This window comes from Corythoichthys intestinalis, chromosome 1 (assembly GCF_030265065.1).
Source record: "Corythoichthys intestinalis isolate RoL2023-P3 chromosome 1, ASM3026506v1, whole genome shotgun sequence".
In the NCBI taxonomy this organism is placed as follows: domain Eukaryota; kingdom Metazoa; phylum Chordata; class Actinopteri; order Syngnathiformes; family Syngnathidae; genus Corythoichthys; species Corythoichthys intestinalis.
Genome location: NC_080395.1, coordinates 43,862,362 through 44,115,303, shown reverse-complemented (window position 1 = coordinate 44,115,303; position 252,942 = coordinate 43,862,362). Strand labels below are relative to the sequence as shown.

Here is a 252,942-nt window from a genome sequence, read left to right as displayed (position 1 = left end):
AGTTCATCCAGAGTGATCATGGGCCTCTTGGCTGCATCTCTGATCAGTTTTCTCCTTGTTTGAGAAGAAAGTTTGGAAGGACGGCCGGGTCTTGGTAGATTTGCAGTGGTCTGATGCTCCTTCCATTTCAATATGATGGCTTGCACAGTGCTCCTTGAGATGTTTAAAGCTTGGGAAATCTTTTTGTATCCAAATCCGGCTTTAAACTTCTCCACAACAGTATCTCGGACCTGCCTGGTGTGTTCCTTGGTTTTCATAATGCTCTCTGCACTTTAAACAGAACCCTGAGACTATCACAGAGCAGGTGCATTTATACTGAGACTTGATTACACACAGGTGGATTCTATTTATCATCATCGGTCATTTAGGACAACATTGGATCATTCAGAGATCCTCACTGAACTTCTGGAGTGAGTTTGCTGCACTGAAAGTAAAGGGGCCGAATAATATTGCACGCCCCACTTTTCAGTTTTTTATTTGTTAAAAAAGTTTAAATTATCCTAGAAATGTTGTTCCACTTCACGATTGTGTCCCACTTGTTGTTGATTCTTGACAAAAAAAATTAAATTTCATATCTTTATGTTTGAAGCCTGAAATGTGGCGAAAGGTTGCAAGATTCAAGGGGGCCGAATACTTTTGCAAGGCACTGTATGTATGTATGTATGTATTATTTGTCTACAGTCGTTTCTGCTTTTATTCATTCACATTTTTATTTGTTTTTAGCCTATTAACATTTTTTATGAATCTAAAATTTTATTATGGGAATTGGATCAGTGGATGTTGTAGTTGTGTCTATTGCAATTATGTATGAAGCCCTTTGAGACAATTGTGGCGATGAAGTATAAAATATAGTTGGGTTAAAACAACAAAATATCAATTCAAGTCACTTAATTTATCATTAAATATATTTAATATCTGAGTAATCTTATAATTAAAACCCAATCAAAATAAATTGGAGGTCTATCGCCGACAACGGCTTGTGATGACCAATTTAAATATCCTCTTTGACGTTTGAAGTTGTATCGGAGTTGCGCATGCGCGTTGTAACTTCATGAATATTGAATGCACCTCCCATCTCGGTACCCTTTGATTGGGCCGTTGTGACTCCGTTTCCTGTGTTTTTGTTTTAGAGCCTCACTATCGAAGACGCTACTCTCATCCGAGGGACTCGAAGCAGTCCGTCTCCCGCCGTCACTGGACTCAGACGACGTCATTGCGCGCAATGGACGGAGGACACCGCTGAAGTGGCCGCATCCACGCGTGTCGGACACGATCGGAACTATTTTCCGTCTGCTTTGGATATTTGGTCCTGCAACTTCAAAGTCGACTCTTCCTAAACAGAAAACACTTTTGGACCGCAGGGGGAGGCGAACACAGTTGCTTTGAAGATGGTGAGTGGAGTTTAACCTTTATTGAATGAACATGGCTTTATTAGGCACACCTGTTGTATGTTCTGGGATACATACACTACAAAATATACCATTTTACAGAGGTAATGCAAGTTTTATGTTTGTCATATTTTTCCCTTGATGTAGCTATATTCTGACTTTGATGTATTGCTGTGTAACACGCACTCTTAACTTTAACCCTTTGTATTGCAAGTGACTACTTTTGGGAATAAAAATAAAATGTTAGCCCCATCACTTTCCTGTAGTTATAATTGAGACCTGTTCTCCACATACAGTATCAGGACATAATGGGTCATGTCGGCAATTATAAGTAGAGAGTTCAACCATTGTCACCAACAGTCTAATGCATTATTGATCTCTTTTATTTTTACGTTAAATTCCCCAAAATGTCATCACTATCTCTCTTAACATCATACTACTTACTCTGCAAATTTAAAGAATCGATTAATCAGTTATCATCAAATGCCTTTTCTGACCACTGTGATCTTTGAACTCACTACCCCTAAAATGAATTGTCCTTTGTTTTATGTTTAAAAATATCCTCCAACTTTGGTGATAATGCCTTTATTCTCTCTTTAGTCATCTTGAAGTCAAACATACATACAAACAGAAATACACGAAACTAAACACCTAAGCTCCGCCTTTCGTAAGTTTCACCTACTGGCAGGGGTAATTTTATTATTATTATTTTCATGTTTTTAATGAATAAATAAATTATGTAAATATTAATCATAAAAATAAATATTCCAAATAAAATGAAAACAGTTCTACTTTCTTCTTTAATCATGAGCAGTTGAACATCGTACAGATATTTATTTCTAATAGTGAATGAGTTAATCGTCAGATTTATCTACACCTTTATATAACATGAGAGTTCACTGATATAGTTTGACACGTACAGGACATGTCCTTGTCACAAACCGGTTATTCATGTGACAAGAATCAGGTAGCATGTGTCAGGCTGAGTGTGTGTTTTGCCTGTTCACTGCATGGAGACAGGTTTTTCCTGGTTACAGAATGGCATCCCTGCAACAGACACACCTAGAGGTTATATGGCCTCATTCAGTGTTGTGTTTTGGCAGTAGGTATGAAGGCAAAATGTGGTGAACTGGTGTTAAATGAGGGTAAAAAAATGTTTTTGAGTCTTTTTGTCGGATATTCTTTCGTTACTAACACACCTCCACTGAAAAGAGATGTGTGCATGCTTTCCAGGAAGTAGATGGTTTTTATTCTCGGAAGCACCATTACAGTATGGCTTGAGTTTTGGACTAAAGCTGCTCATAATATTGAACCTGGAGTCTGAGCCACTTGCAAAACCCCAAGGACACAGGTTGCACAACATTCAGTCTACAGAGTATCTGCGTTTAAATTGTAGTGGAAAATATGATTAACATTGAAATGGGTATTCACTTAATAGACTGTATCACACAATCAACAAGTGTGTAGTGAGAGTAGCCAGACAAACTGCACCTTTTATGAAAAATAGGATACAATGAATCAAACTCAACAAAAATCTTGTTTATTCATGTTTAGGTGTTCTTCAGGCCAAAGACTGTATGCTTTGTCATTGAAACAAGCCATAAATATTTAGACTGCCACTCTAAGTGAATAGCATCGCCCTGTAGTTGCCTCTGTGCCAGATGCCGGATAGCATGTCGGCATGACAGCAGATGGTTTGCATTATTTCTCTTTCTCCTACACCAAGCCCCCTCTTGCTCTCTGTCTGTTTCAAAGCTGTCGCTCCGTCTCCGACCCGTGGCTGCTGTTGAGATTTGAATTCCAGCTCCCTCTTTCGAAACAGGACAGACACCCGTTCACCTGGGGAACTCGTTAGGCTTGTTGTTGCTGTGGTTCAACACACTTCTTCAGCTGTTCCACACGGGCTCTTTTTCACAGCTCTGATAGTTGTTGACTTGTTTGAACCAGAGTGTGAAGCAATCTCAGCTGTGCAATCATCTCCGCTTACTTGAAATTGACTTCATGTTCAATATGATTTGTAATAAGTGGCCAGAAATTTGAGCACATAAAAGAAAGAGGGCTCTCCTAAACTTTTCTTTCATTTTTCACATTTTTTCAATGCATGTACATGACTTTGACATGTTCCGTGTTTAGCATGTGTCCTTGGGATTGCTCTCCACTGTATCATGATGAGATAACTGCCCCTTAAAGAGATCCACGGACCTAAAGACTTGTAGATAAATCTTACTATGAGTTATAATAATTTGATATGAAAACCCCTCTTGATGTTTTCGTTATCATAAAATTTGTAAAATTAGTTTAACTAGTACATCGCCATTGTGATGTTGCAATGCAATTTGGGCGGGGATGTCAACGGGTTGCACTGCCGGGCTTTCTGAATATGACTCTAGCGGAATAAACATGTCATCAGTTCAGCCCTTTCAATTTGAACCCGAGAGGAACATTAATGGGCAGGACAGCACTGTCGATATTTCACAAAACGAGCAGCAAAAGCAAAATGAACAGGAAAGATGGGATGAGACAGAGTAGGATAAAACCGGTAGTGTTCATGTAGCAAGTTCGTCTAGTGACAGCGACAGCAAACACTCTCCTACACAAGTGACGTAGCGGGACAGTGTTTGTTCTTGACAGCAAACACTCTCCTACTCAAGTGACGTAGCAGGACAGTGTTTGTTCTTGACAGCAAACACTGTCCTGCTACGTCACTAGAGTTAGAGTAGGATAGTGTTTGCTGTCAAGCGCTTCAGTTTTTGTTTGCAGATCTATTGTGTGATCAAACTTATTCCAACATAATTATGAAGATTGTTAGCATCCAGAGCTGTCGTGTGCTTCACATATGATTACAATACACAGCAGTTTGTCTGTTTTTGCAGATAGCAAAATGAAGCAAATATGATGGTCACCAACCATCATATTTTCGTCTCATAAAAGCGCTGTCTAGATTGATGATCGTCCTCTTGTTCTCAGATTGTGCGCCCTTATCATATGTTGCTCCAGAAGCTGTTGTGGCGGTGAATAAACACTCTTTTACATTTAGTTAGACTCATTATCCAGAGGTGCTAAATAAACAAGTTACATCGTAAACATACACAGGCAGCATGAATACGGTGTAAATAAATGCTTGAGATGGATAAGCGACACAGAAAACGAATGATTGTATTAAATTTAGTTTGATTGCTGGCTATTTGTATCATTTTCTGCCCAACAGATTATAATGTGCCTTATTTTGCACATTGAGATATAAGAGGACTGTCGTGTACTTTATATGTACTAAAAGCACATTCCCTCCTGCAGGTAGTGTTCAAGACCACAATGTTTGGTCAAATTAACTAACACCACATGGACCATATTATTTATTCTACATCGACAGTATGTGTATTGTTTATCGATCAGTAACTTAAGTCCTCAGATGAAAACTAACAAATCTGTTACGGTCTGCGAATGCAGAAGTAAGGTTGGAACCCAAAGCAGACAACAATAACAGTGGGATTACGCGCGATCACGAAAAGTGAGACAAAAAAAAGTGTGTGACGGGAGATCGGGGTCAAATTTTTTTTTTTAAATGAGGAAAAACCGCAGTGAGAGGCAGACAAACGAAAAAAACAAAGCAAAGGTGCAACTAGAAACGAAGGGATCGAGAATGCAAACTGTCAAATGCCAGCAAGTCAATATCCTGGCAACCCGCCTAGGATCGGTTTAAATACACTGATGAATAACTGGAATTGGAAGCAGAAACAACATCAGGAAGTCATCCCACAGCTCTGTAACGAAACAATCTGCAGCAGAAAACAAGCAGCAGAATGTGACAAAATCATGCCAGTCGTCATACTGGCTTCGCTATTCTCCCAGTACAACCCAACCGGGTCATTACCCCCAGCATACATTGTGCGCGTAACACATGCAGCCCTCGTTAGGTCAAATCATGTACTGAATATTATAGATTTTTAAATCAATGGCAATATTTATTTTATGTTTCTCATACAATATTTTACTAAACAAGAACAATTGTGGTTTATTAGAGCCTACAAGTCTTAAGTCTGTGGTTACCTTAAAATAAAAAAAAAACAAACAAAAAAAACAACCCATGTTCACTGTGACATTGCTACTCGCATTCTGTCTTTCATTAGATGGCAACTGAAATGAGGAATAGCTGCAGAATAAATATTTACACCTTTCATAATTTTTATCATACTGTGTGTGTAGTTGAACATTCTCAAGCTTAAGATGTCCTTTCTGTCATAGTGAGCAGTAAATGATCAGAAATTAAACATGCATGAAGTAAACAATACTGAGTTGAAAAGTGCGTGCGCTCATTGAATACCAAGTATCACTTGGATGTAATCCCATTTTTCTCTCCTTAACCCCTGCAGTTTAAATAATGATGTGACTTGAGTTTCATAGATACAATATTAGTTAAAGGCTAATAGCTAAAGCTCCAATAGCTTAGAATCAGCAAAAAGTTATTGGTTTGGATCAAAACACAAGTTCAGTCTTTAGCTGAGAAACTGCATAGTTTCCAAAGTTTATTTAAAAAGATATGTCAAAATATACTTTGAAGTCTTCTTTGCTGAAGAGACTGTTTAACAGTTTTAACATTTTACACAATACAAACGGAAAGATCAGCACATTTTCCTACGGTGTTGGTATGAATTAATGTCTGAGAAAAGTTTATAACTTTTAATGAGATGTTTGGGTACCCCTGGAAATCTCGGGGCCCCAGGCAATAGCTGTGTTAAACCAATGATAAGTACGCTCCTGCTAGTGAGGACATCAGGCATTTGGTATTCCTCGCTCTGATGTGACTTCACTGTGGAAGTGGTCAGATAATCTCAGCATTTTTCTCCTCTTGTTTTGAGCATAGTGTCACTGTATGTCCCCAAAGCAGCATGTGTACTGTACTGTGGTCGGTAACTCTGTATTTAGGCCTCGGCTTTGTTTGGCGAGTAACTGTGTCAGTTAAGGGCGTAGATTTGCATAGGGACGGTAGGGACATGACACTACCAACTTTTTAGGATGCTGAAATTGTCCCCACCAACTTTTAAGCAACCTTATTGGCATTCTATCATGAGTTCAGTTATATAGATAATTTAGATTGTCTTTCCATATGTTGTATGAATAGAATCGACCCTACCATTATTAAGTGAATTACTTTCATCATGTTCAGGCTGATATTTACCTCTTTTCACTTGCTGTATGTGCCAGTCCATTTTTCCCTCAAACACACATTTGATTGGCTGATGACATGACCCCCACCCCACACATACACACACACACGCACTTACAGCCCAGACAGAAATAAAATATGTCAACAACATGCCGCCTCCTCTGCCCCCTTCGAAGACGACGGAAATTAGAATTTTATTTTATTTTATTTTATTTGCCAGCAGCAACCACTGTAAGTAATGTAAAAAGATGTCAGTGTTGTGCAGGTGGGGAACACACCAATAATTTTGCTACTGAAAGTCCGACCTGCTTCAGAGTTAGCATAACATTAAACTGTATGAATTTCCTAACCTGCAAACCTCGAGTAGGAAGCTGCTTCGAGAGAAGTGTCCTTCAGTATGTTTTTTACTGTTAACATTATTAGAATTGTAGTGAACCGAGGTTTAACCCTTTCTCCCCATTTTAATTTTTATTTTATTTATGTGGTCTTAAAGCAGCCCTAAGGAGCTTTCTTTTTTTATGTTGAGTTTGGTTGTGTTTGTGGACAAAAGCAGTAGTGTTTTACCTGAAGGAAGGTATTTTTGGTATTCCCAAATTCAGACATTTTTTCAGTTGTATTTAATTTCTTTATTTAGACAGACAATGTTGAGTGGTCTTAAGACAATTGTTTATTTTTTGTATTCCTAGATGGTTAAAAGACTATTGTGTATGTTGATATAATTTAAATTCTGTTCAAATATTGCAATTTAAATCTGCGAAACAAAAAAAAAAATCCAGACACATATTCTGGAAGTTTTCAAAATGTTTCTTTAGTATACGTAGTTTTTGAAAACAAAGGTTTGGATCGCACGATGTATCACTTGCACGAATACACATGAAAGTTATATAAGTCGATACAGATTTATTTTGCATTGATCATTTAACTATCAAGTAATTAAGTTCATATTTGTGAGAAATGTATCCCTGACCCCTGTTCACCCAATTTGTTTGGTCTTATTAATGTCCTGTTCCCAGCAAAAAGTGTACATGTAGGTTATGCTGTTATATCGTCCCTACCAATGTAGAGACCAAACCTACGCCCTTGGTGTCAGTCTTTTAAGTAACGTGAATCCCTGACTTGTAACTTCAGCTGCCGTGTTTCATTTAAGCAAGGAGGTTAGTGACATTACCTAATCAGAATGTTGATAACCACTTAGCTATGACACTATCAATATCTTCCTGCGTAGACAACTTTTTATTTATTTTTTTCTATTGAGCAAAATAGTGATGGCGTTTCTCCCCATTATGTAACGGGGAATAAAAATTACTTCCTAAAGGAAAAATGGTTTGTTTTAGGTAAACCCTGCTTTCAATTTACTACAAATAAGTTTGAATGTGAGGATCTGCTCGGTGTTGGGCAGTACTGTATAATTTGGAAAGACTTAAGGCTATTGGGCTTTGTTGTTTATGTAGGCATTTACAGTGCCTTGCAAAAGTATTCGGCCCCCTTGAATCTTGCAACCTTTCGCCACATTTCAGGCTTCAAACATAAAGATATGAAATTTAATTTTTTTGTCAAGATTCAACAACAAGTGGGACACAATCGTGAAGTGGAACAACATTTATTGGATAATTTAAACGTTTTTAACAAATAAAAAACTGAAAAGTGGGGCGTGCAATATTATTCGGCCCCTTTACTTTCAGTGCAGCAAACTCACTCCAGAAGTTCAGTGAGGATCTCTGAATGATCCAATGTTGTCCTAAATGACCGATGATGATAAATAGAATCCACCTGTGTGTAATCAAGTCTCAGTATAAATGCACCTGCTCTGTGATAGTCTCAGGGTTCTGTTTAAAGTGCAGAGAGCATTATGAAAACCAAGGAACACACCAGGCAGGTCCGAGATACTGTTGTGGAGAAGTTTAAAGCCGGATTTGGAGACAAAAAAATTTCCCAAGCTTTAAACATCTCAAGGAGCACTGTGCAAGCCATCATATTGAAATGGAAGGAGCATCAGACCACTGCAAATCTACCAAGACCCGGCCGTCCTTCCAAACTTTCTTATCAAACAAGGAGAAAACTGATCAGAGATGCAGCCAAGAGGCCCATGATCACTCTGGATGAACTGCAGAGATCTACAGCTGAGGTGGGAGAGTCTGTCCATAGGACAACAATCAGTCGTACACTGCACAAATCTGGCCTTTATGGAAGAGTGGCAAGAAGAAAGCCATTTCTCAAAGATATCCATAAAAAGTCTCGTTTAAAGTTTGCCACAAGCCACCTGGGAGACACACCAAACATGTGGAAGAAGGTGCTCTGGTCAGATGAAACCAAAATTGAACTTTTTGGCCACAATGCAAAACGATATGTTTGGCGTAAAAGCAACACAGCTCATCACCCTGAACACACCATCCCTACTGTCAAACATGGTGGTGGCAGCATCATGGTTTGGGCCTGCTTTTCTTCAGCAGGGACAGGGAAGATGGTTAAAATTGACGGGAAGATGGATGCAGCCAAATACAGGAACATTCTGGAAGAAAACCTGTTGGTATCTGCACAAGACCTGAGACTGGGACGGAGATTTATCTTCCAACAGGACAATGATCCAAAACATAAAGCCAAATCTACAATGGAATGGTTCAAAAATAAACGTATCCGGGTGTTAGAATGGCCAAGTCAAAGTCCAGACCTGAATCCAATCGAGAATCTGTGGAAAGAGCTGAAGACTGCTGTTCACAAACACTCTCCATCTGACCTCACTGAGCTCGAGCTGTTTTGCAAGGAAGAATGGGAAAGAATGTCAGTCTCTCGATGTGCAAAACTGATAGAAACATACCCCAAGCGACTTGCAGCTGTAATTGGAGCAAAAGGTGGCGCTACAAAGTATTAACGCAAGGGGGCCGAATAATATTGCACGCCCCACTTTTCAGTTTTTTGTTTGTTAAAAAAGTTTAAATTATCCAATAAATTTTGTTCCACTTCACGATTGTGTCCCACTTGTTGTTGATTCTTGACAAAAAATTAAAATTTTATATCTTTATGTTTGAAGCCTGAAATGTGGCGAAAGGTTGCAAGGTTCAAGGGGGCCGAATCTTTTGCAAGGCACTGTAGTTCACCACTTGACACATATTCTGGGAAGTGACAAGCTACATATGAATTGAAATAGAATACTGTACATTCAAATAAATAATGACTTGTTGGAAACAATTACTTGCTGTATTGCTTTTCTTTTTAACATATTTAATAATTAATCGAGGTTATGGAATTTTAAATTGGCCCTTGTGTATTTCAATCTTTTCTGTTTTGGCCGCACTGCTCAGTTTTAGGGGATTCAGATATATGGTATGCATTAAACAGCCCTTTGCCTGGATTTTCACTGCCAGATTTTTATGAATGTCTATTTACAGTGACATCTTTATGAGGGGAATGTCACTGTTTATATTTATGCAACACCTAAACTCGCCATGCGCACACTCCCAAAATGCTTGTCGACAACATACCTGCTGCAATAACAATTACCGGTAAATAAAACCTTCCTATACTGTTTAATTTGACTCAGAGAGGTTTTCATCTCCTATAGTCTAAAAGCAGACTACACAAACAACACTATACCATACGAAAAATATATGTATGTACAGTGGGGAGAACAAGTATTTGATACACTGCCAATGCCCATTGGCAGTGTATCAAATATTTGTTCTCCCCACTGTATATGTGTTTATGTATACATATATGTACACGTATAATGGTATATCAGTCTACTACTGCCCTCTGAACTGAATGATGGGTCAAGGAAGGAGGATCGTTTCCATGCATGTGGCTGTAAATGTCATTGATCATTGACTTCTATTGATAACAGTCAATTAGATTTATTATTCAGATTAGATTGAGCTTTTACTTGGATCTGAGTGTATAAGATTCCTTTTTTCTCCACTCATTCTGCCATTATGCATATCTAAACTGTAATGAGAATTATCACTTGAACCATTTAGTGTAAATCCAGAGGCAATTCATTTCTTTCACAGACAGAACTGACATCGTCTCAAGTTTTATACACTTGTTTCATTTCTAGATGAATATTTCCTGAACACTAAGCAGATGAACATTCCATTCATACGTCCATTCCCTGTATGTTGTACGGTAGGGGACGTGAATTATGCTTTGCATCTGAGTGACTCTACTGTACATCAACATATGAAAAACCATGTAGGCATTCAGTCTCATAGCTCATCTGTTAATAGCTGAAGCATTCCAACTTAAAGCATGAAGCCTTTTCCTTGGCTGCGATCTGATACAACAATAATATTATTAGACTGTCACTGTAAGGTCCGCTGTTGTGGTTGTGTCTTAGCCAAAACTTTTCACTTGATCATGCAGTACAAACTTCAGTAAGCTGTTTGATGAAGAATCTTCTGTTGATAGTACTCCAAAACCAGCAGGACATTAGCGGTCACAATTAGTGAATAACAAAATAATGCAAAATATTGTTCTAATAATCAAACATTAGTGTTTTTTAGCCTGTATTTGCCTGTTCATATGTCTGCCTATTCATCCCCAAATATTATCTTACCCTGCTTTTCTGTGTAATGTGGCGAAAACTCGCATAAATATAGAGAGCCCATTGGAAACAATAACAGCCAAAGTATTTAAAGGTTTGTCAGGTCATTTTGTTCCTCTGGAATATTGTTATGTACGGTGTCAGCCTCTCCTTTTAGAATGCCACTTCATGCCCAGATAAGAATACCATGCTATTTCACTGTAGTTTTTTAGCGATTAATTATTACACAGCATTACACAACATTTGGAAGACTCTGCTCGGTTCAGTCAAAGCTCTTTAAAAGTGCCATTCATTACGTACATGAATATATGTTACAGAGTGAAACTGTGTTATGAAACACTAATACCATTGTTAGGTTCTTTTAATGAGTGCTGTGTATTTTAGTTAAGACTTGCTGCAAAGAGCATTAACTGTACTTGAACGGCTCTGTTTGATTTCTTTCTGACCAAAAACTCTGATGAGATTCCTTGACTGAAAGAAATACCTTTTGTTGCCATAGCCGAGATCTTTTTGTTTCCTATCAGAAATGGTCATTTGTTTCTAAATTGCTTGTGTAATTTATCTAATACAGTACTCGACTATCAACCAGTCTATTCATCAATAAGTTTATTCATATAGTGCAGTAGTGGCAAATCATGGATATGGTTTTCTTTGGAAGGGCATTATGTCAGCCAATCCATTTAGATGTTGAACTTATAGCCTGCCATTGACAATGCTAGACGTCCAATCAATTTTGACTGAGAGGGTTGGCAGCAAATGCTTGTTATTAGCTCAGCCCTGTCAAAATGGATTGGATGTCTGGCTAAGTCAATGGCAGGGCAACATGAACATTCACTGCTAGTCCTCCCAGTTGAAATGAATTGGATGTCTCACGACTATTGTTGTCAATAGCAGGCAATGAGTTAAATAAAAACAAAGGAAAATACAGTAACTGTTCTTTTTATTTATTTTCTTTAAAAAATTCCCAGATTTCTCTTGACTATAGAATTTTTTTTATAAACATTTCTATTTCAGCGTGAAACATAAAGTTGATGCATTTGCTGACGCGGGCTACACAAAATCTGATCCATTAGTTAGACACCTGATAGAATGATTTCTCAACAGTTGTACTGAAGAACTTGACAGTATACAACAAAAACACAAACTCTTTGACATTTGAAAGTTATACTTCAAAAAGCAGATTTGAAGTTACTTTTTAACAGTAGCTCAAAGATGCCATGAGGTTGCATGACATCACTCATGTCTTTTAACATGCTAAATCTGAAAGTAAACAAGGAAAGTTATACAAACATAGTGGGAATGGTTCAATTATCCAGTCACATTTAGATCTACTTGACTTTATTCTTCAAACATTAACTCTTTCATCTCCACATCACTGAGTCCTGAACATTCATTAAGTCACATATCCTGCAGTATCATACCTATTGTATTATAGGACTGTTCAGTCTTAGCGCAGGTCTAAATGCTTAGACCAAAGGGTATGCAGGAAGTTGAAAAGGCACAGGAGTCTCAGGTTTAAAAGAAAAAGAGTGTACAATTGTTTCTTTGCATGCATTCAGTGCCAAAGTGCCTCAGGATCATTGATTGAAACCTGAGTCCGAAGTCCTAGTGGCACACAGAGAATGGTCATGACTGCAGATTTAAATTCTACCACTACTGAGACTGCTCTGTAAACTACTGTGCTGTACTGTTACATGTCAGTGCTTTTGATTTCCATAGTTGCACCCTGAACGACAATCATCTAAGACTATATTTAGAGATTTTATTTTTTTAAACACTGATTCTGTCAGACATGTTTCAGACAAGCCCTGAGGATAAAAGCTGCCTTAACAGAACTGAAACAGTGTGTAATTTTAGCCCGTGATGTGTTTGGGATATTTTGTTTGGCGGGGCAGTGCACTACATACACACCCTTCCCTGTAGACATAGCATTATGTGACTTTACAATTAGTCAGTGCTCATATTACCATTATCCAGCAAAAGTAACAAATTACTAGCATATTATTGCTTATCTGTGTGAAGTCGAGATCTTTGACAAATTACATATTGAAACTTGCGATCCCTAATTAGATTTGTGACACTGTACTGTGCGCTTAAAACGGAGTACAGGTATTCCCTGGGTTACGACATAAATAGTACCTAGTTCCTGCTATGTCAGGATCCCCTCCTCCCTCCAGCAGCATTGCCGCTGTCCTATAGTTCCTGACGGCGTCAGGTCCCACTTCCTTGTTCTCATGCTGCTGCTGCTTCTCCCCCAGTGCCAACTCTTCTTGCGAGTCCCGATCCGTTTTTTTGAGTTCGGACGGCGGGCTTGTGTTAAGAGAGGTGACTCTGCGACCTGAGCGGCCATGATATCCCCCCCTCTCGCCTCCCTACTCTTTCAGCAAAGCGACTTACTCAAGAGTAAAGCCTGAATATTTATTTATTTATTTAAAGCTAGAATAGTCATTGAATATAACGGCATTTAACAAAACATACCTCACAGTATCTTGTTTTTTACTTTAATTAATATGAAAAATAATACAAGTTTTCGGACAGTTATTTTGAGGTTTAGGGGTTATTTCGAGGTACTTAAAGGTTTAATTCCGACTTACGCGTAAATTCAGGGTACATCACCAACCTACGAACGGACCTCGTTCGTAACCCTGGGACTACCTGTAATTATCTTTGTTTTATGATTTGATAGTGCACCTAACAGGGAGTGGCAATAAATTGCTTGAAGTGAGTTGAGTTCACTTTCATACAGCAATCGTAATGTCAGCTAAGTTGGTCTGAAACATGGCTCGCATTCAGAAAAGTCAAGTCACTCATATCGCAAAGTGTGACTATTTTTTTTGTTTGTTTCGTCGTTTCATGTTTTCAATTTAGAATTTAATTACTTTCCAAAAGTTCCAAGAAGGCACGTGCAGTCATTTTATCTTCATTTGGCCTGATTACTCATTTGAGTAAAGTACAGAGAACAGATTGGAGTACGGTTGTCCAAATATTACATTCTCTTCCGCTTAAACTAAACCAGATAGTTCTTGGAATCAAAGAAAAAGTCTGTCAGGACCGCAGATATGTGTTACAGTATGTTGGTTTTTGGCTGGTTATAATGTACTGTAGTCATTTTCGATTTGGAGACTTTTCATACCATAACTATCATTTTCTGAATCGTTAAATTTCACACTGCATTTAAAGATCCCATCAAGAATAACAATAGTCTACATTTGGCTGCACTTCCTAGTGACGTTGCTTTGTCCAGTGTACTCTCTGTGATGGATTGCTGGATATTCACAAGCAAAGTTCATGTCTCTATTTGTCAATATCCATACATCATTCAATTTAAAGGCAAGCCACTAAAGCTGGATTATAGACAATAAAAACCACGGCATAAGGACGCCTGATGAGTTGTATCAACTACATCAGGAGTGACAAACTCATCTTTATCTGAGGGTGATGTCTTCCAGCTGGGGCTGTCACAACAAATCAGCTAATAGATGAACTGAATCGACAATTTTGTTAGTGGATCCTTTTTTAAAATTTATTTTTATTTTTTTAGGGGAGACAAAGTTGAACTAAAACATTTCCAAATCCTCTTTGAGGCTTAATAATCACATATTCTATATTATATGATTATTACTATTACTATATCATATTCTATTTTAGAAATATCTTTATTCTATATTTTATCCTGGTTCTTCTTACTTTGGAAAAAACTGAAAAAAAAAATCTTAAAAATGTAAATATTCTATATTTTTTATATCATACTTTCCCTTTTTATCAATTAAGAAAAGGCAATATAGTAAATAGTGTCATTCAGGTATTTTTTTTTTCATTCTTATTTTTTTCATATTTTTAATTTGGATTTACTTACATTTTTTAATTAAAAAAATATGTGGAAAATACTGTGAAATATGTTCCTTTTTATTTTTGTTAAAAAAACACAAACACTAAATAGAAAAAAGAAAAACTGTAAATATCTCATTTCAAATTTTCAAAAAGGTTTGATTTATTTTTTTATTATTTGTATTAAAGAATAAATCAATAATCAATTTTACATTTGGGTTGGCAATCCAAAACATTGTGGAACATTAATATCCTTTTTGAGTCTCTAGTTAATTTGTGACATATGTTTACAAAATGAGCTTAGAAGGGTCTTAATCTTGGCTTTTATTGTCAGTGTTTTTTATTGTCATTGACCAGTGAGGCATATAATCAGTAAATGTTGACTTAATCTCCGTTTCCCTGCTGCTCACCAAATTGTTGAAAACATAATACTAATTTCCTTGACTACCAGTTTTCTTGTATAGTGAGGTCACGGTGTATTTCATGGTGGCACCATTACCGTGTATTGGGCACTCAGGGCTCCAGACTTTTTTTTTACGAGGAGCACAGTGGCCCTCAACTTAAAATTTTAGGAGTGCAAGCAGAAGATTCAGGGGCGCATACTTTAAATCGCCCACCTACATCGCGCACCTACACCTTTTTCTTCTGTTCTTCTTATGTTTGCAAACCAGGTCATTACATTACCGCCAACTAGTGAATTCAACCGTGAAGGAATTTGTCAGCAAAAAAAAAAACAAAAAAAAACGCAATGATATTGGTTGCGCATGTTAAAGTAGATGAAAAAAATTACTCGCACTGGCTCTAATTTTAGTTGCAGAATGCAACCATGCCCTGGCACTCTTTTAACGTGTAAGCTGCCATTGACAGGGCTTGACGTCCAATCTATTTTGACTGGAAGAGGATGGCAGCGTTTATTTGCTCCCAGCCTCTACCTATCAATGGCACTAAAAGATGAGCATTCCTACAGTCCTGTCAGTTATAATGAATTTGATTTCTTTTGTTGTCATTGGCAGGCAATGAGTTATCTAAATATTATATCATGTATAATATAATATTATGTATAATATAGAAATATTTTATAATAACTGAAATTATTCTCTTTATTTTAAATGTTTGTGAAATGTCTTCCATATTTAGATAAAAAACAAAGGGAATTTTTAAAAATGTTATTTGTTATTGATGTTATATCATTTATGATCACTTTAGAGTTTTGAGGGCTATAGCCAGAATGCATTTCTGTTTTTATTCATTTTATATTTTAAAAATTACTATTTGATTAATTTTTTGTCATATTTATTCACAATGAAAATATATAAAATCGATAATTAATACTAAAAATTAGGGCTGTCAAAATTATCGCGTTAACGGGCGTTAATTAATTTTTTTAATTAATCACGTTAAAATATTTGACGCAATTAACGCACATGCCCCGCTCAGAGAGTTTTAAATGACAGTACACATTGAAACGCTCACTTGTTGTGTTTTATGGAGTTTTGCCGCCCTCTGCTGGCGCTTGGGTGCGACTGATTTTATAGGCATCCATGAGCATTGAGTAAGTAATTATTGACATCAACAATGGCGGGCTACTAGTTTATTTTTTGATTGAAAATTTTACAAATTTTATTAAAACGAAAACATTAAGAGGGGTTTTAATATAAAATTTCTCTAACTTGTACGAACATTTTTCTATTAAGAACTACAAGTCTTTCTATCCATGGATCGCTTTAACAGAATGTTAATAATGTTAATCCCATCTTGTTGATTTATTGTTATAATAAACAAATAGTCCTTATGTACCGTATGTTGAATGTATATATCCGTCTTGTGTCTTATCTTTCCATTTCAACAATAATTTACAGAAAAATATGGCATATTTTATAGTTGGTTTGAATTGCGATTAGTTGCGATTAATTACGATTAATTAATTTTTAAGCTGTAATTAACTCGATTAAAAATTTTAATCGTTTGACAGCCCTACTAAAAATACAACTATAATTGAGCCCTGGAGTCTACATACATGAAGCCAGCTCTTTATGAGGTTGAGGTTAAGTTTTTTTCCCCAACTAACAAAAATAGTCGCTTGCCCTATGAAGTGTAACTAATTGACCGCCTTTGACGGTGATAAACATCCAATCCATTTCAACTTCCTTATATATTCGGTTGTTTTCAAGTTCAGTGAGAGCATTTTTTTGCCACTTCAAAGTTATTAGCAGCCTCACTTATATCTTATATAGTGTCTTATATAATTTTAAGAAGGCGGCCTGTGTATCTAATGCTTACAGTCGTAACACTGGGTGGACTGTGTCAGCTTCTGTGGTGGAAAAGCAGAGAAGGAAGAAATGAGGGGAAAAGTGCCGCTTATGATACTGAATCAAAGCCAGCCATTTCCTGTTCGCTGAGCCAGCTTCTGCTCAGCGCTTGCCATATATGGTGATGGTATTTGCATGGAAAGGGAAGCCTGGACTTATGGATCGTCATGGATTCTGGAATGCTTTTTCTGTGGGGAAAAATTCCCGACCCTTATGTAAGCTTTGGCTTACAAAATGCTGTCTTCCTTGAGGTTTAGTAGTAAACAAAATATAATGTAGTGGGAGGCCTAATTCCAGTTCAAACTAAAGCAACTGTGGCAAGGTGTTTGGAAAGTGGTGTCACTCTCAACCACTATCTCACTTAGCGCTATGACCTGTAACCTCACACAGCCCAGTTTGCAGTCAATCCAGGCACCTCCCATGTATCTTTGTGTGTATGAGTATGCGCATGTGTATGCCATGCTGTTTCCTTGATGAGCTCCTCCCTGTGCCTGTTGATGTAAGACTATTTTCTCAGTCGTCTTGCCTCATTAAACCAGCCCAAGTCAAAACACATGAAGCTACTCTACCAACATTTGACATGCACCTCCTACGTGCACAACGTATTAGTTCCTTCATCATGAAGCTGCACTTTTTCATTCTAGACAGGTTAATTGCAGCACACTTGATTCTCCTCCCCCCTACTGGATAGTTTTCCCACACACCCTCTGTTGTCAATTAGTGACTTTAGGCATTTGTGGGTCTTGGTTTTGTCGGTGGTGCTGCCAAAACATGTAGATGTAAAATGTTCAGTTTGTATTTTCGCATGATTTAAAGCGATGGTCAAAGTTGTGTGCAACAAGAGTATACATTTTATCAGCTCTGAACAGCACTGGAAATTTCAAAATAGCTCAAAATCTCAGACCATTCTTCAAGTTTTTTAAATTTTAAAACTTTTTCATTAATTTTATAAAGAAAAACATACAAAACATTACATTTTTTCTAATTTTTCATGTCCTCGATCTTACATTGACGACTAGAGAAATTTTATAAATTTCATTTTGCGAGAAACAAAGTCGATGCACATCGTTTACTTTCTCCGGTTACACAAAATTATGTGGTGCGCCGGATCCAACCCCCAGTCATCTAGTTTGACACCTGTGACCTACAACACTGAAATCAACACATCACAAACCTACACTGTTGTAACTGCTTTAATGTTGTTTAATGTAATATATTAATGGTCACTTTTTAAAAGTGCCATAACACGACAGTTTTCTAAATACACGTTTGCATTTCTCCTGATGCAATATCACCATGTCATTATAAATAGGAAAATGTGTGCAATTCCTTTTGACCAACCTATAAAAAGTGGTAAAACATGTTAATGGGTGTGATGTGAAGTTATAATTAAGCGTTAATTGGTTGTTGTACTCGCAAAGGGCAGTACCTTGGTTCGTCTCCAAACCTGTTAACATGTCCCGCCATCACGCAGTCTGTAAAGTGGTTGATTTTCATTCTTGTAAAGTCTAAATTAACCCTGGAAGATGTTAAAAGTACACCAATTCTCTCTATAATAAGTTAATGACTGACTTTCCACTGTATTTTAATACAGGGTTGTTATTACATCTACCAAGGAAGATTTGTAAGATACAGCTCCGTTTTTTGCAGTATGAAGTAGACTTCCCCACTTTCCTCATGGGAGGAAGTCAAAGGTTAAATAGTAGATGTTGTCCATGTGATTCGGCATCACTGTCCTCTTTGCGCGATGTGACCTTCTTCCACAGTAGCCACATGCTGAGTGACACAACACTGACTCATACCACATGATGGATGACCTCACAGTCAGCTAAAGCAAAACAAGAGATGTGGGCTAGAGTGTTTGGATGTGGATGGAAGTCTGCTCCAAAGAGGAACACACTCATCATGCTGCTGTAATCGCAAAAATGATGATTGTGAAGAAGTGGGTTTTTTTTTTTGTCTGATTACCTCATTGGTGGGGGTGCAGTAAAGCAACAACATTTGATGCCATTCTAATGAATGACTAATTAAATCTAAAACTTTAGTCCATCCTTCTCTTGGTGAAGCAAAACATGAACTTATAGGCATGTGGGTCATTCAAGGATTGGAGGTCACCTTATATCCCACCCCACCCTTCAAATTTTCAAATATCTGCATATTAAAACAGGCTATTTCTGAGTACATTTACTGTATTTTGCGCACGATAAGGTGCACTTTCAATGAATGGCCTATTTGAAAACTGGTAGTTATAGATCAAGAGCACTGCATTATAAGGTGCAGTAGTAGTTGTAAGGGTTGCATTATGCATCCACTAGATGAAGCAGCGATTAAGGGAATGTCATGCCCTTTATGAACTAATATTGATCCATATACAAGGCGCTTGGGATTCTAAGGCGCACTGTCGGCTTTTGGGAAAACTGAAGGCTTTCAGGTGCGCCTTATATTGCGGAAAAAACGGTGCTTGTCCTGAGAGAGTTTCTGTAAATATCAGAAAAAGTTCAGAAAGATCAAATAAAACGGCAAAAAGTAAATCTTCTTATCATTTTTGGGGTATCGTTTGTTCCGTTGCTGTCTCTTGTGATTGTGGCAACGTCTGTTTTAATAAACACATTTCAAATATTAGTGTCATTTTTGGACTGTAAGCTGCTACTTTTTACGCTCACCTTGAACTCTGCAGTTTGTAGTCTTGTGCAGCAAATATATGGATTTTTAGTGGGTAATGAGCCGCATGTCTTTTGGTGTAAATATGCCATAGTACGATGTGGGAACCTGTGGCCAACAAATGAGCAAATAGTTTTTTGTTTTTTTTTTTTAAATTTGATGGGTGCTGTGTATATTTATAGTGCCCAGGGCTGTCAACAGACTTGCTGGGGCCCGGGTACAAGAGGCCATTATAGGGCCCCCAACCCCACCCCTGCCACCGGCTTTTCACGGCAACATACGCAGTACTTTTATTGCTTTGCAAGCAATGACAGTGTAAATTTTCAAATTATTTAATTTGAGATGGACAGTTAAAATTTAACAGACCATAATGTGATGCGACAAAATATATTTTAAAAAATTCCATCTATTGTCCCATGTAGTCTACAGTACAATACAACTGAGAGTGCTATGCCTGCCTGCACAGAAACAAAACGGCCTGTGTCTGCCCCCTCCACATCCCTGGGGTTATCAATCCCTCAAACAGTGATGCGCCTAGATTTTTTGACAGCAAAGTCATTTATAACATCAGTGACATCCAGTTTTTGAGCAAGTTCACGCTAAATGGAGAGCATGGCTAGGTTGTTAAGCCTTCCCTGTGATATGATGGAGCGTAAGTAGTTTTTTATTCATTTGAATGAAGGCTCGCTCTCCTCCAGCTACAGTCACTGGCAAAGACAAGAAAATGCGTAGCAGTGTGCTACGTGTGTGCACTTGGTAACGGTGTGCTTCATATTAGCGTTTGCTATAATGCACAGTAGGTTGTAAACCCAAGATAAATCCAGCCGCCGGACCCGAGTCTGTTCAGCCTCACGCACCTGCTCCCCACAGACTAACATATCCCTGATCTCCTATCACCTTCTCTCTTCTCGGCTCAACACGAGCAGCATGCCCTGTCATACCGGAGCTCAATAGGCTACAAGCGGCGTAGGGTTGGTTGCCAACGGGCTTACACTCACAAGGGATTCACACGATTACTGGTTTCTAGATCACAGGGCTGATTTGTGTATTCTCCACCCCTCCCTATCACTCACTTTATAGACTCCCCCACCCCCTCCCCTTCTTTCCCTGGTCAACAGGCCCCCCAGATGGTGTAAATCGGAAATGCATCTAGCTAACGATGGCACCAACACATTCATAGTTAGTGTATGCGTTCAATGTATTTGTTGTTTGTGTTTCTTTTCTTTCTTTTCATGTGTTTCTTTTCTTCCGTTCCCCCTATAACCCCTTCCTGTTCGCTGCTTTGTCATAATAAATGAGGTATGTTGAATGATCAGAATGGGAATATGTCATACTCTCAATTGGAAACACTAAAACCGTTCAGACCATCCGGAAACCTAGACTTCCATTCTCCGTGTCAAACAGCTGAACAGGACAGGGGTCAAACCATTCTCTGTTAAGACGGGGGGGGGTTGATGAAAAAAAAAAGGAAAAAATGAAATATGTTAAAGTTTTTAAGTATCGAGTAGAACATAATATTTAATCAGACAATGATTTAAATAAAAAAGAAATATGTGAATGTAAAGTAAAATATATTAAGGATCATTCAGGGGGCCCTATGGTCGTGAGGCCCGGGACAACATAGCAAATTCCCCCACCCCCGCCGTCAATGGGCTTGATAGCGCATAATAATCTGAAAATGATTATTATTATCATTCGTGGAACATGTGTCCTCAAACGTACATGTAACCCTGTTACCATAACCCTTATAGCATGTCGGAAAAAGAAGAAAGATACACTGCATTTGACATAATCAGTTTTCTTAAACGGGTTGGGCAAATGTATGTCCTTGCTTTATTGTTATATTAATTAATTAAGTAATATTTTTTTATTTTATTCAAATGAATGTCTCACTCTTCCTTATGCAAATATGTTATGCCATTGATCAGAGTAAGACAAAGAAAAAGAAATCTTTTTCACATAAGTTTGTTCTCTTGATTATCTTTAACAGCTAGCTAAACAGCTAGCTTCTACTCCTAAGAAAAAGCTAACATTAGACAGATTTGCAACCCTGTTACTCTCTGTTACTGTGATTATGCCAAGGATTGTAATTGTAAATATTATGTCATAAAATACATGTCATAAAAGTTTTAGAATTGAACTTTAAGATGAGATAATCAAGTCTTTGATAGTTTCTTACCTATTATGAATGAATAGGTAGCATGAAAGTAGAAAATAGAAGTCTTTTTTTTTTAAGCATTTGAAGCCAAAATGTCCTGGAATTACTAATATAAACTTGACCTTTCTGCTAAAAGCTAACCTTATGTGTTTTGTTTGACTTTATCTAACTATTGTTCTGAATGTGTTCTGTTTCAGGGGGCCCGGGGTCAATTCGGGTACCACTGGCAGAGCCACAATGTAAAACTGAGCGGAGTGGACGACATGGTGCTGCTCAGCAAGATCAACGAGGACGCCATCGTGGACAACCTGAAGAAGCGCTATATGGATGACTACATCTTTGTATCCTGGCCTCACAATGGTGCCTCGCACATTGGCGAGAAATTACGGGCTTCACTTCACCTCTGCTTTTCCCAGAATGGCCCAGTAGTCATTGGGGGCAGTGAGTAGCCTCGTTGTCGGAAGTTAACGCCCTCGCCTTCTGCGGTTAAGGGGGCACAGGTCAGCTTGGTAGCACTGCCAGATGTTTGACTCACTTGCGCAAGAAAGAAAGATTTTATCAGAGTGTAAACTATGACGAAACAATCACCGTGCAAGTTTGCAGATAGGATGTCCGACTTATTCCATGTATTATTTTTACTTACAAAGCATGAATCACATGAAGTTGTTTTTCATAGCTGTCTGATGGTTGGTTAGTCAGTCAGTTAGCGGCATCATGGTAAATGTGATGCTGTGAACTCGCCCTATTCTCAGAGGATAGGGAGCTGTTTTGACTTGATCCAGGTTTCTAGTTGGTTAAACATTTGGTGATCATAGCACACAACCTATTGCTTTTGACAGAGAAGCTCATTACTAAACATACTAATGTTTCTGCAGACACACTGTCTTCGGCTTGGTGAGCAATTCTGGTGTGGATTTCAATTTACAGTGTACTTTGCACAACTATGAGGATTTATTATTTGTGTAATCCAAGTACATGCATGATTTAGTGAATGAACAATTCATGAATGAAGAATGAAGAAGCCCTTTGAAAGAGGATGCAAGCACCACATTTATGGCAGCGTCTAGGGGTTGTGAACTTTGCTAAACGCTGGCAGCTTTAGGGCTGACAACTCTTAGTCAGGATTTAGATGTTGGTCAGCAAACAGCAGCGCTGCGTGTCCCTCACTGCAGGCCACCCACAATAGCAGATTTATTTGTTACCAGCAGTGCTTTGGTTTCGGTGTGTTAAAGGCTCAGCTTATTCTCAGCCATTTGTTATAAAACAAGCTCATACTGTAAACTGAGGATATGGTCTCATTTAGCTATTAGACTTTTTTTTGCTTTGCTTTGCTTAGCTTTGAATGCAAACAGCCAAAGCCGCAAACTGTAATAACACTGTTTTGATTTAAAAAATAAATAAAACAAAATTGGTCGAAAGTCCAAAAGTCAAACAATTTTAATTGAAATTTCTAAAAGTTTTTATGGAAAAAAAAAAAAAAAAAACCCTAAGTGAACTGGACTAGAGTTTAACTTGATCATGCAGGCATTGATGCAAACTCATTAAATCAACCTTTCAATATTAACTTGATGAAATTTAGGAGTACTCAAAAAATGAAGTTACTTAAGAAAATTTAATTCAGTGTTTGCACAAAACATTCATGTGTCTACTAGAAAGTTGGGGGGGAAAAAAGTCACAGACAGCGTACTAGAACATCTGAACTTTATTGGGAGGTGTTGGATGAGTTTTCAGTCATTCACTGCCATCTACATTGATAGATATACAATCCATTTTGGCTTGTTTCCCCACAATGAGTCTTTTATGCATGAACCTTAACCAACGCCTTCATCAGACATACATCGGTCCTGTGCTGATTTCTGTAAATCCCTTCAAGCAGATGCCCTACTTCGGGGAGAAAGAAGTGGAAATCTATCAAGGCGCGGTAAGCTTTCTCTCTAACAATCTCGCTGCCGTCCACGCAGCTTTTAAGATGTTATCGTTCACAGAACAATGTTGTTTAAAAGAACTGGGTGGGAATCGGTGCGAAAGTTCCAGCTGGCGGCTGCAGATGTTGCCTGTCAGGAACTGGCCTCAATCATGGAGCAGGCTTGGCAGTGCCGTCATAGAACTGTGCGTTCAAGCCAGCCTTGTCTCTCTGGCCAGCTGCGCACTTCCAAACCCCAGACGATGTAACATATACTCCATATTACACAGAGTAATGTACTGCTCGTCTATAAAACTGCATAAGCGATAATATTTATGGTGAAACCAAAGCAACTGGGTGGCGAACAAAGGATGCGAGCCTAATCTACATACACTGTTTGCTTCTTGTGTAAACTTTAATGGAAGTTGCCTAAAGCTGTTCATCCATCATCATTTAAACCTCTTGACAGATTTAATATGGAGCATACTACAAAAGGATCTGCAATAAAGCCTGTCCCATAAAGTATCATTCCACGAATGGTCTATACTTGGAAGATTAATGACTTGATTCATGAGTTGTTCGAGATGCTGTACGAGCCATTGTTTGAAACAAAAAAAACTTAAATGGTGTCAAACTTGCAACCTAGGGGCCTTTTCCGGCCCGCCACATAATTTTGAATGCCCCATTAACGTAAAACGTGCATTGACTTCATGTTTCTTGCTAAAATACAATTCTTATATCGTTTCTGTAATCAAGGACTACAGAAATCAGAAAAGTTTATATTTTTTCTCCTTTTTTCACACATTTGGAATGAAGGATTCCTTTTTTTTTTTTTAATTAAAAACAAAAATAAGTTTACCCTTTTCATCTTTTTTAATTGAAATAAGTAAATACAAAAGAAATAAAGCAAGATAATGTATATACAGTATTTATATTGTTTTCCGTGTATTTTAAATTGAAATAACAAAAACTAAAAAGGATTACTGTTTTTCCCCTTTTCATTTTTTAATTAAAAAACGTAAAAATAAAATGAATGAATAAAAGAATATTTATTATATTTACTGTTTTCCTTTTATTTCGGGGGAAAAAAACAAAACAAAACCTTAAGGCAACTAAATAATGCAGCCCCAGGTGTCTTTTTTTTTTTTTAATAAAAAAAATGTAAATAAGAATGAAAAGGAAAATATGCTTGAAAAGTGTGAGGTCAGCAATGTCTCGTATAGTCATTGATTAATGTGCTCATCAAGAAGCTGATTAATTGTGGCCTTATGAGAACCCATTTACGTGGGGTTCAAGAGGGAAAAAAAATAGCATAAACAAGTGGGGTTCACTGGTTTGTTTTCGATTTTATTTTGCACAGTAGCAGTCAAACACTAGATACATGGCTGACAACACATTGAGATGAATTTTAGGAAATTCATTGTCGACCCAATTTTTGGAATAATTCTGTACTTTTGATTCCCTTCCCATCCATCAGGCCCAGTATGAAAACCCTCCTCACATCTATGCTCTGGCTGACAACATGTACAGAAACATGATGATCGACCGAGAAAACCAGTGTGTCATCATTAGGTAAGAACACCCATACTGAACTGCCTGCTCCCAGTGCTCACTGAATGTTCAGGATGAGCGTCAATGCTACAAAAGGTGCAGGTGGTTGTAAGCACAGATAAACCAGCAGTGCAGAAGAACAAACCTAACAGGTTCCTCCACATAATAATCATTGGTGACAATGTGTGGTAAAAGGCACCTTCCTCCATTAAATTATTCCACAACATAGTTGACATGAGCCCAATTGAATGGAACTATGCATTAACACAGTTGAACCCTTTATTGGGCACTCATTTCACTCAATGTCTGCCATTGACGGCACTTGACGTCTAATCCGTTTTGACTGCGAGAGGCTGGGAGTGAATGGAATGTAGAAATTGATTGGATGTCTTGCTTTGTCAACAGCGCCGAAACATAAGTGTTCACAGCCAATCCTTCCAGTTTAAATGAATTGGACGTCTATCATTGTCAATGGCAGGAAATGAGTTAAATAATATGAAGGGGAAAAAACATTTAGAGTGGCTTTATAGTGTCATTGGGGGCCGTAACCAGTGTATTTCTGTTTTATTCATTTTAATTGTATTAAATTCTTTAATTTTTGTCTTCCCCTTACCGCCCTCTGGAAGTCTTCGCTGGCTCGGTTGTCGTTGCAACAATTTAGAAGAAGAGTTTACTAAGGCAATGATGGCTAACTATTTTTAAGATGATTATGATTATGATTAGGGATGGGAATCGAAATCTGATTCCAATTCCGAACCAGTTCCTAGTGTTTCGAGGCCTCGACATCACAATGAAAAAGCCTTAACGATCCCTTTAACGATTCCTACAGACGCATATTGCGTCATGACGTGCCTTGTTGTCCAGACGCATCAAACTAGCTAGGCGCCAAGAGCCACTTGCTCCAAAGTTTGGCTACACTTCACCAGGAAAGAGGGTGAAAATAAAAGGTTACGTTGGTTTAGCACGAGTATTGCAGCCGTAAACATAACAATGCCAGCACATAGGTTCAAATGCTCGAAAGTGTGTCTTCGCTTCACGAGGAAAAATTACAACAAAGCGAATTGCAGTCATTGCAAGTTTGAGATAAATGCATTGGGAAGGAATACAACTGTACTGTCCTCACAGAGACTCTAAGGCTCTGTCCTAGCTATACAGCTAACTAAACTCCCAAATGACGATGCAGAAGACGTTGGTAGAAATTGCTGACTTTATTCAACCGTCACTTGAAGAGTGAAACTAAAAATAGAAATGAAACAAATCAATTTCGCCCCCAATAACAAACAGGTTTGCATTGACATAAATCAGCGATGATTAGCTGCTAATACAGTAATAACAAACGGTTAGCATGCGTTCGCTAGCATTAGCACATCGTTCAAACCACTACACAACTGGATTTAAGTGTCCGATCGCGAGTGGAAACACAACAACAACACAAAAGATGATACATACATACATACAGGCGTTGCCTCTGGAGATATTTTACAAACATTAACAAAGAACGTAGGCTCGTGGCAGTGTTTCCCCCTCTCACTAACTCGCTCACTCGCTTGGATGCGGCACTTCTTCTTCGCGTGTAAGCGCGCTCTTCTTCACGTGAGGAAGCGCAAGGGCGCCCCCACTTTAGTGTGGAAGCACCATAAAAACTAAAAGGCATGCATTTCAATATAATGGTAAATAATACACTTTAACACAGGGGTCCCCAAACTACGGCCCGCCTCCACATTTGGTCTGGCCCCCTGAACAATACCAGAAAGCATTTAATGTTTTTTTTTTTTTTCTCTCAATAGTGTTATTTATTTCCTGGCCTTTTTCTGTGAAGAACTCAGAGGGGGGTATTTGTTTATTATGTATTTAATTAATAGTGTTATTTTTATTTATTATTATTATATTATATTATGTCATTATTTTTATTTTATTTACTTTTGTTCCGTGAAGAATCCAGAAAGGGTTATTTGATTGTGGCTTTCTCAAAAATAATATTTTTTTTACATTTAGGCACTCCTGGAATCGTCACACTTTTTCTGTTACAAACTGACCCCGGCCCCACATCAGAGAAGGGAAAAGTTATGTGGCCCTCACAGGAAAAAGTTTGGGGACCCCTGCTTTAACACATATTGCCAAAGGCTGAACAATGACCTATATGCCAATATATACCAATATTTTTTATTTCTATTAAAAAAAGGTTTCAGTAAAATGTTACACATTCTTGTACATTGGCCACTTTTTGTCAAAGTTAACATTGAGGCTTTGGGCCTCTTTTGACCTCGTTGTGAGTTTGTAAGGTTGTGACTTCTGATTAAACAAACTCGATTGTAAGGTTGTGACTTCTGATTAAACAAACTCGATGCCAATCAAAACGTTTGTTCTTCTTTTTCCCCAAATTAGAATCGATAAGAGAATTGATGAAGAATTGAATCGTTAAGCAATTTGATAATGGAATCGGAATCGTAAAAATCCTATCAATTCCCATCCCTAGTTATGATGATATTATTTTCTCCGTATCACGTTATGTTCATACCATAGATTTCATACTCGTTAACTTTTGTCTATCTTACTTGTCTGCATATGTGGGCATTGATCTGCACACTTCCCAGTATACCCCATTTTTTGCCTTATTGTAGCCTCGCCAATTTCATCGGCCTCGCCACCGGGGCTGAAGCTTTTTCTCCCTTTTCTTTTCACATTGGATTTCGCTTTCCCTCAACTCCTCTGGTGACTTTCTCTTTCTTGAGTGGTCTTTTTCCCCAGTGCTTGACCGGGTGTTGGGGGTTTCAGAAACATGTCGTCTTGTAGTATAACGTAAGGTGGGTACTGTGATACTGACAAACAATCAGCTGCAGTAATCAGGTTGCGTACGGTCACCAAGACCGAGCCAACGAAGTGTGTTTACGGCGCAAGGAGAGCAACGGCTGGCTGCATAGACTTGTAAGGTTGTCCTTTCATCGGAATAGCGTAATGTCATCAAAACACGGAATCAATGTGAAAGTTTTTTTTTTTTCCTTTTTTGTTAATAGCTGCATTATTTTCAGTGATTTCACCGGGCCAGTGGTTGGAGCATTCTAGTGGCCCTGACGGATTTAAAAGTACGTTTGGGCCACCGGGCCATTTATATTATCAACCACTGCTCCTCCTATTTGTGCTGTTAGACCGTAAATACAAAGTAATAGCTACACAAAGAAACAAAGTCTTTCTCATAAAATAGTCTATTGAAAACCTAGTTGCTAGATTCCTTTTTTTTGGCAAAACAAATGATTTATTGCCAAGGCCTAATATATAATTACAATCGAGACCTGGCATCTACATACACATACAGTGGGGAGAACAAGTATTGGATACACTGCCAATGGGATTTCCCATTGGCAGTGTATCAAATACTTGTTCTCCCCACTGTAGTTCACATTTTGTGTCATAGAGGCCACATTTGACCCAAATTGTAATTTTCATGTACGTGGGAGCCAGGTTTTTATGGGGTTAAGTATTTTTTAAATGACCAAAAAAAAATCAGCTGCCCTACAAAGGCTTAACTGCAGACGCAGGCTGGACCATTTTTACTGGATTTAGGAACGCTAGGTATTAAATCACCATCACTTGCAGCAAATGAATTACATTTCTTGATTCCTCCTAATCAAAAGACATTTTTAAGTCATGATGCAGCAGTTTTGTGGTTTCTGTAGTGAGTTGTGCTGGGAGGAGTGAGATGTCACTGATGGTGCAATCACCTGAACACTGCGGCTGATGGTGCTTACATCATGATGATAGAATCCCGCTTCAGCACTTTAAATGTGTTGTTTGGCCGGCGAGCACTTACTAGTTGAGTTTTGCCCACATAAAAGCACCACATTGGATTATGCCCTGGACTAAATCAGCAAACAAAAGCATGGAAGTGGTGTTATGATGAGGCAAACAAAAAGCTGTCGCCAACTGCTGGCCGGGCAGTGTGGTCAGCATTCGCATGTGTTTGCAATTTCCATCCACTATTTATTTTGAAAATGAGCAATACAATCAATAGTGGTAAGTAAGGAAGAACAAATAATGTGTTACTGTACTTCAAATCAGTCATCGTATCACAGAGTAGATGTGATTGAGTGTTGTCATTTAAGAAGTTGTGATTTCGCATCATCATGGCACAGAAACCGCAGATCGTATAATGGAATTGCCAGCGCACACACTTGTTTGGTTTTTTTTTTTTTTTTGCTTTTTGTTTTTTTTTAATGAACTAACCATGAGCTCATTTCCACACACTCTGTTCTGCTTTTTATTCCACAACACTGTAATTTAAAGTCTGCACACATCTGCAAGCATATGGAAAGTTGTTTGAGCATTTACTCATTATCCTTGATATCCATTTCTTCACTCGTAATATGACTGGCATGCCAAAGATTTCTTAATAGCAAGGACAAAGTGCATACTCGTATAAGAATCTGAAACTATATGAGTCATTCCAGAATTGGAGGACGTTTTACATCTCAACGTTCAAATTTTAAATTTCTACATAAAAATATTAGAACATGCAGTTTCTGGGTAAGCGTACTCGTCCTGAAATCAAATAAAAAAAGAATGCTTGAAATTATTTGTAAAACTAGCCAATCAATCTGGAGTACCCCATAATAAGGCAGTTTTTTTCCCCTTCTACCAGCCTCCCAATGACAAAATTGAATCTCTTATGAAACCGTTAAATTTAAATGGCTTTTTTTTTGGTATTATTTTTCTTGTAATTATGGAAACGTTAGCGTTAATAGACAATATTTCAAATATTAATGGTCATTCTGTCAGGGAATGCGCGGGAAGGCAGGTTGTGTGGACCCAAAAGCAGTGAAACAAAAATGCAAGGCAGGAGGCAGTGAACTAAAAAAAAAACGTTTTAATAATAACTAACAAAAATCACAAAGTTTAAACAAAAGGACTATGGATCAACAAAACTTACGTAAACGGATGGGCAGGTACGCGAGGGCTTGGACGGGTCTTGACTTTGGCAAGGACAGACATAGACAATGAGTGATAAGAAAGTGGGTCATTATATACGCAGACAAGGGGTAACGAGACGAGGAACAGTTGGGTAACACAGGTGGATGCAGATTGCATGTACTGTTAGGGTTGCGTGAGCAAGAGGGGATCCCAGAGCAGACACACAGGGGTGAGAAGTAATCTTTTATTGGTGATCACAAGAATGTGGCGATGGCTGATGACTTGGCTCGGGGTAGTTGAGCTGGCGTGAGGCGAGGGAGCTCGGAGGGAGGCAGGCGTGGAATCCGACAAGGGGCGCGCAGAGAACAGGTCCTGGGGCGAGAGAAAAAACAAGTCGTGAGCCGGTGATCAGGGGAACGTATCAAAGAATGCGAGAAACAACTGACGGTGGAACCAGACGAGTTGATCGGGCGACGAGGTGGAGCGTCTGCTGGGCTTTTAAAGCTGGCTGATGTTCATTGCCCTCAGCTGTGGCCGCTCCACTCGTCTGACCTGTAATCAACTAAAAACATGCACACCTGCCGGAGGTGGCCAGGTCTCAGGAGGGAGGGGCAGAGGCCCTAACACATTCACGGAACGTGTGTTCTATTACACGCGCGCAACACTGTTACCATTGGATTTTTATCATGGTAGATGGACAAGAAAGCAATGTATCACCTGACACGCTGGATTTGACATGGACAAGACATAGCATGCGCAAGACTGAACTGGTCTGTATCCGTGATAAAGATGAAAACGGGAAAGATACACGAAATGACGCTAACTTTTAATGTAGAAATGATCGCCGCGATGTTTTAGTGACACAGTGCGGCTTCTTCTTTTACTATTTCCTGTATACAGGTAGTCCCCGGGTTACAAGCGAGTTCTGCTCCTACGCAGGCGACGTAACCTGAATTTCCATGTAAGTTGGAATTAACCCCTTAAGTACCCCTAAATTCCCTCTAAATCTCAAAATAACTATCCAAAATATGTATTATGCGTCACATAAGTAAAAGTAAAAAATAAAATACTATACTTACCATCTATGCTGGTAAGTATAAGCCTTTTCAAACATACTCTTGACTCCGGTTATGTCCAGGGATTTAAACGGGTAGCCCTTATGTCTGAAAGCAGTTTCCTGTGACGAGGGACGCAGCATGTATGAAAGTGGCCGGTTAATTCACTGGTCCCGCAATTCAAGAGCACTTTGAATTGCCTTGTGTTGAATTGTGCTATATAAATAAATTTGCCTTGCCTTGCCTTGGTCACAGCGGGAAGGCTGATGACGTCTATATCATGGCGGAGCCGATCGTCATTTCTTCTTTCTTGGCAGTAAGACGAAAGCAGAAAACCAACATCGCAATTATCAACATGGCAAACTGGAAATAGCTAAATTAAACTGGAAACATGACAGAATTAAACTGCTACTGGATCTTAGAGCCGAGGAAGAGACGGTCAATCGTCCATCTTTCGAAATATGTGGTTTATTTTGTTGCCGATGCCAACCAAAAATGACAATGTCCGGGTTAAAGAAACCCGTTCATTGCCCTCGCCGCACAGAGTCGCGAACACGGCACAAGTCTGAAAGTGTCCAACCCGGATAATTCCTGGTACATCTCACCATTTCTGAAAGCCATGACACGGGAAAATCCCGCGTCACATTACACGGGAATTTAGCGGGATTTAAGTCTGAAAGGTGCTATTGCCAGGAGACTTTAAAAAAAAAAAAAAAAAAAAAGTCAAAATCACTTAAGTCGGGAATGTCGTAACATAGACTTCATAACCTATTGACATGACACAGGAAAGTGGGCCAATTTGTAGGGGAGCTATTTTCAAAAACGTCAAATTCAAATATTTACAAAACCAAAGCTGCTACCGACCTAAAACCAAAACAGGCACTTACCTTAGCCATATATGAGTCTCCATGAGCAGTGGCATCAAAAAATTCTAAGTCATTCCCTTATAAAATCCCGATTAATTATTTTTTATATAAGAACAGCATTACTTAAAATAGCTATAAAAGTCTGATTTTACACTAGATGCACAAAAATCACCAAATGCAGAGATAATCACCTATATTTTCAAGATCAATAGCAATATTTAACATACAAGTTTTTGACCAAAATAGCAACTTTTTTAAATTTTTTTTATTTACTGCAGGTTTTCAACAGCTAATAAATCACTCAATTAACATCAGAAACTTAATACTTGAGGAAAACATGCAGAATCAAGTATAAATAATATGTAAATAGATTATTAATAAATTCTATATAATCACTATTTATTATCAGTGTTGGGAATAACGCCGTTATAAATAACGCCGTTACATAACAGCGTTATTTTTTCAGTAACGGGGAAATCTGACTAATTATTTTTCTACCGTTACAACACCGTTAACGTTACTGACGGTCAAAAGCGGTGGGTTACTTACTTTGAATAAATTCAAGAAACTACCAGCCGTAGCAAGTCTACTCTGCTCTGTTTATTTGTCATCCAAGACTTGGGGTGCGTTCAGGTTCATGGCAATGAAAATAGTAAACACACATAGCGTACCTTTGCAAGAACGATGGAGTTGCCGTTTGATACGGTCACAATGTGCAGGTCCTGCACCCATCCGCAGCAAAACTGTTCGCAGCTTTGTAGCGATTTGTAATTTCGGAATCGCTGATGAGTTTAGCAACATACACCAAACAATGAATACATCAGAATGTCCATCTCGTGTAATTGTGGAAGCCCGTCGACATCTTTAGTCCATTTGTCTTCGGCTTGCTCGTAAGGGTCAACATTGTTCACATCCTTATGTTTGATCACATATCTTATTCTTCGCCTTAGAAACGAGTTTGTCTCTTTATCGAACTGGCAAGTTAAAGTTTAATGTCCCGCAAGCCAGACCTGCTTCCAATATGGCTGCGTTGTTGTCAAATCTCACGTGATCCCCCATTGTGTGACGTAAACGCTCGAGCCTAATAGCGCACGTACTTCAGAGCCGGTGTTTGCACACACAAACCGGAACAGCGCGTGCGGCAAACACACACACGCAAAACAGATGCAGAGGGATATGATGGCAGAGCATTCAGAGGAAAATTTGTCCTTGACGAGGTGGAGATATAAACACTATTTCAAGTTGGTCGAAATTAAAGGAAAGAACATGCATGTAAAGTATAATTTATGTCCCGGGGCAAAGCTTTTGTCGACATCTGTGGTAAGCAAATCAAATCTGTTTATTTTTGTTGCACTTCAAGTGTAAGATAAATCTGTTGCTGGTGAAGTGCAATAAATATTAAATATGTCTTTTCTTCTCTATTCAACTGACTCGAATACTGCTCAGAAAATTTCAAATTCTTTGACATACAACAACTTCTTTTTAAAGTAACGGAAATAGGCACTTTCCCTAGTAACTAGTTACTTTTACTATAGAGTAATTCAGTGACTAACTCAGTTACTTTTTGGAAGAAGTAGTGAGTAACTATAACTAATTACTTTTTTAAAGTAACGTGCCCAACACTGCTTATTATAGAATAGAGTAGCCCTTTTTTATCATCATACACTATATATTGATAGCGAATGAGGCTAGCGGCCGCCTGGCGTAACAGGAGCTTTTCTAGCAAAAATTCTTGTGAATAAATGCTTAAATCCCCGAATTCAGCATAGATATGGATGTAAAACAGTCTCGATTCATGGTTAAAAGCACAGAAATCGTGCAGTTAGCGTTTATTTTACGTATATTGACGAAGTACTATGCAACTATGTTAGCGAATGAGGCTAACGGCCGCCTGGCGTAAACAGAGCTTTTATGGCGAAAATTCATGTGAATAAATGCTTAAATCCCTGAATTCTTTATAGATGTGGACGTAAAACAGTCTCGATTCTTGGTTAAAAGTAAAAACTATGAGGCAAGTCAGTTACGAAAATTAGCCACCTCCATGTGTAAGCAAAAAAGAAAATTCCTTCGAATAAATGCTTTAATCACGCATGCATGGTACGAAAAATATATTATTTACTTTGAATCATCGAACAAATCACTCCTGAGACAATCTTTCCTGTTTGTATGCGGTACAGCTTTCGTAGTTAAATCCAGTCGTAAGTAAATCCAAGCTTAAATCCGACATGAGCGTGTGCCGTCTTCGGCTATCATTAAAGAAAGCTCAGCTCCCTCTGATAAGACGTCGCACAAAGAATGACGAAGTGACACGTCGATAGTGATGATGTCTATGGTCGTAACCCGGGGACTACCTGTACCCAATTTAAGTGATTTTGATTTTATGACGCCGGGGTCTTGTCAGCCATTTTGTCTCCAGTCCTTATGTGATTAATGCTTTTATTTTGGCGCAAAGAGCGTAGCACAGGTAGCATGCGAGTAAGAGCGCGTCTACACACAAAAAAAACATATTTGTGCACATGAAGAAGAGGGCACGCGCACACACGAGGAAGAGCACATTTGCTCTTACGAAGAAGTCGTGCAGCCGAGTGAGAGAGAGGAGAAAGATTACAGTTTAGCTCGCTGTCTAGTTCGGATTTAGCTCCAACGTCTTGTCGAGGACAGTACAACGACTTATAATACATGTTTTTGGATAGTTATTTTGAGATTTAGGGGCAATATAGGGATACTCAATGGGTTAATCCAGATTAACGCGGAAATTCAGTTTACGTCGCCAGCGTAGGAATGGAGCGTGTTTGTAACCTGGGGTTTACCTGCATTTGTTCAATAATAATTTTAATAGGAAAACTGATCAGATAAAGGAAATTTTGTCCATTTAAATGTAGCCAGTGAGTTAATTTAGTTGGTAATTCTCAAATACATTGGACGCACTCCACCTTGATACTTACATCCCCTAAATAGAAAGCACATTTTAAGAGTGAGAATCCAAAACTCACATGCAGCAGTGTGAAGACTTCCAGTTTACAGTGAGGAGGTGCTGGACTGGGGGCGGAGGAGGGTTAATAGAAGACTGGCTCCCATGACTTCCTCTGGCCGCTGCTAACAGGCAACAGCTGTGTTTTTCACACAGCATTTAGCCAGGCAACTCTACTTTAAGGCGCAGGAGAAAAAAAAAAAAAAACAGGACTCCACAGCCATCCACTGCCAAACCGCATGCGTCGAAATAAGTATGACCCAGAAGTCAAGAAGGGAAAGTAGAATGTAGTGTGTGGGAATAGAGATGAAGGCAAGTGTGCCCCGGCAGGATTTACATGCACTAGGCCGTCACACATATTATTTATTTAGTTTGTGTATACGGTATAATTTGACAGACTGAATGTAGAATTATGCAGTGATTGCTTGTGATACGAGTCACTCGGTTTCTGGGGTATTACAAGATACAATTTGTTGTTTTGCAGTTTTTTGGGGGTGGGGGGCTGTGACTTGTAGTCAAAAATTCAAGATACAAGTGCTGTATGGTGGCAGTAAACTCACTCAGCAAACGTCTAAACAAGATTTTCTTAGAACACGGATAATGAAGAAAATAATGTTAAAGCACCAAAAAGGACACCGCTTACAGGTGCAGCCGTTTTGTGATGTCAGTTATACAAATGCACATACACGCTGAAAGACTCCAACGCAAGTGCATGTGATAATACACAAATAATGAATGTTTTTGGGTACAACGGACAGAATATTTTATGAAGTGAAATATTAATGCTTCTTTCAGTGAGGTGGAGCTGCATTTCTTTTTGCCGATATAATTATTCTTTGCATAGCAAGAAGAAACATTCATGTATTATATAACACCTGAAAATTGATAACTCTTACGAGCTAGCTTTAAAAATGCCAGTGCTAAGCGCGTGCTCAATTTTTACATTTGTAGCTACACAGATTACATACTGGGCAAGTGTGCTAACTTTTGAACTTCACATATGCCACTGTAACATGAACTCCATTGTCTTTGTCGCTTAGTATGATCTCCATTTTATGATTGATATTTTGCCAAAGTCAAGAGTGGAACCTTCAGTAAAGTACACATTAAGAGCAGAGCAGTCATTTATTTATTACTGTGATTATCTGCATCGGTGAAATGTTCTCAAACACAAAACAGGAACTGCATGTCCAAAACCACAACAAAGCCCGAACTGGGAAAACAAGAACTGACGAACAGAATATACACAAGTTAGACCTATAAAGTTGGTAACAGTCGATACATTTGATAACAGTGTTAAAAAAAAACAAAAAAACATCTGCTTTTATCATATTGTTCAATTTCACAGTTAACTCACAGTAATGCCGGATGATATAAAAAATCTTGTAAGAAAGTGACAAAAAATAAATACGTTTACAGAATGCAAACAAAATGGGCTATTTTATATTATACTATTGTTGGTCACGTCATATATCAGATGATAAGTGATTTTAGTAAAAACTACACATATACAAGTAACTTTGACCATTCTGTAAGAAAATGTCGGTTAGTTAATGCACACTCTTGATTTGATTGTGCATTCTCTCCTAGTCAACATCAGGCATGCCAGTGCGTGAAAATGTACACATACCTACGAGCCATTTTATATCACGATAACAATATGTCATGATTTAATATATTTTGAATGATTTGATGGAAAAAAGTTCTTTAAATATAAAACTTTAATGATTGTTTGCTATTTTGGTGGCTCATTCTGTAGTAGCAGTGTCTGTGTTCACCTAATATTTTTTTCATTCACTGTTTTATTTCTGCTAATTTTTTTTTAATTACTGTATACTGTATATTCTATTCCCCTTTTTTATTTATTTTTTTACTTTTTTATTTATTTCTATTTTCTATTTGTTCAATTTTATTCAATTATTTATTATTTCAGATGATCTATTTATCGATATGTGTGTGTGTGTGTGTTTTTTTTTTTTTTTTTTGCATCGATCATGGCAAAATGCACACGGGCCACGCTAATACTACAATTTGGTGTTAAAATAGGGACAATAAGTTTGAGACTTCTACTGTACTGGCAGTGAATGAGTTAAATATTAATAAAAAGAAAGAAAGCACATGTTATGTTTTGTGTTTTTTAGTGGGGAGAGTGGAGCTGGTAAGACTGTGGCAGCCAAATACATTATGGGATATATCTCCAAAGTGTCAGGAGGCGGACCTAGGGTACAGGTGAGCTCAACATCTTCTCACAAATAAAAAAACAGGAAATATTTGCTCATTCTGCATTAAGATCTAGATGTGACGAGGAAATGCCAACTCTGCAGTTGCATTGGGATTGCAGTTTTTCCATTTTATCGCCTCTATTTCCATAAATGAATTGGAAAACATCTTGAGGTTGTGTTAAACGTTGGATTGTTACTCTAAACTGCACCACTGATAATTTTTTCTTGTTTCCATTAAGCCCAGCAGTACAGTTCAATTCAGTTCACTGCGAAAATTTGGAACCATAAAAGCCAAGCCGGCTTATGTTTCCACTGCGGCCGAGGAGTAGGCGTGATGGTGATAACTCTAGCAGCTCTGAAAATCGTGTGACATCACAGTAGTGCAACCAGAAATTGTTAATGAACAACTTAATACTTTTTGAATAAGTTGTTCGCTAACATTTTTTTTAAAAACAATTTTTGGAAACTATAACCATTTTTAGGGCAATGATTGAACACATTGACTGCCATTGACGGTGTTTGACGTCCAGTCCATTTTGACTAGTAAGGCTAGCAGTGATCATTCGCTGCTGGATTGGACATATAGCGTTGTCAGTGTTATTGAAAGATGAGCCTACACACCAGCAGTTTCAATAAGTTGGACCTCTATTCTTGTCAGTGGCTGGCAATGAGTGAAATTTAAAAAAAAAAAAAAGGGGGGCAATAACCAGAGTGTTATTTATTTTATTTTATTTTTTTCCATTATTAGTCATTTGAATTGATTCATTTTGGTTTTTTCTAACATTTTATAAATTGATAAAAGTATTCATTCATCAAAAAATATATAAATAAGATAAAAATACAATTCTGATTAAAAGGGTTAAACAGTTGAACATGTGTATTTAAAACGTTTAAACCTTTATAGCCTATGTGACTATTTTTGTTAATTAAAAAAGGAAATTAAAAAAAAGTCATAATGACCTGGCGTCCACATATGTGGACATCACATTTTGGGTCTTGTATGCCATTAACATTAACATTTGATATACAGGTGAGGCCAACATGACTGAAAATGTGATGTCCACATATGTGGACACCAGGTCTCAATTATTATCACATTTTCTTAAATTATCAATCATTGTGCAATATTTAAATTATTTTGTATTTTTTGTTGTTGTTGTTGTTATTGTTCAAATGCAAACTATAATTATTTAATATTAATCAAAACTAAATGAATAAATCTAAATGAATAAAAACAGAAATACATTAAAAAAAAAAATATATATATATATATATGGCCCCGAATAACACTCTATAAATTTTGTTTGTTTTTTCTTCCAAATATCATAGTACTATATTTAACTTATTGACAACGGTAGATGTCCAAGTCATCTTCCTTGAAATAGGAGGATTGACTTCTTCCCAGTCAAAATGGACTGGACCTCTAGCGTCAATGGCAGCCAACGAATTAATGAGTGTCGTATATAAATGCTTAAAGATGTTTGAATTAAATACACCCCTAAAGATCATAGAACATTAAGGTTAATCTCGAAAGAATTTCCCCAAAAGCCCCTACAAAGCACTAATATACCCAACATTGCCTAAGTAGTGTCATTCATTCCATTCTCCAATAAGCGAGTGGAAGTCTGTGATTTCAATCTCACGAGTCTGACATAGAAATACCTTGCGAAGGAAAGATGTCCTCCAGACAGTGTGTGTTTGTACAAAGAATATGTGAGTGGAAAGTTCCAGAGTCACACTCACTGGTGAGGGTGTGAAGAATGTAATGTCTTTACCTAATGCACTCGATGGTATGCTTGCATGTGTGTATGTCGCTCATTGTGCATGACCCATTTGTGTGTCCTCACAGCACGTCAAAGACATCATCCTGCAGTCCAATCCGCTGCTGGAAGCCTTTGGCAACGCCAAGACTGTTAGGAACAACAACTCCAGTAGATTTGTAAGACTTCCCAATACCTCACGCCACCCTCCGACTGATTTCCTTAGAATGTTTTTAGAAGACAGCCATGACAAGTCCATTTGAAATAGTGGAAGCTTGTGTGAAGAAAGTACACAGGGGAAATTAGAGATTTCATTAAAATAATACAGTCAAACTTCACACACTTGACATCTTGCTTTGTTTCTTAGCAAAGTGGTCATAAAATAGAGAGGGAGAGGAAAAGTCATACTTTCATATAGAATAGGTTGGAAAAAAATTAGAAGCTTTCGGGTTTACTTAAAAAGAGAGTAAAAGTGACATCTAAATTTCAAATAGGAATATTTTTCTCTATAAAGCAGCAAGAAAAAACATTCTTCCTTTTCATTTTAATTAGTATGGAACACTAAGCAATAATTTGCAATTAATAATCTGTTATTGGGTTGGGAATTTTATGCTGATTAAAATTCAATTTAGCATGTTGATAGTCTTTTGCTGTCAATGCCAGATAAACATGATCTTTTTACTAACTACCACAGCACATATTCATGTACTTCATATTATACAGTGGTACCTCGAAATACGATCGCTTCGACACACGATCTTTTCGACATCCGACATAAAATTTGAGTCGCCATTTGTTTCTTCATCCGACGACATGCTCGAAATACGACGATTTATGACAGCGCCGTAGTTTTTTGTTTTGCTGCAAGGCGGACGCACGACAGATTTCCATGTGAGAGAACTCAACACGGGTTTCAAGAAGGTTAGTGCAGGTGGTGAAAAAAAATGAAAAAGCTTACCATTTAAATGAAAATGGAAACGATAGAAAAATATGAGTGAGTTGTGCGCATTTGTGAACATCCTCGACAATACGGCTGTAGAACGTCTACGATCTTGACAGTCCTCCTCCGACCTACGTTCACCAGTATTTATAACTGACAATTATTTTTGTGGTAACATCGCCCAAGAAATTGCCAGCTTTGTCAGGTTTTTAATCATTTATTTGAGAACGTGTGCAACACAACACGCCTACTGTCCGCCGCAGTTGACGCCAACAACAAAACTTTAAAAGAGAATGTAAAATCTCGACTGCACCTTTCTCTCTGTTACGTCAGCCACGCGGTGCGTTCAGGTGCAGCACCCAAAAAACGTCCGCCACATTAGAACCCGATTCATTACATTATTACAGGAATTATTATTATTATACTTAAGGGTGTAACGGTACATGTAATAGTATTGAACCGTTTCGGTACGTGGTGCTTGGTTCGGAACGGACGCGTACCGAACGAGTTTCTGACGTAATATAACCCTTACTTTTCGAGGCTGTGAGTCGATCGGGTTACAGTTTCTTTGTGTAGATTATATTTACTCCGTCTTCTTTACAATAATGAGGACCAACATGGTAAGACAGTTTAACCTGGAAACGTCAACGGCGCGACAACGTGGCCGCCGGGAGAACGCAGTGAAACGCGGGCGTTAGAGTCAATCAGCCAATGTACACCAGTTGCAGCGCGGCCGCGTGTTAGATGCATCCCAGAAGCGGCTCAACGCGACGCATGCAAAAAGAACGTCAGAGTTTATTATTTGACGCGAGACTCGGCCCTCCTGCGTCAATACTACTACCGGTAGCTAGGATCGGGCAGACTGGAAGTCACTTGTGTAAAAATACGGTGGATCCGGTCGATTTTCAAACTAATATGCAATCGTAACCTACTTTTTGAGTCCATCAGATCTCTTGAGTGGTAGATTGGGGCACAGTTGACTTGTCTTTGATGATTTACTGCTGTCTTCTCTACTATGATAATAACCAACACGGCCCCGTGTTCAAAACAAAACTCTCCTACCACAACAAAACAAGTAGGAACTAATATTCACATAGGAACTAAAGTTATACAACATAAAATATACAATATAAATGAATACTACATCACATTTGTAAAATATAAACACATAATAAAATAAATAATAGCCCATTTAAATTAAATAAATTGAAATGAGCTAAAACACCTGTAAATAAATGATAAGAATAATACACACATCCTGCTTACACAATTACATTTATTAATTTCTGTGTGGCGCTTTAACTTGACAAAATCCACCAATAAAGCTTTTGAAAACTGGTCATAAGAAAAAAAAAAGTTTCATTGAAGCATTTCATTTGTAAAATACATGTTAAAATCTTTGTCATTGGGATTGCTTTTGTCTTTAGCACAGGACTTCTTTTTTCTTCTTTCTTTCAGAAAGAAAGCTGACCAATACGCAGGGTCTGAAAGGCAAATTGTTGTTGGATTATCTTTAAATACCCGCAACTTTTTGAGCAGAATTCTAGCTTTGTATAGGCTAATGTTCCTATTGTTGAAAGCACAAAAGTGTGTAATAAACAACTAGCACATTTATATTTTGCATTTTATTTTCTTACTGTACCGAAAATGAACCGAACCGTGACCTCAAAACTGAGGTACGTACCGAACCGAGATTTTTGTGTACCGTTACACCCCTAATTATATTATTATTCTGATTTTTATTTATACTTTATTTGTTTTGCTATGTGTAAATGCCATTTGTAATAGTACAGGCAGTATTTATTAAGGATTTAGTGTAGGTTTTCAGGCTGTGGAACAAATTAATGGAATTATAATGTATTCTTATGGGAAAATCCTTGCCTGGTACACCAGACTCACCGCTGTCCCAGCTATAGACCCCACTCACCAACGTCACACAATGACGTGTCGCTGTATCCGGCCGCCATATTGTCCGTCATTGTTTATCCGTATTCTCAATGGTTTCAATTTGTCGTGCAATTTATAGTGCAATTCATGGAAGCCCCGGTGCTTTCAGACGCTGTAAACTCATTGGATGCGTTGCATAAAAGGCGTTATGTGGAAAAGCTTCAGTCTATCCATTCGCCAGATCCATATTTGATGCCTAAATCGATATTTTTCGACCCGCTGTCTTTGCCGTCTCTGCCTGACATCTGCTACCCTGATATCTACAACTATCTTCTCCACAGAAACTCAGCCTATTCTCATGAAAGTTTGAAAAACTTTAAGAGCAGCACTCTAAGCAACAATAACCCGTGTGACCCTTTATGTCCAATTTTCTAAAATGGCGACAATCCAAAAAAAAAAAAAAAAGTTGACTGTGATGGCCGACACTTCAAGGATAGGTGGATATTGGACTATTTCTTCAATAAAATACGCAACAACTGTGTCTGCCTCATTTGCAAAGAGACAGTCGCTGTTTTCAAAGAGTTCGATGTGACGCGAGATTACCAAACAGGACACACTGACATGTACAACATTACAGGGAAGATACGCAGCGACAAATTATAGCAACTTGAAGCTAGTTTAATTTCACAGCAGCAGTATTTTGCAAGAGCCCGAGTGTCGAAAGAGAACGCCACAAAGGCGAGATTGTTGAAATTATGAATTAAAAAAACAATAATACAGCAAATGAGACACACAGAAGGGCTTGCTAAAATTTGTTTAAATATATTGTTCTACGTAAATCAGCCAAGGTAGCCCCCCACATTTTTACCACACCAAATCTGGCCCCCTTTGCAAACAGTCTGTACACCCCTGTTTAACTGATGATCCGGTGACGAGGCCAGCTTCTTTCACTTGGTACCAGCTAAATATTATTCAAAAAATAATGATGGCGGAAGAAATAAACATCTTGAATTTGAAACTGTTTGTTGTCGGCGATTAACCTCGCAATGATACTAATTGTGGTTGTCAGCCCAAAACCCTCTAAATATATATTAAATGCATCTTACCAGATATAAAATGACTACTACATAATCTGTGGTGATCATTTGGTGCCCAGTTTTCTCGTCGAATTGCAGCAGTCCATCTTCTCCTCTCCGGGTCTCTCGGAATACGGTAGAACTTCGTCTCTCCATCTATCTTCTCTGTTACTGCAACCACCCGCCAGACACGCCTTCACCATTTTGATTATTAATGTTAACGAGCAGAAAAACACGCCATAATAGGAGGAATTTACGTAGCGGTAATGCGTAAAAACGACGAGCTGACGGACAATATGGCGCGGAGGCGTGGTTGTGACGTCATGTGAGTGAGGTCTAGAGAGTCTGGCGACCGTTCGGCGGATCAAATTCCCTGGGTGGAGCAAGCCACAGCAGAGTGAACCAATCAGTGACGGGCAGACGTGCCGTTGATGTAGCGACAAGAAGCTCCAGTGCGAGGGAATAAACATACGAGGAGTGCAGAGAACGGATAAGTTTATTCAACATGGCTAGCGCGAGACAGACTGTTGGTTTTTGCGACTCAATGTGTTTTTGGTCATTTAAAACTGAATTTACCGCAGATTGGAACATATTCTCAGCTCTCCCATTCGCCATCTGTGTTGCTTGCAACGCGCAAGAGTGACGTTGCTTGTTAAGAACACGTCACGCAAATAAACTAATCTGATTGCACGGATGATTTCATTATGGCTCGAGAGACCGATAAGGAGATGGTTCCCAGACTCTTCTCACAGTGTTTGAAAAATACAGGGAGAATAGTCTGGCGGTGCCAGGCAAGAAAAATCCTGCTCGACATACGACCATTTTGGCTTACAAACAAGGTCCTGGAACAAATTAACTTTGTGTGTAGAGGTACCACTGTACCAGGCTAGCAATGAATGAGTTAAGTACAGTATATTCATATTTCTGAATGGGGATCCAATACTTAAACAACGTGACTGTGAAAAAAGGCGATCAGTTTTGTATTCCGTTCCACCAAAGTTTGTTGAAAACAGCTGTCAGATCTTCATCCATCTGGAGTGTAATTAAACAGCATTTTATTTGCCATTTTACCAACAAAATATTTCTGATAAAGCTGTTTTGTAAGTTAAAAGACAATAAATTCCTGTTTTCTGGGATAAAGTTGTAATACTGCATATAAGTCAGGGTTTACGAGGGGAAAAAAGTTAATTAAAAGTTGAAATTTAGCATCTTTTATTCTGATCTTTATTCACTAAAAACTGGACTTTCCCCCAGAAGGTAGGACATTGTTTTACTGTTCTTTTAACAGTCCAATGTACTGTAAAATGGTTGACTTCCTAAAATGAAGGCGAACCATGCCAGTGAAACAGTCATACAGATTTACTTTTACTGAAGAGATGAAGCCGTATTGCAAGGTGGGGGACCTTTTTCCATCCAGTCTTCCATACTGAATTTATATGATGCAAAGATTGAACACATGTTTATTCTATATTATGAGCATGTGAGTTCCTCTTGGGTTGTATTTATCTTTAGAATTGCTTAGCAGGACAGATCAAATGCTCGGTGTATGGCCCAGAGGCTGTAGTTTCCACAACCCTGCTGTATTGTCTCGGGAAACATCCATTTATTTTGGCTTCAACAGCCTTTAAATAAGCTCTTTTGAGGTAGCGTCTTTGGATAAATAATGTCTCTGTTTAGTGTCGAGCTACCGCTCTCAGTTTGAGAGCGACTGGAAAGGAGATTACGTTACACGCCCCGTCTGGTGAAAAAAGTGAAAAGGCAGTAAAATGTTCATATAGAAGCGCGCACAGGAGCACGTCTGTGAGCCCACTCAGTTGGTGAAAATGTCTCTGGTCCATCAGGGGAAATACTTTGAGATCCAGTTCAGCAACGGCGGCGAGCCAGACGGAGGGAAAATCTCCAACTTCCTTCTGGAGAAGTCACGTGTCGTCATGAGGAATCCTGGCGAGAGGAGTTTCCATATATTCTATCAGGTGGGGGCTACTTACAACCTGTGGAGCAATGAGGAATTTCTTGGCTCACCACCACACAGAAACACTAAATGTAGACTCAAATATTTGACTGTGTCTCTTTACTCATTGACTGCCACTGACTGTGCTAGACGTTCAATCCATTTTGACTGGGAGGGCCAGCAACAAATGATCGCTTCCAGCCCTCATGGTCAAAATGGATTATCAACGGCAGCCAATGAGTTAAAATGTCAGTCACCCTGCCCTGTCATACCCCAGTATTTCTTGTCCTCCTCCTTGGATGCCTATTGCTGTCAATGGCCCTGAAGGAGTTAAAATGGATTACACGTCTAGAGCGGTCAATGAGTTTCAATCATTTGGTATCTTGAGATGGGTTTAGTTTGTTCTGTGTCCGCGCTAATAATTCAATACCAAAAGAGTTCTAAAACCATGTCTGTGGGTGCTAACCGTTTTAGCATCTCAATTGGTATTTTTTCTCAGCATTAAGCAAAGCTGACTTTTTCATAATGCAAAGCTGTGTTTTAACATACCGTATTGGCCCGAATATAAGACGGTGTTTTTTGCATTGAAATAAGACTGAAAAAGTGGGGGTCGTCATATATTCACGATCTAGACGTTATACCCATTCACGACGCTAGATGGCGCCAGATATCATTGAAGCGATGTTCTGTCATGACAGATCTAAGCTACTCTTAAGTTTAACCAGTTTGCATTATTTTATTGCAATGTTTTTTCTTATTCAGATTTGTTTCAAGACTACAGTTAGGCTTCACTTTGATGGTTAATGCAGTTATTGCAATTTTGTTGTTTTAACACAATAGATTGGTTTATTTACATTTCAAAAACCAGAAGCCATTCATTTACGAATGTGATTGCACTTTAGTTTACCTATTAAATGTTCAGATATTAAGATTTGAATGAGGCAAAAAAACATGCTTTTTCTCTGAAATATATTTTTATAATCATTTGTTTCAGATGTACTGTAATTATTTTCTGTATAAAAATTAATTTGGTGTTCAAAAAGTCTTTTTTCAAGCTTGAGTCTTGAAAAAGAGGGGGTCGTCTTATAATCAGGGCCGTCTTATCTTCGGGCCAATACGGTACATTGTTTTAGGTTTAGAGATAGAAAACGTCAACGTTTTTTTAGTGTTGTACCGATACTGGTATCAGAATTGACCCTGATTAGGCACTAAAAGGGCTACCATCGGTATACAGGTATGCGAGTACCAACAAATAACGCACCAAGCCCATATGTACTCTTCGAGATTTCCTCTCGAACTGCCTAAAACCCACAGAAGACAACGTCTGCTACCATTTAATGTTAAGTACCAAAACGCAGTTCCAGTTGTGTACTTTCCAAGGTAACTAAACAACCAGACCAAATACGAACTTTTTTTTTTCCTTCAAATATACTGGTGTCGGTACAGTATTGGCACCAGTAGATATCACACAGCCATGTATTTGGAGTGAGATAGAGTTTGGCAAACAAGTTGTGTTGTTTTGTTTAGGCTATAGTTATTTGAATACCGTAATACAGTACAATGCTATTTAGCATTCAATTCACCATTATTGTGTTATTACTGTAATGCATAATGTCTCTTCTTGGTTTTAGATAACATGCAATTCCCTTCCAAAATATGATTTGTGTTACACTGCGACATGGTTTTTTTTTTCGCCTCTGTGCATTTTTGGGCTGGTGCAACTTTTAGTCTTAATTATATACTGTATCGTACATAGATTTCCGGTAAACCACCTTAACAGGTTCTGATGTAGATGTGATCCACCACAGCATTACATGCCATTATGTCTGTTTACAGTTAATAGAAGGTGCAAGTGAAGACCAGAAGAAAAGCCTCGGAATCACAAGTTTAGATTATTACTCTTACCTCAACCAGTCTGGGTCCTACAAAGTGGACGACATTAATGACAAAAACGACTTCCAGGAGACCATGGTAACTATTAACCCCAATGAGTTTGTCCACTCTGGTTCACAGATTTAGTGTGACTGTTTGTTCTGTTTGTCGCCAGCATGCCATGAAGGTGATTGGCATCTCTGACGAAGATCGCGCCATGGTGCTTCAGATTGTGGCTGGGGTCCTGCACGTGGGCAACATCAGCTTCAAGGAAGCGGGCAACTACGCTGCTGTGGAAAGTGAAGAATGTAAGTGTTCGTCTGCCACAGTTCGGCCAGCTGCCATTTTGACTAACAAAAACCTCCCACGGTGCACAATTGGCACCAACAAATGGTGACTTTTGTACCCGTTTCAAGCAGATTGTCCTAAAAGGAGAACTGGTGTAGTGGACTGACGCATTCCCAGACACAGTCAATGTGCAGACTTGAGGGCTATTTCCTTTTAGGGGAAGTGAGTCACATTAATAAGTCAGGGAGGGGTTCTCAGGGGTCAGCATCAACGCCAAGTTGGGGCAAATGAGCTCCTGTGTGCTCGCCCTTTTTTTTTTTTTTTTTCTTTTTGGCAGCTTGTATTCAGTAGTCATTTTTCATGACTTGTATTCTTTTGGTTGCGTAATATGAAAATGCCACTGTTTTCTATATTTGACCAAACTGATGTCATCAGCGGACAATTTTATGGACGGGGAGACTTTATTGCGTCTTGTTAATCTTTTATAGGGCACTCATTTAAATACTATGAAATTTAAAAAAAACAAAAACAAACATTGACTTCAGAGTGTGATTATTACCATAGTGTACTTCTGTATTCATTTTAATTTTGGTTTTATTAAGATTATATACATTTATAATTTATTTGTTAAAAATATGAAAGTAAAGTCATGATTAGTAATAAAGAATAGTAACTATTGAGACATGGTGTCCACTTTTGCAGACATCACAAATTGGTTTATGTAGGCCACACCAAATTTTCAAAAAATTTCTCCCTGCCTGCTGGGTACAATTTGCACAATTTTCGGATCACTTCTTCAATCCCAACTCAAAAGTTGATTTTCTCTTTCTTTTCCCTTCCAGTTCTAGCCTTCCCTGCTTTTTTGCTGGGTATTGACCAAAATCGATTGAAGGAAAAACTGACCAGCCGCAAGATGGACAGCAAATGGGGCAGTGCTGTGGAGTCCATTGACGTCACTTTGAACGTGGAGCAGGCGTGTTACACACGTGATGCCCTTTCCAAGGCGTTGCACTCTCGTGTCTTTGACTTCCTGGTTGAGGTAGCTGCCATTTATTTGTACTGATTGTATACTATTTAAAATCTTATACTGACCCAGCACTGTCATACCTTAGACTTTCCTGCCCTCCCTTTTAGAGGTCTTTTACCATCAATAGAATGCAATGTGTTAATTTATGAAATCACTTAAAAGCATTTACAACAATAGGAAGGAATGTTTTCTTGGTTTCAGTGATGTAAATCGGGGTGAAAGATGAGCATTTACAGCCACTCGTCCCAGTTTAAATGAGTTGGACATCAGTGTCACTGGCAGGCAATGAGTCAAGTACAACGGAAAAACTTTTAAAAGGTTATGGGGGGCTTAAACCAAAATGTAATTCAGTTTGTTGTAATTTTAATTTTTATTACTTTTGCTTTAAATAAGAATTTTATCTTTTTTTTTTATTCATAAAAATAAGACATGGCATCCACATATGTGGACATCACATTTTGGGGTCATATAGGCCACACTTGTACTATACCTAATGTTAATATTGTGGGCAACATGACCCAAAATGTGATGTTCATTTCCTTATTAATCACCTCATGAAATATATATATTTTCTCTTTTCAGTCAATCAATAAAGCCATGGTAAAGGATCACCAGGAGCTGAATGTTGGCGTTTTGGACATTTATGGATTTGAGATTTTCCAAGTGAGTTTTCGACCAGCTAACACAAAATAACTATTAAATCAACAGAAACAAAAAAACAAAACAAAAAAAAAAACTGATTAACACACAGGATAAGACTTAACTTCTCGGGGTTCCATCTCCTGATTGAACGAGCAGATGCCAACATGTACGTCTAATCAGATTATACTTTTGTTTAGTTGGCTTCATGTGATTGTTTGTTACACTGCTCTGGATGGCGAATAAGACGTTAACATTACAGCCTGTGAATAGAATCAAAACCCGCAGTTGCAAGGTTCTCTCCCGCGCAGTCTGAAAAGGTCATCAAGGCAGGAAGATGCAGACCGACAGCACATAAGGCTCGAGCTGAAGGTCCATTGTGAATGTACAATGTAGCTTTTCCTCTTGATAGCAGGCAGCCCACCCCAAACAAAGCCCATTGAGCTCAGAGGATATCCGTCGTCAGCAGAAGACAAAGCTCACCTAACGTGTTTGCCTTTTATTAACCGTGTATTGTCTCCCTCCTCTTTAGAAAAACGGATTTGAGCAGTTCTGCATCAACTTTGTGAATGAAAAACTGCAGCAAATTTTCATTGAGCTCACTCTCAAGGCTGAACAGGTGACAGTCATTAACATTATTGCAACTTTTCACATTTTTATCGTTTTCAGTCTCATGTAAGTTTCGTAGTCTGCCTCTTCACTTTGTTTTCCTGTGCGTGTATTTGTAGGAGGAATATGTACAAGAGGGCATAAAGTGGACTCCCATTGAGTACTTCAATAACAAGATTGTCTGCGACCTCATCGAGAGTAAAGTAAATAAATGAACTTTATATGGCCTGTATTAGGCCTGCCACAAACTATTGTTTTGATAGATGACGATCACCATTTGTCTAACTAATCAGTTATTACACTATGTAAATCACATCATCTACTGTTTATATTACAGGAGTTTGCTGTATTTCTCTTGGCTTATTCACTTTTTTGAATGAATAACAAATTAGAAGTTACTAAAAATGTAAAAGCTTTGTTATGTAAGTTAAAAAGACCATTTTAAGTTTTTTTCCTTTTTTTAATTAAAAAGTGAAACATTTTTCAAAAGTTAAAAGAAATGAATTGTATTGTTTTTTTTATAGGGCTGTCAAACGATTCCAATTTTTAATCGAGTTAATCACGGCTTAAAAATTAATTAATCGTAATTAATCGCAATTCAAACCATCTATAAAATATGCCATAGTTTTCTCTAAATTATTGTTGGAATGGAAAGATAAGACACAAGACAGATATATACATTCAACATACTGTACATAAGTACTGTATTTGTTTATTACAAATTGTATAATAAAAAATTTATTTGTTTTCGTTTTAATAAAATTTATAAAATTTTCAATCAAAAAATAATCTACTAGCTCGCCATTGTTGATGTCAATAAATACACAATGCTCATGGTGGTAAAACCCATAAAATCAGCACCCAAGCGCCTGCAGAGGGCGACAAAACACCAAAAAACACAAGTAACAAGTGGACATGACACCGTACTGTCATTTTAATCTGTTTGAGCGGGGCATGTGCGTTAAATGTGTCAACTATTTTAACGTGATTAATTAAACAAAATAATTACCGCCCGTTAACGCGATAATTTTGACAGCCCTAGTTTTTTAATGTTTTTTTTTTTAGTTTAAGACGTATGGTAAAAAGATTTTCTTGTTGATTTTTTAAACATATTTATTTTTTAAAAAATCTAAATATTCTTTTGAAAATGTAGTTTTTTCCTTGCTTTTAATTGGCAAAATTTAAAAGAAGTTCACATATTTAAAAAATAATAAATGTTTCTGTTTTCACCTTTTATTTCTTGTGTAAAAAATAATACTCATTAAATTAAAAAAAATAAATAAATGAAATTATTAAGAAATATTTGGACTCATCGCGGCCAATGTGTTAAAAGCCCCCCCAAAATAAGTATTTGAACAATTCAGTTTGAAAATTTATCTACACATTTAATCGGCTATCAAAAGTTGCCAACTAATTTTATAATCGATTAGTTGTCAAAAAGTCGATTAGTTGTGGTAACTCTAATACAGTATGTAGTTTCTTTAATCGACAGTCAATCCTGTTTGGAGGAGGATGGCGTTCTTACAACTAGTTGCTCAGTGTGTGATTAACAGTGATTATAATGTGATTCATCAGCCCCGCTGAGATGTTTAAGCCCTTTAAAAGCAGCAGCAGTCATGTCCGAGATGAGGCATACACTAGATCCGTATCCACTCACATTGCCGTTAACAAAACACTACTTAGTGTGCGTAAAGCGGGACACACTGTCAGCACTGTTGACTGAAACAAGACAGCGTGTCACCACTGGCCCTTACACTGTGCCTTTTAAAACTATTTTCTTTGGCCAGATAATCCTTTGTAATTATGATACTGCTGAGCAGCCTTTAAAGGTCATTCCAGAACTGGAGGACGCTTGCAAAATGCTAAAACGTGCCATTTATGTGTAAATTTAGTTGTCCTGACCAAGTTTTTTACATAAATAAATAAATGAATAATATTTTTTAAAATAGTGAATACATTTGCACTACCCCTGAAAATGCCATTTTTCTTTGGTCCCACCCCCTGCACACCCCCTGTGAACAAATTGGACTGCAAATAAAACCGTTAAATACAACCGTTTTTTCCGGGGCATGACATCTGTTTCATTGCTGTCTTTTGTAACTATAGGAGCATTTGTTTTAATTAACATAATGTTCAAATATTACTACTGGTAATCGTATTTGTGGAATGTGTATCACACAACATGTATGCAACCATATTAGCATGTACGTTTTAGCGTGGCAGAAGAAGCTGGTGAATCACGTTATCAGAAAATTTTCCAAAAGAATGTCCAAAGCAATTTTGTCATATTGTTCTTCTGTACTTAGCCTTGATTGAATGTCTCAACCCTGTTACACATATGATCAGAATAACACATTTTTCTTTATTTCCATGAATTTGTCTGTTTGATAATTATATAGGCTTAAGAGCTATATAGCTTGCATCTAAACCTGAGAAAAAGCTAACATTATTACAGATTTCAGCCGTTACCTGCAATCGTGTTTGTATGATTTGCCAAGTATTGTAAATAGTTTTCAAAAATTGTGTCATTAAAAACTATCCCATTGATCTGATAGCTGATCTAATCCTATTATTGATGAATATGAAGGCGAAAACCAGAGAGGTGAAAGCTCATTTTGAAGCCAAAATATTCTAAAATTCCCTTATAGTATTTATTAAAGTTGTACCTTATCAATATCCTTCTGTTTGACATGTAGGATTTTAAATGTGTGTTTTCTTGACACGTTTGGCTTAATCAGTAGTTTCCCGGACTTCTTAGAATCCCCCCGGCATCATGAGCATCCTGGACGACGTGTGCGCCACAATGCACGCGGTCGGCGAGGGAGCGGACCAGACTATGCTTCAGAAGCTCCGCATGCAGATCAACACACACGAGCACTTCAACAGCTGGAACCAAGGCTTCATCATCCACCATTATGCTGGCAAGGTCGGTCATAAACACACACACTCATGACAGGTGTAACATATTCTGCCAGGAAAAGGATAATCATACTTAATAATATGAGGCTGAGAGCAGACGAATGGCATTTCTTTAGTCCTCAAAGCTGACAATCATTTATAATGAATGAAAACGGCATGTCTGCTTTTGCGCTGGAAAACAATAATGTTAATATGGACATAAATAACCTGATTCATAAATAATAATTGTTTGAGGCAACCTTTCTCTGAAGTAGTGCTGTAATGATATCAATACTAATATAGGAACCAGCCCCAATATGGCACTAAAATCCTGTCATTGGTATCAGCAAAAACGAACACATAACCTGCCGATGTCATACAATGTTTCTGCTACGTTCTTTTCGTAAAGGTAGAGCAAATACAGATTTCTTGTCAAATTTGGTGGGTGCAGCGTATAGTCTAAAAATTATGGTATTCTCAAGGCATCACTGTATATTTTTGTACTTAACTCAGTCGTCCTCCATATATTTATGACCGAAAAGCTACTCCCCCTTGTATAGTGGTTAGTGGTGTGCAGCATTATTAAATTGTTTTTTTAGTGGTGTCAGTACGGGAATTGCTGCCGCTCCCTATAAATATAGCTTCTACTTATGGTGGTTATATTTCTGGTCATGATATCATTGCCTTTTCTTTTTTTTTTTTAGATTTAAACTAACAGTTTTATAGAATGTCTGCTTCTCTATTTATCTAAGTTCACCACGCCTGTTACGTAACAACCAGACACCTAATACGCAGTCATATTTATTTGGGTGAATATTCTTTCATTTTAAGTCCAGTCGCTCACACTCCTCGAGATGTTTGGTGGCCTCGGCCTGGCACTCATGCCGCATGCTTAATGAGCCATGCCATATAATGACCTGTGGGGCTCCCATCACCAAGCTTGAAACATTCCTCCTTTCTCAAGCTACTAAAGTGAAGGGATAACGTGGCGCTATTTATGTGCAGCTTTGAATAATACCACACGACACCTGGGAGGCGTTTTTTTTTTTTTTCTTCACCCGAAGCTCATCTTTCCCCTTTCCCATAAAATACAATCCATCGATTTTGACTCCTGCTATTTACGCACATGTGCTATTTTCATCAAGCTCAAGGTTTAACTACTAAAGCTTAACCTTCCATAATGGCCCTCTCCTCATTTCCAGGTGTCCTATGATGCTGAAGGATTTTGCGAAAGGAACCGAGATGTCCTTTTCAATGACCTCATTGAGTTGATGCAGAGCAGTCAGATGTGAGTAACTTCTATTTCATTGCGGCCACATGTTCCTTTTGCTAAGGAGGGCTTGTTTTCTAACTCGCATTCAAGAGGTTTGCGTGGAGTTCACATTCTTAAACTTCATTGTGTTTTCTGTATCTGCTCTGGCTTCTTTCCATTTATAATTGACTTCCATTCGCAGAGATAGACGTACAATCTATTTTGAATGGGAGGCCTGGTAGCCATATAATGGCAGCTAATGGATTAAAATGCTGCCCTGATCCTGCACTGTCATACCCTAGTCTTTCCTGTCCTCCTTTTTGGAGGTCTCATCGCCATCAATGGCAGCCAATGAGCTAAAAAGTCACACTATCCCTGCCCTGTCATAGCCTTATCTTTCCTGTCTTCCTCCTTGGAGGTCTATCCCTGTCAATACAAGCCACATTTTAGGTTGATTACTCAATTATTTATGGGTAAGAATGTTTGGTTGAGTGTGAATGGTTGTTTGTTTACATAATTCTCCCTACATTAATTCACCATACGCTCAGTCTCGGAGAAAATAAACTTTACATGCAGTAAAACGCATTCGTCATAAAGGAAGCACGGGAAGGAAGGGAGCCGCCTTGTTCTTGAGCAGGTTCAAAGAGAACAAAGAAATGACCAGTGTCAGATGGCTGTTATTAGTTCACACAACCTGCAGAGCCTTTGTTCTCTGGCCACCCAGCGTTGTGCGCTATGCTCAAATCTAAATAAACAGACATCGAAGACAACAGGGGCAAAGAATTCCGACATGAGAAAGAACAATAAAATAACGGCATGTGTAAAATGTAGCGCAACACATTTTTGCAGCAGTTCAATATGAGACACAAAACCTGTGTGTGCAGCTTTTCTGACAGTCGTGATCGACAAAAAGCCAACACATATGTGTTTCCACTTTAACAGAGAGGATTTGGTCTACAGCTGTGACCGCCAGATGAATTTGAAATGTAAATGGTTAACCTTAAACCAAGGCCTTTTGGTTGTTGAATCATTAACTCCTTTTGGGCAACCAAGAGATGATGTTGACAGCATGTTGATAGCGACTAACTGTGCTCACCTTTGTCCTTCAACAGAGCTTTCTTCAGAGCTCTCTTCCCCGAGAACCTCAATGCGGAGAAGAAGGGTCGGCCCACTACTGCTGGCAGTAAAATAAAGGTGTGTGTGTGTTGTTGTTTTTGTGTGTATATTTTTCTTTGTTCAGTGTCTTTTCATTTGTATATGCTTTTTGGTTTTGTGTGTGCATGTGTATCCGTGTGTTTTTGTACATTTTGGTAAATGTGTGTGTGCATGTGTGTGTTTGTTTTTAAACAACGTAAATTCATGTTAAGAAGAGAATTTAAATGAGACAGGCTAATGTATCATCCATGTAAACATAAGAAATTTCAAAAGGAAATGGAATTTTGATTTCAATTCCAAATCAATTTGTTCCAGGTGCTAGATTTTATGAACAATTTTTCAAAAGCCTGACCTGCCGATAACAAATTTTTGCCTATCCCTTTTTTTTCTTCAATGAGCAAAATGCGCCTTTAGCAATCCAACAAATCTTGTTTTATTGTAAAATGTTGGACATTATACCTGAATGTGAGAGGAATGTGAACATTCACTAAAAAACAGGTATTCTCAAACTGAATTGGTTCACAAAGAAGACAAGAGTAATGACGCTGTCTAGTGGCCACAAAACAATTACCATTGAACACCACTACAAATTCCACTTCCCACAATAATGTAGCAGAGAAGGGTAGACATTCTAATTGAGAGCATTATTTTGGAGTTGTGAAAGTAGGAAAATTCCCAACAAATGCACTTACCGTATTAGCCCGAATATAAGACGGTGTTTTTTTGCATTGAAATAAGACTGAAAAAGAGGGGGTCGTCTTATATTCGCGGTCTAGACGTTATACCCATTCACGACACTAGATGGCACTAGATATCATTGAAACGATGTTCTGTCAAGACAGAGATCAGCTACTCTCCCCATTCACGACGCTGGATGGCGGCAGATATCATTAAAGTGATGTTCTGTCATGACAGATCTCAGCTACTCTCAAGTTTAACCAGTTTGCATTCTTTTATTGCAATGTTTTTCCTTATTCAGATTTGTTTCAAGACTTTAGTTCCAGTTAGACTTCACTTTGATGGTTAATGCAATTTAGGGCTGTCCCAAACGACTAATTCCCCCCCGATTAGTCAGCCGACTATTTTTACGATTAATCGACTAATCTAATTTCTTTTTATAACTTTAGTAATGAAATTTTTGTTGAAGCTTATTAATTCACAAAAAACATTTTGGAACACCTAAATTCTTTATAAACGTATAAATAAATAACATAAATATCAATAATAAATCACAAACAATGAGGTCAAATGCTGCCGGCATTAACTACTGCGAAAAAAATGAAACGGAAACACTAAGACTTCACCTCTTTAACAGGAGTCAAAACAATTCTTACTCTTTTTGTGGTATGTCATTGTCTATATTGTTCTAAATGTTAAAATGAATTGCAATGTCCCGGACAACCATTTTCAGAGTACTTTGTGTGAGTTCAGATGCTTTTTCTGGTGTCCATTCTGCATTTTTGGGGGAGGGGAAAAACTGTTCAACTTTTGTTTGTTTTAACCTGAAAATAGATAAAGTAAAGGGCACACTGAAATATTACAATTATTTTGAATGAGAGGCACACATACTCACGGTAACAAAAATTAAATATATAGTATTAATTTATTTATTTAAATACAGTATACTACTATATGTATATACACAATGATGGAGCTTCCATGATCCTAATAAATTTAATAATGATAAAAAATTTTTTTTGTATAATTATATAATATCTATATTCATTATTTTATTAACTAAAAATGCATGTTGATACGACGCACATAAAGGCAACTTCCATTTTTAAAACATCGTTAGAAAGTTGTATGGACTTACAATCCGCTAGCTTGTTGTTTCTTGTTGTCTTCGAAAATTATACTTGGGTGACGGCGCTTCAAGTGTTCGGTGTTCATTCATAGCCAACGTGCTACTGTGGTATGCGAGCTCATCTTAGCAAAGAGTACACACAGTGGCACCCTCCATATTTTCCTTGAAATAATTCCAGGCTCTGGCTATTCTGGTCCGCTTTTTTGGCTTTTTGCCACTTTCACGTGTCACCAATTCTGCCCTTTTTGGTAATTGGCGGTGTTTTCAACTCCTCGCCGTAGTGAAGAGTGAACCGGCGATTCACTTGGCTCGTTGTCGTCGGTTCGTCCGATTTCTTCCTCAGGAAGGCGGCGGCGTGCATAAAAACACAGAGAGGCGTCGGATGGTTCTTTTTGGCTTCTTTTATTGACCAAAACAAAAACGTGGGGGGTGCAGCCACTGAACTCCGCGGTACCCGCGCACTTTCCCAACTCACCGATCTCGCTCCCTCTCTCGCTCGCCCACTTTCTTCCTCTTTGCTCAATCTGACAATGCCGTTCACATTGAAATAACAGCGGCCCCCTTGGGGGTGCCAGTAACAACCGCTTGCATCGCGAGCGCCCGCCATTCTAAACTTTATCCGCATGTAAATTTTTTTTCAACCCGTCATTACCCGTCGACGGTATGTTTTGCCTGTAGACGCATTTACGTCATCGATGACGTCGACAGCGTCGACTAGTCGGGACAGCTCTAATGCAGTTATTGCAATTTTGTTGTTTTATCACAATCGATTGGTTTATTTACATTTCAAAAACCAGACGCCATTCATTTACGAATGTGATTGCACTTTAGTTTACATATTTAAATGTTCAGATATTAAGATTTGAATGAGGCAAAACAACATGCTTTTTCCTCTCAAATATATAGTTATATTCATTTGTTTCGGATGTACTGTAAATATTTTCTGTATAAAAATTTATTTTGTGTTCAAAAAGTCTTTTTCTCAAACTTGAGTCTTTAAAAAGAGGGGGTCGGTCGTCTTATAATCAGGGCCATCTTATATTCGGGCCAATACGGTATTCTCATATTATTGACCACTAACATCCGCAACCAAATGCTAGCAGGCTAATGTGGCTAACTGACGCTAGTTGCAATTCGCGGTCAGGATCGGTTATATTAGTGATGGACCAATCGTTGATCTCCAAAAGTTATTAAATTGGTTTGCTCGATCAGTGCGCCTTTAAATATTACGTCACAAAATGTCAGTCTTTTCCAATAGCCTTTTGAGGAAAATGGCATTAATTGCATTACAAGGATGAAAAACATTGGTGAAAACATGAAAAACATTTGGTGCAAACACCTTTAACTCAAGGTTTATATTGAGTTGCGATGTTCCATAGTAGCTACTTGAGCATGAATACGTATGGCTAGTATGTTCATAATGTTGTTGTTTTTGACCCCTTAGAAACAAGCCAATGACCTGGTGAGCACCTTGATGAAATGTACTCCCCATTACATCCGCTGTATCAAACCAAACGAGACAAAGAAACCCCGAGACTGGGAAGAAGGCCGGTAAGCCATCGAGTCATTCCAATTTGTACTTTTTTTATCTAAAGGCCATCTTACTACATGGGACGTTCCCCTTCTTTATCGTGTTCATTCAGTTTCCCTCTCACGAAGCTGAGAAGTCCTTCTTGTATTGTTTGCAGTCTTTGTATTTCCTGTTGTGAGTCCGACCTGTTAATTAGCAGCAGAACCACTGTTTTGACAGGAAGTCTGAGTGTACAAAGTAGATTGTTGGACGTACATTAGGGAAAAAGTGCCTCATAATTATAAATTGACAAAGTGATTGGTCATGCAGGAAGTTTCTCAGTGACATCATGACTTTGTATTGATATTTGGAAGTATTAACAGAAGGGTTGTTGATGTGTTTTTGTGGCTAGTGTGAAGCACCAGGTGGAATATCTAGGCCTGAAGGAGAATATTAGGGTGAGGCGTGCTGGTTACGCCTACCGCCGCGTCTTCAGGAAGTTTCTCAACAGGTAACACAACTCCAACAGCAAGAATTTATCTCATTAACAGCGGGGATTTCCATATTCAACTAAGATGAAGTGGCAGTTAGTTGGAGCGGGGAAAAAAGTTACTATGGTGTGGGTTTTGCAGGTATGCCATCCTGACCAAAGAGTCGTGGCCCTCGTGGCAAGGCGATGAGAAACAAGGCGTCCTTCACCTCATGCGCTCGGTCAACATGGACCAGGATCAGTTCCAGCTGGGCCGTACCAAAGTCTTCGTCAAAGCCCCCGAGTCGGTACGTTTGGCTTATTCAGGCTTCGTTTATAACTCCACTAAGATGCGGTCTACATTTCCACCTCAGTTCATTGAAACCCCAGAAATAACATTTTTTTGAGATAACGGACAGCATCTGCCAGGGTAATAATGCCAGCCAGGAACTTCATTTAAAGCCCACATATTATACTTATGAAAAAGTATTCTAGGTGGGTGTTAATGTTTTATTTAAAGCAAGGGTGTCAAAGTCATCTTTGTTGCAGGTCACATCGTTGCTATGGTTTCTTCCAGAGGTCCATTATTTCAGCCAACCCGTATGAATATTTAACCCATTGTCCGTCATTGATGGCATTCAGTGCAGGCAATGGCTCTGAATCTAGAGGAGCCATGATTAATCGACAAATCGACAACTAAATTGGTTATCAAATGAATCGCCAAGTACAGTGGTACCGCTCCTTACGAAATAATTGGTTCTGGAAGTAGATTCGTAACTTCAAAACATTTTCCATGTATATGCCTAATCGGTTCCAAGCCCCCCAAAATTCAGACATAAACCTTTTATAATGCATAAAAATGCGTCAAAACATGAAGGAAATACATGTTATAATTACATTATTTCACAATAAACATAAAATCAGAGTTGTGCATAATGTACAAAACCAAGAATAAAGAATCAAAGTTAATACACTCATGTAAAAGCCGTCAGAACACAAGGGGCAAATGCAGAGGACGCTGTGATGCGTGATACACACATACATATACAGTACTTTTAGCCAATTGGATGGCAGGAATGCTAGGCAATAGCCAATGGCAGAGCAGCTATAAGTATGTTACGCTCAGTAATCTCTTGGAGCTGCAAGTGCCAGCCATACTGTATTTTTGCCTTTTGTATCCTGAAATTTATTTCGTAAAAAGAGGCAATATTTTCCCGTTGAGGCGTCTTAACCTGAAAAATCTGTATGTAGAGACATTTGTAAGTAGAAGTAAAACTGTATTTTGATAGACGAATCGTTTTGAGACATTTTTGACCTAAAAATCGTCCAAAACCTTTTCTGAGCCTCCCTAATAAGAAATGTTTTATTTTTCTTTTTTATTTTTTTTTTTTTTAATTATCATTTTTAATACTTAAAAAAAAGAAACAAAAGGAAGGAAAAGCGTAAACATCCCCTTTTTTATTTATTTGAAATCAGTAATTTAAATTTTGATAAAAGGAACAAATAATAAATAATCTCTTCTGGAATAATCTGGCCTCCTCGATGTTTCCATTAAGTCAATGCATATGATTAATTTAGCGGCCCACACAAAATGACGTGGTGTGCCATTTTACACCAGTGATTTAAAGCAACACTAGGGAACTTTTAAAATCAAATGGTTCTTATTTTCAACATCATCATATGATTTTTTAGCCACAACTGGATTCATTCCCTCATCATGGACCTACAGTGATCCCTCACTACTTCGTGCTTAAAACTTCGCACCCTCATTCTATCGCAGATTTTTTTTTCAATTAAGAAATAAAGAAATAAATACAGATGAGCTGTCTCGATTCGATCACGTAGTCTCACTCTTGCCTGCTCCTTTTCTTGGTCAGGCAGTGCACTGGAGTTGCTTATTAAAGTTAATGATGATTGACAGACGTTAAGGTTTGATCTTGCCAGAGATGCCTGGAAGGCGAAACTTTAAAGTGCCACATGCGTCAATCATAGTTTAACTTGTTACAGTTGTTGTGGCAACTCGTTGTAAGTGAACAGCTTGAGCGGATTTGAATGGACTCACTCAGTGAAGCATTTAATAAAGACAAGCATTTTTCTACTTTATTCTTGTTTAAAAATAAGTCAGTCGGACAGTAACATGTTGAAAACTGATGGTAATTATTACATTTGAAGTGCTTAAAAACCATTTTTTAAAATTTATTTTAATTTTTTAAAATAAACATGTCTTATATGTATGTCTTTCCAATGCAAAATCTGAATAAACACATTGAACACACATACACACAAAAAATAAATTGGGGGTGGGGTGGGGCGCTTACGCTACGTCACATTTTTTGACTTAACGTTGCGGGTTCTGGTCCCCATTAACCGCGAAAAATGAGGGATCACTGTAGTTAGACAATTGAACATACTACTGTAGTAGAACAAAAGTAGATCGTTCGTCGCAAGTCAAGTACGTGAACCTTCAGCTGGATATCAGGGGTATTCAATAAATTCTCAAAACACATCACGGTTGGTTGCTCGTCATAGGGGAGGAGAAGCCACCCGAGCCCTCGCCTGCGTCACCGTTGACTCGACAAAGTACGCAGTGTGGTTGCAGAGTTGACACAACATCCAATAGGCTCGTCTTTTTTCCACCCTGGCCATTTTTATGAAAGCGCCGCTTGTGTCAAGTCTGCGCTCGCACTTGTCGACATTTGTATACATCACACCCATGCGCCACGCGTATATAGGAATGAATGCACAGACAAGTTAGTCTTAATTCATCCTCACAGCTGATGCTGAATGTTACTCATTCACCAATGCTTAAAGTCCACGTCACAGAGGTGCCCTTATGAAAGTCAAATATCACGCAGAATGAAAGCGGATGAAAAGCTTTTCAAAACAAACCTTTCTCTGCGATAAGAAAGGCTGGCTATTTTTTAAATGTCGCGCGAAACAAGTGAAGATTGTTTAATGCTGAGCCAGATGGCCGCAGAGACAAAAGTGGTGACAGACGATCTGGCCAGAGCTGACGGTTCTATACCAATGTTCAGAAAATCTCAAACGGTAGTAAAATCGAACACAGCCTGATGATTAACTTCACAGCTTCCACTAGTTGTGTTGTTTGTTGTTATTGTTATTAGTTTTTGGACATTGTGGTGTGTAGAGATGCAGCACCAGGTTCATGCTGGAGGGCAGGATGTTTAGTCTGGCAGTCGTGGAAGCCACAGAGTGTGATTGCATGTTCTTAATGTCTCGCAGGAAATTACATGTAGACAAAACCCCAAAACGACTACCTTGCTTCAACTGGGAAAATTATGCTTAAGAATAATCTTTTAAATCTTTAGTCATGGTTTGAAGTTTTCACAGGGACTCAAACTTTGCTGCTTCCTTTTATGTTTTTGTTGCAGCCAGTGCTTCTATAGTTATTGCAATAAATTCCGAAAAGAATGTTGGCATGCATGATGTCATTTTCAGGTTCAAAACTGACGTTTTTTGCACGGACATGTTTATTTTGTAATTCTCAGTGTACTATAGGAACATGTCAAAATAGTGTTTAAAGATGATGAATGAGGAACTCTAGTGAAGTACAAAACTGTGGAGTCAAGAGCCAACTTTTCTTTTGCCACAGTGACACCTGCTGGATTGATAGTGAACTCCCACCTTAAAGAGCATATGACACGAGAAAAAAAGTCTAAAATGTCATTATTATGTGAATTAGAATCATATTTTGAGACGATTCGACTATATACAACAATTTAGCAAAGCACAGATGACGAGAAATTTGTCTTTTAATCTGCCGGTTAGCCACGCCTACCATTATAGGGCTTTAGCGTCCCCAACAGGTGGATGACGTCAGCGGTAGACTTGGCTCATCGATTTTACTATTCAGCCCATTGAGGGGAAATTATTCAGAACGAGGAAAACGCGACGAAGAAAGCCGCAAAATGTCACTGTTTCAGTCTCTCTACTCCAATATTTTTACAGGATATTCTTTTTACCCAAGTATTTTTCCCCAATAGCTATATAAATGGCTTGAGAAGGACCAGTCAGCCCGTTGAGGGGGAACTATTCACAACGAGGAAAACGCGACGAAGAGAGCGGCAAAATGTCATTGTTTCTGTCTCTTTACTTGAATATTTTTACAGGATACTCTTTTTATCCAAGTATTTTCCCCAATTGCTAAATAAATGGCATGGTAATGACAAATAACAGTCTTGTGCTGAATGGAATATGAAATAATAAAAATGCATTTATTCAGGACGACATGGCAAAATTACTCCATAATGGTCAAAACTGTCGACTTCACCTTTACTGTCGCACCTCCCGAACGATATTTTATGACACCTAAATCGGACATATGTCATTTCCCTTCCCCGGCTTCGGAGAATGTAAACAAACCAGAAGGCGTGACAGCTAGCTGACATGCTAACCCGAACCGAGTGATGTTTCAAAGTCTTCAAAGCGGAAAATCACACATAGCTATCCTGGATTATTTGACATGACGACCCGGTTGTCGAATGTCTTAGCGGATCGGCAAACCACCCGGCGGAGTTCAATTTACAGTTCATTCCCCGGAGGAGGGTGGCTGGAGCTAACGCAGCTAACGTGCTGCTGCTAATGCATTAGGAGAGCTTTTTACATGCCTATCAATGATCAAACGTAAGTAGTCCTTCATTTAAAGGAAGTTTGTAGTGTTTACTTTGTAATCGCTGTATTCGTATTTGACATAATACAAAACAAGATGTTTACTCACTTCATCGTAAGTCCAATGGTCCCACAGTAAATATCCACGGTGAATGGGAACCTTTTGAAACTCCAAAAAGCCGCATACGCCTCTCCCTCATACAGAATGATTTTTCCGCAGCTGTTTGGCTGGCGTGATGCGAAAAATAAACTTATTAATCCGCAAAATCCGCTGAATCCTTCGTCCTCATACACAACAGTACACTGTAGCGTGAAGAGGACGTCTTCTACCGTACACGTCACAGCGCCCTCCTCCTCAGTGCAAGACCGAAGCCGGAAGTCACTCATTTTCCTGGCGCGGGATTCAAAAAACTAAATAAATATAGCGATCGCTTCCACACACATCCAAGCGGTCCATATCATTCAGGAGCATAAAATACCGCGTGTATTATGAAATAAACATGCTTTTTCGTGTCACAGGCACTTTAAACACCTTTTGTGAATTGAATAACTGAGTTTGTTTGACTTCTTGAATTTAACCCGATTTTTGGTCATTTAGAAAAACCTTGTAAAAGACCTGGCGTCCACATATGTGAACATCACTTTTTGGATCATTTAGGCCACAATACTAACATTTGTTTTACAAGTTGTGGCCTACAAATTGTTATGGCCACATATGTGGACACCAGGTCTAAATTATAATTGTAAAATATATATGGCGGAAAACACACAGGTGACTTGAAGTTCCGCTCTGAGACCCCTAATTTGGCCAACTTTCAAAATTGTCCGATATGCATTTGTGTTACATCATTGGAAAGCTTAAAATTTCAATTTTCTGGGGGAAGAAAAAATTTGAACAGGAGGGCATTTTAAAAAAAAATTTTAAACAGCAAAACCCTATCTGGAGGTCAGAGCACGTGAGAGCAGAATTACAGACACCATGACTTTAACGAGATATTATCGCGTACTTACCTTGTTTCGATCCCAAAACTCCATGTAGCACAGGGTTCACTAAATCCGGACCTCGGTGGCACTTTTCCTGTCGTGTTTTCCATGTCTCCCTCCTCCAACACACCTGAATCAAAATTATCAGGCTTCTTGAGAGGTTGCTGATGACATAATCATTTGATTCAGGTGTGTTTGGGGAGAGAAACGTGGAAAACATGACAGGAAAAGTGGCACCGAGGTCCGGATTTAGTGAACTCTGATGTAGCATGTATCACTGAGTGTCAAGACACAGCTGTGAATGTCCACAGCTTGATTTTTTGGGGATTTTATTGGTTAAACATGGTCATATAACAAGGGTCGCGATGCAGAAATCGCAGACATCAAAGAGTGGTTGAGATTTTTAAACGTTTTAATCAATATTTCTTTGTTTGGATTGATCATTTATCACCCAACATATCCGAGAAAATGCGACAGTAACAAAAAAATACAATTACGCGATACTTATGAGGTAGATATACATCTACTATTTACATCTACATTTACTTTTTATTTCATTGTGACGTAATTTGTTTAAAAGTTTAAAATATGCGAGTGAATAATTTTAAGTCATTCTTTTTTTTTTTTGAATGAAATATTAGACATCAATTAATTATTGTAAGCTAAAAATGACAGACATTTTGAATAATAAATGTAATTACTGCCCTTCTCTTTATGGCTGGGTTGAAACAAAAGCGGTTGCGCAACGTCTGTAAACGGGGGTTTCCAGGGTAAGACGGATAAATTAAAAATAGTTCTGCTATGGCAGCATATAGACATATTGTTCAAACACAACAGTTATTTTGGCTTAAAATACAGCAGTTTCTTTTAAATAGCTGTGCAAGAGGAGAAACTTCTCTTTCAATCTTGTCTGTTTTCCGCCATATTTTTTTTAAAGTAATAATCATTATTTTAAAACATTTTTCTGAATGAATAAAACAATATGCTACTAATATGTTTACGTAAACAAAATCAAAATAATTATTAATAATTATAAAAACATCAGCAATGTTCGTCCAATTAATTTATACTGCGAGTACCGGCTGTGAATGTTCAATGCCATTGACAGGCCAAGACGTCCAGTCTATTTTGACTGGGAGGGGAGAGTGAAGCTCTCCCAGTCGAAATGGATTGGACGTCGAGTGCCATCAATGATAGCCAATGAGTGTCTTATAAAGGCTTAAAACTTAGATTATTCCGTGATGTTTCTGCAGCTCTTTCTTCTCGAGGAAACCAGGGAGCGCAAGTTTGACGGTTACGCTAGAACTATCCAAAAAGCCTGGAGGAAATTCGTGGCTCGCAAGAAGTACGTCCAGATGCGCGAGGAAGGTGAGCGAGGTCCACGTTTTCTTCCTGAAGTGCGTTTTGAGCGCCATTTTACTAAGTTTTCGTGTTTCTTGCGTGCTAGCGTCCGACCTGCTGCTAAATCACAAGGAGAGGAGGCGACACAGCCTGAATAGAAACTTTGTGGGCGACTACCTGGGCATGGATGACCGACCCGAGCTTCGCCAGTTTCTGGCCAAGAGGGAGAAGATCGACTTTGCTGATAAAGTCACGAAATATGATCGTCGCTTCAAGGTGGGTTTCAACATCGCAATTAGTCCTCATTTCTCAGCGGCCCTTACGCTGCCTACTAAAACGTCTCCAAACAGAAGTTGATGCCACAACCAGCAGGTGCTGCAGATTTTTTCAGTTTGCTAGCATGCTATCCATAGGCTTTCTAATCTGTTGTTGCCGTGTGGCCCTGCTGTCATTCTTTCAACATGTACTAGCTAGGGTACACTAGAAAGCTATCTTGAGCATCAATTCTGGTTGTAATGTCACAACCAGAATCGCTGAAAAGTGTTGACGTTCCTTGAGGCATTGTTTGGGATGGAATAACTATGTAATGGTAAAAGACAACAAGATTGGAGTGCGAAATTCGTTTTCTACATGTACAATTACATTAGTGCGGTCATTTTCATTGTTTGACATGATCACCATTTCTTAGGACCTTTATGTTGGCATGACTAATTGGAAGTTTTATTTACAATGTATCATTACACCCAAAAACAAAGAATAAATTGCTTGGTTGACTGTTAATAAGAACTTCTGATGTCACCCATCACGTTAGCTGGCCTCCATTTGCTCCACACTTCTGACTGGTCAGTCCGCAGGCATGACAGCTACTATGTTTTGCTCTTGGAATTCGTAAAGCCCATTTTTGGTGTGCACATTCTAAATCAGTCTGGGACAGGAAACCAAGCGCACCCAAAAAAAATCCAACGCCAGAAATAAAAGCATAAATTCATGTGGTGAGCAAAGCTAAGCTATTGGCTTCAATAGCAATTACCAACGAAAAAATGGCTCAAAACTAAGCTTAACTTACCGGAAATAAAGAACCTTTGGACTTCAAGCCGTATTTGCAAAGGCTAAGGTTTTAATTTAACTAATTTAATAATACAACTGATCCTTTACTCCTAACCATTGGCATCACGAAAAAGTTGCCGAAGCTATTCCGGAAATGCATGGGTACTTTAATGATTGTGGTAAAAAAATAATAATAATAAATCACCCCCTCGTACAGTTGTCGTGAAGCCTCAGTGTATGTATGATATGATATGATATAATATGATATATGGTCCAATTTCAGAGGAGTCAGACCCAGTGGTCAATGTCTGGCAACTTCTGCGACTTCATTTTGAAAGATTGAAGGCAAGGCCCTGTTTTCAATTTTCAACCTGTCTTAGGAAGAAAAAAAAAGACAGCGACACATTCAGGGGAAGGACAGGAATGGGAGGATGAGGCCCCGATTCCTTAGATGGAAAAAAAAAATGAAAACAATACAGTGTCAGTGATCACTCGCTATTTCACGCCCTCGGATTTTTTTTTCTTCAATTAATGAATAAATACAGATGAGCTGTCCGGAGCCGATCACGTAGGCCATGTCTACACGTAGCAGGTATTTGGCAAAAAGAAGACCTTTTTCTACAGTTTAGCCTATCATCCACATGCACATTTAAACCAGGGTTCTTAGAAACTCCTTCAAAACTGAAGAAGTGCGAATTCTGCGTTTGTGGCGCCATTATGTGGACACTGATAAGATTTAACTGTGGAGACGTCATTGGCTGCGACAAACTTTTGTCCCTACGTCACACATGAAACCAATGTTTATATTTGTAGGGAATTAGATGCTTTTCTGCTTCCATTTTATTTTATTTTTTTTTACAAACTGTGCAATAGTACGACTTACATCTCGTACTGACTCAGGGTTGGCAACCCAAACTGTTGAAAGAGCCATATTTGACCCCCCCCCCCCCAAAAAAAAAACAAAACAAAACAAAACTGATACAGTATGTCTGGAGCAGCAAAAAATTCAAAGCCTTGTACAAGCCTTATAATTATCAATACTAGCTATATTAGCCTACTATAAAAATGACTAAATTGGCTAGAAATACATAATTAGCCTTCATGATTAAATGTTTATTTTCCCTGCAGTGGATCCTATAGAGCACCACGTGACTACTCTGTTGTACGATGCCACCACAAGTTTAACTTCATTACAATATTAATGAATTGAAAGAATGTTTGTGTCATGTTTGTCCTCCTAGAAATCCTATTAAAACAAAAAATATATTTCCCTCCCCCATCTTTTTCCATTAAAAAAAAAAAAAAAAAGGCAGCGCTAAAGAGCCGCATGCGGCCCGAGAGCCGCGGGTTTCAGACCGCCGTCGTAGTCCTCCTTTTTCCTTTTTATTTGACCCTCGTAAGTACTACATTACCACAACAATTACAGTCCTTCTGTCAACTGACCCATTTACAGGACTGGGGGAATTCCAATAGCCGTGTAAAGAGTTTTACTTGATTCGGTGAGAAGGTGAATAGTTTTTCCCCCGTTGATCGTGAACTAAATTTCCACACAAGCGCACATCGAGGTACCATTAACTTAGCAAGGAGAGGTATGAGAGTCATTTTTCGAGTGTCCCAGAGCTCGCGAAACTGGGGGGGGGGGGGGGGGGGGCATTTATCAAAGTTTCGTCAGCCGTAATTGTCTGAAGTTGGCATGCCGGTGTTGTGCCGAAAAATAGCCACTCCACGCGAAATGTCCCCCCTGACGGGAGCACCCACACGTCATTCGTACAAACAGCCTTTTCTTACCAATCGATGGACACGGAAACGACGTTCTTGTACCGTGAATATGTATCATTTTACTCTGCTTGAACTAATAAATATTTTACTGTGACCAACGCTCTGAAAATAGAGCAAGGCTTTATTTTGGGCCCCGCCTCTCCGCGCAAGTTCAATCAAAGTTTGCTTTACGTCCAAGACGGCCGTCCACCGCTCACTTTCGCCGAAAAGTCCGATCCAAACTATTGTAATGCCCCGGATATGGGGAAGGAGAGAAGTCTGTATTTGCTTGCCCACTTGATTGTGGTAACAATAATACAGAAAAACAATAACAAAATAACAGCGTGCTGCTAAGACATGCGACCGCTATCTCTCGCTATCTCGCTCGTTCTCCCATTCTTCCTACTCGTTCCCCTTGCGTCTCCTAAATAAATAAATAAATAAAATACTACTCTAAAATGCTACTCTACTACCCGCGCACGCTCTCGCGGGTAGTAGAGTGGAGTGGGCTACAGCTGTGTAATCGGCTGACTGACGCATCTGATTATTATCTTCTTTTTTTTATTCGGCGGGGGGGCAAACGAGACTGTGGCTGGACCAAACGAGACTGTGGCGGGCCGCCACAGTCTCGTTCATTTGTGGGAAACACTGAACACACACACACTCAAAAAAAAAAAATCACTTATTGCGGTGGGTTCTGGTGCCCATTGACTGCGAAAAAGGAGGGATCAATGTAGTTATGAGTTGTTTCCTGCTGACAGTCCATCAAGAGGGACTTGATCCTGACTCCGAGGTCGGTGTACCTGATAGGAAGGGAAAAGGTGAAACAGGGACCCGAGAAGGGACAGGTGACTGAGATTCTCAAGCGCAACATCCTCGTGGAGAGGATCTTGGGAGTGTCTCTGAGGTACTAAGCCGTTCCAATGAGTAGCCTTTTGAGCAGTTATTACATATCATCCATACTAACCTCCCAAGTCGATGTAATATCGATTGTTCATTTTTTTGTGTATTTTCCCCAGCACCCTGCAAGACGATTTCATGATCCTACACGAACAGGAGTACGACAGCCTGCTGGAGTGCGTCTTCAAGACAGAGTTCATCAGCTTACTGGCCCGCAGGTTCGAGGAGAAAACCCAGAGGCCTCTGCCGCTCAAGTTCAGTAACACGTAAGTCGACTAACGCGCACAGGCAAACGCAACACATCACAAGATTTCAGCCACGACCTGAATGTGGAGAAAAAGAAACATAGTCAAAATCACATGAAGCTTTTTTTCTTTGTCAGACTGACGTTGAAGCTGAAAAAGGAGAATTGGGGGGGCATTTTGAGCGGAGGAGCCGGTACCCGACAGGTGACCTTCGTTCAGGGTCAAGGCGACGTGGCTGTGCTCAAGCCTTCCAGCAAAAATCTGCAAGTCAGCATCGGGCCAGGACTTCCTAGGAACACACGTGAGTGGAGTTGCATAGGAGCATTGATGATTAATGAGCGACAAATCAACTTTTGTTATCTTCATTTCTCAGGTCCTACCAGACCTAGCAACACACAAAGACGCTCCAGGACTCACCAAAACACGCCTGCACGGCACGCTCCGGGACCTCCAGGTGCTGCATGAAATGTTGCCATCTTAAACCACAACGACGTGATCATTTATTGATATTTTTTTCACCTTGTAGTCGCTCACCAGAACGGCGGGCTGAAGAACACCAATCACACGGCCAACGTGAGGAACTCGCTCTATCGGGAGCACCAGGGTGACGCGGTGCGCCCTCACCTCCCCAGTAATAACCTTAATCAGCCCCGGGAAAGGGGCAGCGTAAGACCGCAACAGGGACCCAACCTGGACTTTCTCAAGGTTCCTGATCAAGGAGCTGCTGGGTGAGGACTGTCATGTACAACAGTTCAGGATTTTAACTCATTGACTGCCAAACAGCGGTAGACATCCAATCCATTCAGTCGGTGGTAGGGAAAACAGGGGTTGGTTGTCACTCAGGTTGGATTTCTAACTTGCTATAACTCAATCGTCAGAGGGCGGTGTTGCGACATATCAATAATGTAATCAGAATTACGTCAATGAAAATATTTTAAATTGTCTTTAATAGGTACTGAAAACCGTAATCAATTTGTTACCGGTTCTGAAGCAATCGGTGATAACCAGATTGAATAAAAGTCAACATTTCAGTTATTGAGCTTTTACACTGCCCAATTGTTTTGTAAACGAGTGTGGCGTCAGTGTTGCTATTCACGAGCTACGGAGCGCGTGGCATGAAAAATAGCGTAAATAGAACTTTTTAAAAATCCAGGTAAAAATAATTAATGGCAGTAAAACACACCAGTGTACAGCCAGCAAGCCCACCAACACTGCAGACCCTATGTCTGTCATCACTGTGTTTCAGAGACAGAATACAGTATCTATCTGACAAGATGTTGATGTTTGGACTCAATTGAATTTTGTGTTGTTTACCTCTAAATAGGTTCTTGTTTTTCCACAAAATGTTGAAGCAATATTGTAAACCTGCTCTAATTTAATGGGAACATCATAATGTATTCTTAGTTTTTTTTGTTTTTTTTTAATATTTATTAGAATATTTCACATAGACTTCACTACCAGTTGATGGGACGCGGGGCTCGGGGCCGATCCTTAGGGGGCCTATTTTAAAACAATTATAATTCAAATATTTTCCAAACCAAAGCCACTAGCGACCTAAAACCAAAACGGGCACCTCCCTTAGGCATATATGAGTCTCAATGAGCAGCGGCATCAAAAAAATTCAAAAAGTCGTTCCATAATAAAATCCTGATTATTTTTTTATAGAAGTATAACAAAACTTAAAATGGCTATAAAATTCTCAGATTTTACGCTAGATGCACAAAAATCACCAAATGCGGAGATAATCACCTTTATTTTCAAGATCAATAGCAATATTTAACATATCATATAAGTCTGAAATAGCAATTTATATATCATGTGTAGAGATACAAAATCCAACATGGCGGCCGTCACAAAGCAAATTAAGTTGAAAATTCTTAAATATGCTTAAATTGGGGAATTTCTATAGATATGAACTGAAAGCAGTCTAAATTATTGGTTAAAAGCAAAAAATGGGCAGTTATCGTTCATTTTACGTAAATATTTCAAGCCAAAATTACGGTATTGTGTAATCCAGCATGGCGGACGTCACAAAAAAAGAGCTTTTTAAGTAGAAAATTCTTCTAAATAAATGCTTAGACCGCGTAATTTTTATAGATATGAACTCAAAACAGTTTAGATTCTTGGTTAAAAGCACAAATTGGGCAGTTATCGTTCATTTTACGTAAATATTTCAACCAAAAGTTGCGGTACTGTGTAATCCAACATGGCGGCCGTTATGAAACAAAAGAGCTTTTTAAGTTAAAAATTCTTGTAAATAATGCTTAAATCGCTTAATTTCTATGGATATGAACGTAAAACAGTCTAGATTCTTGGTTAAAAGCAAAAAACGGGCAGTTATATGAAAATTATTCTAAATAAATGCTTAGATCGTGAAATTTCTATAGATATGAACTTGAAACAGTCTAGATTCTTAGTTAAAAGCAAGAAACTTGCCGTTATCATCCATTTTATGTAAATATTTCAAGCCAAATGTAGACTAATTTTATGCTTTTTTTTTTTCACGTTTCAAAGTGTATGCATGGTGCTATTTAATATAATAATTACCTTGAATCCTCGACCAAATCACTTTTGAGACACTCCTGCCTGTTTGTATGCAGTGAAACCTGTCCTGTTTCCACATAAATCCAGCGTTAGAACACAGCATGTGTTTGAGTTTATCACAGTGAAAGCCAACTCAATGTTCTCCCTGGATCGGCCCCCTATGCGAAGGAGTGGAACATTGTGTGTGGGAGCTGTCATGTCAACTGATGGTGAAGTCTATGTATTTCATTCAATCCAAAAAAAAAAAAAAAAAATTAAATTTCATTAAAAGACGGTCACTTAAACAAGTGACAGACAACCAACTCCTTAGTGTATGACAACTACAATGGGAATAGGTGTCAAAAAGCGTCAGGATGTCTTTGAGTGAAAATAAATGACTGTAAAAAGATATTAAATCAAAGAGTAAAAAAAGTTTTCCTCCATTGGATGCATATAATCGCTAATGGCAGCCAATAAGTTAATAATGTTTGTTAGTTAGAATATTCCATGTACACAAAAAAAAGAAAACACACGACAACATCCTGGATGATGCCTTTCCACTCTTTTAACGCACACGTGTCTCGAATTGGACGTAATTTGGATAATGTACTCTTTTTATAGTCGTGGAGTCAACGGAGAAGCTTCAAATGGAAGAATGTGAGTGTTTGCTGTGTTTTGGGTGGTGGTTCAGGCCCGTCCGTCCTTCCGCAAAAGCCTCCCTCGATGGCCTTGACGTGACTAAAACAAACATCCCGCAAAAGCAAAGTGTTGATGTTTGTGTGGATGTGTGTGTATGTCACATTACACAAAAATGCTGATTTCAGGCTGTTTGGCCAGTTTCCTTAATATGGCGCAGCAAGTTGTACTAAAAGACATGAAACAGAAATAACCTTGACACAATTTTAGTGGGTGGCTTGTTTTGTCAGTATTCATGCTTTTAACTCAACAAGAGTACTTGTTAATTAGAGCACAAGCATTAGCGACTTTGGTGAGTATGCTCGCCGATTCATGTGATTTTACCGCCGCACAACTGCCAGCAATTTTTAGATATGAGCCCAGTTTTTTTAGTCCACATAAGAGGTTTCTGGATTATTATACAAATTACTCTTGTTCTGTGACGATTATTTAAGAAGTGAAAAAAGTACAACCTCAGCTTATTTTTTCCTGGTAAAAGAAAAGAGTTTATTCCAGTGGTGTTACCAGGATGCCAGGTGTGGGTAGGCATTAGTCTTACCTGGAGGGGCAAATTAAAAAAAAAAAAAAAAAAGCTACAATGCTCAAGTAGGTCGAAATCCAGCTTAGGGCTACTGCACCTTTAAACATGTTTTGTTTTCTCCTTGAGATAACTGTTGTTGTGATTTGGTCTAAACTAGGGCTGTCCCAAACGACGAATTTCCTCCCGATTAGTCAGCCGGTTATTTTTACGATAACTCGACTAATCTAATATATATATATATATATATATATATATATATTTTTTTTTTTTACTACTTTAATAATGAAATTTTTGTTGAAGCTTAAGAATTCACAAAAAAACATTTTGTAACACCTAAATTATTTATTAACACATAAATAAATAACATATCAATAATAAATCACAAACAATGAGGTCAAATGCTGCTGGCATTAACTAGTGCAAAAAAATGTAAACGGAAACACTGTGACTTCACCTCTTTAACAGGAGCCGAAACAATTCTTACTCTTTTTGTGGTATGTCATTACTTTGGTCTTTCCAAAGGAAAGAACAAGGTAATGCTGTTCTGCAACTTCATTCGCCTTATTATTATTATTATTATTTATTTTTGTCTATATTGTTCTAAATGTTCAAATGAATTGCAGTGTTCTGGACAACCATTTTCAGAATACTTTGTGTGAGTTCAGTTGCTTTTCCTGGTGTGCATTCCGCATTTTTGGGGGAGGGGAAAAACTGTTCAACTTTGTTTTAACCTGAAAATAGATAAAGTAGAGGGCACACTGAAATATTACCACAATTATCTTGAATTTTGAATGAAAGGCACACATACTCACAGTAACAAAAATTAAATATATAGTATTAATTTTATAGTATACTACTATATGTATATACACAATAATACTTTAAAATATAAAGTAACTAACATTAGTGCAGTAATGGATTACAGTAAGTAGGCCAGTGCTGTTTCCATATATATTTTTATTATATTATGTATATACAGGATATATGTATATATTTTGCCCAAGTGGGAGCTTCCATGATCCTAATAAATTTAATAATAATTTCAAAAAATATATAAATAAATAAATAAATAAATATATATATATATATATATATATATATATACACACACACACTGTATATACTGTATATTATTTTATTAAATAAAAATGCACGTTGATACGACTCACATTAAGGCAACTTCCATTAAAAAAATCGTTAGAAAGTTGTATGGACTTACAATCCGCTAGCTTGTTGTTTCTTGTTTTCTTCGAAAATGACACTTGGGTGACAGCGCTTCAAGTGTTCGTTCATAGCCGACGTCCTACCGTGGTATGCAAGCTCAGCTTAGCAAAGAGTACACACAGTGGAACTCTCCATATTTTCCTTGAAATAATTCCAGGTTCTGGCTATTCTGGTCCGCTTTTTTGGCTTTATGCCGCTTTCACGTGTTACCAATTCTGGCCTTTTTGGTAATTGGCGGTGTTTTCAACTCCTCGCCGTAGTGTGGAGTGAACCGGCAATTCACTTGGCTCGTTGTCGTCGGTTCGTCCGATTTCCTCCTCAGGAAGGCGACGGCGTGCATAAAAACACCGAGAGGCGTCGGATGGCTCTTTATGGATACCTTTATTGACCCAAACAAAAACGTGGGGGATGCAGTCACTCAACTCCGCGCTACCCGCGCACTTTCCCAACTCACCGATCTCGCTCCCCCTCTCTCGCTCGCCCACTTTCTTCCTCTTTGCTAAATCTGACAAAGCCGGTCACATTGAAATGACAGCGACCCCCTTGGGGGTGCCAACAACTGCTTGCATCGCGAGCGCCCGCCATTCTAAACTTTATCCGCATGTAATTTTTTTTTTAACCCATCGACGGTATGTTTTGCCCATCGACGCATTTACGTCATCGATGACGTTGACAACGTCGACTAGTCGGGACAGCTCTAGTCTAAACAATTAAAAGTTAAAATTTTCAAATTTTTTTTATTTTTATTTTTATTTTATTTTTTACACAAAATTGTAACAAAATCCACTCACCTCAATATTCGAAGGCAAAAATGTTGGACACGTCACAGCAAGAAGGCAAACTTGAATATCAGCATTTCCACAGTAGTTGAATACTTTATGAAAAATGCCTGTCTGTTGTCATTCCATCCTCACTAGAGCTCACCGAGCATCAACCACCAGGCCTCCGCCGGGGGGTGGACGACCCAAGCCGGCGCCCAAGCCTAAACCTCAGGTTCCCCAGTGCAAAGCCCTGTACGCCTACGACGCCCAGGACACCGACGAACTCAGCTTCAACGCTGACGACATCATCGACATAATCAAAGAGGGTAAGTGCGCAATAATGGTGAACTAACTGGAATTTCGGCCTGTCATGATGTTTTTTTTTTGACGACATAGCCTGACTAGAATAGGGGTTAGCAAACTATTCCACAAAAGGGCAGCAGTGGGTGCGGGTTTTCGTTTCAACCCATCAAGAGGACACCTTTTTACCAATCTGGTGTCTAAAAGGGAACCACGTAAAAAAAGACTTGTAGTTCTTAAAAGATAAATGCTGGTATGAGTTAGAATAATTTGATATTCAACTTTTAATGTTTCTTTTTTATAAAATTTGAAAAATTAGTTCAACTAGTAGGTCGCCATTGTTGTTGACGACGCAGTGCACTTTGAGCTGCGACGTCACTGGAAACACGCTGCCGTGCTTTCACTCGTTAGCTCTATGTCGTCGGTTCTGCCCTTCCAATTTGAACACGAGCAGAAAAGTGATGAGCAGGACAGCACTGTCGATATTTCACAAAACGAGCAGCAAAAGCAATTAAATGAAAGTTTCCAGCGAGATTCCAACCCCCGTTTCCCGTGCGACAGACGAGCTCGTAGACCACAGCACCGCGTGACGTTAGAGTCATGATTTTCCTTATCAAGCAATTGGAACCCACATGCGCTGTCTGTCTGTGCGGTAAAACCTGAAAGGGAAACATAACTGAAAAGAAAGTGTGGTTGACTAGACCATGGAATTAGAAAATGCGGCTCACTGCAGACACCAATAACCATAGACTTCATAATATATTGACATGACACGGTAGACAGGGCCAATCCGTAGGGGGCCTATTTTTTTAAAAAACTTAAAATTCAAATAGTTAAGCAGTTTGTAATTTCTACATGTCACTCCAAAAGTCACAGCCAAGGGAGGTAACAGAAGCATTTAATAAAACCAAGCATTTTTCTACTACAGTACTTTATTCTTGTTTAAAAATAATTCGGTGACATGTTTAAAACTTTTTATTTATTGCATTTGAAGTGCTTAAAAAGCATTTATTATATATATATATATATATATATATATATATATATACACACACACATATTAGGGCTGTCCAAATTATCGTGTTAACGGGCGTTAATTAATTTTTTTAATTAATCACGTTAAAATATTTGACGCATTTAACACACATGCCCTGCTCAAACAGATTAAAATGACAGCAAAGTGTCATTTCCACTTGTTACTTGTTTTTTGGTGTTTTGCCGCCCTCTGCTGGCGCTTGGGTGCGACTGATTTTATGGGTTTCAGCACCATAATTATTATTGACATCAACAATGGCGAGCTACTAGTTTATTTTTTGATTCAAAATTTTACAGACTTTATTAAAACGAAAACATTAAGAGGGGTTTTAATATAAAATTTCTATAACTTGTACTAACATTTATCTTTTAAGAACAAGTCTTTCTATCCATGGATTGCTTTAACAGAATGTTAATAATGTTAATGCCATCTTGTTGATTTATTGTTATAATAAACAAATACAGTACTTATGTACAGTATGTTGAATGTATATATCCGTCTTGTCTTATCTTTCCATTCCAACAATAATTTACAGAAAAATATGGCATATTTTAGAGATGGTTTGAATTGCGATTAATTACTTTGTTAGCTGTGATTAACTCGATTAAAAAAATTAATCGTTTGACAGCCCTAATATATATATTATATATTTTTTTAAATTCTACGTGGGGGGAAAAATCTCTTATGTATGCTTTTAAAAACTCCTAGCCTGGTTGATTACTCAAAACCGCAATCATGGGGATCCATGGGGTCCAGAGGCCATCATTGACACCCTCAAGCAAGAGGCTAAGACACAGAAAGAAATTTCTGAGCGAATAGGCTGTTCCCAGAGTGCTGTATCAGAGCACCTCAGTGGGAAGTCTGTGGGAAGGAAAATGTGTGGCAAGAACCGCTGCACAACCAGAAGAGGTGACCGCACCCTTAGAAAGATTGTAGAGAAGGACCGATTCCAGACCTTGGGGGACCTGCAGAAACAGTGGACTGAGTCTGGAGTAGAAACATCCAGAGCCACCGTGCACAGGCGTGTGCTGGAAATGGGCTACAGGTGCCGCATTCCCCAGGTCAAGCCACTTTTGAACCTGAAACTGCGGCAGCAGCGCCTGACCTGGGCTACAGAGAAGCAGCACTGGACTGTTGCTCAGTGGTCCAAAGTACTTTTTTCAGATGAAAGCAAATTTTGCATGTCATTCCGAAATCAAGGTGCTAGAGTTTGGAGGAAGACTGGGGAGAAGGAAATGCCAAAATGCCTGAAGTCCAGTGTCAAGTACCCACAGTCAGTGATGGTCTGGGGTGCCACGTCAGCTGCTGGTGTTTTATCAAGGGCAGGGTCAATGCAGCTAGCTATCAGGAGATTTTGGAGCACTTCATGCTTCTATCTGCTGAATAGCTTTATGGAGATGAAAATTTCATTTTTCAGCACGACCTGGTACCTGCTTACAGTGCCAAAACCACTGGTAAATGGTTTACTGACGATGGTATTACTGTGCTCAATTGGCCTGCCAACTCTCCTGACCTGAACCCCATCGAGAATCTGTGGGATATTGTGAAGAGGAAGTTGAGAAACACCAGACCCAACACTGTGGATGAGCTTAAGGCCGCTATCGAAGCATCCTGAGCCTCCATAACACCCCAGCAGTGCCACAGGCTGATTGCATCCATGTCACGCCGCACTGAAGCAGTCATTTCTGCAAAAGGATTCCCGACCAAGAATTGAGTGCATAGCTGATATAATTAATTGAAGGTCGACTTTTTTTGTATTAAAAAACACTTTTTTTGTATTGGTCGGATGAAATATGCTAATTTTTTGAGATGGGGATTTTTGGTTTTTCTCGACTTTTTTGCCCAAATCACCAATATTAAAACAATAAAAGGCTTGAACTACTTTAGTTGTGTTTAATGAATCTAAAATATATGAAAGTCTAATGTTTATCAGTACATTACAGAAAATGAACTTTATCACAATATGCTAACTTTTTTAGAAGGACCTGTATCTCTTTCAAAGAAATTTGCGATACTTCTGGTTTTTCACTTATCGCAGCGGGTTCTGGTCCCCATTAACTGCGAGGATCACTTTATTACATTATGGGAAAATAAAGTCAGCTGTTCTATATATTGCATGATAGTAAATACTAGAGATGTCGCGATCGATCGGGTCCGATCGTGTCATTTTCAAAGTATCGGAATCGGCAAAAAAATATCGGACATGCCTTTTTTTAATATATATATATTTTTTAATTAAATCGTTTTCGAATTGTATTTAACGTTACAGACATAATATGTTACACTTATCCAGAGTCTTTAGTTTAGGCTTAAGGTAGGGTTATCAAATTTATCCCTATAACGGCGGTAATTAATTTTTTAATAAATGTATCACGTTAAAATATTTAACGCAATTAATGAACGCGGTGCACGACCCACTCACACATTGTCGCGCTCAATCTGTAATGGCGCCGTTTTACCTATATAGAGAGTTAAAAGGCAGCGTAAAATGAGTAGAGTGAATTTTGGCAGCCTTTGGAGCCTTGTTTAAAATGGCTAAAGCCTTACAATCCCTCTCCCTACGATTAGAAATATCGTGGGAAGCAATGTGGGGAAGCAAGGTAGTAATTGATATTTTTCTTAAGACCCTATTTTATTCCCCAACGCAGAGAAGATATATCAATTGGTAGCACTAAGCACAGTCATGGTTGCACTTCCCATCATGCATTTGGGCATGGCTACAGTATCATTTACTGAAAGCTCAACAAATACACTAGATGGCAATATTTAGTCACAATATAAAAAGTCACATTTATCCTTTAAGAATTACAAGTCTTTCTATCCGTGGATCCCTCTCACAGAAAGAATGTTAATAATGTAAATGCCATCTTGAGGATTTATTGTCATAATAAACAAATACAGTACTTATGTACTGTATGTTGAACGTATATATTCGTCCGAGTTTTATTCATTTTTTTCTTAATGCATTGCCAAAATGTATATGATCGGAAAAAATTATCGGGATTGATTGGAATTGAATCGGGAGCAAAAAAAAGCAATCGGATTGGGAAATATCGGGGTCGGCAGATACTCAAACGATCGGGATCGGATCGGGAGCAAAAAAACATGATCGGAACAACCCTAGTAAATATCATGATCGGCTGTTTTATATATCTGGCGATAAGTCTATTACTAGTCTATTAAAAACTATGGGCAGTCATTTTATGTATCTGATAATGAATGAATAAAATAAAAACTATGGTTAGTCATTTCATGTATCGAATAAAGTAAATATTTTTTTATATGGCATGATAAGTCGCGAAAGAAAAACTCGTTTTTATTTTATTTATCGGACGATAAAATGATCAAATAAAACAATCATCAGCCGATTTATATATTGGACGATAAGTCGATAACAGTTATCGTTTGTCATTTTGAGTGTCAGACGAAAAGTCGATAAAAACTCATTGGCCGAGTTATATATCAGACGATAAGTAGATAAAGAAAAAACTAACGTCGGCTATTTTAAATGTTGGATGATAGGTCGATAAAGTAATTACGCTGACAGGCCTGACTTAAATGACATTTGCATTGACTATCTTCTGTTGGTCATGTGGTGTCGTTTCAGACGCTTCTGGTTGGTGGTCAGGACGTCTGCGAGGGAAGCAGGGACTTTTCCCCAACAACTACGTGGCCAAGATCTAGACAGACGACCATCGGACGAAATGAAGCGTGAAAAAGCACTGTGGGATTTCTGGGTGAATCCTCCACTACTGCCTTGCATCGTCCATGAATGTAAAACTCTCTTTGCGGCTCCACTTCCCAACACACGAGGACTACCTTGGTCCTTTTGGGAAGTGTGGAACAAAAACTATTTATTGTATTTATACACACTTTCTGTCCTGATCTTTTTTGTTTTTGCTTTAAGTATGCGTAATCTGGGAACAGGCTGTGATCGAGGATATATTTTTTTTTATTTCTCTTTTTATCATTTGATGATTCCTAAAAGATGCCGTCATATTTATTACGTCAACGCGAAGCTCGCAGGGAATGGATGTTCACTCGTGATTTTAGAGCGTTTTTTAGACACCAAAGAGTCTGTGTGTACTGTAACCTGAAGCATGCCAACGTTGGCGTGGTAGCACTTTATCAGTACAGGTACTACTACCTTGGACACTTTGTCGAGAAATGAAGGGTTTTAGTTCCGTATCCTTAATTCGTTGGCTGCCACTGACGGCGATAGACATCCAATTCATCCGCTGCCAGCCTCTTGCTGTTCATACGGGTTGGACATCGATCGCCGTCAACGGTAGTCTGTGTTAAGCAGGATATCAACAAATTGGGTATTTGTGTGACTGGTCACAGGGTTGCTTTTTCTCCTCCACATGACGAGGGTGCTAACTTTTTACTGTTCCATGCTCACACAAGTGATTTTTCTGCATTTTGTCAATATTTTTGTGCACTGCAATTTGCATTTTTCTTTCACGTTCCTCTCACTTGGTTCTGTTTGAGCCAATCATCGCTTTGGTCTCTGTTGCTTCTCAACTTGTCATCATCACTTTGGTTCTTGGGTGCTTCAAAAGCATCCTTGTGCAATACCAGACAGGAAATTCCTTTTTTCAAAATTTTTTTTTTTTTAATAAAGCATGTATTGTTGAAAGATTTTGCAATTTGTTTTACCTTCACTTACAAATTTTGAAAAGCATTCTACGTTCCCCAAATTCCTAGTTTTATATGAAATTGTCCAATTGACTTTTCAACCGATAACCATACGTGGAGATTAAGGGGGTAGGGGGGATTGACCGAGGTGGCCGAAAATGTCATTGCATGTAATTGACTTTCCTATATATGAATTTAAAATTAAGATTTTGCTGGTAAAATAATGTATATAAAACTTGTATAGCAATAAAACAAAAATGAATGACATGAACAACAAAAAAATACTTTTATAATGGGTCAAAATTATTTTTCGAACAGATCACGTGACTAGCACCTTAGAGACGGTCATTTGCTTTCCTTTGCCAAAACCAGGTGAAGTACTGAATTCAGTTAAGGTAACTCAACCAATTTTCATTAATATGATATTTATACATTACATTATAAATGTGTTTCAATAACAATACCATAACAGTAATAAGAAAACGTGGTGTTGCAGACCAATTGCATCACTCGAAACGAATGCTCGCCTTAAGCCTCAAACTTGGAAGTTAGTATGTTTGCTCCGTTTCCTGACTTTGAGGTCGACCAGAACATTTGAGTCCCATTACAAATACAGACTGCATCATTTTTGTGAATCAATGAAAACGGGCAGGCTATGGTCTAGCTCGGTCTATCTGAAAGACAAATGTACATACTGGATTCTTAATATCTTAACCTTGGTTAGATTAAGAGAAATTACTAAAAGAATAAATGAAAAATATGAGAAAGCTAAAAGTCCAGCCGAGGGGTGTAACAGCACAACAAAGCTAATGTACAAAAAACATGACAAGATTTTAAAAATTTTTTATTTTAAACTACTGCGATCCCTCACGACTTCGCAGCTCCATTTTCACGCCCTCATTGCATCACAGTTTTTAATCTTGTTATAAGGCTTAAATAGTTCTAAAATCATTTATGTACTTATGTACAGTGCTGGTCAAAAGTATTGGTACACCTGCAATTCTGTCAGATAATGTTCAATTTCTCTCAAAAAAATGATTGCAATTACAAATGCTTTGGTAGTAATATCTACATTTACTTTGCTTGCGATGAAAAAAAAAAATGGGGGAAAAAATTATTTGACACAAAACTCCAAAACTGGGCCGGACAAAAGTATTGGCACCCTTTGAAAAATCATGTGATGCTTTTCTAATTTGTGTAATTACCAACATGTTTCTTACCTGTGGCACATAAAAGGTGGTGGCAATAACTAAATCACACTTGCAGCCAGTTAAAATGGATTAACGTTGACTCAACTTCTGCCCTGTGTCCTTGTGTGTACCACATTGAGCATTGAGAAAAGAAAGAAGGCCAAAGAACTGTCTGAGGACTTGAGAAGCAAAATCATGAGGAAGCATGGGCAATCTCAAGGCTACAAGCCCATCCCCAAAGACCTGAGTGTTGCTGTGTCTACCGTGCGTAGTCATCAATAAGTGTAAAGCCTATGGCACTGTTGCTTACCTCCCTAGATGTGGACGGAAAAGAAAAATTGACAAGAGATTTCAATGAAAGATTGTGCTTATGGTGGATAAGAACCCCGACTCACATCCAAACAAAGTTCAAGCTGTCCTGAAAGGGACTCTATGGTAGGATACCCAGAAAGACCCCACTTATGACCCAGAGACATAAAAAAGCCAGGCTTGAGTTTGCCAAAACTTACTGAGAAAGCCAAAAACATTTTGGAAGAATGTTCTCTGGACAGATGAGACAAAAGTAAACTTTTTGGGAAAAGGCATCAACAGAGTTTACAGGGGGGAAAAATGAGGCCTTCAAAGAACACAGTCCAAACAGTCAAAGATGGCGGAGGTTCCCTGATGTTTTGGGGTTGCTTTTCTTCCTCTGGCAATGGACTGCTTGATCGTGCGCATTGCATTGTGAAGTCTGAAGACTACCAACAAATTTTGCAGCGTAATGTAGCGCCCAGTTTGAGAAAGCTGGGTCTCCCTCAGAGGTCATTGGGCTTCCGCAGGGCAATGACCCAAAACACACTAGAAAATGGCTTGAGAGAAAAAACTGGAGACTTCTTAAGTAGCCAGCAATGAGTCCAGACCTGAATTCCATAGAACACCCGTGGAGATCTGAAAATCTGGTCTGAAATTCCAGCAGAGCATTGTAAGAAACTCATTGATGGATACCGGAAGCAGTTGTTCGCAATTATTTTGTCTAAACGTTGTGCTACCAAGTATAAGGCTGAGGGTGCCAATAATTTTGTCCGGCCCATTTTTGGAGTTTTGTGTAAAATGATTTAAAAAATTTCCCTCATTCTGTTGTTTTCTCATTGCAAGCAAAATAAATGAAGACATTACTCCCAAACCATTTGTAATTGCAATCCTTTTCTGGGAGAAATTGAGCATTATCTGACAGAATAGCAGGGGTGCCAAAACTTTTGGCCTTTTACACACATATATAGACACAAAACATGACATATGAGCATTAATGAATGTAGATATTTATATATTTCAAACTATTCTTTCATGTTCCAATGATTACATTAGCATTTATAGGTTTTTGTATGTACTTATATGTTTAAAAAAAATTGGGGGGCGCGATAAGTGAGGGATCACTGATGCTTCATGTTTCCTTATGCATTACCACCCACCAGCACCCCCTGCTGACAGATTTCCGTCACTGACATTTAATCCATGGTCATGCCAATGCAATGACAAATGGCATTTGCATATATTACTCATGTTTTTCTGGTGACGCGGCAGGTATAATTCATTATTTTTCATAATTTTATTTAAGCAACATAAGTGATAAGGGTCCTTCCATCGCAAGTACCCTAAATTAGGGTCACTAGCTTGTACTTTCCAGCATATTGTCACAACACCAATAGATATTACTTTTATTGCCTGATATCAGACAACTCTACATGAAATGTATTACTTTTATTGGATGCCTATTGCCATCAATAGCATAGAAACATTTTACCATACACTCGATGTATTGACATTTTAGTCTCTGAATTGACCCATGAAAAAATTTGCTTTTAGTAAAAGAACAAAGATGACAAAGCACTGCATGAAGATTTATCCAAGTTTATTAATAGTAATTTTTCTTAAAACTAATATAAATCCCACAGAATATGCTCCTGGTGCCTTTGAAGGTGAGTGATGACCGCATGTATACCTGCTTTGAATTAAGTACTGCATTACTTCACTCCATTCAAAATATTTGTATTTACTGTATTTAATAGTCAAAGAGTGGAAATACATGGCCTCAGCACGCCGTCATCGCAATTAATCCTGCTTTTTCTCTTGTGCAAGTCGATGCCAGTGAACACTTGAATTGTGTCGTCTTTTCCCAATGCTCAACTACAGACACTGTTTGACGGGATTGGGGGGGGGGGGGGGGGGGTACACGCTAAATGTATATCTATCCGTGACGTGATCACCCGCACACGTACCGACAAGCCCCGTTTCTGGGGTGAGGGTTGCGTGACATTCTTCTCGTGTCGCGGGGCGTGTGCTGAGAAAATACTGTTTCCAAACACACAAAACGTGTGTGCTAATACAGCAGCTGATCTGTTAACATAGATTTCCCTAGTTAGGAATGTCTAGGAATGCTTTTTTTTGTAATGCAAAAAAACATCTTTCACTAACAATCCACATCGTCTAAACACAAACTAATCAATACGATGACTGGTGAAAATGAACTCTTGCCATGTTGCCGTGTTTGTGGTGGAGGTTGACATTCTAGTCCAGTAAAGCGAGGCGTCGTGGCTTTACTAGAGCAGTTCTTGCTTTGAAGCTCGTGTTAAATGTGCAAACAAATGCATTTTGCAAGGAAAACATGCAGGGGGCGGGGGGGGGGGGGGGGACAAAAAAAATTGACACTTAATGAAACGATCCGAAAGCTACATAAAAGCTTTATAAATACATATACTCTCAATTATTGGAGAAGTGATAGCCGGCACTGTCGAGATGTTCCTAGTTGATGAGCTGCGCAGGTAATATTCATTGCCTTCTTTGGTTGACTGCAGTACTCAGGAGGAAATGATGAATATGGAAACAAAACGTGTTTGTTAGAAAGAACGAAAATGTGGGGGGAGGGGAGTCAAACAGCATCAACTCTCAGCAGACAATTGCGCTTCAATGTCCACTCTACAGATGGGGCACTTCTTGTTGGTGAGCAGCCACTGGTCCACGCACAGCTGGTGGAAGAGGTGCATGCACGGCAGGCGCCTGGGAGACAAAAATGGGGAGAATATGGATTAGAGACTGGACTAGACATCTTTTTGATAGGTGTCACTACCCAATCGTGATGGGCTACCGGATTGCTACTGCGTATGCGCGAAATCGATAATATTTCTTTCTTTCTTTTGGTTGATAATGGTCTCTGAAGGGTTTGCTTGGGAAGCGGAGCGAGGAAGACTGTTTAAACTGCACTGTTTACATTCATGAAAGACATTCAAGTGCCTATGACAGCAAAAACCATGTTTATTTCATATTTCACGCAGTATTTTATGCTTCTGAATGAAATGGACTGCTTGGATATGTGTGGAAGCGATCAATATATTAGTCCAGGGGTATCCGGCCCCCAGCCACATTTGGTCCGGCCCCCTGGAAAAATATATATACAGTATATATTAGGGCTGTCAAAATTATCGCGTTGACGGGCGGTAATAATTTTTTAAAATTAATCACGTTAAAATATTTGACGCAATTAACGCACGTGCCCCGCTCAGCAGTGTAATGTCCGCTTGTTACTTGTTACCTGTTTTTTGTTGTTTGGCGCCCTCTGCTGGCGCTTGGGTCCAAATGATTTTATGGGTTTGGGGAGTGAGGATGGTGTAATGACATCAACATTGGCGAGCTACTAGTTTATTTGATTGAAAATTTTACAAATTATAATAAAACTAAAACATTAAGAGGGGTTTTAATACAAAATTTCTATAACTTGTACTAACATTTATCTTTTAAGAACTACAAGTTTTTCTATTAATGGATCGCTTTAAGAGAATGTTAAAAATGTTAATGGCATCTTGTTTATTGTTATAATAAACAAATACAGTACTTATGTACCGTATGTTGAATGTCTATATCCGTCTTGTGTCTTATCTTTTCATTCCAACAATAATTTACAGAAAATATGGCATAATTTATAGATGGTTTGAATAGCGATTAATTACGATTAATTAATTTTTAAGCTGTAATTAACTTGATTAAAAATTTTAATCGTCTGACAGCCCTAATATCTATATTTTTTTTAATAGTGTCATTTATTTCCTGGCTTTTTTCTGTGAAGAACCCAGAGAGGGTTTTTTTTTCTTTTTTCTAATCAATAGTTTATTAAATTATTATTTCTATTTTATTTACTTTTGTCCCGTGAAGAATCCAGAAAGGGTTATTTGATTGTGGCTAACTGAAAAACAATACATTTTTACATTTAGGCACTCCTGCAATCGTCACACCTTTTCTGTTACAAACTGACCCTGGCCCCTCATCAGAGAAGGGAAAAGTTATGTGGCCCCTCACAGGAAAAAGTTTGGGGACCCCTGTACTAGTCCTTCTCCAAAAATAGCATATTGTGATGAAGTTCATTATTTTCTTTAATGTACTGATAAACATTAGACTTTCATAAATTTTAGAATCATTACACACAACTAAGGTAGTTCAAGCCTTTTATTGTTTTAGTATTGATGATTTTGGCATAAAAAGTCAAGAAAAAAAATCCCCAACTCAAAAAATTAGCATATCATGAAAAGGTACTCTAAAGAAGCTTCTAACCTTATCACCTGAATCAACAAATTAACTCAAAACCCCTGCGAAAGATTCCTGAGGCTTTTAAAAACTCCCAGCCTGGTTCATGACTCAAAACCGCAATCACAGGCAAGACTGCCAACCTGAATGCTGTCCAGGAGGCCATCATTGACAAGCTCAAGCAAGAGGCTAAGACACAGAAAGAAATTTTAGAGCGAATATGCTGTTCCTAGAGTGCTGTATCAAGGCACCTCAGTGGGAAGTCTGCGGGAAGGAATAAGTGTGGCAGGAAACGCTGCACAACCAGAAGAGGTGACAGCACCCTGAGAAAGATTGTGGAGAAGGGCCGATTCAAGACCTTGGGGGACCTGCAGAAACAGTGGACTGAGTCTGGAGTAGAAACAACCGGAGCCACCGTGCACAGGCGTGTGCTGGAGATGGGCTACAGGTGCCGCATTCCCCAGGTCAAGCCACTTTTGAACCTGAAACAGCAGCAGAAGCGCCTGACCTGGGCTACAGAGAAGGAGCACTGGACTGCTGCTCAGTGGTCCAAAGTACTTTTTTCAGATGAAAGCAAATTTTGCATGTCATTCGGAAATCAAGGTGCCAGAGTTTGGAGGAAGACTGGGGACAAGGAAATGCCAAAATGCCTGAAGTCCAATGTCAAGTACCCACAGTCAGTGATGGTCTGGGGTGTCATGTCAGCTGCTGGTGTTTTATCAAGGGCAGGGTCAATGCAGCTAGCTATCAGGAGATTTTGGAGCGCTTACTGCTTCCATCTATTGAAGAGCTTTATGGAGATGAAGATTTCATTTTTCAGCATGACCTGGTACCTGCTCACAGTGCCAAAACCACTGGTAAATGGTTTACTGACCATGGCATTACTGTGCTCAATTGGCCTGCCAACTCTCCTGACCTGAACCCCATAGAGAATCTGTGGGATATTGTGAAGAGGAAGTTGAGAGACACCAGACCCAACACTGTGGATGAGCTTAAGGCCGCTATCGAAGCATCCTGGGCCTCCATAACACCTCAGCAGTGCCACAGGCTGACTGCCTCCATACCAGCATTGAAGCAGTCATTTCTGCAAAAGCATTCCCGACCAAGTATTGAGTGCATAGCTGATATAATTAATTGAAGGTTGACTTTTTTGTATTGGTCGGATTAAATCTGCTAATTTTTTGAGATAGGGATTTTTGTTTTGATTTTTCTTGACTTTTTTTTCCCCCCAAAATCATCAATATTAAAACAATAAAAGGCTTGAACTACTTCAGTTGTGTGTAATGAATCTAAAATATATGAAAGTCTAATGTTTATCAGTACATTACAGAAAATAATGAACTTTTATCACAATATGCTAATTTTTTGAGAAGGACTAGTATTTATTCAATGTATTTAATTCCGCACCATGAAAATGAGTGACTTCCGGCCAGAGTCTGGATTGAGGAACAAAGGCTACGTTCATACTACAGGTCTTAATGCACGAATCCGATTTTTTCGTGTTTTTCCGACTCGAGTGAGGCATTAACTTGACGGTCTGAACGTGACAAGTCACATAGAACTGGACCATTTCAAATCCGATCTGGGTCACTTTCGTATGTGGTTCAAATCCGATCTGGGCCACATTTTTCCAGACTGTCGCGGCGGTCTGTACTGTCCAGTCTCCGGAATCGGAATTCATGCACTAATTACGTCAGCTAACAGCAAGAGGCACGAAGGGCGGCAGCGATGCAGGCATTAGCGCCTAGCTTGAACTCTGCTTTTAAGCACGAAGCGGGCTTGACCACAGTCATAAAAAAATAAAATGAAGAAAAGGATAACCCTGTCAATTTTCGATTTTAATTCTGTGCGCAGAATGGGAACACATGGCCGAGTCGGGGCAAACTGACGCACCCACGTCATTTCACGCGCACACGTCAAGGCTTATGTGTGTGCGTGTATGCGTTCTATCAGTTCATAAAAACTTTGAAAATAAAACTAAACGTGGATTATTAATGTCTGTTATTTGTGTCCTCTTTTTAACAACCAAAATATGATAATCCCTGGAATGATGGGTGACAGCAAACATGTGTCATTTGTTTTGATGCTTCTGCGCATGCGGGTCGTCTTGCTCAGGGCGTGTCGGACTGCCAATTAGTGCGCATGCGTAATACTTGAACGGTCTCAATGGACAAAGTCAGTCTGAACGGGCATGCCAAAAAAAAAACGGATTTGACAAAAAATCGGATTCGTGCATTAAGACCTGTAGTATGAACGTAGCCAAAGTGAATTTGACGTCAGCGATAGAGGTGTGCGAAATTTCCGATTCTTAGATTATTCGCGAATCGGCCGTGGAAGATTCGAGAACGATTAAAAAACATTCAAATTTCAATTATTTAATTATACCAGGTAAAGCGGAACTAAAACACAGTCAACGCGGTCTTCGGGAAAATATCATGTTCAACTCATGCCGCTAGATAAAAAAACTATAATACCTGGCCGGCAGCTGCTACAAACAACGCCCAGTTGCTAGTTGCTACAAACATACAGCCACATAATGATACGGTAGATATCACATACAGTGCCTTGCAAAAGTATTCGGCCCCCTTGAACCTTGCAACCTTTCGCCACATTTCAGGCTTCAAACATAAAGATATAAAATTTTAATTTTTTGTCAAGAATCAACAACAAGTGGGACACAATCGTGAAGTGGAACAAAATTTATTGTATAATTTAAACTTTTTTAACAAATAAAAAACTGAAAAGTGGGGCGTGCAATATTATTCGGCCCCCTTGCGTTAATACTTTGTAGCGCCACCTTTTGCTCCAATTACAGCTGCAAGTCGCTTGGGGTATGTTTCTATCAGTTTTGCACATCGAGAGACTGACATTCTTGCCCATTCTTCCTTGCAAAACAGCTCGAGCTCAGTGAGGTTGGATGGAGAGTGTTTGTGAACAGCAGTCTTCAGCACTTTCCACAGATTCTCGATTGGATTCAGGTCTGGACTTTGACTTGGCCATTCTAACACCTGGATACGTTTACTTTTGAACCATTCCATTGTAGATTTGGCTTTATGTTTTGGATCATTGTCCTGTTGGAAGATAAATCTCCGTCCCAGTCTCAGGTCTTGTGCAGATACTAACAGGTTTTCTTCCAGAATGTTCCTGTATTTGGCTGCATCCAACTTCCCGTCAATTTTAACCATTTTCCCTGTCCCTGCTGAAGAAAAGCAGGCCCAAACCATGATGCTGCCACCACCATGTTTGACAGTGGGGATGGTGTGTTCAGGGTGATGAGCTGTGTTGCTTTTACGCCAAACATATCGTTTTGCATTGTGGCCAAAAAGTTCAATTTTGGTTTCATCTGACCAGAGCACCTTCTTCCACATGTTTGGTGTGTCTCCCAGGTGGCTTGCGGCAAACCTTAAACGAGACTTTTTATGGATATCTTTGAGAAATGGCTTTCTTCTTGCCACTCTTCCATAAAGGCCAGATTTGTGCAGTGTACGACTGATTGTTGTCCTATGGACAGACTCTCCCACCTCAGCTGTAGATCTCTGCAGTTCATCCAGAGTGATCATGGGCCTCTTGGCTGCATCTCTGATCAGTTTTCTCCTTGTTTGAGAAGAAAGTTTGGAAGGACGGCCGGGTCTTGGTAGATTTGCAGTGGTCTGATGCTCCTTCCATTTCAATATGATGGCTTGCACAGTGCTCCTTGAGATGTTTAAAGCTTGGGAAATCTTTTTGTATCCAAATCCGGCTTTAAACTTCTCCACAACAGTATCTCGGACCTGCCTGGTGTGTTCCTTGGTTTTCATAATGCTCTCTGCACTTTAAACAGAACCCTGAGACTATCACAGAGCAGGTGCATTTATACGGAGACTTGATTACACACAGGTGGATTCTATTTATCATCATCGGTCATTTAGGACAACATTGGATCATTCAGAGTAGAGCTGGGCGGTAAACCGAAAATTTACCGTCACCGAAATTCTTCACGATGACCGACGTAATTTTGACCATGTCGGTAAATTCGGTAAATTAATAAAACAAGAAAATAGTCTTTTCATCCCGCTTTGACTCTGTGTTGTTCGTCTATGCTCATTCCCCTTTAAGAAAGCAGTGAATGTACTTACGTAGGGAGTCACGTGATCATCAGGAAGCCAATCAAACAGAAGCCCGGTAAGCTAACGCTAGCAGCTAATGCTACAAGCAAAACGTGATGGAGTGTGGCTTAAGGGAGGTTCGCCAAACTTTCACCCGACATTTAATAGACTCTTGGTGGCATCCAGACGGGCTTTCACCAGCTGTCCTCCCTTGTTCTCACAATTTCCGGAGATGGTGCTTTCAGTGCTTTCTACCGGTAGCCAGGCCACAGGCTAACGCTAGCCGCTAACGCTAGCGGCTAACGCTACAAATGAACGTGATGGAGTCGGATAGCGGCTCTAACCTTGTCGAAACGGCTGAATTTAATGAGTGGATTGGGCATGGACTGCATCTAGCAATTACTATGTCGCGTTATTTTGTATCTGACTGTGTGTGATTTCTCTGATAGCTTTTGTGATGGTAAAGCATTCAGCATAGCACAAATGGCCCCAGCTATTTTTCTGTATGTGTTTAATTCTGTGTCATTATTGCTATCATAAAATCTTAAGTGTTTCTATTGCAGAAGATCAATATAGCTTTAATGTGTGTCTGTCTGTCTGTCTGTTTGGGGGTTCATGTATTTGTGCATTTATTAAAAAATGCACTGGGGGGGGGGGGGGGTAGGGGGGGGGAGACCCTGAAACCATAAAGTAAACACCAGTATTGAATAATTATGTCACAGCAGCCATTAACAATAAATTGTCTTTTTGAAGTGTACTGTTCGAGCTGCAAGTCATTTGTGTTACAATGACATGTTTGCACAGGCATATCGATTTTGACAATGTACATTGTTCAAGCCATACACTCTGTTATAAATGCTCATACTTGAATTCTTATTGTTTACAATTCATTTGTATAAACCTAATGTCTAGACTGCATGTACATTTGTTAAATATATCAAATTGAATGCTGGTAACTAAATCAACAAGAAACTGTTAATCTGTATTTCATGCATTGATTCAGATTTTCAAATTATATAACAGTCCGCTTGGACGACTTTATCGTCATTTATCGTTATCGAGATAAATCTGCTCCATTTATCGTGATACATGTTTAAGGCCATATCGCCCACCCCTAATTCAGAGATCCTCACTGAACTTCTGGAGTGAGTTTGCTGCACTGAAAGTAAAGGGGCCGAATAATATTGCACGCCCCACTTTTCAGTTTTTTATTTGTTAAAAAAGTTTAAATTATCCAATAAATGTTGTTCCACTTCACGATTGTGTCCCACTTGTTGATTCTAAAAAAAAAAAAAATAAATTTCATATATTTATGTTTGAAGCCTGAAATGTGGCGAAAGGTTGCAAGATTCAAGGGGGCCGAATACTTTTGCAAGGCACTGTATGTATAGAACTATATGCGAACCGACAGAAGACGGCAGCGTTAGAACATACAGTATATAGAAAACTAGATGCAAAATGACAGACTTGCCGACGTTAGTAAACAGCCCCCATCTTAAAGCAGTAGACTTCTCTGAAGGACTCTGTTGTAGCGAACCTGATTAACTTATTATCTAAAATACTCCTAAATCGGCAAAATCTCGACTTGAATCTATCTTTAAAACAATTTCAAAACTTTTACATGTCGAAAGTAGAAAGAAGGGAAATTATGGAATAATGGGAGCAATTTTAACAACTTTAACGGTTGATTCACAACATTAAATTAATTGGAGTTTAAAGCTGCTGATACAGAATGTGGACTTGAGTATTTTATTTACAATTTTTAACTTAATTTGATACTGAAATAGTAGTTAGGAACAATTTTGGAACTAATGTTTGAAACATTAAAAGCTGGGGTGGGGTGGGGTGTGGGTGTGCATCAATAACTTTGCCAAAACCAGTTGGTGAAGTACTTAATTCAGTTAAGGTAACTCAACCATTTTTTATTAATTTGATATTTATACAATGGTACCTCTACATACGAAGTTAATTCGCTCTGGGACCTTGTTTGTAAGTCGAAATGGTCGTATGTCGAGCAGGATTTTCCCATTAGAATTAGGCTCGAGCGTATGACGTGGCACTCGCGAGGTTTCCGCCGCTATCGCCATTGTGGAAGCGAGAAACATAAACAGTGAGGCATTTCAACACAGGTCGCTCTTTAAATTATTGTGCGGTAAAGAATTGCAACAACCGATCGAATAGAAAGGAGCATGTACAGCTCGACGGAACACCATTGAGTTTCTTCCGGATCCCTACATGGAGAAAAGGCGAGGGAAAGGTCATATCTGAACTTACCAAACGTCGAAGAATGGCATGGGTGGCCTCGATCAGAAGGAAGGGCATAACGTTTGATTCTCCAGTTACACAGTTTGCTCTATGCACTTCCACTCCGGTAAGTTAATTTCGTTTGTTTACACAAATTTCAGTAACTTTATGCCCAAAGTCGGCCTGTTGTTAGCTATAGCTACAGCTAAACAACTAGCATGCATACATGTGCATTGTCTTCATCTGACACAATTCCTGTCGTTGCTAAATGAAAAAAGCTGTAATATCTTGACGTGAGAGAGTGGCAAAGAATTTGTACACAGGCTACATTTTCTGCAACAAAAAATGTGTACATCCGTGGTCACAGACTAATGTAAACACACATTGCCTACCTTTGCTAGAAAGATAGTGTTGCCGTTTGCTATGGTCATAATGTGCAGATCCTGCACCCATCCGCAGCAAAACTGTTCGTAGCTTTGTAGCGATTTGTGGTTTCGGAATTGCTGATGAGTGTAGTAACATACACCAAACACTAAATACAGCATGATGTCCATTTCGCGTAGCGGTGGAAGCTTGTCGACATCTTTATTCCATTTGTGTTCGGCTTGCTCGTGAGGGTCAACATTGTTCACATTCTTAAAATTGCTCACATATCTGTCCTTCGCCGTGGTAACAAGTTTGTCTCTGTATCGAACTGGCAAATTTTCCCTAAATTTTTCCATCTTTGGCACTCGTAGTTGAATTGTATTTGCCGTTAAGTTTAAATGTCCCGTGATGCAGACGTGCTTCCGAAATTGCTGCGTTGTCGCAAATCTCGCACGATCCCGTGCTGCTGTGACGTAAACGCTCGAGCCTAATACATTATAATTCCTTTAATTCGTTCCACAGCCCAAAACCTATACTAAATCCTTAACACTGCTGTTACTATTGCAAATAGCAATTAAAAAGAGCAAAACAAATATATTATGAATAAAAATCAGAATAACAATAATATAATAATAGCAATAATAATAATAATACCGGTAATAATGTAACGAATTGGGTTCTAATGTGGCTGACTTTTTTTTAACTGTACCTGAACGCACCGCGGGGCTGATGAGACTGAGCAAGAGAGCACTCTTTTACTTTCTGTGTCGATCCTGGCGTCAACAGCAGCGGACACTTGGCGAGTTGATAGAATAAATGATTAGAAAACTGACGAAGCTGGCGATTTCTTTGGCGATGTTACCATAGTAAGAACGGAAGAGGAACGCCGGCCGAGATCGACATTCTACAGCCCTATTGTCGACCCAGTTCATGGATGCAAACACCATGCTTATATTTTGCTATCATCCACATCTTCATTTCAATGGTAAGCGTCACCTTTTCTTTTTTTTCTCCACCCGCACAAACATTTTTGGATCCAGTGTTGATTTCTCCAACAAGGGCCAGCGCGTTTGTCTACGTCCAGTACGCATGCAGGCATGCGTACCACTTATGTGCACCCCTGATTATAAATGTGTTTCAATAACAATACAATAACAGTAATAAACAAGAAAACGTGGTGTTGCAGACCAATTGCATCACTCGATTGCTTGCCTTCAGCCTCAAACTTGGAAGTTATATTTGGTGCGTTTCCTGACTTTGAGGTCAACCAGAAGATTCATGAGTCCCATTACAAATACAAACTGCATCCTTTTTGTGAATCAGTGAAAATTGGTAGGCTACGGTCTAGCTCTGTCTATCTGCGGGGTGAAAGTGGGCCAGAACGGTGTGGAACGCTGTTTCGCTAAGAGATTTGGCACCGGAACGGGGCGGAACAGTGCTTCGATCCCAAAATTATAACAGATTTTCATTCAAAATTAATAAGTACAAATGACTTGCATTATGCACAGTGAAATGGAATATCTTTTGAAATAAGTAGCCTAACATAGGTAAATGAACAAAAATAAGTCCAAAGTGCACATAAACTATACGGCCAAATTTACCACATTTGAGACAAGCATTTCTGGACCTTGTTGAATCAAAATAAATGTTTAAAACCTTATTATGTTCAATCTTACTTTAGCTTTATTTGTTTTATCATGAGAACTGCATGTAATGCGAAATGTATCATTTATGATACAAATTAAGAGAACATATACACAAATATTTTTTCTTTTAAATGTTCAAATGTTATTATTTCGTTTAAGGACCACATAAAGCTTTCAAATTGAAAAAATCAGAATTTGCTGTTCATTATTTCTGGGGTCAGGCATTATTAACATGATGTTCTGAACCTACCCATCAGAGAAAATAAGTCTCTTCAACTCTTTGCTTTGATCCTCTGATCAATTTTCCATTGCATTGCCCATTTTTATTCGTTAATTCAAAAAGCTTCTTTTTTTCTTTTTTGTTGTCCCAGAAAACATGTATATTCGAACCAATCAGAGCTAACTATCCATGCTGATTACATGTCAGTATGTCAGCCAATTGAACGGATAACTGGAGTCCAGGGCAGGGAAGGTGATTAGCTGAGCGCATGCGCACATTGACGCGACTCGTCAGACTCCTATATCTGCTGCAGCTGTGGAGCCCGGTGCTGTCCGTGGAATAAATAAATAATAAATATCGGTGGAAACGGATGAAACTACACAAGCACTTTATTATGTTTGGTTTTAACACTTGTGTATGTAAATCTGACGTTAGTGGATTGTTTTCCTCATGAAGATGCCTGTGTGGCAGCCAGGAAGGTTGTTTTTAGCATTACTTTAAAATACAATTTTGAATGAAAATCAGTTTCTCATGTACGCCTTGTTACAGTAAGTGTAATACAGCAGCCTAATGCATATTCAAAACCTCTTTATTTTTTTAAATTTGCATTTCTATGGTTTTAGGAGGTTTGACCCCCCCACCCCTAAAAAATACAGAAACAAAAAAAGAAATCTGGCTCTGTGGCAACATTTTTGTCAAAGAGTTCCGGCAAGAAATTCTAGCCACTTTTACCCCTGTCTATCTGAAAGGCAAATGTCAAAAATTGCATGGCCATACCAAAACTTTCACATGTCAAAAGTAGACAGAAGGGAAATCATGGAATAACGGGAGCAATTTTAACAACTTTAACAGTTTATTCACAACATTAAATTAATTGTAGTTTAAAGCTGCTGTTCCAGAATGAGGACTTGAGTATTTTATTTACTGTTTTGAACTGTTAATTTGAAACTGAAATAGTAGTTTGGAACAATTTTGGAACTAATGTACGAAACATTAAAAGCGGGGTAGGGATGGGGGTTTATCGGTGCATCAATAATCGATTTATAATTAAATCGTAGCCTCTGAACCATAATCGTAATTGAATCGCTAGGTGCCCCAAGCTTCCCACCTCTAGTCAGTGGACTAATCTTCACTATACAGCCATTATTATAGTATGCAGAAGGAATGCAGATTCAGCTGATTTTGCGGATTCATTCGCATCACGCCAGCCCAATGTGCTGCAGGCTTTTGTTGCTGCACCAGGGAGAGGCGTGTGAGCCTTTTTTGGTTTTCAAAAAGATCCTGTTCACCGCCAAGAATGGGCAAAACAAGTCCGACAACCGTGGGACCATTGGGCGGACGAGGAAGTGAGTAAGCTACGTGTTTTATATTATGTCAAATACTGGGATCATGGCACACGTTTTAATAAGGAGGTGGCTTGCATTTTGTGGGTGACAATGCTCCCTGTCCATCGACAAAGCGGGAGTGGGCGCCTTCCTCGCCAATTGTGGCACATCATGGTCGCAGGCCGATGAGCGCCTGTGCTCGGGCAGGCACGTGCTCTCGTCTGCGGTTCTCGATTGTGTAGAGACCATTACCCCTCCATGTCGTGTTCGTGTGCCGGCCGAGAGCGTTATCCTCGGCTTGTGCTCGGGCAGCCACACGCTCAGACGTCGGCCGGTTTGTCCACTGAGAATGCGCCATTTTCGGCGTTCATTCCTCTGCTGTATCCCCGGCAACGAGCACTGCCTGCCGCGACCGCAGCAGGGGAACGACAAGCCGAAACTGGGTGCTGGCCGATCAGTGAAGACAATCACCCCTGCCGCCGTGTGACATAAGTCGGGGTAGTTTTGTGTGATTTTGTGTGTTCGAAAGCCTTAGGAGAGACTTGGAAGAGCCACTTAGTTCGGGTTAGCATGTAGCTATCACACTCCTTTTTTTGTTTACGTTTTCCTCCAGAGTTCCCGCTGGGAAATGACAAGAGCTGGACCAAGTCTGTTGGCATAAAATACCATTCGGGTGGTTTAAGAAGTCGGCAGTTTTGTTCCATTTAGCACAAGACTTATTTGTCATGACCATACAATTTATTTAGCAATCAGTGAAAAATACTTAAAAGAATATCCTGTAAAAATATTGGAGTCGAAAGAAGAAAACTGATGACATTTTACAGTATGCTCTAGTCATCAGCCTTGTGATTGTTGTTCTGAATCTCCTCTGGATCGGCAATATCACTTCAAAGATCCACACTTGAACCAGAATTGCTGAAAAACGCTTCCTCCTCCAATGGGCTGAATTCTGAAATCACTACCCCACCGACATCATCACCAAGATGGAGGCACCAGAGCGCCATAATGACAGGTGGGGCTATACGGCACATTAAAAGACTCATTTCTCGTCATCTGCGTTTTGCCAAATTGTAGTTTATAGTCGAATCGTCTCAAAATATGATTTTCCTTCCAATAATAATGCTATTTAAGATTTTTTTATGGTGTCACAGGCACTAAATTTATGGATGATCGAAAGGGTGAAAGCAGGGGCGCTGCATATTCCTGTACACTAGATGGCGGTATGCACCTGAAAGCTGCATGAAATCCACCATTAATGAAAAGAAGATTTGGTGAATATGAATGTTAAAAAGGATGTGCCACGATGTCCCTAAGGTGATTTATGTTATATTCAGACATATAAAAATTAGGGATGTCCCGATCCGATCACAGGATCGGAAATCGGGCTGATCACACCACATTTTTAACAACAACAAAAATTCTGTTTCATGCTCGTACAGAACCACAACCTCGAAACTGATAAGCAGTGCAGCCAAACTGTCCAGTGCAGCTTGCGTTTGTTACTTAAAGTTAATGATGATTGAAAGGTTTATAGCTTTGCTCTTGCCAGAGAAGCTTGGTAGCTCTATGACCATGGGTACAAATGTGTCAATTAGGGGTGTGACAAAATATCAAAATGGTGATATATCGTGATACTATGTATCCCAGAAGGTTATCGATATGTTCCTCCGAGAATCGAGATATCATTTTTAAAAGGTGTCAATGTCTTAAAAAAAAAAAAAAAAGGAACCAACAAGTTGCTACCAAAATCTTCCACCATAATAGTGTCTCTGTTAGCTCTAAGGCTGCCTTGACGGTGCTCGACACCCAATCCATTTAGACTGAGAACGTTCGTTCATTCAAAACCAGAGCATTCACAGTCATTCTGTCATATTTTCAGGGCATTTATAGGTCATTTGCTGTTCATTTTAGGGCATCAACAGGAAGTAACTGAAAATCAACAGGTAAATGACCTTAAATGGCCCAAAATTACCTCATTGCCTGGCATTGGCTGCTACTGACGGCTATAGATGTTCAATCCGTTCGAAGTGGGAGGTGATGATTGAAAGGTTTATAGCTTTGCTCTTGCCAGAGAAGCTTGGTAGCTCTATGACCATGGGTACAAATGTGTCAATTAGGGGTGTGACAAAATATCAAATGCCCTCCCACTTCAAATGGATTGGATGTCTACTAGTCATAAACTCATTCCAATTCACAGCAGAAGCTTGTTTTTCTGTTTTCTGTTTAGAATACCCTAGTATAATTTCCTGACCAATGTATCGATAATCATTGTATTGCCATATCGTCAGATCATTGTTATCGTGAGCTTTGCATCGCAAACCGTATCGTATCGTGAGGTACCAAGAGGTTCCCACTCCTACTCACCATTAAACTTGAAGCCCAGTCACAAGTCTGCTGTGGCAACTCAATGTGTAAGTGAGAGGCTGTTCCGAGCAGCATGAGCCTCTAAGCGCGAGTGGATTTGAGTGGAGTAATTTGCAATTTTGTACGATATTCTTGTTTAAAAATAATTCACATTATGAAGGCGGCATGATGGAACAGTAACATTTTAAACTTTTCATCAAATAATAAATAATTAATAAATAAACTTTATTTTTGTATCAGATCTAGACTCGGTATCGGCAGATTCTCAAAATCAGGTGATTCGGACTCAGATTCAGACTCCGGTGCAAAAATGAGCGCTTGGGACATCCCTAATAAAAACATTAGTATTCAACGCACACGCCAGACCATTCGAAGAATGAAATAATTTGTATGGATAAGCATAAAGTCAAAAAGGGGGAGTGGCGTGGCTCTGTCACATGAACAGCCAGTCGCAATTGGGAAGCTGTACTGCGCATGCACGTTAAAATTCTTCTTCTTGCAATCAATTTTCAGGTGCATACCACCACCTAATGTACAAAATGTGCAGTACCCATTCCTCCACCCTTATGAACTTAATCAGCTTAATGTCTTTTAAGAATTTAACAAGTGCTTTCCTTCCATTCCTAACAGTCTTCCTCTCCACTCACCCCAATTAAACCCTTCAGAAACCATTCCCGTTGTTAAAATTTAAACCAAAACTTTAAACACTACAGGCTTTGTTATAACATATGTGGTTTATAAGATATCTATAGCTTAACTAACATTTTTAGTTATTCTTGGATAAGATATATTTAAAAAAACAGTGTTATTGTAAAAATGAATGAGTCCTATATTTGCATATGTGAGTACAGTTTATGTTCTATACATGTACATGAAAACAGTTTCAACATTTCAAGGCATTGACTTCACTTCCATTTATGGCATAATCATTTGATGGTTTGAAAAATATGCTAGTCCTTCTAAAAAAATTAGCATATTGTGATAAAGTTGATTATTTTCTGTAATGTACTGATAAACATTATACTTTCATATATTTTAGATTCATTACACACAACTGAAGTAGTTCAAGCCTTTTATCATTTTAATATCGGTGATTTTGGCAAAAAAAGAAATACCCAAAATCCCCATCTAAAAAAATTTGCATATTTCATCCGACCTGTACAAAAAAATTGTTTTTTAATACAAAAAAAAAGTCAATCTTCAATTAATTATATCAGCTATGCACTCAATACTTGGTCGGGAATCTTTTTGCAGAAATGACTGCTTCAATGCGGCGTGGCATGGAGGCAGTCAGTCTGTGGCACTGCTGAGGTGTTATGGAGGCCCAGGATGCTTCGATAGCGGCCTTAAGCTCATCCACAGTGTTGGATCTGGTGTCTCTCAACTTCCTCTTCACAATATCCCACAGATTCTCTATGGGGTTCAGGTCAGGAGAGTTGGCAGGCCAATTGAGCACAGTAATGCCATAGTCAGTAACCCATTTACCAGTGGTTTTAGCACTGTGAGCAGGTACCAGGTCGTGCTGAAAAATGAAATCTTCATCTCCATAAAGCTCTTCAGCAGATGGAAGGCTGAAGTGCTCCAAAATTTCCTGATAGCTAGTGGCATTGACCCTGCCCTTGATCAAACACCAGCAGCTGACATGGCACCCCAGACCATCACTGACTGTGGGTACTTGACACTGAACTTCAGGCATTTTGACATTTCCTTCTCCCCAGTCTTCCTTCAAACTCTAGCACCTTGATTTCCGAATGACATGCAAAATTTGCTTTCATCTGGAAAAAGTACTTTGGACCACTGAGCAACAGTCCAGTGCTGCTTCTCTGTAGCCCAGGTCAGGTGCTTCTGCCGCTGTTTTTCAAAAGTGACTTGACCTGGGGAATGCGGCACCTGTAGCCCATTTCCAGCACACGCTTGTGCACGGTGGCTCTGGATGCTTCCACTCCAGACTCGGTCCACTGTTTCTGCAGGTCCCCCAAGGTCTGTAATCTTCTCCACAATCTTTCTTAGGGTGCGATCACATCTTCTGGTTAAGCAGCGTTTCTTGCCACACTTTTTCCTTCCCACAGACTTCCCACTGAGGTGCCTTGATACAGCACTCTGGGAACAGCCTATTCGCTCAGAAATTTCTTTGTGTCTTAGCCTCTTGCTTGAGGGTGTCAGTGATGGCCTTCTGGACAGCAGTCAATCAACATTACAGAAAATAATTAACTTTATCACAATACGCTAATTTTTTGAGAAGGACAAGTAGATATAATTTCCCAAAAAAGAAAAATGTCTTTTAATCATTTCATCGAACACATACATATCTATATCTGCCATCATCGCTGAAGAGTAAATGGCATCAGTTCGCACATGCACAGTAGCAATCCATCGCGATCCGGTAGCCCGTCACGATCGGGTACAATAAGTCATGAGTTTTAAGTCGTATGGAACCCCAAAAAGGTCCAAATTAAATGAATACAAACATTTTTCAAATAAATACGACCATTTTGATATATAACAGACAAATTGTGTACTATGGGCCTTAAATTGTAAAATAAGCGTTTTTTTACAAAGTAATTTTTTTTCATGTCTTTTTCCACAATGGCCTTTTTATTTCATGTCATTTTTCAGCACAATTAATTGTCTTCTGTCAATTAAATACATTAGGCGAAGTCAGTTAAGTGACGGGCTGGATCGTGGAGTCTGGCTAGCTGCGTTGGCATTTGGTAGCGGCACTTTCAGAGTTATCCAGAGAAGTTGCGAACCGGTTGGATAGTAATGAAAGGCCTTTACCTCAGCCCGAATGAGGATTTCAGCAGGAGTATGGTTGTTATGAGATGCTTTCTAAAAGTTTACTAACAGTTCATAGACGCTACCAAATGCTATCGACCAGTTTTTGATTGAGAAGCCAAGAAATGTTAGCGCTCTTACAGCAGGGGTCCCCAAAGTATTCCACACACGTATTCGGGCCGCAGTGGGTGCAGGATTTCTTTCCAACAAAACAGGACGACACCTTTGCACCAGTCTGATGTTTTATAAGTGTAATCAGTTGATTGTAGTCAGGTGCTGCTTGTTTTAGCAGTAACTTCATTGGTTAAACGATCAGTGTTCGATCGTTAGGAACAAAAAGCACGACCAACAGCAGCCCTTGAGGACGGGTTTGAACACCCGTGTCTTACAGTATTGACTATATTTACATCCATCCATTCCAGTATAATAATGATTACAAAGTAGTTATGCACACGATAATACATTTTTCAACCGATACCGATAATTTCTTCCTCATTCCTACCGATAACCGAAAATGTCAAGCCGATAATTCTATTAAAAGATTTATGTAAAATTTTAAAGTATACACATTAGAAAATATTACTGTGCAAAAATATAACTTGTTGCTCTTTTTTTCAACACCAAATGTGAACAAGTAGTAAATTCCCACCTCTAAATAATGACAGATTGTCTGACATTGTGTAATTGTAAACTTTTGGCAACAATTACTTACAGAGTAAATACCTAAGTTGCACAAAAATGCCTATAAAAGTAAGCCATTTCTGACATAACATTACTGCACTGCAAAAACATATCTCCTTAAAACTAGTTAAATTCCCTTGTTTTCAGTGCAAATCTATTGGAAATAAGTGAAATTATCTGCCAGCGCTTTAAGTGTATTTCACTCAGATTTCTTGAAGAAAAGTAGCTAGCTGAAAGTAAGCTTAACAGCCTCATTTTAAACAATAAATTATACTTGATCCTAAAAAAACTTGTCAGAAATTGATGGGAGAAATATAGTATAACCCGGAATGAATCAGCATATTGCGTTGATTCCCTTTTATGACTGTAACCTTGTTATCTTCGCCACTTTGGCGTCCTTGTGATGAAGGATTCCCTTTACCTTGTTTTCCTTGCCACTTTGACATCTTTGTGATGTGTGATTACAAAACGTGTCAAACCATGTGTAACGAAACCCATGGATCTCAAAACATGTGTAACGATACCATTGGGCAAGTGGCTAGTCACCTCAGGGAAGGGGCTGACCATCTCGTCTCTCACGTGATGCACCACTATAAGAGCCGGGAATATTTTCCTCTTCGGTTAGAGTCTGCTAGTGGTTAGTATACGGACGCCTAGCTAGTATTCCTCTGCAGCTCAACCGGGGTGTCGGCTCTCCGCCCGCTTGTCAACGGTAAGAGTTTTGATTGCTCGAAGGAATATCTTGTGTACTTTAACAGTAGCACAGGGATTTTAGAAGTGACAATCTATATCTAGCGTTATTTTTGTTCTACATTAACAAAACATTTACAAAAGTGTGTGTGTTACTGACTCACTGCGATCCCGCAAACGAAATTTCTTTCGCAAAAGTGGGACCCGGAAATTTCGTAAAATAGAAATGTACTTTATTCAAGAATAGGTATGGTTCAAAACATTATTTGAAAGCATTTTTTCTTGATTTAGGTGAAAAATGACTTTTTTTTTTTTTTTTTTTTTAGATGTATGGGCTTAATAAGAACAAATGCCAATATTTACTTCAAGTAAGAGGAATAATCTGGCGCATTCATCTGTTAACTAGTCTTTAACACTCAAAACAAGATGTGGAAAATTATTTGGCTAGATTTAAGTAGAATGATGTGAGTAAGACGTCATGAATTTACAGCGTACTGAATGCCTGACTTCTTTGTTTGTTTTGGTGTGTAACCGGTGTGCAACGCGCCGCGCTGCGCCCCCCCCCCCACCCACCGACCAGGCCGGGACGCGAACCTGCGCGTGCACGATGCGTCCACTCGGCAGGAAGACACTAACCGCTGTGCCATAAGCTCGAGCCGACGGCACAGCCGCCAGCGTACCCATATGAAGGAATCAGAGGGAAGGTTTTTCCACACACCGCAGAAAACAAAGAAAAAATAATAACGGACTGCCGCCACATTCGACCGTGAAGTTTTGCTTCTCGCTGATCTCCTCCTTGCCTCCTACTACTCCAGCGTCTCTTAAACGGATCGTGTATAGTGTCTTGTTATGAGCTTTTTGTTTACAAATTTATCGAACACACGACGCGCTGACAACTTTGTTTCTTTATTAACAAATGGAGCAAACAGTACAGTCTCGGCAGGAAGTGGCGTCTAATGGCGTGAGGAAATGTAGTTATTTCACACAAGCGAACAGATTACAAAGCACCACTTCAGTGTTGTCCCGAGACTACATTTCCCATGATTCACTGCGTGACCTGCGCGCTCGCTGATTCGCTGCCAGACATTAAAACCAACATGCTTGTTGTTGTCACCTGTCAGCGGCTCGCACGTAAAACACAAACTAGAAGGCTATCAAGCGATCACCGTGAAAGAAACGCCGAACCGTACAAATGCAATGCAATGCTTGAAGTATGGAGGTGGAAATACATAATACAAATACAAATAAATGTGCACAAACTCACCAGCGGTGTGTGTTTCTTACGGCAACGTGACCGTGAATTACCGCGACGCCGACCTGCTTATATGCACATCCACACCCCTTTCCCGATTGACAGTGGATTAACCCTTTCGGACAAGACCGTAGATGACGCACAATTTAAACACGCTTAACCTAGCGAACGCAACAACAACTATGATCGGGGATTACCACGAGTTAACTTTCGGCTAACGTCGCTAGCTTATACTGTTCATTCCACAACAGTTGGCAGCTCTGCTTTGACAGTCATCAATCCAAAAATCACACTTACTTTTTGGCAAATCCTTGATCATAAGCAGACCGGTAAAGGAAGCAGGCATCTTTGAAGTGTTTGCAGCAGAGAACACTACTCGATGATGTCATGAAATTCATTCGCTTCGTGCGAACGAAAGATGTCCATTTACGTGCCCTGCTATCCTTTGGCCACTCATACAACTTTTCGTTTGAGTGAGAACAAAACATCACCACACACCGCCGTGGCATCTTAACGAGAAGCAATGCAACAAACAATACTATTCTATGGCGGACTTCCCTCGCACTTCCCGGTGTGACATAATTTCCAAAGATTGCCGAAGAAAAGCATTTTCGTTGTCAAGGGCGTTGCTATGGGTTAAACAAAGAATCTGGAAGGGTTGCGTTAAAAAAAATAACAAAAATATGCTCATAACTGTTTAGCCATTGATATTATTCAAAAACATGGTTGGCCAACCTTACTTCACATTACTGCTTTATTTAAGTAAACACTGTCATGAACGTTTCCCACCAGCTACGAGAGTTCCAGCGTGTTCAGTGTGTCTCGCGATGGTAAAACAAATACTATACCGTAAGCTTCTTAACAAGGCAGGTAATCTGGCTAGTTAGCATGCCGAAACGGCTAAATAGTTTCCTGACTATTACCGTACTTTTGTAAAAGTCTTCCGCCATTGTAAACATCTGTTCAAAATAACATTTTCATAATACATCCTGTAGTGCTTTTTTTCCACTGGTGACTTTTTGTGTTGAGAGAGTGTGGGTGTGTATAACGTGTAAATAATGATACGAGTCATACACACACGCAGTCTCTTGCTCTCAATCTCCATTAACATTCAACTAATTAATATTAATAGTACTAGTGGTATATCAAACCAGAAATGGTGAACATATGCACATTCCTGCATCATAACTTGGACTAAGAAATATGTAGAAAATGAGCAAGTCTCTAAAAATGTTGAGACGGAGCTTTAAAGTCAGTGAAGTGCCTACAATATATATTAATTCTATTTAAGACATTTTTACTTTTTTATGGAAAATAATTATTTTTGTTCTAGTGTTTAGCAACTTGAGCTCTGGCTGTGGATTTAATGTATAAGTTTTATTTATCTAAATTATAATTAAATTGAGTTATTTGCTATTTTTATTTTTAACATTATATTCATGTTGATGTAACAGTTTACAAATATGTTGTGATAAGGTTATCATACTGTCAAAATCTCATACTGACAAATGCCTAAATAACAAGTCTAAAGATTTTTTGGTCACACTTTATATTAACTATCCGTTTTACTAGTTAATAGATTAGTAAACTGTTGATAAATGGTTTATTGTTGATTTGTGAAGTATTTCTTAACAGTCACCAGTAGGTAGATGGCAATGTAAAGCGCTTTGAGCCCCTTGAAAGGTGGAAAAGTGCTATACAAGTATAACACCATTTACCATTTACAGGGTGTTCTTAACCTGAAACACAGTTTGTGTAGAAACGTTTCAAGTTTTTGTGTGTAGCAATTAGCATTTCTATCTTTTTAGGTTAAGAAATGCCGTTCACTTAAAAAAAAAAAAAAAAAAAAGGCATTTTGATAAGGCATTTTGCAGGCAGCGCTCATATTGCACACTTATGAAAATCTGCCATAGAACCAACAAATATTTGTACTTTTCTTTGTATATTTAACCAATAAAACTTATGACCTTAAACATAAAGTGTATATAGTTTTATTAAGATCCATCAACTAGCATGGGCATTTAGAATGGGGTTAACCATATTGGAACACCCTGTAAATGCTTAACAAACTTAACAAATACTTCACAAATCATCAAGAAACCATTTATCAACAGTTTACTAATGATCTATTAACTAGTAAAACGGATTATTATAAAGTGTTACCGATTTTTTTATAGTACTAAACTCTTTGCCTGCCATTGGCCATGATAGACATCCAATTCATTTATAACTGGGAGGACTCATCACAGCTCTCCCAGTCAAAATGGGTTGGACGTCTACGCCGTCAATGGCAGCTAATGAAGGGTAAAGCGAACAATGAGAGATGCAAGGTGACGCACCTGACGTCCTCGCCCTCCTCCAGTATGGACAAACAGATGGTGCATTTCTCCTCCGTGTCTTCGTCCGCCCCCTCGTCTTCCTCCTGCTTGCCGTGCAGCTTTCTCTACAAGTGACAAACATTCGGGCACATCAGAAGCCACGTGCCAACATTCTAGTCGTGTTTAAAAAAAAAAAAAAAAAAAAGCTCGCTGTTATACGTGTTTAACTTGTATGCAAACATTTCATTGAAAAAGTATTCTTAAAACACTGAATTTCATTTGGGGACAGAGAGAATGGTCAATTTGTCCTGAAAAAAAAAAAACATGGCCCCTCCCCCAAGACTACAGCTAACACTTGTTTCCAAATTGATTTGTTCATTATTTCTCACCGATTCAGGGGTTGCGTGCATATTTTTCCCAATAGAGGCCCAAGCTTCGGGGGTTAACTGTTGGTCAATGTCTCTCTCCAACACCTTCTGTATTGGGTGGCAGGGTGTTAGACGGTTCGTTTAGTTACACCTAGGGAAAGCCTTCCCCGACAACATCTGCATTCACAGCTAAAAGACACTACAGCACTTTTCTAAGTGAGTACAAAAGACCACTCTGTCCCAGATGACACGGAAACGGTCAAGCAGCACGGCGCAAAGTCACAGTCGGACAATCTCACCTTTTTGTATTTATGTGGGTAAGTGCACCTCTCTATGGTTCCCTGAGAGGCTCCTCGGTTCACAGTCCCCAGTCTTTCCTCTAAATGCAGCAGGTCCTTTAGGGAACACAACAAAAAAACATTTTAATATTCAATATTTTGCTTTCTGGCACTCAACAAGAGCTGTCCCGATTAGGAGACGTAGTCGACGTCATCGATGACGTAAATGCGTCGACCAGCACAACATCCCGTCGACGGTTAATGAAGGATTAAACAAATATACGCGTGGAAAGGTTAGAATGTCGGACGCTCGCTATGCAAGCGAGGAAAGCGGCACAAAGCCAAAAAAGCGCACCAAAGTGGCCAAAACACTGACTTATTTCAGTGAAACAAAGGAGAATACACTGTTGTGTCCTGTCACTTCAATGAAAAGCTTAGCTGCACGTCGGCCGTGACGCCGCAGCCCAGTTGTAATTTTGGAAGAAGACAGGAGACAACAAGCTGGCAGATCATAAGGCCATCTAACTAACTAACTAATGACATGTTTTATTGAAGTTGCTAAGCCAGTCGCAATATGCAATGAGTCCATTTATCGCACGGTAAATAAAAATGAGGGCGGTAATTTTCACGGCTGCGTTTTATTGCTGCGTGCGTGCATACATTTGTGCGTGCGTGTTGATGGCATATGTGACTCCAGTTCCTTTCACAGATGTTTATTGGTCATCAACACGCCGTAGATTTAAGTTCATACATACAAAATAAGGAAACATCGATATTAAACACTGTAAATGTTAGCATTGCTACATTGAGGCTAATGGGGAAAAAAGACAACCTACTTTAGCCTGCTATAAAAAATTGACAGTCTTCTCCAAAAGGCAAACTTGCGGTTAAAAGGTATCACTTCAAACATGAAAAATCGCTGGTGAACAGCATTTGCAAACTAAAAAAAAAATCTATTACTGACACCACATGAAATGACGAAAAAGTAAAAAGCATGTCATGTTCGTCATATAAATAACAATTTATTGAGTTAATCCCACATACTTCAGAATTGAGATTCTACACTAAGAATAGCTTTAAAATGACACTATTTATTAAAAATCTGATTGCAATGAATAATTATTACAATACTATTATATACAGTAGTATCCAATAACATTAATGCTAGATATTTTTTAAGACTTGTTTTGAATCATGTTGGAAAGGCGAAGTCAGTGTTCTGAATCTGTTTACATTCCATTCTTTTGCACCAGTTAATGCTATTAGCATTTGGCTTCATTGTTTATTTGTGATTTATTACTGTTATTTACATGTTTATTTGTACTTTAATAAAGATTTTAAGTGTTCCAAAAAATTTTTTTGTGAATTAATAAGCGTCAACAAAAATTCATTGCTAAATTCGTAAAAGAAAAAAAGAAAAAATTACATTGTCGACTAATCTTAAAAATAGTCAGCTGACTAATCGGGAGAAAATTTGTCGTTTGGGACAGCCCTACACTCAACCTATAGCTATTTACAGGGGAAAGTGTGGCGAGTTGTGCCGGTGGAAAGTAGTGCCAACCCTATTGTCCACAAAACCATGGAATCTGGTCATGTGACCATATATTTTATTAAAGTGAAAGTCATTTTAGTCAGCTTGCAAAGAAGAGACATATGGCTTAAGCGGTAAACAGATTTAAGCTTGAAAAATGTTCCTTCCAAGGTAAAAGTTGTAAAACTGAAGGAAGCACCACATTCTAAAAAAAGTTAAGAGGCACTACTGCCATGCTGTTGGTTTCATCAAATCAATGAATGGATGTGCCAGAACTTTCTCCAGCTAAATGTTGAGAAGACAGAAGTGATCATTTGCGGGCCAAAAAAGGAAAGGTCAAAGATAACCATGCACCTTAGCACAATGTCACTTACAGCTACAAATCAAGTCAGAAATCTTGGCGTAATTATTGACTCAGACCTAAAATTTGATATCCATCTCAAGTCCGTCACTATATCTGCTTATTACCGCCTAAAAAAAATATAGCCAGAATTAAGGGGCTTCTGACTTAAGACATGAAAGAACTTATGCATGCATTCATTTTCAGTAGATTGGACTATTTCAACGGTATATTTACAGGTTTTGATATTAAAAAAAAAATCAGTCAGAAAATTGCAGCTAGGACAGAATGCTGCTGCTGCCAGAGTCCTTACAAATGCAAGGAAATTGGGCCACATTACACCAGTTTTTAAATTGTTACACTGGCTTCCTGTGAGTCAAAGGATAGACTATGAAATATGACTGCTCGTCTACAAAACACTTAATGGCCTTGGACCAAAATACATGCTTGATTTGTTGGATCCCTATAAAATATCTAGACCCCTAAGGTCGCCTGGAAGCGGTCTCTTGTATGTTTTAAGAACAAGAAACAATCAGGGTGAGGCCGCATTTAGCTATTACGCTCCTCACCTCTGGAACAAATTACCTGAAGGTCTGAAGTGTGCTCAAACTGTTAGCTCCTTTAAATCAGGGCTAAAACGCATTTGTTTATCACAGCATATCCATAACAGTCGACATATTTTAAACTTCAAGCTATTTGCTTTTTGTTCCTTTTCTGCTTTATTTCCATTTCTGATTTCAATTTAATGCGATTTTTATGTAGGTATAATTCCTGTTTCGATTGCCTTTGTTTTTAACGTTTTTATGACCTTCATGTGATGTAAAGCACTTTGAATTGCCTTGTGTTGAATGTTGCAATACAAATAAATTTGCCTTTGCCTTCAAGATACCAAGTAAAAACAGGCACAACTCGCCACTCTTTCCCCAGAACTTTGTGAAAACTAGGCTTTCATTTTACAGATTTTCTGCTACATATTCATTAAAAAGTTTTTTACAGGTCAGTAGTAAAAAATTTTATTAGACAACATATTTAGTATTTACAATATTTGGCACTACCACACTAAAAGGGTTGCAAATCTGTAGTAATATTACTAATGTAAACCTTCCAAAAGTCCACCGGTGACAAAATACCCACCTCATAGGTTCTTCCAAAGCCTGTCATTCTAGATGAGATGTAGCGAATGTGCGGGTAGGTGACTTCAGATATGCCAGTGTGCTGTCAGGGGGAAAGACAGCAATTATATAAGAATATTTGTTTACAATGTGGCGTAAAATAAGCATTTAATATAAACGGCGACAGACATTTAACCCTTTTTAACTGGGAGGGGCTTTCAGCAATCCTCTCAGTCAAAATGGATCGGCCGTCGAATGCCGTCGATGGTAGTGAATTGACTTTAACCTTCCAAACAGACTTTAGGAATGAGTCCACTGGTCTTAATCCTGGATTGTGCTCTGTTTGCACTCACCTTGCCCTGTCAGATCCTAATCTGTCCTACTTTCCCTTTTATTGGTGACTATGTGTATCACTTCCCAGTAAAGGTAACAATTAGGGCTGTCAAACGATTAAAATTTTTAATCGATTTAATCACAGCTTAAAAATGAATTAATCGTAATTATTTGCAATTCAAACCATCTCTAAAATATGCCATATTTTTCTGTCATTTATTGTTGGAATCGAAAGATGAGACATATATACATTCAACATACTGTACATAAGTACTGTATTTGTTTATTATACCAATAGATCCATAAGATGGCATTAACATTAACATTCTGTTAAAGGGATCCACGGTTAGAAAGACGTGGAGTTCTTAAAAGATAAATGTTAGTACAATTTATAGTAATTTTGTATTAAAACCCCTGTTAATGTTTTCGTTTTAATCAATCAAAAAATAAACTAGTAGCTCGCCATTGTTGACGTCGCTGAGCAGCGACGTCACATGGGCTCCCTGCCGTTCTTCCACAGTGTCTTTACGTAAGGTAGTGATTGAAATACACAACAAGGTGTCAATGGTGAGTTTTAAATTACTTAGAAATCAAGCCAATGAATGTGTTTTGTCTTGGTTTTTACGTTGTGTTGATTTAAATGTGATTTTTATGGTCTTCATGTGTGAAAGCACTTTGAATTGCCTTGTGTTGAATTGTGCTATATAAATAAATTTGCCTTGCCTTGCCTTGCCTCGACTGACGCCGTAGTTCCCCGTTTACTGGTCCATTACTTCACGTTCATTTGAGTGCTGGCTTCACAACGTACGAGACCTCTGATAGTTTGTATATTTTGACTAAATATTGCCATCCAATGTATTTGTTGAGCTAAACAAAATGTTTGAAAAGAGTTTGACCAAAGTCTGAGTAAGTTTTATGTGTATTTTGCATAGCTATTTTGATTGGGAATGCCAGTTCTCTTTACATTGAGCGCTTTTCTTTTTGTGAACATTATTTTTTTTAAGAGATTGGAATATTATTTTTGTTGTGCTTTCACTAAATGATACTTATGTTCGTTGTGAAGGAGTTGCCAAAGCTTATGCCAATAAACGGCGTGGTCCAATGAACGCCTGTGTCCACTCGCCTTTCTTTGCCTCTTAACTCTCAATGTGCAAAAAACGGCGTCATTGTAATCTGAGGCAATGCATGAGCGGGTCATTCCGCGCATGCGTTAAATGCGTCAAATATTTTAACGTTATTAATTTATAAATTTAATTACTGCCTGTTAACGCGATAAATTTAACAGCACTAGTAACAATTAAATACATAATTTAGTGTTTGAAATACAGTGGTACCTCTGCATTAGGGCTGTAGCTATCGATGAACTAGCTAGTTCGAGTTCGAGTAATCAGATAAGGAACATAAAAAATTAAAATACCCGAGCTGAGCCTCAAACTGTATAAAAAAATAGATGAGGATCTAAGTACAACAAAAGAACAACTGGCTAACCTACACAGCAAAAGTCCGCTAGCTTAAATGCTATAAAATGCCAACCTTTTTTTTTTTTTCCCTTTTTAACAGTGCTTTTAACAAATGGTTCAAACACATATTCCCACAAAAAATGTCTAAATATACCTATGAAATAAATTGCCCATGCATTAAAGAAACATTAGCTCAAACAAAAACTTAGCTTATGTGTGTCTTAACAGGGAGCAGCTTTATTCAGCCATGTGAAATGAGTTGTATCATATTCACTGTTGTTACTAGAGGGCAGTGTAATCACCCAAATCAAAACTTAATGCAAACACTGTCAAAACAAACCATTACTACGACACTTTAATTGAACGAATACTCGAGGCAGCAAAATTTAATTTGAATCTTTTTTCTAATCGAATTACTCGATTTAATCGATTAAGTTGATTAAATTTGAAAAATTTATGTTTGGAGAATGACGGGAACAGCATTAGTGCAATATGACAAAGATTGTGATACGTATTGTACTACAGATGTAATATTGCATTTATGACTAAGCCTGTCGCAACGTGCATTAATTCCATTTATCGCACGGTAAATAAAAAGGAAGGCGGTAACTTTTCCGCTGCGATTTATCACCTCGCGTTCACGTGCGTGCCGGCGTGCGACAGACTTGCTGTTAAAAGTTCGGCTTCCTTGTTACAAACTACGCAAAATGCATCTTCGATCAATGTCCGACAAAAAATAGTGACGGAGCCAATCCGTTCCCATTATATCCTATTGTGCAACGTATACCGGCCGCGTCAGTGCTCCGGATTGACTGCGGACCATCTCCGGCGGGCTCCGGCACGCATGGTTTAGGGCGCTATTTTCTATCTTTGCCCGAGGCGCATCTGTTAAAATGGGCTGAGCCGTGCCTGGAATCAACAGCCCAGTTGCTTGTTCACAGTTTAACCAGCGAACATGGACGAAGAACAACGCTCCATCATGGAGGTGGAAAGTCTCATAGTGATTTATGATGCAGCAGATCATCATTATAAGGACAACATTAAAAAGGAAGCTGTATGGTGTCATATTATGTGCGTTTTTCTGGCAATGATATCCAACAAACGGCATGCTGAGGATTTTTTTTTTATTAACTCACGGCGCTAACAACACTTCCTCAACCTGAGGCTCTCGGCAGGCTGTGGAGAGACACTGCCTCTCTCACTGCTGCGTCACATGAACAAATAAACATCAACGTTGCGTGCGCTTCAGGGTGCCTCGGAAAACATCCAATCCGAATATTACACCCAATCAGAATATTACACATGGAACGCAATAGCAGAAGCTATTAGAGGAAACATTTCCATTTGCCTAAATGCTTAAGTTATTAAGTGCATTTTTATTTTTTTCTTGGAAAATTCTATTTATTCTGTGTTTCTGTGCGGTATTAATATTGTTGTCTTTTACTTAAAAGAGGCATTGTCTATTGTTTTTAGTTGTGATTTTTTAGAAAGTATTTTTGAATTTAAGAGTAAACATTTACTGTGTTTAAATGCGTGTAGTTGATCTATTAATATACACTCACACACGGGAAAATGAAATTGCGATGCTGTCATAAATCATCATATGTCGAGACAAATGACGATTTTAAGTCAATTTTACGTCGGATGTCGAAAGGATCCGGTTGATGCGATTGCATGTCGAGGTACCACTGTATTTGGCATAATCACAAATATGTACTAATGCTAGCATTGGCACAGAAGCTTTTCAGCAAGCTTTTACTTCTGATGAAGAGTAATTTACATCAATAAGGAAATGATTGCCTTACTCTGATCATACGCAAAACAGGGTTTCATGTGGTAGTGTGAGACATTAAGGCCAACTACTACACATAAAAATATGAAAAATACAAGAACAAAAACTTGCTCGACCCATTTTTGGGCGGAAAACTGTTCGATGTCAAGCCTAGCATATCGTGTTGTGCGACTGCATCCACAAATATATATTTTTTGCCCCCCCCCCCCCCCCAAGTTCTCTGTACATGTCCATTTACTTGGAAACATGTTTTAGTTTTTGTATGTGGATTACTTAATATTTGAAGCATGGAAAATAAAAAAACATCAAAATCTGGCATGGCTCTTAAAGACACTCAGAATTCTGCGTGCCCAAGCAGCTGAACAGGGTAGATTAAAAAAATAATAATAATTAAAAATGGAATTAAGTCGACTGTATTTGTTCCAAGACTTTTCCTCAAGGCTTCTCGACTACGCACTTGAAATGCCTGATGAGCTTTTATTAATTGCTTATGCATAATTCATCACCATCGCCACAGCATCCTTGAAATGTTAGAGCAAAAATTGTCATTGATCTAAGACACAATTCAATTAAAAGTGAGTGGTATTTATGCAAATGTATGCTTATGCCGCAGGTGTCGTTACCATGAAGGGAATGGGGAAGTGGTGCAGTCTGGAGGTGGGGTGGTAGTGGTGCAGGTGGGAGTGCAGGTGCCCCGAAGGGTACGGCGCCACCGTCACTCCAGTCTCTATGCCGAGCTCCCTGTCGACAAACGCATTTGGCAGCCATTTTTGTAACTTTCATTAGTAGGACGCGGGGACGGCGGTTTTCGACACCAACCACGCAGTCCTCTGCTCCGGCTGGCGAGGGTGGGAAGACATGGTTTGCGGCACGTGGATGTGGTGCCCGTGGCCGTAGTTGGGGTGCATTCTGTGAGGATGAGGAGGAGGGCGCTCGTGCGCTCGGCTGTAAGGGGAAAAAAAGTACTGAATTGATAAACTTGTCATTTTACTCATTGGATGCCATTGACGGCAATGGACGTCCGATCCATTTTGACCAGGAAAGAGGCTGGCAGTGAATAATTGCTGCCAACCCTCCCAGTCAAAATAGATTGGACACGTCAACGGTACTGAAAGATGAGCATTCGCGCAGTACTGAAAGATGAGCATTCGCAATGAGTCCTCCCAGTTTTAAAAAAATTGGACGTCTCTCTTTGTCAGTGGCAGGCAAAGGGAGGTTTTGGGGTTACTAATTTAGAGTTGACATGTGGACGCATATGTGGACATGAAATGTTGGGTCACGTAAGCCTCACTTGTATATTAATATTGTAGCCTACAGGAAAACAAAATGTTACGTCCATGTATGTTAGAGCCGGGTGGTTTACAGAAAAATTACTGTTAACGAGATGGTTCACGATGACCGACGTAATTTTGACCATGTTGGTAAATTTGTTTTTGTAAAGAAACGAAAAAAATTAGTATTTTCAGCCCGCTTTGAGTATGTTATGTTCGGCTACGCTCATTCCCCTATAAGAAAATACAGCCAGTGTGCTTACGTGTGAAGTCACGTGGCTATCAGGAACTCAAACAGAAGCACGTTGCTATCAACCAGTACGCTAACGCTGCAAGTGAACATGCAGTCGGATAATAGTGGACCCATGGAGCCCTACATCAGTTTAACGGTCCATTTCATAAACAAGTGGGAGCTGCACAGCTGCTGTGGGAGCTGCTGGCTACAGCCTATTTGTCGGACGACCACACAGATGAAATGCTCTCTGCGTGGGATGTGAAGTCGCCATCACCACATGCAGCGGCTCTAACATTGTCAAAGCGGCTGAACTCGATGAGTGGATGCGAGAGCAGTGCTTTGGGCACGGACTGCATCTAGCAATCATTATGTCGCGTTATTTTTTTATCTCTGTGTTGGATACTTATCTGATAGCTTTTATAATCGTACAATTTACCATTTACAATCAGCTCAGCATAAAGTATAATCCAACAGTGTAGCCTATAAAATGACCGTTCAATGGCCACAGCTATATTTCTGTATGTGCTTGCTTTATTCTGTGTCATTGCTGCCATCATATACCGGTAATCTTAAATATTTTATCAGCATAAGCATTAGAGCAGTACAGCTTAATGTGTATGTGTGCCTGCATGAATTTCAGAAAATGCTCTGAAAAAAACCCCTGAAACCTTGAATTAAACACTTGTGTTGAGTGATCATGTCACAGCAGCCTTTAACAATAAGTTGTCTGATATATGATGTTGTCCTCCGTTTGAAGTGCACTGTTCAAGCCCCTTTTGCTGTAGTCATTTGGGTTGTAATGACATTTTTGCACCGTGGCCACAGCGATATTTACAATGTTGTACCTTGTTCAAGTCATACAAGCACTTTTAAATGTTTATACTTGAATGCTTGTTGTTCACAAGATATTTTTTATATGTTTACACTTAATGTAGAATCGTGAAATATGTTAAATTGAAAACTGTTAAATAAATTAATGAGAAACAGTTCATTTGAATTTCCAGCATTCAGATTCAGATTTTCAAATTATATAACAGTTTGCTTGGGTGAATTTATCCTTTATTGTAATCGAGGTAAATCTGCTCAATTTACCGCAGTAAGTACAGTGGTACCTCTACATACGAAGTTAATTTGTTCCAGGACCTTGTTTGTAAGTTGAAATGGTCATATGTCGAGCAGGATTTTCCTATAAGAATACATTATAATTCCATTAATTCGTTCCACAGCCCGAAAACCAACACAAAATCTTTAATAAATACTGCTGGTACTATTACAAATTACACATAGCAAAACAAATAAATTATAACTAAAAATCGGAGTATCATAATAATTCCTGTAATAATGTAACGAATCGTCTTCTAATGTGGCAGACGTTTTTTGCGCGCTATACCTGACCGCAACGCGTGGCTGATGTGACAGTGAGAGTGCAGTAGAGATTTTAATTTCTCTCCTAATGTTTTGTTGCTGGCATCAACCGCGGCGAACAGTAGGCGTGTTGTGTTGCACAAGTTGATAGAATAATGATTAGTAACCTGACGAAGCTGGCGATTTCTTTGGCGATGTTACCACAATAATAATTGTCACCTTAACGTATGAAGACGGGCGAACGGAGGACGGGGAGGACCGTCAAGATCGTAGACATTCTATGGCCGTTTTGTCGAGCCAGTTCACCAATGCGCATACCACGCTCATATTTTTCTATCATTTCCATTTCAACGGTAAGCGTCACCTTTTTCACCACCTGCACTAACCTTGGAACCCGTGTTTTCTCTCACAAGAAAATCCGCCATGTGTCCGTCTTACGGCAAAACAAAGAAACTGCGGCGCTGTCATAAATCGTCGTATTTCGAGCATGTCGACGGATGTAGAAACAAATGGCGAGTCAAATTTTACATCGCATGTCGAAAAAATTGTCTGTCAAAGAGATCGTATGTCGAGGTACCACTGTACTTAAGGCCATAACGCCCAACCCTAATGTACGTGGGCACAAGGTCAGTTTTTTTTTGTAGCAAAAATTCCCACTGGCCATATAAAGGGTTAAAATCAACGAAAGTTTTAAACAGCAGTACTAACGTGGGGTGCTGCATCATTCTGCGCCTCTGGACCTCCATTCTTTGCAACATTTCATGTTGATGGAGCCTTTGAACTGAAATCATTGATGGCATTTGATGCGGCAGAGTCTGATGGTCTGCGGGCAGGTGCTGGGCGAGCGGGGCGCTCGAACCGGGGAGGTGGTGGGCGGTGAGAGGAGGGGCGCTGGATACGGCGTGCCCAGAAGGGTGGGATGGCAGCGGCGGGTGAAAAGAGTGGACGTTGTGGGGAAGGACATAATCGCCCTGTGGAGGGGGCTGAGCTGGAAGTTGGGGGTTCCCATGAGAATGGGGACAGGCGGTAGAGGGTTGATGATGCAATGAGCGTGCCAAAGAGCCATCTGGGAAGATAGAACAATAGAAAAAAAATTCATTAGGGCTGGCTGATGAGTAACCGCAACTTCTACTAAGGTTCAAAACTTCTGTCTTGAATAGATAGTTTTCCCCTCTTTATGCTGTCAGTCCCCTAATAAAAAAGTGATAACGGCATAGAGGAACAAAGGGAAACTTATTACAATGAAATAAAAATCTAGTGACTCACTCGATTTTCATTCTTCATTCATTCGCCACTTGACACCTTCATTACTATTAGAGGTGGAATCTTTGGGCACCTAACGATTCGATTCGATTACAAATCAATTATTGATGCACCCTCCCCCTTTTTTAATGTTTTGTACATTAGTTCCAAAATTGTTCAAGAATCCTCTCAGGCTAAACCAAACTACAATTTCAGTATCAAGTTAACAGTTAAAAACAGTAATACTCAAGTCCCCATTCTAAATTAGCAGCTTTAAACTATCCATCCATCCATCAATTAATTTAATGTTGTGAATCAACCGTTAAAGTTGTTAAAATTGCTCCCGTTATTCCATAATTTCCCTTCTGTCTACTTTCGACATGTGACAGTTTTAAAACTGTTTCATCACTTAAAGATTGAAGTCAAGATTTTGCCGATTTAGGACTATTTTAGATAAAAAGCGAATTAGGTTCGCTACAACAGAGCTTTTCAGAGAAGTCTACTGCTTTAAGATGGCAGATGTTTACTAACGCTGGCAAGTCATTTCGCATTTAGTTCTCTATACATGTTCTAACGCCGCCGTCTTCTGTCATTTTGCATCTAGTTCTACATATATGTAATATCTACCGTAGCATTATTGCGGCCGTATGTCTGTAGCAACTAGCAACTGGGCGTTGTTTGTAGCAGCTGTCGGCCACAGTCAGTTATTATATTTTTTTATCTAGCGGCATGAGTTGAACATGATATTTACTCTCGGTTCTTTACTCATTGTGTTCCGAAGACCACGCTGACTGTGTTTTAGTTCTGCTTTACCTGGTTTATTTCAATAATCGGAATTTGGATGTTTGTGAATCGTTCTCGAATCTTTCACGGCCAAATCGCGAATAATCTAAGAATCGGAAATTACGCACGCCTCTTATTGCTATTAGCTTTAAATGTTTTTCTTCTTTCCCATTTTACATTTCTTGCAGACTTTATTCCTTTTCATGATGTCACCACTTATTTTCACTACCATATTAAGGAGCATTTTGATACTATTAATCGTGCATGTGCTAGCTAGGGTGTAAAGATACACCGATCTGGATTAATATGTTGATCCGCTAAACCACTATTGAATTGATCAAAACACAAAAAAGCCCTCAACTTTGTCATCTTTTAGACATGCTGTTTTTTATAAAATGTTTTCATTCAAATGACGGAAATGTTTCAGCGGTAAAATTTCAAAAAAATGTTTGTATCTTTTTTTATTTTTCAAATGTTTCAGCTAAAATTAGAGATGTCCCGATCGATCGGCATCCCAATCGATCGGGTCCAATCACGTCATTTTCAAAGTATCGGAATTAGCAAAAAAACATCGGCCATGCCTTTTTTAAACATATATATATTTTAATTAAATCCTTTTCTGACTGTATTTTACATTACACACATAATATATTACACTCATCCAGAGTCTTTAGTTTAGGCTTAAAGTAGGGTTATCAAATTTATCCTGATAACGGCGGCAATTAATTTTTTAAAAAATGTGTCACCTTAAAATATTTAACGCAATTAATGCATGCGCTGCACGACCCTCTCACTCATTGTTGCGCTCAATCTGTAATAATGCCGTTTTACCTATATAGAGAGATAAAAGGCAGAGCAAAATGAGTAGAGTGACTTTTGGCAGCCTTTGGAACCTATTTTTAATTGGCTAAAGCCTTGCAATCCCTCTCCCTATGATTAGAAATATCATGGGAAGCAATGTGGGGAAGCAAGGTGGCAATTGATCTTTGTCTTAACACCTTATGTCTTTTCCCAACGCAGAGAAGATATATCAATTGGTAGCACTACGCACAGTCATGGTTCCACTTCCTATCATGCATTTGGGATGGCCACAGTATAATTTACTGAAAGCTCAACAAATACACTAGATGGCAATATTTAGTCACAATGTACAAAGTCACAAGTCTTTCTATCCGTGGATCCCTCTCACAGAAAGAACGTTAATAATGTAAATGCCATCTTGAGGATTTATTGTCATAATAAACAAATACAGTACTTATGTACTGTAAGTTGAATGTATATATTCGTCAGAGTTTTGTTCATTTTTTTCTTAATGCATTGCCAAAATGTGTATGATCGGGAAAAATTATCAGGAATGATTGGAATTGAATCGGGAGCAAAAAAAAAAAAAGCAATCGGATCGGGAAATATCGGGATCGGCAGATACTCAAACTAAAACGATCGGGATCGGATCGGGAGCAAAAAAACATGATCGGAACAACCCTAGTTAAAATTTAACTGTGTTAAATGTGTACATAAAAGTGATAAAACAATTGAAGGGCCTTGAATCAAACTGTGGCAATCTAATTTCGGCAAATATTGTATCGTTATCTAAAAGAATCCATATAAAATCTTGCTGGCATGTAACAAGTGTGAACTCCTTAATTGCCAGCTAACACCATTAAAGCAATAAAACAATCACATGCGTGTGCTATGTGGGGTAAAAAGCAGCTCTTTTTCGCATATTGCACATCTCATGGAAGTGAATGAACGGGGTGCCATAATAAAATGGAGAACTCAAATTATATTTACTTGTTCACAGAAAAAAGCCTTAAGTCATTTAAATAATGATAAACTCTTAAATTTGCGAATTCTCCATTTCCCAACCAACAAAAAAAAAACACGAACTCATACTTACATGAGGGGTGTATGTAATGTCTGCACGGCTGCTGAAGCTGCGTTTGCGGCTGAGCCACTATGTCGTTGCTGAAGGAGTCCACCGCAGCTGGCTGGCTTGGTCCTGGAGTGGCCTGGGAAACGTACGCGGGAGGTCGTGAGGTCGAGCCTGGGCAGCAGGGGTCAAAGGCTGATGTGCTGCCATGGAAACTAGCCCCGCTGCTTCGCACGCTACTGTTGCTCAGGTCCACTGGCAGAGTTTGCTGGGAGAATAAAAGAGAAACTAGACTTTAAGGCATTACCAAACACGAAAAAACCTTTCTGCAACATTGATGACGATAGATAAATCCATCTGGACTGACAGAGGTTAGCAGTGAAGTCCAAACAGATTGGACTTCCATCTCTGTCAATGGCACTGAGAGTTAATATTGTGTGTAGGTATCGTTTTGCCACCCATGTGCGTCATATTGTAACTCAATTTTGAGGGGCTTTCTCAGTTGACTGGCAGGAAAGAGTTGGGTTTTTGTGTCAAGAGCAGCATTTTAAACTTCATTAACGTGATTAAAAGGAAAGACACTTTTAGGGGATTTGCAAAAAATATATATTTTACCCAGGGTTGCTTCCATCGCAGATTTTTGCGCCCGAGTCAGAGTCACCAGTTTTTAAGCACCCAATCCGATACCTCAGCAATGTATTAAATATGTACTTCTTATGTGAACACAACAAGTGAAGCAGTTGTTTTAAACCAAGTACAAATTATACTTTTACATTTTGAAGGAAAATTATGTTATTACATTGTCTGAAGTAGGCATGTGCTGGGATGATATTTCGACAGTATGATAAATTTAAGCCAAAATATTACGGCTAATACTGGACTGTCTCAGAAAATTAGAATACACAATATTCTAATTTTCTGAGACAGTCCTGTACATTAATCCACCATTTAAAGCAGGGGTGTCCAAACTTTTTGCAAAGGGGACCAGATTTGGCGTGGTAAAAATGTGGGGGGCCGACCTTGGCTGACGTCCTTTACATAGAACAATATACAGGACTGTCTCAGAAAATTAGAATATTGTGTATTCTAATTTTCTGAGACAGTCCAGTATGTGTTACTTTGAGTTATCTGGGTATATAAAAAAAATCCTTTTGAACAGGATTTTTATTTTTGAAAACATTAGCAAATTGGAACATAAGCATATTGTTGAGTTAAAATAAATAAAAAATAACAAATATTCTAAATAAAATTAAAATAAGTGCAGTCCTTTAGGTGAGCCTAAACCTACAGCGCAACATTACTACCATCAGAACAAAAATAATTGAATTACTTTCCATATAAACCATGTATGTATGACTCCTATCATGTTTACTAAGGACGAAACAATACTGTTTTATATTGAACCGTTCGATACACCCTCTTCGATTCAATACACAAAAACAGTCGAGCCAAATGGAAAAACTCGCAAAATGTATTTTCCGAATTTATTTTTGTCGTCTCTCTCGCTAAAATGTCCGGCGCAGCTTTGCTTTGAAAAAACAAACTCTGCCGCTAGCAGCCCCCCTCCTCCACTCCTCCCCCCAAACTGCATGAAAGGTGGGAGCTGTGGTGCACGAGGATCATTGCTCGTGAGGAAAGACAGAAACTTACGGAGGCGGCTTGCCGGCTTCAATATCGTACAGTTCCGTTGTTTGGCCGCATTTTGGGTGAGCTGATATGCCATCCCCACTCGTACTTATTAAACAAAGGCTGTCTTTACGTATACGTACAACAAAGTCCGCCGATATATTGTTGCTGACTTGGCTGCTACGAATAACCTCGGTTTGACTACAGACAGGTTAAGACCGTGGGTCACAAAGAGCGAACTCACGGTTACATGATGAACAATGAGTGGCAAATTAAGAGCGCTGTACTTCAAACTCGTCCTGTTTATGAAAGTCGATTGTCAAATGCTGGTGTTGTGCAGTAATAAGCAGACGTGACTTCTGTGGCGTTAACATTTTTAATGCCCGACAACACTCGCGCGTACACATTAGATATCATCAAATAGCAACCTAGATGTGCTACGTTAGATCCCCCTTAAGACCCATGCCATTGGCTGCATGAGCCCAGAGTGATCAGGGGATGCATAGTCCAGATACTACATCGATGAATTAAAAACCGGCATGACTGAATGGAAGTTAAGCAGGCCAAATCAATCCATACCAGTGACTATAGATAATGCTGCAAATACTGTTAATTCAGTACGTAACACTGATGGACTCAGACCACAAATAGGATGTTTTTCTCATGTGGTAAACATACCTGCTAAGAAAGTAATAGCAATCAACAGTGTGCCCCGCCTCACTTTACAAACAATAAAGATTGTTCTAAGCCCTTTTATACAAAATTTCTTCAAATCAGTAAGAAGTAAGCACATAAATATTATGCACTATAATGCATGTTTATATTATGGCATTGTTATTTTTGCTTATTAGCTAAATAAAAAAAAATATATAAAAAATACTTGTATTTTTTGTTTCAGAGCATTAAATGTATTGAATCGAATCGAAAACCGTGTCCCTCGTATCAAAAATCGTATCAGACTGTGACTTAACTGTATCGTTGCAAAAAAAAAAAAAAAACACGTTTTACCACAACTCAAAACACAAAACATGCTGGAGTTAACTCTTGTAGCTGATGGGAAACATTCATGAATGTACACTAACCTTTAATTTAATTTTCATATAATATATATATATATAAAATCATATTGAAGGTATTGCCTGATCGGCAGCCACCCTCCGCAAACATGTTTTACATGTCGGTTGGCTGTTCTCCACTAAGCCGCGGCCGTCTCTAACTTTTCTGTAGCCAAAATATTCCCATACCAGCGATTTCGTTTTCTTCGATGGGGGGAAAAAGTTCAGGTGTTTCACTTCCTCCAGCCATCGTTTAGCACAGCTGACTCACTGACACTGAGCAACAACCGGTGGGGGAGGGCTGAGCCTTAAAGCTGCAAGCGAGGGATTTCTACATGCATTTTTGGGACATTAAAAATAGCTAATACCTTAGGGACGGTATGACAAAAAAAAAAATCGGTTTTGAAACTTTGACGTTTTCATACCACTGTATACCTTGGATTTAGTAACCGGCACATGTCTAGTCTGAAGCTATGTCATTGTGTATTTATGAATGAACTCCGATCCTTTGCGCCATACAAAGAACGTACTTAGAACATTGACTTTAATTTGGATACGAGGGTAATGAGCATGTTAGTAATTGGGTTGGGTGATCTGGCCCAAAAAAAACAAATTACGTTTTTCATATCATTTGACCACGATACATTTTTTCCCCCAAACTTTGGGTAGTTTTTATACAATGGAGTTTACCATTGCAGTGTTTCCCACAAATGAACGAGACTGTGGCGGCCCGCCACAGTCTCGTTTGGGCCCGCCACAGTCTCGTTTGCCCCCCCCCTCCCGCCGAGAAAAAAAAAGGAAAAAAAATAAAGATAATAATCAGATGCGTCAGTCAGCCTATTACACAGCTGTAGCCCACTCCACTCTACTACCAGGTAGTAGAGTAGCATTTTAGAGTAGTATTTTATTTATTTGTTTATTTAAGAGACGCAAGGGGAACGAGTAGGAAGAGTGGGAGAACGAGCGAGATAGCGAGAGATAGCGGTCGCATGTCTTCGCAGCCCGCTGTTATTTTGTTATTGTTTTTCTTTATTATTGTTACCACAATCAAGTGGGTAAGCAAATACAGACTTCTCTCCTTCCCCATATGCGGGGCATTACAATAGTTTGAATCGGACTTTTCGGCGAAAGTGAGCGGTGGACGGCCGTCTTGGACGGAAAGCAAACTTTGATTGAACTTGCGCGGAGAGGCGGGGCCGAAAATAAAGCCTTGCTCTATTTTCAGAGCGTTGGTCACAGTAAAATATTTATTAGTTCAAGCTAAGTAAATGATACATATTCACGGTACAAGAACGTTGTTTCCGTGTCCATCGATTGGTAAGAAAAGGCTGTTTGTACGAGTGACGTGTGGGCGCTCCCGTCAGGGGGGACATTTCGCGTGGAGTGGCTATTTTTCGGCACAACACCGGCGCGCCAATTTCAGACAATTATGGCTGACGAAACTTGGATAAATGCGCCCCCCCCCCCCCCCCCCCCCCCAATTTCGCGAGCTCTGGGACACTCGAAAAATGACTCTCATACCTCTCCTTGCTAAGTTAATGGTACCTCGATGTGCGTTTGTGTGGAAATTTAGTTCACGAACAACGAGGAAAAAACTATTCACCTTCTCACCGAATCAAGTAAAACTCTTTACACGGCTATTAGAATTCCCCCAGTCCTGTAAATGGGTCAGTTGACTGAAGGACTGTTATTGTTGTGGTAATGTATTACTTATGAGGGTCAAATAAAAAGGAAAAAGGAGGACTACGACGGCGGTCTGAAACCCGCGGCTCTCGGGCCGCATGCGGCTCTTTAGTGCTGCTTCGGAGCTGGGGTTTTTTTTTTTTTTTTTTTTTTATGGAAAAAGATGGGGGAGGGAAATATATTTTTTGTTTTAATAGGATTTCTAGGAGGACAAACATGACACAAACATTATTTCAATTCATTAATATTGTAATGAAGTTAAACTTGTGGTGGCATCGTACAACAGAGTAGTCACGTGGTGCGCTATAGGATCCACTGCAGGGAAAATAAACATTTAATCATGAAGGCTAATTATGTATTTCTAGCCAACTTAGTCATTTTTATAGTAGGCTAATATAGCTAGTATTGATAATTATAAGGCTTGTACAAGGCTTTTAATTTTTTGCTGCTCCAGACATACTGTATCATTTTTGGGGGGGGGGGGGGGGGGGGGGGGGTCAAATATGGCTCTTTCAACAGTTTGGGTTGCCAACCCTGAGTCACTACGAGATGTAAGTTGTACTATTGCTACGAGAAAAAAAGTCGCATTATTACATAGGGTAACGTAGCTGTAATCAGCAACGCATTTTACATACATGTACCGTAGCTGAGAGCTATAACATTAGCCTAGCTAATGAAATATTTCAAATATATCTTTGTTATGGTTCTTCTTGGGGGAAAAAAAAAAAAAAAAAAAAAACGCCGTGGCACGACATGGTGTGGCTGTCCGACTCCGATGCAGCCTACCACCACAGTTTCAAAAAATCCTATGGTCAGAGACCCTCCCACCACAGTCTCCTAAAATCCTGTGGGAAACACTGCATTGTATATTGCCATTAATCTTGTAGGAGCAAGCAGTTGAAAAATGAAATGTATTGTTTTTGTTACCCAATTTTCTTGAGTTTGGCTTTGCAGTTTATCTCAGCGAGAGTGTAATAAACTGGCTTAAAGCATCAACATTGGGCTTTTCTGGGGAATTGTTCGAAATATACCAAACAAGTAGTAAGTTTGCATTAATTATGAGACAGTTGAGGAAAGATTGAGCTAAACTTTTGGCAATCAATCTTAAATTCACCCAGCCCTAATACTACCACACTATAAACTGGATATATGTTACTCATAAATTGGCAGTGAACACATTATTACCTGGTCGTGGTAATGGGCTGCATTATTGCCCCCGGCACCAGCGTTGCCGCTCACTCCACAGGGTGCAGGCAGTGCACTGGGCCTTTCCACTGCACAGCTGGACTCTTGGAAAGGCAGGGTGCCCGGCGGCTGTGGTGTGGGGTGGTGGACATGAAGGACGAAATGGTGCGAGTTGCCGTGACCGTGCTGGGAGCTATTGGCCTGGGCCGACGAGGCCTGCATGCAGCTCGAATGCGTGTGGCTAAGTGACAGATGACCAGGCGATGGTCTTCCACAGGGCGAGTGCTGCTGACAGCACGAAGGCAGCCTAGGCATGGCTGTTCCTGCGTTTTCTGCGGAACCCGATAAACCTGGTCTGCTGTCATCTGCTGAGAAGAAGACATTTTTTGAATATTTGCTTTAAAGCCAGGTTGGGTTTGCAAAAGAGAACATGCTCTCAACCGGACGTTTGAATGAATTTAAATCAAAACATACAAAACAAACCAGCATCTGGTCACAACACGCAGCCTTACCCTCTGCGGCTGTTCGAGTCGAGGCACTCGGCCTTGGTGTGTGCATACTGTCGGGTATTGAGCCCGGGCAGCTAGTGGAGGGGCCCGCGGCATCATTGAGCTCTGAGGTAGAGGCATGCTGGGAAGATGAAGATGAGGACGACCTGACCGTTTGAGGGTGAATGCTGCCAGAGGTTGTTGGCACAACAGAGAGGTCTGAAAACAAAGACAGGTTCCAGAGCGGATCAAATATACACCGCGGTGGCACACCGTAAAACATCAAAAATCTGCATGTCTGTTTTTGACTAGAAAAAAAAAGCATAATTAACCCTTTATAGAGCACTCATTTTTCCCACTGGCATTGACTTACTGGCAGCCTCTCCCAGTAAAAATGGATCAGATGTCTAGCATAGTCAATGGCACTGAAACTTGAGCATTCACACATTTGAATTCGAGAAAGCATGTAATTGAATTTGGTGTACAAAATGCCTATTTAGACAACTAGACTGCATCCTATCTGATAAAAATAAATATACACCTGCATGTGTTCAGTCATGAGCGCAAATCTGTATGAGTGTAAAATTTGAGTACGTGCCGGTCAGCAGATGCTTAACAGCCAAGGAGAAAAATGACTCATTAATATTCTGGTCTGCGCACTCTATTTAGTTTTCTTATTCACAAATTAATTTCCCCCTCATACTAAGTGCTATGTAATGTGCTTCAGACTCAACATTGAATTTTGACACAAAAACATTTTTGGGATATATATAAAATCCATATGCAGGTAATTGATAAATAAAACTTGAAAGGGGGGTGGGGGGGCAAGATTCCCAGTTTAGCCCATAGCTTAAACTGCAAATTCAACATGCTGGAAAATATCCGTCGCCGGTATAAAATGGCAATCTTATCATTTAATTGTCTTTACAATTTTAAAGCCAAATTGACTGCATTTCTACAGTGCCTTTCTGCATTTAAAGTACTTTTAAAATCCCCCTTCACATCGTGATAATGGCAGATGGTGCCGTGGGAATGCGTAAGGAGCTGCATTAGCTTTCTCAAAAATATTCATTGCACTCCTCTGCAATAGCAGCTCTGAATGGAGAGGATAGAGACTGAAATGACCTATGTTTCCCCTACCATCTTCATCCACGGTTAGGTCCACCACCTCCCCAGAATTCTGGCGCAAGGGCTGAATGACGGTGGAAAGTCTGTGACGTCCTCTGGGCTCCTGGAGACGGTTCTGCGAACAACTGCTAGCCCATATCCGACCAAGACCACCCAAAGAGCGCGACCTGTAAACACAAAGACATTGTGGTGCTTACACCTTGCAGGCTACTTTTGTTTTGGCTGGAGACCGTAAGATGAACGTCTTCTGGACATCCTCTTCAAATCTCTATGAAATCAGTCCTTCCAGTGATTGTGTACCCTTCTGACTCACATAGAGACGACGTAATGTTGGATTATAAATAATTATTTGCTCCTCCCACTATAAGTATTACAGCGCTTATTAGACATATTTTGATTTTTCTTTCCAAATTTGAAAAGAAGGTTCCATTAAGACCTTATTTTTCAAATGTTGGGATTCTGTGACAATTGCTTTCAAGTTTTGGGAACTGCGACCACCAAGGCTATGTTCATACAGCAAGTCTTAATTTGCACATCCGTTTTTTTCATGTTTTTCCGACTCGACTGAAGCATTAACTTGACGGTCTGAACGGGACAGGTCGCAAAAAATTGGACCATTTCAAATCCGATCTAAGTCATTTTCGTATGTGGTTAAAATCCAATCTGGGTCAAATTTTTCCAGAATGTGACTGCGGTCTGAATTGTCAAGTCTCCCAAATCGGAATTCGTGCAGCAATTACGTCAACAAAGAACGAGAGTTACGTAGGATGGCAGTGATGGAGCTGTACATTAGCGTTAGCGCCTAGCTTGAACTCGGCTTTTTGGGAAGAGGCGGGCTTGACAACAGACATAAAATACAATGAGGGGGCAAGCCTGAGAATGTTCAGTTTTCTTTCTGTGCACCATATGAGCAGTACTGTATTTCAATATTGCTAATATGGCCGAGAGTGGGGAAAACTTGACCGTATGTGTGTGCGTGCTTTCTATCAATTCATATAAACTTTGACTAAGACTAAATGGGAATTATTTATGTCTGTTATTTGTAGGGCTGCAGCTATCGATTATTTTAGTAGTTGATTAATCGATTAACTATTTAGTTCAAATAATCGAGTAATCTGATAAGGACCATAAAAAATTAAAATACTTGAGCTGAGCCTCAAACGGTACATACATATATACTAGTATAAAAATATCTTGTAAACAATAAGAATTGAAGTATCATACCTCAACTTATAACAGCTTGTATGACTTGAACATTGTACAACATTATAAAAATCAATATGACGACTGCAAACATGTCATTGTAACAAAAATGACTTACAGCTTGGACAGTACACTTCAAACAAACAACTTATTGTTTATGGCTGCTGTGACATAATCACTCAACACATGTGTTAACTTAAAGGTTTCAGGTTTTTTTTCTCCAGAGCATTTTTTAAATACATGCAAGCACACATGCACCCCCCCCCCCCACACAAAAGCTATACCGCTCTTATGCCAGTGAAACATTTAGGATTTTATGATGGCAGTAATGACAAAGAACAGAGCAAGCACATACAGAAAAATAGCTGTGGCCATAAAACGCTCATATATTAGGCTTCACTGTTGGATTATACTTTATGCTGAATGCTTTACCATCATAAAAGCTATCAGAGAAATCACACACACACACACACACACACACACACACACACACAAAGAGATACAAAATAACGCGACACACTGATTGCTATAGACCCTACCCACCGACGTCACAAAATCACGTGATTGCTGTATTGTTCCGCCCCCTTGTCCGTCATTTTGTGTCTGTATTATCAATGGTCTCAATTGATCGAGCAATTTATAATGCATTTCATGGAAGACCCGGTGCTTTCGGATGCCGTAAACTCACTGGATGCGTTGCATAAAAGGCGTTATGTGGAAAAGCTTCAGTTTATCCATTCGCCAGATCCATATTTGATGCCTAAATCGATGTTTTTCGACCCGCTGTCTTCGCCGTATTTGCCTGACATCTGCTAGCTACCCTGATATTTACAACTATCTTGTCCACACAAAATCAGCCTATTCTCACGAAAGTTTGAAAAACTTTAAGAGCTTGGAGGCTTATAAATACTTCGATGCTGGTTGGGTGAAACAGGTCCTCGTCCACGAAAATTCGGCAGGAATCTATCTTGTGCTTGGAAAGGTGAGTTACGAAATTTTCAATTCAAAATCTTTTGTTCTTGCTAACATCCACTGTCAAGTCTAATGTATTTCATGTCATTTGTCAATGGAGCTAGGGCTTTTAATGTTTATATGGTTTAGCGATAGCACTCTCACTACATACATACGTGTATGTTGTCGGCGATTTGCCTAGCAATGATCTTAATTGTGGTTGTCAGCCCAAAACCCTCTAAATATATATTAAATGCATCTTACCAGATATAAAATGACTACTACATAATCTGTGGTAATCGTTTGGAGCCCAGTTTTCTCGTCGAATTGCAGCAGCCCATCTCGCTCTCTCCTCTCCGGGTCTCTCGGAATCCGGTAGAACTTCAAGTCTCTCCGTCTATCTTCTCTGTTATTGCAACCGACCGCCACACACGCCTTCACCATTTTGATTATTAATGTTAACGAGCAGAAAAACACGCCGTAAATAGGAGGAATGTACGTAGCCGTAACAGGTAAACACGATGTGTTGACGGACAATTGGGCGGCACCAGTCAGGAGGGCGGAGTTGTGACGTCACGTGGGTAGGGTCTATAGGCAGTCCGTGCCCAATCCGCTCATTAAGTTCAGCCGGTTCGACAAGATTAGAGCCCCTATCAGACTCCATCACGTTCATTTGTAGCGTTAGCCGCTGGCTACCAGTAGAAAGCACTGAAAGCACCCTCTCCTGAAATTGTGAGAACTATGGAGGACAGCGGGTGAAAGTTTGGCGAGGCTACCTTAAGCCCGACTCCATCACTTTTGCTTGTAGCGTTAGCCGCTAGCGTTAGCCTACCGGGCTTCTGTTTGTTTGATTTCCTTATAACCACGTGATTTCATACGTAGGCACACTGACTGGTTTCTTAAAGGGGAATGAATATAGCCGAACAACACAGTCAAAGCTGGATGAAAAGACAATATTTTCGTTTAATTAAAATACCGAATTTACCGACATGGTCAAAATTACGTCGGTCATCGTGAACCATCCATCTCGGTAACGGTAAATTTTCGGTAAACCGCCTGGCTCTACCCTTGTTAACTTAATAGTTTCCAGTGACTTCTGGTTTATCAGCTGCACTTCCACTTTTTATAATAATTGTCCCTTTTTAAATGTTACCTTCACATCACTAAATGCAGCAATTATTTTTTTTTCATATATAAAAAAGATCAATTCAAATTAGAGCTCAACGATTAATCTAACATCGCATAGACATTTTAGGTTTCTACTGCCATGTTGCAGTCTTGTAAAGAAAATCAATAAAAGTACATTGTAATTACCTGAGTGTCTATGAAGCTTTGAAGCATTACCAGTGTAGAGCTGCATTGTGTCACATGCCATAGTTTCAACCTAGTCACGTATTCTCATGCGTGTCAACCTAATATACTGAAGATTGTTGTAACAGTAGCGACTTAATTCATTCAGAATAATTGCAAATCAAATTGCAATCACAATATTTGTCAGGAAAAAAAAAATTAAATCAAATTTGTGCAGCCCAAGTTCCAATGAAAAATATTTATATTTTTTTCCCCTACTTTCAGGACTTCAGTTATATGAAAACACAAACAAAATTCTAGATTATGCCAGTGCTACAAAGAAGATGTCACTGTAATTGGCCAGGCTCCTCTAATCCTCCCAGGGCTGAGTGATATCCACAAGGGAAAGGTCCCTAATTAAGCAGACATGGGATTATTTTGCAAATATCTGTTTGTCACCATAAACCCTTGAGGATGTGGGGTGGAGCCTGGAGGACAACATTTCACTGTAAACATGAGCACTAGTGGAATGGAGGGAGCTCTGCCAAGCCTCTGGTATGGGCAAATAAACAGTAGCTTGACATAGTTTTTCGCTTCTCTATGGTGGCACCACAAAATGGTCAAGAGCTGGCAAAGATGAAATCTTATCTTAGATCTTAGAACTGAAATTTAATGTCTCAGAAGACATGGTTGGAATACAATTTGGATCAACAATTTGAAATAAGACCAAAAAGTTGCAAACCACAACAACTAATAAAAACAGAATGCAAATACGACATTCTGTCAGCACATTTTATTAAGCAAATTGCAGCCATCTTGTGAAATGTTACATGGCTTCTTTCACACATACCATTAGGTTAGCCAATTGTCAAATTGTCAAACTGAGCAGCTCTCCTCTACTTGCAAAACAATGTTCCCTCTTTTCAAATTATATTATCACCATACTTTCTACAAAGTGTCTAAGTCATACCAAATCCAACTGTACTTCCGTGTCGAATTCTAAAATGAAGTCAATTTGTTTATAAATGAAATCATTCGATATGCAAGGATAAAAGTTTAATGCTGTTTTTTGGAGTCAGGGTCAAGCTGGGAACCAATACTGTGACAACATACATGTCCTGAGCTGAACTTTAGCATGAGAACCAATTAAGTGTGTTTATTATCGGTTCATTATCTTCTATGCCGTTTATTGTAACCCGTCGTGATCTGGACAACGCTTGAAATCGTCACACTGTGTACTGATAAAACACCAGAATGTTATCTAGATGCACTGCTTTCCTAAGGAACAGCATTAACAAAACCATCAAACTGAACAGCATATATTTACTGGAAAGAGGTGCTCCCAAGGGGAAAAAATCCATCTCACATAGTTGGGATGGTTGGTTTATCACCAATAAGCATTGAAAAACTCAGAATAATTGGCTCTCTGTTTTCACTGCTAACTAACTAAACTGTTATTGGTGGGGGAGGGAAGACTTTACAAGGCCTATACGGCCAACCACAAATGATGAGGAGGGCACACCCCAGCGACTTCTTTAGTTAAATTCTTAAACTATGATGGTTTTTCTGTTAGTTGAAAATTAAATTAAAATGTTGCTTACCTGAAACCATCTCCAACTGTAACGATTTCAACCTCACTATCTGTCGAGGTGACGTTGATCTCTTCACTGGCAGGGACAGCAGGTGCTGGAGCTGGAGTAGCCTCAATCACCACCACATCTTCATCTAGAGCACCTAAAATAAGTTTTTAGCATCAGTCCATATCACACAACGCGCAACTGTTAAAATGAACTCTGTAAATCACTTTTAAAATGGATCTGAGATAAATAAGACACTGGACACATTTTGTCTCACCAACTATAGAACTCCATCTAGTACCTATTAGGCATGTGCCAGTATAATATACCGTAATTTCCCGAATATAACGCGCACTTTTTTTCCCCAAAATCAACTTGTAAACTCATGGTGCGCATTATAAACGGGTACATGGATGGAGACAGAAATATATATGTATTACATATATATATAAACCGATTTTTTTTCATTGACACGGCCACGTTGTGTTGAAGAAACGTATGCGGCGACCCGTTGCCAACCATTACGGTAGGTGACGTCACCGTTTTGTTTCGGTAATACTTCACTCTAATCGGCCGAATGATTTCGTCTGTGTTAAATTCTGCTTTTTTCACTCTTCATAAAGCACAGAATTTAGTTTCTTGAACTCATTTGAGTCGACGTTTATTGCAGCTCCGCAATTCGGACCATAACAAATGTAAGGACACACACTTCCTGTGTCCATCAACTATATCGGTCCCTCGGGAAACTCAAACCCAAATAACAATAGTTCCTTTTGTGACTGTCGTGTTGACAGCTATGAGCTCTCAAGGATTTGCGACTTACGTTCTCACTTTCATTTTACCGTATCAATCCATGGAAGAAACATTTATTCATCATGAGGAAACGAGCAAGTTATACAGCAGCCTTTAAAAGAAAAGTCACATCTGTTTTGTTTTCTCCTAGATTCTGGTAAGTTGGAGAAGTTGTCAAATCATATTATTACCGTAAATATTGTCAGTTTACGGTAATGTTTTGAACTACCAATGTGCTATGCTTGTGCTGTGTTTCACCAGTCAGTAAAATGACATCTCTGTATCTGTACACAAGCTCTGTTTTCTTCTAAAATTAGGGTGCGCGTTATAAACGGGTACAATAATTTTCCCTAGATTTTACAAGTAAATTTGGGGTGCGCATTATACACGGGTGCGCCTTATATTCGGGAAATTACGGTAAACACTCTGGAGTTCTCTCTCTCGTAGCTGGTTGGAAACGTTCATGACAATGTTTACTAACCTTTAATTTAGTATAAATGCGAAATCATATTGGAGGTATTGCCTCCTCAGCAGCCACCCTCCGCAAACATGTTTTACATGTCGGTTGGCCCTCTTCTAAGCCGTGGCCGTCTGTAATTATTCTGTAGCCGAAGTATTCCCATACCAGCGATTTCATTTTCTTCAATGAGGGGGGAAAAGTTCAAGTGTTTCACCTCCTCCAGCCATCGTGTAGCACAGCTGACTCACTGACACTGAGCAACAACCGGTGGGGGAGGGTTGAGCCTTACAGCTGCAAACGACAGATTTCTCCATGCATTTTTGGGACATAAAAAATAGCTAATACCTTACAGAAGTTATGACGGAAAATTTTTGCGCTTTTGAAACCTTGACGTTTTCATACCACGGTATTGCTTCAAACCGGTAATCTGCACATGCCTAGTACCAATATTGAGTCAGTAGGAGAAAACATGAATTTGGGATATGTAATATTCTAAGTAAGCCTGTTGCGATATGCAAGAGGTCCATTTATCGCACGGTAAGTAAAAATGAGGGCGTTAATTTTCCCGGCTGTAATTCATCGCCGCATGTGTTCGTGCATACATTTTCTACGTGTGAGTTAATGCGTGTGCACTCGGCTCAAGTGTGTGTTGATGGCATTTGAGACTCCAGCTCCTTTCACAGATGATTAGCGGTCATCAACAGGCCATAGAATTATACAAAATAAGGAAATACATCTATATCAAACATTGTAAAACGTTAACATTGCTACATTGTGGCTAATGGAAAAAAGACAATGTATTAACCACTTTAGCCAGTTATAAAGCATTGGTAGTCTTCTCCAAAATGCAAAATTGCTGTTAAAAGTTGACACTTCCAACATGAAAAATTGCTGGTTAACAGCATTTGCAAACGAAAAAAAAGGGGAAAAAATCTATTACTGACACCACATGCATGACCAAAAGAGAAACGCACATTTTTTTTAACGGGGTGTAAAGCTTACGGTTAGTGGCTTTGCAAAGATACTTTGAACATTTCAAAATAAAAAGCATGTGATGTTCCACATGTAAAGGATTTCTGGAGTTCATCTCACATACTTCAGCTTCTATCCTAAGAATAGCTTTAAAATGACATCCATGATGAAAAATCTAATTGGCAATGAATAATTTGTCCTGTAATTTGGTAATGTGCATTTTGCAGGACAAGGTGAGAGTCAGTTAAGATCAAATAAACATTTTTTAATGGGCTCCAACTGGCAGAGAAGAAAAATAACACTGGGTTTCTCACCAATTTCATATTCTGCACTTAGCTAGCTTTCAAATGACTCGTTATATATTGTGTGTGGTTTTTTTTTTTTAAATATATTCTATTTTAATACAGTTTGTGTTCTATTTAAGGATAACAATTTATTGCATTCAAATGTGTGGTTTATTCGGATGTATTGTCACTACATTAGCGGTTGAATTGTTTAAAAAAAAAAAAGGACAATATCGCATATCAGTAATAACTTTTGAGACAATATCTCTCCAACTAAAATTAATCGCGATAGGCCTAATTCTAAGGTGTGGAAATTGAGTATAAAAGCTACATTTATAATCCTCTTCATTTTCTTCCAAACATGATAGCGTTTTACAAACTTGAAGATACAAATGACTGGTTCTAAGTTCATGAAATACAAATCTCTTCTGACAGGTTGTATGCAAAAACAAAGGTTTCACACAAAATTCCTTTTATGTAACCAGTCTGCACTGTTGCTAATGTTTTTGTGAAACATAGTAATTGACTTGCTATTCAAATAAAGTTCCTGACTCCCCAAATGGGATTTCTATTCTGATTGTCCCCCGAGCGCTGCTGCTTAGCACCCTGTGCAACTAACTGGGACTCTGATGAGGGACTCTTGTGAGGCATTCATGTGGTTACAAAAACAACATTGATCATACAGCTTGGAAAAGTAACTCCCATCAAGTACACTAATAACAAATAATTTGAGTACAAAAAAGTAAACAAAATATCAGACCTGAAGCTTCATAGTGATCAATATTCCACACAGACAACCACTATTTCACAAGAATTGGGAAGGGTCAAGGATTGACATACCCGCTGGTGCACTTTTAATCGCTTCAGGGAGTACAACAACCCTGCTCAACCATTTGAAGAAGTGGATGATGTGGCAAGCATGAAAATGCAAGCACGTCTGCAGATTAGCCATTACTAACTCGAACCTAATCAAATCGTGTCACTTTTTGCTGAAGCACATTTACAGTTAACAACAACGTTAACGCCATCATAGCTGCTCCCAAAAAATAAGATTTTAACATTTGATTGAATCTTCTTAATTCCCAAGTATACTTGGGTCTTTCATCCCTGGTAAAACACCAAAGACTGTAAATTATTTCAGTATTTTTTTGTACTGTTGGGTAAAAATGTTGTTAATAGTTTTCTACTTTGATCATTATAATCTTTTTAAAACATGCGTACTACTAAAATTATAGTAATTTCAGATTTCTTTAATTCACAGAAACTACTAGTCAAATTATTAACCTGATCAAAGAGGGATTCTGGAATGGCCAGAAACTTAATTAGATCATTTTAAATAATAGTGTAACTCAAAAATCCCCTAATCAATATTACGTGATTGGGTAATGCGCTAACTTGTTCAAAAACGGGTAACATCCCTTACTGCGCAGTGAAGTTCAAAATGAACCACATCAGCATTCTGAATAGTGATTCAAATCTGCTCTAAAAGCAAGTTATACAACCTGTGTTGGCTTCTTCATTGGCATATAAACTCACGTTGGATCACTTCAACTGAAAAGCATTAGTTATGCGGGTCTGCACTTCATTTTGGCAAGCTTACAGACTGTGATGCCTTCAAGCACAGTCATAGTGCCGTATAACAAAGCACATAAAACAGGAGCGTTAATGAAAGGGTCAGGTTGATGCCATGTGTATCATCATATGCAATAAACCAACTGTTCAATTAGCATTTGCATTCTTGGCAAAGAAGCTTTGCAATAATACAGTTGATATAGACAGTCATGCCATATTTTTGTAATACAAAGAGTAACTTATTCAAAAACTTAAAAAGGATTGCAAATTTGCAATCCATTGCTCATCTATGCTAGCTCCACGACAAAGCTACGAGCTAACCGTTTTTATTGAGCACTCATACGACTTTGTTGCTGATGAAGACTGCGTCTGATGTTTGAAGCCATTACAGTATAGTTTAAGGCTAGCCAAAGGTGGTTAAGAAAGATTTAAAAAGGACAGACAGTCACACTGTGCTATGATGAAACTGCTATGTTAGTATTTAGTCCAGTTCATCAAGCACTAAGGGGAAGATTCAGATTTCTGCTGGCTAAAAAGGTAAAACGGATTTTTTTTTTTTAAATTCTTCATAATTTTAGTGACCACTTTGTTAAATAGTTATGGTTTTAAGACCATCCTAGAGAGCATGGGTATGACTGGCTTCCTAACAACCCACTGCTTATCGGACGCAACGTGGTATGTTGACAAAATAAATAAAATTAAAATTTAAAAATATTTTGTTGTTTTTAAGTTACCGTATTTTTCAGACTACAAATCGCAGGGTTTTTTTTTTTCATAGTTTGACTGGGGGTGCGACTTATACTCTGGAGCAACTTGTGTGTGAAATTATTAACACAATATTATATCATTTCACATGTTATTTTGGTGTTATGAAGTGACACTGATGGTTTGGTAAACTTGTTAGCATGTTCTTTATGCTATACTTATCTGAATAACTCTACATAGCTATATTTAACCGGCCACGTTCGCATTTCGTTGTTCATGCATCATGTAACATTATCATTCTGTACACTTATTGAGCATGTTGTTCTCCATTGTATTTTCATTTTAAATTGCCTTTCAAGATGACATACGTGTTGGATTTTATCAAGTAAATTTCCACCAAAAATGCGGCTTATACTCCGGTGCGACTTATCTTTTTTTTTTCCTCTTCATTGCGCATTTTTGGGCTGGTGCGACTTATACTCAGGTGCGACTTATAGTCTGAAAAGTACGGTAATTAAAATAGAGAATAAATCTTGAAAAATAAAATACATAATTTTTTGTATGATGTACATTAGCGAGAACAGGCATCTATGGTAAAAAAAAGAAAAAAAAATGTTGAGGCTTTTTTGATCAGGAATGTGACCATTTCACAACAATAGGCATCAAAGAGATAAAGAGTTTTGATCAAGCAAATCTTTCTGCGTAACACGTCTCTGTAAATATCCAATGTTAAAATGTGTACACCACCAGCAGTTCACTTCTTAAAGGTGCACTCTATTGGGCAGAAATTAAGGCATTTCCACACAACGTGAAAACCTTCCATGAATATTAATACATACACCAGGTCGCTGCAGAGACACTAATAAAATGTATTAGAGCTGTGGGAATCATTTTAAAAAAAACATGGATACACAGATTAACCCAGAGATGAACAGAAGTAGGGCATCAAGGTCACTAATTACCTGTGGCTACTGCAGCACTGTTGGGCTGGCTGCTGGTGCTGCTGACGTCCACGTACAGCTCATCCTCTACTTCGGTCGAGGACGGGGACGACGAGCCACTGCTTAGCTCTTCACTTGAACTGCTTGTGCTATTGAGTAAAGCGTATTTTCGCCGTGCAATGACTTCTCGTTTCTTCCTCTGCAGTAGTAGTCTATCCTTTTGTTTCTGTGTGCGCTGGCCTCCCCCAGGAACTGATTTCACAAATCGTTTCCTATGCAAAGGCCGTCGACTGCTCAAACACTGCCGCTTAAGCAAAACCGGCTCCGCCTCGGTCCGCACCCACTTGTGCGAGCGGATCCGCCTCGTTCGACCCGCGACAGGGCGAAGACTGACTCCAGTGGCTCCCGTTGTGAGGACGGCGCCTTTTTCTTGGCCCTCTGTCGGTCCGGGTTCCGCATCCTCCTCAGAGCTCAGCGTGTCCGAGTCACCGAATCTCAAGCTAGATGAAGGAGACGAGGCACAGTCGCTAAAAGATGACTCGTGATTATGTTCGTCCTCGCTAGAATGACGTAAGAGTTCTTCTCTGGAACGCTGAGAGGGCACAGAAGTCTCACTGAGATGGGCAACTTTTAGGGAGCATTCAGACGGTCCTGCTTGTTGGACCTTCCTTTTTCTACGTGCCGAGAGGCCTCGCTCCGAGTCCTTGCGAGCCGCCGTGTCCCTCAAGGTCCGGTGCCTCGATTCGGAACACAGAGTGGCAAACTCACTGCCTGCCATTCCAATTACCTCCATGTTGCTAGAAAAACTCTTAGCTGCCTCCATTGGCTCTGGGTTCACCAGCGGCTCCTTTAGATGCTCCTGTCTGCTGGAGGCCTCAGAGGGCACTTCACTCTTCATAGTGGCAGCTCTGTCTTCACCGAGCTAACAGAGTATAAACTTCCTCCGTATCAATGCACTTCATCTCACAACACCTAGAAAAGCAAAGAAAAGAAAGTTGAAAGTCTTTATACTGAAAGTCTCCTTTCAGTGACATCCTCTTGAGATGCAATAATTGAGATGAAAGGTGCACTGAATAAAAGTCATTTAGAAATGGCCCGTTTTATTATCGGTGATAAATTCTGGTTGCATGTGGATATTCGCTTGAGCATGTTATTACTAGAAGATATGGAAAGTTTGATGGTTTATGGAGCTACAGATATGCCACACCCTATTGATAAAATCATAACAAACACAGAATTGTAGGTTCTTACAAAAAAAAAGTAGAACAACATGCTTGTCTCTTGGTGATGCAGCGTGCTGAAAATAAACCAAGAGGTTCTAAAGGATTCTCTATTTAGGCTCCAGTATTCTGGAATGTTCTACCAGCAGAAAGAGTGGCTGGCAAATAGAGCAGGGCGGAAATTCTTCATGATGACCGACGTAATTTTGACCATGTCGGTAAATTCGGTAATTTAATAAAACAAGAAAATATAGTCTTTTCATCCCGCTTTGACTGTGTTGTTCGGCTATGTTCATTCCCCTTTAAGAAAGCAGTCAGTGTGCTTACGTATGGAGTCACGTGGTTTTCAGAAAGCCAAACAAACAGAAGCCCGGTAGGCTAACTCTAGCGGCTAACGCTACAAGCAAATGCGTGATGGAGTCGAGCTTAAGGGAGCTTCGCCAAACTTTCACCCGACATTAAGTAAACTCTTGGCGGCTTCCAGACGGGCATTCACCCGCTGTCCTCCCTGGTTCTCACGATTTCAGGAGAGGATACTTTCATTGCTTTCTTCTGGTAGCCAAGCCACAGGCTAACGCTAGCGGCTAACGCTACAAATGAACGTGATTGAGTCGGATAGCGGCTCTAACCTTGTCGAAACGGCTGAAATTAATGAGTGGACTGGGCACGGACTTCATCTAGCAATCATTATGTCACATTATTTGGTATCTCTGTGTGATTTCTCTGAAGGCTTTCATGGTGGTAAAGCACTCAGCATAAAGTATAATCCAACAGTGAAGCCTATATATAATATGACAGTTTAGTGGCCACAGCTATTTTTCTGTATGTGTTTGCTTTATTCTGCCATAATAAAATCTTAAAGGTTTCATTGGCATCAGAGCAATACAGTTTTAATCTGGTTGTGTCTGTGTGGGGGGTGCATGTATTAAAAAATGCTCTGGAAAAAAAAAAACCTGAAACCTTGACGTAAACACTTGTGTTGAATAATTATGTCACAGCAGCCATTACCAATAAATTGTCTGAAATGTACTGTTAAAGCTGCAAATCATTAGTGTTCCAATGACATGTTTGCACAGTCGTCAGATTGATTTTTATAATGTACATTTTTCAAGTCATACAAGCTGTTGTAAATGTTCACACTAGAATTCTTATTGTTTACAAGATTTCTTATATACTTAATGTTTAGACTGCATGTGCAATTGTTAAATTGAAAGCTAGTAAATAAATTTCGATAAATCGTCATCGAGGTAAATCTGCTCAATTTACCGTGATATGTACTTAAGGCCATATCGCCCAGCCCTACTGGCAACCTGAGCAGAAATATTCATATCTTGATTTATGACTCGTTTGTATATTCATGCATTTGGTTCAACTCTGTGCAATTAAGAATGTTTTTACAGCTGTGTGGGAATATTTCACGTGCTGAAACAGCCAAGACAGCTATCCTAATAGTGAGCACGCGTCAAAATGACTAGTCACAATTTACAAACATGACAGCAGGCAGCAAAGACGTGACAGAAATTTAGTGGCAGAACTCAACATCCTTTAAAGGGGGAGCCCACCACCTGGGATGCCTCTAATTGTCAAATGTGGTGCCTGTTTTGCTATGAAGGCCTATTAAAAAATACTGGATTTGGGAACTGGCAAAGCTTCAGGCAAATAATTCCAAGTCAAAATAAACAAAAATATGGTAATATCTCCTTAAGTAGGACAAGTGGTTTGAGTCAATGAGTCATCGACTCGCTCAACCGATGTGGTTGGATGCCACAATCACTTGGAATACGTGAGCCAACGGGCTACAATGGAGGATTGCAGTACTGTGGAACTCAACTAGGACTAGTCTGTAGCAAAATGTCACGCCTAAGAGGAACAGAATAGGCACTTTGTTCTGGTGGAACTTTCACGGCAGCGTAACTTCTCCCAGATTAATGCCAAATGCCAGCAAGGTGATATTTAAAGTGCTTCTAAAGATGACAACAAAGATGCCATCTATGTTCAGCGATACATCAATTGACAGCAAAGCAGGTATGACAACCATAGACAAAATAAAATACTGTAAAATAATAAGGAAATGCACATCAATTTTCATGAAAAAAAAAAAAACTCTCTTCCAACCATATTTGTTACACTTTTCAGTTTTCACTCACACGCAGCGCGCAAAGGTATAAACACTAAACAGCCCTTGATTTCAGTGAAAGCAATGCAAACGTCTCTGTGACATCACCCAAAACAGCCTTCAAACATTGTTGTGACAAAATCTTCCAAAAATACTCTTTTTAAAGTATAACTGATATGATCATACAACAATCGGTCATTATGTCAGATGCTGAGGCGTTTCTTCTGATGTAACACACAGGAGTGATCGATTTTAACTAGAATTCTTTATTTTAAAAGCAAATATCCGGTTTCAATATATGTGACAAATACACTATGGCTTGCATCCACAAAATGAGGAGACCGGCAGTTTTACAACATTTTGGAGCAGTGGTTCTTAACCTTGCTAAAGGTACCAAACCCCACAAGTTTCACATGCGGATTCACCAAACCCTTCGAAATTAGATAATAAAGCCATCTTTTTCATTAGCTAGCAAGCTAATAATTTAGCAAATTCCCGTTCAAAATTCTTCTCATTTTGACAGCATGTTTTATAAACAGGTCAACATTTGAGACCATGCTGCCCATTGGTCTGTTGTATTCCCTCATACCAAGTGCGAGTCAACCTTCCACTGAGCAAACAAGTTCCTCCTCCTATCAGAGCGAGGACTAGCAGTTAAAATAAATGGATTAAGCCTGTAAATGGAGAGCAAACCAGTCCAAAATCTGGTATAAAAATCCACTTTGCCTAGATTTAACCAGGGTACGAAAATAGGGCTCTGCGTTTCTTTACCTTCGCCGAACCCCTTAGGGGCAGTTTACATGGCGACTCTGCTACACTAAGACGCAACTACTGTGTTGCGGAGTGGCCTCGCGTTCATATGGTGTCGACGAAAACGGAAGGCAAAGACGCAAACCTTGGAATCCTGCCTCCAAAGTGGAAAGATTCGATTGCGGGGGCTTGCTCTGCATCCATATCAATGGAAAGCTCCCGCGCCGATATCGTCAGCATTAGCACACATCACATTGGGCGTGCACAGCGGTGCTACTAAACATTAAAAACAGAAAATGGCGGAATGATGGCTTTAATTTACTGTTGTAATAGTATTATTAATTCAAATATGTTCAATGTTTCCATTTTTGGAAACCCTGAGGTTCAATCGAACCGAAATTAAGAACCACTGCTTTGGAGACATCGGAGTGTTCAGGAAGTTTTAAAGATTTGTATTAGTCATCTTAAATGGATTGTTAGGTAAAAATACACAAAAAAGTAGAGTCCAGCCAAAATTATTGAATTTTGAGGCAACAAATGAGTCTAATATAGACCCTATTCACGTGACGTCACAACACCGCCCCCCTGACTTGTGCCGCCATATTGTCCGTCAGCTCATCGTGTTTACATATTACCACTACGTACATTCCTCCTATTACTGCGTGTTTTTCTGCTTGTCTAAGGAATCATCGCCTAGTAAACGAACCCAAAAACCTTCCTGACAATCATTAACATTGATTAATCAAAATGGTGAAGGCATGGGCGGTTGGTTGCAGTAACAAAGAAGATAAACGGTAGTAGTTACTGTGTGCCCATTGTTAAAAGGGCAAATCTCTAAAGCAGTACGGTTTATCTCGGTCCATGATGCGTTTGTGTCGACAGCCGTCAGACAGCGGCGAAAACATCAATAGACGTTATGCCAACACGATCGCAGACATCATCAGACGGAGACTACGAAGCTTGTCGCCACGGTCGCGCAGCAAGAAGGTGAGCGCAACAACAGTTGTTGTGCCGAAAAATAGCTGCCCACGTGAAATGTCCCCCTGACGGGAGCGCCCACACGGAAACGACTTTCTTGTACCGTGAATATGTTTATTTTACTCTGCTTGAAGTAATAAATCTTGTACTTTGAATATGTATTATTTTACTCTGCTTGAACTAATAAATGTCATACCTGTGTGATTGTCATTGGCATATGGTCGTGAAAACCTGTAGACTAATACATTTCTGTTCAAAGATGGTTATGTGGCCCATTCCACAACTTGTTACTTAAATACAGTATTAATATTTTGTGTAATTTAATTATTTATTTAAAATGATTTTACAGTCGTAAATCCATTACTGTATTGCGTCGATGAAAACATTTGATTTTTTCACTTCAATAAAGCGTTATAAATAAGCGCTCCCGTCAGGGGGGACAGTTCACGCAGGGCGGCTATTTTTCGGCACACACCGGCCCGTTGTCGAACCACCAATCAAGTTTCATATTACAATTGTGACAATGGTGACGCTCAGCTGCCCAAATGTCGGTTTATATTCGGGCCGGTGCCAATTTTGGGTACCCGACCCCTCATCGTGACATAAACTGGAGTATGACTGGAAATTTTGTGATCTCAGGACGAGCTCTGACACACTGGATGGGACCGGACGAGAGGAAACATCGATTTGGGCATCAAATATGGATCTGGCGACTGGATCGACCGAAACTTTTCCAAATAACGGCTTTTATGCAACTCATCCAATGAGTTTACAGTGTCTGAAAGCACCGGGGCTTCCATAATTTGCAAGTGAATCCACCTTTAGAAACTACGATCATTGACAATACGGACACACAATGACGGACAATACAGCGATCACGTGATTGTGTGACGTTGGTGATTGGGGTCTATAGGGATATGTGCTCATTTTCTGCTGAATTTTAATATAAAAATTGGTCATATATTGCTGTCAATGGCAGCCAATGAGTTAAAACTCGACATGATCTAATAAATGTTGAAATGGCTATAAGTTAGCATTCACCATGTCTACTTTCACATACAACCAGCAATAGTTTTGAGTCTCAGGACTACCAAATAGAGAATCTGCGTACATGGCGTACATTTGCTTTCAGCATTAACGCTGACGTTCTCCTCATACTAATAACGATGATTTATCCTCTGAGATCAAATGGCGATATGTCCGGACCAAATAAATCGAGCTGTGCGGTTGTGAAAGCAGTAACTGGGTCTTGGCCTATCTAAAAAAGGAATTAAACTAATGTATTTTCTGCACAGGTGTAAATCTGGATCATACCTTGAGTCCAGCTGTCTGAATCTCTCTCACAAACGCCATCGAAACGACGTCAACTTTATTTTGTGTAGAAACGCAGGGAAACAAGACTAGCCACCTCCTCGGAATAACCATTTGCGACACTAGTTAAAAGAGGCAAAACTAGATGAGGGAGCTAGCATCACTTAGCCTGTCACTTACTACTCCCCATAGAACACGCCAAAGAACCCACGTATCTCTTTATACGTGTTTTATTTTCCAAACGCGTCTTTCGGTTGATGAGGAGGTTAAATCCTACCAAATAATAAGACTACGATAGCCATTTATAACGTTCACGCAAGTCGCAACTCGGCGGGCCTACGTAGAAGTCGCAATTGTCAATGGTAGGGATTGTGAAACTGACAACAGACCCGACGAGAGCTGAAAAGCAGCATCGAAAGCAATGGGCCCTAAGGGGCTACATGCTAAGCTAATATGAATGCTCGCTCAACTCCACTGAGGAAATAGACGATTTTACACCCCCTTTTAGGTCGTCATCGTCTCGTTTTAACCTGACAATGATCGAAGAACATCTCTATTATGCGTCTATGAGACAAGATGGAAGTATCTCACCGCTAGTATGCGACGAAGTTCCCATTCCTGCCCTTTTGAGTCGACACTGTTGTTTACCCAGCAGGTCGTCCGTTCGCTCTCGCTGGCTACAATACGGGGCTTGTATTCATTGCCGCACGGGGGCGCCAAATGGCAGCTCAGCGTTTACGACACTTTTACGACAGTTTTACTTGGCGAGCCGGCACATAATATATGCGTTTTTTTTAACTATATATATGCTTTAATGTTGTCGGAGTGAGCATTAATACTGAAGAAATGCTGACAGGTACTAGGGTATATATCACGATATGATGGACGTGAATGATGTTTTATACATGACGGCGACTGAATCTGTCAGCAGATACTGGCACGCCCACTAGTGGTTATAGGGGGACTTGGTTGAGTATTATGAGTGTCATGAACATCCGTCATCCACTTGAACCGTCAACTACAATTGACTAGTGAGACAAAACTGCATTACTTGATAACTGCGTTCCAACCTGCCTTTGAGAAACATAGAGCTACCCCTTAGGTATTGATTACTGTATTAATCGAATAATGGACAACTAATCAGTTATCAAATCAACAGACAATTCATTCGATGCTGGATTACCTTTTGGACAAAACTGATTTAAATCATTTTTTTGAGCCTTTTAATCATAAACATATTTATTTGAATTTTAAAACTTTTAAATATATATTTATTTGGTCTACATTTTCCATGAAAAAAGGTGGGAAATTCAAAAGTTCTCATTTTAGGTATTTTTTAGGTTTTAGTTAGAAAGTTTTTTTAGTTTGGCTATAAGGTTTCAGTTACCATGATTAAATTATTTTTCTTCCAGCAAGCTTGGTTTTATTGGATTGTTAATAAATTCCTTCTTTTGTCACCCTGTAAAAGACAAGAAGGAAAAACTGTAAATATTGTATATTTTTTGTTATTTTATTTACTTATGTTTTTAGTTTAAAAAACAAGTCAAACAATATAAAATATCCGATTTCTGTTGTCCGAATTGAAAACAGACTTACAGATGAGTGAACCATGGGTACAGTTTAGTAATTATTTTTTAGCTTTGTCAATACAGCTTTTGTTGTCTTTCCGTATTTATAGTTCACCAAGTAGACTTTTTGTTTTTCTAACTTGAATGTGCCCCAAACACACGTTTAATTGGCTTATGACTAAACGCCCACACACACACACTCACACTGCCCCCCGACAGAAATACAACATGTCGACAAGATGCCGATTCCTCCGCTCCCCTTTGAAGAGGAGGGATATTAGAAGTTTTTTTTTTTTCCGGCCAGCAGCAGCAACAGTCACTGTAATGTGAAAAGACGTCATGAAAATAGCTATTTTAACTTTTTTCATTTTTACGTACATCAGAATATTCGTGAGAAATGTAGCGCTGACCCCTGTTCACCTTATCTGTCCTGTCCCCAACTAAATGTGTACATGCAGGTGCTGCATGCGTTTATAGTATCCCTACCAAAGGTGAGACCGAACCTATGGCCTTGGGTAGTAGGGAGGCACACTCTGAATTGTTTGCCAGCCAGTCGCAGGGCACAAGGAGACAGACTATCGTGCATACCCGTATATACAGTTGTGGCAATTTTAGAGTGTTTATTTGGCCTAGAATGCGTATTTTGGGGATGTGGGAGGAAACTATAGTATCTGGAGTAAACTGATGCAGGCAGAGGGAGAAGATGCAAACTCCATACAGGAATACCCAGGATTGAATCCTTAATCTCAAAACTGTGAGGCGGCCATGCTAACCACTCAACCAGCCTCTAAATTTATTTGCCTGTTTACACTTTTTCCAGCAGTCAGCAGTAATGTTAAAAAAAACAGGATGGTTTCTTAATTTTAATTGTTTCGTTTCATGCAATTCACTGCACATGATAAGTGATTTTTTTACAGTGGTATGAAAAAGTATCTGAACCTTTTGGAATTTCTCACATTTCTGCATAAAATCACCATCAAATGTGATCTGATCTTTGTCAAAATCACACAGTTGAAAAAATATAATGTCCTCTTTAACTAAAACCATCCAAGGTTTTCATATTTTAATCAGGATAGCATGCAAACAATGACAAAAAGGGGAAAAATATGTAAGTGAACCAACCCTCTGCCTAATGAGACTTAAAGAACAATTGAAATCAATTTTTACCAAACATTTCAAGTCAGGTGTGTGCCCAATCACTGATGAGTGGTTTAAAGCTGCCCTGCCTACTATAAAACACACACCTGGTAAGAAATGCCTTGATGAAAAGCATTGTCTGATGTGCATCATGGTTCGGTCAAAAGAGCTGTGTAAAGACCTGTGATCAAGGATTGTTGATTTGTATAAAGCTGGGAAAGGATACAAAACCATCTCAAAGTCTGGATGTTCATCAATCAACAGTCAGAGAAGTTGTCTACAAATGGAAAGAGTTTGGCACTGTTGCGTCTCTCCCAAGGAGTGGCCGTCCACCAAAGATGACACCAAGAGTTCAGCGCAGAATACTCAGAGAGGTAAAAAAAGAACCCTAAAGTGTTTGCTAAAGACTTACAGAAATCACTGGCACAGTCCAATATCTCTGTGCACGCATCAATTAAATGTACATAAAACTATGGCCAAGAATGGTGTTCATGGGAGGACTCCACGGAGGAATTCACGCTGTCTAAAAAAATATATATTGTTGCTCGTTTATTGTTTGCAAAAAGGCACTTGGACACTCCACAGAGATTTTGGCTAAATATTTTGTGGACTGATAAAATCAAAGTTGAATTGTTTGGGAGTAACACACAATGTCATGTGTAGAGGAAAAATGGAACAGCTCACCAACATCAACACCTCATCCCCACTGTGATGCATGGTGGAGGGAGGATCATGATTTGGGGCTGTTTTGCTGCCTTAGGGCCTGGACAACTTGCAATCATTCATGGAAGAATAAATTCAAAAGTTCATAAGGATGTTTTGCAAGAAAACCTGAGGCCGTCTGCCAGACAGTTGAAGCTAAAAAGAGGATGAATGCTGCAATAAGACAATGGTCCAAAACACAGAAGTAAATCAACTTCAGAATGGTTTCAGAAGAACAAAATACACGTTCTGGAGTGGCCAAGACAAAGTCCAGACTTGAACCCCATTGAGATGCTGTGGCATGACCTAAAGAACAGCGATTAATGCCAGACATTCCAGGAATCTGACTGAACTACAGCAGTTTTGTAGAGAGGAACGGGCCAAGATTAGTCCTGGTCGATGTGTCTGACTGATCTGCAGCTGCAGGAAGTGTCTGGTAGAAGATATTGGTGCCAAAGAGGGGGAGGCATAAAATATTAAATGTGATGGGTCACTTACTTATTTCCCCCCTTTTGTCATTCTTTGCATACTATTCTCATATGAAAACTTAAAAATGTTTGGGTGGTTTTAGATCAGACACTGTTTTTTCATCTGTGGGATTTTGACTAAGATCAGATCACATATGATGGTGATTTTACGCAGAAATGTGAGAAATTCCAAAAGGTTCAGATACTTTTTCATACCACTGTACCTTGATGCTGCAGATATGTTTACAATATCCAGGTTGAGTGGATACATGGATTTTAAACTTTCCTTCAGTATCACTTCTGTCTCAAACGTGTTGTTTCATTTAATGTTTTGCACTTTATAAATAATGCAAATACAGTATTTTATTTTATTTTATTTTTTTCTACATATTTGTTGCATTGATTTGCTTTATAAGTGGTCGTTTTAGGCTGGTTTTAGTGCCCTCATAATCAACACTTTTTCGCTGCTGAAACCTGGGGAGGACTGACTCTTTTCTGGAAAAGACTTGGTCTTCCAAGCCACTGCGTGGCGCTAATGTGTTCTAGGACCGGAAAAAATGGCAAATCTAAACTGCTCAAATGCGGTTTGCGCATGAGAATTATAAATTAAATCGGTAAAATGGCGTCGGTAGCCATTTCCACGGCGCTGAAGAAAATAACAGAATTAAGGGTTGTTGACCTTAAATCCGAGCTTAAACGACGAAATTTGGATACATCGGGTATTAAAAGTGTGCTACTCGCCAGATTGAAGCAGGTAACTACAGTGAACAGTCGCTGTTTAGCAGAATGCGTGGAGAGTAGCTAATGTTTAGCATGCAGCTACACCATTAAAACCATGATGGTTTGGCAAACCAAGCCGAAAATTGCTGTTAAAACGACAACTTCATTCTAGAATCTTTGAATATTTATTTAGTTGTAATATTAATTCGCTAAATGAACAGCACGTGTTAATGTGCGAGGATTTAACAAAGCGAGTGCAGGCAAACGTTGGCTTTTTAGCCTTTGTATGAAAGACGGGCCTAATACTACATGACGTTATAATTTCTTGAGGAATTGTTACATTTTGTCATCACAATTTGTTTTTACTAGCCATCTATGCTCTGTTTTATTGTTTTTTTTTTTTTATTATTAGCGTTCAGAGATCACTTCACGGCAAAGTCCCCGAGGGGGAAGAATTTATTTATTCATTCAAGAGAGTTGTTCGTAGAAGTTTTGGTGACGGCGATTCTGGATGTTTGCGTAGAATTGACTGGGTTTTAACTGATGTAATTAACTGATGGTTTATCTGCTTCAAGGCTATCGAGAGTGAAGATGCAGAAACGGGCAGTGTGAAGATACTATCTCCAGTAAGCACACCTACTCGTAAGATTGGAAAAGGCAAAGGTAATCTCTCTTTAACACTATTAATTATTATTATAATGATTATTATTATTGCAGCGATCAAAGAAGTTAGGCTTTTGAGAATATTTGTACTGATTTTTTCAGGAAGAAAAATTGATTCAGATTTGGACACTACTGCGGAAGATGATATGCCTTCTAGGGTAAGTGGCATGTTTTTTTATTGGGCCTTTTTTACATATTTTCAGTCATGATTAAGTCTTGTTAGTAGGGGTGCACGATATCCATATTTTGAAACTGATACTGATATCAATAATTTCCTGCTTCTTTCAGCTGATATCGATAACTGATAATAAATACAATAATTTTTAAATGTATATTCACCTGAGTTTTTGAACACCCGGAGGTTAAAAAAAAAACTAGTGGTGGACTCAACATAGATTTTCCTTTGACCTAACCATTTTTTAAACGATGACATGAACATTATTATAATGAACAAAACAATGACAAGAACAGTCTCAACTTCAAATAAAGTGCCAATATTTACTTTTTCAAGTATAATTTGAGTCGATCACAATCAATTAGTCAATGTCATTGAAGCTGTGTTCCCTGAACGATGAGTGCTGAACTAAAACAAACCCAACAGGTATTGTGCCTTGTCATCAGATAAAAACATTTGGTGCAACAGAAGAGAATACTGTTGTGGTCTTGGTCCATGAAACAACTTTCTTAACCTGGCAATTTTAGGACAACAAGCCTGTCAATAAACAAAAGGCCTCTCGATAACTTACTTATAACTAACACTGTAAAATGCAAACATTATATAGTTAGGTTCGTCACTCATTCCTCATTATCAAAAATATGGTCGAACAAAAAGGATTAATGGCTTGCCAGGGATTCCCCTACATACAACAGATTTTGGCGCACCGCCACACCAAAATAAAAGCCGCCACGCCTTGCAAATGAGATTTTTAAAAAATTTTATTTTTAAAATTGTTTTAAGGTCGTTTCAAACTAACGGCAGCCAAGTGGGAGGAGTTCAGCAGCAACCTATTCATTGTGTATTGTAACATTCGTAACTATGCGTGGCCCCCCTGAAGAGACGATCGGACTGGTGAGCTGTAACGCAGGGGAAAGTGAGTAGGAAGAATGTGCAATATAGCGAAAGATAGCAATCACATGTCGTGGCAGCCCTCTGTCATTTTGTTAGTTTTTCTTTATTATTGTTACCACAATAAAGTGGATAAGCCAATACAGACTTCTCTCCTTCCCCATATCCGGGGAATTACAATAGTTTGGATCGGATTTTCGGCGAAAGTGAGCGGTTGACGGCTGTCCTCAACGGAAACTCAAGTTTGAATGAATTTGCGCCGAGAGGCGGGGAGCGCCGCTGCGCTAACTTCGACAACGAGGAGCAGGTGTACTTATATCTGTGCTATCAGACTGTTTCGGCGAAGGGATATACGCAATTACGGCTGACAAAACTTCGATTCTCACACGTCTCCTTGCTAAGATAATGGTACCTCGATGTACGTTTGTGTGGAAGTGTAGTTCACGAACAACAACAAAATACTTCACCTTCTCACCGAATCTAGTAAAACACTTTACATGGCTATTAGAATCCCCCCTCCTACTCCTTGAAATGGTCCGTTGACACAAGGACTATTATTGTTGTAGTAATGTAGTACTTATTAGGGCCAAATAAAAGCAAAAAGGAGGACTACGATGGGGGTCTGCAATCTGTAGCGCTGCTCTGGAGCTTTTCCAAAGATTTTTGAAAATGAAAACAGATAGGGGAGGGAAATATATTTGTTTTAATTAGGGCTGTCAAAATTATCGCGTTAACGCGCGGTAATTAATTTTTTAAATTAATCACGTTAAAATATTTGACGCAATTAACGCACATATCCCGCTCAGACAGTATTCTGCCTTTTGGTAAGTTTTATAGCAAGGTTTTTTGTGCTGTCTAACAGCGAATTCTTGTGGTCGCTTTGCGACATGGTTTATTTCTTTCTTGCCAGTTCAATATGGCTGCACGATGTCTCGGGTTGACGCCTACGTTGTAATGTTGTGCCTATATGACCCTTGTACAAGATTTGTCCGTAAGTATGGTTGTTGTAAAAAATGTACATATTATGTTAGTAAGCGAAATGTTCTATTTTTTTGTATGAGACGCTTTTTGTTTATGTTTAGTGAACCTGTATAGCGTGCTAAGCTAACGTTGTTGCTAATGCAATGCTTGTGTACTTTTTTTTTTTTTTTTTTTTTTTTGTAGTTTCACTACGGTCTAAAGAGGACAGTGGTTTGGGGCCATTTTATTAATAAATCAGATGAAAAAGGAAGAAGTCTGATTATTAAGGCGTCGCTCACTAGCTGTCTAGCTTTGGAAAAAATAGACGCTTCGGAGTGAGGACAGCATAGACAGATTTAAATGACAGTAGAGTGAAATGCCCACTACAGTCCTTATGTACCGTATGTTGAATGTATATATCCATCTTGTGTCTTATCTTTCCATTCCAACAAATTATTTTACAGAATATATATATATATAATTTACAGAAAAATATGGCATATTTTATAGATGGTTTGAATTGCGATTAATTGTGATTAATTACGGTTATAAGCTGGAATTAACTCGATTAAAAATTGTAATCGTTTGACAGCCCTAGTTTTAATATGGTTCCTAGGAGGACAAACATGACAAAAATATTCTTTCGATTCATTAATATTGTAATAACGTTAAACTGTTGGCATCGAAAAAAAAGGCTTACCATTAAAATGAAGATGGAAATTACAGAAAAATATGAGCTTGGTGGGCACGCCGGTGAACTGGCTTGACAATACGGCCGTAGAATGTCTACAATCTGGACGGTTCTCCTCCGACCTCCGTTCGCTAGTCTTTATAAGTTAAGGTGACCATTATTATTAATGTAAAATCGCCAGCTTCGTCAGGCTTCATATCATCTATTTCAGAACTTGTGCAACACAACATGCCTACTGTCTGCCACAGCTGAACAAAGTGAAAATAAAACGTCCCTCTCGCTGTCATGTCAGCCACGCAGTGTGTTCAGGTACACCACGCAAAACACATCTGCCTCATTAGCACCCGATTCGTTACATTAGGTATTATTATTATTCCGATTAATATATTCCCATTTTTATTCATAATTTGTTTTACTCTCTGTAATTGTTATTTGCTATTGTACCAGCAATATTAAGGTTTAGTGTGGGTTTTCGGGCAGTGGAACGAAATAATGGAATTATAATGTATTCTTCTGGGAAAATTCTACTCGACATACGACCATTTTGACTTACAAACAAGGTCCTGGAACGAATTAACTTCGTATCGTAGCGCGTCAAATACAAATTGTTCCTTTACATGCTTTATTTTCAAAATCAAGCTTGTGGGTTGGAAACCAAAAAAATCCAGGGAGAAAAATCCATAGAAAGGTATTTCAAGTTAATGAATGTAATTCTGGTTTAAGCCTTTAAAAATATTTTCCCGTTGAGGCGTGTCTTAACCTGAAAATTATGTAGAGATAGGCCTGTCGCGATAACTAATTTTAGTGGGCGATAAATTCTCTCACAAATTATTGCGCTATGCGATAGTATTGCCCCCCCCCCCCCAAAAAAAAATGTAACCAATTTAAAATAAAACAGTGAAAATACAGTATGTATTCATAGATCAAGTACACCCATTTAAACGCAATAAATGTTTACTCTTAAATTCAAAAATACTTCCTAAGAAATCACAACTAAAAACAATAGACCATGCCTCTTTTTAAGTAAAAGGCAATAATAACCATACAGAAACAGAGTAAATAAAATGTCTTTTTCAAGAAAAAATACAATTTCACTTCAGTAACTTAAGGATTTATGCACAGAGGTATAAAGTTGTAGTAACACAAACAATTGCACTTCAACAAAAAGAAAAATTGAGTAATTAAGTAGCGGTAATAAAAATTGGTTTCAATAAGTATCAAACAACATTAAACGGAGGTAAAACTGTCTCATTTCTTCAGCAATGTAGTGGACGACACTTTTCGTGAGGGAACGCCATTTTGCGCGGTCTCGTTTGTATTTCTCACGTCAAGCTAAACACCTCTGTAACTGTCGATTGACGTGACAAGGAATGCTCTGCTTGTTGCGATGCAGTTTTCTTACCAAGCAGTGAAAACCTTGGCCTTCCTTGTTGAAACAACCTTCAAACATATTTTGCAGACTGGTTCATCCTTTTTGGTTGCACCAGGGCTGGAGTGTTTACTTGGAAATCAGGATTTTCCGTCCATTTTCGTCTTCCTCACTCAGCTCGCTAATTGCTGTGCGCCGAAAGTGCACTTGCCCGCGACGACAGTGCACTTGCCCCCGCCTCCATTTAATGATGGTCACTCAAACTCAAATCTATAAAACGAAAATACCTAGAAGTAGAGGTGTGCGAAATTTCTGATTCTTAGATTATTCGCGATTCGGCCATGGAGGATTCAAGAACGATTCACAAACATCCAAATTCCGATTATTGAAATATGTCAAGTAAAGCGGAAGTAAAACACACTCAGCGCGCCGCGCGGTCTTCGGGACGCAATGAGGAATGGAGCGAGAGTAGCTAAACATCATGCTTGTCATTACCCGGCCCCTCGGGTAATGCCAATGCTCAACTCAGGGCTAGGCCTGTCGCGATAACAAATTTTAGTGTGCGATAATTATTCTCATAAATTATTGCGATATGCGATATTATTGCGCCCCCCCCCCCAATTTTTTAAACCAATTTACAATAACACAGTGCGAATACAGTATATATTAATAGATGAAGTACACCCATTTAAACGCGATATTTACTCTTAAATTCAAATCTACTTTTTAAGAAATCACAACTAAAAACAATAGACCATACCTCTTAAGTAAAAAACAACAATATTTATACCGCACAGAAACACAGAATAAATAAAATGTGTTTAAAAAAAAAAAAAATGCACTTAACAACTTCAGCATTTAGAAAAAATTTTCCCGTCATAGCTTCTGCAATGGTGTTCCATAGGGATGCAATGATACAGTTAAGTCATGGTTCGGTACGAATTTTGATACGAGGGACATGATTTTCGATCCGATTCAATACATTTAATGCTCTGTAAAAAAACAAAAAACAATTGTATTTTTTTTTTTTTTTTTTTTTTTTTTTTTTTTTGCTAACGAGCAAAAATTAAATTGCCATCATATAAACATGCATTTTAGTGCATAATATTTATGTGCTTACTTCTTACTGATATGAAAAAAAATTGCATAAAAGTGCTGAGAACAATCTTTACTGTTTGTAAAGTGAGGCAGGGCACACCGTTGATTGCCACAGCTCTCTTAGTAGCTAGGTTTACTACATGAGCAAGACATCCTATTTATGGTCCGAATCCATTTGTGTCACGTACTGAATTAACAATACTTGCAACATTATCTATAGGCACTGGTATGGATTGATTTGGCCTTCTTAATCTCATGTGACAAATGACAGTTTAGAATTCATCGATGTAGTATATGGACTACATGTCCCATAATCACTCTGGGCTCACGTAGCCAATGGCATGGGAAGTAGCACATCTAGTTTGCCATTTCATGATATCTAGTGTGTGCGCGCATTAAAAAAGTTAGCAAGCGCCGCTGAAGTCACGTCTGCTCATTACTACACAACACCAGCATATGAGGGCTTTCATATACAGGACGAGTTTGAAGCACAGCGCTCTTACCGGTAATTTCATTCAGCTGTTCTTTGTCAAAGTGAGGTTATTCGTAGCAGCCAAGTCGGTAACAATGTTTTGGCGCACTTAATTGTAAATATCCAGCGTTGTGCCGAAAAATAGCCGCCCCGCGTGAAATGTCACTCCTGACGGGAGCGCCCGCACGTCAACAACACCGGTGTTCTGCCAAAATATCCTACATCGGCGAAACGTCCTACATTAGTCGAATTTGAGACCTAAAGTACTACTGTGCGCTCTAAACTTGTTTTGTTTAGATGCATACAGGAATAAGGTACTAAAAAAATGCCTGCAGAAAATACTTAAATGTAGTTATATCAAATAAGGACGGTTTAAACACGCTACGTGACTAATGTGGTGAACTGCTTCAAAGCTAACACAAAAAAACACAATGGTTAAAAGTATGAGAGGGTAATACATGCAAAAAGTATCTTTGAGGCTGTGAAAAGGTTCTAAATAACTAAATAAAAACAAAAATAGTGAGTAATCGCCGCCTCTAACAGATGTGCGCATGCGTGTGAATGCATGCGTAAGCGCCCTGAGCATTGTGTAGGACGTTTCGCCGCGTAGTAAGGAATGGCCGAACACCGGCGCGCCATAGATGGTCCACAGTCACTCCGGAGCACTGACGCAGCCGGTATACGTTGAACAATAGGATATAATGGGAACAATTGGCTCTGGCGCTAGTTTTTGGCGGACCTGGAACGAAGATGCATTTTGCGCAGTTGGTAACGAACTTTTAACAGCACGTCTGCCGCACGCGCACACACACGTGCACGCGAGGCGATAAATCGCAGCGGAAAAGTTATCGCCTCCATTTTTATATATCGCGCGATAAATGGAATTATTGCATATTGCGACAGGCTTACTCACGGCTCTAGCTCAACTCATGCTGTGAGATTAAAAAAAATAACAACATACCTGACTGCTGCCGACAGCTGCTACAAAGTACGTCCATAAAATGTTATGGTAGATATCATATTTATATAGGACTATATATAGGCCTATAGACTCAGTGGCCTTAGCAGCACATCTACAGAAAGCTAGATGCGGGCGTTAGTAAACAGCCGCCATCTTAAAGCAGTAGACGTCTCTGCAAGGCTGTTGTAGCGAACCTAATTAACTTTTTATCTAAAATACTCCTAAATCGGTAAAATATTGACTTGACTCTATCTTTAAAATAGTTTAAAAACTTTCACATATCGAAAGTAGACATAAGGGAAATTATGGAATAACGGGAGCAATTTTAACAACTTATAACGGTTGAGTCACAACATTAGATTAATTGAATGTAGTTTAAAGCTGCTGATACAGAATGGGGATTTGAGTATTGTTTTTAACTGTTAACTTGATACTGAAATAGTCGTTTATTTAAGCCTTTTAGTTTTTGTAACTAATGTACAAAACATTAAAAGCAGCTAATAGCGGGGGGGGGGGGGGGGGGTGCCATCAATAATCGATTTATAATTGAATCGTAGCCTCTGAATCGTAATCGAATCGTTAGGTGCCCAAAGATTCCCACCTCTACCTAGAAGTCAATAAAACATTCCTCGTCACAGCGCTGTCATTGCGCTGTGTATAACAAGGAAGCCGAACTTTTAACGGCACGTCTGCTGCACATCTGCCGTGTGCGCGCGCAGGCACGTGCACACAAGGCGATAAATCGCAGCAGGAAAATTACCGCCTTCATTCTTATTCACCGTGCGATAAATTGAATCATTGCATATCGCGACAGGCTTATGTAGAGATGTTCTTATGTAGAGTTACTACTGTACATACAATCAAGTTTCTCAAACGCATCAGATTTCAAATTGAAAAGATGATTGTGGAAAAAATACAACATTGGAAAAAAAAAGTATTTTTAAAAATGTTTACAATAAACCAGTTCAGTTTCTTCAGGTTTGCCACCTAGTTTCGTCCTGGAACAAGACACAGGGCTATATCACACAGCCCACACTTTAAGGGTGTGTCGGTCCTGCACTGCTGTCACTCCACTTACTCTTTGACTCATCCAAAGAAAAAAACAACAAACCTGGCACATACTCATCCTCGAGTTGATGAAATAACGGTATTGCTTACACTAAATCTTGTTTTTGATTCATTCGACATGTTTCTCAAAGTCGTTCACTCAATCGAACCAGCTGTCGTTTGCTACCTCGTTTTCTTGTTAGGTGGTGCCTCGCTTGGCAGTACAATAAGAATTTTTCGCATTACGTCCTTCATTTGTGACCTCATAATGGCCCCTGGCATATTTAGTTTTTCATTATGCTTTGCGTTTTGAAAAAAAGAAAAGATATCATGGAAATATGGACATGAACACATTGTCCATGCAGAATTTCAATGTTTATATATGCAGGCAATAATATTAAAACTAAAATTGCATTATCGCCCGTTTTACTTGGTCGATTGACTTCAAGTCAATACGAACGTGGACCTCAACTCAAACAAAACCAACTTGCGGCACGTGAGTGACGTAATTACAACGTGACATGGTTTCAAAGATGATCTGCGTGCAGTGACCATTTCTTTTGCATGGTCAAGTCTTAACTGCGTAATCGAGTGTCGATCTATGTAGAAATTAGCTGGCACATCAAGCCAGGCGTAACATTAATTGTGATACAGAGGGCTAAATTTGGAAAACTAATCGTTCATTCATTCATTCATTTTCCATGCCGCTTTTCCCCACGAGGGTCGCGGAGGTGCTGGAGCCAATCCCAGCTAACTACGGACAGTAGGCAGGGTACACCCTGAGCTGGTTGCCAGCCAATCGCAGGGCACAAGGAGACATACAACCATTCACGGAAAAGTAATCGTGATTTTTAAAATTTCATATATTTGCCTCGATTTTATGAAAAACATGCAAATCATTTCTTCTTGGGCTGTTAGAGTTAGGACTTGTACACTGATTCCCTAATGTGACTAGTTGCTTTGGCAATTAGTAAACTTCATTTTATCATTGCGATCTTATTTGAAATTCAATTAACGGTGTTTGTATTACTTTTTGGCTCACTATATATTTTGGGATCAAATTATATACAAAAAAGGAACAATAGGCTACTGAAAAGGAGAACTCGTGTAAAGCACCACCTTAGTTTTGTTAGATCGCTAACACAATTGGTGTTGCTGTATTGGTGTTAGCTAATTTGCAGTAGCTTTTCACCAATGGTCAGATCGTATTGTAATTGCCAAACATGTGGTCAAGGATAGTTACCAGTACTGCTGCACAATTAATCAAATTTTAATTGTTATCACAATATGTTATCACAAAATGATCGAATTCAATTGTTTTCTGGCTCTGCTGCACATACCATCAGTTATCAGCCAACCTCGAAAAGGGAGTGAGCAGTCCTACATTAAGCAAGCCTGCCTAAATAACAAGCGAGAACTCCCTGTAATCTTCAGAGAGAAAATACACCCAAAATTGGAAATCGGAAGTCAGTCCATACAAGGAATCAACATTCTTAGTCCAGATTTGTTTTGGATTTTCAACAGGTGAAATGATAATAATTAAAAAAAGAAAATTTCGGCTGTTATACATTTTAAAGTTGTGAGTAAATGAATGTGTACATTATTATAAAGTGATATTGTATTTCCTGTGTTTTTCGGACTAGAAGTCGCACCTGAGTATAAGTCGCACCAGCCATAAAATGCCCAATGAAAAGGAAAAAAACATAAGTCGCACCGGAATATAATTTGCATTTTTGGGGGAAATTTACTTGATAAAATCCAACACGTAGAATAGATATGTCATCTTGAAAGGCAATTTAATATAAAAAAATACAATAGAGAACAACATGCTGAATAAGTGTACAGTATGATGTTACATGATGCATGAACAACGAAATGCGAATATACTGTCCTCACCAGGACGCTGCGGGTCGGTCCTGGCTATACAGCGAGCTAAACTCCCAAATGACGATGCTGGATGTCCGTATAATTTGCTGAATCAATTTCGTCCTCGATACCAAACAGGTTAGCATCAACATAAATAAATGATTATTAGGTGCTATTACAGCAATGACACTAACGGTTAGCATGCATTCGCTAGCATTAGCACATCGTTCAAACAACCACACAACCCGCTCTAAGTGTCCGATCGCGGGTGGAAAACGCAACAACAACAGAAAAGATGATACAAGTGTTGCCTCTGTAGAGATATTTTACAAGCATAAACAATGAACGTAGGTTCGCGGCCGTGTCTTTCTCTCTCGCCCACTCGCTCAGAGACGCTGTGTAGCTGTCCGTCTTCTTGCGTGTGAGCGCTCTTCTTCGCGTAAACAAGTGCGAGTGCGCCCCCACGTGGGTGTGAAAGCGCCACAAACTAAAAGCATGCACTTCAATGTAAAGTCAATAATACAATTGAACACACATTGCCAAAGGCAGAACGCGAACGTGGCCATAGCTATTAAGAGTTATTCAGATAACTATAGCATAAAGAACATGCTGACAAGTTCACCAAACTATCAGTGTCACTCCAAAACACCAAAATAACATGTGAAATGATATCATAATGTGTTAATAATTTCACACATAAGTCGCTCCTGAGTATAAGTCGCACCCACAGCCAAACTATGGAAAACAAATGAATGATCTTATGACATATCTGACCAACCCACACACTGATGGATTTTTCTTCTTGGTCCTTGTTCCTTACTTAATGGTCACTTTACTTGCAATTTCTTCTAGGAGACGGAGGGATACGAGTCTGAGAAAGGTATGTATACTGACACAATATTATAGAAGAGCCTAGTACTGTACATATCACCTCCATATGGTAGCAATAGCATCTTTTGCACATCATTTATTTCATGTGCTAGTGGCTTCAGTTCCCAGGTTACCTCCTAAATATTGGACATGTTTGATCGCAATAACATGCCACATTTGTTGCACTGAAAATTGGTTGCACGCAAGCTGTTGGTTTTACAGCACTTTGAAATTCAACTACCACATTCCTGGAATCACAAGATGCAACAGAGGGCATTCGTACTGACATCTGATTTTGTGGTCTAATGAACAGCAAGTAAAACGATTTGAAGACTTAGTGGATGATCACCTATTTTGAGTATTATCATCATCTTGACATTATTGGACGTCAGTATGGACGTTATGTCACGAACATCTCAAGTGAACTGGCAACAGGACTTTACGTGAGATGGCTGGAAGAGACTGCCTCGGTTACATGTTTAAAGCCTAAAATGCATCGGCATTTGGAATGTCATCAGACTTGATTGACTCTTCATCCATCTCAGCGTCACTGACTGCTTTGCAGTGCAGCCAAGAGTCGTAAGACACAGAGTGACCGTCGCTGGGGGCCTGGACTACGACGTTAAAGGCCGGTTTTGTTACGACAATATTGCGCACACAGTTGTGTGTTTGCTCACTCAACATGTCGGAAAGTGGTGAGAGATTATCACCATCGCCAGGACGGACTGAACTTTTTGGGAGGGAAATCGTACAAGTGACTTGACCTCGATGATTGTGGGAATGATGAATGGTTGGGTCTTCCCTTCATTTGTGATTTGAGACTCCCACCAGGAATGGTTCATCACCATACGGGAGGCATCTGGAATCAAGATATTCACAAAGAATTGTCTTTCATACTGGAGTCCTTTTTCAAGGGATGAAGATGTGTGTTTTGTGTCTTCCTATGGTGTCTACGCCCTCGATGACCTCTAACACTAAATGTGCTTTCTATTCTACTTTTAGGTCAAGAAACATGTGACATGTCCATGTTAAACGTTGTGTTTTTGCCATGTGTATCCTTATTGAATCCCCCAGATGTAACAGATACAGATGATGGTACACAAGAAAATTGTAACCCTGCGCTCTGCGAGGAGAATTCTTCTCAGCCTGAGCCCGAACCCGAGGCAACTGCCGAACCCGAGGCTGAACTGGAGACGGCAGGCGCGGTCGCCGAGGCCGATTCAGAGCCGGAGGTGGCAGACGCTGACACTGACGCTGAGCAAGAGGTGGATGCGGATGTCGAGCAAGAGGCTGAGGGAGACTGCGAGCCACAAGTTGACGACGAGGCGGACGGCGAGCCGCAAGTCGACGACGAGGCGGACGGCGAGCCGCAAGTCGACGACGAGGCGGACGGCGAGCCTGAAATTGAGTCTGAAGATGAGATGGCTGCTGAAGCCATGGATTCCTCAAAAGAAGCCGAGGACGATCACCTGTCTGTGTCGATCCAAAACGAAGACGCCATCACCTTAGATGTTGATGGCGACGATCTTCTGGACACAGGTAAACATGTGAAACTTCCAGATTCAGAGGCTGACAAGGGCAACGATGAGCCTGAGGCCTCTGCCGAGATGAGCACGGATGATGACATGAAAGCGGAAGACAAAGATGGTAAGCAAGATGACGGAGCCTGGGACGAGCCCTCAGTGGACTGCAGAGAGGCCACGAAGAAACCTGAAGCCGGAGATAACGAAAAGGATTCTGGGAAGAAAGGCCCCTCGTCTACTGGGGTATCTGGTCAAGCAAAGAGGTTTGTCTTTATATGTCAGTTCTTTGATACTACTATCAAGTTCACCTCTGTAAGAGCACAACATTGTGGGTAGCCTGAAGATTTTTTTTTTGCCATAAGGGAGTGTTCAGATGATCCCAATCCCATCCCTCTGATAATTTTTTTTTTCACCTGGTAAATTGCGACAATACCCAGGAGCTGAAATAGCCCACTTTGTTATATTGCCTCTTCCAGCGCTTTTAAAGCCATTCCCATTTTTGGCTGAAGTGCATTAATAAGAGCTTTAGTTCCTTTGACGACCCCTTTTTTAATCCGCTGAGAAGGTCCACAAACCACCTGAAGAGTTCATTGGTCAAGGGAATTAATTGGCTGACATCCTGACCCCGTCACAACTGGAAAAGCTCTGAAGCCTTTGACACATGGTGTCAAATCTACGCCTTGTTCACTGGACTTTTTCTTTCTGAAGAGTCAAAATGTGCTTATTTTCCCTATAAATGACATGTCCTTGGCACATGATTTCATTTGCTGAAGCTCATTTGCTGTTTGTTGTGGTAACATTTGCTTTGTAGCTCTTCAAGAGACAGAGATGGAAAAGCTGCAAAGGACAAGGGTAAGGCATAACTGGAAAACTTTTCTCATTAACTGCCATTGATGGTGATAGATGAAGCACAGTTGCTCTAAAACTGAGCTGTTTATACATTGACCACACATTAATTTTTGCATATTAATACCTTAATCGAAATAAGGAAACATCAGTAACCTAACTGTTAGGATTGAAAACAAAACCTATATATTTTTTTACCCATACCGTACAGTTGCGATTCTCTGCGTTTTTTCTTTTTTTAAAGTTGTACTTTTTCTAAAATAGCGTCTATATTGGAATTCGCAAAATGTATTTTGGTGCACAATATGTGCAATTTTTATTTGTGTTTAGCTTTAGTTTGCTTCACATCCTGGCCAAATAAAGGCTCATCATCTCCCCCCCCCCCCATATCACCTGTTCGCGATTCTTGTCACGATTTGTTACAAAATCTTTTTTTTTTTTTTTTTAAAGTTGGTAGTCTTTTACAATGTCTGCAATTGTACATGGCTAATCCCCCTATTAGCATTTAGCTAGGGGGTGTTCAAAGAAATCTATTTAAGTACACATTATGGGTAATTTTCTTTGTGTTTAGCTTTACACTTGTAATAAACTGCCTAAAAACCTTTAAGGGAATTTCGATGAAATATAGGGTCAATTTGAATATGGCAACTCGAGATTGATCGAAAAGAAACAAAATTTGATCTTGATAATAGAATTGCCTGTTTTTACTTCCTACTGTTCTAATGGCTCTAATTTTCTTTAATAAATTTGACCGTGATAACAAAATGGATTTGACGTCTATTGCCGTCAAGGCCACTAAACATGAAACATGATGATTCATTGGCAGCCGTCCGAGTAGTAATTGAGCTGATGTCTATCGCTGTCAATGCCAGTAAATAAGTTCTTTCTTACGCGTTTAAATTTTTTTTTGAAATGCCAAACGTGTATGTAATTTTTGGTGGTAAAGCAGTGGTCGGCGGCAGCAGCAGTATCAGCTCACCTAATAGTGTTTGGGTGAGCGGCCTGTCCCTCAACACGAAAGCAGCAGATCTGAAGAACCTCTTTGGCAAATACGGCAAGGTAATTTTCTTTTGGGTTTTTGTTTTTCATCGAGTGTTGTTAAAGTTAAACAATTTCTTCTATTGCTGGCAGGTTTTAAGTGCAAAAGTCCTAACAAATGCCCGCAGTCCTGGTTCAAAGTGCTACGGCCTGGTGACCATGTCTTCCACTGCAGAGGTGACTCGTTGCATCTCTCAGCTGGACTGCACTGAGCTTGATGGACAACAAATATATGTAGAATGCGTAAGTGAAGTGAGGGAAAATGGCGTTTTTCATTTTTCACCCCCTTGACATGCTATGTATTATTTTTTTCTAGGGCAAAAATGTCCCCTTCACAAAAGAATCCTCAAAGAATGAATCGGATGACAAAGCAAGTACCAGCAAGTCAAGTGAAAAGCGCAGTTCCTCAGGGACAAAGTTGTCTAACAAGTGAGAATAGAATGGTAGATCGACTGCCTTCTTGGTGAACCAATTTAAATGTAATCTCCTTCTATGTAGATCGCAGCAACCTTACAAGAAAGATGAAAAATCTGGGGAGAAGGACAAAGATTCATCCAAGGATACCAAAAGTAGCAAATCTGATTCCGGTGCATCAAATTCTGCCCAAGGTTCTTCGAAAAGAGATGACAGACCCAGCAGACGTAGGTTTTACCTCCATTTTTTGTTAATTTACTGCAATTTTCGTATATAAGCTGCACAGGACAATAAACCGCACCCACAACTCCCAAAAGAAAACTTTCTATTCGTATATAAGCCTCACCGGACAACAAGCTGCAGTCACACGCAAAGAATACTTTATACTTTGTACCATTTTTGCTACTTCATGAATACAAAACCCCACAATTAAATGCTGTTTTTATTTCTCTTTCAATTCCTTGGTCGATGCTAGACGTCGAATCATATGGCTGTTAAAAACAAAAGTTTTTAAATGAGTACCACTAGTACATGTCCAGTCCATTTGAACTGGGAGGGTGGCAAAGAATGAACCCTCCAGCCCTCCCACTTCAAATGTATTGGATGTATATAACAGTCAATGGCTCAATGAGTTAACAAGGAAAGGCAAAATAATGCTTCATTACCATCAATAGTGGTGCAAAATCTAATTACCGTAATTTTCGGACCATAAGCCGCCACTTTTTCCCTTCATTTTGAATCCTGCGGCTTATAGTCCAGTGCGGCTTATTTGTTGATTTAATTTGAGTTAATAGGTAACACTTTATTTGACAGCGGCGTCATAAGGCCGTCATAATTAAGACACTATCATGTGCATTACTGAATGCTTATGACAGGTGTCAATCATTGTTATCCGGAAGTATGTCACCAACTCTCTTCATGTCCAGCTCGGATCTTTTACATCCATTCAAAAGTGAGATAATTTGCCGGAAAACACTAAATGACATCTGTTATAAGCATTCATTCATGCTCATGACATTCTCATGTCATAATTATGATTGTCTAATGAGTCTTGTGGCACCACTGTCAAATAAAGTTACCAAATCTGATAACTAGAAATTACGGTAATTAAAAAACTGGAACAGTAACTGAAGAAATAATTAACACAGAACATGAATTTTGATTGTTATTTACATCTATAGCGCTGCAATGCATACTAGGAGGCAGGTTGGACAACAACAGTGTTGACAGCAGGTGGCAGCACAGGTTGACTAGATATACGGGAGTCTCCTGATGCAACATTTTGGTTTCTTTACTTTGGGCAACCCTACTAAAGAAGTACAGCTCATCGGCCTGTAGAAAGCCATATATAAGCTGCACTGGACTATAAACCTAAGGGTTAAAAGCAGAGAAAAAATAGCAATTAATAGATGGTTCAAGAGTTGAGGAGGCTTTTTCTTTTCCTGTTGTTCTTCAGGGTCAAGGAGTCCAGGTGGTACGGCACAGGGAAATCAAACCAAAGGAAAGTCAGATTTTCTCAAAACAAGACCTTTCAGGAAGACGAGATATGTTGAGAAGGTAAGCTTTACTCTGATTATATTTTTTTTGCACAGAATATGGTGGTGCAATGTCTTTTGTTTTGCTTTGTTCCAGCCATTTATTCAAATGCCCATGCAAAAAAGACCCAAATGGCTGATACCCCCTGAAGAGGTACGTTCTGATTCCCCTGTTGCTTTTTTTTTTTGTTTTTTTTTTTGTTTGATGAACCGGAGCATTGATAAAACCAATCTTACTTTCCCCCTTTAGTTGGAGATGATTAAAAATAAACAGCGCTTCCTCAATAAAGGAGGTGAATTTATTCCATTTGCGAAGATAAAGGAGCAGAGAATGCGTGAACGGAATGAGCGTGCCCGTAGAGCCACGGAGATGCGCAGGTAGGTGAATCCAAATGGATGTTGAGACTAGGGCTGCCACGTTTAATCCACTGTAATTAACTGATTATTTATTCTAAAAAAATTTTTTTTGGTAAGATGTTTTTGATGACAATGATAAAAGCAGTGCATGATTTAATCATTTTTTTAAATTTTATTTTTTAAAAGAAATATTTTTAAAAGGACAAAAATGCGTGAAAAATGCAAATATATTGTATTTTTCATTTATTTTTTAAAATGTTTAATTTTTACATGATTTATTCCGTCATTTTGGAAAAAATGGAGTGAATAAAACTTAGATGTTTTTATTTTGGAAAAAAACTAATAATAAAATATTTTGAAACATGTTTTAGGATAAATGTAAAAAAAAAAAAAAAAACAGATGCAGTAAACATGACATTTTTAAATGTTTAAATATATTTCATTAAAAATTGAAATGACTAAATTTTGTTATCAAAATATGAAAATGTTTCCGAACAAAATACAAAAATAAAAACTATTTCCTGATTTTTGTAAAACATCCAATCTGTTTTATATATTGAACTGATTAGTTGACTAATCACCAAAAAAGTTAATTAGTTTGTGGCAGCCCTAGTGAATAGCCTACTATATCAAAAAGCATTTTCTAACAATAACATAAATCCCTTAGACAACGCGAAATGATAGAACAGGCACGCCGCGCGCGGGAGTGCGAAGAGCGTGAGAACCTCTTTCGTGAACGCCAGAGACTGGAGATGGAAAGACAGAAGCTGGAGAGGGAGCGCTTTGAGAGAGAGAAGCTTGAAAGGGAGAGAATCAGAATTGAACAAGTATGTACACAAGCTCAAATTTCCGTAGAAACAAATGTTTAATAAAGAATTGTTAAAAGTAGGTTGGCCGATTTCAGATTTTCAGAGGCTGATACCAATTTAAAAAACGAGACGATTGTCGATGTCTAAAGCCGAATTGGTAAGCCGTTATTTTGGGCCAATATTTTTTTACCCTCTCAAATAGTGTGCTGCCATTTTGACGCTCTTATACATTCGAGTTCACTATCGCCTCGCGTGCACGCGTATGCACTCATGTGCTGTTAAAGTTCGGATTCCTACTTACCAACTGCGCAAAATGCATCTTCGTTCCAGGTCCGGTGTTCAGTCAAAATTTGCTCCCTTATAAAATTTGGTCCCAAAGCTTTTGTGGCGCTGAAAAAGCCCTCATTTACATTCAGTTGGACTCTCAATGTTATCCAAAGGTGCGAACTAAACTAGATACATCATAAACATACATGTGCAAGACGAAAATGGCGTAAATTAATACTTAACGACACGGCAAAGTCGTTAACAGTGAGAGCACGGGGTGTAGTTGCTGTGTGCAGCTAACATGGTAGGATCTGTCTGAGAACTTTTGTACATGTCTTTCCATGATCAAACTTAAGTAAATATTCCCTTCTTTAAAGAAAGTTTGTAGTGTTTACTTTTGAATCGCCGCATTCGCGGCCATTTTTAACGTTACGTGCATGCGCAAAACCACAAGGTAGCAATTTTTAAAGGGTTGCAAAATTTGTCAGAATACCGGCAAAAAATAGCGCAGGAGCCAATCGTTCCCATTATATCCTATTGTTCGACGTATACCGGCCACGTCAGCGCTCCGGATTGACTGCGGACCATCTCCGGCGTGCTGGTGTTGTTGACGTGTGGGTGCACCCGTCAGGGGTGACATTTCACTCGGGGCGGCTATATTTCGGCACAACACCGGATATTTACAACAAAGTCCGCCAAAACATTGGTACCGACTTGGCTGCTACAACCAACCTCGCTTTGACAACGGACAGCTGAATGGACATTATGAACGTTGAGTGGCAAATTAAGAGCGCTGTGCTTCAAACTCGTCCTGTTTATGAATGTCGATTGTCATATGCTGGTGTTGTGCGGTAATGAACAGACGTGACTTCTGTGGCATTTGCTAACTTTTTTAGTGCGTGCACACACTAGATATCATGAAATAGCAAACTAGGTGTTGTACGTCCCATGCCATTAGCTACGTGAGCCCAGAATGATTATGGGAAACGTAGTTGATGAATTATAAACTGCCATGACTGAATGGACGTTAAGAAGGCCAAATCAATCCATACCAGTGACTATAGATAATGTTGCAAATATTGTTAATTCAGCACGTGACACATTCGGACCACAAATAGGATGTCATTCTCATGTACTAAACCTAGCTGCTAAGAGAGCTGTAGCAATCAACAGTGTACCCCGCCTCACTTTACAGTTAAGATTGTTCTCAGCACTTTTATACAAAATTTCTTCAGATCAGTAAGAAGTAAGCACATAAACATTAAGCACTAAAATGCATCTTTATATGATGGCATTGCTATTTTTGCCTGTTAGCAAAAAAAAAAAAAATATATATATATATATATAATAACACTTGTGTTTTTTGTTTTAGAGTACTAAATGTATTGAATCGGATGGAAAATCGTGTCCCCGGTATCGAAAATCGTACCGAACCGCGACTTAACTGTATCGTTGCATCCTTACAGAACACCATTGCAAAAGCTATGAGGGGGAAAAGTTTTCATTTGCCTAAATGCTTAAGTTATTAAGTGCAATTTTATTTATTTTTCTTGAAAAAAACCTTCTGTGTTTCAGTGGGGTATTAATATTGTTGTTTTTTACTTTAGAGGCATGGTCAATTGTTTTTAGTTGTGATTTCTTAAAAAGTATTTTTGAATTTAAGAGTAAATATTTATCGCGTTTAATTGGGTGTACTTGATGTATTAATATATACTGTATTCTGTTATTGTAAATTGGTTTAAAAAAAAAAAAAATTGGGGGGCGCAATAATATCGCATATCGCAATAATTCATGAGCTAAATTATCGGACACTAAAATTTGTTATTGCGACAGGCCTAGCTGCAATCAAACAGTGTATCATCAATTCCTGAATGCATTTATATTAGTTTAGTCAGAAATACCATACAATGAGCAAGAACTACTTTTTTTTGTGGCATGAAGGATCTGTACCCAACTCACTGCCCGCTAAACAAAGTTCCAAAGGAAGCCTCCTAACTTCCTAGCAAACAAGTCGGGATACTTGGGGCCACTCTGAGCGTATTCAGAAATGTCTCATATTTTTGTAGATTGAGTCATTCATTGGAGCAGCGCAACGGGTGTGCGGAGTTGTTTATACAAGCTGGCAGTGATTTCACATGCCGCAAGACAAACTAGTTCTGAGCAGCCTGCAGGCTAGTTCAAAATACAGACAAGACAGAGGCTAGTAATTATATTGCTGTTCCATGTAATTCATATGCCCTCTTAAGACTAACGTCTGGCGATGGGTCTCCTTGACATTAATCTACATTTGCTCATCTTCCTGACGATAAACATCAGAGGTGTTTCTCGCCAATAAAACTCCCATAACAAATTCTGCAACGAAGTAATGATGGGCTCTGAAGCTTTTAAAGCAGCGGTCTCAAACCGACTCCACAAAGGGCCGCAGTGGGTCCTGGTTTTTGTTCCAACAGATCCAGCACAAACAGTTCAACCAATGAGGTTTCTACTAACATAAGCAGCACCTGATTGCAATCAACTGATTACACTTGTAAGAAACCAGATTGGTGAAAAGATATTTGTCTCGTTTGGTTGGAATGAAATCCAGTACCCCCTGCGGCCCTTTGAGGACCGGTTTGAGACCACTGTTTTAAAGCCTTTTAAACTTTGTTGTGAGTATGTATTCCTAGTATTTATAAGTTATTTGTCCAGGTTATCGAAATTCAACACCTTAGAAGACTCCCTAATGTCCTTAAACCTTCGAGGCAATGCATATGGACCTGTCGAACCAATCTGGATAATCGTGCCAATTTAACGCTCCCAATGAATGCCTGTTAATCGTTGAATATTTTCGCATATGACAACAATATTATTTTTTTTCCGTGTAAATTCACGTGGAGTTCAATCTGTAAAAGACGCAGGTTTCGGTCCGAAATAGCATGAAGTTGTAGTCAGGGCGGAAATACGTCACAATTCGGTGAAAAACTTTCTATCCATTTTTTTGTTTTAAAGCACATTAATTATTAAGACGATTGAACTACTCATTATACACTAGTAAATATACATGAAACATTTATTACATTTTTTAAAGTATACGCGTACGCAGCCAAGTATGGCTTTAATGTGATTTCAAAAGTGTCAAAGTCATATTATTTATTGAGCATACATTTGAAGATACACACCATACATTTAAATTGATCCTGTTCCGTAGAAGAACGTTTGAGTAATTGAAATGCCCTAAAACGTATTGGCAACAACGGAACTAGTATTGCCAGTTAAGTCAACTAGGTTGTCTGTCGGGGTTTTTATGTCTAGCAGGTGTCAATATCCAGTAACGCAGTATCAATATACAGTGATCCTTCGTTACTTAGCGCTTTGAACTTGGCACCCTCAGTCCATTGTGGATTTTTTTTTTTTTTTTTTTTTTTTTTTTTTTTTCAATTTAAAAAAAACATACAGATGAGCTGTCCCAATCCAATCACGTAGTCTCTCTCCATCCTGCTGCTTTTCATAGTCAGGCAGTGCACTGGAGTTGCTTATTAAAGTTAACGATGATTGACAGATGCTAAGGTTTGATCTTGCCAGAGATGCTTGGAAGCCGAAACTTCAAAGCGCCGCATACGTCAAGTCATCGTTTAACTTGGTAAACAGTTGCTGTGGCAACTCATTGTGTGTAATTGAGCAGCGTGAGTGAATTTGAGGTGACTTGCTCAATGAAACTTAAAAATAATTTAAAAATAATCCGGTAGGCCTCCCTGCTAAAGCTGCTGCCTCCACGACCCGACCCCAGACTAAACGTTAGATGATGGATGGGACAGTAACATGTTTAAAACTTATCATAGTTATTACATTTGAAGTGCTTAAAAACCATTTATTAAAATAAATATACGCATACACATGAAATTTTTATTTAAATTATATTTTTGGGGAAAAAGTGAAAAAACAGTGTCTTATATACAGTTGTGGTCAAAAGTTTACATACACTTGTGAAGAACATAATGTCATGGCTCTCCAGTTTCCAGTTATTTCTACAACTCAGATTTTTCTCTGATAGAGTGATTGGAACGGATACTTCTTTGTCACAAAAAACATTCATGAAGTTTGGTTCTTTTATGACTTTATTATGGGTGAACAGAAAAAAGTGATCAAATCTGCTGGGTCAAAAATATACATACAGCAGTGCTAATATTTGGTAACATGTCCCTTGGCCATTTTCACTTCAATTAGGCGCTTTTGGTAGCCATCCACAAGCTTCTGGCAAGCTTCTGGTTGAATCTTTGACCACTCTTCTTGACAGAATTGGTGCAGTTCAGTTAAATTTGATGGCTTTCTGACATGGACTTGTTTCTTCAGCATTGTCCACAAGTTCTCTATGGGGTTTAAGTCAGGACTTTGGGAAGGCCATTCAAAAACCTTAATTCTAGCCTGATTTAGCCATTCCATTACCACTTTTGATGTGTGTTTGGGGTCATCGTCCTGTTGGAACACCCAACTGCGCCCAAGACCCAATCTTCGGGCTGATGACGTTAGATTATCTTGAAGAATTTGAAGGTAATTCTCCTTCATTATCCCATTTACTCTCTGTAAAGCACAATTTCCATTGGTAGCTAAACAGCCCCACAGCATAATACTACCACCACCGTGTTTGACGGTAGGCATGGTGTACTTGGGGTTAAAGGCCTCACCTTTTCTCCTCCAAACATATTGCTGGGCATTGTGGCCAAACAGCTCGATCTTTGTTTTGTCTGACCACAGAACTTTCCTCCAGAATGTCTTATCTTTGTCCATTTGATCAGCAGCAAACTTCAGTCGAGCCTTAAGGTGCCGCTTTTGGAGCAAGGGCTTCCTTCTTGCACGGCAGCCTCTCAGTCCATGGAGATGCAAAACACGCTTGACTGTGGACACTGACACCGGTGTTCCAGCAGCTTCTAATTCTTGGCAGATCTGCTTTTTGGTGATTCTCGGTTGAATCTTCACCCTCCTGACCAATTTTCTCTCAGCAGCAGGTGATAGCTTGCGTTTTCTTCCTGATCGTGGCAGTGACAAAACAGTGCCATGCACTTTATACTTACAAACAATTGTTTGCACTGTTGCTCTTGGGACCTGCAGCTGCTTTGAAATGGCTCCAAGTGACTTTCCTGACTTGTTCAAGTCAATGATTTGCTTTTTCAGATCCATGCTGAGCTCCTTTGACTTTCCCATTGTAGCGTTTGTGGGCGTTTGCATCCAATGAGCCCTATTTAAATGGCCTCAGAGAAGTCAAAATTGCTAATTCGTGTTGCTGTATGTATATTTTTGACCCAGCAGATTTGATCACTTTTTCTGTTAACCCATAATAAAGTCATAAAAGAACCAAACTTCATGAATGTTTTTTTGTGACAAAAAAGTATCTGTTCCAATCACTCTATCGGAGAAAAATCAGAGTTGTAGTAATAACTGGAAACTCAAGAGAGCCATGACATTATGTTCTTCACAAGTGTATGTAAACTTTTGACCACAACTGTATATATCTCGTTCCAATGCTAAATAATACATTGAACACAAAATAAAAACCGGGGGGATGGCGCTACTTCATGGTTTTTTATTTATTGCGCCGGATTCTGGTCCCAATGAACTGTGGAAAAACTGTAGTTTTGCAAGGTGTCGCAAGGGGCCATGACTCCTCATCAACCGATTACTACTGGGAAATTAATGACTGACTACTTGAACAAGGAACACAACAAGAAAACTTTGAATTGGAGCTGTCAGCTTGCTTGTAGGGAAGTCCATGCACATTCTGCCTTTTTTCTCTCGTCCAGCTTTTATGCGTGAGTATTACTGGCCAATAGGTGGTGCAAAATCACAAGTAACTATGACCATTGCCCAAACAGGGAAGGGGACAGTTTTCCTATTACATCAGTCTTTCTTTTGTAAATTAGCCGATGGCTGATCTTGAAAAAAAAAAAAAAGTATATTTCGGCCGAGCTTTAATAAAAATAGTCCTTTTTGAACAGTTTTTGAGATGAACCTTTTGATTCAGGAGCGGCGGAAAGAAGCAGAACACATAGCACGCCAGCAGGAGATCAGACGACAGCAGGAACATCTCCGCTGTGAGCAAGAGAAGAGAAACCTCAAAAGAGGCCGTGATGTGGAACAAGGGTGTGTACTCGCTACTAATCAGACATTGCCTTTCAGTAGAACACAGAAACATGTTACTTTTCGATGGCATGTTTCTTAAAATGTTTAAACTTCTCAAATCCATCTTTCTAATAATGACTGCTTGTCATTTTGCTATTTGTAATTGCTATTAGAAATTTTTCCTGCAATATTTGTTAAGGATTTGGCCAGGTTTTTGGGCTGTGGAACAAATTAATCGAATTATAATGTATTCTTATGAAAAAATCCCGCTTGACATGTCACCATTTTGTCTTAAAAACCAGGTCATGGAACTAATTACCGTAATTTCCCGAATATAAGGCGCACCCGTGTATAATGCGCACCCCAAATTTACTTGTAAAATTTGGGGAAAATTATTGTACCAGTTTATAACGCGCACCCTAATTTTAGCACCAATAAATAGAAGAATACAAGAAAACAGAGCTCGTGTACAGATACAGAGATGTCATTTTACTGACTGGTGAAACACAGCACAAGCATAGCACATTGGTAGTTCAAAACATTACCGTAAACTGACAATATTTACGGTAATAATATGACTTGACAACTTCTCCAACTTACCAGAATCTAGGAGAAAACAAAACGGATGTGACTTTTCTTTTAAAGGCTGCTGTATAACTTGCTCATTTCCTCATGATGAATAAATGTTTCTTCCATGGATTGATACGGTAAAACTACTGAACTATTGTTATTTGGGTTTGAGTTTCCCGAGGGACCGATATAGTTGACGGACACAGGAAGTGTGTGTCCTTACATTTGTTATGCTCCGAATTGTGGAGCTGCAATAAACGTCGACTCAAATGAGTTCAAGAAACTAAATTCTGTGCTTTATGAAGAGTGAAAAAAGCAGAATTTAACACAGACGAAATAATTCGGCCGATTAGTGTGAAGCATTACCGAAACAAAATGGTGACGTCACGTACCGTAATGGTCGGCAACGGGTCGCCGCATACGTTTCTTCAACACAACGTGGCCGTCTCGATGAAAAAAAATCGGTTTATATATATGTGTAATACATATATATTTCTGTCTCCATCCATGTACCCGTTTATAATGCGCACCATGAGTTTACAAGTTGATTTTGGGGAAAAAAAGTGCGCGTTATATTCGGGAAATTACGGTAAATTCGTATGTAAAAGTACCACTGTATATTGTGTATATATACTCGATACATAATTTTGAAACTATGCTGATACCAAATCTCGGTCTGATACAGAAGAAAAGTATTTGTTCTTTTTAAAAAAAAGTTCCCAACAGCCTACAGCTAATTCAGCTTTTTCTGGGAGTGTTGCGCAAAATTAAACATTTACATTTATGTTTCTTTTGGCAATTCCATTGTGTTTCTGGATTATTTTGTTACTTATTTATAATATATATATATATATATATATATATATATATATATATATATATATTTTTTTTTTTTTTAACTTTAGAAAAAAAAAAAAAAAAAAAAAACTGATAATTTTCACCCAATTCCAGCCCTCTGAAAAATAGTCCGTTCTGCTGGATTTCCTATCCCGTGGTCGAAACAGGGACTTCCGTATTACATAGTGTTATACATTACACTGTAATATACTTAGATTAAGCAATTTAAAGGTCTGTACCTTCTCTAAAACAAAGGAGAGCCATTAATATAGTCCAAAATTAAGTGTGCAAATCCCGGATCCCAAAAGTGGACGGGGCACCCAGACGTTTGAAGACCATGAATGAAAAATGTAGTTAGGAGGCTCAAAATTTGAATTTTTCCATTTGACATAATTAGGCATTAATTAAAAAAACTGGCAAATTGAAGTGATGTCACTGGGAACGATCTGGGTATATATGTAAATTGACATGGAATGACCTGCAAATGTATGTACAGTGGATCATTTTAGGTTTGTGCTTTGAAAAGTAGCCCACAAGGCAAAAATTCAATCATGGGCTCACTTTTCCGAGTGGTCTTAAAATTGATCAAAGCTGTAAAAACCCTCAATACAAATCGAACGAAGGGTACGGTGTATGGGAAAAAACATCAATTTAAAATGGCATTACTACAACGAGCGTCACGTAAAACCACATCGTCTGGGTCTAAATTTCAGCCGGCGAGACAACACATACTGGAACGGCAACAAGAAGATCCAATCAGATGTGTCTGAACCTCGTCTCAACCAAGGCGGCAACTTCAACCAGCAGCAGAACCGCTTCTCCAACTTCAACAACCGCCAGAGGGGACGATTCCCGCAGGCCGCCGTCCAGCAGGCCAACACGTTTGATAGGTTTGCTTCAGTCCTTAATGCATGTTAACTCATTCACTGCCAGTGCTGACAATGGAGGTCTGCCTGCCTCTCCCATTGAAAATGCCTTAAATGGAAGTTAGCAGTTCCCTCGGATCCTTGAAAAGTCTTAAGTCATTGGATTTATTATTTTAAGAATAAGGTCTTAATTTTCATTAAAATGACTTGAATCTAGTTTTCAAAAATCTTACCAATGTTTACAAGTATGATTTTGCAGGTTTGGAAAAAAAAGTGATATAAAACTTTATATGTTTAAAAAACAATTTACCAATTTACTGTAGTTGCAAAATCGCGATATCAGGTTAGTGAAACTAACAAAACCATGACATAGGTGCCAAGTCCGCTCAACAGAAATTTCTCGCTGTATAATGTGAACATTTATTACTCCTTAACAGTGCCAGCTAGATATTTTAAACACTGTTTAAATAATCATGCGACTTGGTAGGATATTTAAAACGGACTCGACCACACATTAATTGACATCCAGTGTTTTTTTTTTTTTTTTTCTTTTTTCTTCTTCAGATTTTGGTTTGTTGTCGAGTTGGTCTTAAGATTTAATTTCAAACTATATTTTATAAAAGGTCTTGACAGTCACTTGCTTTGAGCTGTCGGAACGATGAGTTAAGCCATACAAAAAAGGAAGCAAATCAGTTGCCCAATGTTAAGTGTAGTTCAATTTTTTATTTTTTTTTTCTAGACGCAACCGGTTTGACGGTGAGCCGGAAGCAAAGAAAAGCAGGCCCTCTCCTCAGCGAGACGGCGCCAGCTTCGAGCGTTACCCCAAGAACTTTGAAGGGGTACGCCGGGCCGAACCTTCGCGCACCAACCTCCGCGACACAGATCGCAGAGATCGAGACGAGAGGCGACCCATTCAGATGCAAAATCGGCCGATGGGAGCCAGGATGTCTGGCGTAACCCAAATGCGCTCTCCCAGGGACGGAGGCAACGCCTGGAAGAACAATGGCGGCATGAACGCAAATAAGGATGAGTTACGGTAACGCTTTTTTCGCATTTGGTTGCACTTGCTCTTTCTGTATATATCTTATGTTTGACTTTTTTTTTTTTTTTTTTTTTTTTTTTTTTCAGAGGAGCCATCCGCATTCGTGCAGACCGATCGGGCCGAGACGGGCCGGGTCCCGTTCTTAGAGGGGGTTCTTCAACTAGCCGAGGAAGAGGCTCTTTTAATGATCGGGATGGAGGAAGAGCCATGGTGATGAATGACCAGGTGAGCTTACCAGCAAGGCCTGTTTTTGTGCATTTAGTCCATATTAGACGTGTGATAATACGCTGGGCCGATTGATTTAGCAACAATTCAATCAAATCGATAGAAACGCTAAACATTGATATCGTCCTCTATTACTGCATAAAATAATACAACATCCTACCAGTAATGTTAAGTGAAGATTTAAAGTAGTCATAACTCTGTATTCTTCAGTTTTCATAAGTACAAGTCATATCCCAATATATTTATGCTGGATGTAGTAATATACGAACGATATACATCAATATTTTCCTTGCAAGAGCTAATGTTCAGTCCAAGGCAAACCAAATAAGACATGTGACCAGAAATTTTTATTAAAACCCGGCCATTTCAGTGAAGAGTGGTAAAATTAAATGAATTAACACCTGATTCGTGAAAAAAGAATCCCAGTTGTTGAGGTATTAAAATGTAAACAAAATACTTTATAATAGCAATACCTTAACCCCGGACATGACAAGTTTGCGGTGTCTCTAAACCACTAAATACGCTGAATTTAGTTGCGATAGCCACTTCTGGGAGATGATTGGATGAAACTTTAGCCATCGAAATCAAATCATGAGTTTAAGCACACACTCTTTGATATTTTTGGCTCTTTGAAAATGGCTGAGACAAAACGCAACTTTAAAAAGGCAAACGTAAGTGCTCATTTCTTAGCAAAATCACATTACAATTAAAAATAATCAATAAAAGCATGAAATATCCCTGCCCAAAAAGTTGCACTTTGTTCTGGTGTTTGAGTAGAGTAAAAATCATCGAAGATTTTTTTTTTTTTTTTTTTTTTTTTTTTTTTTTTTTGTGCCCACCAGAAAAAAATGCAGGTCTGAAGGGGTTAATTGTTAAAGCACCTAAGGGGCACATTTGAACTATTCTTATATAAAAATTATTAATTCCATATCACATTTACAATGTTAATATATTTTTATAGTGATATATTACCCAGGGCTAATTCTAAGTATTCCTAACTCATTGATTTACTATTGTCAACTCTACCACAGTAGCGGCATGGGTTCAATCCCTGTTTGAAGCAAAATTTTACATATTAAATTGAAATTCAATTTACTAAAAATGTTGAGTTCAAACGATTTAACTCGATGTCGCATTTACTAAAAATGTTTAGCTCAAAGCATTAGTTTTTTTTAATTAAGTTTTCCATAATAGTGAATGATATAAATGCTCAAATATGATTGTTTATCCCTCTGCTCTTGGACGAATCTTCGTACAGAAGATTGGTGTACTGCTAGTACCACTTGTGAGCTGCTCTGTGTTAATGATCATTCCAATATGTCTGTTCAGGCTTTCAACTCTGGTCGCCGGGTAGTGGTGGAGCGTCACGGTAGAGAGCAGGGAATGAGAAAGGAGTGGCAAGGTGGCTCAAGTTCCCGAGGAGGAGGAAGTGGCGGAGGAGGCTACAACAACCGCAGGATGAGCGACAGTCGCGGAAGCTTGATGTCTCAGTCTTCAGGGTAAAACAGAATCATCTTTGGCAAATTATATTTTGTAAATAAACTAGGGCTGTCAAAATAATCGCGTTAAGGAGCGGTAATTTTTTAAATTAATCACGTTAAAATATTTGACGCAATTAACGCACATGCCCCGCTCAAACAGATTAAAATGACAGTACAGTGCAATGTCCGCTTGTTACTTGTGTTTTTTGGTGTTTTGTCGCCCTCTGCTGGCGCTTGGGTGCGACTGATTTTATGGACTTCAGCACCCATGAGCATTGTGTAATTATTGACATCAACAATGACGGGCTATTAGTTTATTTTTTGATTGAAAATTTTACAAATTTTATTAAAACGAAAACATGAAGAGGGGTTTTAATATATGGCATATTTTATAGATGGTTTGAATTGTGATTAATTACGATTAATTAATTTTTAAGCTGTAATTGACTTGATTAAAAATTTTAATCGTTTGACAGCCCTAAAATAAACCAGTCGGCTTATTTCAATTCGTTGTCACCTATTTGTCCCGGACCCTGGGGCCGGGTCCTTGACAAGAGACAAATCTGTAGAAATAATTGAATGATAAGTGGATGTTTGAAGCAAAGGTTTGTCACGAGCCAAGATTTGAGTTAAAAGCGCACTTCAGGAAAGTCACTTTGTGAGCGACGTGAAAGAGAATAGCAACAGTTGCCAATAGACATGTACCGAAAATCCGGCGGCCGCCAAATCAATGTTTTGACTACTTAAGCACAAGCCTAAAGTACTGTTTCCGTTCTTACTCGATTGGTTACCGTAGTCCCGCCTGAGAGACGTTACTGCCATCTATACGTTCCCAGGCCAGCCGAGAGATCTAATCTCTCAAGAGTGTCCTGGGTCTGCCTCGGGGTCTCCTCCCAGTCGGATATGCCTGAAACATGGCTACTTTCGACATGGGAGAGCAGCGGCTCAACTGAGTCCCTCCCGGATGACCGAGCTTCTCACCCCATCTCTAAGGCGGAGCCCAGCCACTCTGTAAACGAAACTAATTTCAGCCGCTTGTATCTGCGATCTTGTTTTTTGGGTCATTACCCAAAGTTCATGGCCATAGGTAAGGATTGGAAAGTAGACTGACAGGTAAATCAAGACCTTCGCCTTACGGCTCAGCTCCCTCTTCTGCCTGTCTATTTCACGCTCTGACCTACCCTCACTCTTGAACAAAATCCTGAAATACTTAAAGTGCTCCACTTTGGGCAGGCACTAACCTCTGACCTGGAATGCGCAATCCACCCTTTTCCATCTGAAAACCATGGCCTCAGACTTGGAAGTGCTGATCGTCATCATAGCAGTTTCAAAATCTGTTTGAACCGCCCCAGCGAGAGCTGGAGGTCGCTGTGCAATGGAGCCAAGACGACCACATCATCTGCAAAAAGCAGAGATGAGATCCTCCCACTACCGAACTCGACCCCGTCCACCACATGGCTGCGCCTAGAAATTATGTCCATTAAAGTCAGGAACAGAACCGGTGACAAAGGACAGCCACGGTGGAGTCCAACCCTCACCAGGAACAGGTCCAACTTATTTGTCGGCCACACGGACCAGACTCATGCTCTTGTGGTACAGGAGGGTTGGGGGTACTCCTGGAGTACCACCCACAGGGTGCCCCTGGGGACACGGTCATAAGTTTTTTCCAAATCCACAAAACAGATGTGAACTGAACTGGCAAACTGATTCTGTGGTCCCACGGCCAGGACGAAAACCACATTGTTCCTCCTTGATCTGAGGTTTAACTATCGACCAGACCCTCCTTTCCAGTACCCTGGTGTAAACTTTCCTAGGGAGGCTGAGGAGGATGATCCCCCTATAGTTGGAACTCACCCTCTGGTCACCTTACTTAAAGTCGGGGATCACCAACCTGGTTTGCCACTTCAAAGGCACTGCCCTTGATAACCACTCAATGTTGCACAGGTGCGTCAACCAAGACAGCCCTGCAACATGCAAAAGTCTTTAGATAACCAGGGCGGAGTCCATAAATCCCCGGAACTCCGCCGCTGCGGAGAGTAGTTTCACTACCTCGGTAACTTCTGGCCCATGATTGAGGCGTCCAACCACAGGCCCCTCGGGTCTGTTTCCTCCATGGAATGCGTGTTGGTGGAATTAAGGAGCCCCCACTGTAGACAGTGTGAGCGAGATGCCGTCATCCCCCCATGAGAGGCGCCTGAGGGTTTGTCAAAACCTTTTTGAAGCTGATCAATAGTCTTCCTCCATAGCCTTACTGAACTCCTTCCACGTCAGAGTTTTTGGCCTGCCGGTACTAAAAAGCTGTCTCGGGAGACCCAGAAGCCAACCATGCCCTGTAGGCCGCCTCCTTCAGCCTGAGGCCCCACTCGCCTCCGGTGTCCACCATCTCGGTCGGGGATTTCTGCCAAAACTGGTCCCAGCTACCTTGCGGCCACAGCTCTCAGTAGCCGCCTCGACAATTGCAGTGCGAAACAAGGGCCATTCGGACTCAATGTCCCCCGCTGCCCCCGAAACGCGGTTGAAGCTCTACCGGAAGTGCGAGTTGAAAATCGATCTTGACCGGTTCCTCCACCAGGCGTTCCCAACAGACCCTCACTATTCGTTTAGGCCTACCTACTGTTTAGTCTTTATTATTGTTGTTTTTTTAGATGTTAATAGTTAGCGCCGAGCGCTAAGCTAATTAGCTAATTTGTTAATGTGTGTTTCATATGCAGAACGTGTAAAGCCACGATTAAGTACAGCGGTAACACTACAAACATGCGAAATAGTACAGAATTCTGTGAAAACAAAGTATATTGGTTAGAAGAAGTCTTATTTCTAAAGACAGTTTCCAGAAAACGTGGAATTCGTTCCACCTGTGTAAATGTTATTGTATTGTAGAGAGAAATAAGTACTCCCTTTAAAATGGTTAATGTTTTTGCACTTTCTTGTAAAAAAATAAATAAATAAAATAAGCAGCTTAAGGGCAGCTTTTTGTTGTATTGGAATGTTTCTATCTTTCCTGTGGAATCATTAGGATATTTTAAATAAATAATGGGCATAAATTTGTTTGACTACTGTATTAAGTAGTAATGTACAATGCATCGATAGTCGTGACAACTGCGATTGTCAATACCACGATCATCGTTTAATAATCGGATCGTAGCACCCTGAATTGTAATCGAATCGAATCGTGGGGTGTCTAAGATGGCACACCCCTATTGCCATTTGCACCGATGGACATCCTTATGTTCGAACGTGGTGTTTGTTATGACCAAACTGTAGGTAGCACTGAAGTCCAATAACTGAACACCACTTTGGTTCAGATCAGGCAAGCCGTTTCTCCCAACTACTCCTTTCCAGGTCACAATGTTATTGCCCTCGTGGGCGTTGAAGTCCCCCAGTGGGACAATGGAGTCCCCTTTCGGTTCACCGAAACTTTCCAATACCCTTCCAAGGGACTCCAAAAGGGCGGGTAATCTGCGCTACCATTTGATGCATATGCACCGATAATAGTGAGAACCCGTTCCCTGACCCTAAGGTGCAGGGAAGCAACCCTTTCGTCCACCGGGGTGAATTCCAACACAGAGGCAGAGAGCCATGGGGCTTTCAAAAAACTCACCCGGAGCAACTTCAGAAATGGAGAGTGTCCAACCCAAAAAAAAAAAAAAAAGTCTTGCGTCTTTAATAATTAATCATGGCGGACTTAGTATGTGTACATAGACATAAAAATGGCATGAATTCTACTGTGACTCCAGTTTGTGTGCAGACAAGTGTAATATGATTAACCCCTTAATGCCGTATGTGGCGATTCGGCATCAAAGCGGTTCCGCTCAAAATGCAGCCAAAATACTGTCTATCTTTGTTCACTGCCGGTCGATTTATTGCAAACACATGCCTAGGAACCTATTTCAAGCATTAGTTTCAGTCGGGTCCGACCAGAAACGACACCACATCCTTTTCTCGGACCGCGATGTTCAAGTTGTGAGTCACGTCCAACCTCTCGTCACCTACTTGACAAATTCGTCCGATTCAAGGTAAGTAAGCTGAAATAAGAAATGTGTACCATCTTAATGTGTACTTGTGTCGCTAACACGAGGAGATAAGTTTCTATGATGATTTTGGTTTGTCGCTTTTATGCCACAGCCGGCATAAAAGGAAAAGCACCACCCCCCTCTCCCGCCACCCCACAAAGGGAAATACGCTGTTTGTCGGCGGTTTGCAACACTCGCACGCCTTTTGTGTATAAACTATTACTTTCGTTTTCATCTGTAAACATTACAAAAGTAATGTGTTGCATAAAAAAGAGGATTTGTAGTGATTATTTTTCTGTAGAACAAAAAAATGAACGCATCCTTTGTATGCAACGGTGCACACGTGTGCCTCCATGTCGTTCCGCTTTTAGACACGTTTTATTTAGACATTGCCACACTTATCTGTAGACATAATAAACAACGTGTTGCATAAACAATGTAATTGCTATTGATTTATTTCTCTAATGAAAAATGAACACAGCATGTGCTGATAACTATCAAACAGAAGTATATGTATGTTGATGGTTTTCAACACATTTTATTTTGAAATTTTAACCGTAATTTCTATTCCTTATTTTTCTGCAGAAATATACATGGACGCAGCGGCTTTTTACGCTAAGCAAGTACATTGGACCAAAACTCCTCCTGTGGAGAGTGATGAGCGTGCGCTCGGTGAAAGTGAGGGCAGATACTGATGGGCCGCCTACTACACTTCCAAACGCCAGTGCTGCACCTGCAAGAGCTACAGTGGGGAGAACAATTATTTGATACACTGCCAATTTTGCTGGTTTTCCCACTTGCAAAGCATGTAGAGGTCTGTAATTTGTATCATAAGTTCTCTTCAACTTTGAGGGATGGAATCTAATACAAAAAACAGAAAGTCACGTATAATTTTTAAATAATAAATTTGCATGTAATTGCATGAAATAAGTATTTGATACATCACAAAAATCGAACTTAATATTTGGTACAGAAACCTTTGTTTGCTATTACAGTTACCAAACGTTTCCTGTAGTCCTTGACAAGGTTTGCACACACTGCAGCGGGGATTTTGGCCCACTCCTCCATGCAGATCTTCTCCGGAGCCTTCAGGTTTCGGGGCTGCTGCCGGGCAACACAGACTTTCAGCTCCCTCCATAGATTTTCTATCGGGTTCAGATCTGGTGACTGGCTAGGCCACTCCAGGACCTTAAGATGCTTCTTACGGAGCCACTCTTTAGTTGCCTTGGCTGTGTGCTTTGGGTCGTTGTCATGCTGGAAGACCCAGCCACGACCCATCTTCAGGGCTCTCACTGAAGGAAGGAGGTTGTCAGCCAAGATCTGGCGATACATAGCCCCATCCATCCTCCCCTCAATACGGTGCAGTCGTCCTGTACCCTTGGCAGAGAAGCAGCCCCAAAAAATGTTTCCTCCTCCATGTTTCACGGTTGGGATGGTGTTCTTGGGGTTGTACTCATCCTTCTTTTTCCTCCAAACACGACGAGCAGAGTTTAGACCAAAAAGTTCAATTTTGGTCTCATCCGACCACATGACCTTCTCCCATTGCTCCTCTGGATCATCCAGATGGTCAGTGGCAAACTTCAGATGCGTCATGCACTGGACCTTGCGTGCGCTGTAGGATTTTAATCCATGACGGCGTAATGTGTTTCCGATGGTTTTCTTCGAGACTGTGGTTCCAGCTCTCTTCAGGTCATTGACCAGGTCCTGCCGTGTAGTTCTGGGCTGATCCCTCACTTTCCTCATGATCGGTGATGCCCCACGAGGTGAGATCTTGCATGGAGCCCCAGAACAAGGCAGATAGACCGTCAATTTGAACTTCTTCCATTTTCTAATAATCGCTCCAACAGTTGTTACCTTCTCACCAAGCTGCTTGCTTATTTTCCTGTAGCCCATCCCAGCCATGTCCTTCCACAGCTCTTTGGTCTTGGCCATTGTGGAGAGGTTGGAGTTTGTTTGTTTGAGCATGTGTCTTTTATACAGGTAACAAGTTCAAACAGGTGTAGTTACTTCCGGAAATGAGTGGAGAACAGGAGGGGTTCTTGAAAAAGAACTAAGAGCAGAAATATTTACTAGTTGGTAATGTATCAAATATTTATTTCATGCAGTTAAATACATATTCATTATTTAAAAATTATACAATGTGATTTTCTGGATTTTTGTATTAGATTCCGTCCCTCACAGTTGAAGAGAATTTATGATACAAATTACAGACCTCTACATGGCTTGCAAGTGGGAAAACCAGACAAATCGGCAGTGTATCAAATACTTGTTCTCCCCACTGTACTACATCGAAAAGAAACAGGATACCTTGGAGAACTGTAAAACAGCAGAACTCTGCAAAACTTGTTCATGTTTGGCTAGGTGCTCTTCCTGATGCTGAGTCACCAAGATTGCCCATTCAATATTTCAGAGACTTCTTTGATGCTGAACTTTTGGACAAAATTGTAGAACTGAGCAATTTGTACTGCACACAGGAGAACCCAAATCGTGCCCCCAAATTCGCTGGTCAGAACTGGAACAGTTTCTTGTGTCTTGTGTCGCAAAGCACAAAAATGTTGTATGATGTATTGCTTTAGGCGCAATCTGACCTTGAAAGGAACCATTTGCTCATCTATACACAACATTTGGTCCCGAGGGAGCGCTTCAAATTTGGGGAGAAGTGTGTCGATTAGTAATCTAATTTTGTAAAGCTTTGTTGGGTGCCATGTTGTCACATAAATGAAGTGTTTTATTTCTTCCCATCTGTCTCGGGTCATGACATCTGCTACTATCGGAATTCGAGTTATACTGGACCAGTACGTCCTTGATCGAGGTAAATCAATGATGCTCATGAACAGTACACAGCCAAGAAACCACGATTTGGGTTCTCCTGTGTGCAGTACATATTGCTCAGTTCTACAATTTTGTCCAAAAGTTCGGCATCGGGCAATCTTAGTGAATCAGCATCAGGAAGAGCACCTAGCCAAACATGAACTTTTCCAGAGTTCTGCTGTTATAAAGCTCTCCAACGTATCCTGTTTCTTTTCGATGTAGTAGCTCTTGCAGGTGCAGCACTGGTGGTTGGAGGTGGATGAGGTGGCCCATGAGCATCTGCCCTTTCACTGAGAGCACTCTCATCACTTTCCACAGGAGGAGTTTTGGTCCGATGTGCTTGCATAGCATAAAAAGCCGCTGCATCCATTTGTATTTCTGCAGAAAAATAAACAAATTACGGTTATAATTTCAAAATGTGTTGAAAACCATCAAATACATATACTTCTGTTTGATAGTTATCAGCACATGCTGTGTTCATTTTTCATTAGAGAAATAAATCAATAGCAATTACATTGTTTATACAACATGTTATGTTTGTTTACAGATGATAAGTATGGCAATATCTAAAACGTGTCTAAAAGCGGAACGACATGGAGGCACACGTGTGCACCGTTGCATACAAAGGATGCGTTCATTTTTTTCTACAGAAAAATAATCGCTACAAATCCCCTTTTTTATGCAACACATTACTTTTGTAATGTTTACAGATGATAATGAGAGTGATAGTTTATACATAAAAGGCGTGGGAGTGTTGCAAACCGCCGACAAACGGCGCGTTTACGTTTGCAGGAGGCGGGGGTGCTTTGATGCTGGCTGTGGAATGAAAGCGACAAGCCAAAATCATCTAAGCGCTTTAAAAATACTCATCATAAAAACTTTTATCTCCTCATGTAGCGACACAAGTACACAATAAGACGGTACATATTTTTTTATTTCAGCTTACTTACCTTGAATCGGATGAATTTGTCAAGTAGGTGACGAGAGCTTAGACGTGACTCACAACTTGAACATCGCGATCCGGAAAAGGATGTGGTGTCATTTCTGGTCGGACCCGACTGAAACCAATGCTTGAAATAGGTTCCTAGGCATGTGTTTGCAATAAATCGACCGGCAGTGAACAAAGACAGATGGTATTTTGGCCGCATTTTGAGCGGAAACTTTGATGCCGAATCACCACATACGGCATTAAGGGGTTAAAGTTGATCACTGTTTGCTAATTTAAATTAAAAAAAAAAAAAAAAAAACATTTGAAACTGCTTGAATTACATCAAGTAAAAATGTATGAACAGGGAATATTTTTGACCTTGCCTTTTTTTGTTGTTCTTCTTTAGTCACTCATCTGGTATGAGTCGCATCGTCCAAATCACCAACAGTTCCGTTCCCAGCGGCGGCAACACTGGCGGCTTCAAGCCTTTCAAAGGAACGCGGCAGTTCTAACAACAGCCAATGAAAAATAAGGACACTCTGAAGGGTTTTATTTTTTAGAAGTCTTAGATTAACGCTGGGGTTGACAATTTGTTTTATTTTGTACAAAAGTATTCTCCATCGGGTTTTCCTGACATTTCCGCTTTGTGCACAAGTTGAATTGTATTTAGGTTATTGTAAGTCTTTGTAACATGTTAATATTTTCACTAGTGATTGTTGCTTTTCATGTTTAACTGCCATCGACGTCGATGGACATCCAATTCATTTTGACTGTGTGGGCCGACAACCAGCCCCTTCCACTCAAAATGGATGTCTATCGCCGTCAATGGCAGCCAGAGAGATAATGAAGGCAATTCATGTTCTCTGTTCCCTCTCCACATTTACGAACTAGTGTGCTGTTTTGTAAAATTCTGGAATGTGAATGCTTTGGAATTGTTACATGCCTTTGGAATGGTTACATGCCCTAAGTTAGCATAGCTTTTCATATCTGTCATATTCCAATGGATAAATAAAGCATCCAAACATGCTACGTAAATGCTCCTTTAATGTTTGTTGCTTAAAAATAAGAACACAAAACGATGATTGGTCTTTTATTGACAATTCTAATCAGGTTCAATATCCCTCGTCTATAAGGCATTTAGTTAAATATACATACCGGTACACATCACCATATACATAATGTGGCTGCAATGTGAAAGGCTACATACATTATTTGGTCATTTATGTAAATGGATGAAATTAGCACAAATGAGTCCTGTTGTCGACAAGCGTGTGCTGCCAAATATCTGAAGGGATTGGACAGAAGAAATGAAAGGAACGGGGGTTTTAACAAACATTTCTGGTAACATTTGAATGCAACCAGGAAATGCTTTTAAACTAACCCGAATGAACGTCGCAATCAGCAGGAGTCTACAGCCACAAATGGTAAAACAGCCCTTTTTCGACGTTAATAAATTAGAAGTTATGCTGGCTTAAGATTGCTACCAAGTTCGGATAACTTTTGGCCATCAGTCAGTTTTTTTTTTTTTTATTTACCCAAGAAGACAACAGTGTCCTTTGCACGCCGTACAAAATGAGGTATGTTTCTTTGCTGTTAGTGCATATCAAAAACCAAATGACAACCACAACTATTAAGTTGCAACGTGTCCAAATACTTTTTTTTTTTACAGCATTGACCTCACTTTTTTTTTAACACAAGGCAAATGAGAAACCACGTTGACACACAATATCCTTGCCATCAACTAATTTTACGATGAAATTCCGAGGATAATCGGATGCAAAAAAAAGTCACTTTTCCAAAACAACTCGCGTCATTTCATCTTCAAAATGTGTCGCCAGCCTAATAAACCAAGAGCTCCCTCAAATTGACCATAAGCTGATGAAACATTTAGAAAAAATCTACACCCCCTTTAAAATATATTTCCCGTTTTTTTGACTGATTTTGATTTATTTATTTTTAATCTATAAAGTGTCATTTCAGACGGATGTTGATTTTTTGTTTTTAAACATGACTGGAAAGTTTAAACCCTGTTGAAAGGAGGCTTGTATTCATTTACGGTGAACCCCAGCAATGTCACCTGCCAAAGCTGACACAAGAAGCTCCTCATGTTACTTCAACTAAGTTCTCTTTTTTAATGGGCCTTCGATGATTAGCTCATTGATGCCGATAGACGTCCAATCCATTATGACTGGAAGTGGTTGGCAGCGATCATCAAAATGGATTGACTATAAGGCTGGGCGATTTTACGATTGAAGATAGGAATTTTTAATTTTAGATCGATTTCTGTAATGAGCCTTGTCATATTTAAATCGACCGTATGCCTATAAAGATATATCTAGTTTGGCAGATTTTGAACACTTCCTCAGGAGTCTAATGATGCTTTTCAGGTTATCACACTCCAGGTGGGGTAAACTGTAAAGCATAGCAAAGAAAATTACACATATTGTTAACGCACAAAATACATTTCAATTTTCAAATGCCTGCTATCTTAATGTTAATTTACAGTATTAATCACCATTGTATAAAAACTATTAAATTTAACCTGGGGTGTCAAACTCATCTTTTGACGTACGGGCCACATTGGAGTTTTGGTTTCCTTCTGCCAATCGTCAATTCTTTTGAAAATCGATATTTATCCAGTTTTCTTTCACCAATCTGGCCTCTTACGAGTCAGTTGATTGCAATTGGGACCTACTGCGGCCCTTCGGGACCAGTTTGCCCATCCCTGGTTGAGATGCATTTTTACCTAAAATTTGCCCGACTTTTTTGTTGTTGTTGTTGCAAATTTATATATTTTACATTTTTTAAAAGAAACAAAATGGGGAAAACAATTGTTTGGATTTATTATTTTTTTAATATCATTTTCAGTTTTCATTAATTGCTTTTATAGCTTGACATTTTTAATTTAAAGGGAACCTCGGACTAAAAGACTTGTTCGCTCTCATAAGCTATAAATGTTCTTTTGCTAAAATGTTATTAGAAACACAAAATATTGCCATTGGTTTAAAAATCTATAATATTTAGTACGTTTTGACCTACCGAGGGCGCCATGTTTTATGCACGCAATGGACGCGCGGCGTGATGACGTAGACTGTCACTGTCACTCGACGAATACAACCGGGTTACTGCAATTCGTTCTACGTGGCGAGACGTCCAACACATGCGCTTATTGGTTAAAAGCGGCGAGAACTTACAATTTGTGTTTTTATTGAGTGTTTTATAACCTTTTCATTGCCTCAGAATACTTTTTTTCATGTTTCCCTCTCATACTTTAAAGCATTTTGTTTTCTTGTGGTAGTTTCGAAGCCGATTCTTGACCACATTAGTCACGTAGCATATTTAAACCACCCTTATTTTATATTATTATCAAATATTTTCTTAAGGCATCTTTAGTATCTTCTGTCTGTATGCATCTAAACAAAACAAGCTAAAAGCGCACGGTAGTATTTTGGGTGTCAAATTCGCTTCGACGGTGTCGCACATTTTGGCAGAACACCATTGTTTCACCACTCTCGTCTCGTCCCATCTTTCCTGTTCATTTTGCTTTTGCTGCTCGTTTTGTGAAATATCGATAGTGCTGTCATGCTCATTCATGTGTCTCTTGGGTTCAAATTGAAACGGTTGAACAAATGACATGTTAAGTCTTACCCTGGAAACCCAGTAGCGTAATTATGTGACGTCACCGTCCAGCGACGTCGATAACAACGGCGACCTAGTAGTTAAACTAATTTAACAAATTGTATAAAAACGAAAACATCAAGAGGGGTTTCAATATCAAATTATTTTGACTCATAGAGAACTACAAGTCTTTCTATCCGTGGATCAAGTTAAAAACAAATGGGGAAAACCACATTTTTGGGAGGGGGGGAATATATATATATATATATAAAAGTATATTAGTGTTTTTTTTTTCATTTATTGAACATTTTAAAAAGGAAAGAACAGTTCTGGCCTCTGTAGTCTTCAAGCTTTCATTGAGGACTTCTCTAATTTTATTTTAGTGAAACAAAGCCAGCGCAATTTATTTTGCGGGCCACATAAAATGATGCAGCACACCAGCTCTTACCCCGTAGCGTTAATCAAAAAACAAACAAAAAAACTCGTTATGTATATGGCGGAAAACAGACAAGACTGCAAAAGCAGTTTCTGCTTTTGTACTCCTCTTTAAAAGAAACTGCTGTATTTTAAGCCAAAAGAACTGTTGTGTTTGATAGAACAATATGTCTATATGCCGCCATAGCAGATTCATGGTGCATTAAGCCCCCCCAAAATTTTTGATTTGTCCGTTTTACCCTGGAACCCCCCGTTTACAGACGTCGCGCAACCGCTTTTGTTTCAACCCAGCCATAAAAAGGTTAGTAATTTATTATCAAAATGTCATTTTTAGCTTAGAATCATTAATTGATGTCTAATATTTCGCTTAAAAAAAAAAAAAAAAACGACTTTAAAAAATGATTCACTCGCACAATTATAAACTTTTAAACAAATTACGTCACAATGAAAAAATTGGCGTCTGTAAAAAAGTCACGAATATATACCTCATAGCTATCGCTAAATTGGATTTTTTTCGTTACTGTCACATTTCCCCCCAATATTTTAGATAAATAATCGATCCATACAAAGAAAAATGGAAAAATAAACGTTTAAAAGGGTAAATATATGGAAATGAAAATCTCGATTACTCCTTGATGTCTGCGATTTCTGCATCGCGACCCTTGTTATATTACTATGTTTCACCCATAAAATCCTCCAAAAATCCAACTGTGGCCATTCACAGCCGATTCTTGGCACTCAATGATACATGCTATATGGAGTTTTTGGATCGAAACAAGGTAAGTACGCGATAATATCTCGTTAAAATCATGGCGTCTTTAATTCTGCTCTCGCGTGCTCTCACTTCCAGTTAGGGTTTTGCTGTTTAAATTTTTTTTTGTTTTGTTTGAATGCCCTCCTGTTCAAAATTTTTCTTCCCCCAGTAAATTGACATTTTAAGCTTTCCAACGACGCATATCGGACAATTTTGAAATTTGGCCAAATTGGGAGTCTCAGAGCGGAACTTCAAGTCACCTGAGTGTTTTCTGCCATATATATATATAAAAAAAAAAAAAAAACATCAGGTGCTATGGAAAAAAAAAATCCCCAGATCGCCCTGCCCTAATTGGACACCTATCGTCGTCAATGGCATTGAAGCATAATCCCAATAATTCTCAACAATCGAACCCGGATTGTACGGGGGTTCACTGTACTCGTAGGTAGTCGGCCATGCAAGAGCAGCATTGGTTTGGAGTGTCATTTGTAACTTGAGCGTCCTTCATCCAACGTGTGCGTATGTGCAGATAGTTCACCATGTGACTGCAGGCCCTAGGAAGTGTGCCCATACAAAGCTTGAAAAAGAGCTAGAACAGCATGTCGCTTCACAAAAAAGCCTGAGTAGTTGGGATGTCGGCGGATTGTCTCACACTGCTCGTACGCCTGGATTTATCCTAGAAAACGTCGTAAGGCGCCTTGTATGTCGAAAACAAGCAAAAAAAGCTTTGAAGAGGAGTTTTCCCCGCATGGTAGCCTGCCTTTCCATCTTCCAAAAGCCTTCCGCGTCAGCTTCCAATTTCCTCACTCAGTTGAGAAGGCTTCAGTCAAGGCATCCAACTGGAATGTAGTCATAGAAAAACTTGCGGATGCATTTCACAAATATGTACACCTCGTCTTGTTGGCAAACATCTGTATGGATGGAAAGCCTTTGAGCATTTATGCCATATCCTTGACATCCAGCCATTGACGGCGATGGACGTCCAATCCATTTTGACTGGCCACAGTTCAAATGGATTGGAGGTCTATCGCAGTGAATGGCAGCCATTGTACCAGTATACTGGTTTACTAGTGTTAATAGGAAGATTATGAACAGGGTGCTAATAGGGCTGCCACAGTTAATCCACAACTAATTGCTAAACAAATTCATCGTCAACTATTTGGATAGTCGATTAATCGTCTAGAGACATTTTCGATGTAAAACTGTCCAAGTCCTCTTTTTGAACATCTTTGAGTAAATATTCTCTTATTATTGTTATTTTCAATTTTTAATTAGGACAAAAAAGACACAATTTTGATTTCGAAAAAAATAAAATAAAAAATGAAAAATATATTCTCTTATTTTAATTTTATTTTTCAATTGAAAAGGAAGGAAAACAGTCTTCTTTGATTTCTGTTCTGTAGTTATTGATATATAAAATTAGATATCTGCAAACATCAACTTTTGCTTTGGAAAACTGATACAGTAAGTTACATAATGTTCATAATCCACACTGTAAAAAAAAGTTTTGTTAAACTTGACATTTCAAGTTAACCTATTCACTGACTTTTTTTTTTTTTTTTTAATTCTGATGGAAAACTCGATAAATAAAACATTTTAAGTACCATAATTTTCGGACTATGAATCATGCGACTTATAGTCCAGTCCCGCTTATTTGTTAATAGGTAACACTTTATTTGACAGCGGCATCATAAGACTGCCATGAGACTGTCATTAATTATGACATGACACTATCATGAGCATTAATGAATGCATATGACAGATGTCGTTATCTTCTACATCCATTCAAAAGTGAGATAATTTTCCGGATGACACACAATGACATCTGTCAAAAGCATTCATTAATGTTCATGGCAATGTCATGACATAATTATGACGGTCTTTTGGAGGTTTTATGACGCTGCTGTCAAATAAAGTGTTACCTATCAACCCAAATAAAGCAACAATTAAGTGGCACTGGACTATAAATTGCAGGATTCATAACTAGCAATTTATGAAACAACTGGAACAGTAACCGAAGAAATAATTAGCACAGATCATGAATTTTGTTTACATCTGTAGCGCTGCAATGCATGCTAGGAGGTTGACTGTCTCTCCCTAGGGAGCAGTGATAGCCAAACGAAGCTTCTTGAAGCAATGAAGCTTTGCAGCCAATTGGTTCAAAGTTTTGTGGTGGTTCATTTGATTTTATGACAGTCTTATGATGCCACTGTCAAATAAAGTGGTACCAGTTAACATCTTTTAGTGTAAACATCCCATTATACAGTGAGGACAGCTGCAATTTATGCTCCAGTGCGGCTTATCAATGAACAAATTACTAGGGCTGTCAAAATTATCGCGTTAACGGGCGTTAATTCTTAAAATTAATCACGTTAAAATATTTGACGCATTTAACGCACATGCCCTGCTCGAACAGATTAAAATCACAGCAAAGTGTCATTTCCACTTGGTGTGTTTTTTAGTGTTTTGATGCCCTCTGCTGGCGCTTGGGTGCGACTGATTTTATGGGTTTCAGGCTTCAGCACCATAATTATTATTGACATCAACAATGGCGAGCTACTAGTTTATTTTTTGATTGAAAATTTTATAAACTTTAATAAAACGAAAACATTAAGAGGGGTTTTAATATAAAATTTCTATAACTTGTACTAACATTTATCTTTTAAGAACTACAAGTCTTTCTATCCATGGATCGCTTTAACAGAATGCTAATGTTAATGCCATCTTGTTGATTTCTTGTTATAATAAACAAATACAGTACTTAAGTACAGTATGTTGAATGTATATATCCGTCTCGTGTCTTATCTTTCCATTCCAACAATAATTTACAGAAAAATATGGCCTATTTTATAGATGGTTTGAATTGCGATTAATTACAATTAATTTTTAAGCTGTGATTAACTCGATTAAAAATGTTAATCGTTTGACAGCCCTACAAATTACGTTTTCGTGTCAAATTTGGTGGGTGGTTGCTTATAGTCAGGCGTGCCTTATAGTGCAAAAATTACGGTAAATATGACTTCAGTTTAAGCAGTTTTAAGTCCAATGCATGAGTTTTCCATCGAAACATGACAAATACTAAGCCACTTTTTTTTTTTTTACAGTGCAACATTTCTCAGCGCCATTTTTTAAATGCACATTTCCGGCTAAAATGTAATGCTCAGAGTAATATAACTGTTAACAACGTGATTTTGATATAAGCCGACTAATCACAAAAATAATCGACGATCAATCGACTATCAAAATGATCATTTGTGACAGCCCTCGGCTCCAATTCTCCTTTACAACAGAGAGCGTTTTCATTCAATCACCAACATCCCTTCTAGTTACTAATATGCCACACAAAAAAATGCACTGCAATACAGTCCAGAACTAGTGTAGTGTAAAACACTTTCTCACTCTCCATGGCTGAATACTTCACACAGGGACACACATTCAAAGTGAGCAGACCGCAACAATGCACACGCTCCACTAAGGCCAAACTGTGATGAACAATGTTTACACCGCTACGGAAAGCTAAACATAACATCTTCACTGGGTGCACACAGTAAGCAAAATACTGTATTTTTAAAGCCGACAAACAAGAATTTGAGGAGGATTTGGGCCACACTGAGTAGAAAAACTAGAAAAATGATAGCAATTGTAGAATGTATTTCCACAAGAATAAATCATAACATCAGGACTTAACGCTCCTAAAATTCGAAAGATTATCATTGCTTATTTTCCACGAATTTTTTTTTTTAACACTAAGGATAAACTTGTGTTGAGAAAACAGATCTTTTGTGTGGGATTTTGTCATTTTACAAGAGCGGGGCGTAATAATTCAAGACTAGAGTTTATGTTACATAATGAAGATCAGATGTAATTTTGCAAAATAAAAGTCATGTTATGAGAATGAAGTCGTAATAATAGGAGAGTACTGCAGTTGAAAGGTTCCAAAGGGAAAAAAAATGGAGAATGCGAGAAGAATCAAATCAGGAAAATTACATAAAAAAGCTAGGACATTGCAACAACTTGCGTTGTTACTTATGTTGCCCCGATACCAATTTTTTGGCTCCCAATTCCCATACCTAGCTGTGTACCTTTATTTTATTTTATTTTATTTTTTTACTATTTTGCATACTCTGATGTAAAGTAATTGCTATCTCAGCTTGGTCAGACACTGCTTAACTCATTGGTTGCTAGGCGTCCAATGCATTGGATTGAACATATACTAGTGATAAACTCATTTAAAAACATCAATTTAGTGCCGTATCGGTATCGGTACTGGTACTAGTACTTTGCCCTGAGCTTCGCAAAATGTCTATTCTCTCACTTTTCAAATACCGACTCAAAACACATCTGTAACTTACAGTAATTCTTTCTTACCCACCTTGATCCTTAGCTCCGTTTTGTCTCGACCTCTTAATGTTCTATGACAGTGATCCCTCGTTTTTCGAGGTTAATGGGGACCAGAACCTGCCGCGATAAGTGAAAAACCGCAAAGTAGCGCAGATTTAGCATTAGAAATAGATACATACTGTATAAGACACTTTTTTTCACTTTTATTCCCCCAAAATTATGATTAAAAAAAAATCTACAGTGTAAATTAGGGGTGTGACAAAATATCGAAATGGTGATATATCGTGATTATTTGTATCCCAAAAAGTAATCGATATGCTCCTGCCAAGAATCGAGATAACGTTTTAAAAAGGTGTCAATGTTTAAAAAAGATAAAAAAGAACCAACAAGTTGCTACCAAAATCTTCCACCATAATAGTGTCTCAGTTAACTGTAAGGCTGCATTGACGGTGCTCGATGCCCAATCCATTTAGACTGGGAACGTTCGTTCATTTGAAACCAGAGCATTCAGTCATTCTGTCCGGTTTTCAGGGCATTTACAGGTCACTTGCGGTTCATTTTAGGGCAGACATGTCCAAAGTCCGGCCCGGGGGCTAAATGCGGCCCTTGGTCAAATTTCATCCGGCCCCCAGCCTCTGTTGAAAAATCAACCAGCATATGAAGTAGCTTACATACTAAATGCTGCTCCTCATTTAGCCACTAAAAGGCAGCAGCACCAAAGCAACATTATCCCGTGTGACCCTTTACTCCCAATTTTCTAAAATGCCGACTATCAACAAAAAAAAAATAAAGTTGACTGCGACGTCCGACCCTTCAAGGATAGGTGGAAATTGGACTATTTCTTCACTAAAATATGCAAAAACTGTGTCTGCCTCATCTGCAGAGAGACAGTTGCTGTTTTTAAAGAGTTCAATGTGAGGCGATATTACCAAACAAGACACGCTGACATGTACGACAAGATTACTGGGAAGATACGCAGCAAGAAATTGAAGCAACTTGAAGCTATCTTAATTTCACAGCAGCAGTATTTCGCAAGAGCCCGAGAGTCGAAAGAGAACACAACAAAGGCTATTTGCGAGATTGTTGAAAATATTAATTAAAAAAAAAAAAACATAAATAAAGCAAATGTGACACACAGAATGGCTTGCTAAAATTTGCTTAAATATATTGCTCTATGTAAAGGACATCAGCCAAGGTTGGCCCCCCACATTTTTACCACACCCAATCTGGCCCACTTTGCAAAAAGTTTGGACACCCCTGTTTCAGGGCATCTGCAGGTCATTTCCTGTTGAGTTTCAGTCACTGCCTATTCATTTGGGTAATTCCCAAGTCACTTCCTATTCTGTAACTCAAAAAAATCAGGAAGAGACCCATAAAATACCCCAAAATCAACAGAAAGTAACTGAAAATCAACAGGTAAATGACCTTAAATGGCCCAAAATTACGTCATTGCCTGGCAATGGCTGCCACTACCGGCCATAGACGTTCAATCCGTTTGAAGTGGGAGGGATGGCAGCGAATGAACGAACGTTCATTCGCTGCCACCCTCCCATTTCAAACGGATTGGACGTCTACAAGTGATAAACTCATTCCAATTCAAAGCAGAAGCTTGTTTTTCTGATTATTAGTTGTTTGTAAAATATCCTAGAATGATTTCCTGACCAGTGTATCGATAATCGTTGTATCGCCATATCGTCAGATCGTTATCGTGAGCTTTGTATCGGAAATCGCATCGTAAGGTATCAAGAGGTTCCCACTCCCAGTGTATATATTTTAATAAATGCTTTTTAAGCACTTCAAATGTAATAAGTATGATAAGTTTTCAACATGTTACTGTCCCACAAATTATTTTTAGCCAAGAATAAAGTAACGTAGTAGGAAAATGCTTGGCTTTATTAAATGCTTCTGTCACCACCCTTGCCTGTGACTTTTGGAGTGACACGTAGAAATTACAAACTGCTCCGGATCACTTGTGGCGTTTGTTGCCGCGAACACAACACGCCCGGCTGCCTCGAACGTCGCCACACACACACATTCATTCATTCATTCCAGCGCGCGTCTCCCTATACCCCCGCCCGCGCATACGCTCAAAGAGTCTGTGAGTCTAATAGGGATGCAACGATACAGTTATGTCACGGTTTGATACGATTTTTAATACGAGAGACGATTTTTGATTCGATTCCATACATTTAATGCTCAGAAACAAAAAATACAAGTGTTTTTTTGTTTTAATAATTAAATAAAAACAGCAATTCCATCATATAAACATGCATTTTAGTGCATAATATTTATGTGCTTACTTCTTACTGATCTGAAGAAATTTTGTATAAAAGTGCTGAAAACAATCTTTACTGTTTGTAAAGTGAGGCGGGGCACACTGTTGATTGCTACAGCTCTCTTAGCAGGTATATTTACCACATGAGCAACACTTCCTATTTGGGGTCTGAGACCATCTGTGTCACGTACTGAAATAACAATATTTGCAGCATTGTCTATAGTCACTAGTATGGATTGATTTGACCTGCCTAACTTCCATTCACTCATGGTGTTTTTTTAAATTTATCGACTACGCGTCCCATGATCAGTCTGGGCTCACGCAGCCAATGGCATGAGCTCGAACGTAGCAAATCTAGGTTGCTATTTGATGATATCTAGCGTGTGCGCGAGAGTGTTGTCGGGGCATTAAAAAAGTTAACAAACACCACAGAAGTCACGTCTGCTCATTACTGCACAACACCAGCATATGACAATCTATTTTCATAAAAAGGACAAATTTGAAGTACAGGGCTCTTAATTTGCCACTCATTGTTCATAATTAAACCATGAGATAGCTCCCTGTGTCCCAGAGTGTTAAGCTGTCTGTTGTCAAAGCGAGGTGTCAAGTCGGTAACAATGTTGTGGCAGGTTTTGTTATAAATATCTGGAAAGGCAGTCCTTGTTAAATATGTCCGAGTGGGGATAGCATATCAGCAAACCCAAAATGCTGCCACACATCGGATCGGTACGATGTTGAAGCCGCCTACTTAAGCTTTTGTCTTTCCTCACTAGCAATGATTTTCGTGTGCCATAAACAAACGCAGCTCCCGCCCTTCAGGCAGTTTGGGGGAGGAGTGGAGGAGGGCTGCTTGCAATGAGGGGCCTTCTCAGAGGTTTTATACAAGGCAAAGCTGCACCGGACATTTTAGCGAGAGAGAGATCACAAAAAAAGTTCGGAAAATACATTTTGGGAGATTTTCATTTGGATCGAATGTTTTTGCGTATTGAATCGAAGAGGAGGTATCAAACGTTTCAATATAAAACAGAGTATTGTTGCATCCTTAGAGTCTACTCATTCCTCTCACTTACACGCAATGAGTTGCCACAGCAACCGTTTAACAAGTTAAACGATGATTGACACATGTAGCCTGTTTGATGTCCACTTCTCTGGCAAGATCAAACACAACCATCTATCAACATCGTTAACTTTAATAAGCAACTCCATTGCAGTGCTGCAGTGCCTGAGGAACAAAGAGCAGGGAGAGGGAGCGAGAGTGCCAATAGGCAATCGGCCCGGGACAGCTCATTTGTATTTTTTTTTTGTTTAATTGAAAAAAATCCGCGATGGACTGAGGGCGTGAAGTTTGAAGCGCGAAGTGGCGAGGGATCACTGTGCTTTTATCCTGCTTTTAATTTGTGTTTGTTAGTTTTTAATCTATCTCTTGTTCAGTGTCATTGTGTGTTTTGAAAGGTGCTTGAAATAAAATGTACGGTATTATTATTATTAGTAGTAGTAGTAGTAGTAATATTGGTGCAACACGAACTATTATATTATTAAAAAAATTATACAATTCCGAAAATATCAGTTGTGAGGTCGTGAAAACTACTAGAAATTTAGGACTTGAGAATAAAGTTGTATTGTTATATAAAGGGGTCATTTTGCAAATGATGCAAGAATGACATTCTAAAAATGTGTAAAGTTGGAACCTTAAGCTTAGAGTAGTAATGTAAAAAGAAAAAATTGAATTATGAGTTATATCGCAGGGTAAAAAGTAAAATTATGAGGAAAGAAGTGAAATAGTCACAGCAAAACAATAACAAAAATGAAGTTGTAAAAAAATGTGTGAATAAAGGGGGAACATTACCAGTACTAAGTTGTAATGTTCCAACAAAATCCTACTCATGACAAAGTCTGTTAATTTACCATTTAAAAAGTAGTTTTTTCTTCAAAGGAAGAAAAAAAGGTGTGATGTACAAATAAAGTCGAAGCGTTACAGAAAAGCAAAAAAAAAATATATATATATATTAAAAAAAAATTTTTTTAAATGCAACAGAAAAGTCATAATAAACATTTGGCATGTTACTATATAAATGTTGTATATTACGCAAACTCTCAAAAAAATCTTTTCACTCCATTTTTTGAAACTATTCTCAAATTTTATAAATATTCATTTCAGTGTGGCCCAATAATATTAGAAAATAAACCTTTGGAAACTGATTTGAGCATTTATTCCATATCGTTAATATCCAGTAATAGTATACTACCTGACTAGAAAGTAGAAAAACTAGGGTGCATTAACATTCTTACTGGTAATTTTTTTCCTCCTCTACTTTTACAACTAGTGACACACAACAAGTTAACATGGGCTGCCATTGGCGACGATGGACGCCCAATCTATTGGACGTCTACTGCCGTCAATGGCACGAAATGAGTTCATCTGGATGTCAAGGATATGGAATGCTTAAAGAAGGTAAAGAAATGTTGGCATCAAGATCTTACCTCTAAAAAGCAGATGTATTGTACTTTGTTCTGTAACATACAACAAATAATGAATTCAAATCTTCATTTGGAGAACGATGGCGAGTTATGTTTAGTTAACAAAGTTTGGCCAACTCGCGCAAAAGATCCCGGGGGGACGTGGCGGTCCGCTGAGGGTGGAGCATGGCAGGCACCTCTGGTTTGGGAAGCAAATCCACTCGTCTGGAAGTCTCCTTCCCTCGCCGCAAACACGCACTTCTGCTCGTATGGCAAACAGATTGAGCATTTCCTCCATAGCATTAATATCCACCAGGTACTAGTATACTATTTGTCCTTACTAGTAACATGGACTTGTACTATGAGTATGCCAAAGTTGTTAGAATAGAGCTATGGAGCGTAAATTAAATAAAGGTATTGAATAACTGCTTAACCTGTTTGCCATACGCTACCTTGATGTTACAAAATGACACATTTGTCTTTTTCCTTGGCTTCCTTCTTTGCTTTGCGCTCCGTGCCGGACGACTGTTTTCCCGGGCTAGCTGTGGCCTGGCCGGCCGCTGCCGCCGCAGCTGTCCCAGTTCCTCCTGCCGGGCCGCCGGATCCCGCGGCCCCTCTGTCTGCCTCGTCTGCCCCCGCAGCTTCCTGCTGAGCCTGCAGCACAAGCACACAAGACCTCTGAATTGAAGCAGGTACAGGAGGGCTAAACAGTTTTATTTAAAAAAAAATCACAATTCACGATTTTTTTCAAATTAAGCTTCAGTGCAAAATTCAATATACCCATATTAGGCATGTGACAAAATATTTACATGGTGATATATCATGATACCTTGGCTAGGTAGGGGTGTGACAAAATATCAAAATGGTGATATATCGTGATACTTTGTATCTAAATATGCACGATGATATCGGTCACCGATAATTATCGGCCGATAATGGCAATTATAATGTCACACAGATAATCCAGATAATAAAAAAAAAACAATAATGCAAAACATGCACTGGAGAAGTTCCATGAGGCGGAAAGACAGCGTCCTCATTCAACACCACTAACCCAGCAGCCATTTAAAAGTGCATCACAAAGATTTTTGGAACGAATACGAGGCTGCTGCTAGCAGGAATGCTAAAGCTATTGTAAACACAAACTAAACTAAGCTACTGGGCTTGTGACGATACAGAGTTGGGTTGTTTGGGAATGCAGCCCAAAGCGGGTGGTAAACTCGCCTCTAAGGCTAAACACCGGCATGAGACCGATAGTCGACAAGTAGCCGTCTTCCAACGGAGCCCGCCACTCTGGCCGGTCCGGCAGGCCGCCCCTGCCGCCTCGCCTTTGGTGGGGGTGGGCCGAGCCCGGTTCCCCGGCGGCGGAATATCCGGCGAACACCCCGGTTTCTCGAGCATTCCCCCACGGTGTGCGAGGCGCGCGCCTCCGTCCGGAGCAGAGCCAGGCCCCGAGAAGGCCACACGGCCGACAACCGGTGGCTTGTCTTTGCACCATGGTCGCCGGCCGATAAAGGCATGCCCGCCGAGAATGCGCTTTTCTTGGCTTGGCCCCGAGCAGTACCCCGCTCCGACGTCAGCCGGTTTGGCTGGCCGATCCAGCCCGCTTATTCCAATTCGCGTGCCCATCGAGAATGGGCTATTTTCGGCGTTCATTCCCGGCGATGAGCACTGACGTGGTCATCTGCGCTTTGCCAAATTGTTGTATGTAGTCCAATCGAATCAAAATACGATTCTAATTCACATAATAATGCTACTCAAGATTTTTTTGATGCTGTCGCAGGCACTTTAAATCTGATCTGGGCCACATTTTTCCAGAATGTAGCGGCGGTCTGAACTGTCAAGTCTCCCGAATCGGAATTCGTGCAGCAATTACGTCAGCAAAGATCAAGAGCGGCAGGAAGGTCGGCAGCGATGCAGCTGTGCATTAGCGTTAGCGCCTAGCTTGAACTCTTTTTTTTTTACGCAGGAGGCGGGCTTGACCACAGGCATAAAGAAAAATAAAATGAAGAAAAGGATAAGCCTGATAATGCTCGATTTTCTTTCTGTGCGTCACATAAGCAATATTTCAGTATTGCTTACATGGCCAAGTCTGGGCAAAATGACGCACACACGTAAGGCTTATGTGCGTGCGTCATGCACGCACAGTGCTTGTAGAATGATTTCTTGACCCATGTATCGATAATTGTTATATCGCTATATTGTGAGATCATCGTTATCGTGAGCCTTGTATCGCAATTTGTATCTTATCGTGAGGTACCCGGAGGTTCCCATCCCTAACCCATATACCGGTAATATGGTCTACCGGCGCGTTTAGTGACAAGCAGGATAATAAAATGGTAATCCACTGGATGGCACAATATACTGTGTACCTAATTCCTACAATAGAATAATGCAACCCCCACAATGGTGCATTAAGTACTCCCCATTTGTTTCAAGCCTTACAGGACTTGCCTGGAGTGAGTAGCCCCCCCTCCACGCACCTGCGCCTGTGCTGCCGCAGCTGCTGCCGCCTGCTCTTGCTCCTGTTCCTGGTAGTACTGTGACGCCCGGCGGTCTTCCTCCTCTTGCAGCTTTTTAGCCAGCTCCAAGTCACTGATGCCTGGGAGCTGCTCCCATTGGAGGTCCTGGCTCTGCTGCTCCTGCTGCAGCGACAGCGCCATCAAGTAGTCCTGGGGAGCACAAGAAGCATGGCAATATTTAAGCGGAGTTGTTTACGCATTCACTGGCATTGACAGCGATAGATGTCCAATGGAAAATGATCACTGTCAGCCACTCCCAGTTCAAATGGATCGGACATATATTGCCATCAACAGCAGCCAATGAGTTAAATTAGAAACTCACGGTATGATGCAGCAGTTTTCTGCATCAAACTACAACAAAATAATACATGCAGTTTTATTAGTCACACCTATACGTAATCTATTTAGTTTCGATCTCATTAGGTCGTGCAGCTGTACAAAACCTGATTGCACCCTGGGCCTCATTAGTGCTTTCTCTCATCGAAAGTTGTTTATGATACCTTCAGAAATTGATTTTCCCCAAACCAGGGACTGTCCAGGTAAACAAGTCATCTGTAAAGTCTACCCTGGCTATTGTCTAAGTGCCGAATTTGTCAGCAAGTTCTGCTTTTGAACAGATGGCTGTGAAACACGCAAAATTGCAGAGGAGACAAAAGCTTGCTGAATTATTAAAGGGCCACTGGGAAGCTTTGGTACATAGTGGAGAGAATTTCAGGGGTGCGGTAGGACTACGGAGGGGGCGGTTCTTTTATAACTCATCCATTATTGACACTTTTTTACAAGCGTGTAGTTGAATTTGGGAAGTGGCAGCTACATTACTATTTCTCGTTTCTTTTGTTTGGATTCTATTCATGACAGGGGCCATCCTGTCAGAAATTTATCATATTCTTCCCACTAGGCCTGATCACTAAATCAGTTTTTTGAAATTGAGTTTTTTTTTTTTGAGGATGATTAAAAAAAAAATAGTTTGAGTATCTTTCCCCCTTTAACACACCCAATATATGTCTATATACAGTGCTGCTCGAAAGTTTGTGAACCCCACAGCGATGGTCAGATTTTTTGTAAAAAAAACTAAAATAACCTTATTAAATGTTAAGTTATACCCAGATCCACAATACTGATATTCCAAATAATGGACTGAAACAAAAGAAATAGTTATATTGTCATTCTTTATTTAACAAAAGTGGTTGATTTAAGAAAAACTCCGATATCATGTGTGCAAAAGTATGTGAACCCCTTCAGTTAATAGGATATTGCGCCTCCTTTTGCAGAGATTACCTCAACCAAACGGTTTCTGTAGTGACTAATCAGCCTCTCACATCTACTTTGGGGGATTTTTGCCCATTCTTCCTTGCAGAACGCAGTCAGTTGAGAGAGGTTTGATGGGCGTCTGGCATGAACTGCTCGCTTCAGGTCCCGCCACAGCATTTCAATGGGATTTAGGGCAGGACTTTGACTGGGCCAGTCCAGAACACGAATCTTCTTCTTTTTCAGCCATTCCTTGGTTGTATTGCTGGAATGCTTTGGATCATTATCATGTTGCATGATCCACCTTCTGCCAAGCTTTAACTTCAAAACAGATGGCGTCAGGTTATGTTCTAGGATTTGACAATATTCCTCAGAATTCATGATTCCCTGGACTATGTGGAGTTGTCCAGGTCCTGAGGATGAAAAGCAAGCCCAGATCTTGACATTCCCACCTCCATGCTTCACTGTTGGGAGAAGGTTCTTTTGGTGGTATGCAGTGTTGACTTTTCGGCAGACATGGCGGTTTTGGTTGTGACCAAATAGTTCAATTTTGCACCTACATCAGTTGATGAAAACTCTTTTTAATTTAGTCTCGACAACACAACTGTTAAAAAAACAAAAAAAAACTACTGAATTGATTGATTAGGAAATCAGGTTGAAATAATAGAAAATTCCAAAATGTTGAGGGGGTTCACAAACTTTTGAGCAGCACTGTATATATATATTAGGGCTGTCAAAATTATCGCGTTAACGCGCGGTAATTCATTTTTTTAATTAATCACGTTAAAATATTTGACGCAATTAACGCTCAGACAGTATTCTGCCTTTTGGTAAGTTTTACAGCAAGGCTTTTTGTGCTGTCTAACAGCGAACTCTTGTGGTCGCTTTGCGACATGGTTTATTGTTGTCTTGCCAGTTCAGTATGGCTGCAGGACGTCTCGGGCTGACGCCTACGTTGTAATGTTGTGCTTATATGATCCTTGGACAAGATTTGTCCGTAATTATGCTTGTTGTAAATAATGTACATATTATATTAGTAAGCGAAATGTTATATTTTTTGTATGAGACGCTTTTTGTTTATGTTTAGTGAACCTGTATAGCGTGCTAAGCTAACGTTGCTAATGTAATGCTTGTGTACTTTTTTTTTGTAGTTTTACGACGGTCTAAAGAGGACAATGGTTTGAGGCCATTTTATTAATAAATCAGATGAAAAAGAAAGAAGTCTGATTATTATGGCGTCGTTCACTAGCTGTCTAGCTTTGGAAAAAGACGCTTCGGAGTGAGGACAGCATAGACAGATTTAAATGACAGTAGAGTGAAATGCCCACTACAGTCCTTATGTACCGTATGTTGAATATATATATCCATCTTGTGTCTTATCTTTCCATTCCAACAATTTATTTTACAGAATATATATATAATTTACAGAAAAATATGGTATATTTTATAAATGGTATGAATTGCGATTAATTGCGATTAATTACGATTAATTAATTTTTAAGCTGTAATTAACTTGATTAAAAAATTTTATCGTTTGACAACGCTTGTCAAAATTATCGTGATAACGGGCGGTAATTAATTTTTTTAATTAATCACGTTAAAATATTTAACGCAATTAATGCACAAATGCCCCTCTCAAACAGATTAAAATGACAGCACAGTGAAATCTGTACTTGTGTTTTTCGGAGCTTTGGCTCCCTCCGCTGGCGCTTGGGTGCGACTGATTTTATAGGCTTCAGCACCCATGAGCATTGTGTAAGTAATTATTGACATCAACAATGGCGGGCTACTAGTTTATTTTTTGATTGAAAATTTTACAAATTTTATTAAAACGAAAACACAACAAAGAGGGGTTTAATATAAAATTTCTATAACTTGTACTAACATTTATCTTTTAAGAACTACAAGTCTTTCTATCCATGGATCGCTTTAACAGAGTGTTAATGGTAATGCCATCTTGTTGATTTATTGTAATAATAAAGAAATACAGTACTTATGTACCGTATGTTGAATGGATATATCCATCTTGTGTCTTATCTTTCCATTCCAACAATAATTTACGGAAAAATATGTCATATTTTATAGATGGTTTCAATTGCGATTAATTACGATTAATTTTTTAGCTGTAATTAACTCGATTAAAAATTGTAATCGTTTGACACCCCTAATATACTGTATATATATATTCATTCATTCATTTTCCATGCCGCTTATTCCTCACGAGGGTCGCGGAGGTGCTGGAGCCTATCCCAGCTAACAACGGGCAGTAGGCAGGGGACACCCTGAACTGGTTGCCAGCCAATCGCAGGGCACAAGGAGACACACAACCATTCACGCACACACTCATACCTACGGACAATTTAGAGTGTTCAATCAGCCTACCATGCATGTTTTTGGGATGTGGGAGGAAACCGGAGTTCCCGGAGGAAACCCACGCAGGCACGGGGAGAACATGCAAACTCCACACAGGAAGGCCGAAGCCCGGGATTGAACCCTTGATCTCAGAACTGTGAGGCAGATGTGCTAACCACTCAGCCACCGTGCCGCCTATATATATATATATATATATATATATATATATATATATATATATATATATATATATATATATATATATATATATATATATATATATATATATATATATATATATATATATATATATATATATATATATATTAGGGCTGTCAAAATTATCGCGTTAACGCGCGGTAATTAATTTTTTAAATTAATCACATTAAAATATTTGACGCAATTAACGCACATGTCCCGCTTAGAAAGTATTCTGCCTTTTGGTAAGTTTTACAGCAAGGCTTTTTGCGCTGTCCAACAGCGAACTCTTGTGGTCGCTTCGCGACATGGTTTATTGTTTTCTTCTTTTCTTTCTTCATTATGGCTGCACGACGTCTCGGGCTGATAATGTTGTGCTTATATGATCCTTGGGCAAAATTTGTCCGTAAGTATGGTTGTTGTAAAGAATGTACATATTATGTTAGTAAGCGAAATGTTATATTTTTTGTATGAGACGCTTTTTGTTTATGTTTAGTGAACCTGTATAGCGTGCTAAGCTAACGTTGTTGCTAATGCAATGCTTGTGTACTTTTATTTTGTAGTTTTACGACGGTCTAAAGAGGACAATGGTTTGAGGCCATTTTATTAATAAATCAGATGAAAAAGGAAGAAGTCTAATTATTAAGGCGTCGTTCACTAGCTGTCTAGCTTTGGAAAAAGTGGACGCTTCGGAGTGAGGACAGCATAGACAGATTTAAATGACAGTAGAGTGAAATGCCCACTACAGTCCTTATGTACCGTATGTTGAATGTATATATCCATCTTGTGTCTTATCTTTCCATTCCAACAATTTATTGTACAGAATATATATATAATTTACAGAAAAACATGGCATATTTTATAGATGGTTTGAATTGCGATTAATTGCGATTAATTAATTTTTAAGCTGTAATTCACTCGATTAAAAATTTTAATCGTTTGACAGCCCTAATATATATATATATATATATAGATATATAGATATATATATACACACACACATACATATATTATATGTGTATTACATAATTAAACATAAGTCTATTTTGCCATCATTCGCTGGACATCTGGACATTCGCGTCAATGGCTCTTAATGAATTAAATGAGTTACAGTGTATCACAAAAGTGAGTACATTTCTTCAGATATCTAAGTATATCTTTTCATGGGACAACACTGACAAAATGTTACTTTGAAACAATGAAAAGTAGTCTGTGTGCAGCTTATATAATAGAGTTAAAGGAAGCCTCTTCTGAAGACGGTACACAAGAAAGCCCGCCCGTTTCATCAGAGCATAGGACATGGTTCCAGTAATCCATGTGCTTTGTTGACATGTCCTCAGCAAACTGTTTGCGGACTTTCATGTGTACCGTCTTCAGAAGAGGCTTCCTCGTGGGGTAACAGCCATGCACACCAATTTGATGTAGAGTGCAGCGTATGGTCTGAGCACTAACAGACTGACCCCCCACCTCTTCAATCCTGCAGCAATGCTGACAGCACTACTGTAACAAGTCACATGACATTTCGGAGGGAAAATGACAAGCAGTACTCAATTTGGACATTTAGGGATGTATGTAGTTTCTATGGGGTGCACTCACTTTTGTTGCCAGGTGTTTAGATATTAATAGCTATATTTTGAGTTATTTTTAGGGGAAAATAAATTAACTCTATTATATAAGCTGCACACAGACTACTTTTCATTGTTTCAAAGTGTCATTTTATCAGTGTTGTCTCATGAAAAGTTATACTTAATATCTACAGAAATGCGAGGGGTGTACTCACTTTTGTGATACACTGTAAAAGGGTTAATACTGTAGAAAATTAGGTGCAGGTGAGAGAATGGAACTCTAGCAATGGGTTATTCAATACATTATTCATTGAAAATGCGTTTGCCTTTGTTTGTGTTGTTATTACTGTATTTTGGGGCTGGCAGCACAAATAGGAGTTTTAAAAAATTAAAAATCTTAAGCCACAATTGTTCTCTTTTACTAATATATGTTATTAGAAACATAAAATATTGCTATTGATTTAAAAATCTATAATATTTAGTAGATGTTTTCAGCGACGGAGGGCGCCATGTTTAAGCGCGCAATGGATGCTCGGGGTGATGATGTTGACTGTCACTGTCACACGACGAACACTACAAAGTTACTGCAATTCCCTCTACGCGGCGAGACGTCCAACACATGCGCTCATCAGTTAGAAGCGGCGAGTACTTACTAGTTGTGTTTTTATTGAGTGTTTTATTACCTTTTATTGACTCAAAATACTTTTTACCTGTGTTTTCCTCTCATACTTTTAATTGTTGCCAACTGTATCACATTTGATACACCTAAAATTTCATGATTTTGAGACTAATTCAGAATTTTGACATTTCTTTTTGAAAAAAAAAATGATGGATGCAAGTTAACATATGCATCTGCAGGTTCCATGAGAAAAAAAAACAGGATTTAGTAAGGGTTATAGATATTAGAGTGCTTATTACACATATTCATTTTGACTTTTCTTTTTACAAATTTGAAAAAAAGGTTTCATTAGGACATTATTTTTCAAATTTTGGGATTCTCTGATAATTGCTTCATGTTGCAGGTATTTAAGGGTTAAGCATTGTGTTTTCTTGTGGTAACTTTAAAGCAGATTGTTGATCTGTTGACCACTTTAGTCACGCAGTATATTTAAATCACCCTTATTTGATATTACTGCGTTTAAGTATTTTCTAAAGGCATCTCTAGTATGTTCTCTCTGTATGCATCTAAACGAAACAAGCTGAGAGCGCATGTTTCGCCGGTGTAGGACATTTTGGCAGAACACCGTTTTTTCTTACTCTCGTCTCGTCTCATCCCATCTTTCCCGTTCATTTTGCTTTTGCTGCTCCTTTTGTAAAATATTAACAGTGCTGTCATGCTCATTAATGTTCCTCTCGGATTCAAATTGAAAGGGTTGAACAGATGACATATTTATGTCGTTACAGTCATACTCTGGAAGCCCGGCGGCGTAACCATGTGACGTCACCGCCTTGCGACGTCAACAACGTCAATGGCGACCTACTAGTTAAACTAATTTCACAAATTGTATAAAAACGAAAACATCAAGGGGGGTTTCAATATCAAATTATAATAACTCATAATAATGTTTATCTTTTAAGAACTACGAATCTTTCTATCCGTGGATCCCTTTAAACTTGTTTTGAGTTTTCTATCTTTTGTACTTGTTGTTGATCGGGGAAAAAAAACCTGAACAAAGCTATGTTTTTGCATGTTTAACAAATGCAAAATTTTGCGTTTTTTTTTTTTTTCTTTGCTGCTTTCGTTACAGTGTCAGATGGCGTAAGGAAATCATCCCAGTTAAGCTTCTGCAAGCCACAGTGGTCAGACCTGGTCTATTTGATCCTGCTGTCCTCGGTATACAGTCTCCGGGTCCGACGGAGGCCTCAACCGGAACTCAGAATCGCAGAAATTGCCATCACCGTCGACATTGTGAAGACTCTCCCACACCACCTTTTCCTCTGTCAGGAAGCCTTGATCAGTCACCAGCAGGTACAGCTGACCCTGGGAATAAAAATCAATAAATACTGCGGTGCATTGAGATACGAATGACTTGACTTGGGAGTTTTTCAAGGTACAAGCCATCGTTCAGAAGGGATATTTAGCTTCAACTTGAGAGATGAAATCCTTATGATGGAGTGAACTCGACTCACTGCTAGAGGTGCACACAGATTCTTTATCTTTTCTGGACGTGGGGTCATGAAGTTGGTGCACAAAGCTCTGCCTCTGCTGGCAATGCCAACGTGTGATAGTGAAGAGTTCAAAACACAGTACAAAGGGGTTACTTCCCTTCGTGTAGATAACAGGAAAAGTCTGGCCCAGCTGCACTGATAGTATAACCAAGCAGCTGCATGCAGCTCATATCTGTATTAATATATACAGTAATTTGTGATGTTTGCAAAGTAAAGTTCCCCACATATAATATTTAAAATTAGATATAAAACACGTTTTGACTGATTCACACTTGATTCACACACAATTTACAAAATCAAGCCCCCAAAAAGTTGTTATCCAGTTTGTGGCAACAATGTACATTTTTTCCAAAATTTGATGAAAACTTCACCATATATTTTCAATAAGCCCATTAATTGTTCCTTGCCTCCATTCATTTCGAATCGCACATTCAACACCAAAAGAAACATTCCCATTCACTCCAATTGAGTTTCAACTCAGACCAGCAAAATTCGCCATTGCTGCTCATTGTTTTTGACAAAAAAAAAAAAAAAACTCCTTGAATTGCCCCGAAATAATCAGGAAGCCGCTCAAAATCAGAAGAAAGCGACACAGATATGCCCCGAAATCAACAGGAAGTGAGCCAAACTGTATAGGACCTGGTACCTAGTAAAATCAACAGTAGGGGAGTCAAAATGTACAGGACCTGGTAAAATAATCGGGAAGTGACCGCAAATCAAAAGCAAGTGACCTGGAAAATGGAAATACCCCCAAATTAACAGGGAAGTAACCCGTACATGTTCCAAAATCAACAGGAAGTGACCCATGGAACTTTAACGCTTAGCAGAGCAAAGTATCCCCACGAAAATTCTCCCAAAATAGTATTTTCTAGTAGTAATGAGCAGTTACTTGGGATTACTAGTAGTTAGAGGGGCCGATAACCGATTTTTGGGGTCGATGTTCATTTGTAGTAAAAGTGTAAAAATTGGGAGTAAAAAAAATTGCATTATGCATACACTGAACTTCATTGAAATGCCTAAAGCATGTTTATTGAATTACACAAATAGAAAATAATAGTTAACAATAGGGGCTGGCGTGGTTCAGTGGTAGTTGTCCCCAACCCAAAGGTTGTTGGTTGGATTCTCCGCCTTGATGACCTCGTCACACAAATAGAAAATAATAGCTCCAGAAGTGCCTGAATTTCCTAAACTCAGAAACATATAATATAAAAACACATAATAAAATTTGTAAAATTTTCAATCAAAAAATAAACTAGTAGCTCACCATTGTTGATGTCAATAATTACACAATGCTCATGGTGCTTAAACCCATAAAATCAGTTGCACCCAAGCGCCAGCAGAGGGTGACAAAACACCAAAAAACACAAGGATCAAGTGGACATGACACTGTGCTGTCATTTTAATCTGTTTGAGCGGGGTATGTGCGTTAATTGCGTCAAATATTTTAACGTGATTAATTTTTAAAAAAATTAACAGCCCTAATAGATATGTGGATATATATTTATTTTTTTTTAAAAAGTTAGCGAGAGAGAAGTCGGCCTGACCCGACTGTAAATAATCACACATAAGTCACTCCAGAGTACAAGACGCATCCTCTGCCAAACTATGAAAAAAACTGCGACTTATAGTCCGAAAAATACGGTACATATCATACAGGGTACTCCAGGCTAAGGGGTTTCATCTGTCAATTATGAAGATTGATGTATGTAAAAGGGATCCAGGAGGCCGCGTTTCTGCACACTTGCTGCTTTTATAAAGCAAAACAAAAGTTTAAAAAACACAATTGCACGTCCTGCGATAGGACTTGCGAATGCACATATCACGATGGCGATGTTCAAACGATAAATTGTGCAGGCCTACTTTTAGGGCCTTAAAAAGGTGGAAAGGTCCAAAACAAGTGTAACTCCATTTACCATTACCATTTGACCAATCAGAGGACAGGGTGAATACTAGTGCAGGAGACAGCAGGCTGGGGTGAGAGGCGTTGCTGCATCTGTGCTGAAATAACCCAGTTTTAAAGGGATTTTTTTTTTCATATCGGCCTGTCGAATTAAAAAAAAAAACAAAAACGATATACGTCAAATTTCCAAATATCGGCCTGGCCGATAATTGGTACAGCTCTAAATAACACTATACTTTTCCTTTATTTTCACAGTAATGAACAGTGTTGTCAGTAACGCGTTACCAGTAAAGCGTTACTGTAATCTGATTACTTTTTTTCAGTAACGAGCAATCTAATGCGTTCATTTTTCCAAACCAGTAATCTGATTAAAGTTAGTTTCCTTAGTGCTTGTGCGTTACCATTTTGTTGTTGCCTCATAATGTGTGTTGAATGAACAATACTGTAGTCATGGAAGAAGAGCATTTTGAATAGAAAATGTTGCGCTTGAGTTTGGGAGTGACATCACATTTCACATTTCTCATTGAAGAAAAAAAGGGTCACGTGTATTACCATGTCGTGTGAGCTCTGTCTGTGGCGGCGGCAGTGGCTAACAACATAGCCTGGCTACCTCGTCAGGATGCTAACAGTGAGAGATACCACAAACGGTTGCATTTGTTCAATAGAAATACAGCCCATGCTTCACATTTCTGTCCAGTAAAGATGACAAACATATCTCCGTGCGTTGCAAACTTTGCACTGGCTTTAAAAGAATGTCGACCGCTAAAAACTTGACATCCAATTCAAGTAACCGCTTGGAATTACAGAACCATACTACATTACTCCAAACAAAGCCTACAAGTAACGAGATAGCCAGCACTTTTACAGTTTGTAACCAGCCTCTGTACATTTTATAGTTACAGTTTGTAAGCATATGCGGAGTTTGAGGGGGAGGGGGGCAAACATGTTGATGACTTTGAACCAAAAGTCAAAAGTTTGGACACACCTCATCATTTGTGCGTTTTATAAATTTTCACTACTATTGTAAATTCTCACTGAAGATATCAAAACTATGAACGAACATGTGGAATTATGTACTTGGCAAAAAAAAAGGGAAATAACAGAAAACAGGTTTTATATTCTACATTCTTCAAAGTATCCACACTTGAGGTGTGTCCAAACCTTTGGCCTATACTGTATATATATTATATAACCAGGGGTGCACATATGTGTTCCGCATGCGCGCATGCGTACTGGACGTAGACAAACGCGCTGGCCCTCAACGGCTTCCATACGCTTTTGCGTACCGATGGCTGACCACTGTATTTGCGGCGGACACGAGAAAATAACTTCTCAAAATGTCGAAGAGGCAGGCGCCACCGAGTAATTACTTCCGTGTTCCCCCACCCCCGTCAAAAGACAGACAGATGACAGAGACGTCACCGGAGCTACCGAAAAAAAGGACTTTTGCTGAAAAGTGGCTACAGGAGGTAACATGGCTAGAAGCAAATTATGCTCGCAAGGAAATGCGGTACAAAATGTGCCGTGAGAATCCCAATGTCGCCGATAAGAGCAGCGCATTTTATGTAGGGTCAAAGAATTTCAGCCATCCAAAATTTGAAAAGCACGAAAAAAACAGAGAGCATGTGGCAATTAAGCAAACTATCGATGTCAAACAGGACCCCACTCGCCCTATGGTCAAGTGGCGGAATAGGGCGGAATAAAGGTAATGAACAGCAACATGCACTGACAAACGTGTTTTTGCTCGCATTTTACAAAGCTAAACATGCACGTTCAATGAGGTATTATGAGGAGGACATCCCACTTTTAAAAAGGCTTGGAGTTAATGTAGGAGCCGTATAATGCCCTTTATTTTGAATTGGTGCTTTTTGTTTCTTTACATTTCACTTCAAAGTAATGGCAATTTTGTTGTGCCAGTTGTTGTTAATCAATCATTAATTGTTAATATAATTAATTAAAGTTAATTGGCTCTAAGTAAAGCTTGTCATAAATTTATCGCATCAGGCGGGTCGGCTCTCAAGCTCAATGAGGACCAAGTCACATCTCCAGGTCCTCCTCTGAGAACCTGGGCAAAAAAATTATGTGCACCCCTGTATATATATATATATATACAGATATACACACACATCTTGACACTCTTCAAGTTCAGTCCTCAGTTCAAGCTCAGTTGTTGTTGGTTGCTTTTGAAAGCTTAGGTTTAAAGAAATTCTATATCCATCTTGCCTCCTCAGGTGTACTGTAGCTTTGGCTAAGCAAAGCAAAGGACAGTCACGAAGATGCAAGTCAAATGATCTGTTCGAAAAATAATTTTGACCCATTATGAAATACTTTGTAGGATTCTTGTTCATTTCATTCATTTTTGTTGTTTGTTTTATTGCTTTACAACTTTTATAGACCACACTTTAACGGCTAGGTCTTTATTTTTTTTTAAAGGCGAAGTTCATAATTTTTGACATTAGGCTTGGAGTTGATTTGAACAAATTCCGTGCAGTCTGTCAGCTATTTGTTAGTTTCAGGCAGGGGTGAAAGTGGCTAGAATTTCTTGCCGGTGTGAAGTTCGCCACAGAGCCAGAAATTTTATTCATTTATTTGTTTTCATTTGGGGGGGGGGGGGGGGGGGGGCAAACCTAAAACTACTGAAATGCAAAGAAAATTGTTTTGGCACAGTTATTTCTATAACACATACAAAAACTCATTCATTCTTTCATTCAAATTTTTTCAATGATTTGCAAAATAAAAGGTAACAAAAACAGCAATAACCCCAACCTCCATCTCCTAATTTTTTATTTTTCCTCATTTCCTCACAAACTAAATGCCAAATCTAAATTTTAACTAATTAAGAACATAGGAAATATATTAAAATTGAAGTTAATGTAAACATTTACCTTTGCTTTATTTATTTTTAAATAGTAAAGATATAAGTGACATACATTCAGAAAAATAAGTACAAATGACTTATATTATGCAGAGTGAAATGGAATATATTTTGAAAATCGCGCAAATATTGACTTTTTTTAAAATCATAAAGAAATGAATAAGTAGCCTAACATAAATGAACAAATTAGGGCTGTCAAAATTATCGCGTTAACGGGCGGTAATTAATTTTTTAAATTAATCACGTTAAAATATTTGACGCAATTAAAGCACATGCCCCACTCAAACAGATTAAAATGACAGCACAGTGTCATGCCACCTGTTACTTGTGTTTTTTGTCTCCCTCTGCTGGCGCTTTGGTGCGACTGATTTTATGGGTTTAAGCACCATGAGAATTGTGTAATTATTGACAACAACAATGGCGAGCTACTAGTTTATTTTTTGATTGAAAATTTTACAAATTTTGTTAAAACGAAAACATCAAGAGGGGTTTTAATACAAAATTTCTATAACTTGTACTAACATTTATCTTTTAAGAACTAAAAATCTTTCTATCTATGGATCGCTTTAATAGAATGTTAATGCCATCTTGTTGATTTATTGTTATAATAAACAAATACAGTACTTATGTACAGTATGTTGAATGTATATATCCGTCTTGTGTCTTAACTTTCCATTCCAACAATAATTTACAGAAAAATATGGCATATTTTATAGATGGTTTGAATTGCGATTAATTACGATTAATTAATTTTTAAGCTGTGATTAACTCAATTAAAAATTTTAATCGTTTGAAAGCCCTAGAACAAATATAAGTCCAAAGTGCACATTGACACTAAGATGTTCTAAACCTCCCCATCAGAGCAAATAAAACTAAATATGATAAATAAGCCTCCTCAACTCTTTAATTGCTCTTGAAGATTTGATCCATTTTCTGTTGCATTGCCCTTTTTTGCGCATCAATTCCACATTTTTTTTATGCTGTTCCAGAAAAAATGCATATTTGAACCAATCAGAACTAACTATCTCTGCTGATCACATGTCAGTATGTCAACCAGTTGAAAGGATAAATGAGTCCAGGCGTTTTGCTTTGCATTCGCACATTGACGTGACTCATCATCGTCAGACTCAGCTAACTGCAGCAGATGGGGGAAACCTCCATGCTGTCCGTCGAATAAAATAAAATAATAAATATCGGTGGAAACAGATTATGCTACACAAGCACTTCATTATGCTTGTTGTAAACATTTCTGCATGTAAATCTGATGTTGGTAGATTGTTTTCTTCTTGGAGATGAAATGCATGTGTGGCAGTTTAGCATTTTTTTCCCCCACATTTGCTGTCATACTTTTGGAATCAAAGCACCGTGTACCGGGCTTCGGAGTGGCTAAGCTAGTGCGAGTCAATGGTGTTTGAAATCAACTCCATCGACTACCGGTAATTAAACACACGCTAACTCGAAGATTAAGTCTTATGTGAAAAATTCAATTACATGCAAGGACAGTTTTCTGTTGACATTTTTATATTGGAGCAGCTAAAGGAGAAAAATTAGTAAAAAGTAACTGATAAATTACTTAGTTACTTTGATAATAAAGTAATCAGTAAATGGATTACTTTTTTGAGGCATAATCAGTAATTAAATTACTTTTTCAAGTAATCTGTGACAACAGTGGTTACAACAATATGCAGTGAAGACTGGGGAGCTTCAACAAAGTGCCAGATGTGAGCAAAATTCCACTACTTGAATAAATAGATTTTTAAACTTCCAATCCATTATGACTATGACAGCAGGCCGTGAACATTCACGTATCGTTCCCAGTTTAGTTGACATTCTTTTTTCCTTAAAAAAAACAATTTAAAAAATCACAATATAATTATGGGGTCTTGTGTGTAAAATCTTGAGGGCGAAAGAAATTTAATCTATTTCAGAAGAAGCCTAATATAACAAAATGTTGAAAAAGTAGAGCACTCGGAACTGTCAGATGCATCATGAGAGCTAAAAAAAGATTGGTATAGCCAAGATTAAACTTTTCTTGACAATAATGACATACGTACAGTATGTTTTACCTTGTATTTAATCATGGTGCTGAAGTGGTTATTTCTGAAAAAGACACAGAGTTCTCCCTCTTGCACGGTGGATGTGAGCTCACAAAGGCCGTGGTACGTCAGCTGAGTGGCTGTGCTGCTCAGGAACTGTTCTGCCACTATACCTGCCACAGACAGATACACAAAAAAATGTCAGTGTACGTTTTTATTCTTTATCTACCATCACCCCAACCATTTCCTTATTCCCTGATGAACATGGGCCGAAAACTGGAAGGCATTTCAGAAAAAAAATGAAGTGATTAAACTTTGTCAAAGGCTCAGTTTCAAAATGCGTTTATTTTGAGCTGCGCGAAGGAGGTTAGCGTTTAGTTGACGTGTGTTAATTTGTTTTGAGGATTATGTAAAAAGTGCCTCGGACTCAGTTTTTAGAGGGGTTGCACATGGATGACCCACGAAAAATGCTACTTTTAAGTATGGCTTAAAAATGTTTTGACAGTGGTTACTTGATACGAGTGACCAAACTTCCTTTTTTTAAGACAAGAATTGTTGTTCGAAAGTGCAAATACTGTATGTCAAGTGTGCACACCGTGGCTAGTGGGGCAATATAAGATCATCAGTAAGCTGCAGTGATATTACTTGTTTTTTGCAGAGGATAAAGAATATATGCCTGTGAACATTGTTCTGTTGTTTCTCTATATGAGTGAATAATCGCTGCCATCCCTTCCAATTCAAATGGATTGGATGTCTATCGCCGTCCATGGCAGCCATTGAGGTAACGGTGATTTGATTTGCTTACACTTGCCACGTTTACATGGAGCCAAATATTCCCATTACAATCGGAATATTTGTTCAAACCGAATAAATGTGTTCCATATAAACACCTCATTCGGAATGAACAGGCCCAAACCGAATGGAATTTCATTCCGATTCACAGGGGTGGAATATTCCTTTTCCCAAACCGATTAGAAGTAAAATTATATCATGTAAACAGGGAAGCGGAATGGTGTCTGGTTGCGTTCTTTGTGCGCATGCTCCGTACTGACGTGGTGACGTCACTCGGTGACGTAAGTAACGTCACTTGCAAGATGGCTTTCAAGCACACGCACAGCGCACCCACACAACTTTTTAAATGAACAGCGTATCATTCTGAAGTTTTGTTTCCACTCGAAAAGTTAAAACAGCAGCTGATCTGACGATCGATCTCCATGTTTTGCAACGTATATGCAATGAATAAAAGTCAGCATGTAAACGTGGCTACTGCTGTCTTACAGCCCATGCATCGGAATTTTTTGCCACGACGTAAAAGAGATCATATTGCCTGAGTGATCACTTGTTTCTCTAAAAATTCGGGTCACTTGTAGAGCGTCCATGATTTATAAACTACAACACATAAAACTTGGAGTACTAGGAGAGGACTCTTCTGCCTTAGAAGCCAAATTCAAAGCATTGTCATACTTAGTAGAGCGGGCACTGTACCTGTTTACTAATGCTCCAAAATGTCATCACTATTTCTCTTCTCATCTTAGCATCTACCCTGCAAAACTGAGTTAACTTGATAAAAGTTTAGCCTTTCTATCACAAAATTATTTTCTTGACTTCTGTGACTTATGACCTCATTACATCCAAAATCCAATCGCCCCTTCCGTTTCTATTACAAACAAGTTTGATAATAATAATCCCTTTATGTGTTTTTGAATTATCTTGAACACAAACATACAGCCAAAAAGACATATGGAACTGAATACATAACCTCTTCCTTCCGTAAGTTTCACCTACTGGCGGAGGTAATGAAAAAATACAGTGGTATGAAAAAGTATCTGAACTTTTTGGAATTTCTCACATTTCTGCATAAAATCACCATCGAATGTGATCTGATCTTTGTCAAAATCACACAGATGAAAAAACAGTGTCTGCTTTAACTGAAACCACCCAAACATTTATAGGTTTTCATATTTTCATGAGGATAGAATGAAAAAAAAAATGACACAAGGGGGAAAACTTAAAGAGCAATTGAAACAATTTTTTTTCCAAACAATTGAAGTCAGGTGTGTGCCTAATCACTGATGAGTGGTTTAAAGCTGCCCTGCCCACTATAAAACACACACCTGGTAAGAAATGTCTTGATGAGAAGCATTGTCTGATGTGCACCATGGCTCTGTCAATAGAGCTGTCTGAAGACCTGCGATCAAGGATTGTTGATTTGAAAAAGTTGGGAAAGGATACAAAACCATCTCTAAAAGTCTGGATGTTCATCAATCGACAGTCAGAGAAGTTGTCTACAAATGGAGAGAGTTTGGCACTGTTGCTTCTCTCCCAAGAAGTGGCCGTCCACCAAAGATGACACCAAGAGTTCAGCGCAGAATACTCAGAGAGGTTAAAAAAGAACCCTAGAGTGTTTGCTAAAGACTTACAGAAATCACTGGCACAGTCCAATATCTATGTGCACGCATAAACTATATGTAAAACTATGGCCAAGAAGAATGTTCATTGGAGGACTCCACGGAGGAAGCCACTGCTGTCTAAAAAAACATTGTTGCTTGTTCAGTGTTCACAAAAAGGCACTTGGACACTCCACAGACGTTTTGGCAAAATATTTTGTGGACTGATGAAACCAAAGTTGAATTGTTTGGGAAGAACACACAACGTCATGTGTAAAGGAAAAATGGAACAGCTCACCAACATCAACACCTAATTCCCATCGTAAAGCATGATGGAGGGAGCATAACCATTTGGGGCTGTTTTGCTACCTCAGGGCCTGGACAACTTACACTAATGAATGGAAGAATGAATTCAAAAGTTTATCATGATGTTTTGCAGGAAAACCTGAGGCCGTCTGTCAGACAGTTGAAGCTAAAAAGAGGATGGATGCTCCAACAAGATAATGATCCAAAACACAGAAGATAATAAACTTCAGAATGGTTTCAGAAGAAAAAAATACATGTTCTGGAGAGGCCAAGTCAAAGTCCAGACTTGAACCCCATTGCGATGCTGTGGCATGACTTAAAGACAGCGATTCATGCCAGACATCCCAGGAATCTGACTGAATTACAGCAATTTTGTTGAGAGGAATGGGCCAAGATTTCGATGTGCCAGACTGATCTGCAGCTACAGAAAGCGTCTGATTTAAGTTATGGCTGCAAAAGGGGGTTTGGGGGCACAAAATATTAAATGTGATGGTTCACTTACTTATTTTCCCCCTTCTTTCATTATTTGCATTTTATCCTCATTAAAATATGAAACCTATAAATGTTTGGGTGGTTTTAGTTAAAGCAGACACTGTTTTTTCATCTGTGTGATTTTGACAAAGATCAGATCACATTTGATGGAGATTGTAAGCAGAAATGTGAGAAATTCCAAAAGGTTCAGATACTTTTTCATACTACTGTATATACTGTATATCCAAATTAGCATTTATAAAACGTTATGTGTAGAAACATTTAGAGTAAACTGGATTTCTGTTATGCATTTTGAACTCAACATTTTAAGGAAACTGGTCATCAATTTAAGTAAATACATAACAAGTTGCTCCTAATGAGGATCAAACCAGATATACCACAATGGCAATGGAGTGCGGGGACAGAGGTGCGTAAAGTAGCCAAAAGTTTTACTCAAGTAAGAGTAGCGTTACTTCAAAATAATATTAATCAAGTGTAAGTAGTCATTCAAAAAATGTACTGAAGTACAAGCAAAGATGTACTTGGTGAAAAGAATACTCAAGTAAGAGTAACATTGTGAGTAACTGCTTATATTTTTATTAAATTTTTTTTTAATGGTATTTTTCTTCTCAGCTGTGGTTATAATGATACTGTACAATAACCCATTACAAAACCACATTAAGCCAAAGGAAAAAAAAAAAAAAAAAATCATTGAATTCCGGCGAGAAAAAAAAAAAGACAGAAATGAAGCATTATTCATCCAAAGAGCATGAGTGCCCTCGAGTGGAGAAAATAGTTCCTAGTTCGAACTGTGAATAGTTCCTTCATAGTTCCTATCATGAAGTTAAAAGGATCATATCTCCAGTTTTCCATTGGTTTAATATTGGGAGAGTCAAAGTCTGCGGCTTTCGAGTAATGTACAAGGCGGCACTCTATGTCAAATACTTCATTTTTTATGGTGCTTTAAATACGCCACATGAATCAACGGGCTGGCATGATCATAGAACGGCAAACTTACATCTGATTGGTATAATGGGGTCATGTGATTATTGTTGCAATATCTCATTGGTGAAATTGGTAGAGCTACTCTTGGCATCACTTGCAAAAAAAAAAAAAAAATCTAATATGTAGAATAAAGAGGAAAAATGTAATGACTCTTGTGCAGCCCAGTATCAGAGTAACCGTTATTTCTTCACAAATCTACTCAAGTAAAAGTAAAAAGCAAGACTTGGTAAAACTACTCTTAGAAGTACATTTTTCTCAAAAAGTTATTCAAGTAAATATCACGGAGTAAATGTAACGCATTACTAGCCACCTCTGTGCGCGGACAACTAAGCTAAACACCCTGGCTAAAGACCTATTTCAAGTTAAGCTTATTCAGAAATTTACAGTGCTGGCCAAAAGTATTGGCACCCCCTGCAATTCTGTCAGATCATGCTCAATTTCTCCTAGAAAATGATTGCAATTACAAATATGATAAATGGTGACGCAGCACCAAAAGCATTGGCACCCTTTGAAAAATCATGTGATGCTTCTCAAATTAGTGTAATTAACAGCACCTGTTACCTACCTGTGGCACATAACAGGTGGTGGCAATAACTAAATCACACTTGCAAGCAGTTAAGATGGATTAAAGTTGACTCAACCTTTGTCCTGCGTCCTTGTGTGTACCACATTGAGCATGGCGAAAAGAAAGAAGAACAGAGAACTGTCAGAGGACTTGAGAAGCAAAATTGTGAGGAAGCATGGGCAATCTCAAGGCTACAAGTCACTCTCCAATGACCTGAATGTTCCTGTGTCTATCATGCACAGTGTCATCAATAAGTGTAAAGCCTATGGCACTGTGGCTAACCTTCAACGAAGATTTCAATGAAAAATTGTGCGGATGGTGGATAAAGAACCTCGATTAACATCCAAACAACTTCAAGCTGTCCTGCCGTCCGAGGGTACAACAGTGTCAACTCGTACTATCCGTCGGCGTCTGAATTAAAAGGGACTCTATGGTAGGATATCCAGGAAGACCCCACTTCTGACGCAGAGACATAAAAAAGCAAGGCTGGAGTTTGCCAAAACTTGCCTGAAAAAGCCCAAAACATTTTGGAAGAATGTTCTCTGGACAGATGAGACAAAAGTAGAGCTTTTTGGGAAAATGCATCAACATAGAGTTTACAGGGAAAAAATGAGGCCTTCAAAGAAGCGAACACGGTCCCAACAGTCAAAAATGGCGGCGGTTCCCTGACGTTTTGGGGTTGCTTTGCTACCTCTGGCACTGGATTGCTTTACCGCGTGCATGTCATTATGAAGTCCGAAGACTACCAACAAATTTTGCAGCATAATGTAGTACCCAGTGTGAGAAAACTGGGTCTCCCTCAGAGGTTATGGGTCTTTCAGCAGGACAATGACCCAAAACACACCTCAAAAAGCACTAGAAAATACCCATAGAACACCTGTGGAGAGATCTGAAAATGGCAGTTTGGAGAAGGCACCCTTCAAATCTCAGAGTCCCGGAGCAGTTGGCCAAAGAAGAATGGTCTAAAATTCCAGCAGAGCATTGTAAGAATCTCATGGATGGATACCGGAAGCGGTTGTTCACAGTTATTTTGTCTAAAGGTTGTGCTACCAAGTATTAGGCTGAGGGTGCGAATACTTTTGTCGGACCCATTTTGGGAGTTTTGTGTAAATGATAATGATTTCATTTTTTTTCATTCTCTTTTGTGTTTTTAATTGCAGGCAAACTAAATGAAGGCAACCATTTGTAATTCCAATCATTTTCTGGAAGAAACTGAGCCTTATCTGACAGAATTGCAGAGGTGCCAATACTTTTGGCCAGCACTGTAAGTATGGCCCACAAACTTGATCATGCAAGTGAATTCAACCACTTAATTGATGTTCAGATTATTACCATGATAAAATGAGTTCAGAATGCTTAAACTTTTTACAGTGTAGTTTTGAAGAAAAGCCAAAGACAAATTGTGGCATGCTTTCATGATGCTCGACAAGGGGGGTAAATAACTTGTAATGAGTTGCAGTGTAAGACAAAAGGGGGCGGAGCATAAGGAGAGCGCCCAGAGAAAGACACACTGACCTTCGCCTGCCAGCTCGCTGTTGTCTGACTGTTTACAGGATATTATCTTCTCCACCAGCTGGTTGTAGCTGCAGTTGCCCACTGCCTTGACAATGTCATGCATCTGCAAATTAAGATAGACACTGTGGCCAAAGAACATTTGCCAAGAACTGATGCAGGCAGCACAAAGCCACTGTGAGTCATGATAGAAAAAAAACGCAGCATTGGAACAATTTTTTTCGCTCATTTTCACCGTCGGAAATGGTGAAGTCTCAGGGAGGTTCCATTCCATCTTACCTGGGGGTCGACCAGCCAGCCGTGGTAGAGCGGGATGTCAAGCAGATCGAACACAATACATTCTGGGGTGTACTCAAAGACTCGCACGCCTGTAAACTTCACATTCACATCCAGGCCTGTCTGGAGCTTATGCAACACTGCCATGGCATCGCTCATGTTCTAGGAGGAGAAACAAAAGGGATTGCGTAGGGCGATAAAGCATCCATCCATCTAGGGCACGGTGTCAAACTCAAGGGCTGAGGGCTATATCTGGCCTACCATGACATTTTGTGTGCAAATTGACCATGTTTTTTTTTTGCTATAATGAAATTACTTTTTCTTCAGTCCTCAGTGAAACATTGAGGACTACAGAAAAAAAAAATATTCCTTTTGATTCCCTTTATATCTATCTATCTATCTATCTATCTATCTATCTATCTATCTATCTATCTATCTATCTATCTATCTATCTATCTATCTATCTATCTATCTATCTATCTATCTATCTATCTATATATATTAGGGCTGTCAAAATTATCGCGTTAACGGGCGGCAATTAATTTTTTAAATTAATCACATTAAAATATTTGACACAATTAACGCACATGCCCCGCTCGAACAGATTAAAATGGCAGCACAGAGTCATGCCACTTGTTACTTGCGTTTTTTTGTCTCCCTCTGCTGGCGCTTTGGTGCAACTGATTTTATGGGTTTAAGCACCATGAGAATTGTGTAATTATTGACATCAACAATGGCGAGCTATTAGTTTATTTTTGATTGAAAAATTTACAAATTTTATTAAAACGATAACATAAAGAGGGGTTTAAATATAAAATTTCTATAACTTGTACTAACATTTATCTTTTAAGAACTAAAAGTTTCTATCCATGGATCGCTTTAACAGAATGTTAATGCCCTCCTGTTGATTTATTGTTATAATAAACAAATACAGTACTTATGTACAGTCTGTTGAATGTATATATCCGTCTTGTGTGTTAACTTTCCATTCCAACAATAATTTACAGAAAAAATATGGCATATTTCATAGATGGTTTTAATTGTGATTAATTACGATTAATTAATTTTTAAGCTGTGATTAACTCGATTAAAATTTTTAATCGTTTGACAGCCCTAATATATATGAAATAAGTAAATAAAAACATGTTTAAATTTTTTTTTAAAGATTTGATGTGTTTTTTAGTTTTCGAAATTTAAAAACAAAAATACAAAAATGAAGACGAAATTTACAGTTTTTTCCCTATTTGTTTTTTATTTAAAAACTGAATCAATTTAACAAATTACAAATGAAAAAAAATGTATAAGAGAATATTTGCTATCAAAATTGAAAATTCAGACAAATTTGAGGTCAACAGTGTCTCTAAAAAATAATCAATTATTAAAATAAATGTCAATTTGTAGATTCATCATGTTTGTGCGAGTCCGCAGGAATACAGTGCCTCCAAAAAGAAAAACAAAATTAAGGTGTGGCCCGCAACAAAGATGAATTCGACATCTCTGGTTTATGACTTGATTTTATAGTTATTATTTTATTTTAATCCTATTTTTTAAAAAAAAAACATGAACAAGAAACCAATAGCTGCTTGACTGCTTGCTTTTCACTCCCTCTCTTTTTTCGGGTCTGTCCGATTTGACCAAGTGTAACCCGCTTTGATGACGTACATCTGACATGATAATGCAGTCCAGTGGCTGTCTAATGAAGGCTGCTGGTCCACTGAGCCATGCAATCAACAGGATAATCAGCAGAGAAAATTGAACCCAGAAGAAGGATAGAGACGTGTTAATAGGACATGAATCAAATGATTTCATTAGTGTTTTATCTTGTAATGTCCACCTGTTGCGTCTCTGTCAAACAGGAAATCGTACTACCGTATATGTATCAGTCCAGAGCGCTGTAGCATTACACTCCTAACTTTAAAATAGTGAGTCAATCAGAATAAATTTATGTTTGCTCATTTTCTGCGCTGTGAGTTTCAGATATCGCGAATTGGTTTTGAATAAGGAGGTGGTAATTAACGTTCAAATGTTTTTCCACTAGACTCCAGAATTTAAGAATTAAAAAAAAAAAAAAAAAAAAACTGAAAGCTTGTTTTAAATCATTTCTTTATATATGTAAATCAGATTTAATTTCAAGGCCATATTGCCCAGCACTCGATGTGTAGTTTAGAGGTGTAAATCCTCGGTCGCCACATGTGAGAACGTGCGGATTAGGACGCTCGCAAGCATCATGCACGTCAGGATTAGCCGAGGCCCTGTAATGGGGCACATCTGGTCCGTTCAACAGCAGATGAGAACCCGCAGATGATATGATTAGCGCCGCATCACTCGCACTCATCTGGGCCACTGATGGATCCCAGCTACAGGAGGTCATTCGCAACAAAACATATACTAGGGGTGTAAAAGACTAATTTCAAAATATCATACGATATATATTCTTTAGATAATGATCAAATATTTTGCCAGAAAATCTACAAAGCCTTGTGGTAGAGAAGCCCACCGGTGGCCCACTATGTTTTTGAAATCAATTAATAAAAATGTTAATACACTTCAAACAAAATTACCAAAGAAAAAAATGTAATTTTCAGACTATAAACTACTACTTCTCCCCCTGCTTTGATATCTGCGTCTTATTTATGGATTTTTAAAGGCTAATAATGAGTTGGTTTATATTTCCAGTAATACAAATATCCTTTTCTTGTAATTTTTTGTGGGGGGCGGTTGAGAGTCAGGTGCGCCTTATAGTGCATAAATTACAATTATCTAATTGTTTACACTTAAAGCAACACTTTGTAACTTTTCAGTTTTGGTCGATTTTAGCGACGCCGGTGGACAAATGCGGTAGTGTTTTGCCTTAAGGAAGACTGCATTTCACATGAGGACCAGTGCACACAGGCGCAATGCCATAAAATCAACAATCAATTAAAAATCAATCTCCCGGTAGCCTGTAGATAGATTAAACAACATTGTAACTTTTCAGTTTTGGTCGATTTTAGCGACGCCGGTGGACAAATGCGGTAGTGTTTTGCCTTAAGGAAGACTGCATTTCACATGAGGACCAGTGCACACAGGCGCAATGCCATAAAATCAACAATCAATTAAAAATCAATCTCCCGGTAGCCTGTAGATAGATTAAACAACATTGTAACTGTTCAGTTTTGGTCGATTTTAGCGACGCCGGTGGACAAATGCGGTAGTGTTTTGCCTTAAGGAAGACTGCATTTCACATGAGGACCAGTGCACACAGGCGCAATGCCATAAAATCAACAATCAATTAAAAATCAATCTCCCGGTAGCCTGTAGATAGATTAAACAACATTTCTGTTTCCAGCGGCTAATGACGCTTAGCATATGACGGTTAGAAACTGTGTGGCTTAATGTGGCTAACCTCCCCGCCCCACCCGAACTCGTGAGTGCAGAGTTCGGTTGCGAGTGAAAGCCGGGTTTATTCTGTATATCCTGGTAGCCTTTCTTTTTTCCCTCCTCAGACAAAACTTTTTGTCTCTTTTGTTGCTCTGCCATCTTTGCAGAATTCGTGCGAAAGCGTTCGCATCAACTTCCTCCTTCATAATAATTAGGAAAAGGAGGAAACGGCGTATTGTATGCCGTAAAGCCGTCAGCTCATTTGTACTATTTTTTTAGTGCAGGGTTCCTGTCACCCTCCTCAAGCAATACAGACGCCCTCAAGATATAAAAGAGGTGTCATTCAACTAGTTGTCAGTCAACATGTTGTCACAACTGATATGAAAATATTTTATCAAGGTTGAAAAGTTACCTGGTGTTGCTTTAACTTTAATCCTAGTGAATCTTAAAAAAATTAATTGCTGGTCACTTCTAAAAATAAAATAAATTAACTCAAATAAAGTGCAAACATGGGCCAGGTGTAAATGCAGGGAATTCCACGGTCGAAGAAAGATGTTGTCGTTCAACTTTTTTTTTTATATATACGGTGCAGGTTAAATCAGTGCAAGTAATTTAATCCCATAACTGACATTAAACGAATGTGAATTTATTTAAACTTTGAGCAAAAAAGTGAAAACAAGATGGCAAATTTCACGACACGAGACAGGAATTGTCAGTGCAATGGCAGAGAGCTGGGACGGGGTTGTTCACCTATCGACCATAAGATGTCGCCATTGCGCTTTCAACCGTATCACCGGATGCAGTTATAATATGTATCCTTTTTATACTTTATTTTGTAACACTGTTTTAGCCTGGCGTCCTGACAATTTTATTTCACACAGGTGGAAACCCTGTTTCCTAAGGATCTCCCGATCGCGTATTTTTGCACCCAAGTCCGAGTCACCTAATTTTGAGAATCTGCCTATACAGAGTCCCGATCCGATACTGTTTTTTTGTTTTTTAAATTTGAACAAAAGTTCCAAACATGTTACAGTACTGTACTGTTTACAATACTTCCTCTTCTGCTTTTTCCGGGAGTTTTCCGGAGAATAAAACGTATATATTTTTGTATCTTTTGGCAATGCCATTGTATTTCTGTATTATCTTGTTACCTTTTAGCCTTCAAAATAAAAAAATATATAGATTTTTAGAAATTATAAACCCGATCCTTTTCACCCGATTCCGATCCTCTAAAAAATGGCCCGATTTCCAATCACATGATCGGATCAAGGACATCCCTACTGTTTCCAATACTATAAAGTCTCCCAAGATTGGATTTTTATTGGATTTAAGGGCCTTAAGTCGATTTAATGCGATACCATGTGCACATTTAACATTTATCGATTACATTTCACCTGAAGCAATAAAAAAATTGGGGGAAATTGATTTTTTTTTGAGTGTTTGACCATTTTGAAATGAAATGAATAAAAATAGAATGAAAACCAGTATTTTGGAAATTAAAAAAAAAACAATATATGACGACCTTGATGCATTTTTTTTGTTGCTTTTCGATCAATTTGACTCAATTCAAATAGTTGCTTAACCAATCAATATATCGATCCAAATTAAAGTGTTGCTTCACCAGTACTGTATACTTGTTGGGATTCAAGCGATCGCAAGGACAATATTTTTGCTTCGATCAATGAGAACAAAACTGAGATACCACCACTAGTGCCAATGAACTCCCCTCCCTTCACAAACAAGCAGGTTTGCCACATTATGAACAATTCTTAATGTGCTACAACACATGTAGAGAGACAATATAACGACGATAATATTTATCCTGACAAAAATGACCAGTATTACTACTGCCTATGAAACTTTACATTTGTCTTCATGACTGTATAAATGGGATTGATCAACTTTAAAGGATACTATGGTGGCCATCCACATCCATGTATTTCTAGTGTGCTGTGCTTTGAGCAAGAATTTCTGTATTGGGTATTAACAAAGAATATGCCGTTCAATTGAGCTTTATGGTGAAACATTTGACTTGCAAGAGTGCAGCTCAGCTTTACTTAGACAAATACATATTACAACATCGCACTGTTCACTTACACAGCTCCTCTGAGTAAATATTTAACAACCGCTAAAGAGAGCGACTGCTATTTTAATCCTCATACACTCGTGTGACAAATGACGTATGAACGTTAATGTAAAAATAGAACTGTTGTGAACTCCTGGTGTAAATGTCTCAATCCAACAGGCAATAAAAGCAAAAATCCTTGCAGAACACAATGAGCAGGACACGCGCTCGCAAATCGTCAGTTGTTCGTTTTATTTTTACTTGGCAATTAGTTTAGAGGAACAAACATGAATCGTTAGCAGGAAGACATGATAATTGTCAACTGAAAATGTTGTCTTTTTTTTTTTCTCGTATAAGAACCAGGTAGACTACTGCCTTAGGAAAATTTTAAAATGAATTCTGAATAAACTCCTACATCAGACACTTTAATTTCAAGGTTTACATCAAACAAAAACAATATGCCAATTTTGAGAAGCTTTCACGATGTTTAGAGCAGGGATGCCCAAACTAGTCCACATAGGGAGAGACGATACCTTTTCACCAATCTGGTGTCTTACAAGTGTAATCTGTTGTCTGTGTTCGATCGGTAGGAACAAAAACCAGGACCCAAAGCGCCCCTTGAGGACTGGTTTGGACACCCCTGGTTTAGGGCCATCAGCTGCTAAATGCAATATCCAAAGCATGGTCGCCAACTCTAATTTGACTTCAAATATCTTTGCTGTTTTGAAAAGCTCATCAAAAGCTCAATAAGGGGAGTTGAGAATCATATTTAAAATTTTTGTTTCTGGTTCACTTCAATTCTCACATTTTACAGTGGTATGAAAAAGTATCTGAACCTTTTGGAATTTCTCACACTTCTGCAAAAAATCCCCATCAAATGTGATCTGATCTTTGTCAAAATCACACAGATGAAAAACAGTGTCTGCTTTAACAAAAACTACCCAAACATTTATAGGCTTTCATATTTTAATGAGGAGACTATGCAAACAATGACATAATGGGGGAAAATAAGTAACTGACCCATCACATTTAATATTTTGTGCCCCCCCCCTTGGCAGCAATAACTTCAACCAGACGCTTTCTGTAGCTGCAGATCAGTATGGCACGTCGATCAGGACTAATCTTGGCCCATTCTTATCTACAAAACTGCTGTAGTTCAGTCAGATTCCTGGAATGTCTGGCATGAATCGCTGTCTTTAAGTCATGCCACAGCATCTCAATGGGGTTCAAGTCTGGACTTTGACTTGGCAACTCCAGAACGTGTATTTTTTTCTTCTGAAACCATTCTGAAGTTGATTTACTTCTGTGTTTTAGATCATTGTCTTGTTGCAGCATCCATCCTCTTTTTAGCTTCAACTGTCTGACAGACGGCCTCAGGTTTTCCTGCAAAACATCCTAATAATCTTGGGAATTCATTCATCTATTAATGGTTGCAAGTTGTCCAGGCCCTGAGGCAGCAAAACAGCCCCAATTCATGATGCTCCCTCCACCATGCTTCACAGTGGGGATGAGGTGTTGATGTTGGTGAGCTGTTCCATTTTTTCCTCCACACATGACGTTGTGTGTTACTCCCAAACAATTCAACTTTGGTTTCATCAGTCCACAAAATATTTTGCCAAAACTTCTGTGGAGTGTTCAAGTGCGTTTTTGCGAACATTAAATGAGCAACAATGATTTTTTTTAGACAGCAGTGGCTTCCTCCGTGGAGTCCTCTCATGAACACCATTCTTGGCCATAGTTTAAATATAGTTGATGTGTGCACAGAGATACTGGCCTGTGCCAGTAATTTCTGTAAGTCTTTAGCAAACACTCTAGGGTTCTTTTTTACCTCTTTGGGTATTCTGCGCTGAACTCTTGGCGTCATCTTTGGTGGACGGTCACTCCTTGGGAGAGAAGCAACAGTGCCAAACTCTCTCCATTTGTAGACAACTTCTCTGACTGCCAATTGATGAACATCCAGACTGTTAGAGATGGTTTTGTATCCTTTCCCAGCTTTATACAAATCCTTGGGAGAGAAACAACAGTGCCAAACTCTCTCCATTTGTAGACGACTTCTCTGACTGGTGATTGATGAATATCAAGACTTTTGGAGACGGTTTTGTATCCTTTCCCAGCTTTATACCAATCAACAATCCCTGATCGCAGGTCTTCAGACAGCCCTTTTGACTGAGTCATGATGCACATATGACAATGCTTCTCATCAAGACAATTCTTACCAGGTGTGTGTTTTATAGTGGGCAGGGTAGCTTTAAACCACTCATCAGTGATTGGGCACACACATAACTTCAATTGTTTGGGAAAAAATGGTTTAAATTGCTCTTTAAGTCTCCTTAGGCAGAGGGTTCATTTACTTACTTAATTGTTTGCATGCTATCCTCATTAAATATGAACACCTATAAATGTTTGGGTGGTTTTAGTTAAAGTAGAAGCTGATTTTACATCTGTGTGATTTTGACAAAGATCAGATCACATTTGATGGTGATTTTAAGCAGAAATGTGAGAAATTCCAAAAGATTCCGATACTTTTTATACCACTGTACAACTTCCAGACACTGGACCATCCCCCATAGGAAAAAAAAAATCTTAGTGACAAGTCTTATGGTCAAGAAATCAAAATTTCAGTGGTCTGGTATAACACTTTATAGGCCAAGTTATTTTTGTTCATTAAAAAAATCTTAAAGCAATCAACAACACCTAGTATGACCTTCATGTGAAAGACGGCTGCACAGTTTTTAAGTATGCATTTCTTAGATCTCTGATAACAGATAATATTTGAACACAAAAAAAATGGCACAGCATACAAGTGCAGACATTGTGTGACAAACGTGATGTCATTCATGCCATTCGCGTACAGCACACAAACGCTGATACAATCGAAATGGATAAAAAGTAGCTAAGAAAATGGGCCTACACTCTTCATAGTCTCTGTACCTTTCCAATTTGTCACTGTATCCTCATTTCTCCGGGTGAGACTCAGACAAAGCCCGCTTCACTTTTTGGCTTAGCTTGTTTTTCTGATAGCCATGCATAGCACTGTGGGAAGCTAATGCGTAGGCAGGAGAATCTGAGATACTTGCATTTGATTGGCTAGTAATGGCATTTAAAAATGTTTGACAACATATATTTTACCTGCTTAATTAGTTGCTTTTATCCGCTATAACACATTACAATAATGAAATTCTGTGTCTTTTCACTTGGATTCTTTCCGCTTAACTTAAACCCGGCGTCCACATATGTGGACATCACATTTTGGGTCACGTAGATTATGATGTTAACATTTTTTATTCAAGTGTAGTCCAGACTGTACATATGTGGATGCTAGGTTTCAATTACATCTTTATAGTATTTAATATTTCAACTGGCAGGACTGGCTGCGAATGCTCCTCTTTCAGTGTCATTGACATGTCTCAATGGCAGCCAATGAATTAAATGCATGCCCTTTGAAGTGTTAAGGTGTGTACCGCCCACTAAAATCTACTCTAAAGCAGTGCAAGTGGCGGAGAGGCACCCAAATGCATTACAGCGCCGAGGCCCGAGTCTAGGATTAGACTGACATAATTACCGTGCAACGCACAAGTCGAGCCCCTCCTAAAACGCTGCTGATTTATTTAAGAAGTTGCATTTCATGCCCGCTTAAATTTAGAAAACCGGTGCCACTGAGCAACTGAGCATCACCGAGCCAAGAATTTCTCCTCGCCTTTAAAACGTGGCTTCAAATCATCCACAGATGTGCTGCTGGAGCGAGGGCAGGCCACAGAGGAAGTGGAGCTCCGTCTCTGAGCCTAGTCACTCGCATGGTGAACCGCACACACAAAAACACACGCAGCGAATGCGGGTAATAGCCCGAGGCCAAACCGGCCATGCGTCTCTAAGCATTTGCCGGCGTTGCAAACAACATCACACACTCCTGACCTCCGTTGTTCCCCGAATCTCGCAAGACGCATCTTATGTAATACAGAGCGGTGGGGAAAGAGCTAAGATTCACTGTTGGAAGGTTTGCTATCGACTCCGTGTTTATGTCCCCAGTAAAGAATGCCCTCGTCTCGCATGCGTGCAAATATCTATACATTTAGTGCAGGGTTGTTGACCTCGTTTTGGTTTTATTTGGAAGGTCATTATGTCTGCCAACTAGGGCTGACACAATTAATTGACTAATCAATTGATGATTAAATGAATCGACAACTAGTTTGATCGTCGATTATATGTTTGGAGATGTTGACCTAGAATTGTCTGAATTCTCATTTATAAGCCTCTTTATAGCAAATATTCTCTTAAATATTTTTCATTTTTATGTTTTTAATACAAGAAGGGGAAAAAAACTATCATTTTCATTTTTTTTTTTTTTAACATTTTTTTATTAAAAAAAACAAAAATGAAAATAAATATTCAATACTTTTTTTTAAATATTACAAACCAAAAGGACAAAACAGTAAACATTCTGAATATTTAAAACATTTTTTAAATTTATCTGTAAGAAGCACTAAAGTCCTTTTCCAATATTTTAAACTATGTAGTTGAAATGGGAGTGCGCCCTAGTTGCAGTGTAGTGTACATGTGTAGTTTTTCATTTGATTGCAATCTGATTTTAAACTGTTTTTTTTATTTAATATAATATAAATTAAAAAAGGAAATAATACTGTAAATATTCCCTTTTCCATTTGTTTAATATTTAAATTCGACTACCGGTATATAGACTGAATACATACTGTATAAATGTAAGGAAAAAAACTGTAAATGCTAAATTTTTAATTAAATTTTACTTTTTAAAAAGTTTTTATAAAAAACAATACATAAAGAAAAAGAACTGTAAATGTAAGCCTTTTAGGTGGTTTTTTAATTTATTTATTTTATTTAAAGAGGATACGACCTAAAAAAAACAACAACAAATAAAACAGTAATTTTATTTTATTTTGATAAAGTTCTAATTATTTTTCTTTAAAAAGGCAAAAAAAGACAAAATACAGTACATATTCTTTATTAGAGAATAAATCATGCAATTCATATATGATATCATTAACGAAATAATTGCAAAAATAATCGTGATTAGTCGACTATCAAAATAATCATTTATAGCAGCCATAGAGTAATCTAAGCACCTTGTTTGCAATAACTATTATTTGTTGTATTTTGTAACAGAGTGCATTATGAGAATGTCTTGCATGGCATTAGAAAACGATACCAGTGGTGCACTTTGTGTTTCAGAATAACAGCACTGTTTGAATGTTGATATCTTTGACAGGGATAGAGGTCCAATCCATTTGAATTGTTAGGGGTAGCAGTGAATGAACCCTTAGGAAAAACTTTCACAGTAAACGCCCCTTACACCCATCTCCATGAAAAAAAATGTAAAAGATGTAAAAACACGTTTATGGCATTGAAACTGAATCAATAGGGCATTGTGTTTAGAACATTGAAGTATTATCACATGTGACTAACCTCAATAAATATAAATAGAATTTTATGATATGTATGATATTATATAGTCAACATTGTTGTAGTTGCCATTCATACTTAGAATGTACCTGCTCGTAGTTTAGCCGTTGGGCTTCAGAAATCTCTTTTGGCTTGGTCTCCAGGATGTAGTCTCCTGTCATGGCACAAGAAGACTGTTCAGTATGCCTAGAGACATGAGCAGCTCCCATGTAAAATGCTTTCAAAATGTGTTTTTTTTTTAAATTTCCCCAGAACCCAAAAAGTGCTTACACGGCACCTTATAATGGTGCGATTCATGGTCAGGAAAAAAAATCAAGTTGTGACGTTAGAGTCATTGTATATCATATTGAAATGAAAATACACCGTAATCACATTCCCATTGACGATAAGATGGATTTTCTTATAATATGCTTGGACCCCCCCCCCCCACCACCACCACCAAATATCATGATTTGCAAAAAAAATGCATTTTTTAGTTAATGTGAGTTCAAGATACTATATATTTCAATGACCTTTTTTCTTCCACAAAACAATAAAAGTTCAGTTCATTTCATAGTTATGTGAAAACGTCAGACTTGTCAGTAGTTGATGACTCACTTGAGGTTGTCTTGTTTTGCAATCACATGACAACTAAGTACTTTTCCAATAAAATAGATTTATCCAAATTAACCTCTGAATTGTTTAATAAATATTTGTTTAGATTACCAAAAGAAATATGATAAGCTTCAACCCAAAAAAAATGTTTTTGCTTTTTACAAAATTCAAAAAAAAGTCTGCTTTTGTATTCATATTTCATTCATTCTTTTAATTTGTTCCTTTTTTGACATAACATATCGTTTTAAAAAGGTGTCAATGTCTTTAAAAAAAAAAAAAAAAGAAGGAACCAACAAGTTGCTACCAAAATCTTCCACCACAATAGTGTCTCAGTTAACTCTCAGGCTGCCTTGACGGTGCTCGACACCCAATCCATTTCAACTGGGAACGTTGGTTCATTCGAAACCAGAGCATTCACAGTCATTCTGTACGATTTGGCTCTGGCATTGGCTGCTACTGACGGCCATAGACGTTCAATCCGTTTGAAGTGGGAGGGATGGCAGCGAATGAACGAATGTTCATTCGCTGCCACCCTCCCAGTTCAAATGGATTGGACGTCTACTAGTGATAAACTCATTCCAATTCACAGCAGACGCTTGTTTTGATTAAGGGTGTAACGGTACATGTATTTGTATTGAACCATTTCGGTATGTGGTGCTCGGTTCGGAACAAAGGCGTACCGAACGAGTTTCTGACGTAATGTAACCCTTACTTTTCGAGGCTGTGAGTCGATCGGGTTATAGTTTCTTTGTGTAGATTATATTTACTCCGTCTTCTCTACTATAATGAGGACCAACACGGTAGGACAGTATATAACCCAGAAACGTCAACAGCGCGACAACGTGGCTGCCGCGAGGACGCAGTGAAACGCGGGCGTTAAAGTCGATCAGCCAATGCACACCAGTCGCAGTGTGGCCGCGTGTTAGACGTGTCCCAAAAGCGGCTCAACGCGACGCACGCAAAAAGAACGGCAGAGTTTATTATTTGATGCGAGACGCGACCTTCCTGCATCAATACTACAACCGGTAGCTAGGATCTGGCAGACCGGAAGTTACTCGAGTAAAAATACGGTGGATCCGGTCGATTTTCAAACTAATATGCAATCGCAACCTACTTTTTGACTCCATCAGATCTCTTGAGTGGTAGATCGGGGCAAAGTTTACTTGTCTTTGTGGATTTACTGCTGTCTTCTCTGTTATAATAAGAACCAACACGGCCCCGTGCTCAATACAAAACCCTCCTACCACAACAAAACAAGTAGGAACAAATATTTACATAGGAACTAAAGTTATACAACATAAAATATACAATATAAATGAATACTACGTCACATTTGCAAAATATAAACACATAATAAAATAAATGGAAATGAACTAAAACACCTGTAATTAATTAATAAGAATAATAGACAGATCCTGCTTACACAATTAAATTTATTAATTTCTGTGTGGCGCTTTAACTTGAGAAAATCCACCAATAAAGCTTTTGAAAACCGTTCATAAGGGAAAAAAAAAAAGATTCATTGAGGCATTTCATTAGTAAAATACATGTTAAAATATTTGTCATTGGGATTGCTTTTCTCTTTATCACAGGACTTCTTTTTTCTTCTTTCTTTCAGAAAGAAAGCTGACCAATACCCGGGGTCTGAAAGGCAAATTGTTGTTAGATTATCTTTAAATACCCGCTACTTTTTAAGCAGAATTCTAGCTTTGTATAGACTAATGTTCCTATTGTTGAAAGCACAAAGGTGTGTAATAAACAACTAGCACATTTGTATTTTGCATTTTGTTTTCTTACTGTATCGAAAATGAACCGAACCCTGACCTCAAAACCGAGGTACGTACCGAACCGAGATTTTTGTGTACCGTTACACCCCTAGTTTTGATGTTCATTAGTTGTTTTTACAATATCCTAAATGATTTCCTGACCAATGTATCGATAATCATTGCAGTCAGGTGCTGCTTATTTTAGCAGAGACTTCATTGGTTAAATTGTCTGTGCTCGACTGGTAGGAACGAAAATCAGGACCCACAGCAGCCCTTAAGACCGGTTTGGACACCCCTGCTCTACGCGCACGTGTGCACAAAACCCCATTGAAACTGGAGTGTCAAGTAAGTGAATATTTTATTCTTGTATAATTGTGAAATAGCAAATCTTCATATCAGTTAAACATGAATATAGTCCACACCTCCACTGTGTCAAAGTCACCACACACATTACCAATGCACACAAGCTTTCCATCGACTTACCCACTCGACTGACGGCCATTCAGAGCAAAGCATTGTAATTTAAATACCGAATATTGTATTCAAATAGGATCCAGTAAGCTGCATAACAATGAGAACTGTGATTTTGAAGAAAAAGCGAAGAAAAACACCAACTAAAGTGGCTTAAAAAAATGATTCTGCCCATTTTCTAAAATAATAATAAAAAGAGAATAAAAACACTTTAGTGCCACTTCAACTTGCAGTTGGATTTCTGTGACTTTTCTTTGGCTCAGGTACGCAGGAGTAACACTCACCGAGATACTCCATCAGTTGCTCGGCTGTAATAATTTCCATCATTGGAGGCATCTTAACCTGTAACAGACAAAGCAACCATGTTGGGTACTGTATAGACAAGTTTCCGAGGTACTTCCGCTTTACTTCCGCATGTCTGCTCGCAACTTCCGTTTTAGAATTTCTCCATCCAAAACAACAGTGGAGCTGGAGCAACATTACTCATCAAAATACCTTAAAAAAGACCATTTGGAAATACCGCATCCATCTGCCATCATCACGACAGGGGAGGACAACATGTTCATGAAGGCAGATGTGGAACCAAGCTCGTGCCACCACAAAGACCGGGTGTTTTTGTAGCCATGTTGCCGCTGTTAGGGAAGGTATGTTCTTCCTATCCCTGCATTTTCATGTGTCCAGCGCTCCAAAAATACTAAAGCTAAAATCTTGCGCATGAAAAGACTTGTTGCCTTTGATATTGTTATTACGATGATGATTGTAATTATGATGATCTTTACTATTATTTACTAAAACTACTGTATCTGCTGCTAGCCTGTTGCTAATCAGTACGTGTAGAATGGCACAATTATGTCAACACATAAATGCAAATGTTACAAGTTTTTTGCTCGTTTACAGGTGGAAAACGCTGTTAGGCAAGGGAAGATAAGTTGATGTTCCTCACAACAACACTTCCTGTATGTTAATGGGCATATATCGAGACTACGTGCGTTCTACACGGGGGCGGTCGAGAGGCTGGGGCTGGAGATGGTGGCTCACCTCGCGGGGGACTGTCAGCTCGATCCCGAGATCCAACTACGATCTTTTTAACAGCAGCAACTTTAAGATACACTATTGGAACTGGAATTACCGAGGACAGCAGGAAAAAGTCCGTCTGGATGCCGCTGAGGGTCTCCGTAATGTCAGGTGAAAGTTTGGCAGGGTCCCTTAAGCTCTGCCGTCTGATAACACATTCCTCTTATGCTCAACATTCGTTAATATTAGAGGTGGGAATCTTTGGGCACCTAGCGATTCGATTACGATTCAGAGACTCCGATTCGATTATAAATCGATTATTGATGCCCCCCCCCCCATTTTTTTTTTTTTTTTATGTTTTGTATATTTGCTCCAAAATTGTTCAAAAATTCTCTCAGGCTAAATAAATCAAACTACTATTTTAGTATCAAGTTACCGGTTAAAAACAGTAAATAAAATACTCAGGTCCCCATTCTGTATCAGCAGCTTTAAACTACATTCAATTAATTTAATGTTGTGAATCAACTGTTGAAGTTGTTAAAATTGCATCCGTTATTCCATAATTTTCCTCATGTCTACTTTTGACATGTGAAAGTTTTAAAACTGTTTCATCATTTAAAGATAGATTCAAGTCAAGATTTTGCTGATTTAGGGGTATTTTAGATAAAAAGTAATTAGGTTCTCTACAACAGAGCCTTCAAGAGAAGTCTACTGCTTTAAGATGGCGCCTGTTTACTAGCGCGGGAAAGTCTGTCAATTCACATCTAGTCTAGACATATGTGATATCTACCATAGCCGTATGTTGCCGTATGTTTGTAGCAACTAGCAACTGGGCGCCGTTTGTAGCGGCTGACGGCCGCAGTCAGGTATTATTGTTTTTTTTTGGTTTTTTTTACCTAGCGGTGTAGGCGACTATCCTATTCCCCTCATCATCCACTGGCTGGGGCCTGCGCTTGTCAGTGACGTTCCTTATTCTCGCTGATGATCTCGATGATTATACAACTTTAAAATTTGTTATTAATACGCTCTGCGTGTAGTATCATCCATCGCTTTTCCTTTTTAAATGGGCACTTTTAAGCGAACGCAAGAAGTTACAACGGGAACATTTTTAAACAGGCATTTCACGGGAGAGCATTTCGACTCTTCGGCCAATCATATAGCGAGAGCGAGTGGATAGTGAGGGGAAGAGGATAGTGAACCTACAGTGGCGTTAGCTGCACATGATATTTACTCTCGGTCCGTTCCTCATTGCGTCCCGAAGACCGCACTGACTGTTTTATTTCCGCTCTACCTGGTATAATTCAATAATCGGAATTTGGATGTTTGTGAATCGTTCTTGAATCTTCCACGGCCGAATCGCGAATAATCTAAGAATCGGAAATTTTGCACGCCTCTAGTTAATGTTTCTAATATTTTTTTAAATTGTGATTTATTGACTTGTTTTGCACATTCACCAATGCTTTTAATTAAAAAAAACTTGAATCATGTTGTCCAAATTTTGGATGTATGAATGACATACTATTTTTGTTTTTATGTACATACCTCGTAGTATTGTAACAACAAAATCTGTGTCAACCCTTCTGCATTCGGCAAATGTAATATTAATTGTAATTTCACCTCATTTTGGTCACTCAAGTGGCCGGTGTATCCATCTACACCTTACGTCAACACAGGCTGACAGGTTGTTATGATTTTGTCCACGATGTTTTAACTTTGTCAACACACTGCTTATTTCCATCGCAATTCATGTTGTTCTTTCTAAACCGGAAGTTCGGAGCAGACTTTTCTGAGTCAAGGCACGTTTTTACATTGGACAAAATGTCGTGGCACACCACAAACCAAAAATGTACTTTCTGTACAGTATATTTAATAATGAAATCATTTCTCAATATTTATACTTAGTCAGTGTGAAACTTGAGCCTGTTAAGATGAACACAAAGCCTATTTCTTGGCAAAAATTGAAGAAAGACACACACAAAGCTCTTCTTCAACAGCTCTCAGTCTTTCTGGTTTTTTTTTTTTTTTTTTTTGCAGTTAGGCCTGAAAAGCTCAGAATTATCAGAGAGGGGGATTTCAGCAATGCCTTTAAAGTAAAGTGCCTATGACAGCAAAAAGCATGTTTATTTCAGATTTCACGCAGTATTTTATGCTCCTGAATGAAATGGACTGCTTGGATGTGTGTGGAAGCGATCGATTTATTTATTCAATTTTTTTGAATCCCTTGCCATGAAAATGAGTGACTTCATGGATTGAGGATGAATGTGAATGTGACATCACCGGGTCACCATCTCACAATACAGCCATTGCTTTATAGCATGCAGATGGACTGCCGATTCAGCTGATTTTGCGGATTAATTCGTTTATTTTTCACATTATGCAGCCCAATGTGCCGCAGGTTTTTGTTGCTGCACCAGGGAGAGGCGTGTGAGCCTGTTTGGGTTTCAAAAAGTTCCTGTTCACCGCGGAATATGGCCAAAACAAGTCTGACAACTGTGGGACCATTGGACCGACGAGGAAGTGAGTGTTTGTACTATGTCAAATACTGGGATCATGGCACACGTATTAATAAGGAGGTGGCTTGCGTTTTGTGGGTGACAATGCTCCTTGTCCACCGAAAAGGCCACTTGGCCGACAAGCAGCGGCTTGTCACACATCATGGTCACTTCCAGCCCCTCGGTCCTCTACATGTGGCCGTCAATAGACCACTATCCTCGGCTTTGGCTCGGGCAGCGCCCTGCTCCTACATCGGCCGGTTTGTCCACCGAGAATATTTTCGGCGTTCATTCGTGTGTTACATGATTTGGGGTAGTTTTGTGTGATTTGTTTGTTTTTGAAAGGCGAGAATAAGACTTGGATAAACTGCTCCATTCGGGTTAGCATGTCAGCTAGCTGTCACGCCTCCTGTTTTGTTTACGCTCTTTCCTCCAAAGCCGGGGCAGGGAAATGACGAAAGCCGGACGAACTCCGGTGGCATAAAATATCGTTCGAGAGAGGAAGAAGTCAGCAGTTTTGACCATTACGCAGTAATTTTGCCCTGTCGTACTAAATAAATGCATTTTTAATATTTCATATTACATTTAGCACAAGACTGTTGTTTGTCATGACCATAAAATTTATAGCAATTAAAATTAAATTAAAATAGCAATTAGGGAAAATATACTTAGATAAAAATATCCTGAAAAATATTGGAGTACAGAGATTGAAAAAATTGATGAAATTTTGCTGCTCTCTGTTGCATTTTTTTCGTTCTGAATCTTCCCCCTAAATGGGCGAATTCTAAATCAGCTGAAATCGTACCCTGCTGACGTCATCATCCAGCTGGGGACGCTAGAGCGCTATAATGACAGGTGGGGCTAAACTTCAGATTAAAAGACTAATTTCTCGTCTGTGCTTTGCCAAATTGTGTTATATAGTACAAGCTCTCAAAATGTGATTTTATTTCACATAATAATGCTATTTAAGATTCTTTTATGCCGTCACAGGCACCATGGCGCTGTTGGATCGCTGCTCATGTTACGTTCAAGAACTGCTCGGATTTCTAGCTATCAGCCACCTTGCTATCCTTGACAATGTGTTGGAATAAAAAAACAGGGAGGATTGACAGTGGTCACATAAACACATAAAATGGAAAGGACACTTTCGTGTACATCGACACTTGACAAGTCTAATCGAAGGATGTACAGTAGATGTGCTGGGGGTCCAAATTGTCGTGGAGAGCAAGGTGGCTGACTGCTAGATATCCGAGCAATTCTTGAAGCCCTCTTCGGGCTCAGCAGGTGTCCTTTTCCCCGTAAAAGAGCCGTCCAAAGACGTTGCCGCCCGCAGCACACATCCAACAGCAGCTAAAGTTACTGTTTACATAGACTGGCGCTGGGCTGCTATAGACCCTACCCACGTGACGTCACAACTCCATCCTCCTGACTGGTACCGCCCAATTGTCCGTCAACACATCGTGTTTACCTGTTACGGCTACGTACATTCCTCCTATTTACGGCGTGTTTTTCTGCTCGTTAACATTAATAATCAAAATGGTGAAGGCGTGTGTGGCGGTCGGTTGCAATAACAGAGAAGATAGACGGAGAGACTTGAAGTTCTACCGGATTCCGAGAGACCCGGAGGGGAGAGCGAGATGTGCTGCTGCAATTCGACGAGAAAACTGGGCTCCAAACGATTACCACAGATTATGTAGTAGTCATTTTATATCTGGTAAGATGCATTTAATATATATTTAGAGGGTTTTGGGCTGACAACCACAATTAAGATCATTGCTAGGCTAATCGCCGACAACATACACGTATGAATGTAGTGAGAGTGCTATCGCTAAACCATATAAACATCAAAAGCCCTAGCTCCATTGACAAATGACATGAAATACATTAGACTTGACAGTGGATGTTAGCAAGAACAAAAGATTTTGAATTGAAAATTTCGTAACTCACCTTTCCAAGCACAAGATAGATTCCTGCCGAATTTTCGTGGACGAGGACCTGTTTCACCCAACCAGCAACGAAGTATTTATAAGCCTCCAAGCTCTTAAAGTTTTTCAAACTTTCGTGAGAATAGGCTGATTTTGTGTGGACAAGATAGTTGTACATATCAGGGTAGCTAGCAGATGTCAGGCAAATACAGCGGAGACAGCGGGTCGAAAAACATCGATTTAGGCATCAAATATGGATCTGGCGAATGGATAAACTGAAGCTTTTCCACATAACGCCTTTTATGCAACGCATCAAGTGAGTTTACGGCATCCGAAAGCACCGGGTGTTCCATGAAATGCATTATAAGTTGCTCGATCAATTGAGACCATTGATAATACAGACACAAAATGACGGACAAGGGGGCGGAACAATACAGCGATCACGTGATTTTGCTATAGCTGTGGTGCAAACACCCTAGTAATTGTGGCCAACCACTAGATGGCGATCTATACAAATCTTTATTAATGTTTATTAGTCTATAGAGTAGACAGGGATATTCATGTGTCAAGAGCCAAAAGCCAGATTGCAGTCGTTAATAAATCATTTCTCTGCGGCCCGGTAGCAAATGCGTCACGGACCGGTACCAGTCCGCCGCCCGGTGGTTTGGGACCACAGGTATACAACATAAAGTACGCACACTTTTTAACACAGCCATCCACTCGACAACGTCCTTAGTATAATTTGTGTGTAAGCTGCAAACCAACAGTTAACTGGAAGTTTGTGCAACATCATTGTGAGAAGGTTGACTCTATACTAAGGGTGTAACGGTACATGTAATAGTATTGAACCGTTTCGATACGTGGTAGTCGGTTCGGAGCGGACGCGTACCTAACGATTTTCTGACGTAATACAACCCTTACTTTTCAAGTCCGTGAGTCGATCGGGTTACAGTTTCTTTGTGTAGATTATATTTACTCCGTCTTCTCTACTATAATGAGGACCAACACGGTAGGACAGTCCAGAAACGTCAACGGCGCGACAACGTGGCCGTCGCGAGAACGCAGTGAAACGCGGCGTTAGAGTCAATCAGCCAATGCACACCAGTCGCAGTGCGGCCGCGTGTTCGATGCGTCCCAGAAGCGGCTCAACGCGACGCACGCGAAAAGAATGGCAGAGTTGATTATTTGACGCGAGACGCGGCACTCCTGCGTCAATACTACTACTGGTAGCTAGGATCGGGCGGACCGGAAGTCACTCGTGTAAAAATACGGTGGATCCGGTCGATTTTCAAACTAATATGCAATCGTAACCTACTTTTTGAGTCCATCAGATTTCTTGAGTGGTAGATCGGGGCACAGTTGACTTGTCTTTGTTGATTTACTGCTGTCTTCTCTGCCCTATAATAATAACCGACACGGCCCCGTGTTCAATACAAAACACTCCTACCACAACAAAACAAGTAGGAACTCCAATATTCACATAGGAAGTAAAGTTATACAACATAAAATATACAATATAAGTGAATACTACATCACATTTGTAAAATATAAACACATAATAAAATAAATAATAGCCCATCTAAATAAAATAAATTGAAATGAGCTAAAACACCCGTAATTAAATAATAATACACAGATCCTGCTTACACAATTAAATTTATTAATTTCTGTGTGGCGCTTTAACTTGAGAAAATCCACCAATAAAGCTTTTGAAAACCATTCATACGAAAAAAAATGATTCGTTGAGGCATTTCATTTGTAAAATACATGTTAAAATCTTTGTCATTGGGATTGCTTTTCTCTTTCGCACAGGACTTCTTTTTTCTTCTTTCTTTCAGAAAGAAGGCTGACCAATATGCGGGGTCTGAAAGGCAAATTGTTGTTGGATTATCTTTAAATACCCGCTACATTTTGAGCAGAATTCTAGGCTAATGTAATGAAAGCACAAAAGTGTGTAATAAACGACTAGCACATTTATATTTTGCATTTTGTTTTTTACTGTACCGAAAATGAACCGAACCATGACCTCAAAACCGAAGTACGTACCGAACCGAGATTTTTGTGTACCGTTACACCCCTACTCTATACACATTGTTAGTGTAGCTTGGCTCATTTAAGGTTGAGTAGAAGTTGAAGAGTTCAAGTGCATTTCTCAGAGCGACGATTCTGTTGTTATGATACCATGAGAACAGTACTTTTTTCGTTATAGTACAGTTCTGATGTATTAAAGATTTGATATTAACCCTTTGAGCCCCCCAAAAAAATCATACATTGGCTGCCATTGACAGAGGAAGACGTCCAATCGTTTTGACTGGGAGGGCTGGCAGCGATCGAGCCCCAGTGTCAGATTGGATTGTATAGTTGTCAACGCCAGGTAATGAGTTAGGGAGAGCATGTTTTACCTTCCAAGCAAGCAGGAGCACGTTCATGATGGCCAGCAGCGGGCAGGGCCCGTTCTCATTCTGAGTGATGATCGGCGTGTTTTCCTCCCTCCACTTGATCCACTTGATGTGGTAGATCGACTGCCCGGCCGCTCGGTCCTTGGCGCACGCCGCCTTGGCTGCTTCCAGGCCGAACTCGCCGTGCAGGGCCAGAGCCAGCCCTGTCTCGGATCGTTCCTCCGGTCCCTCGCTGTTCAGGTCCGAGCTCGGGCACGAGTTGAGCTTGGAAAAAGACTCCTCCAGAGAGTCCAGGCTGCGGGATTCGCACCCGCCGAGGCTAGCGTCCGGGTCCGGGTCGCTGCCGCTAGCCAGCCCCTCAGATAATGCGCGCGGGGCGCTCGAGTCCTCCGGGCTCGTCCTGCCCGTTTCGGCAAGTTTGCTTGACTTGCTTTCCTTCCCGTCCACACCTGAGGACGGCTCGTCGGTTTGGTTGTTTACTAACTTTGAGGCACCACCCTCCTTATCTGGACCAGACCCCATCCCGTTACTGATCGTCTGCTCCCCGCTCGACTCGGTGTCCTTCCCCGCATCCCGGACATCCAGGACCTCGGCTAAATCACACCTGCCCGCTCCAGGCTTGACGTGAGGGGCGCCGGGATCCTCCGTGGTGCTGTTATTCCAGCTATCGTTCTCCAGCAAAGTAGTGAGGCGAACCTCACTATTTGTGCATTTCTCCGCGGTTCCTTTCCCGACTCCCGCTGCCGGAGCGTCGCCGGCTTCCCTCCCGGTGGTGTCGCTTCCGACGGGGTCTCCATGCACGTCTGCATTTTTCTCCATTTCGATTTAGCAACTGTCGACAGATTCTAGCTAAATTGCAGCAGCAGATTCGGTCCAAAAGACGCCATGACAACTCTGCGGGTGACGTCATCAGAAGGAGTTTTGTTTCAAGCCAGCTAGGGGGCGCTCGAGATACAGAAGTCGGTTGATGAAGCGTTTGGGGCCCCTCGTATTTTTTAATACCGAGCCTTCTCAACTCATTGGCTGCCATCGACATAAAAATGAACTGTTAGTATATTGAATGCAATGTAACTTTGGTGTATTACCACTTAAACGGAAACTAAGGGTACAGATCAACAACCTTCCTACTGTTATAACAGTTTGAATATTTTTCCAGGGCTTCTTACTCAATGAAGAAACAATCTAAATAATTTAAGGTTTTGAATGAACTAATCTTGATTAATCACATTCTAATCTCGAAGCAATATTTGTCCCAAAAGCCTCATTTTTTTATTATTAAAAATATTTTAGAGGATGAATGAATCAAATAGTATCCTATGGGAAATGAAATTATTTGCATTTAAATTCAAAACAGTGAGAAAAGAATTGTATTTGTAAAAACCAAAAAGATCTGAAGTTAAATTGTTAAAGTGCCATTTAGGATTTTCAGAACAGTCCAACATTTAAATGCTAGGGGGAAAAAAAGAAAAAGAAATGGTAATTTGAGAGGCCTAAAACTCCATGTAATCTTAGCAAAAACTACATATGTGGGAAAATTTTGTCAAGATGTATGTATTTGCGCAAACCGACATTTTTTTTAAATTTAGAAGGTATCTTTTTTTTTTTTTTTTTTTTTTTTCCTTTAGCTGAAATGTGCTTCATATAATCGCATATCTCTATTTTGGTAGCTGTTGCTTAGCTAATGTGTGTGCCAATTTAGGCAGTGTACCAGAAAATTGTGCATTTTGGAACATGACTATTGTGGAATTAATTAAATGTAATCAATGTGTCCCAACCCTTTTTTTAAAAAAATGATCTGTTTTTATTACAGGCTAAAGGCCAAGTAGTTGTTGTTCTTCTTCTTGTGGACTCTAACTTTGAAGTCCTGCTCCTCTGTTATTTGTGAACCAATTTTCTTGAAATGTGGTAGATACTGTATGTAGAATGGGCCAGTATCTATTGATCGCGGAGACCAATTTTTTTGTTTTTGTATCGGCGCTGATTAAGTAATTGTGGACATACAGTGGGGCCAATAAGTATTTAGTCAACCACTAATTGTGCAAGTTCTCCCACTTGAAAATAATAGAGAGGCCTGTAATTGTCAACATGGGTAAACCTCAACCTTGAGAGACAGAATGTGAAAAAAAAATCACATTGTTTGATTTTTAAAGAATTTATTTGCAAATCATGGTGGAAAAAAAGTATTTGGTCAATACCAAATATATCACAAGCTTTTCACACACTGTTGCTGGTATTTTGGGCCATTCCTCCATGCAGATCTCCTCTAAAGCAGTGATGTTTTGGGGCTGTCGTTGGGCAACACGGATTTTCAACTCCCTCCACAGATTTTCAATGGGGTTGAGATCTGGAGACTGGCTAGGCCACTCCAGGACCTTGAAATGCTTCTTACGAAGCCACTCCTTTGTTGTCCTGGCTGTGTGTTTGGGATCATTGTCATGCTGAAAGACCCAGCCACTTCTCATCTTCAATGCCCTTGCTGATGGAAGGAGATTTTCACACAAAATCTCACGATACATGGCCCCATTCATTCTTTCCTTTACACAGATCAGTCGTCCTGGTCCCTTTGCAGAAAAACAGCCCCATAACATGATGTTTCCACCCCCCATGCCTCACAGTGGGTATGGTGTTCTTCGGATGCAATTCAGTATTCTTTCTCCTCCAAACACGAGAACCTGTGTTTCGCCAAAAAGTTCTATTTTGGTTTCATCTGACCATAACACATTCTCCCATTCCTCGTCTGGATCATCCAAATGCCCTCTAGCGGACCGCAGACGGGCTTGGACGTGTACTGGCTTCAGCAGGGGGACACGTTTGGCAGTGCAGGATTTGAGTCCCTGGCGGCGCATTGTGTTACTGATAGTAGCCTTTGTTACTGTGGTCCCAACTCACTCTCTGTAGGTCATTCACTAGGTCCCCCCGTGTGGTTCTGGGATTTTTGCTCACCGTTCTTGTTATCATTTTGACGCCACGAGGTGAGATCTTGCATGGAGCCCCAGATCAAAGGAGATTATCAGTTGTCTTGTATGTCTTCCATTTTTTAATAATTGCTCCCACAGTTGATTTCTTTACACCAAGCATTTTACCAATTGCAGATTCAGTCTTCCCAGCCTAGTGCAGGTCTACAATTTTGTCTCTGGTGTCCTTCAAGAGCTCTTTGGTCTTGGCCATAGTGGAGTTTGGAGTGTGAGTGACTGAGATTGTGGACAGGTGTCTTTTATACCGATAATTAGAGCTGGGAATCTTTGGGCACCTAACGATTCGATTACGATTATGATTCAGAGGCTCCGATTCGATTATAAAACGATTATTGATGCACCCCCCTCCTTTCTTTTTTTTAATTTATTTATTTTTTTAATGTTTTGTACATTACATGTATACATGTAATATATACATGTCTTTTATACCGATAATGAGTTGAAACAGGTGCCGTTAATACAGGTAACGAGTGGAGCCTCGTTGGACCTCGTTAGAAGAAGTTAGACCTCTTTGACAGCCAGAAATCTTGCTTGTTTGTAGGTGACCAAATACTTACTTTCCACTCCAATTCGGAAATAAATTATTTAAAAATCAAACAATGGGATTTTCTGGGGTTTTTTTTCTTCTCCACATTCTGTCTCTCATGGTTGAGGTTTACCCATGTTGACAATTACAGGCCTCTCCAATCTTTTCTACTAGGAGAACATGCACAATTGGTGGTTGACTAAATACTTATTTGCCCCACTGTATATGTGCCTTTGGCTTACGAGTTAGCCAGTAGTGGTAATGCACGAAATCACGAAGGTATCCGATACCTTCATCTGCATATGAATTGTAAATATCTGTCATGCTACGCCCTATGCACATGAACGGCTAAAATGACTCAATTTTATGAATGAGGGATTCATATCAAATCCATTTTAACTGGGATGGCTGCTATTGTATGTATGTATGTGTGTATGTATGTATGTTTTCGTGCCATTGATGGCGATAAAAATCCAGTGGATTTTGCTTGGAAGGTAGGCCAGCAATCGTTCGATCACTACCTTTCCATCTACTGTCGTCAATGGAGTTAATTTATGAAACAAGAACGAGTATACTACAGCATAATACAGGCGGAAGGCTGTGACGAAGAGCATGCTTTACCATTACTGACTAACCCGTAAGCCACAAGCATTTATATGTCCACAGTTACATAATCAGCCCCGATACAAAAACTCAAAAATTGGCCTCCGCTGATCAATAGATACTGGCCCATGCTACATATCTACCATGTTTCAAGACGATTGGTGTCTGCCATATACTAGTATATATGGCACACACTACACTGACTTGTGTCTTTAGCTATCTCTAGTTTGAGTTATCGACAATTATATTTTTCTGACTGGTTCTAATTTCTGTGGAAGAAAGTCGAATTGAGTCGCCTCAATTCCAGATGTCCCTTTTTGGATACCTTTTTATTCTCCATTTTTTTCAGCTGCGTTTTAATGAGCTGTATGTGTTTTCCCCCATCTTTCATAGGCCATTTTGTCTGGTGGAGTTGCAGTGAGACTATCCCAAAAGTTTAATAGATACTCCTTTCATGCTAATGGTCAACAGACAAAATGGCCAAGATTACATCAGAGTTGATAAGAAAATATATTAATGTTTCAGTTTTTTTTCATCGGACAATCTCAGGCCTTTATTTCCTCCTCCAGCCTGCCATCTGGTGTCTAAACATTTTAAACATGCACAGTCACTGACAAAGCAGCATATCAGCTCTGCCATGAACTCCACTTGAACAAAACCTAGTACTGTACTTTTCACCTTTTGTCAACAAGGCCAGTTGATGTGATAGTGTTTGTCCTATTCTTCCACACTAATAGATACAAGCGCGGTCAAGAGAATATTTGGAACAGAGTTTCAGATACATAAAGAAAATCACATATTTCCTCTTTGTGATGTAAGAAAGATTGCATTGTAAATATTATCTAGACATGGCACATACTGAACCAAATCTTGAATCTTCTCTATTTATATGGATATATGACCTATATACAGTATATATGCTCTACTTGAGCTAACCAAAGTGAGCCTCCGTTGACTTGGATTCTGAACCTTTTTACCAACAACCTTAATTAATCTATTCGTCTTATTTCCATACCACCACAATTAGCCCGGATTCAGATGGTCCTTGAGTCAACAAATTAGATAACTCCAGTGAGTGATGCACTCGACAGACAAACGGGTTAGAAAAGGGTTAACCCAAGGGTAGCAAGTTATATATGAGCTTATTCTGGTTTTTGAATGTCTTTACATGGTCTGGCATAACTTCCAAAAAACCTGATTATAAAACGGCCATTACCGTACTTGTTGGCTGAAACATAGTCGGTGTTTACAAAAATAATGGATCCTAGTGAACCTTGGAAAGTTGAATCTTTTGCCTTTCATAGCTCCAATAAATAACTGCACAGGTACTTTTACCCACTAATAATATTAAACTACATGCACTGTTGGAATAAGTATGGGATTTTCATAGTATTTTAAACCAGTCAAAAGGCTTATTCTTAAACTTCACCATTGGACCATTCAACAGCTACCTGACTCTCACTCAATGTAAAAGTAACTCCTGACAAATCACCCAGTAGAAATAATTGTCACTTCAATAAATTTATGATATTCCGTCAAATAGTCTACAATGGGTTTAAAAGTGTATCAGCATTTAAATTGTGTCGGAAAAGTCACACGCATTTGTGATAGAAATTGGAGTTTGGATTGTCTGCAGGAGCTTGCACAGAAAAATAAATAAAAGAAAATATTTCCAAAAAGTAGAGGTTGCCGTTAGCAGACATTTTTAAATGCCAGAACTGTTATAGTCAATCCATTGCAAGTATTTCAGACACAGTAGTCTGCCATTGCTCAAAACACCAGTATGACCACAATTGTCGAGACGTATTGCATTAGTGAGGTTGGCCCGTGTTGCCATGTGGTGTAGCACAAACTGTTGTGCTCCCCGTTGTAAAGTGTATAGTTGTTTCATATAAAGCGTTTACTTGGGGGAAAAAAACAACATAAAGAAAAGGATAAAGCAGACCTCTATAGATGTTGGCCTTCCATTGCTAGCTGCAACGACAATCAGAACGAAATAATGCTTTCCTACTGGTGTGTAATGAATATTTTTGTCAGTATTGAACTATTGTTGTCCTCCAAATGTCTCCTGTTTCCAGAATGACATACAGTGTATCACAAAAGTGAGCACACCCCTCGCATTTCTGCAGATATTTAAGTATATCTTTTCATGGGACAACACTGATAAAATCACACTTTGACTCAATGAAAATTAGTCTGTGTGCAGCTTATATAATAGAGTTAATTTATTTTCCCCTCAAAATAACTCAAAATATAGCTATTCATATCTAAACCCCTAGCAACAAGAGTACACTGCATTGGAACTACATACATCCCTAAATGTCCAAATTGAGTACTGCTTGTCATTTTCCCTCCAAAATGTCATGTGACTCGTTACAGGAGTGCTGTCAGCATTGTTGCAGAGATTGAAGAGGTGGGGGGTCATTCATTCATTTTTGTTGTTTGTTTTATTGCTTTACAACTTGTATAGACAACATTTTACCGGCAAAGTCTAGATTTTAAATTCATATATAGGAAAGTCAATTACATCCCAGATAGCAGATCAACATGAATAACTGTTGATTTTCCCTCAAAATCCTCAGTATGATTGACAACTTGACATCGAAATTTTCGACGATAAACAATGTTGAATCAATGTTGCAAATACCAATTACACACGGCAGTGACGTTGAAACAACGTTGTTCTAATCTAGGGTATGTCAGGCGATGGTTGAGTTAACATTGTTTTATAGTTGATGAACTAATGATGACAAATATTTGATTTAGGATTGACCGGGAAATATGATTGAAAAGTCATCGAATCATGGATGACCGGGAGTTTTGGTCGAAAAATAGTTGTGTTCTTGGTTGTATTACGGTATAAAAAACCACGTTTGTCATTATTACTTGTATATAAAACATTTTGCCTGACACAATGTGACAAATTAGCCAAAATTGTAAGAAACTGTGCATTTGCTGTGATTGGAATTCAAGCAAAGACCCACTTAGCTCGGATGTTAGCGAAGTAGAAATTCAGGCAAACTAAATTCCTTTTCCAAATCAAGTGCTAAATTCACTAGATATTACACAATCGAGCCTAGTCTAAATTAATTTATTGAACACCCACACATTGCGGGCATTTTTCCACCGTTACCTAGCTCTGTTCCCACATGTAGCCCTAATTTGGTTTGAGTTTGGTTGTGAAACTCACTGCAACACAAAATACTGAAGCATGTTAAACTTACCTATGGTATCTGCTTCAATTCAGTGACATAAATTAAATGTGAATGTCGTTTTGTTTGTATTCTTCAGATTCACTGAAGAGGCAGATAGGGATGGACATGTCAGAATACGCTGCTGTTGTGCAGAAGTGGCTACGCTATGCCCCAGACAGCGTTAGTGGCAAGATTCGCAGCGAAGCTCGTCAGACTGAAGAGGAGGCTTAAGTTTGAAATATGTTTACTGAGCGTTATCTAAAATAACTTGATATCCAGGCAAGTTTTTATTATTTATTCAGTATAATATTTTAT

General features: G+C 39.1%; 4 protein-coding genes across 10 annotated transcripts; 2 read left to right on the top strand and 2 right to left on the bottom strand.

Annotated features, from left to right (window-relative positions):
• Positions 1-1,114: 1,114 nt before the first annotated feature.
• myo1ea (myosin IEa) lies at positions 1,115-81,238 on the top strand. 2 transcript variants are annotated; one of them, XM_057851377.1, is made up of 29 exons: positions 1,115-1,391; positions 22,243-22,386; positions 23,877-23,966; positions 25,426-25,520; positions 37,438-37,525; positions 39,368-39,457; positions 45,023-45,154; positions 46,969-47,103; positions 47,180-47,312; positions 48,135-48,331; positions 48,902-48,982; positions 49,491-49,577; positions 49,687-49,770; positions 52,326-52,493; positions 53,668-53,753; positions 54,830-54,911; positions 58,124-58,230; positions 58,602-58,700; positions 58,822-58,966; positions 65,525-65,639; positions 65,719-65,888; positions 69,179-69,324; positions 69,437-69,583; positions 69,700-69,863; positions 69,936-70,016; positions 70,089-70,290; positions 72,707-72,742; positions 75,443-75,612; positions 80,230-81,238. In XM_057851377.1, the coding sequence occupies exons 1-29, from the start codon at positions 1,389-1,391 to the stop codon at positions 80,304-80,306; spliced, it is 3,354 nt and encodes a 1,117-aa protein (XP_057707360.1). In that variant the 5' UTR covers positions 1,115-1,388; the 3' UTR covers positions 80,307-81,238. The 2 variants fall into 2 exon arrangements, with proteins under 2 accessions (XP_057707360.1, XP_057707368.1); XM_057851385.1 differs by lacking the exon at positions 72,707-72,742.
• A 3,066-nt stretch (positions 81,239-84,304) lies between these two features.
• Positions 84,305-145,971, bottom strand: rnf111 (ring finger protein 111). Of its 4 annotated transcripts, none has more exons than XM_057851398.1 (15): positions 145,826-145,971; positions 138,881-139,831; positions 133,158-133,290; positions 128,125-128,279; positions 127,009-127,203; positions 126,497-126,864; positions 120,975-121,215; positions 117,761-118,118; positions 115,001-115,126; positions 114,805-114,922; positions 110,619-110,699; positions 107,635-107,730; positions 107,357-107,443; positions 106,989-107,092; positions 84,306-85,483 (listed from the first exon to the last, which is right to left on the bottom strand). In XM_057851398.1, exons 2-15 carry the CDS (start codon positions 139,755-139,757, stop codon positions 85,366-85,368), a joined length of 3,057 nt encoding a protein of 1,018 aa, XP_057707381.1. In that variant the 5' UTR covers positions 139,758-139,831; positions 145,826-145,971; the 3' UTR covers positions 84,306-85,365. The 4 variants fall into 4 exon arrangements, with proteins under 4 accessions (XP_057707458.1, XP_057707381.1, XP_057707539.1 ...); XM_057851405.1 differs by having other exon boundaries at positions 84,307-85,483; positions 126,497-126,861; XM_057851475.1 differs by lacking the exon at positions 107,357-107,443 and having other exon boundaries at positions 84,305-85,483.
• Positions 145,972-149,694: 3,723 nt separating this feature from the next.
• Positions 149,695-187,898, top strand: sltm (SAFB-like, transcription modulator). Of its 2 annotated transcripts, none has more exons than XM_057829277.1 (20): positions 149,695-149,862; positions 150,404-150,491; positions 150,594-150,649; positions 160,874-160,901; positions 161,966-162,677; positions 163,226-163,266; positions 164,210-164,319; positions 164,392-164,541; positions 164,615-164,727; positions 164,797-164,939; positions 166,169-166,269; positions 166,345-166,401; positions 166,498-166,625; positions 167,272-167,431; positions 173,676-173,794; positions 175,894-176,070; positions 176,786-177,082; positions 177,175-177,313; positions 178,643-178,812; positions 186,950-187,898. In XM_057829277.1, exons 1-20 carry the CDS (start codon positions 149,728-149,730, stop codon positions 187,053-187,055), a joined length of 3,030 nt encoding a protein of 1,009 aa, XP_057685260.1. In that variant the 5' UTR covers positions 149,695-149,727; the 3' UTR covers positions 187,056-187,898. The 2 variants fall into 2 exon arrangements, with proteins under 2 accessions (XP_057685260.1, XP_057685247.1); XM_057829264.1 differs by having other exon boundaries at positions 164,207-164,319; positions 186,950-187,897.
• A 3,782-nt stretch (positions 187,899-191,680) lies between these two features.
• Positions 191,681-246,263, bottom strand: mindy2 (MINDY lysine 48 deubiquitinase 2). 2 transcript variants are annotated; one of them, XR_009062465.1, is made up of 10 exons: positions 245,333-246,263; positions 237,784-237,841; positions 234,758-234,822; positions 223,814-223,972; positions 223,538-223,640; positions 217,319-217,461; positions 210,116-210,289; positions 202,907-203,095; positions 200,448-201,077; positions 191,681-192,261 (listed from the first exon to the last, which is right to left on the bottom strand). XR_009062465.1 is itself a non-coding variant. In XM_057829306.1 (9 exons), the coding sequence occupies exons 1-9, from the start codon at positions 246,146-246,148 to the stop codon at positions 200,883-200,885; spliced, it is 1,902 nt and encodes a 633-aa protein (XP_057685289.1). In that variant the 5' UTR covers positions 246,149-246,263; the 3' UTR covers positions 191,681-200,882. The 2 variants fall into 2 exon arrangements, 1 of the variants encoding a protein (XP_057685289.1); XM_057829306.1 differs by having other exon boundaries at positions 191,681-201,077.
• Positions 246,264-252,942: the final 6,679 nt, after the last annotated feature.

Coding starts and splice junctions, on each gene's coding strand:
- myo1ea (XM_057851377.1), top strand. Junction 47,104..47,179: donor ACGACTTCCAGGAGACCATG/GTAACTATTAAC, acceptor GTTTGTCGCCAG/CATGCCATGAAGGTGATTGG. Junction 49,771..52,325: donor GCGACCTCATCGAGAGTAAA/GTAAATAAATGA, acceptor CGGACTTCTTAG/AATCCCCCCGGCATCATGAG.
- rnf111 (XM_057851398.1), bottom strand. CDS start 139,757: ATGAAGAGTGAAGTGCCCTCTGAGGCCTCCAGCAGACAGGAGCATCTA. Junction 118,119..120,974: donor ACATTACATACACCCCTCAT/GTAAGTATGAGT, acceptor CTATCTTCCCAG/ATGGCTCTTTGGCACGCTCA. Junction 110,700..114,804: donor ACTTCCCCATTCCCTTCATG/GTAACGACACCT, acceptor TCCCCCTGACAG/CACACTGGCATATCTGAAGT.
- sltm (XM_057829264.1), top strand. CDS start 149,728: ATGGCGTCGGTAGCCATTTCCACGGCGCTGAAGAAAATAACAGAATTA. Junction 160,902..161,965: donor GGGATACGAGTCTGAGAAAG/GTATGTATACTG, acceptor TGAATCCCCCAG/ATGTAACAGATACAGATGAT. Junction 167,432..173,675: donor AGAGAATCAGAATTGAACAA/GTATGTACACAA, acceptor CTTTTGATTCAG/GAGCGGCGGAAAGAAGCAGA.
- mindy2 (XM_057829306.1), bottom strand. CDS start 246,148: ATGGAGAAAAATGCAGACGTGCATGGAGACCCCGTCGGAAGCGACACC. Junction 210,290..217,318: donor GCACCATGATTAAATACAAG/GTAAAACATACT, acceptor TTTTATTCCCAG/GGTCAGCTGTACCTGCTGGT. Junction 203,096..210,115: donor AGCAGGATCAAATAGACCAG/GTCTGACCACTG, acceptor TGTGCTCCCCAG/GACTACTTGATGGCGCTGTC.